The following is a 276,318-nucleotide window of genomic DNA, read 5'->3' on the forward strand; positions in this document are numbered from 1 at the left end:
CAGTCTTTCCTTGCTCCTCATTTGGAAAATATTGACATGGCAGCTTTCCAAGCTAGATAAGGTCTGTGGTCATAAATACTCCTTTGAAAGACTGTTTGCCAGGCCTATGCTGAAGGTGAATAAAAGCGGGTTTTTGGGACCAGGACTCTGCCTCCTGCTCTTTGGAGAATCCTGGCTCAGAACACTTCCCTTCCCTTTTTTTCCTAGCTTGCCTCATGCTCGCCTCCAACTTGACGTTGGGTTTCTACATCCGCTTCATCCCTCAACTTCTCCACAATTCGTCGACGCTGGTGGGGAATGGGACCCACGCGGGCATCGGCGACACCTCCATGTCGGGTCTCACGGCGATTCCTCTGGTGGCCACCATGTTCTTCATCATAGGTAAGCCGGGAAGGCTCCAGATCAACTCCAGAAGGCGATCAGCTGTAGAAGAGACTGCAGAAGGATGTTTTCCAAGAAATATGGTGGGACAATCAGCCTCTCAATTTCTCTCAATAGAATAGAATAAGTTGGAAGGGACCTTGGAGGTCTTCTAGTCCAACCCCTGCTTGGGCAGGAAATCCATAGAATGGAATGGAATGGAATGGAATGGAATGGAATAGAATAGAATAGCAGAGTTGGAAGGGACCTTGGAGGTCTTCTAGTCCAACCCCCTGCTTAGGCAGGAAATCCATAGAATGGAATAGAATAGAATAGAATAGAATAGAATAAGAATAGAATAGCAGAGTTGGAAGGGACCTTGGAGGTCTTCTAGTCCAACCCCCTGCTTAGGCAGGAAATCCATAGAATGGAATAGAATAGAATAGAATAGAATAAGAATAGAATAGCAGAGTTGGAAGGGACCTTGGAGGTCTTCTAGTCCAACCCCCTGCTTAGGCAGGAAATCCATAGAATAGAATAGAATAGAATAGAATAGAATAGAATAGAATAGAATAGAATAACAGAGTTGGAAGGGACCTTGGAGGTCTTCAAGTCCAACCCCCTGCTTAGGCAGGAAACCCTATACCCATGATGGCGAACCACAGGTGGCACGCAGAACCCTGTCTGCGGGCACCCCAGCTATTGCTCCAGCCCAGCCCCACCGCACATACATGGGCGCCTCCCGCCAACCACCTGGTCTTCGGGTCTCTGCCGCGCATGTGCAGGGGGCGGGACCTTTCCCGATCTCCACAGATGCCCCCCCAGCAGGCCTTCCTTTCTCCTCCATTTCTTCCACCTGCACCAACCTGGAAGCCAAAACGGGGTGCTGGGAGGGGGGCGCATGCACGGGGGATGCGGTGGTGGGGTGCATGGACACTCGCATTGCATTTTGGGGATCGGGGGACGCACACATGCTTTGGGCCCTTGGCACCAAAAAGGTTAACCATCTCTCCACCCCTTCAGACAAACAGTTCTCCAACCTCTTCTTAAAAACCTCCAGTGTTGGAGCATTCACAACTTCTGGAGGCAAGTTGTTCCACTGGTTAATTTTTGCTTACTTGGATCTGATTGATGGGATCCAAAACTTCAAATCGTCACTAAAGGAATCGTTTTAAGTCAAGGATTAACTTAATTTCTCCGCTGCTCCTGACTTCTTTTTTTGTTTGTTTCAATGGTTCTTCTTCTTCTAGGTTATGCCATGGGTTGGGGTCCCATCACATGGTTATTGATGGCAGAGGTCCTTCCCCTGAAGGCACGAGGCGTGGTCTCTGGTCTTTGTGTACTTGTGAGCTGGTTGACTGCCTTCGCCTTGACCAAAGTCTTTCTGTTAGTTATGGTAAGAACACAGTAAAATCTATAGGTTCTCCTTGCACATCTGTGCTAGTCGTTCCCGACTCTAGGGGGCAATGCTCATCCCCGTTTCAAAGCCGAAGAGCCAGCGCTGTCCGAGGATGCCTCCGTGGTCATGTGGACGGCATGACTCAACGCCGAAGGAGCACGGAACGCTGTTCCCTTCCCACCAAAGGGGGGGTCCCTATTTTTCTACTTGCATTTTTGAACATGTTTTCGAACGGTTGGCAGAAGCTGGGACAAGTCACGGGAGCTCACTCCGTTACGCGACGCTAGGGATTCGAACCGCCGAACGACCGACCTTTCTGATCGACGCTCAGCGTCTTAGCCACTGAGCCACTGCAAAATCTATAGGTTTAATCATCTTCTCCTTTCATCCAGGGGACAACGAAAGTCTTTCAAATTTAAGCGGACCTGGTTTATACTTGGAAAAGAGACCACTGCGAAATGCCCAGATAGTAGGCTAATCCGGGAAAACAAAACAGAGGAGAATATTTGTAGCTCCGAATTGAAATGTGGAATCCTTGGTGATCTCTGAGCTTGTTGTTTTCTTGTTACCCAGCTAGGTAACATTATCAGTGTTGGTGAGTGGGGGTTTGTTCTCTGCTTATATACAGTTTACATACAGATAAACAAGGATTCACACTAGACAAACAAGCAAGGGGAAAACAATGTTATTAAGGAGGGGGTTTCTATGGAGAAAATCACACCTGGCCAAATCTGTTGTATATAAAGAAGGAGCAAACCCCCACATTGATAGTGCTATCTAATTGGATCATGAAATGTCTGCAAGAAAACAACCCAGATCAGAGCGATTGTATATAAACAGGGAGCAAATCACGCTCCTCCTAGCACTGATGATGTTACCTAGTTGGGTCATGAAACGTCTGCAAGAAACTAAGCTCAGATCTATTGTTTAAAAACAGGGAGCAAATCACGTTCCTCCTAGCACTGATAATGTTACCTAGTTGGGTCATGAAACATCTCCAAGAAAACAAGCTCAGAGAGCACCAAGGACTCCACACAGTAACTAAGCCACAATGGAGTTTGTACCATTTTGTTTTCTTTCTTTATTTTGCCAATACTTTTTAAATCTGATCATCTCAACTCCTTTGTTCTATTTTGCAGGAAAAATACGGTCTGGATGTGCCCTTTTTCTTCTTCAGCGCCATATGCATCATCAATCTCTTCTTCACCTACCTCATCCCCGAAACCAAAGGGAAATCCTTGGAACGGATCGAGTCGTATTTCCGCACCGGTCGGAGATCGTTCCTGGAATCCTTCCGGCGCCCGAGGTGAGCCCAGCAACTTGAGTCTGGATGCTGAACGCAGCCCCTTCCGACGGAAATCAGCCTGTGGTTATATCAACGGCGGTCCTTGTCTCCTCTCTCTCTCTCTCTCTCTCTCTCTCTCTCCCGTGAAAACCGGGAAGGGCTCAAACCAATGTCCTGCGCATCGCTCGCTGAACCGTAATAATAATAATCTGAACAATTCCAAGCAGAACGAGAAATTCTGCAACTGAATCCCGTCGTTGTTGGGGACCAATGATGGCGGCGGCCAAGGCTGTCTTTGATGGTCCCTTCCCACCGCTGCAACACTGTGGGAAAACACGCTCCCCGGCTTAACCTGCCTTGTTGCTAAGAATGACAGATCACCGTGATTTAATGATAGCGCCGCGTAAAATATGAAGCGTGAGCAGGTTAGTTTTTGTTTTAAAAAAAAAAAACCCACAGATGTCCTATTCTTTAGACTCGGTCCCCAAGAGAAGAAAACGTGGGGAATTTTTAGGCTCTAGAGGGCAATTCGAAGGAATACATTCAAAGTGGGTTTGTAGGTGACTTTCCTGGCAGGTACGTTATATTACAGCTCTGACTTATTTGTACGCGTGTTTCTTTTCGATGCTTTCCACATCTGAGAAACGTGGGCGAAAGGGCAGAAGATAAAACGCGGGCAGTTCTCGACATACGACATAAGAATCAGGGCCCAGAATTTCCCATGCTAAGCGAGGCAAACCGGGAACTGAGTCGCGTCGGATTTTACGAACCCTGGTTTGGTTGTTGCTTTTAAGCAAATCACTACGAATTGTTACCGAACCCGTCTTCCTTTGCCCGCTTGGCTTGTCGGAAGATCGAAAAATCGTGACACTTCAGGATGCTGCAGTTGTTGTAAATAACACGCCGGTTGCTTGAATGTTGATCCCACGGCCGTGTTGGAATGATGCGACGGTTGTCAATGCGAGGACCAGTCATTGGTTGCTGTTGTAACTTCAGACGGTCGTTAAACGGACTGTCGTAAGCCGAGGAGCACCGGAACCGGCTTTGTTTTAAACTCGAGAGCAATAGAAGCAGCGTTAGAAGTGCCTTGGGTTAAAAATTCCAGAGAATTTCCACCCGCTCTCAAGTTTTTCAAGCTATTCTTCGCACATACCGAGATCCTTCCCAAAGAATTTAACAAAGAAGGCTAGAAACTTTGACGTGTTTTTTTTTTTAATGCTGTGGAAGGAATAGGAATGAAGTAAGCACTCATAAGTATAGAAAAGGTGATAAAAGATTATTTTTAAAACAATTAGTAAAGAACTTACTATTTTTTTCCCTGAAAAGGGTAGCAAAAACTGGACTTTAATTGCAGTTAAAAACACTCTTTGCATGCCCACAATTTCGATTTTAAAAAAAAAGCATTAAAACCACACGCCTCATTCCCAGAGGTAGAACGGCGTTTTTTTTTTTATTCACTGCATACACAAAAAGAAATTCCATGAGAGTCAATTTTATAAAACGGCAGTCAAAGAGATAATTGTCTAAGAAAAACACACTTTCTTCAAATCTAGTCCCTTCGTCCCCCCACCCCTTACAGTTAAGCTTTTTATCTTTCAAGACCACGGAAGGGGAAAAACCAACAACACAAAACCACTTGAGCTGCTGATAGAATTTATAAATAAGGGGTTAGAAGCTGCCTGTTTGATTGAGATAAAAGTAGTAACCAGAAGTCAAGATCTCGTCATTGTTAACTAAGCCATAGTTAGTTAAACTTTGGTTAGCGGAATAAGCACCATTTGGCTGAGGATCGAACGGTTGGGTGTACCGAGCTTAAATCAAAATCAAACATCACCCTGAAGGGTCAAACTAGTGTCTGAGCCATTATTATTTGTTTTGCAAATGTAGAATTCTGCTCTTCCTCCAAGATAGCTTGTATTTCGCCAACGGCTAATCCTTGACTTAAAAACCTTTTGTTTAGGGACGGTTCGAAGTTACCACCCTGGTCACGTGATCAAAAAATACAGATGCTCAGCAACTGCTTCCTATTTACGACGGTCTCCTTTTGCGACTTTCTGAGTAGCCAAGTCAAGGGGGATTTGCTTAACGTGCTACAAACTGAACGGCCCCAGGGATTCATTTAACGATTGTAGAAAACGGGGCACAACTCCCCTTAACAACTCTCTTGCCTCTTAGCGACTGAAATGTTGGGCTCTCCATCATAAGTCAAGGACTGCCTCCCTGGTCTACTGTCCCTTTTCATCCGCGTCCTTTTAAAAAAAAAAAAAGCAGTGGAAAAACCGTGGCAACGTTAGGAAGAGATCTTCTGCCCACTCTTCAAAATTTGAGATGCAAACCGGAACGGAGGCTTCTGTCTCTTCCGAAAGCAGCCAAAGAGAATTCACCCGGATGTGAAAGAAAAATAAAATAAAATTCTTCCTTGCACCTGATTTGATTTCACTTTTGACCTGAGATCTTAAGCAGGGCCGGGAGTTGTCAGACCCCGTTTCAAATCCTGGAAAAAAACGGCAGCGTATTAAAATTCACAGTGACGCAGAAATTCAGGGCGTAAAAATGGAATTCATTTCGGAAGCACTTCAAAAAGAACACAGGGGACTCGGAGCAAAAGTCTGCTTCAAAAAGTGGGGGAAGGGGGAAAAACGTCACACCAACTGCGCCTGCGTGTTGTCTGTCGTCCCATCGCCTGGCTTTTGTTGAATTTGTTGCATCCTGGCGTACGCGATGGCATCTCCCCTGTGGAACACAACAGAGGTGTCGAGAGATCGCTCCGCACAACGGAATCAGGTCCACACCTGGAGTAGACCTTCAAGAAGATTGCATCTTTTTATTTAATATTAGCCGATAAGCCGGCGTTTCCCGGGTATTTATTTATTTATAAGGGGGAAAATGTCCGGACCGAATGTAATTTCTACTGTTGGATTTTCCCCCTTATCAGAGGGAGCCCCCTTGTGGAGTACCATGAAGCCGTTACCATGGCAACTCCACTGCTGTACAGTAGAAGCCATTTTACGGCAGTACAGTAGAAGCCGTTTTAAGGCACAACCAAATTTAATTCCCCAGGAGGAGGAGGGGAAAAAATCTTACTTTTTACCCAGCGCAGACAGCCCGTAAAGCACGCCCGTAGCAAAGGCAATGGCGTTGCCGAACAAGGTAGTCAGAGTCAGGCTTAGAATAACCGGGAACACAGCCATCCTGGAAAGAAAGAGAGACAAACCAGAGATAAAAGCCAAATTCATCACGATTTAGCCAGGAAAGATTCAATGGAGACACAAAATGGAAAAATAAGACAGGGGTTGTGTTTTTTTTTGTTGGCGTCTTGGGAAACCTTTCCCTGCTACCCACCAGATATTCTGAAGCCCAAATCAGCCCAACAGCGTAGAGGTAGTCCTCAGTTTAAGACCGATTGCTCAGTCACCCATGTTACGCCCTTCCTTGCCGAAAAAGCAGAGTTATGACCCGATTGCCACCGTTCTTCAGCAAATCCCTGCCGTTAACTATGTCAATCGTGCAGTTGTCAAGCAAAATTCGAAACGTTGAATCTTTGCTAAAGCAAGGGTCGTAAGTCGAGGACTGCCGGCAGTTATCTTACTTGGCAAGGGCACTCAAGGAAACCATTCTTCCAGCGTTAATAGGGATCGGTTCAAGGTTTCTCGGGGTGAAAGAGGCAGTGTCATCGCAAGTCCTCTGGTCATAGAAACAGAATGATCAGACAGAAAGGGGACTTTGGAGGTCTTCTAGTCCAACCCCCCCCTGCTCAAGCAGGAGATCTTATACCATTCCAGGCATATACCGTCAATGGAAGACTAGAACAACAGCTACGGAAAAACAATATTGGGTTACGGTCAGTGAGTAAACGAGACAAGATTTTTCTTCCCACAAAGACAAGGGAAAGATGCTGGCAGGTGATTTTGGAATTTCCCTCCCCCCCTTTCCCCACTTTTCACGGGAAATATCCAATTTCTAAAGCTGGCCTCGATCCCTATATGGTCAGGTTCACATCATCATAGCCGTTTTGTCAGAAATGGTGTAGGGTCTCCTGCTTGGGCAGGGAGGTTGGACTAGATGACCTACAAGGTCCCTTCCAACTCTGTTCATCTGTTAAAAAGCCTGTCCAGTTCTCTTCTTAAAAACTTCCAGTGTTGGAGCATTCACAACTTCTGGAGGCAAGCGGTTCCACTGATTAATTGTCCTGACTGTTGGGAAATTTCTCCTTAATTCCAGCTTGCTTCTCTCCTTGATGAGTTCCCACCCGTTGCTTCTTTTTCCTGCCCTCAGGTGCTTTGGAGAATAGCTTGACTCCCTCTTCTTTGGGGCAGCCCCTGAGATATTGGAAGACTGCTATCAGTCTTTCTCTTCATTACGTTAGACATACCTACAGCAGCCAAGATGATGAGAGGATTGGAGGCTAAAACACACGATGAACGGTTGCAGGAACTGGGCATGGCTAGTCTAGTGAAGAGAAGGACCAGGGGAGACAGGATAGCAGACTTCCAATATTTGAGGGGCTGCCCCAGAGAGGAGGGGGTCAAGCTATTCTCCAAAACACCAGAAAGCCAGAGAAGGAACAATGGATGGAAACTGACCAAGGAGAGATTCAACCTGGAAATAAGGAGGAATTTTCTGACAGTGAGAACAATCAACAGAAGTTGCCTTCAGAAGTTGTGGGAGCTTCATCCCTGGAAGCTTTCAAGAAGAGACTGGACTGCTATTTGTCAGAAATGGTGTAGGGTCTCCTGCTTGGGCAGGGGGGGTTGGACTAGATGACTTACAAGGTCCCTTCCAACTCTGTTCATTTGTTTATAACCATTCATTGTACAGCTCAGCCTCCAGAGCCCTTAAAAAGCGAGGCTGTTTGCTAAGACCAAGGATAACACAAAGATAACACTCACCCACAATAGAAAAGTGCCTTCTGCCAGGGACGCAGCTTGTCTGCTCTGGCTGAGACAATATTTGCAAACTCAATGAACTGGCAACAGAAGGGAGCTTCGCATAGTATGAGAATGAAGGCATTCAACCTTGGGAAGAAAATAAATGGATTCAGTTAAGGCAATTCCCATCTATCCTCCTGCACAGAAAACCTTCTCTTTCTAGCCAGTTTATTTTTTAAAAAATGTTTCATTTTCCCCCCCCCCTTCATATAAAATACAAATGAAAATAAAAACTGCAGAAAAATTGGTTGAGGAAAAGGGAAAAAAACACAACCAAAAGGCCCTGATCTCCAGATTTTTTTTTAAAATCCGGTGCCGTAAAATTGCGGAGTTAAAATTCTAATCTCAACTTTTTACTTAACGTAAGAATAGTAAACGCTCTCCATTTCTGTCGCAACAAAGCATTGAGCCCTGAAAAATCAAATCCAAGTTTTCTTTTTTTTAAAAAAACAACAACCAGTAACAGAGTTGGAAGGGACCTTGGAGGTCATCCAGTCCAACCCCCAGAGGTGATATCAAACAAAGCTAGTTAATGTTTCTTTTCCCTAATTAAAGTAGCTAATTCTAACCATCTTGGCCAATTCCAGAATTTTTCAATCTATTCTTCATAGGAATTGATGTGGCTTTCCAATTTGGCAGGTTCTCGCTGCGGTCATTGGGGAGAAAATTCAGAATTTTCTCCCCAATTCATTATAGGTGTAACCTTCCTAGCCACTGCTTTGAGGCTATTGACAGAAACGTATCCGTCCAGCCACGGTTGCAAAGAAATGATCCCAGATTCGATCAGGGAAATTGACTTCATACTTACATCATCCAGACTCCTGCAGCTATATTCAGAGGGTAAATAGTCAGGCACATCCAGAGCCCGGAAAAAGCACAAGCTGGATGAAAAAGAAATGAGAAGAAAGGAAGAAGAAGTTGAAGACAAGAAAAATCACATAGTAGGTACAGCTAGTCCTCAGCTTATGACCACATTTGAGCCCAAGATTTCCGTTGCTGAGCAAGACAAGTGAGGTTTTTTCCAGTCTTACCAAGGGTACCTAGTTGGGTAATGAAATGTTTGCAAGCAAACCATCAAGCTGGGAGACCACCAAGGACCTCACATTTCTCCTCCTTCTCCCCCCCTCTTCCTCTTCCTCCTCCTTCTCTCCCTCCCTGCAAACCCCACTTCCTTCGAGCACTGATGATGTTCCCTAGATGGGTCACGAAATGTCTGCAAGAAATCAACCAAGCCCAAAGCTACTGTGTGTAGACAGAGAGGGAGCCACGCTAGCCACAGCTGATGTTACCTACAACTGAGAAATACAATCAAGATCAAGGGAGGTATTAATACCACTTTATAAAGCCTTAGTAAGGCCACACCTAGAGTACTGCATCCAGTTTTGGTCACCACACTATAAAAAAGATGTTGACACTCTAGAAAGAGTGCAGAGAAGAGCCACGAAGATAATTAGGGGACTGAAGGCTAAAACATACGAAGAATGATTGCAGGAACTGGGCATGGCTAGTCTAGTGAAGAGAAGGACCAGGGGAGACAGGATAGCAGCATTCCAATATTTGTGGGGCTGCCCCAGAGAGGAGGAGGTCAAGCTATTTTCCAAAGCCCCCAAAGGCCAGAGAAGGAACAATGGATGGAAACTTAACAAGGAGAGATTCAACCTAGAAACAAGGAGGAATTTTCTGACAGTGAGAACAATGAACTAAAGGGACAGAAGTTGCCTTTGGAAGTTGTGGGAGCTTCATCACTCATGACTTTCAAGAAGACTGGACTGCTATTTGTCAGAAATGCTGCAGGGTCTCCTGCTTGAGCGAGGGGGTTGGACTAGATGACCTACAAGTTCCCTTCCAGCTCTGTTAATCCGTTAAACCAAGCTTGGAGAGCACCGAGGATCTCGCAGTTGTCCTCTGCAAATCCCATTCCCTCCTAGCACTGAGGACGTTCCCTAGTTGGATAACGAAACGTCTGCCAGAAAACAACCAAGCTCAGAGCTGCTGCGTATAAACACACAGGAAACCCCCTTCCCTTTTAGAACTGATGGCGTTCCCTAGTATGGTAACGAAACGTCTGCAAGGAAAGCACCCAACTCAGAAAGCACCATGGCCCCCACAATGTTAGGGGAATACAATGGTTTTTCCTAGTGGGTGTTTCCTAGCCTGGGATTTCCTCTTGGTGCCCTCTCCATGTACTCACCCTATCTGACTGGCTTAACCCCCAGAGCTCCACTGGAGGCTGCCACTGGCTTAAAAACCGTCCCGTTTTTGTTGTCCCTGAAGGGCAGAATAACCAGGCAGGGCTGCTGCCCAGCTGATGGATTACATTACATTATCCTTGCAACACGATCTTCTCCGATGAATTGAGCATCGGTTCCATTGAGCGTAGCTCACCCAGGTAACTTGATTCCAATATTTTTTCAAGGCATCTGAGCCTTGCCCGGAAGCTGAGCCTTAACCGGTGGCTGAGATGGCAATACACGTGTCCCCCTTTTTCAAAATAAAATGAAAATGAAAGCCTGTATGGGGTCTCCAGAAACAGGTAAAAATGAAATTTGGACATAGAGAGATTGAGAGAATGATAAAATGAGATAGATAGATAGATGATAGATAGATAGATAGATAGATAGATAGATAGATAGATAGATAGATGATAGATAGATAGATAGATAGATAGATAGATAGATAGATGATAGATAGATAGATAAATAGATAGATAGATAGATAATAGGATAGATAGATAATAAGATAGATAGAGGTTAGGTAGATAGAGATAGATAGATGATAGATAGATGGATGGATGGATGGATGGATGGATGGATGGATGGATGATAGATAGATCTGTCTCTTTCTCTTTGTCTCTCTCTCACTATCTCTCTCTCTCTCTGTGTATCTTTCTCTCTGTGTGTCTCTCTGTCTGTCTCTTTCTCTCTGTTTTTCTGTGTGTGTGTGTGTCTGTGTGTCTCTCTCTCTGTCTCTCTGTCTCTGTGTGTGTCTGTCTCTCTGTGTGTGTTTGTGTGCGTGTCTCTCTGTCTGTCTCTCTCTGTCTGTCTCTCTGTCTGTGTGTGTGTCTCTCTCTGTGTGTCTCTTTCTCTCTCTCTCACACACACACACACAACTTTGAGTACAGCCCAGCCAGCAAGAAAAGCATTTCCATCAAGAGGGAATCAATATTTAGGAGGTGGCAACGGAAGGAATGCATGCGTTCGGTTGTAAAGAACAGGTCATTTTACACACACACAGACACACAAACAAAGTCCCAGCAGGACCAGGGTTTTGGGGGTTTTTTGGTCCCAGGAGAAAATACTCACAGAGGGCCCCTAAGATGCCAGACAGCCTGCAGAGCCATCTGTACCACCAGGTCATCCCATCATCCTGGGTGGCAGCTGGTGCCCCATCGTCGGCTTCGCGCTGCTCCTCCTGGGGATTCATCCTGCCTGCCCCTCCCTCCCCTTGAGAGACGGACTGGCCACGCTGCTAGTCCTCAGGGCATCCCCAGTGCCCAAGGAGGGCTGCTGCCCACCGGCAGCTGCAGGCGGACAATGGAGAGACAGCCAGCTGCCCTGCCCCCCTTCCAGCCGCTGAGGCTTCCCTACACATTGCTCCCTGTGGCAATGCATGCCGGGTCCCTCCCCCCTGCAGGAGGAGGGCAGGGAGAAAGCTGGGCTCATCCCCAGATGTGGAGAGTGAACTGGCCAGAGAGGGCGATGGTGCCCGCATCATTTTTCCCCCCTGGCTGAAATTGGACCAACAGATGCACAGACTCTGTGATAAAACCCGTTCATAATGGCTTGTTTTTTGACTTTCTACACTCACCCCATCTCTTTAGTTTGAAGTTAGTTGGCCAAGGTATCTGATAGCAGAGACCCACGATAGATAGATAGGTAGGTAGGTAGGTAGGTAGGTAGGGAGGTAGGGAGGTAGGTAGGGAGAGAGAGAGAGAGAGAGAGAGAGATGATAATAGATGGTAGACATACTGTAGATGATAGATAGATAGATAGATAGATAGATAGATGATAGATAGATAGATAGATAGATAGATGATAGATAGATAGATGATAGATAGATAGATAGATAGATAGATAGATAGATAGATAGATAGATAGATACATAGATAGATAGATAGATAGATACATAGATACATAGATACATAGATAGATAGAGATGGAGATGAGAGTCAGATATAATAAAGAGAATAGATACAGACAGACAGATGAGGTGAGAAAGAGAGAGAATACAGATGGGGTGAGAGAGAGAGAGAGAATGACATGAGTGAGTGAGAGAGAGGAATGGAGACATAGAGAGATAGGAGAGATAGAGAGTAGATACAGACAGATGAGAAGTGAGATAGAATGGCAAGATGAGAGGGAGGGATAGAGAGGCCACGATGAAGGTGAGAACGATGTGAGTCAAATTTAAGAGGAAGAAGGCGTGTTTGGTTTTTTTTTTCTTCAACTAACTGTGTTTTATTAAAAGGCAGAAGTTTTGGCGAGCTGCAAGCTCCCTTTTTTTCAGAGGCACCAAGCGGCTACTCCACAGGGATTGATTTGATGCTCAAGCGCCAGAGTCCTTGTTACAACAACCCTGCAGGTAGGCCCCTGCTCCAGCTTTGTGTAGGTTGACGGAAGCACCAAGAGAAGATGCAAAAACAGGCATCTACGGAAAGGCCCAACGAAAGATGGAACACGATGCTTCGTTCATCCATTTCGTGTTTGTGACAGAGAGCTCAGCAGTGGGCCCTTTCCTGCCTCCTGTCCAGCTTCAGCAGGGGGTTGGACTAGAAGACCTCCGAGGTCCCATCCGACTATACTGACATTGCCTCCTTCGCGGCGTTTTCCACATCGGCCCAGCTAACAAAGGACTACTTGGTGGCCCAGTACTCCGCTCGGAAGCTGACGTTGGCCAGGGCTTGGTTGAATTCGATCTCGGCTCGGCTGCCGATGGATTCCCAGTAGAAAAGACGGTTACCATGGAAGACGGTAGTCCTCAAGGATTCAACGTCTCGAATCTGGAATAGGGAAATGGTGCTTACACTCAGCCTGCCCCCATCGGTGGCTATTTTGCAAGTCCATCATCTATCCATCCATCCTCATTCTATCTCTCTCTCTTTCTCCATCCATCCATCCATCCATTCATCTATCCCCACCCTGTCTCTTTCTCCATCTATCCATCCTCACCCTATTTCTTTCTCCATCCATCCATTCATCCCCTCTCTCTCCATCCATTCATTATCCATCCATCTATCCTTCACCCTATCTCTCTCTTTCTCCATCCATCCATCCTCACCCTACTTCTTTCTCCATCCATCCATTTATCCCCTCTCTCCATCCATCCATTCATCCATCCATCTATCCTTCACCCTATCTCTTGCTTTCTCCATCCATCCATCCTCACCCTATTTCTTTCTCCATCCATCCATCCCTTCTCTCTCCATCCATCCATCCATCCATCTATCCATCATCCTATCTCTCTCTTTCTCCATCCATCCATCCATCCACACCCTATCTCTCTCTCCATCCATCCATCCATCCATCCATCCATCCATCCATCTATCCACTCTATCTCTCTTTCTTCATCCATCCATCCATCCATCCATCATCACCCTCTCTTTCTCCATCTATCCATCCATCCACCCCCCATCCTCTCTCTTTCTTTCTCTCTCTCCATCCATCCATCCATCCATCCATCATCTTTCTATCATCTATCTATGTGTAGGTTTTCAAGAAAAGATTGGGCAGCCCTTTGTCTGAGGCGATACAAAGTCTGCTGCCTTGAGCAGGGGGTTGGACTAGAAGACCTCTAAGGTCCCTTCCATTCCCTCTCCTTCTACGTTCCAATGTGAGGGGTCCGTGCCCCAATTCACACCTTACCGAAATGTAGCCGGAGTGGGTTTCGTTGGCCGTTGTTTGGAACTCCACATACATGGCATGGATGGCAATGCGCAGGTGGGGCGCCACATCAATAAATATCCTGCAAGCCATTTGTCGTTCCCCATCCAGCGATGGTCCTGGGTTCAGGATGAGCCCCTGGGGACCAAACAGCTGCCTGTCACAGGCTACAGAGTGGGGAAAAACATAGAACACAGAATAACAGAGTTTTGAAGGGACCTTGGAGGTCTTCTAGTCCAACCCCCCTCCTGGGACAATTAAATCAATGTCTGCTTTTGATTTCAGGACCAGCAGGGATCGCTTCCAGGTATCTGCTGCAGCGAAGGACATAGAATACAAAACAGAATACAGAATGACAGAGTTGGAAGGGACCTTGGAGGTCTTCTAGTCCAACCCCCTGCTCAAGCAGGAAATCCTATGAGTCGTAGTGGACAACCAGCTAGATATGAGCCAACAGTGTGTGGTGGCAGCCAAAAAAAGCCAACGCAATCCTAAATTGCATGAACAGACTGCCATCAGTTGGAATTAGTGTCAGGTGTCCTGCTTGGGCGGCGGGGGGTGGACTAGATGACCTACAAGGTCCCTCCCAACTCTATTCTCATTGATTGATTCAACCTGGAAATAAGGAGGAATTTTCTGACAGTGAGAACAATCAACAGAAGTTGCCTTCAGAAGTTGTGGGAGCTTCATCCCTGGAAGCTTTCAAGAAGAGACTGGACTCCATCTGTCGGAAATGGTGTGGGGTCTCCTGCTTGGGCAGGGGGGTTGGACTAGATGACCTCCAAGGTCCCTTCCAACTCTGTTATTCTATTCTATTCTATTCTAACCCGTATCCCATGGCTATCCAATCTCTTCCTAAAAGCCTCAAGCGTTGGCGCACTCACAACTTCTGGTGGCAAGCAGTCCCACGGGCTTACACACCTTGGTGGTATTTCTTCTCTGCCAACTTGCTGGTGTAGTGTAACACAACGCCGCTGCCCGACAACAGCCGCCGTTGCCTTACAATCAGAGTGTTGGTGTGGGAATTCACCATCAACAGCTTCAGTCTCTTACAAGCCATCCTCCACATTGTCCGGGTCGCAAAGAGTAATATTTCTCCTGGGGAGAAAGAGATGTCGGAGAAATTGGGGCCCCTTGAAAACCTTTTAAGCCCTGGATACATCTGACTGACAGATTGTCCTCGACGTACGACCACAATCGGGGCCCGAAATGCCTGTTCTTCAGCCAGGCATGTGTTAAGGAAGTTTTGCCCCATTGAACGACCTTTCTGGCCACCGTTGTTAAGCGAATCGGTGCAGTAGTTAGCCACACGGTTTGTTAAGTGAATCCGGCTTGTTGAAAGGTTGTGAAAGGGGATCAGGACACGTACACACACAACACAACACACACACAACACAACACAAACACAACACACCCCTAACCTAAATTTAGACTCTAAATTTGATGTGGGTGGGTGGACGGATGGATAGATAGACTCATAGACAGACAGATAGAGAAAGGGTGGGTGGATGGAGGGATGGATGGATGGATGGATGGATGGATGGACGGACAGACAGAAAGATAGCTTGGATGGATGGATGGATGGATGGATGGAGGGAGGGACGGAGAGAGAGACAGAAAGATAGATTGGGTGGATGGATGGACGGACAGATGGATGGAAGGAAGAAAGGAAGGACGGACGGACAGAAAGATACATTGGGTGGATGGATGGATGGACGGTCAGACAAAGATAGATTGGGTGGATGGATAGATGGATGGATAGATAGGTAGATAGGATGGATGGATAGCTGATAGATAGGTAGGTAGGTAGGTAGGTAGGTAGGTGGGTAGGTAGGTAGAGATAGATAGATAGATAGATAGATAGATAGATAGATAGATAGATAGATAGATAGATAGATAGATAGATAGATAGATAGATAGATAGGACGGACGGACAGGACAGGATAGATGGATGGCTAGATGGGATGGGATGGGATGGATAAATAAAATGCAGTTCAATAAACAGAAGAACTGGAATTCGAGGATGAATTCTATTATTTCTTCATCAAGAGAGGCGAATAAGAAAAAAGATGGATAACATGATGAGATACGAATGGGAGGCTTCCTGGGTTGAGGATCGGCACCAACCTGCCAGACGCTCACCTGCGCTGCAGTTCAAGGAACTCTGCAACACCTGGACTGTGATCATCTCTCCTAAAGGCCGGCCTATGGCAGCCGTGCAAATCCTGGCTTCCACACCCGTCATGTTGATTAAACCGCTGGGACCCAGCCACTGCCTTCCACAGATACCTGGATGAAAAACGCCAGAGGAGGAGAAGACATTAGACATGGGTGCAGCCAGGTGAGTCGCACCCCTTGGAAACTGGGTAGAAGAGAATATTTGTAGTTTGGGGACTAACTGTGGGGACCTTGTTAGTCTCTGAGCTTGGTTGTTTTCTTGTATTTTGTGACCCAACTAGGTAGCATCATCAGTGCTGGAAGGAATGGAGTAGAGGAGGAGGGGGGGGGAGGAATTCACTGTCAACTCAATAAAAGGGGTTTATCGGGACGAGGACTCGGCTTCGTGCTCCCGGGGGAGCCTAGGTCAGAATACTAGGCCGGATTTTGCTGGATTTTCCCACCAAACCCAATCCTATTTCCGCAGGGCACAGGTCCTGCCTCAGATTAAAGCACTCTTAATAACCAACGGTGCTACGTAACTGGATTCCTCTGAGAGATCTGCCTTGGTTTCCTTCTTCTCAGGGTCTTCTCCTTTGGACCACGGAAGGTCGAAGGTCTGGTCCTGACGTCCTTTGTGATGAAGAGTGGCCTCAGGGGTGGTCAGGGCCTCTGTCCCTGGAAGCGGGGTTGCTGTCGGGACATCTGCTCCAAGGTTTGTCTTCATCGTGGTCTGTTCGAGGCATGGGGTGGTGGAACACGTTCTCACCATCATGAGTTTAGGGGCATGCATGCACAAAAGAGGGTTGACTCTGGTCTTGGTTTGGGGGTTGACGCAGAAATCCTGCCGTCTCTGGATGCCGGTTCCACAGGAGACGGAGCACTGGAAGGATAGAACCAGAGATTATAGACAGTCCTCGATTTACAACCGGTAGCTTACCAGTCGTAAGTCGAGGACTGCCTCTACACTGTTTTCTGGGCCTTAGTACTGAACTGGTCTACTAATGTCCTTTTTTTTCTTTTCAATTTCTCAGCTGGGAAGTTTCCAAATGTGTCCCCAGCATAAATATTGGCTGTTTAGCTTTCAACATACCGTATTTTTTGGAGTATAAGACGCACCTAGCTTTTGGGGAGGAAAACAAGAGAAAAAAAATTCTGCCTCCCAGCGACTTGCCTCCTTGCTCCAAACAGCAAACAGCCTGTTTCAGTTTCAGCACAGCCTGATAAGCACAAGCAGCTGATTGTCGATTGGATCGGCCTCCCGACGATCAGCTGTTTCAGGCTGCAGGGATTGCCATTGCCTATTGCCGCCTCTGCCTGCCCCATTTTCGGCCTCCGCATCCTGTTTTCAGCCCCCACGCGCCCCGTTTTCCACCCATTCCGGGTGGCGGGGATCAGAACGAGCGGAAAATGGAGTGTGCGGAGGCAGCAATAGCAATCCCTGCAGCCTGAAACAGCTGATGGTTGGGAGGCCGAGCCAACTGATAATCAGCTGTTTGTGATAATCAGGCTGTGCTGTTTGCTGTTTGCTGCAAGGAGGCAAATTGCTGGGAGGCCGAGGCCAAAGGGTGGGCGTGGGCGGGGGCTACATTCAGTGTATAAGATGCATCCAAATTTTCACCCTCTTTTAGGAGGGGGGGGCAAGTGCATCTTATACTCTGAAAAATACGGTAACTACGTCGATTACATTAGACTAGACTTAAAAATTCATTTAAGTAGCCTATAATTCAGCAGGAACCATCCAAATGCTGGCTAAACAAGGCTGTCACATTAAGCCAGAGTATTGCTTCTAGGTTGGTCTGCATCCTGTGATCCTCAACCTATGACTGTTCGCTTAGCAACCGTTTGGAATCACGACGGACAGACCCCCCCTAAAGCTAACTTACACGGCAGATTTAAAATTCATATGACCCCCTAGTTTGCATTTACAAAGTGGTGGGAATTCAGTTTATGATGCTTTTGACAGAAAGCGGCATTTCTTTCCAGTTTCCACCCCAAAATACGCCCCATAAAAACGGGCTCGCTTTACGACGGCCACGTTGGCGTTACAACCACTGCAAAAAATATATATATTGTACAATCGGGCACAGGGTGAAACCCACGTCACGGTTGTAAAGCCGAGGACTTATCAGCTTTCCCAAGGACTCTGGAATGTCACTGCAGTGCAAATGGGGGTACCTGCGTCCATGGGGTGAACCCCCATTCGTAAGGGCAGACCCGGAGGATACAGGGTATGATGGAGAGGGGCTTTTCCGCTTCTGGGCAATGGCCCTCGGCCACCTCCACCTCTCGGCCTCCAGAAAGCCTCACGCAAGCCACGGATTGGGTGGCCACTCCAAGCCCACAGGAAGAGGAGCAGGGACCACGCTCGCTCACTTTCCAGCTGGGTTTTTATAGAGAGAGAAAAGCAACGTTGAAGGGAGAGGCAAGTCAGTTGCAACTGTCTCTCTGTCTGTTCTTCCTTCCTTAAAATAAACTAAAATAAAGTAAAATAAACTAAAGGAAAATTGCTTGCCAATCTCCCAATTTAGAAGGACAAAGCTAAACACCTGGGTGGACAGGATTCCAGGTGGCACGCTTCCTGTTCTTCAGGACGCAATGAGTCCTCGCAGGCTGCGTCTGGTAGGACCTCTTCCTCCTCCTCCCCAGTCCCTCGTGCACAGTACAATACCTTGCGCATAACACCTTCACCGCACGTCACACTACATGCACCTTGCTTGTAAAACCACCTGTGTGGGAAGGAGAGGGGCAGAATCCAGGTGAAAAAGGCAGCCTTTTCATTTCGAATAGAATAACAGAGTTTGAAGGGACCTCGGAGGTCTTCTAGTCCAACCCCCTGCTTAGGCAGGAAACCCTACACCACTTCAGACAAATGGTTCTCCAACATCTTCTTAAAGACTTCCAGCATTGGAGCATTCACAACTTCTGGAGGCAAGATGTTCCAATGGTTAATTGTTCTAACTGTCAGGAAGTTTCTCCTCAGTTCTAGGTTGCTTCTCTCCTTGGTTAGTTTCCACCCATTGCTTCTTGTTCTACCCTCAGGTGCCTTGGAGAATAGCTTGACTCCCTCTTCTTTGGGGCAGCCCCTGAGATATTGGAAGACTGCTGTCATGTCTCCCCTAGTCCTTCTTTTCATTAAAGTAGACATACCCAGTCCCTGCAATATGTTTTAGCCTCCAGTCCCCTAATCCTTTTTGTTGCTCTTCTCTGCACTCTTTCCAGAGTCTCCACATCTTTTCCTCATTGTGGCGACCAAAATGCCGTATTCCATGTGTGGCCTTATCTTATGCCACCATTTTTCCTGCCCCTGTTTAGGGACCGTCTTCTGGGACTCGAGGTCCAATCCAGGAACTTTATAAAGCGAGGTAATCCTCGGACTTATGACAACTGAGACTAGAGTGACGTTCTGTCACTAAACAAGGAGGCTGTTACCTGAAGCGCGCCTGATTTTTTTACAGAGGTTTTTTGGGGGGCTTTTTTTTGCCACAATAATTAAGCTGTTGTTAAGTGAATCCTGTAGTCACTAGGCGAATCCAGCTTCCCTGTCTTGTTGGGAGCTAGCTCAGGAAATCCTAAATGGCAATCACATCACACACACACTCCAAAAAAACCACCGCAACCATCACAATTACACACCAGTTGTCCAAATTATTATTATTTCACTTTTAACTGCGTTGTCATTCGCTTAACAAGAAAAGGGATCACATACGTTTGGCCATGGGGTTGATTACAACTGTCAGGACTTACGACCGCGATAGCCGGGTTCCATTATACGTCCGTAACTCGAGGACTACCCATATAGGTGGGGAACGTCTGCAGACACCCCCTCCCCCCTTTACCTTGGTGGACATGGGTCGGGGTTGCAAATTTCCAGGCGGCTTGCTGGTTTCTGGGTCTGGTTACAGCGTCCCTCCTCTGTTTCTTCTTTAGTGTCGAAAACCAGGCAGACGTAACTCAGCAACATCCGTCCTGTGGAAAGGAGCAGTCGGGGAGAATGTTATTAGCGGCATCGATTTTTTTTTTCCTGCTTTCCTTAGCTTGTCCTCAACAGGATTCTTTCTTCAAATGCTCCCATGTACCCAGCAAACAAACATGACTTTATCTTATCTGGGGAATTCCGGGAGTTGAAGTCCATCCCGTCTTAAAGTTGCCAAGATTCAGAACTATGGCCTTAGACTTTTCTTTCTTTCCTTTCTTTTTTCTCATTCCTTCCGTCCTTTCCCTTCCTTTTCTACTTGTTTCCTTCCTTCCTCCTTCCCTTTCCTTCCCTCCCTCCTTCCTTCCTTTCTTCCCTTTCCATTCCTCCTTCCTTCTGTCTTTCCTTTCCTTCCCTCCCTCCTTCCTTCCTTCCCTTTCCATTTCTCCTTCCTTCCCTCCTTTTACTTTTCTCCTTCCTTCCCTTTCATTTTCTCCTTCCTCCTTTCCTTTCCTTTCCTTTCTTTTTCTCATTCCTTCCTTCCTTTATTTCCTTTCCTTTTCTCCTTCCCTCCTTCCTCCTTCCCTTTCCTTCCCTCCTTTCTTCCTTCCCTTTCCTTTTCTCCTTCCTTCCTTCTTTCCTTCCTTCCCTTTCCCTTTCTCCTTCCTTCCCTTCCCTTTTCTCCTTCCTTCCCTCTTTCCTTTCCTTTCTTCCTTCCTCCTTCCCTCTTTCCTTTCCTTTCTTCCTTCCTCCTTCCCTTCCCTTTCCTCCTTCCTTCCTTCTCTTCCTTCCTTCTTTCCCTTCCCTTTCTCCTTCCTTCCTTCTTTCCTTTCCATGCTGATTAGAATGCACTATTGCAGCCTAACTCTGCCGACTTCCAGCAATTCGATCCTGACTGGATCCAAGTTGACTCAGCCTTCCCTCCCTCCTTACTACCAGCATTACTATCGGTTCGGTGCCCGAAAAATTTTGCCCTCGTCAGAGCCTTCCCCTGACTCCAGGACTGGCCCATGTTCCTCCCCAACCTCCTCACTGTCCGAATCTGCTGCCAGCTCTGACCATACTGAAACTGGATCTAAGGTCAAGGAATCCAGGGGAAAAAATATCCTCACCTCCTCCGCAGGAGACCGGACACTTTCCAGCCAAAGGGCTCCAGACATACACAGACTGATTTCCAATCCGGTCTTGGTCTTCTGGAGCACCAGATATGGATTCCTGTTTCAGGAGACATCAAAACCATCACAAGGATACGGGTGGAAAGGAAAGTGCTTTTCTGAGATCGAAATGCCAAAAAGGAAACCAGAGATGACAGACAGTCCTTGGTCTTACGACCGGTCGCTTGTAACTTGAGGAATATCTATATGCTGTTTTCTTCTCTCCAGTACACAGTTGGTCTACTAATAGGTAAAAGGTAAAGATTCCCCTTCCACATCTGTGCTAGTCATTCCCGACTCTAGGGGGCAGTGCTCATCTCCGTTTCAAAGCCGAAGAGCCAGCGCTGTCCGAAGACGTCTCCGCGGTCATGTGGCCAGCATGACTCAACACCGAAGGCGCACGGAACGCTGTTCCCTTCCCACCAAAGGGGGTCCCTATTTTTCTCCTTGCATTTTTTTAACGTGCTTTCGAACTGCTAGGTTGGCAGAAGCTGGGACAAGTCACGGGAGCTCATATGAAAAGTCACGGGAGCTCACGCGGCCTTAGGGATTCGAACCGCCGAACCGCCGACCTTTCTGATCGACAAGCTCAGCGTCTCAGCCCCTGAGCCACCTTGATCTACTAATACCTTTTTTCCAGCTAGTTTTTCGTTTTGGTTGCTCTGCCTAGACATTTCCAATGTATCCCCAATGCAAATATTAACCGGGTTTATCTGCTTAGCTTTCAGCATGCGAGACTAGGCTGAAAACTCATCCGATTAGTTTCGCTGAGTATGTAAAGTCAGCCCCTCTAGGAACCAACTGTTGTCTCCTCATGGCCGCTAAACAAGGCCATCGTGGCCACTAAATGGATGGCTGCAAGACTACAGTAAGGGCAGTGATACATACGTACATTGCCCCATCCCAACGGGCAGACGTCCACAGCGCAAGGCACGAAGGCCGGGGGTTTCTGGTCCGCTGGGCACAGCTTCTCATCCACGGTGGATTCCTGCCCATCAGTCACCTGGACACAGGTCACGTCCCACGTGGCCTCTCCCAAGCCACAAACGGCAGAACATCTGGCCAGCTGTGATTTCTTCCAACTGGATGGGGAAGAGAGAGGAGTCCAGGACTGGCTGTCCTTTCCCTATCTTAAGAGATCTTCAGGGGGGGGGGAAACCCCACTCTACACCTGGGACAATCCAGAAGTTGCCATCGGAAATTGTGGGAGCCTCATCCCGGGAGGCTTTCAAGAAGAGACTGGACTGCCATTGGTCAGAAATGGAGTAGGGTCTCCTACTTGGGTGGAGGGCTTGGACTAGATCAGGAGTCCCCAACCTTTTGGACCTCAGGGGCCACTAAATCCATAATTATAAATCCCGCGGCCACTAATATAATCTAATGACCGGCTGGATGGGCGTGGCAAAGTGGTCATGTGACTGGGTGGGCGTGATTTTCTTTTTTTTTTAAATCATCCTTAACTCCGCACGGATGCGAAGGTAATATTTTTATCCTGACATCGTGCAAGGGGACACAGGTAACCGCAGACGATGAGTTGAGACAGCCGTCAGAAAATTATCCAACTCCGAGCCACTGTATATAAACAGGGAGAAAGTCACACCCACTAGCACTGAGGACGTTACCTAGCTGGGTCATGAAATGTCCACAAGAAAACGCCCAAGCTAAATATTTTTATAGTCTAAAAGAATTTACCAAGTGTTTATGTTTTATATATCTATCACTATTTTCAACAGGATATCTTTACAGTATGCACTTAGAGTTATATATTATATTACCTATCAAATGTACATAAATTCATTATTATGAATTAAGCTCAGAGCTATTGTATATAAACAGGGAGAAAGCCACCCTTACTAGCACTGAGGATGTTACCTCGCTGGGTTGTGAAACGTCTCCAAGAACACAAGCAAGCTCAGAGAACACCACAGAAAATGGATAAATTCGGAAACTGGCTTAAGATGGTTGAGAGGACAACAGATTGAATGGATACTGGTCTGATTGAGCTCACTTGACCCTTCAAAACGAAAAAAGAAGTTTTCACTCACTGCGGTTGGCAAAATTCCACATTACACGTTTCTTGCCTAGAAGTGGGCTTTGGCATCTTGAAGCAATAGCGGTCCTCCACCTTCTCGCCTCTTGCCTGGTCCAAGCAGGAGTAACGGACTTGCCGTGTGCCTGCAGAGTGAAATTTCTCATCGACGAGCTCAGCGCCTTAGCCCCTGAGCCACCGCGTCCCTCGCTCCCCACGTACCCGGTGCTAAAGATAAAAGAGTCATAAAAGGACAATTGAGCAACTGACCTGTCCCACAGGTGACTGAGCAGGGGCCAAACTGAGACGTCCAGGTGTGGCTCTCTTTTTCCCTCGGTCTAAAGTAGCTGAAGGTGATATCGGGGCTGGTGGCACTTCCATATTCTTTCCCATATTTCCTGTAAACCTGGATGGAAAAGAAACGGGCATATAGGTAGTTGTTATGGCCCACCAGCGGCCAGTGGAGCTGGCAGCAGATTCAGACAGGGAGGAGGGTTGGGAGGAAGATGGGCCAGTCCTGGAGTCTGGGGAAGGCTCGGATGAGGGCTCTGTGTCGGAGGCAGAGGGGGGGCCAGAGCCCTATGCCAGTTATCAGCTGCCTTCGGAGTCAGACATCAGTGAGGCAGAAGAACAGCTGGAGCCTGTTCCCAGTGTGCGCATGCGCAGAGTGGCCAGACGAAGGGAACAGCTAAAGAACAAGGGTCAACTTGGGAGTAAAGCCACAGGGGGACGATGAATGGCCCCTCCCAGAGGAAATAAAAGAGGAGCGAAAGGGGAGTGGAGTTTGCAGGAGACAATTAGTTCGCTTCATTGGTTCATGATACTCCTTGCCAAGTTCTGCAGATATCAGCCTGGCAGCTCTCCAAGCCAGATAAGGTCTGTGACCGTAAATCCTCCCTGGAAAGACTGTGCTGGATGTGAATGAGCTTAATTCACAACAAATTAATAAAAGGGTTTTTTGTCGGGACCAGGAGTTTGCTTCGTGCTCTCGGGAAACCTCGGTCAGGACAGTAGTGCTCAAATTTGTTTAGTGACCATTTTAGGATCTTTTTCTGCACTTGCGACCCTTGGAGCTGCTCCGTAGCTGCTGCGATTTCACCACCTTACCTGTATCTCTGTCTCTTCCTGAACCTGTCCAGCCAGGCGAATCTCCTCTAAGCTGGGCAGATTATCTTCCGTAAGGAAGACCTTATATTCCAACCTGTTGTCTTCCACGATCGAAGGATAGGTGACGTTTAAAGAAATCCGTCCTTTTCCAGCAACTGCGTATTGTCCTTGGATTTTCACAGCTAGGATTCATGGGATAACAAGAGTTGGAAGGGACCTTGGAGGTCTTCTAGTTCAACCCCCTTGCTCTAGCAGGAAACTATAATGTTTAGACTGCCAATTCTCTTTTTAAAAGCCTCCAGCGATGGAGCACTGATTAATTGTTCTCGCTCTCAGGAAATGTCTCCTTCGTCCTAGGTTGCTTCTCTCCTTGATTAGTTTCCGCCCATTGTTTCTTGTCCTGCCTTTAAGTGTTTTGGAAAATAGGTTGACCCCCTCTTCTTTCTGGTAGCCCCTCAATTACTGGTAGACTGCTATCGTGTCTCCCCTGGTCCTTCTTTTCATTAGACTATAGGGTCGACTCAGCCTTCCGTCCTCCCGAGGTCGGTAAAATGAGGACCCAGAGTGTTGGGGGCAAGAGGCTGACTCTGTAAACCACTTAGAGAGGGCTGTAAAAGCAGTGTGAAGGGGTAGATAACTCTAAGTGCTACTGCTATTGTTATTGTTTTTCCTATCCCCCTTAATTCCTTCCTTCCTTCCTTCCTTCCTTCCTTCCTTCCTTCCTTCCTTCCTTCCTTCCTGTCAGGGTGGAAATTCAGCCTTGTTCCCCTCCTGGGGTAATTGTATTTAATGAGGGATGAACCGTGGTTTTTCCTTGAAGTATACTTCATAATTAAGAAAAATAAACCCGAGATGTATTCTAAGAAACACAGTTTATTGTATAGAAAATGAAAACAAAACTTACTAGCTAATAATTACATTTTGGCAGTGTTCCTGCCTACCTTCTTCTTGGCGGGCGAACAAAGAATAATGATGTGGAAAACAATGTGGACATGCGTAGTGAGCTTAGTGATAAGAGTCAGATCAGTCTACCGTATGTCTTAGAGTCTAAGCACAGCTGGCAAACAAAAAACGCAGTGACCCTTCCTTCCTTCCTTCCTTCCTTCCTTCCTTCCTTCCTTCCTTCCTTCCTTCCTTCCTTCCTTCCTTCCTTCTTTTCCTCCTTCCCTCCCTCCCTCAGCCTTCCGTCCTTCAGAGGTGGATAAAATGAGGACGGATGAAAGGGCTACATGCTGCTCCGGAGTCGTAGATTGCTGACCCCTGTTCTAGGCCATCGCCCTTATCCTGCCCCCTAATCCAATTTTGGGCTTCATTGACTCACCCAAGTGGGTGAAGAGGGGTTTCCGGTTGACCACGTGGACTGAGGTGGCGTTGGGAGACAACATCAGGAAGGTGGTGTACTCTGAAAGAGAGAGCAAGCCAGGGGAGTTAGAAGATGGTTGTGAAGACCTCCAACGAGCAATTTAGAGGTAGGGAAAGTGACTAGTAGAAGGACGCTCTACGTTTCCTGTCCAGCTCTTGAGTTCCTCAAATCATCCAGTTGGCCACAGAGGCTGAGTGAGCGGCCTTCATAATCCAACCCAACAGGTTGGTTTTCATGTAGAGGCAAGCCTCAAGTTACAACCCTTCGAAACTTACGATGGTACTGGGGGGGGAAAAAGCAACTTACGGCAGGTCCTCACATTTACAGCCATTGCAGCATTTCCGTGGCCACATGGACAGAATTTGCGGAGCTTAGCTTACCGGCAATGTATTTGTGAGAGTTTCAGAATTCCGTAAGTTCCTGGCCCACTTATAGTTCTACTCTTACCTCCTGGCGGATATTTTTATTTGGGATAGTTTTTAGGGTTAATGTTTCTTAAATTTTTAAAATTTTAATCTAACTTAAACTAAATCTGTACAGTGAACCATTGCTACCTCCTCCAGTCCTATATTTATTTTATTTATCTTATATTTATACTATGTATATGTATTGTTCGATTGTTTTAATATGATTGTACACCGCCCCGAGTCTCTTCTGAGAGAGGGGCGGTCTAGAAATTGAATAAAGTTAAGTTAATGCCGTTTGGGAATTTGCCAGGAAATTCAATGAGGGAAACCAGATTTGGCTTCATGACCATTCGAGTCACTTAACGACTGGCTGGTTTATGTAACAAGCATACCAAAACGGTTGTATAATCGGGTGCAACTTGGTTAACAACCACCTTGCTTAGCAGCCCAAGTTCCAGTCCCAGTTATGGTTAGAACAAGGATTATCTGTAGTTAGGACTGGACAAAAAAAGATAATAGACAGGGTAGAATGGGATTATACCTCTGGCTTTTCCCTCATTGAAAGAGCCCTTCACGTTTACGCACGATGTGCCATCTCCTCCGCATATTTGACATGCATCCATCTTCTTTCCGGAGTCCATCTGGCCATCACACCCAAACACCTGAAGAAAAGGCAGGAGAGGATGGGGAGGAATGAGCTGAAATTGTTTCCTGGAAACCATGGATCTGAAAGCCAGCCAGACCTATCGAATCTTTTGATAAGGAGACATGAACTGTGAGGGGACGTTTAAGGCAGGAAAGAAGCAAGAAGAGAATTTGGAAGTCCCATCGCTCTCACCCTGCAGCTGCCCATCACACACAAAGAGAGGGTATCTTTCTCCACCGGACTGTTTTTCTTGCATCTTGTCCCATCGATGAATCGTTCCCCACGGCTCACCATGAAGTTCTTCCCAGCTGCCTGGCACATATATTGGCACAGATCATCTCCTGGAGGTAGAAGGCAATGGGGAACTCAAATAATGCAGGAGCAGGAGGACGAGGAGAAAAGGTGGAGGAGGGGAAAGAGGGAGGAGAGGAAGGAGAAGAAATGGAGGAGGGGGAGGAGGGAGGGGGAAGAAGAGGAAGAAGAGGAAGAAGAAGAAGAAGAAGAAGAAGAAGAAGAAGAAGAAGAAGAAGAAGAAGAAGAAGAAGAAGAAGAAGAAGAAGACAAAGTAGTAGTAGTAGTAGTAGTAGTAGTAGTAGTAGTAGTAGTAGTAGTAGAAGAAGAAGAAGAAGAAGAAGAAGAAGAAGAAGAAGAAGAAGAAGAAGAAGAAGAAGAAGAAGAAGACAAAAAGGAGAAGAAGACAAAAAGGAGAAGAAGAAGAAGTTGCTGCTACACCAGACCCAAGGCTTCTCCAATGCAATGTTCTGACCGAATCTGGTGGCAACACTTAGCCATAACCTTCAACAGGCTCATGTCCATCATGGATTCATCCAATCCCCTTTCACAACCATCCAACCATCACTACTTCTTATGGTCACGAATCTCACTCTCTTTCCAGTCAAGTGGTCCTTGCCCTTTGAAAGAGGGACAAAACCTTCCCTCCTTTCTACCCTTCTCCATGGTAAATGTGATTTTGAACCCTAGTTTGCCACCCAAAACAATTACCTTTGGCATAGCTCGCTGCTGAAATCCACCTGTAGAAGGAAGGCAACTGCCGTTGAAGGTAGAGTGGCTTCACGTTGGTGGCTGAACACTGCTCATCCATGAAATCCATCTGGGTCCTGAGGCAGGGCTTCAGGAGAAGAGAAGTCAGAAGCTCAAGGCCACAGTCTCACCGTTTCCTCTCCCGAAGAGAGAGTTGAACTTTGCTTTCGAAGGGTTAGGCCTCCCTGAGAACTTCGGGCAAGGCCTGCAGGTTTTTTCTGGCCCTTCCAAGTGGAGGCATCTAATGGTGGAACACCACAACTGCAACATCTGCACTTGCCAAGATAGTGTGAATGATAGTGTGCAAACCAGGGGGGAGGAGGGATGATGAGCAAATGAAAAGATAGGTTGCATTTTTGCTGCATCGACCATCTTTTCTTCAGAAATACGAACTGTTGTCTCCTACAACCACCACTCTCCTTTCCTTCTATTTATTCCCCAGCCAGGGAGGGGCCGTTCAGCATCCACGTGTGCTTTGCTTCCTGAGTCAACTCCTTGTTCCTTGTTGTTCCCCTCTCCTAACAGCTCTGTGCATACGCACATCTGGAACAGGCCCCAGCTGTTCTTCCTCCTCGCTCATCTCAGCCTCCAAAGGCAGCTGCCTCTCCAGTGGCTGGGAAATTTCAGACGGCCCAGCCTCTATCTCTGCATCCGACACAGAGCATCCATCAGAGCCTTCCCCACACTCCAAGCACCTATACGCAGCCCCCAAACAGTTCCTTCTTCAAAACTGGAAAGCTGTCAAGACTTATCTGAAAGAGAACATTCAGATCTGAAGCCCACCTACCTGCAGATGACAAATCTCGGCCTCCAAGGCTTCTCCCTGGCACGGTTGCCCACCGAAAGCAGGTCTGAAGGAAAGAAAAGGAACTTCTGAAGCGAGGTGTTCCTGACGTCTGGAACAGCTGTTTCTCCTCAGGATTTCATCATCTTTTAATAATGCAGTGGTCATAAGTGCGAAGGTTGTAAGAGGAGGAGAAGGGAGGGGGGAGGGAGGAGGAGGAAGAGGAGGAGGGGAAAAGAAGAAGAAAGGAGAAGGTTGAGAAGAAGAGGAAGACAAAGAGGAAGACAAAGAGGGAGACAAAGAGGAGGAGGAGGAGGAGGAGGAGGAAGAAGAAGAAGAAGAAGAAGAAGAAGAAGAAGAAGAAGAAGAAGAAGAAGAAGAAGAAGAAGAAGAAGAAGACAAAGAGGGAGAGGGAGAGGGAGAGGAAGAGGAAGGAGAAGGAGAAGGAGAAGGAGAAGGAGAAGGAGAAGAAGAAGAAGAAGAAGAAGAAGAAGAAGAAGAAGAAGAAGAAGAAGAAGAAGAAGAAGAAGAAGAAGAAGAAGAAGAAGAAATAATAACAACCAGGAAACTAATTTTAGAGGAAGGAAGGAATAATTTTTAATTGAAATTGGTGCTAAGGACAGCATCTCACCAGTCTCACTGAGCTTCTTATCATTATCCTCTTTTAATAACCTCATAATCCTTTGAGGGGCGGAGTCTGGGCAACTGAATGGAGCTGAAATGTTTACTGGCCCGATGCCCTTCCTGTCACCATTGCGGAGTTATATTCAGCAGATACTATTCTCATCATGTCAAGAGAGAGAAACATTGGGAAGATTGAGATCTTATTTACCGGGGGTTGTTGCACTGTCGTTGTCTTGACCTGATCCCCCCTCCACAGCTCCTGGAACAGGAAGTGAAGGAGGACCAGCTGGACCACTGCCCGTGCACCATGCTAACCGGAGACAAATCTTCTAGGGAGCTGCAGCGTCCTTTGGAACACCACTGGGGGAAGAGAGATCAGGGTAGCAGCACAGTTTATGATGAAACAGCTTTACATTACAAATTGCTTTATGCCTTTGCAGGAACATCTGGCAGGAGATAAGTTGTTTTGACCTAGGCTTCCCCCAACCATGAAGCAACTCCTTGTCCCGACAAAAAGCCCTTTTTTATTAAGTTACTGTGAATTCCTCTCATTCACCTCCAGCAACGTCTTTCAAGGGAGGATTTACAGTCACAGACCTTCTCTGGCTTGGAGAGCTGCCAGGCCGATATCTGCAGAACTTGGCAAGGAGCCTCGGAGAGTCACGAACCAATTAAGCGAACTAATGGTCTCCTGCAAACTCCACTCCCCTTTCGCTCCTCTTTGATTTCCTCTGGGAGGGGCCATTCATCATCCACCTGTGGCCTTACTCCCAAGTCGACCCCTGTTCTTTAGCTGTTCCCTTCATGTCTAGTCACTCTATGCATGAGCACACTGGGAACAGACTCCAGCTGTTCTTCTGCCTCACTGATGTCTGAATCCGAAGGCAGTCGATAACTGGCATATGGCTCTGTCCCACTCTCTGCCTCCAAAACAGAGCCCTCATCAGAGCCTTCCCCAGACTCCAGGACTGGCCCATCTTCCTCCCCAACCTCCTCACTGTCCGAATCTGCTGCCAGCTCTGCTGGTGGGTCAGAACAATAGTCAGATTTCTCGGGTCCAAAGCTGGCTGTGAGTTTGAGAAGCGCGTGATGACCCTCTCACCACCAAGAAAAATCTGATTCTACCTTGTTGATCCCACATTCGGTTCCATCCAGAAGTGGGACATGGAGCCGAGAGCAGGTGGATTGATCAGCTGAATTGGTGTGGCAGGAGAGAACTTGGCACATGTCCTGGGAAAAACAGATGGGATGGTCAGGAAAAGGGAAAAAGATGTTCGTGACTCATAATAAATCTATTTCTGTTGCCTCCTTTATCCCACAAAACTGTAACAACGCTAAAACAGAGAGACAAGGATACAGTGTTTGTGTGTGTGTGTGTGTGTGTGTGTGTATGTATGTTGCATTTGTGCTGATAAATAAAGGGAGACTAGTATAGATCTATTTCAAGCTATTTAGCTCTCATCAGCTAGCCATACCCTTACTGGGAATCAAACCTGGGCTGTATTACAAATTAGGCAGATGTATTAGTCATTAAGCCACAGGCTCTCCTTTATCAGCTAAGCCACGTGTCTCCCTTTATTTATTTATCAGCACAAATGCAACACAAATGTAACAAAGGCAACATAAAAGATGGTTTTCTGCCTGGATGGACTCCTGGAGTGAGCCGAAAGACAGAAAAAGGGAAGCAGTGTGCTCCCTCCCGTATTTGGGCATACCAGGGGTTGTGACACAATACACACACACACACACACACTCCCCTGGATGCATGCAGGAAAGATTTAAGAGAAAAAAATGCCCAGGGACAAGATAAAGAATCAGGAAAGACGAAGAAGAAGTTGACTCTGCAGAGACAGATTGTATTCTTCAGTTTATCTTTTCTGGCGTTCTTTCTTTCCACCGTTTCTTTTTTCCTTCCTATTTTTTTTTTTTTTAACTTTCTCCCTCTAGCTTTCTCATCCTTGTCCGCAATTGGAGTTCTAAGAATGTGGCTGAAGATGAGGAAAGGAAGGAAGGCTGTTTGAATGAACCCTTGCCAGCCTTCTAAAGCCTCTTCTGCCTTCGGAGTGGTGAAAGCCCACCCAACCCAGAACCAACAATTTTACCTACCACATCATAACTGAAAGTGCAGGCCGAAGCCCCCGAACCGAAGGCGATTTTGCACTGTTCCTCTGCTCCAAAATACAGGCCAGGCTTCGCTTCCGGCAGGCTGCTCTTTAACGCAGGCAAATCATTCGTGCAGCTTGCTTGGCCTGTACTGGTAATAAACCAGAAGAAAACTAAGGTGGCTGGGTTAGTTGGGAAGAATAGAACCACCTAGGTAACATCATCAGTGCTAGAAGGGAGTGGGGTTTGCAGAGAGGAGAAGGAGGAGGAGGAGGAGGAGGAGGAGGAGGAGGAGGAGGAGGAGGAGGAGGAGGAGGAGGAGGAGGAGGAGGAGGAGGAGGAGGAGGAGGAGGAGGAGGAGGAGGAGGAGGAGGAGGAGGAGGAGGAGGAGGAGGAGGATTATGGAATCCTTGGTCTGTGAACTTGGTTGTTTTCTTGCAGACGTTTCCTGACCCAACTAGGTAACATCATCAGTGCTAGAAGGGAGTGGGGTTTGCAGAGAGGAGAAGGAAGATGAAGAGGAGGAGGAGGAGGAGGAAGAGGAGGAGGAGGAGGAGGATTATGGAATCCTTGGTCTGTGAACTTGGTTGTTTTCTTGCAGATGTTTCCTGACCTAACTAGGTAACACCATCAGTGCTAGAAGGGAGTGGGATATAAGGAGGAGGAGGAGGACTGTGGGATCTATGATGCTCTCTGAGCTTTGTTGTTTTCTTGCAGATGTTTCATGACCAACTAGGTAACATCATCAGTGCTAGGAGGGAGTGGGGTTTGCAGAGAGAAGGAGGAAGAGGAGGACGAAGAAGATTATGGAGTCCTTGGTGGTTGTCTTCTTGCAGATGTTTCATGACTCAACTAGGTAACATCCTCAGTGTTGGTGAGTGTGCCTTGCTCCCTTCTTACGTCTCGTAGCTCTGAGCGCGCATTCATAGCAAACGTTAACTGATGGAAAGATCAGGCATCTTCTCTTGAATCTCTGCATTAGATGAGGATCCAAGGAAGAGAGAAAAAGCACAACCTTGGTCCTTTTACCTGACAAATGCCTGGAGCTGCTCTCTGCTGCAGACCGACCACGTCAGATCCACGCTGTTGTGTCCCCCTTCGGAGCCCATAATGTGTCGGTCTCCCACACAGCGGTTCCCTTCCCCATCATGGTCGATCCCAAAGCTGTCATCAAAAAACAGAATGGGGGGGGGGGGGAAGAACTCAAGAGGAGGGGTAGAGATCAAGATTATACCCAAATCCGAACAGCTTGCCTCCAGAAGTTGTGAATGCCCCAACACTGGAAGTCTTTAAGAAGATGTTGGATTGCCATTTGTCTGAAACGGTATAGGGTTTCCTGCCTAAGCAGGGGGTTGGACTAGAAGACCTTCAAAGTCCCTTCCAACTCTGCTATTGAATTGTCCCCTGGGACAATTTCCCTACTGGGTGTTTAATAACCAGCTCCTATTTACAATCACAATTTATTGTGTGTTTTGCTGGAAACTGTTTTTTTTTATTCATTTATTTACTAGCTGATAACCTGCCGTTGCCCGAGTATTTATTTATAGGGGAGGGGGAATGTCTGGACCAAATGTCCTTTCTAATGTTGATTTTCCCCCTTACTAGGAGGAGCCCCCTTGGGGAGTACCGTGAACCCATTACCATGGCAACTCAGCTGCGCTGTATAGTAGACGCCGATTTACAGCAGTACAGTAGAAGCCATTTGAAGGCACAACAGGCTGTATCTTAACAGAACCTGAGAGATGTTAGGGGTGTCTTACCTCCATGGTATTTGTTTACAGAGAGTAAGTTATTTGTGTACCAAGTTTGGTTGAAATTACTCAAGGCGTTCCAGAGTTACGCTCGAACATACACACACACACACAGACATCTGTTTTTATATATATATAGAAGATTCCAGACTCGTTCTGGTCTTCCTTGCCCACTGACCTGTGGGCAATCTCATGCGCAATGGTGATGCCCAAACCGAAGCCAGTGTCTTCGGTGATGACGCAGCTCCAAGACTTTGAACAGGCTCCTCCCTTCGAGGTGACTCCACGCACCTGCTTGTTTCCATCCGGGAGTTCTAGGTCAAATCTAGGCAGAAAAGAAAGAAAGAAAGAAAGAAAGAAAGAAAGAAAGAAAGAAAGAAAGAAAGAAAGAAAGAAAGAAAGAAAAAAAAAATTGAGGGAAAGAAAAGAAACTAAGCTAGGCCCAGAGGAAATGTTGATGTGGATAGAACTTGATGATGGAGAAGTTATGTACTATTGTAATTATATTGATATATAGTTCTGTTATTAATAGTATTGTGATGAATAGTATAACAAATATTATAACAAATGGGGTTTGATTGTTTAAAACCCAGATCTCACACTGTTCGGTGGAAGTTCAAAGTAATATGAATAAAATAAATAAAACATGTGGGGGGGGAATGAAGGGTGATTACTTGGTTACGTAAAGAACGAGATCTGCGTGGTAAGAATCCCGGTCATTCTCTGGGTTGATCTCCAGGCTCCATCGACAAACACTCTGGATCGAGCTTGTGATGTTGCTGGAGATCTGGATGCCTTCCTGGGAAGAGAAGACGCGTTGACCCCACAATTAGACCCAGATTCAAAGGGACACAATTTAAGGCTGAGACGTGACAGACCGCAACGAACCCCTCAGGGATGGGACTCCCATAACTTTAGGTGCTCAACTTTAAACTTCAGACCCACAAATTTGGATTGTCCAGACAGGTAGGTCTATTACCGTGATGGCAAACCTAACACGCATGGGCCAGAGGCGGCACGCAGAGCCCTCTCTCTGGCCACGCGCACCGCCGCCAGCTGCTCTTCTGGTTTCCCACATGCCAGCCAGCTGGTCTTTGCGGGTGCCGGAGTGCTGGAAAACAGCCCAAAAAGCAGCCTGAAAACGGTCCAAAAAGTAGGACATTTTCAGGCTATATTCAGGCTGTTCTCCGGGCTGTTTCAGGCCAGAAACGGCCTGAAAAACGGCCAAAAAAACCAGGCATTGGCATGCTGGCCAGCTAATCTTCGGGTTTCCAACCTGTATATACGTTCCAGTTTGAGCACTCGGTGCTGAAAAGATTCGCCATCACTGATCTATTAAAAATGGAAAAGACCTAATCTTTTTCTCTCTGGACAGTCCAAATACTTTACGTGGCCTTGGCAGTTAATATTTCATCTCTATCTGAAGAATACATATGGTGGACTGTCTCCGGTCACTTTCCTAAGGTGGGTCACAAATTCACAATTTTACTTTCCTTTTTCTGGAGAATATGGAGGTGAGAAAAATATCAATTTATCTCTCTCTTTCTCTCTCTCTTTTTACCTCAGGTTCTGTGAGGATAATCATTTTGATCAGATGAATCCTGAATTGGATACCCAGTGAGGGATCTCGAAGAAGTTCTGCTCCCTACGTAAGAGAAATATAGATATATAGATATATATTCAGATGATTTGTAGTGAGAAATTCAGATTCTGAGATTAACACATTATTATTTGCAGAGAGAAAGAAAATGCAACTAGGGAGGGGAGGGGAAGGGAAGAGAGGGAGGAAGAAGGAAGGAAGGAAGGAAGGAAGGAAGGAAGGAAGGAAGGAAGGAAGGAAAAAGGAGAGGGAGGGAGGAGAAATGAAGGGAAAAGAGGGAGAGAGGAAGGAAGGAAGGGAGGGAAAGAGGAAAAAGGAGGGAGGAACAAAGGAAAAAGGAGACGGGGATGGAAGGAAGGAAGAAAGATAGGAAAGAGAAGAGGGAGGGAGGAATATAGGAAAGAGAAGAGGGAGGGACAAAGGAAAGAAGGAAAACGGAGGGAAGGAAGGAAAAAGAGAAGGGAGGAAGGAAAGAAAGAAAAAGGAGAGGGAGGGAGGGAGGGAGGAAGATAGGAAAGAAAAGAGGGAAGGAAGGAAGGAAGGAAGGAAATTTCCCGTGTGAAGCCCCAAAAGAACTCACAATGTTGAGGTTGGTGAGGATGTACCTCTCTGTGTCTTCTTTGTGGAACTGGTGAACATCTGGCCCTGCCACCACTAAGAGCTCCAGATGTTGCACCTTCTCCTCAACCCCTCTGCGAATCCGGGAGGAAACTTTTCCATCTGCAACGGCACAGAGAGATGACAGAACCATGAAGCCCACAAATCCAAAGTTTGAAAGAAGTGGGAGAAGTTTCCACCCACATGGACAGGTTTAAGAAAAAGGCTCTCTCTTCGCTTCTCGCTTCTCTCTAATTTCCAGGGGGGGGGGAAACAAATCACTTACTGGTCTTTGCTGATGTTGACTCATCCTGCAGACTGCTGAAGACGATGTGGGGCCTGCGGAGATGGGAGTCCCCCAGCTGGTATTGGTGTTGCTCTCTCACTGGTCTGATGTGAATCTTTTTGCCCGGAACACTGATAAAACCTTGCTAAGGGAAATAAGAGACCCTCAGTGTGCTAATAACCAGATAATGGCAAATAATATAAATCCTTCCATTCACCACCCTTCCGTTTAGAACTGAAGAATGAGAAGTCGAATGTTAATATATTTTGAACCCTGAACACACTGGGACTCTGGGAGGTTTTAATGGAACTCAGCACTTTTGCAGCCCAAAAGATCTTGAGATGTTACTTACCAGCTGTCCTTCACAATATGTCACCCGGCATTTTGCCCCCAGGGGTTTGAGTGGCTTCCCTCCAGCGTAGCAATTATGCCTTAAACGTCGTAGCACACTAGCGGAAGAGTTTAATCTTCGGGTGCTCACGAAAAACGATGGGGAGAGAGCTTGATCTTGAGAGAACTCTAAGGCAAAGTGATCTCCTGAAGAGTGGAAGGAACAATGCTGGACTATACAAGATGTCTGTCTGTCTGCGCAGGAGCAAGTCAGAGGAACGAACTCAAATTCTGGCACTGGAAAAACGAGAATAGAGACGCAGATATGTTGGTCCTGAACCAAATTTGAATTGACTTTATATCTGGAGTGTTGTGTTGTGTTGTGTTGTGTTCTATTCTATTCTAGTCTTTCATCCCATTCCATCGCATCGCAACCCATCGCATCGCAACCCATCCCATCCCTTCCCTTCCCTTTGTTTTGTTCTGTTCTGTTCTGTTCTGTTCTGTTCTACTCTACTCTACTCTACTCTACTTTACTCTACTCTACTTTACTCTATATTCTATTCTATTCTATATTCTATATTCTATATTCTATTTTATTGTACTGTACTCTACTATACTCTACTGTATTCTGCATTCTATTCTATTCTGTATTCTATTCTAACTTGTATTATTCTATTCTAGTCTATATTTTTTATTCTTTTCTATTCTTCCCTATTCAAATTTCTATTCTAATTTTTATTTTCTACTCCTTTCTATTCTGTTTTACTTTCTATTCTCTTTTCTATTCTATTCTGCATTCCATTCTATTCCTATTCCAATCTAAATATGGAATACAACTGGGCTAGACCCATATACTTGCCTCATTGCATCTCAAGCCTCATTAAAATCAGGGCAACAATCATTAAAATCGGTGCCAGACGTGGCATCTTCTTACCTTTGAGACTTGAATTAGTCCCGAAATAAAAGTAGATGTCGCGGGCTTCCAAACTATTCAGAAATGTCTACAAGGAGAAAGGGGGAAAGAAAATCAAAAACCTCACAGATCAAGATCAAAAACTCCCAGACCACAGATCAAAAGATCATGGATCAAAGGACCACACATCAAAGAAGTCAAGAGTTCCACACGTCAAACCAGCAAGCAAGAGAGAGCTGGAAAAGAGATAGAGTTGAAAGTTTGCCGAAGTTAGATCCAAGACTGCAGGTGGAAAAATTAATATGGGCTGCAAGGAAATTAAAGAAAACTCACTTGTGTCATTTACAGATTGCACGTTTCTCGGTAAGAGGTCAAACTTACCTTGTGTGTTTCAGATGGCCAGCAAACCTTCAGGGTGAAAAACAACATCCAAAGACTCTTAGCCATGATTCACGAGCTGAAGCAAGCCACCTTACCGAGCAGCCCGGAAAAACACGGCTTTCTTTTGGCTTCTGCAAACAGGCAGCGGTGGGGCAGAAGGGCCCCACATTTAAAGAAATGTGACAAGCAATCAGGGGACAGTGTTTTTTTGCTAAAGGCGCCAGTGGGCAGAGGGCGAGCTTACGCAATATTTGCAGATCAGCAGCAACAACCAAATAATTGAGATGGAAATGAGTTTAAAAGGAGGGGTGGGGAGGTTTAAAAACTGTAGAAACAGAAAGGATGGAAGAGGACAGGAAAAAACAAATCTGTGTGAGGTTCTTTCCCATGTTTATTTTTCCAGTAACAGCCTAATATCTCTAGAAAGCATGAAGAAGGCTGAGTTAATATCATTTAACGGATGAATATCATATTTACTAACTTTTTTTTTACTGTATAATTCTGGAAACTCCCCTACTGTTGGAGCAAAGCCATAAATATCCATTTCATAAAAAGTGGCGGATTCAAATCCAAGGGAAGTGTATGATATTGGCAAATGTGAAGCAACTGAAATTGGTCTAATATTTTGGGGGGAAATTGTCTTGGTGGGGAAGGTAGGCACTTCCATTTTAGCATCTCTCTAAATTTAGTGGCATAGAGACAAGACAAGGAAAGTGTCCAAATCATAAGTCAACTTTAAAATTATGTTTCCGTTGAGCTCAACTCCTGATCGCTCATGACTAGAGTCATGGTGAGTTTTTTGGGCAAGGTGATGTTAACGAAGGGTCATTGCCTGGTTCCAAAATATTGTTTAAATTCCTTCTCCAGCTAGCCAATACTCTGGAATTTTCTGGTGATCTCCTATCTAACTCCTAACTTTTAAAAAAGCAACCCCGATTAGCTAGAAACTCTCTTTTAGCTGGACCACCAACAGCAAGCCATTAGTAGTCTCAACATTGTGGGGTCCTTGATGCTCTCTGAGCTTGGTGGTTTTCTTGCAGACGTTTCGTTATCCAACTAGGTAACATCATCAGTTGCAGCGCAATGAATGTCTGCAAGAAAACCACCAAGCTCAGAGAGCACCGGACAGTTCAGCCCTGAGCTACCAATATTCTCTTCTACAAGTAATTCCATAATCCTCTGCTTAAAATGTGGCCAAGCCAACTTTCCACTTTCATGCCCAAAATACTCTGAATTGGCTGCTATCCTATCCATGTTCTATCCAAAGCATTCTATCCTATCCTATCCTATCCTATATTCTATTCTATATTCTCTTCTCTTTTCTTCTATATTCTATTCTATTCTATTCAAATTCTATTCTATTCTATTCAAATTCTATTCTATTCTATATATATTCTATATTCTATTCTATATTCTATATATCCAATATATTCTATATTGGGTAGCCATCTGTCTGAAACGGTATAGGGTTTCCTGCCTAGGCAGGGGGTTGGACTAGAAGACCTCCAAGATCCCTTCCAACTCTACTATTGTATTGTATTGTATTGTATTGTATTGTATTGCATTGCATTGCATTGCATTGCATTGCATTGCATTGCATTGCATTGCATTGAATGCTGCCTATCGGTAGGAACCGAAGTCACCGGCCTCGTATTTCCCGCCGGCGCCACCTGGGGAAAGGACCCACTTCCGGTTTCGGTTTGATCAGCTCGGCTGCAGCCACGTGGGGCTGCTGCATTAGGAGCGGCTTCGCTGCAGGGACAGTGGGGGAAGCCGGAGGATCTTTTCCTCCGCTCAGGAAGTAATTTATGGAGCTTGGGAGCCAGGTGAGCGGTTTATAAAGAAGAGACAAGCTGTCTCTAAGTCCCTCTTAGCCATGTCTGGGCAAGTTCTTGCAGTTGTATTTAATATAACCAGCTATCCTTAGCAAAGTAATAGTATTGTCCTGTTAATAACAGAGCTGGGAGGGACCTTGGAGGTCTTCTAGTCCAACCCCTTGCTCAAGCAGGAGATCCTATGCCATCCCAGACCAATGGCTGTCCAATCTCTTCTTAGAAACCATCTGTGTTGGAGTACCCACAAAATATTAATTGCTTTCACTTATAGGAAATTCCTCCTGAGTTCTAGCTTTCTCCCCTCTTTGATTAGAATAGAATAGAATAAGGAATAGAATAGGAACAGAAACAGAAAACAGAGTTGGGAGGGACCTTAGAGGTCTTCTAATCCAACCCCCTGCCTAGGCAGGAAACCCTACACCACTTCAGACAAATGATATCCAATATACTTTAACTTTGTGACACAGATTAAGTTTCCTGGGTTTGTGTGTGTGTGTGTGTGCGCGCGCGCGCAGTTCGAAAGCATTTAAAAATGCAAGTAGAAAAATATGGACCATCTTTGGTGGGAAGGGAACAGCGTTCCACACGCCTTCGGCGTTGAGTCATGCCGGTCACATGACCACGGAGACATCGGACAGCGCTGGCTCTTCAGCTTTGAAATGGAGATGAGTTCTACCCCCTTAGAGTCGGGAACGACTAGCATATATGTGCGAGGGGAACCTTTATCTTACCTTAGGTGCCGGAAGGGTAGAAGGACAATTTTTATCTGTTTTCTGGCCACTTAAGTAAAGTACCTTGGGTGTTTGTTTGTTTTTTTAAGTATTTCCGGTGGTTTTCTCTCTACTTTACAAATGATAAAACGCGAATCTCTTGTGTTTTCAGTCCTAGCGCTTGTGGTCAAAGCTGAATGACCGTCTCGCATCAGAAATGACCAAAACGAAGAAGAAGAAGGAATCCCCGTCCCCAACAGATAACTCTACAACTAAACCAGAAAACAGAAAGAAGAAGAAGAAGAAAAAGATATTTTGGAAAAAGATCAACCAAGTAGAGAAGAGAGCAACCAAAGAATCCACAGCTGTGGTAGACTTGCCTCCAAGAACTTCTGAGGAAGTTTCATCAAATTGGAAAGCCCTGCAAAAGGTACATTTGGACAGTGACTTTTCCGGGGGGGGGGGGGGCTTTTTTTTGGGCTGGGGTGGGTGGGTGCTTTAAGGAACCGGTATTTAATGGTAGAAAGGAATAGAACGTCAGATGCTGGGTGTGACAGTCATGTTAATTTCGTTGATTAATCATATAAAAGGAGGGAAAATATGAGATAAGCGTTGTCCACTAACTTAATAAACAAAAGTTGGACATCCTACAGTCCTTTGCTAACATTTCAGGCCAAGTTAAGTTAATAATTTCAGGCTAGAATTTTACCCAAATGCTCACAAATGCAAGAAGAGATTAAAAAGCTTGCTGCTTGGATTTCATAAAAAAAATAAAATAAACATGTTTAGGAGGTATTATGGTGACAAAATTAAAATCCTCTTAAACTGAAGTTGGTTGGAATCTCTAGCAGGGTATTCTAAATTTGAGACCGGGCTGAAAAAGTCATATTAAGCTGGTTTTAGTTCAGGAAACCAGGTGAATCCAACGAGTTTGTGGTTTATATCATCTTGGTGTCATCTGCACCTCTTTATAACTCTCTGGTTTGGCTCTGCAAGCCAATAAGACAGACACAGATTTCAACGAATAATTAGAACTGGAGAAAAAACAATTACGACCAACCTGCCTTCCATTGACGACCTGTATACTGCATCTGTATGAGTCAAAAAGAAAATATTTATAGACCCCTTGCATCCTGGACATAAATTGTTTCAACTCCTATCCTCAAAACGATGCTATCAGTTTTTTCCTGAACGCCATCACTCTGCTAAACAACTAATTCCCTCAACACTGTCAAACTATTCACTAAGGCTGCATTACTATTAATCTTCTCATCGTTCCTATCACCCATCTCCTCCCACTTATGACTGCAGGACTATAACTGTTGCTTGTCTCCTTACGATTTATATTGATATTGATTATTTCCTGATTGCTTATTTGTACCTTATGGCTGTCATTAAGTGTTGCCCCTTAGGATTCTTGAGGAATGTATCTTGTCTTTTTATGTACACTGAGAGCTTCTGCACCAAAGACAAATTCCTTGTGTGTCCGATCACACTTGGCCAATAAAGAATTCTATTCTATAACAAATGTGCAATTCTGGTTTAGTATGCTGTGCAAATCCAACCTGAAAATTCAATGCGTGCATTTTTGGTTTCTGTTTAGCTTCTGCAACAAAAGGCCATACATTTGAATTCCGCTGTTGCTGCTCCCAACACGGATTCCAAGAAAAAGCACTCTGTCAAGGATGGAAAAACGGTCCCACACATATCGGGACCAAATGGAATTGGGAAGAAGCTGGCATCAAAAGTTCCGGTTCGAAGTTTGAGTCCCACAGGTATCTCGAGATCGAAAAAGTCCATTCAGGTGAGGAATCCACCACAGGTTCAAGAAACTGGCAAAGAGCAGAGAAGCCTCCAGGTGGACCACAGAGAGAAGAAGCAAGGAGATATTAAACATAAAAGAAGGAAACAGGATGCGCCAGTTGAAACAACACCAATTGAGTAAGTCTTGTGGGCTTTTTGGTGTTCTGATCCAGCTCCCCAAACACATCAAGCAGACCCGGGTAAAAGTTTCTCTCTCACTGCAGGCTAACAAGTCCGGCCGCCTGGGAGATGAATAGTTGTCTTGCCACATCTATTCATCTTCGCCCCCTGGTGGGGCTTTGCTAGCAGCAGTGGCTCTTCCGTCCCAAGGACCGGCCCATAGATTTCCACTGCTCTCCTCTCCTCTGCCACATCTATTCATCTCCGTCCCCTGCCTTTTATCCCCAGAGCTAGAGTGGGGCTTTGCTAGCAGCAGTGGCTCTTTCGTCCCAAGGACCAGCCCATAGATTTCCAGTTCCCTCTTCTCCTCTTCCTTCTGCGCATCCATGGTTCAGGCACTGGACCCCAACTGTTCCTCCTCTTCCTCATCAGCCACCTCCAGACCTGGGGGCTGTTGACTCTCCATTTGAGGGCTGATGGACGGGCCAGGCTCCGCCTCTGTCTCTCTCTCTCTGCCAGCTCCATTCCCTCTTCGTCCTCGGAGCTCTCCGGTTGCCTTGGTGCTGACCCTAACTCCCACGCCTCCTCCTACTCTGATTTTTCTGATTTACAACACAGATTAGGCAGAGCAGCTCAGGCCTAACCCCAAGTATCTGCAGGTAGTCCTAGACATACGACCACAACTGAGCCCCAAAATTTCTGTTGCTAAGCAAGACAGTTGCTAAGTGAGTTTTGCCCCCCATTTTAAGGAACTTTGTTGCCACGGTTGTTAAGTGAGCCTTGAATGATATCACAGTGGGTAACTTAGTCCTTGTCTTCCCCTCTATCCTGGCTTCCTTTGGCTTTGTAGCATCTGGTTTGACGATGTGGATCCAGACGATATCGAGGCAGCCTTGGGACCAGAAGCCGCCAAAGTAGCCCGGGAGAATCTGGGCATCCGAAACAAGGCAACCCAGCAGGCGCCTGAACCTGAACTGGTGAAAGAACATGCTTTTGAAGGGTAATTACGGTTATATAGAATCAGAAGGTTGAACGCTGGGGGGTTGTTATGACCCATGCTTGTCCCAACAAAAAACCCTTTTGTTAATTTGTTGTGAATTCTGCTCATTCACATCTATCAAAGTCTTTCAAGGGAGGATTTACGGTCACAGACCTTATCTGGCTTGGAGAGCTGGCAGGCCGAGATCTGTAAAACTCGGCCAGGAGTCCCAGAGAGTCAAGAACCAATGAAGCGAACTAATTGTCTCCTGCAAACTCGTTTCCTTCCAGGCCTCCGTTCAACCGTAGAGTGTTTAAACTCTTTTTTTTTTCCTGGAAGGCTAACCAAAGCAGTGGCCGTAGACTGTGAGATGGTAGGCGTGGGGCCCACCGGTGAAGACAGCATCCTGGCCCGCGTGTCGGTTGTGAATTTATTCGGCAAATGCATTTATGACAAGTACGTCAAACCTTCGGAAAACGTGACAGACTACAGGACCTCAGTTAGCGGGATTCGGCCTGATCACTTAAAAGCAGGTAAGGAAGCTGGGAGATTGTGGCGAAGGCGCTGAGCTTGTCGATCAGAAAGGTCGTTAGTTCGGCGGTTCGAATCCCTAACGCCGCGTAACGGAGTGAGCTCCCATGACTTGTCCCAGCTTCTGCCAACCTAGCAGTTCGAAAGCACGTTAAAAAATGCAAGTAGAAAAATAGGAACCACCTTTGGTGGGAAGGGAACAGCGTTCCGTATGCCTTCGGTGTTTAGTCCTGCCGGCCACATGACCACGGAGATGTCTTCGGACAGCGCTGGCTCTTCGGCTTTGAAACAGAGATGAGCACCGCCCCCTAGAGTCAGGAACGACTAGCACAGATGTGCGAACCTTTACCTTTAAGGAAGCTGGCTGATGGTGGTTTGAACCTTTATGCCTCGGTTGCTGTACCCGGCTGAATCAAACTGCGGTTTATCATGCACCTAGTATTGTTGTCCTGTTGCCTTTCAGCCAGATTTTATTTAAACATGGTTTGTGGAATAAGGCCTCATCCCAAAAGGCTTGGACAACCCTTTACAGTATAAATGCACTAAATTTAAAAAAAGAAAATTAAAATTCTCTGCAACATTGTGTTGTTTCTTTTTGATTTTAGGGGAGGACTTCAAAACTGTCCAGAAAGAAGTAGCTGACATCCTAAAGGGTAGGATCTTAGTTGGACATGCACTTCACAACGACTTAAAGGTAACTACGGGCTGTAGTTATAAACTCTACATGCCTTTGTTTCAAACTCTGTTTCCACAGGGTAGCTTGTTTTTCTGATTTATCTTTTCTTTCTTGCTGGAAGAAATATGGGTGGGTGGGTGGAGATAGATAGATGGATGGATGGATGGATGAACGCACAGACGGAATGGATGGATGGATGGATAGATAGACGATAGATAGATAGATAGATAGATAGATAGATAGATAGATAGATAGATAGATAGACAGACAGACAGACAGACAGACAGACAGACAGACAGACGGGTGGACGGACAGAAGGAATGGATGGATAGATGGACGGAATGGATGGATAGATGATAGATAGATAGATAGATAGATAGATAGATAGATAGATAGATAGATAGATGGATGGATGAGAGGAGAGAGATTAGATAGATAGATAGATAGATGATAGATAGATAGATAGATAGATAGATAGATGATAGATAGATAGATAGATGAGAGAGAGATTATAGATAGATAGATGATAGATAGATAGATAGATGATAGATAGATAGATAGATAGATAGATAGATAGATAGATAGATAGATAGATAGATGATAGATAGATAGATGATAGATAGATACACGGGTGGACGGACAGATTGGAATGGATGAATGGAGGGAATGGATAGGTAGGTAGGTATGTAGACAGACAGATGGACGGATTGGATGGATGGACGGGATGGATGGATAGATAGATGGATGGACGGAATGAATGGATAGATGGTGGACAGATGGATGGAATGGATAGAAGGATGGATGGACAGAATGGGTAATTATGCCAATGGGGTCTTTTCCCCCCTTTATTTTCCAGATTCTACTTCTTGACCACCCCAAAAAGAAAATCCGGGACACACAAAGATACAAACCTTTCAAAAAGCAGGTCCAGGTGAGAAGAGATTCCTTTTTTGACTTCAAAGGAAACAGATTCTATACGGAGACAACTGACGCTTTACAAGCTGTTTCACTTATTTAGTTACTTGCTTCATAGCTGTGTTATTAATTTAATCACTGCAGAAATTCACTTAATGGCTGTGGCAAAAAAGGTGGAAGAATGGGGGAAAGATGCACTTAGCAAATGTCTCGCTTAATGACAGAAATGTGGTCGTAAGCCAGGGACTGCCAGAACAGCGTTCAAGTTCTCTCTGATCTTCCCTGTTTCCTCAGAGCCTGAGACCCTCCCTCAAACTGCTGTGCGAGAAACTTCTCAACGTAAAAGTGCAAACATCAGAACACAATTCGGTAAGTGATTAGAACCCAGGTCCCGGTGGATAGATCCAGGAGGCTAACAGAATGGTGTGGGAAAGAGACCAGGGGAATCTCGCTCAGTCGATAAGTGTTCTGACTGAGGCTTCCCAAGACCATGAAGCAAATTCCTGTCCCCAACAAAAACCCCTTTTATTAATTGACTGTGAATTCTGCTCATTCACCTCCAGCAAAGTCTTTCAAGGGAGAATTTACGGTCACAGACCTTATTTGGTTTGGAGAGTTGCCATGCCGAGATCTGCAAAACTTGGCAAGGAGCCTCGGAGAGTCACGAATGAATTAAGTGAACTAATGGTCTCCTGCAAACTCCACTCCCCTTTCGCTCCTCTTTTATTTCCTCCGGGAGGGGCCACTCATCGCACACCTGTGGCCTTCCTCCCAAGTCAACCCCTGTTCTTTAGCAGTTCCCTTCCTTTGGCAGCTCTGTGCATGCGCACACTGGGAACAGGCTCCAGCTGTTCTTCTGCCTCACTGATGTCTGACTCTGAAGGCAGCTGATAACTGTCAGACGGCCCTGGCCCCATCTCTGCCTCCGACACAGAGCCCTCATCAGAGCCTTCCCCAGACTCCAGGACTGGCCCATCTTCCTCCCCAACCTCCTCATTGTCCAAATCCCACAACAGATAGACCCAAGAAGGTAGCAGAATGATGGGGGGAAACGTTCTGCCCCATTGAGATCGGGGGACCAGGGGGGGTGAGGCCTGGCTGCTGCAGAAGTTTTTAAAAATGGATGCGAGGTTCGTTATCTCCAGAGCCTTAATACCTTCTTAGCCTGTCTTCTTCGGACCGATTCCGAAGCAGCACAAATTTTGCGTTTCACTCCCTGCTTTTCTCTCTCTCTCTCTCTCTCCCTCTCTCTCTCTCTCTCTCTCTCTCTCTCTCAGGTCCAAGATGCTCAAGCGGCCATGCGACTTTACACTTTGGTGAAAAAACAATGGGAGGCATCTCTGAAAGAAATCCCCAAAGCCAAGAAAAATTAAATCTGGACTCTTTGACGTCCGGCTGTGTGTTGCTGTTTGACCCGGTGGATCGAACGTTTTTCCTGATCCATTCTACCGCTGTTCTTTCTACATTGGATATCGGAGAGAAATGAATTGGGGGTGGGATGGGTTTTTTACTTCCATCAGAAGAAGGTGGTGTAGGGTTTCCTGCCTAAGGAGGGGGGGTTGGACTAGAAGACCTCCAAGGCTCCTTCCAACTCTGTTGTTCTATTCTAAGATGAAGCTTCCCGTGCGGTCGGTCATGGATTTGGGAAACTGCTGAATTGATCTTCTGACTTAAGTCTCTGGTTAGGGATCACCTGTTGGATGTTCAAGGAGGATCAAAACCAAAAAAAATCCTGTGCCCGTCGCTGGGCCAGACTCCTCGATCCCTAAATCCAGTCCAGGAACATTTGCAAAATGGCAATTTGGATTCCTGTTTTGGACCATGTTGCCGCCCCTCTTAGATTTCTCATCTGCCTCTTGAATTATATTTTACTTTTTTTTTTTTCAAAATAAGCGTTAAAGAGCTGACCAACTACGCACGGGCCTTTGGAGATGGGTGAGGCGTTTGAGCGACCTTAGAAAGAGAAATGAAATTCTGATTTTTAAAAGTGAAAGCCTCTTCCGCGTCTATGGAAATGTCCTCCTGCAGGGGTCTATATAGGTCATCCTCGAACTTAACGACCGTAATGGAGCCTGCCCGTCACAGTTGTAACTGATAACGGTCAAACCGTTTCAATTGTGTGAGTGATACAATTTTAGGACTTTTTTTGTGTGTGTCAGTCGTTAAGCGAACCAGTCGAAAGATTTTGGCAAAACCATCATAAAACAGCAGAGCTTGACAGCTGTAAATCCATTCTAGCTTTGGTCGTAAGACGGGGACTACCTCCACAGCTAGAGTAATCAGCAATAACAGTTCACATTTTATTTTTATTTTTTTACATTTTTCTTAGGCCACTTCGTCTGCAGACACCAGTAAGGATTCCTTTTAAATCACTTGAGTTTTTAACTGCCCAAACTATGCTTTGGGTAGCATTTAAGTGAAATAGCTGCCATCTTTTCTCCTTACCTGTCCTGCCTTATGCAGGTGCTTTTGAAATTGTGTTGAGGTTCCAAAATTAGCAGTACTATAGCAGAGGAAAGCAGAATATCTATCTATCTATCTATCTACCTACCTACCTACCTACCTACCTACCTATCTACAAATCTATCCATCCATCCATCATCTATCTATCTATCTATCTATCTATCTATCTATCTATCTATCTATCTATCTATCTACCTTCCTATCTATCTATCTATCTATCATCTATCTATCATCTATCTATCTATCTATCTATCATTTTCTGCCTAAATTTGTATCTACACGCCCTTCTCCAGCTACCTGGTAGTTCAAAAGACTTTAAAACAAATTCATCCTTTTCCCCCCCTTTTTGCTGTATTCCATGGATAGGGTTTGATCCGTGCAAAATCACCTGTTGAAAAAGACTCCATCGTTGCAACTCATTTTCCTATTTATTTGCACAACCTTTAATGTTTTCAGCAAAATACAACATCCGTTCACCTTTTGCAAATCAATTCCAAACTTCTGTAAAAGACGGCCAACTTTCCCCTCCTGTTCATCTTGAAATAATCGACGGGGCGAGGAGAGAAAAAAAATTTTTTTAAAAAAAAAATCATCTTATCAGGGATCGTGCATTATAAGCCCTGTGAAGTGTAAAAATTGAGAAGAAGTTACATTTTTTAAAAAAATACTGTTTTTAAAAGATTAAGACTCCTTTAGAAAATAGCATTCTTTTATTTAGATAAATAAAGCTAAATTTAAGAAATGTTCACCTTTCTTCTGCAGCTTTGAGAGTGCCTTCTCCGATAGGGCAACTATTTCCTGAGGATAAATGCATACAACATTTGGGGCATCAGACCAGTTTCTGGTGTCTTATTCTCAAAAACACACTTGTAAATTCACTTAACAACTGTTAAGGATAACTCTTAAAAATATGCCTCCTCCTTACCAAACTAGAAGTAAATCTGTCCTTCATTTCTCTCAGCATGTCCGTAATGCTCTGGGAGGCCGCCTCTACAATAATTTCGTCTGCGATTTAAAGAACATTTAAAAAGCCCGGAATCATTTTGCCGTTGGTTCACGGGGCTGGGACGATGGGATTTTCCCGCGCCAACGTTTTACCGTATTTAAACATCTCGTCGATCAGGACACAGATGTTTTCCACGACTTCGGGATCCTCCCTGTGGATCTGGTAGCAATCTTTTAGCAGGATGATGCCGTTACCCTTCTCGTCCGTCACTATGAATCGGAAACCGGATAACTCTAAAAAGGAAGGGGTTTTATTCAATCCCCAATGGAGTTTTCTCCTCTCACTTTCACACAGCGTGGCACATGCATAGTATTGCATTTTGGGGGTGCTCTTGGCCAACCTCCACCATTTTGGGGCCTGGGAAGACTCCTGCGCCAAAGCGGAAGCCAAAAATGGGCGGGAGGGAGTGCGCATCGCATGCGTAGGGGAATGAGGAAGCAAAGGGGTCACGTGTGCATGTGCAGCAGGGACTGGGGTGGGGTTGCAGTATTGTATGAGTTCTGCCCTGTTTAAACCCAACATAATCCTATCCGTCTTTCCTCACAGCCTTCTCTAAATCATCTGGCTCAGCTCCTTAACACTCTTGATGTCTTTTACTTGTTCCACTTCCATCTCAGCATTTAACAAATAGCTCTGTAGTTTCTTTATTAACTTTTTATCTTCCCCTGTTAATATCTGATCTAATTCTGTTAATTCTTTGCTTAAACCATACATTTTAAGCGGTGGCTCAGGGGCTAAGACGCTGAGCTTGTCAATCAGAAAGCCGGGCGGTTTGAATCCCTAGCGCCGCGTAACCCAGTGAGCTCCCGTGACTCGTCCCAGCTTCTGCCAACCTAGCAGTTCGAAAGGACGTAAAAATGCAAGTAGAAAAAGAGAAACCACTTTTGGTGGGAAGAGAACAGCGTTCCGTGCCCCTTCGGCGTTGAGTCATGCCAGCCATATGATCCCGGAGACGTCTTCGGACAGCCCTGGCTCTTCGGCCGGAAGAAACATTGTAAAACGGGGCAAGACTCGGTTGAGAACTAACTCCCTTTGCAACAAGGGATTAATGGTGGCCATAGATTTCTCGAGCAATGCCTTGGGAACCCCATGGCCTGGTAGATGAATACAGTGGGACTTCGGGTCCCGAACGGCTCAAGACAATGAACAATTCGGGTGCCGACTGGAAAAATCTTCTAAATCTTTCACTCAGGTCACAAACACATCCTCGGGTGCCAAATAAAGATAGCTGCAGCGATTTTCCCTGCTGCGCCAATTTTTTGTGTGCGCAGTTTGTCTTGCTTCTGGTCATAACCAGACCGGGTGCCGATCGAAGTCAGGAAAAGGATTACGGTCAGCAGCCGAGGTCCCGCTGTACAGTCCACTGAGCAATTGGGGGTTTGAGATATTGAGAATTGTTACCGGATGTCCTCAGGAGGCTGGCCAGCCCAAGACAAGCATTTTTCACCAACATGGAACTCTCAGGATGCTGCCTCATGGCTTCAAGCAAAAGCAGAGAATAAGGCTCGTATTTGACTTCGTCTATGCATCCTGCAAGGGAAGCCAGAGAAAACCTCTGATTAAATTATTATATTCTCTTTTTTAAAAAATGATTTTTATTGAATGTTTTTAGTAGCTTAATCTCGTTTAATGAAAGGAAGCACTAGGGGAGACCTGATAGCAGTGTTCCAATATGTCAGGGGTTGCCACAAAGAAGAGGGAGTCAAGCTATTCTCCAAAGCACCTGACGGCAGAACAAGAAGCAATGGGTGGAAACTAATCAAGGAGAGAAGCAACTTAGAACTGAGGAGGAATTTCCTGACAGTGAGAACAATTAATCAGTGGAACAGAAGTTGCCTCCAGAAGTTGTGAATGCTCCAACACTGGAAGTCTTTAAGAAGATGTTGGATAGCCATTTGTCTGAAACGGTATAGGGTTTCCTGCCTAGGCAGGGGGTTAGACTAGAAGACCTCCAAGGTCCCTTCCAACTCTGCTATTGTATTGCATTGTATTGTTTTAATCTTTAAAAACAGAAAGAAAAACACCACAAGAAAAAACAAAACATACATCACAATATAAAGTAATTATACAGCCTTCTGTATCGGTTCTCATTATGTATGTGAAAAGAACGCACACACTCCGAGAGGTTTTAGGGGTGTCTTATGCCACAGTATTTGTTTCCGGAGAGTAAGTCATTTCTGCAAATGATGCCCACTGCCAGAAGCTGTCTTCACTGGACTCGCTTAACAGACTCCTGTAGAAGTCGTCATAAAACTGGCTCCATCTTGACTTTCACGACCCACAGCAACTTACGGCAGAAATTCCGTTCCCGAATATATTGTGGTGACTCACCGTGAAGAGACAGGGCCCAGAAGGCGCTACAGGCCACCTCTGCGACGTCCACGTGGTGGAGATGCATGTGGAGGATGAGGGAGACCAGCTCCGTGGCGTATTTCAGTGGGCTCTGGCCCACGTCAGCCACTGAATTGACAAAACAAAGCAACAACATTAGGCCTGAAGTGCTTGCTTAGGACCACAGTTGAGGCCGAAATAACTTCAAAGTAACAAGAGTCAGAAGGGGCCTTTGAGGTCTTCTAGTCCAACACCTCCCCCACAGCTGAGGCAGAAAACCCTATCCCATTCCAGACAAACGGTCATCAAACTTCCACAACTCCTGAGAGCAAGTAGCTCTACTGATTAATTGTTCTAATTTCAGGAAATTCCTCCTTAGGAATTCTAGGTTGCTTCTCTCCTTCATTGGTTTCCATCCGTTGTTTCTTGTCCTGCCTTTTATGTGTGTTGGAAAATAGGTTAACCCCCCTCTTCTTTGGGGCAGCCCCTTCCTTATGCTAGAATAGAGTAACCTGGCCGCTTTCATCAACCCATCCATTGCCTGTCTTCCTCCTGAACTCCCTAAGGAGCTACAACACTCTTCCCTATCCAAAGTGGCCACAAACGTCTGGAAGAGCTGGGGACGAGTGTCCGAGCGGAGGCCCTCTTTTCCAGCTATGCAACCGGAGGCTTGTTTTCTACCCACAGTGCGCAGCCAGCGTCCAGATGAGGCCGCAACAAGCGAAGCAGATCTCTTTGTTGTGAGCGAAAGTACACATGATGGTCAAGATATCCGTGAAAATGTTGGCCCTCCGGAGGGCTTCCGCCGCTGCCTCTAGAAAGGGGAAGAAAAAGAGAGAAGGGAGGCGAACGACAACGGATTGTTAGGCCCACCTGAGCCGTGCTAGCATTCCCAGCCAGCGAGGTCACCAGGTCGGGTGAGCGCGCCTTACCGTTGGAGGACATCATCATAAACAAGGTGGAGATCATACAGAGCAGCTCTTCTTGGTCTGGATGGGTCCTCATCAAATTCATCAGGCAGCTGAGGTTGCTCTCCACAGCCAAGATCTCCACGCTCAAGTTCTCAGCAATAGCTGTCAGAAGCAGAACATCAGCGCAGGGACATCTGAGCTGCTTGCCACCATTGCAAACATCTAGCATGGTCCCAGCTCTCCCTTTCCAAGCCAAAGATCCCCGGAAGCTCACAAAAATCTCCTTTGTGCCTTCTAAAGTTCGCAAACCCGTGGTAGGAAGTGTGTTGCGTTTACAGAGGAGGTGACAATAAATCACTAATCCCGTAATGGCGGACCTATGACACATGTGCCAGGGGTGGCACACAGAGCCCTCTCGGTGGGCATGCGCACCAGCGTCAACTACTTTTCTGGCTTCTGGCATACATGCTCCCTGGCCAGCTGGTCTTCGCATGGGCCAAAGCGCCAGAAAACAGCCAAAACTGGTCAAAAAACAGGCCCCTTTATGGGGTGTTTTGGGGCTGTTCTCAGGCCGTTTTGGGGGTGTTGTCAGGTCATTTTTCAGGCTGCTTTAAGACTGTTTGGGGGGCATTGTGGGCCCTGAAAACGCCCCCCAAAACAGCCTGAAAACAGCCTGAAAAATAGCCAAAAACGGCCAAAAAGAGGCATTGCACATTTACGGTGCGCATGTGCGAGCGTGCATGCACATACGCACGCGTTCCGGTTTGGGCACTTGGTGCCGAAAAGGTTAGACACCCCTAACACCCTTGGAGTGTGTGTGTCCGTGTTCCAGCATAACTCTGGAACGCCTGGGCCGCTGAAATGAAAAGCACTGTATTATATCTATAGTGTCAAGTCCCAGTACTTTTGACAGTGATCGTGTGCATTTTGGATTCAAGTTTTGTTAAGGTACAGCCTGTTGTGCCTTATAATGGCTTCTGCTGTACAGCACAATGGAGCTGCCATGGTAACGGCTTCGCAGTACTCCACAAGGGGGCTCCCTCTTATACAGGAGTGGGATAAATACATACCCAGGCTATGCCGGGTTATCAGCTATAAATAACAATTTCGGTTAGCACAGAGAACCTAATGGTTGTTGGCTCTCTCACCTCGCCCGGCGATTCCGAGCAGCAACGAAAATCCAGCCAGCAGCGTCTCAACAGACTCGTTGTGTTTGTTCATGGCGTCGATCACCGGCTCCACCAGGTGAAGGAACACCTTGACACCAACTGTAGGGGGAAGGAACCGCAGCTGTTCACTTTCATTTTTCATGCCTAATTAATAACTGGGTTCCTGGGTTTTAGCACCAGTTGGGAATGTGGCTTTTTATTTCTCTTTGGAACTGTTTGGAAATGCTTGGAAAATCCTTAAGTCGGCCGTGCTAAGGAGGCTGCACGCCCATTTTGCACCACTCCAGTGACCCCGAGGACACAAATAAACCTCCAAGTGGCCTCAACGACTCCCTAAAAGGATGCGAGCGAGCAGTTGCCTGCAAGGAATATAAATCCTTCCATTCCCCTACTATCCGATGTACCTTTTCCCTCGTTCAACAGGTTTTGGAGTCGTTCGATAGCCTTTTCTTGGGCTTCTTCAGCTTCTGGGTAAGACATCATGAATTCTGCAGGGGATTAAAAGCAAAAATCAACTTTTTATACTCCCGTCTTGTACTCCGAAAAATACGGTATATCTTGTATATCGTATTCCTTAAGACTTCGCAAAACAAAACACAAAAATTACTAGCCGGCATTACCTAGAATTGTCTGGATCCTATCCGTCTGAATTATATCCAGGAAACCTGGGGGAAGTTTCTTTGTCACCTTTATTAGAGGAGACTTCGCTTCAATGAGGCATTCTCGGATATATGGGTTTTCCACCAGCTCCCTATAATTACAGGAAAAGAGGAGAGAAAACAGTTGTCCCTGAATCCAACTTGGCTGAAGAATGCAATCCTCGACTTGACAACCATTCGTGGTTTAATGACCACAAGTTACAACCAAATTTTTAACAAAGGCACATATGGACATTTTTCAAAGTTACGACGTTTGCAGCAAGGCTAGGGGTGAGGAATTGGATATGTTTAGTAGGAAAGAAGGACTAAGGACGACACGATAGCATCTTCCAATATTTGAGGGGATGCCCCAAAGAAGAAGGAGTCACGCTATTCTCCAAAGCACCAGAAGGTAAGACAAGAAGGATGGAAACTCATCAAGGAGAGAAGCAACCTAGAACTAAGGAGAAATTTCCTGACGGTGAGATAAAATTAATCCGTGCAATTGTTTCTCTGCAGAAGTTGTGAGTTCTCCATCACTGGAGGCTTTCAAGAAGAGACTGGTCAGCCACCTGTCCGAGATGGTATAGAGTCTCCTGCTTCAGCAGAGGGTTGGACTAGAAGACCTCCAAGGTCCCTTCCAACTCTGTTCTTCTACATTCTAGTGGGACAATCTCAGCTGGGACTCACTCTGCAGTTGACCTCACAGAAGGATCAATCTTCAGCATCAGAAAGAGGATGGAAGACAGCAAGGGGTGCAGTTGGTTCATATCACTCACAGCTTCCTCAAGAGCTCTGGCCTCCTTCTTAATGTTGTGCAGCAACAACATGGGCTCCTTCACCTACGAAAGACCCACAACAGCATGGGCGAAAAATGTTGGCTATGCAATACAACTTGAGAAGTGGCAGCAATTATGGGAAAGGAATTATAAATTAACAATGGCAACAGTACGCAAAGAGAATTTGTATAACATATTTTATAGGTGGCATATGTCGCCCGAAAGATTGGCAAAAAATGTTTAAAGATAAATCATCGAAGTGTTGGAAGTGTCACCAGATGCCAGGATCATGCGCAGAGGCGAAAAAAATATTGGGCAAAATCTCGTCTGTGGTTGGAAAGGATGACACAGCAGCATATTGATTTAAATCCAGAACTCTTTTGTTTAGGTATTTTACCAGAAAAAAATATAGTAAAGGAAATGCATCTTTAATTATTCATGTAATAACTGCAGCTAGAATTGTATTTGCACAAAATTGGAAAAAATTCCCTCAGAAGGAGATGTAATTAAAACTATTAGGCTGTGCAGAAATGAACAGATTAACGTTGGCAATCAAAGAGAAGGAAGAATCAGAGTATTCTAAGATATGGGGATGTTTTTATCACAGGAAAGAAAATGAATGTAGACAAAAAGAAACAGAAAACGGAATAATTTGGAAAAGAACGCAGAACGATAGGGGAAGAGTTGAATTAAAAGGAGTAAATGGAAGATAAAAATAGATTTAAAAAGATGTCACTGTTAAGTATGATGACACAAAGATTGTGCCCAGGTGACACACTGTAAGGTTACTGATTATGGAAAAATAAAAATAAAAACTTTTCATATGTGCTCCCGCGACTTGTCCCAGCTTCTGCCAACCTAGCTGTTTGAAAGCACGTAAAAAATGCAAGTAGAAAAATAGGAACCACCTTTGGTGGGAAGGGAACAGCGTTCCGTGCGCTTTCGGGCGTTGAGTCATGCCGGTCACATGACCACGGAGACGTCTTCGGACAGCGCTGGCTCTTCGGCTTTGAAACGGAGATCAGCACCGCCCCCTAGAGTCGGGAAGGACTAGCACAGATGTGCGAGGGGAACCTTGACCTTTATAGTGTTCTAACAGGAAGGATAAAACGTACCTTTGGGTAAGAGCAAGCTATCATGTCCAGCAACATGGAGCCCAACGACCAAATGTCGGATTTGTCACTGAAAGAAAAATCTGCTGCTTCTGGAGCCATCCAGCATTTAGAATCGGGCTCTGCAGAAAAGAAAACCCACCCAGAACCATGTTTAAAATCCTGCCAACGACAGCCAAAGCGCCCTTTTTACTTGTGAAATTGAGCAGCAACAAAAGTTGAAAATGTCTGTTGCTAAGCGAGGCGGTTATTAAGTGAGAGTCCATGGAGATTCCCAGCTCATGGTTGTCCCCAAAGATGCTTTTTCAAGAGGCAAGGAGACTTTTTCTCTGAAGACACGTTGCTTCTCTTCTTCAGCTCAGACGGGATGGTGGGGAATGGAATGGTTCTAGCCCCCTAATCCTTTTTCTTGCTCTTCTCTGCACTCTTTCTAGAGTCTCCACATCTTTTTTACATCGTGGCGACCAAAACTGAATGCCGTATTCCAAGTGTGGCTTTATCAAGGCCTTGTAAAGCGGTAGTAACACTTCACGTGATCTTGATTCTCTCCCTCTGTTGATGCAGCCTAGAACTGTGTTGGCTTTTTTGGCAGCTGCTGCCCACGGCTGGCTCCTATTTAAACGGTTGTCCACTAGGACTCCAAGATCCCTCTCACGGTCACTACTACTGAGCAAGGTACCACCTATATACCTGTGCATTTGGTTTTCCTTGCCTAAATGTAGAACCTGACTTTTTTCACCCTTGAATAATCACTGAACAAACTCTTGTAAGGGGAGAACTGCCTGTATTCCATCACTCCACCTTCCCTTGAAACAAACAGGGGTCATACATATATATCGTCTCTTTAGTTTATAATATTTTCCAAGTCCACACACACACACACACACACACACACACCGGCTAAATGCCTTTTTATTTTTGATAAGGATGGAAACCAGCGCGAGGAACTCACCTTCTTCAGCCCTTATTCTCCATTTCATCTCATCCGTCATGAGAGTTTCCGAGCCAAAGTCGCAAACCATGAAGGAGGCTTCATCAGCAGAAAGGACGTTAGATGGCTTGAGATTCCTGAAACGGAGCAGAAAGGGGGCCACTGTCAGTCAGGCTCTCGCCCCCCACCCCCCACCCCAAAAAAACCCCACACAAAAAATCCCGCGTGGAATTTCTTTTGCCTAAGCAGTTTCCTTTATTGCTCCTCGCTTACCGACCGAAATCCTGCCAAGTTAAGCAGGGGACCTGCCCCCTCGTGGTCATAAGTCTAGGAAAAGGGGACGGTCACAGGACCTAATTTTCCAACCTCTTTTTTGTTTGCAGGGGGGGGGCGGGTTAAGCAAATAAACGGTTAGCTGTAGTTTTGCTAAAAACCAAAACTGTTAAAACCGTCGTCAAATGGGGGAAGCTGAGTTGCTGAGCAACTGAAATTCAATTGTGTGACCACGGCTGGTCTTGGAACTTCTAATCCAGGTAGCCCCCAACGTCTGAAAATTAGATTAGATTAGAGTTGGGAGGGACCTTGTAGGTCATCTAGTCCAACCCCCAAGCAGGAGACCTTACACCATTTCTGACAGTCTCTTCTTGAAAGCTTCCAGGGATGAAGCTCCCACAGCTTCCGAAGACAACTTCTGTTCCATCGGTTAATGGTTCTCACTGTCCTAAAATTCCTCCTTATTTCCAGGTTGAATCTCTCCTTGTTCAGTTTCCATCCATTGTTCCTTCTCTGGCCTTCGGGTGCTTAGGAGAATAGCTTGACCCCCTTCCTCTCTGGGGCAGCCTCTCAAATATTGGAAGACTGCTCTCCTGTCTCCCCTGGTCCTTCTCTAGACTAACCACCCCCAAGTTGATGAAGGTTGTGTCCCTCCTGCTAAAAACCCCAAAATAATCAAATCCTTCTCACCGGTGGAAAATATTTAGCCGATGGATGTAAACTAACACATCCACCATCTGTCCTAGAAATATCCGAATGACCTGCGGAGAGAAATATATCAACGGTTTAGGAAGAATTGGGATTTCTTGACTCACAACTTAGCTCAAACAAATCAACCTTGTGATGACTTAATATGACAATATCTGGTTCACCCAACATTCCAAGAAGTAGATTGATTTCTACAAAATGGGGAGGAAGAACTGGAATTGCAAATGATTCGTGTTCAGCTGATTTAGGATGCTGTTTCAAAGACACCGTGGCTACGGGGGAAACATGGGCCCGGATTTGCAAAGATCTCGACGATTCAGCTAGCTTTGGTTTGACCTTGTTCGGAAATTCCTCGTGTTTTAGCCTCTTGGCCTTGATACGCGAGAAGAGATCCTCGTGATGGGAATGGTCCATCACCAAGCAAAGGAAGAGAGAAGAAATCTGAAAAGAGAATTAACGGTTGGAATAACTTTACCATTGTGTCGGGGGGTGTAACGCAAGGATTCCTTACACAAACACATACACAAAACCACCCCCAAAAATGCTTCACTTTCTCCCAACCCAACTACAAGCCCAACCTTGCAATGATTGATCGCAAAACCATAATCCGAATTAAAACCATAATAAAATCCTGGACCAAAAATTCTTTTAGGAGCTCCTGAATATTGTTCTTCTGTCTGGTGTAAGTTGCAATATAAACTCTTTAGCTGTTCCCTTCCTCTGGCAACTCTGCGCGTGCGCACACTGGGAACAGGCTCCAGCTGTTCTTCTGCCTCACTGATGTCTGACTCTGAAGGCAGCTGATAACTGTCAGACGGCCCTGGCCCCTTCTCTGCCTCCGACACAGAGCCCTCATCCAAGCCTTCCCCAGACTCCAGGACTGGCCCATCTTCCTTCCCAACCTCCTCACTGTCCGAATCTGCTGCCAGCTCTGTTGGCCACTGGCTGGCCATAACAAGAATGCTTGCAACTTCAGTGATCCCGTTTCTCACCTTATTGTCCCAAATGATAAAAAATTCTTTGTAAGCACAAATATTCTTATGCTTTAGTTTCAACAGCTCCATTACCTGTAAGGAAAAAAAATGGCCCATCAGTTGGGGGGAAAAAGGTGTGTAAAGCTCAGTCACACTCAACTCTGCTCTTTGACTAAATTCTTCCAATGTTGAATTTGCACGATAAATTAACCCGACTAAGCAGACTCACATAGTCATTTTAAAAGAAAGCTACCAAGTGTGATTAAACACTAACACTTCACGTATTGGGAGAATGGTGTTGCTAGGACTTTAACTGACTTTGTTAATAATTTTGTGCGAACCCAAATCCTAAGTTGGAAAACTCCAGTTTAAACCATAGATTCACCTCGCATATATGTGCGAGACGTTCCCTACTCTAGGGGGTGGTGCTCCTCTCCGTTTCAAAGCCGAAGAGCCAGCACTGTCCGAAGACATCTCCGTGGTCATATGGCTGGCATGACTCAATGCTGAAGGCGCACAGAACACTGTTACCTTCCCACCAAAGATGGTTCCTATTTTTCTACCCGCATTTTTACGTGCTTTCGAACTGCTAGTTGGCAGAAGCTGGGACAAGTCACGGGAGCTCACTCCGTTACGCGGCGCTAGTGATTTGAACCGCCGAACTGCCAACCTTTCTGATCGACAAATTCAGCATTTTAGCCACTGAGCCGCCGCATCACCTAAAGTTCCTCTTTCTTTATAAGGCAGGAATAAATCACCAGCATATCGTTTCATAATTACAACATAAGCCAAAGATCATTATTTTATGGAATATAGGTTAAATAAGGACAATTAAGACACATTACCTCTCGTAGAGCGTTGTTTGCCTGATTTTCATCAATGCATTCGACCTGCCCCAAAGAGGCAAAGAGTCAAAACAGACCATTCTTTTTGATAAAGTTGAAATACCCATATTTTTCAGAGTATAAGACTCTCCAAAGTATAAGACACACCTAGCTTTTGGGGAGGAAAACAAGAAAAAAAAATCTGCCTGTGTCTCCCAGCAATTTGCCTCCTTGCAGCAAACAGCAAACGGCCTATTTCAGCTTCAACAGAGCCTGATTAGCACAAGCAGCTGATTGTCGGTTGCATCGGCCTCCCGACCATCAGCTGTTTCAGGCTGCAGGGATTGCCATCGCCTATTGCCATTTCCGCGCACCCAATTTTTGGCCTCTGCATCCCGTTTTCAGCCTCTGCGCGCCCTGTTTGGATGGAAAGTGAACGAGGAGAGATTCCACCTGGAAATAAGGATAAATTTCCTGACAGTGAGAACAAGCAACCGATGAAACAGAAGTTGCCTTCGGAAGTTGTGGGAGCTTCCATCCCTGGAGGCTTTCAAGAAGAGACTGGACTCCCATCTGTCAGGAATGGTGTAGGGTCTCCTGCTTGAGCAGGGGGTTGGACTAGATGACCTACAAGGTCCCTTCCAACTCTGTTCATCTGTTTCTGTTTATACCCATTCCTGATTTTTTTCTAATTTAATGCTTAAAAGCAGCAGAAAGATTTGGTGAATATTAAACAGGATATAAAAGGCTGAACATCAAATCCTTTGAAAGTGACGGCAAGATGGAAGCCATCGATGAAATCCTGGCTACAGCTGGGCTGGTGAACCATAAGCCTAATTTTGTTCTATTTATGAGGTGATTTTATTCTAAAAGTGTTCCGTTGGTGCCTTCTGCATCTTTTTCGACCTGCGGGTTGATAATTCACGGGGATGTATTTGGGAATCGCATCCAGTTGCCATAGTGACGTGCCTTTCCTTGCTCTCCCCTCACCTTTTTCAACATGTGTTTCTTTCTTGTGGCATCTCTTCCTTTTGCCTTGGATTCTACTTCCAGCATCATTCCCAGAGCCCCCGGGGGCAGCTCCTTCACAATCTGCATTGCCAGCAAACAGATAATATTTTAATAATATTATACAAGTCCTCCATAATGGCCAAGCATCTGTCTGTCTGTCTACCTATCTCATCTAATTTATCCAGCTATCTAACCTTGGTGTCTCTTAGCTATGTCATTGAATCTGTCTCTCTTTATCTATCTGTCAGTCTGCCTGTCTGTCTGTGTCTGTCTTATATATGTCATCTAATCTTTATTTCTCTAGCTAATCTTCAATCTCATCTCATCTAATCTAATCTACCTATCTATCTATCTATCTATCTATCATCTGTCTGTCTTATATATGTCTTCTAATCTCTATTTCTCTAATCTTCTATCTAATCTAATCACCTACCTACCTATCAATCATGTCTGTGTGTCTTATCTGTCATCTAATCTCTAGTTCTCTATCTTGTATCTAGCTAATCTAATCTACCTACCTACATGTCTAATTTATCTTATCTTATCTATCTATCTATCTATCTATCTATCTATCTATCTATCTATCTATCTATCTATCTATCTATCATCTATCATCTATCAATCTATCATCTATCTATCTATCTATCATCTATCTATCTATCTATCTATCTATCTATCTATCTATCTATCTATCTATCTATCTATCTGTGTCTGTCTTATATGTCATCTAATCTCTATTTCTCTAATCTTCAATCTAATCTAATCACCTACCTACCTACATTCCTATCTATGTTAAACCCATCCATTTTAAATCCGGGGTCAATTTTTAAATTTTTGTCAGGGTACGGACCACCCACCCACCCTTTTCCAAAAATGAGTCTCTTCTCTTTCCTGGGGGAAAAAAGAGGGGGTCTCCAATGTCCTCCCCCCCCACCCCTTCCCGTCGCAAACTTCGCCACGCCCGACCTGGTACTTCTCCATGGCGGCTGAACAATAATGGGGCGAGGGCGTCGGTCGTAAACGGTTGTTGCAGCCCCCTCCCCGCGGAGATCGTTCTTTCCTGCCCCCCCCCACTCCCCTTTCCGTCCGCGCCCCATTCTGTATTCCTTTCCTCGATCCATCCATCCATCCTTCATCCATCCATCCATCAGGACGCTCCGAGAAAAATAGATTTCAACTCGCGCCTCGGGTCTGGCCATCTGCAAAAGTGCTTTTACTTGACTCTCCCCTCCACACACACGCACACCCCCCCCAAAAAAACCCCGCACGAAACAGACGAACTTTTGGGGGGGAGACGGGGAGGGTCTTTTCCGTTTGGGAAAGTCAAGGGGTCTTCTTAGCTGCTGCAGAATTCCTTGGGAGGAATTGCAAAGGAAAGCAAAGTAATCCGGGAACGTGGGGTGAAAAAATTATCCCAATCGGAGGCAGTTTGTTCTGTAAAAATATATATATATAACCCAACCCCCCCCCCTTTTCGGAAGTACAGAATATATTTAGAGGTTAATTTGCCCCTGTGATTCTCAGCAAGAGTTTGAAGGGAAAAGCTGCCTCCCCAAAGGGAGAGACAGAGACAGAGACAGAGACAGAGAGAGAGAGAGAGAGAGAGATTATATTCATTCCCCCTTCCCTTTCAATTTCTCTTGATTTTGCCATCTTTTGGACACCAGGTGAGGAGATGAAAAAGATGAAGGGAAATAAAATGCTGATCAGCAGCTCCATTCATTGTTTTTCCTCATTTCTTCTCTTTTTTTTGCTCCACTGTTATCCAGGGTTTAGAGTTTGGAAGCTCTGGTTATAACAATAATAAAGAGGAGGGGAGGGGAAGCATTGGATTTGTGGGGGAAGGAAGGAAGGGAAGGAACGAGGAAAGGAAGGGAAGGAAGGAAAGGAAAGAGGCAGAGGAAAGAAAAAAGTGAAGGAAGGAAGGAAGGAAGGAAGGAAGGAAGGAAGGAAGGAAGGAAAGGAACGAGGAAAGGAAGGAAGGGAAGGAATGAGGAAGGGAAGGGAAAAGAGAAGGAAGGAAGGAAGGGATTTAAAAACAAATTCTTGAAATAATATGTGGTAGGGAAATTGAATCCAAAACAATAGTTTAAATACATCAGAAACAGAAGACCAGCTAAAGAGTTAAAAGATGGGGAATTAAAAGGTTTTGAAAGAAGTGAATATTTGTAACTTACTTGGTTGTTTTCTTGTTACCCAACTAGGTAACATCATTGGTGCCAGCAAGAAAAAAAAAAACCCACAGTTCAAAGGGCACCAAGGACCCCACCAATTCAAATTGTGCGGAAGCTAAAAACCCAAGAGAAGCAGCTCAATTAATTCTTTGCCTCCGTCTTTATTGCAGAAAAATGTAGGCACAAAACCTCTGCTCAAATTAACTTTTTTCAGAAAGACTGCTTTAAGAATAGAACAGGGAAAAAAGACAATGGGCAGCTTTTATTACTCAATCAAACATTAACCCAGTACCAAGTCCAAGAGGAAAGCTTTGGAAAAGTAAACAGTACAAAATACCTGAAATGTGAAACTCCCAGGTATCATTTAGCCCAGCGGTCACTAACTGGTGGTCCATGGACCACTGGGGGTCTGCGAGAAAATTTTGATGGTCCACAGAAATGTTTTTTTGCATTTTTTATATTGCACTAAATCAGGGGTCCTCAAACTATGACCCCTTGTGACGGATATGTGCAATGAATGCTTGCGTTGCTGCAGAGAGTCTCCCCCTTCGGGGTCTTTTTGTGGGGGTCGGAGGGGGCAGAAATTCCAACTTGGGGTCTGCTGGTGGGGGGCTTTGTGCGAAGGCTGGAGGGAAGAGCCACTGGTGGTGAAGAGGCGGAGGGCCTCGTTCCTGTGGGGCTGCATCAGGGCCTGGAACTGGCTGACCATCTCAGCCTGCTGAGCTTCCAGGCGCTGGGACCTGGCCTTGCACTCCCGCAGGTCTTCCCTCTGCTTGGAAAGCCTATGCTCCTAGTCCTCAGTGAGGTGCTCATATTGATGATAGGTGGATCAAAATACCATATCCAGTCTAAACATCTGGCTGGATGATTTAAATAGGTGGTGTAAATGCCAAATCCAGCCTTAATATCTGGTTGATTTGATAGGCAGGTCAAAAATGCCATATCCCCCCTAAACATTTGGCCAGATGACTTAAATAGGTGGTTAAAAATGCCAAATGCAGCCTAAACATCTGGTTGGCTGACATGACAGGTGGCTCAAAAGGCAAAAAATGCCATTTCCCGCCTAAACATCTGGCTGCATGACTTAAATAGGTAGCTTAAAATGCCAAATCCAGCCTAAATATCTGGTTGGCTGACATGACAGGCGGATCAAAAAAGACAAAACATCTAAAACATCTGGCTGGATGACTTGATAGGCGGGTCAAAAATGCCCTATTCCGCCTAAACATCTGGCCAGATGACTTAAGTGGGGGGTTCAAAATGTCCATTGCAGCCTAAACCAAGGCGCCCTTTTCATTTTTGGGGAAGCCAAGTCCCAAAGCAACATCTGGAGTGGGGGGAAAAAAGCCGAACGCCTTTCCCCCCCACCCATTTGGACCTCTTTTTGCGCGCCGGGCGGAGCGCGCGTTTTTACGCATGTCTCCAACCTCCGGCGCTGCGGGCGGGGATCCCGACCCCGGGGCGGGATTAGAAGACGGGGTGGGGCCGGCCTTCTTTTCTCCCCCCTTGCCCGCCCTCGCGTGGGTCTGGCTCTCCGTCGGCCCGCCCTTCCCTTCCCTTCCCTTCCCTTCCCTGCCGGCTGCGCGGTTCCTTTAAGAATCGGCCTACGTGGCACAGCCCAGGCAAGGCAAGGCAAAGGCAAGGCGAGCGCAAAAGCGGTTCCGCCACTTCCTTGGGCAATCGCGGCGGAGGCGGCAGCAGCAGCATCTCTCCAACCAGCCGCGGGGGGCGGCGGCTGCCTACAAACCGTCTTTCCCAGCAGATTTGCCCCCCCCCCCCCAGGAAAGAAACAACCAGCATAAAGCCAGCCAGCCATGGGGCAAAACGACCTGATGGGCAGCGCCGAAGATTTTGCAGATCAGGTGAGTTTGGGGAGGTGGGTGGGCAGAGGGTCTCCAATTGGGGAGGGGGGGCTTTTCCCTTTGGTTTGCAAAGAGATGAAGGAGGGGGGGGTTCCTATGGGAGTTTCCACCCCCCCCTCCCCTCCAAAAAAGAAGCCTCTTCCCCTGCCATTCCCATTAATCCTTTCTGGCTCCTGGGTTTGGAAATAGATTTGTGTCCATTTGTAAATTATTGGCCAAATAAATAAATAAACCAAGCCAAACCCAAAACACACACAAAAAAGGGAAAGCTAAGAAAAGTCTAGGTCCCTTTGGGGAGGGAAGGGCAGGGTGGTGGGGCGCATGGCTCTCCCCCCCCCTCCTCCTCCCCCACCCCATCAGAGCAGACTCTGCTTTTGGGGGGAGGGGGCAGCCAAGCAGTTGCCCCATCTCACCCTGGATTTGGCTGAACAAAAGACTCCTTTTATTAGTATTATTTTTAAAAGGAAGGATGGGTTTTGTGTTTGGTTTTTTTTGCCATCTTGGAGAGAAGGGGCCCACCCCGGAGCGAAGATCAGCCTGCATTTAACCCTGATTGCTGAATAAGCTTGGATTTAGCCTGGCACACACACACTTAAGCAGTAAACCACTTCGGGGCCAGGGTAAGGGGTCGCCTTTATGGGCAAAAGGCACGCCGTTTTTGACAAAATGGTAGATCTGGCCTAACCGAGGTGTGTGTGTATGCGTTCGTGGTGTTGAATTTTTGTCTCCCTTCATCTTTCTCTAGTAGCACTGAGGAATGGGGTCTACTGGCTAGGATTTAACCTAGTTTGATGTAGGATCGGTAGGCTGGCTTGTTTTCCGTGCCCCGTTTTCTGGATGCTTTGGGGTGATATGCCTCTGCTTGCTCGGTGGGGAAAGATAATCCTCGAATTAACAATCACAATCGGGACCGGAATTGGTGTTCCTAGGCAAAGTGACTCAGGCCTGATTTTTACAAACTTTTGGTTTTTTTGCCACAGTCGTTAAGTGAACCATTTGGTTGTTAAGCAACTCTCCGTTGGTTTTGCTTCTCGGAAGCAAAAAAAAGCTTCACACTATCCTGGGGCGCTCCCTCCGTTGTAAATATACCCCAGTTGCCAAGCCCTTGAATTTTCACACAACTGTGGGGATGCTACGACGGTCCTAAGTGCGAGAACCGATCACAATTCACTTTTCCTGTGCCACTGTTACTTCAAACGGACGTGTAAAGGAACGGTTGAGAGCCGTGGACAACTTAAACTGCAGACTGGTGTGTTTTGAAAATGCCTGATTGAGAAAAAGTGATTTTTTTTCTTTAAAAAAATCTTTTTTGGAGGACACCCAAAAAATCTGGCCGGCCTATCTGAGTTATGTTGCTTTCATTACAACACTGGGTCAGCTTAAGATCCCCCCCCACTCCCGCAGAATTGTAGAATACAGGAAGTCCTCGGCTTACGACCACCATTGAGCCCCAAATTTCTGCCGTTAAGCGAGACGCTTTATAAGGCGGGTTTTGCTCTTTTTACAGCCTCCCTTTCCACAATTGTGCAACAAATTACTGCCGTTGGCTAATTAGGGACCTGGTGGCTAATCCAAGGCAACGGTTTAAAAGAACTTTCTGCTCGGTCTTCTCTGAATGAATGAATGAATGAATGAATGAATGAATGAAAACTGTGAGTTAGCCCTCCTTTAAATTCAGGGGCTGCCCCAAAGAAGAGGGAGTCAAGCTATATTCCAAAGCACAAGAAGCAATGGGTGGAAACTAATCAAGGAGCGAAGCAACCTAGAACTAAGGAGGAATTTCCTGACAGTGAGAACAATTAACCAGTGGAACAGCTTGCCTCCAGAAGTTGTGAATGCTCCAACACTAGATGTTTTTAAGAAGAGATTGGATAACCATTGGTTTATGGTATGGGGTTTCCTGCCTATAAGCAGGGGGTTGGACTAGAGGACCTCCAAGGTCCCTTCCAAAACTCTATTCTATTCTGTTGCTGTGTTATTTCCCCCCCCCCCCAAGCATCCTTTTGAACAGGGCAAAAAGTTAGGTCAGGTTGCCTTTTTTCTTTTCTTTTTTTTTCTGAAAAGAATTCAGCTGCTGTTAAAAAGTAAACAGGAACATTGGAAAAACATAGAAGTCTGGTCAACGATTGGCAGAAAGAACCTTGCCAACAAATCTTTCACCATGGAAAGGATCCACAATGTGATTTGGCAGGTCTCCCCCCCCCCTCCCTCCCTCCAAGGCTATAAATTAAAAACAAAATCTACCATTGGGCCTTTTGAGAACAGGATAGGAACTGGATCTGGGGAGCCCTGGCCGCCTTCTGTGTTTGGTAGTTTTGTTGCAGATGTTTCACTACCCATCTGGGTAACATCATCAGTGTTACGTGATGAAGGTTGGGGATAATGAAACGTCTGCCAGAAAACCACCAAGCTCAGAGACTACCAAGGGCCCTACAGTCATTGTTCTTCTCCCCTCCATTCCTTCCTCTGTAGCCAAATCCTACTCCCTTGTAGCGCTGATTGTGTTCCCAAGTTGGGTAATGAAATGTCTGTTAGAAAACAAGCATTTAGTTGGGTAATGAAATGCGCAAGGAAACCACCAAGCTCAGAGAGCACCAAGGACCCCACAGTCGTCGTCGTCCTCCTCCTCCTCCTCCTCCTCCTCCTCCTCCTCCTCCTCCTCCTCCTCCTCCTCCTCCTCCTCCTCCTCCTCCTCCTCCTCCTCCTCCTCCTCCTCCTCCTCCCCCTCCTCTTCACACACCCCACTCCCTTCTAGCACTGATGATGTTCCCTAGCTGGGTCATGAAACTTATTTAAGAAAACCACGAGTTCAGAGAGCACCCAGGACCCCATGGTTCAAACCCACCCACCCCAGCTACAAATATTCTCTTATCTTGATAAACTGGGTTTATTTTATTAGCAACGTAGACGGGGACCCAGCAAGTTATACAATTGTGACCAGGCTCACCCTCTCCCATTCCATGCGTTTGTTCATTGTGGACTAATTCACACAACATGCCGAGCCACTAAACATTCACATAGGAAAAAGATACCTTTCAGTAAATCGGGGATGTCTTCTCATAGCAAACCACAACTGCACTAAACCTGACATGCGAAGCCACCAAAACCACCAATCACGACAAACCACGATTCCCGCCTCTCGGTTCTCCTTCTCTTTACTTTGTCGTGAACATTTGCTGTTTGTTTCTCCTTGCCTGCTGCTTCTTTCCCTTTCCAGATCTCTGTTTACCTTGCTAGCTCCGCATCTACGATACGAAGCACCTGGAGCAACCTGGGGTCATGTTTGCCCTTAACGTGGACAGATTAATTTATCATTAATGGATTGATTTGCTGTAGCCATTTCATTGGCAGCACAAGAAGGGCCGGCTGCTTTAAAATTGCCTTTGGAAACAAATAATTCAATAACTCTATGCCACTTTTTTTAAACCAATTTTTAAATTCATTTCTTGTATGTATGTATGTATGTATGTATGTATGTATGTATGTATGTATGTATATTGGACGCAGTGCAATCCTCCTAGTGTTATCTCTGCCATACATACTAACATAAAAACAGATAATATACAAATAATATGGTCTTCTTACATTACATTGATATCTAACTGTATATATGATCTCTCTGTCTCCTCTCTCATCTACCTATCAATCTATCTGTATATCTATCTGTATATATAATCTCTCTCTCCTCTCTCTCATATGTCTATCTATATATAATCTCTCTCTCCTCTCATCTATCATTCTATCTATCAATCTATCTATCTGTCTGTATATATAATCTCCTCTCTCATCTATCTATCTATCTATCTATCTATCTATCTATCTATCTATCTATCTATCTATCTATCTATCTATCATCTCTCCTCTCATCTATCTATCTATCTATCTATCTATCTATCTATCTATCTATCTAATCTCTCTCCTCTCATCTATCTATCTATCTATCTATCTATCTATCTATCTATCTATCTATCTAATCTCTCTCCTCTCTCTCATCTATCTATCTATCTATCATCTATCTATCCTATTATCTATCTATCTATCTATCTATCTATCTATCTATGTGTATGTATGTATGTATGTATGTATGTATGTATGTGTATATATGTGTATGTATGTATGTATGTATGTATGTATGTATGTATGTATGTATGTTTGTCTGTATCTGCTCGCATCTGAGGAGGCTCTTTACGGTGGCTTCCTAGTGCAGAGAAGCCTTCACTAAGTTTTGATCAAGTTTCCGCTTTTCTGCTAAGCTTATCTGACAATTAGAGATGGTTCCGCTGATAGGAAAACCTTCTTCTTCTATCTTGCTGTGAATCAAAATACGTAGCTCTGTGTTCCAGCAGCCGCTTGATGGGCGGAATGTAAATTCAATCAAGAAATAAAATAAACATGTTCGGGGTGGCCCAGAGTTAATTCTGGGGTTTGAACATGTGCAGGTTCTTATCTGTGTAATTTTACCTGTTCAGTTTACCTGTATACTTTTATCTGTTTAATTATCTGGGTGTTTGGGGTGAGGGTGGGGGTTTCCCAAATTTTGGGGTGTTTCCCAAGGAAGAGAGTGCTTTTGATTAGAGACAGCGAGTCCTTTTGAAATAAGGGAGTATCCGAAAAGTTTACGATTTGGGCGGGATCTCAGTGGTGATTTTAATTAGAGGGATTGAGAGCTTTAACAGATGAACAGAGTCGGAAGAGACCTTGTAGGTCATCTAGTCCAACCCCACCGCCCGAGCAGGAGACCTTACACCACTTCTGGCAGACGGCACTACAGTAATCCTCTAGTTATAACCATCCGTTTACGGATTGAAGTTACAGCGGCGCTGAAAAAGGTGACTTATACTCAGTCCTCACACTTACAACCGTCACAGGATTCCTCACAGTCGCATGATCAAAAATCCAGATGCTTGGCAACCTTTAAAAATATATATATATTACGGTCGCCGCATCTCGGAGTCACGCAATCGCCGTCTGCAGCCTCCCCAAGCCAGCTGCCTACGAGCAAAGTCAATGGGGAAAGCCAGGTTCGCTTAACGACTGTGTGATCCACTTAAGGACTGCTGTGCTTCGCTTAACAGCGGTGGCAACGAGGACATCCCTCGGGCGCTACTCATAACGACCTTTTTGCTTAGCAGTGGAAATCTGAGCCGGTTGTGGTTATAAGTCGAAGTGGTGTAAGGTTTCCTGCTTAAGCAGGGGGTTGGACTAGAAGACCTCCAAGGTCCCTTCCAACTCTGCTATTCTATTCCATTCTATCTTGGCTTTATTGATTTGGACCAGAGACCGATTTCAACACGGATGGGCTCTCTTTATTGTCCAGATTCTCCAGTTGTCACTCCCAAATTGAATTTTTTATTCTCTTACATACAATTGAAGGTATGCCTTCATCTCCCAAGTTAATTTCAACAAAACGCACGAAAAACAGGGGGCAAATGATAGACACCAAGAAAACATACATGACGTCTTTTCCCCCCCCTTCTTCTCCTTATATGCAATCACCGTACTGTATAATTAGTCTGGGGTTTTTGTTTTTTTTGGGTAGGAATGGAGTGGCTGGTCATGTTTCCTCCTTGCTGGAAATCTCTTTTCAACTACTTTACTTCTGCTTTCTGTGGTTTCTGTAGGCATGATCCACCCTGTAAGGGGCTTTCTTTCTTGGGGAGGGTATGTGCGTGTTTATAACCGAGGTGGCCCAGTGGTTAGAGCGCAGTACTGCAGGATACTGCTAGCTGCAATTTGGCAGTTCGATCCCTTCCTGGTGTTTCTGGGGTCTTCCTTGGAAAGGAAGTGGAGCGGAATAGGAACATGGCTTCTTGCCCCTTCTTGACCTGCCTTGTTTTCCCCCTCTCTCGTGCGCCAGTTCCTACGGGTGACCAAGCAGTATCTTCCCCACGTGGCCCGCCTGTGCCTCATCAGCACCTTCCTGGAAGACGGGATTCGCATGTGGTTCCAGTGGAGCGAGCAGAGGGACTACATCGACAGCACATGGAACTGCGGCTATATCCTGGCGTCCATCTTCGTCTTCATTAACCTCTTCGGGCAGTTAAGTAAGTGACCCAACGGAGGGGACGACGGGATAGGTTTCTTGGGGCGGGGGGGGGGGGGGGGCTCAATCAGGACTTGGAACCAAGAAGCTGGAGTTCATGCGGGCGCCTTTATTGGTTGGCTTGCCATCCCGCCTCTATCTATCTATCTATCTATCTATCTATCTATCTATCTATCTATCTATCTATCTATCTATCTATCATCTATCTCTATCTATCTATCTATCTATCATCTATCTATCTATCTATCTATCTATCTATCTATCATCTATCTATCTATCTATCTATCTATCTATCTATATATATATATATATCATCTATCTATCTATCTATCTATCTATCTATCTATCTATCTATCTATCTATCTATCTATCTATCTATCATCTATCTATCTATACAAATAATTCAAGGCGGTGGACAGTATCTAATACACCTGCCTCTTTTCCCCACAAAATCAAATCAATCAAATGAAATCAAATTTTATTTGATTAGCCGCACCCTCTCCAGAAGGACTCGGGGCGGCGTACAATTAAAACACATAAAATATACAAATATAAACAGTACATATACATATGCATGGAGGAGGTAAACAGATGAATAAAATAGAATTAAAATTTCAATTTAAAATCCCCTCAATTAAAATACAAAATACACAATTAAAAAACCCGTCAGGAGCGATATGATAAAACTATGGTTGAGCCAGGCCAGCTACTTGGAAGAGGTGGGTCTTGAGCTTTGCGCGGAAGGAGCGGAGGTCAGAGGTGATCCTGATATCAGGGGGGAGGTCATTCCACAGGGCTGGGCCCGTCAAAAACAACCCTGCGAGGTGTGGGCTAAGAGCGAATGATTGGGCCCAAAGTTACCCAGCTGGCTTTCATGCTTAAGGTGGAACTAGAACTCCCAGTCTCCTGGTGATTGGCTCTAAGCCACCCAGCTGGTTTTCATGACAAAAGTAGGACTAGAACTCCCAATCTCCTGGTGATTGGCCCAAAGTCACCCAGTGGCTTTCATGACAAAAGTAGGACTAGAACTCCCAATTTCCTGGAGATTGGCCCAAAGCCACCCAGCTGGCTTTCATGACAAAAGTAGGACTAGAACTCCCAATTTCCTGGTGATTGGCCCAAATCCACCCAGCTGGCTTTCATGCTTAAGGTGGGACTAGAACTCCCCGTCTCCTGGTGATTGGCTCTTCCCTTACAACAATTACGCTTAGTGACCAAAGTTACAACGGCACTGAAAAAAAGTGACGTATGACTATTTTTCACACTTACGACCATTGGCAGCATCCCCATGGCCGGGTGATTCCCCATTTGCAACCTTCTGACAACCCAGTTCAACAGGGTGGGGTACCAGGATTCACTTAACAACCATGTGGCTATCTTAACAACCGCAATGATTCTGTAAACCACTGCGGCAAGGAAGGGGGTAAAACGGTCGGCCAAAACTCGCCTCACAAATGTCTCACTTAGCGGTGGAAATTTTGAGTCTTCGTCGTGGTCATAAGTCTACCTGCATTTTTTTTACATTTTCTTCCTAGGCGGTTGCATTCTTGTGCTGAGCAGGAATTTTGTTCAATATGCTTGCTTTGGATTATTTGGAATCATTGCATTACAGGTAAGAAATAGAATAGAATAGAAGAACAGAGTTGGAAGGGACCTTGGAGGTCTTCTAGTCCAACCCCCTGCTCAGGCAGGAAACCCTACGCCACTTCAGACAAAGGGTTCTCCAACATCTTCTTAACAACTTCCAGTGTTGGAGCATTCACAACTTCTGGAGGCAAGTTGTCCCACTGGTGAATTGTTTTAGCTTGTGAATTGCTCCATTCCAAAACCTACTGCAGAAAAAAAAATGTGAATTTTGTAAAAGGGATTGAAGTGGAACTGACCAGAAGGAAGAATATTTTGCAGCTTTTCCTCATCTCTATCTGTCTTCTTTTTTCCCCCTTCTAGACAATTGCATACAGCATTTTATGGGACGTGAAGTTTTTGATGAGGTATGTCTCATTTTGCATTAGCTCACAAGCTTATTCCGAAGGTAGAACTTCTTAGTTTAGTTAATTTCGTTTATTTGTCATTGCACATGGTACTACAACGAAAATAAATGCTGCCTTCGGGGTAGATAGCTTCGCTATCACGGATCTAGACTAAACTGGCTTTTTAAATTCACTGCTTTGCCTGTCAAATTTACAGTCCTTTTAAAATGGTGCCAAACCCGGAAGATAAATTCATAACAAAAGCGTATAAATATTTATTAGAAGTAACATTGGAAGGAGAGGTAGCTAAGGGTTGCATGATAGCGTGGGCCAAAAACTTTGGACACAATATAAATTTTTTCTCGTTTCTTTCCCTGCAGAAATCTTGCCCTAGGAGGGGGTTTACTACTGCTGTTGGCGGAGTCTCGGTCGGAAGGAAAAAGCATGTTCGCGGGAGTGCCGACAATGCGGGAAAGCTCCCCAAAGCAATACATGCAACTGGGAGGACGGGTGCTTCTAGTCCTTATGTTTATGACCCTCCTGCATTTAGACGTTAGTTTCTTTTCGGTAAGTGGCTAACGTCCTCGAGCCTGCGTATTTCCTCGGCTTCTGCCCTGCTGCTCTCTGTTCTGGCAACGCGCACCTGGAAGTTGGCAGGTGTTCTGACCCAGCTCCCCAAACGCGACCAACCCTCTGAAGTGACCTAAAAGATTGCTTTAATTAGGAGCATCGGCAGCCTCGGCAAAAAGTTTCTCTCTCAGGCAAACAAGATGAATAGTTGTCTAGCACATCTATTCATCTCCACCCCCTGACTTTTATCGCCAGAGCTAGTGTGGGGCTTCGCTAGCAGCAGTGGCTCTTCCGTCCCAAGGACCGGCCCATAGATTTCCACTGCTCTCCTCTCCTCTGCCACATCTATTCATTTCCGCCCCCTGCCTTTTATCCCCAGAGCTAGAGTGGGGCTTTACTAGCAGCAGTGGCCCTTCCATCCTAAGGACCGGCCCATAGATCTCCACTGCTCTCCTCTCCTCTGCCTTCTGCGCATCCGCACATCAGGCACCGGACCCAGTTTTTCCTCCTTTTCCTCATCAGGCCACTCCAGACCTGGGGGCTGTTGACTCTCCATCTGAGGGGCTGACAGACGGCCCAGGCTTCACCTCTGTATCTCTCTCTCTTTCTGCCAGCTGTCCATTCCCTCTTCCCCTTCGGAGCTCTCAGGTTGCCTTGATGCTGACCCTGTTTCCCACGCCTCCTCCTCTTCCTCTGATTCGGCTGCCGTAGGGGGCCGGTGGCCGACAGGTCACAACAGCAAGAGTGGGGAAACCCCGATGGAGAGGCCAGCTTAGCTGGATTTCCGCCTAGCTCTCATTCACGGTCTGTTCTCCCTGGTTGTCGCGCAGATCCTGCAGAACTTGGTGGGCACGGCGTTGATCATCCTGGTGGCCATCGGATTCAAAACCAAACTGGCAGCCTTAACTTTGGTCATCTGGCTCTTCGCAATCAACCTGTATTTTAACGCCTTCTGGACTGTGCCAACCTATAAGCCCATGCACGACTTCCTGAAATACGACTTCTTCCAAACCATGTCGGTGATCGGAGGCCTACTTCTCGTGGTGGCCTTGGGTCCCGGCGGCGTCTCCATGGACGAGAAGAAGAAGGAATGGTAGAGAAGAACGGAGGAGTTGGGGGAAGAAGAAAAAAGCAACACAGCATTTGAGCATCTGGGAACTGACTCAGTTTTGGGAATTAAAAACCAAGCCAAACTGGCACCCTTTTTTTTTTTTTAATAGAGGTGCCTCTTGTTTTCTCTCCCTTTTTAAAGGCGCAATCTCTTTTCATGTTTGTTTCTTTTTAAAATGTTGTTTTAGTTCACGACTGCGCTGATCGTCCCGATTCCTGGATGATTCTTCATTCAAGAAAGTTTTTTTTTGGGGGGGGGGGGTTGTTTTTTTCTCGCGCGCTGTTTTTCTCTCCTAATAATCTCCTGCAAAATTGGAATGAAAACAGCAGCTGGCTTGGCTGAGTCTCTTGCCAGGGTTAAAATTCCTTTTGGGCAACTGTGTTTTTGTTTAAAATTTAAAACTACTGTGATACGATAAACCTTGCTGTGTACTTTTCCAGTGTGATGGGTGTTCCATCTGACCTTTTTTTTGGGGGGGGGGAAGGTTTGGGGTTGACACTCAAGTTGTAATTAAAATGAAGTCACATCCCAGATGGAGAACAGGCCATCCAAGTTAAAAATCGTTAACTGTCACTCGCCCCAAAAAGAGTTAAAAGAAATGTTTATATGATTGCAACACTTGAAAAATATTCATTCTGTGACAAGGGAGAGCAAACTCAGGATATCTTCCAGCCACTTTTTAACTCGGGGTGGGTGGGGATATTTCCCCCAACAAGTGAATTGTGTATATGTAGTCCTTGATTTACGGCTACAATTCAAGCCCTCAAATTTGCTGCTCAGCGAGAGAGCAAAGCGAATTTTGCCTCATTTTACCACCTTTCTGGCCACAGTTGCTAAGTGAATCACTGCAGTTGCAGTTCACATGGTCGTTAACTGAACCCGGCTTCCCCCATTGCTTGTCAGGTTGCAAAAGGAGATCATAAATAGGATAAAATTGCCAAGGGTCAAAATGTCCATCACGTGACTGTGGGGAAAATACTGAAAAGTCGTAAAATAGGGGGGAAACTCACTTAATGAACATCTCACTTAGCAACGTGTTGGGCACAATTGTGGTCATAAATTGAGGATTACCTACAATTGGTCTCCCGCTTCAGCTGAGGGACCTTTCACTGCTCCAGACATTTTTTACTGCACAAAAGTTTCAAGAACCTCTAATCTGATTGTACTAGAAGGCAGAGCTGGGATGTTCAAACTGAAAATATTTGTGGCGCCTTCTTTTCCAAGTTCAAGGTCAAACACCCAACTTAAGCAGTTGCTGTTTATTCCGTTTTTTTTGTCAAAGTGGACTCTTGTTTTATCGCCATTTTTAAAACGAGAAATGTCCCTGCTGAGGCTCCCTCTTTTAAGGAATCTGTTCCTAGAAAAATAAGTATTATTTGGCCCACCGTCTGCAATTATTCACTGCTTAGCGATGAGCAGAATTAGAATAAAAATTTGGGATTCTGGCAACTATTTCCACGTGGCAATTCTGCCTTTGATTGTCAGGTGAAGAATTTTAGAAACGCAGCACAGTTGAACAACTTTATATAAATGAAGTACAACGATATGTATACAATCCCTCACTCCCCCCAAAAAGGACCATAGTTAAATAAAATGCAACGTTCTTGAGTTCTAAAGAGAGTCTTCTCGCCAAACTGGAACTGGACCCAGTTAATTGCTCTTCCGAAGCTTTTTAGATTTTCTGTTCCACCTTTTAAATTTCTTCTTGTGAGGGCCGACTTGTTTCTGGACCGACAAAAAAAAAGAAAAGAAAAAGGCAGACAGTAAGTGGAAACTTGTAGAGAAATTGTTGTTTAAAAAAAGACTAACTGGGATTTGACAATCGGAGTCTAATACTTTTATATATTCCTGAGGAAAAGTCCTCAGTAGAATTATGCATTATCCATGCTCAGCTGGATAGGAAATCACAGGACTGTCTGGCTGTTTTGGCCTGCCAGTGACAGCAGATTCGAAGAGTGAGGAGATTGGGGAGGAAGATGGGCCAGTGAGGCAGAAGAACAGCTGGAGCCTGTTCCCAGTGTGCGCATGCGCAGAGTTGCCAGACGAAGGGAACAGCTAAAGAACAGGGGTCGACTTGGGAGTAAGGCCACAGGTGGACGATGAATGGCCCCTCCCAGAGGAAATAAAAGAGGAGCTAAAGGGGAGTGGAGTTTGCAGGAGACAATTAGTTCGCTTCATTGGTTTGTGACTGCAAGACTCCTTGCCAAGTTTTGCAGAGATCGGCCTGGCAGCTCTCCAAGCCAGATAAGGTCTGTGACCATAAATCCTCCCTCGAAAGACTTTGCTGGATGCGAAGGAGCAGAATTCACAGCAAATTAATAAAAAGGGTTTTTTTTTTGTCGGGACAAGGAGTTTGCTTCAGGCTCTTGGGAAGCCTCGGTGAGAAGACTGGCAATCTGTGCCAGAATCATCTTATTACCAAAAATATGACCACCTATTTAACCTGGGAATATAAAAAGGTTTATTTAAATCCTGCAAACCCATAGCGAACAGTCTCAGTCTGCCTAAGAATAAATACGTGAAGAATTGGAAAACAGGGATGACTTTTAATGTAAAAGTGGCACTATTAGGGTGAAGGAATGGGACTATCCCCAAATCCCTAACGGGCCAGAAACGGATGCAATGTAAGCAGGGATTAAAAGGAGCCAAGCGGAGCATATGGGAGTCTCCTAAGTCTTAACCTCAGCTAGCAAAAAAAAAGTGGAAAGGTTTACCTTTCTCCTTTTCGTGGCCGTCTGTGAATCGACCTCCATTGGTTCAACTCGGCTGCCGTTTTCCACCCCTGGCCTCGCAGGTTCTTCGTCGCTGTCACTCATACATTTGTCGGGGGTCTCCTTGCCTGTGGCGCTTTTCCTTGGGAACAGCTCAGCTTTTGAAAATAAAGCATTCAGCGTTAAATGTTTAAACACGAAGCATTAAGGGGAGGGGAAAAAAAAACCTTTAAAATCAACACCTGGACCTTCCTTATAAATCCTGCCTCCAGAAACCAAACCCAGTGGAATATATCTAAGAGCAGAGTTATGGCTTTAGAAGACAGCTAGCTGCCATTCCTCATAACGCAGTTAGGTAAAATATTTTTATTTTATTTTAAGATGATGTTGGCTAACCATTTGTCTGAAGTGGTGTAGGGTTAGGGTTGGACTAGAAGACCTCCAAGGTCCCTTCCAACCCTACTATTCTACTCTATTTATTTATTGGATTTGAGTGTGCCGCCCCTCGACCCTGGATGGCTTAGAAACATTTAAACCATAAACATTACAAAGATAAAGACAGTAAAAACAATCACCGCAGTTACGGCTACAAATTTTATCAGTGAAAGGTTAAAGGGGGAGAGAGAGAGGAAGAAAGAAAGGAATACAATATGCAAGGATTGCTGCAGGAAGCGTTAAGATCTCCACCCAAGGAGGAAGGAATGCGCACAAAACAGACCAGGATTTCTTGGCCGGTTCATCGTTTAAAACGTTTGTCGCTTGAGTGAAAAAGGCTCTTCCCACAGCCGCTGATGAAAAGCAGTGATGAGTTTTCCCTTGAGCATTACAACAGATGTAACAGACAAGGAAAGAGAATGGTGTGGGCAGAGGAAAACAGGAAAAACCTAGGGCCGGCTACGTCTTCGCTTGCATCCAGATGTCCTTTTGGCATTCTAGCTCACTTTATTGTTGTTAGTTGCGAAGTTGTGTCCGACCCATTGCAACCCCATGGACAAACTCCAGGCCTTCCTGTCCTCTCCCATCCTCTGCTTCAGTGACTCCATCCAGCCACCTCCTTCTCTGCCGTCCACTTCTTCTTTTGCCCTCCATCGTTCCCAGCATGAGGCTCTTCTCCAGGGAGTCCTTCCTTCTCCTTAGGTGGCCAAAGTCTTTGAGTTTCCTCTTCAGGATCTGGCCTTCTAAAGAGCAGTCAGGGTGGATCTCCTCTGGGACTGACCGGTTGGATGGCCTTGAAGTCCAAGGGACTCAATGCAGGAGTCTTCTTCTCCAGCACCAGAGTTCAAAGGCCTCCGTTCTTTGGTGCTCAGCCTTCCTTACGGTCCAACCTTCACAGCCATCTATTGCAACTGGGAAAACCATCGCCTTGACTAGATGCCCTTTTGTTGGCAGGGTGATGTCTCTGCTTTTTAGGATGCTGTCTAGATTTGCCATCGCTTTCCTCCCCAGGAGCTAGCTCACTTACCTGGGTACAAATCACTCAGGCTGTCGTCGGTTTCATTGCCCCCTTCATCACTGGCTGGAGGTTCCCAGAATGCCCCCCTTGGCTTCCCCTTCCTTTCGCAAAGACCGTTCTCTGTTTCTTGCCGTGGCCGTCGACGTTTATGCAAGAGACAAGCCGGGACATATTCCAGCCCATCTTTCTGACATTCTTCATCTGTACAGAGAGAGAGAGAAAAGGATCCCATCAAGAAAGATTTCTGCTCTTCCTTTTCAAAACCTTCCGTGTTAAGTAGAACCTCTGTGTCTGGGGCAGTCTATCCTGTAATAATCCGGCAACCCTTTGCCTGCTTCTCTCCCCTTGGAGGAAAGCTTGCCCCTGGCCCCCTGTGCCTTTAGAAACAACATGAAGGATTGGAACACCTGATCTGCCCACTTTCCGGGGTAGGTTGAGGAAGAAGAGGGAACAAAGGAACCGTTTAAGAAACGACAGATGAAAAGAAAAACCACTCCAGGGCCAACTCACATCGTCGGAGCGCCTTCTGATAACGCCGGCCTTGGACATGACGGAGAACATGTTCCGGGATCTTATTGAGATGACGCAGGGTGAGTTTGCAGAATAGCTGATTCCTAGGGAAAAGGGGGGAAAAAAAGTGGGTGGAAAGAAAGAAAGAAATGGAAGAAGGAAGGAAGGAAAGAGAAAGAAAAAAAGAAGGAAAGAGAAAAAGAAAGGAAGGAAGAAAAGGAAGGAAAGAGAAAGAAAAAAAGAAGGAAAGAAAAAAGGAAGAAAAGGAAGGAAAGAGAAAAAGAAAAAAAGAAAGAAGGAACTTTTACCTATGAAACAGACTATAATATGGTGCATGGAAAGCAGAAGAGCAAATAAAAAATTGAAGAGGCTTAACGGCAAAAGGAATTGATATATTATTGAACGCTCAAAAAATGCTTGTTAAGATGTATTGGTATACTTTGGATTATATCAGACGTATGTTAAAAAATTGGCAAAAAAAAAGAAACCCCAATTTGAGCTAACCACGGTTGAGCCCAATGCACAAACTCAACCGTTAGCCCCGCTGGGCCACCGTCTGCCAAACATACATACGGATTTTTGGTGCTCGGCACGATGTGCGGCTCGTACTCGCTGTAGTCCAAGATCTCGGAGGTCTTGCTCATACGCAGGTATTTCTTCCCAGCCGTGAAAGCTTGGAGTTCAGGCAATCTGCAAGGGAGCTCATGACCAGTCAACATGCAACGGACCTGGAAGAGAAAAGCAGAGTAAATAAACACCGATGAGAATGTCGTTTGGGCAACTGCCCACTTTGGGGATTTCTGGACAAGGCGGACGCTGCCAAGTCAACATATCTTCAACATGCCAAAGTTAAAACCAACTCAAACGCAACCTTCTAGTCTGGGCAACTGCCTACCCTGGGATTTCTGAGTGGCCTCCCCTCTTGAGGGTCCATCCTCCTAGCCTTCTCCAGCATCAGAGCCCAGGCGAGGCAGACCAGGTGCTGCCAAAGCCAGCGCATCCTCCAGATTCCCAAGTTTCACATGGAACTTTTCCAGCTTGGTTCTATCCTGCGGGATTTCCGAGTGGTCTCCCATCCACCAGCCCAGCTTTCTTTTGTGCTTTATAGAGGCTGCAGGCCCAGGGGCTGCCAAGCCAACATGCCCTCCAGCCTGCCTCAGCCAAGCCCAATCCAAACTGAATTTCCCACTTTGGTCCAGCCCTGTGGGATTTCCGAGTGGTCTCCCATCCATTGGAGCTTCTGAGGCTGGGGAAAGCAGGGCAGGCGCTGCCAATTCAACCTCTCCACAAGAGCAGCCTCCCTAAGCCAGAAGCCCAATCCACACGCAACCTGGGTGGGTGGGTAAAAAAACAACAACCCTTTCCCTTGGGATTTCCTCGTGGTCTCCCATCCACCAGCCCATCCAAGCTCTGCAGACCCGGGAATGGGACGGAGCGCCGGTCACCTTTTTCCCCGGAGGGAGGACTCGCAAACTCGGGTGCCGCTGCAGGAAACGCTCCAGCTCGGGAGAAAGCAGCGACGATCCCGCCTCGCCTTCTCCTTCTTTTTCTCGCCCGCGCAGCGTTTCAGCCATCTTTCCGCGCCGCACCGGACGTCGCGCGACCCAGAAGTCGCGCGACCCGGAAGTGCTCTCTCCTCTGACCTCCCCTTCCCCCCCAGGGCAAGATGGCGGCGTGGCAACGGTTACTAAGCGACGGGGGATTGCGGGGCGCCCTCCGGAGGCTCCGGGTGAGGGAAGCGACGCCGCCTCGGCCCCCTCGCAGGCGGCTGTTCGGCAGGTCGAGCCTCGCTCGTCCGCTTGGGGTCCTTTGACCTTGTCCCTGCAAGGACCTGGCTCTTTGGAAGGCCCCGGCGGGGGGGTTATGGGCATTGGAGTACCAAACAGTTGGAGGGGGGGAGCCCCAACTTGCTTTAGCATGGCTAGTTTGAAAGGGGAATGATGGGCATTGGAATACCATGCCCTTGCAGTAGCATGGGTAGCTTGAAAGGGCCCGGGTGAGAGTTATGGGCATTGAAGTGCCGAACAATTGTGGGAGCCCAGCTTTCAATGGCATGGATAGTTTGAAAGGCCCTGTCGGGGGGTTATGGGTATTGGAGTGCCCAATAGTTGTGGGAGCCCCAGCTTGCAGTCACATGGGTAGTTTGAAAGGGCCCGGCTGAGAGTTATGGGCATTGGAGTGTCCAGCAGTTGTGGGAACCCCAGCTTGCATTACCATGGCTAATTTGAAAGGGGAATGATGGGCATTGGAGTGCCAAATATTTGGGGGTGTGTGGTTTCAATGGCATGGGGTCGTTTGAAAGCCCCTGTCTGAGATTTATGGGCATTGGCATGCCAAGCAGCTGGAAGGCCCTAGCTTGGCTCTCTTGACAGCCCTGCGAGGTAGGCCGGGCCCTCTTCTCAATAAGTTGAGGGGTTGGGTTGAAGTTCAGAGTCAACCAGTGGTGAAATAAATCGAATAAATTGGAATTTGTTGGCTTTGGGATTTCTTCCTTCAACTTCTACTCTTTTCCTTCAGTTTTCCTGCCTGGATGATGGAAGGAGGTCCTTCGCCCGCTGCTGTTGGAAAGATGCTTTACAGCAGCCCCCAAGTGAGTTAACAGTTACAGAGCTGAAAGGGACCTTGGAGGTCATCTAGTCCAACCCCCTGCTCACGCAGGAGACCTATATTTGGGATTCGAACCGCTGAACTGATGGCCTTTCTGATCGACAACCTCAGCGTCTTAGCCACTGAGCCACCTGGGTTTTTTTAAAAAAAAATTAAAAAAACAAACACTGTTGCTTATATTTTTATTCATTCACTCATGACATTTCTACTTCATTCATTCATTCGATTTCTCTAGCTTACTCAAGGGACACTGGGCAATTCTAAAAATTATTTTTTTAAAAAACCTTGCAATTCTTGCCATTCTAAAAATCATAAAAACATTGAAACAATATTCAGACAGTAAAAACATCCGTGCAACAAATAAAAACGAACAGCAGTCGGGTTGATTATTCTATGTTGCCCACCTGCTCTTGAGTAACTCTGGGCAGCTTACAATAAAATATTCGACAGTATGTTATTTTATTAATAAATTGCTCAGAGTCAGCTAGGTAAGATGAGTGAGGTAGAAATTTGAGAAATAAACCTGATGCCACCTCTGAGTTTTTGCAAATAGGTTTGCCACTAATAGTAATTTTTCTCTCTCTCTTTTTTCCCCCCCAGAGATTTGCTGGAGGCTTTATCCAGCCAGAAATTTCGCCTCAGCTGCTACTGCCAGATCCACAGAAGAAAAAATACTAAAATGGGGACTTCTGCTCATCCCAATAGGTTCATTTTTCCTTGGCTCTTGGCAGGTAAATAAGACGGATGAAGTGAAGGTTGGCTGCTTGGAACTTATAGGTAGCTTAGTACAGTGGTCACCAACTGTTGGTCCGTGGACCACTGGTGGTCAGCGAGAAAATTTTGGTGGTCCGTAGAAAAATTATCTGCATTTTTTATATTGCACGAAATCAGGGCAATACGGCCTCTGAACTGGGTACGTGCAATGAACACTTGTGTTGCTGCAGGGAGTCTCCCCCTTTGGGGTCATTATATGGGGGCCGGAGGGGGGCAGAAATTCTGACTTAGGGTCTACTTCAACCTCCTGGTGCGGGGCTTTGGGCAATGGCTGGAGGGAAGTGCTGCTAGTGGCAAAGAGCTGGATTGGATTCGATTGTGGTTGTAAGTTGAGAACTATCTGTAAATAAAAGACATGCATGACTGATCGTTAAGATCAGTGTGCTTAATTGTCTGGTTTTCAATTACTAGACAGCAAAATCTTTCTTTAAAGAAATGCCTGTCTATTAATAATTGCTCTTGTGGAGCAAAGACACTCTTAAGTGTGTGCGGCATTCCTTCTGAATGTTACGCTTATTATTCTAATTTATTCAGAAAAGAGAATTTTAAAAGCTTCCTACTATGCTGGGTAGATAGATAGCGCTGCTGTGAGAGAGGAATTCTGTAGACCGAGATGTGTTTCTTCTACTTGACAATGGAACAAAAGTCCGACATTTTGTGCTTTACGTCAGGTTCAGCGGCGGGAATGGAAGACGAGGCTGATTGCCGAACTAGACAGCAGGGTTACTGCTGAGCCAATTCCACTGCCAGCAGAGTAAGTGTCTTTTGGGAATGGGAAAGAGAATTTAGAATATTACCGAGAACATCAAATGGGCGCCTCCACTTTGATTTTGGTGGGAAGACCACTCACAATTTTTTAATTTATTTTCATCAGGAAGAAAACCGGTGCCACTGTTTGCTGCCCCTCCTTTTTCTTGCCCAGAATGCACTCTGCTTCCTTCAGTCCTCTAAAAAACAAATTCTCTTTTTGTCTGTTTCATGGGTTCTCCAAACTTGGCAATTTTTAAGAGACCTGTGGATTTCAGCTCCTGGAATTCCCTCAGCATAGGTGGCTGAGGAAATTCTGGGAACTTGAAGCCCACAAGTCTTAAAATGGACCCAGTTTGGAGAACCCTGATCTAACTTGAGCCTCTGGAAAAAAAATAGGGGAAGAGAGACACTCCTAACACTTCTTGGTGTGTGTGTTCTGTTAAGATACAGCCTGTTGTGCCTTAAAATGGCTTCTATTGTACCGCCGTAAAATGGCTTCTATTGTACCGCCGTAAAATGGCTTCTACTGTACAGCGCAATGTGGCTCCCTCTGGTAAGGGAGAAAATACAACATTAGAAATTACTTTTGGCCTGGACATTTCTGCCCTATAAATACCCGGGCAACACCGGATGATCAGCTAGTGTCGTATACAAATAACAATAAAATGGCTGCCAGGACAGAGGTTTCCCCACATGCTTCCAGAATTTGGCTTGCCTCATTTCACTGCAAACTATTTTTGCTGCTAGTTTTATGAGAACTCTAGCCCTGGCAGGCATAATTGTTCCAGTTGCTAGCTAATTGGCAGAAACTATGTTATACGGGGACACAAAAGTAGTAAGACATTACCATTTTCTGGGCATTTGAAAATAGATATGTATTGTATATTCAAGCAGCAGGTTTGTTCAAGTACTCTTTATAGCAGCAAGTTCAGGGTGTCGCCTCTTTCTTTACCGTTGCAGGCGGTTTGTTTTGTTTTCCCTTGCTCTCGTTCATAAACGACAACATTAATTGGCAAAACATTTGGTTTTCTCATCAGGGGGCTTTTGCTGTCTAAGCTATAACCCAGATTCCCCTTCCTGCCTTGCTCCTTTTCCACAGCCTCTATGAACTGAACGAATTGGAATACGTGCCAGTCAGGGTCAGGGGTCATTTTGACCACACCAAAGAGCTGTACGTGATCCCGCGAACCCCGGTAGATCCCGAGAAAGAAGCCAGGAATGCCGGCCGCATCATGTCTAACGTAGAGAGCGGAGCTCACGTCGTCACTCCCTTTTACTGCACTGACCTCGGGTGTGTATATTATCAACTCCAAGGTTTAATTAGCCTCCTGGAGTTGGATGAAAGATAGGCGGCTATATAAATGATTTAAGTAAATAAAATGCAGCCCTGCTGTCACCCCGAGTGACTTTTATTATTGTTGTTTTTTAAACCTGCAGGATAACGATTCTAGTCAACAGAGGATTTGTTCCCAGAAAGAAGATGAATCCAGAGACCAGATTGAAGGGACAGGTACGCTGTTTGCTTTCCGTGGGGTAGCCCTCTCTACTTAGACAGATTAAACAGAGTTGGAAGGGACCTTGTAGGTCATCTAGTCCAACCCCCTGCCAAGCAGGAGAGCCTGGCCTACACCCTTTCTGAGAGATGGCAGTCCCGACTCTTCTTGAAAGCCTCCAGGGATGAAGCTCCAAAGCCAAGCTATTCCATGGGTTGATTGTTCTCACTGTCAGAAAATTTCTCCTGATTTCCAGGTTGAATCTCTCCTTGTTCAGTTTCCATCCATTATTCCTCGTCTGGCCTTCAGGTGCTTTGGAGAATAGCTTGACCCCCTCCTCCTCTCTGGGGCAGCCCCTCAAATATTGGAAGATGCTCTCCTGTCTCCCCTGGTCCTTCTCTTCTCTAGACTAGCCATCCTCAGTTCATGCAACCGTTCTTCATATGTTTCTCCAGTCCCCTCATCATCCTGGTTGCTCTTCTCTGCACTCTTTCTACAGTCTCAACATCTTTTTTATAGTGTGGTGACCAAAACAGGATGCAGGATTCTAGGTGTGGTCTTAATAAGGTTTTATAGAGTAGGAATGGGAGCTCACACCATCACACGGCGCTGGGGTCTCGAACTGTCAACCTCCTGGTCAACAAAGCTAGCGCCTTAATGGCTAAGCCAACCACGTCCTTAGCCTGCATCAAAAGTGCTGTTCCTCACCACCTTGGTCTGTTCCAGTCAGTCCTGCCACCTCCCTTTCGTGCTGAGCATCTATCATCTTTTTTCCACGCACACACTGCCTGGCACAACCAGGCCCCACGATAGAAATAATTTATAATGCGTGTCGAAACGGGTTTTGTCCCTTTATATATTTGTTTCGGATTGAACTGGTCAAAAGTTTTCGAAGGACAGAAACTGCAGTTGGATTTTTTTCTTTTTCTTTTTTTAGATCCAAGGGGATATTGAACTCACTGGGCTGGTGAGGCTATCGGAACCACGGAGAGCTTTTGTGCCAGAGAACAACATCGAAAAAAACGCTTGGTTTTACCGTGATTTGGATGCCATGGCTAGGGTCACTGGAGCAGAGCCCATTTTTATCGACGCAGACTATAGTAAGCCCCTCCCGAACATTGTCACCCCTCCCTCATGTTCCTGGATGTTGCATAGGCAAAATTTAAAATTGACTAGCATCAGATGTCGGCTTGATAGTTTAAGGAATTATTGGCGTGGAACAGGCCTTAGCTTAGGTGAGCTTACTTGGGTGGGCCCCAAATATGGTGTTTTAGATTTAAATGTTTCACCAAAGGCAAAGATTTTTAACAGTGATGGGATTCGATATTTTTTTTTACTGCCGGTTCTGTGGGCATGGCTTGGTGGGCATGGCAGGGGAAGGATACTGTAAAATCCCCCTTCCCTCCCGATCAGCCGTGACTCCGGAGGCAGAGAATAGATAGGGGCGGTGCCAGCCAGAGGCGGTATTTACTAGTTCTCCGAACTACTCAAAATTTCCGCTACCGGTTCTCCAGAACTGATCAGAACCTGCTGAATATTACCTCTGATTTGTAAGCCCAAACTTACAAAGAATGTAGATCTTGATGAAATTCAACGCCAGAATGCCCACACGTGGCAGTGGCCTTATGGATTAATGACACAGAAACCATCAAATGTAATCAGTGTACTTACCTTGGTTAAGTGAGTACTAAATAGAGTGTTTCAAGATTTATTGAAGCTTAAAAACTGCTTCCAAGGCGTTAAGTAATGGGAAGCAATCGATAAAACACCCTAATATACACTCCCCTTGGGAAGATATGCCTGTAGTCTTATTAGCAGGGAGGTTGTCTCCATAGAAATAATTATGGGACTTTAAAAATTCCATGCACATCAAAGGACAGAACGTTTCTTGAAGCAATATTTAAGAGAGAGCTTGGAAGTGAAGTTTATTGAACTTATGGGTGAGCAACACATCGAAAATCTTACTGAATCGAGCTCCAATTCTCTCTATCTATACCCACAGGAAGCTCAGTTCCCGGGGGGCCAATCGGGGGCCAGACCAGAGTAACTTTACGAAATGAGCACATGCAGTATATACTTACTTGGTGAGTAGCAACACATTGGTTTTAGCTGGTGGGGAGGGGCGGGCAAGAGTGGGAAAGGTGAGGAAAAGTAAATCCGCAAGGGATCCACACATTTGTACTCTTAAATTGCTAAAAGCGCCCCTTCCCTAATAGTACGAGTTAAGCAGTTATTTATTGATGTTTATGCAAGTCATTCCATGGAGGACCTGCACATTGCACGAGTCAAAAAGAGGGTCGTGAAAATATTTAGTCTCCTCACATCCTGGACATAAATTGTTTCGACTCCTACCCTCAAAACGACGCTACACCAAGACAACTAGACACAAGGACATTTTTTTCCCCAAACGCCATCACTCTGCTAAACAACTAATTCCCTCAACACTGTCAAACTATTCACTAAGTCTGCATTACTATTACTATTAATCTTCTCATCGTTCCTATCACCCATCTCCTCCCACTTATGACTGCAGGACTGTAACTTTGCTGCTTGTATCCTTATTTATATTGTTTCCCGATTGCTTGATTGATACAAATCATATCCGATTTATAGTTTCCTGATTGCTTATTTGTACCCTATGACTATCATTAAGTGCTTATGAATCTTGACAAATGTATCTTTTATGCACAGAGCATATGCACCAAAGACAAATTCCTCGTGTGTCCAATCACACTTGTCCGATAAAGAATTCTATTCCATGAAATCAAACGTTTTCTCTTTCTGTGCAGGTACACCCTATGTGCCGCCACTTCCTTTTTGTGGTACAAGAGGTTCATTCAGAAGGTGCCTTTCTGAGTCCTGCAACTGCTGAAGAACGTGGTTTAGGGGTGCGGCTTTAAAAAGTGGCCACCTATCCCAAGTCGTAGAATGGAGCATTTGGAAGAGGATTGGGGACTTCTTTGGTGGACATCTCACCCAAGCCAGAAGTTGCTGGAAACCAGGCAGAGCTTCTCTGAAAAGTAAGCAGATCCTCACGTATTTGGGGAAATGTTACTGGTTATCAGAAGACAAATAATGGGGAGGATTTGAAGGAAAGTCTTTTCAAATGTGGGTGCGTCAATGAAGAAGAAATCAATTAAAATTAGAGGCTTAAAATCGGAGGTACACTATTTTTGTGATAATTTGAATCATGTTTCTTAAAATATGCAAATAAAATGGTGTCTTCGCAGAGTGTTCAACTCTTCCTGGTATTTAATGAGGGGGTTATGAAAAAACAGGACAAAGAACGATTGCAAAGAATGCCAATAATTTTGGGCCAGTAATTCTCTCAGCCCAATCCACCTCAGAGGGTTTTTGTTAGGAAAATAGGAAGGGGAAGGAATATTAAAGGTAAAGGTTCCCCTCGCACACATGTGCTAGTCGTTCCCGACTTTAGGGGGCAGTGCTCATCTCCGTTTCAAAGCCAAAGAGCCAGCGCTATCCAAAGATGTCTCCGTGGTCATGTGGCCGGCACGACTCAATGCCAAAAGCGCACGGAAGGCTGTTCCCTTCCCACCAAAAGTGGTTCCTATTTTTCTACTTGCATTTTTTACGTGCTTTCGAACTGCTAGGTTGGCAGAAGCTGGGATAAGTCACGGGAGCTCACTGTTTATGTGGCGCTAGGGATTCGAACCGCCGACCTTTCTGATCAACAAGCTCAGCGTCTTAGCCATTATTAGGGCAATAGCAGCATTAGGTCAAACCTAATATTTCCTCCCATTTATTTCTATAAAAATGGGAGAGAGCTGCATGTTTATCCACGACTTTAAAAAATAACCAACCCATTAAAGTAATATCAAAGCGCACGCAGAAGCCTTTTGTTTAGAATTTTATTTTTATGTACAGAAAAACTGACACATCTATCCAAGTTTGGTGGCCAGCTCTTTCGCTTTGGCTTTTTCAAGCTTAGCAATCCGAGCGACGGATTTGGGACCCAGGACGTTTCCTCCCCAGTGACGACGAATCTGGAAAGGGAAAAAAAAAATTTTTTTTTGTTTACAAACAGGAAGAAATGTTGATTCTGCCATACTGTCCACCACTTTGCAATTACAGTCTCATTCCAAATTGCTAGGTATTGCAGTAACTCAGAAGCTATAAATTAAGAGTACTGAATAACATGTATTTCAAGCCTCTTAAGAGACTACGTTTTAGCAGGCTACACAAGCAGAACCAAACCAAGCCAATCAGACAGGCTCAGTCTTACCTCATCGTATCTCTCATTGTAGTTGGTCTTAACAGCTTCCACCAGTTTAGCCAAGGCTCCTTTGTCCTCACTGCACAGAAAAAAGTTAAAGGAAAGGTTACCCTCGCACATCTGTGCCAGTCGTTCCCTACTCTAGGGGGCGGTGCTCGTCTCCGTTTCAAAGCCGAAGAGCCAGCGCTGTCCGGAGATGTCTCCGTGGTCATGCGGCCGGCATGACAACGCCAAGGCGCATAGAACGCTCTTCCCTCCCCACCAAAGGTGGTTCCTATTTTTCTACTTGCTTTTTTTACGTGCCTTCGAACTGCTACATTGGCAGAAGCTCTGGGACAAGGAACGGGAGCTCACTCTGTTACGCTACGCTAGCGATTCGAACCGCTGACCTTTCTGATCGACAAGCTAACTGTTGCTAGCTTAACTGCAGTGATTCACTTAAACAACTGCAGCAAATCGGGCAAAGCTCACTTAACAAGCACCTTACTTAGCAACGGGCTCAATTGTGGTGGTAACTGGAGGACTACCTGTATTCAGCTGCTCTCCTGATGGTGCTCAAACCCACAAGTCTACAATCTTCTAGCAGTTATTGAAATGACGGCTGCTCAGTTGGCACCCAAACCCCCCATCAGATCTGCCGTGTACAGAGTTTGGCAGGACCAGCCTCCATTCAGGGCTACTTACGGATTAACTTGGGTGAAGGCCACGCAAGTGCAGGTTTTCCGGTGGACGAGGCGACCCAGCCTGGCTTTGCCTTTGATGATGCAATAGGGCACCCCCATTTTCCGGCACAAGGCGGGCAGAAAAACCACCAGCTGCCCCAGGGAGAAAGAAAATAAACCTTTGTCATTAGGGGACCCTGCTTGCATCTTTGACACTGGAGAAAAGGGGGGTGGGGAGGGAGAGAGATTTGGGCAATGGCAATCGCTCAGGGTTAAAAAGCTCGTGTAGTTTTGCTCTCCACGGGGAAGTCAGTTGAAGAAATTCAAACATCACTGCAATTGCCAAGCCCAAGCAAGTCGCAAGAGGATGCTGAGAATTGTTTCGGGAACAGCTGCTTCCAGACTCACAAATTGTCTGACTTTCCCCCCCACAAATGAACCAAGAGTCACTATGAAAGAACCTGAGAAGAGCAATGGCAAAGGAACCACTCCCCCCCCCCTCCAATAGAATGAAGTCCCTAGATCTAAATTTCACATTAGGCAATTTGAGGAAACAGATCCCGGGTTCCGTATTCCTGCATTTTCCCCCCTGTCCACTTCAAATACAAGACTTAACGTGCACCCGAAACATGTCAAAGAGGAAAGGAAAAATGAAAATGGCTGTGAAATGCTACATATTCCGGCCTGGGAGCCCAAGGTTTATTTTGAAAGCTATTGCTTCTTTCACCCAAAGCCTGGGAGACGGCAGCGTTGAATTTGGGACTCAACCAGGCTACAGCGCAAAATTTGGAAATGCGAAAGGACAAAGCCTGCCCCATCTGCTTTACCTCAATGGGGTCTACATCGTGCGCGATCACCACCAGCTGAGCCTTTTTGTTCTCCACCAAGGTTGTGACTGTGTTGACACCTGAGAGAAGAAAAAAAGACCAGTAAGCTAAATTTACAGCATTAACCAAGCGGGATTGTACGCGATGCCACCAAGGAATGGGCCAACCTGCTAAAGGCTCAGCGTTAAATAGCCAATGTCTTTTGGTCTTCAATCTGCAGTTCAGGTGAAGAAATTCACACATCATTGCGATAGCCGGTTGTCAAGAGGAAAACCCCCGGGGAAGGCTGTCCTTTCTAGCTAACCAAGCTTGGGAAAGCCACCAGAGACGCTCAGGTTTACCTGCCCTCAGCACAGGTGGCCTTTTGGTTGGGACATCGCCCTTCCCCGCCGCTTTCTGCTCTGCCCGAGCCAACAGCCTCTGTTTCTTCTCTTGCTTGGTTTCAGGCCTGTATTTGTGAGCCAACTTTAGAAGCTGAGTCGCTGTGGAGAGAAGACATTAAATGAGGACCGGAGGATTTCTCTGCCCGTCCCCTAGCAGCTTCATAGAGTCCCTTTGTGCATCAGCGATCTTGGTGGTTGGGAGTCGTCAAGAAAGCTCAGATAGTTGATTCCATCATCTGCACATTAGACTTTACTTTATTTCAAACTTTTATACCGCCCCCTCTCCCAGAAGGGACTCGAGAACCTTTTCTCCTTCAGGCTGAACCCGAAAGAGGGATTCCTTCCCCCCCCCTTTTCACGTACCCCACATTATCTAGCCAGCAAAATCACACACCCCAAGTCAAATTTTTATTGGCACGTAGGTTACTAAGCTCTGAACTGGCAACTGAGCACCCCAAAATACTTGTGAGCAGTGAAATGCATGTCGTGCTTAGCAACTGCTAACACAAATCTCCCCAGAGCTACTTCTAAGTTTCTGAGCCCCCTCCTCCCATAATTGTAGTTTGGTGTGTGTCAACCCACCCCCAAATTTATGGCTATTTTTAGTGTTCCCACAGTCACATGACTGCATATATATATATTACCAGTAAGGGTATGGCTAGCTGATGAGACCTAAATAGGTTGAAATAGATCTATACTAGTCTCCCTTTATTTATTTATCAGCACAAATACAACATATATGTATATTGCTGGAAAGCAATGTTTACCTCTAGCTTCTGGCAAATAACACCCCCTAAAGTTATTTAACTAACCTGCTCACTTAATGACTGCCACAACGGAGGACATAAAATTGGGTGCAGTCACGTGAACTGGTTAACAACCCGCACCACTTAATGGATGGGATTCCAGGCTCGATTCTCATCGTAGGTCAAGGACTATCTCTATACAGGAAGACCCGTTTTTTCTTTGCAGCCTTCTGCTCAGCCTCCTTCCTCTGATAATTAAAACAGGAAAAAAAAAAATCACCATTTACCCGTCTGGCGGTCCAGGGCCTGGGTGAACTGGTTGACCGCCGGGGGCACCTTCAACCTTTTGTAAAGGATCGCCCGCTGGCGCTGGAGGCGGATGTAACGAGGCCATTTCACAAAGCGGGTCAAGTCTCGTTTGGGCTGGATATCCTGGCCTGAAAGACACAGCATCGACTCAAGAGAGGATCGTTTTGTAACGCTTGGGGGCTTTCCCCTCCAGAGCAAAAAAGGGGCATCAAGCATCAGAGATCTTGGTGGAAAAGCTTGTCAGCACTGCCACTCAGTTAGCAAATATTCTTTCCATCATTTGCTTGCACCCTTTTTCACAGCATTAAGTTCAAAAGTTGTTCAGTTGTAAGTTTGGGGGAGGCATGTCAAGTTAATAAACTAATTAAACTTCCCCCCAAAAAAAAACAGATCGTCCACACCCAAAAGACTAAATTCTCCCCCCTCCTTAATCTATACATTAACCCGACCTATACCGCTATACCGCTTTTCCATGAAATAGCAAACTTTATTTTATTAATAGCAAAAGCAACAAAGAATGAACAGCTCCATGAAGAATCGAGGGCAACAATAAAGTTTTCTAATATAGAGTAAAAGAATGTGGTTTCCCCCTAACCCTAAAGTACATAACCAATGCATCTTTCTCAGTGTCTTGCTCCAAAGGATTTTTGAGAGGGTCTTTCTTAAGTGATCATAAGCATTTCAAGACCTCCAAGGATATCCTTTTTAAGCCAGAATGGCTAATATTTTTCTTTCACCTTTCAACGTTTTAGAGATTCCTCAGGGAAGTTAAAAAAAAAAAAATCTCCAACACCGTTGCATAGATTCTGGAGACTCAAATATTTAATTACTCTTCAAAATGGCTTTAAGGAGCTCAGAAACGCAATCTCAAGAAAGGTTCGGAGCCAAAATCAACAGTGTCTGTTTTCTCCAAATGGAAATATCCCTGTGTTTCTCCAAAGTCCGAATAAATTGCAAGAAAACAAGCTCAGGAGCACCAAGGACTCCAAGCCAAATAAATTATGAAGATGTAATGCAATTTTCCTCCAATTCCCTGCATGATCAGCAAATATGGCCAGCATCCCATCCATGTCCTCTCTCTCCCAACTCACCGATGCCGAAGTTTTTGGGTCTCTTCTCGAAGAGCGGGTTCACTACCTTCTTGGCCTCCTGCTTCTTGACCACAGCAGGGGCCGGAGCCACCTTCTTCCCCTTGGCCTTCTTCCCCTTCGGCTGCAAAAGTGAAGCACAAGTCAGATCTGGATCGTTCCACCTACCACCAAATATATAAATGCATCATCTCCTATACATCTTTTGCCCAAGCGGATGACAGCTATGTCCAAACAACTGTTCCCAAGCTGGGGAATCAGACTCGGCGCTGGATTCGAACTCCCAGCCACACTACGTGTTGCCAATGCAATGCAAATCCTACCAATTTTACCTTCTCAATCTTGTAGAGCAGCATAAATATTAATCTCGCCCAATTAAGATTATTGCTTCCATCCCTCTAAATCGCCAAACTTGGTGATTTTTAAGACTTGCGTATTTCATTCCTCCCAGAATTCCACAACTAAACTAATCACGCCATGCTGGTTGGGGAATTCTGGGAGTTGAAGTCCACAAGTCTTAAATGTGAAGATCGCTGCTCTAAATCGAGACGGTACCGAGGCGATTGTAGCCTAATTCAGGGATCTCCAAGCTTGGCACCTTTTCAGACTAGCGGACTTCAACTCCCAGAACTCCTCAGCCCAGCAAGGCTGGCTTAGGAATTCTGGGAGGTGAAGTCCACAAGTCTTGCGTATTCCCAAGGTTAGGGACCCCTGGCCTAATACATTGTTCTGGCTCCCAATCGGTAAGACCGAATCGGCCGATAGGCCCGAAGCAGCAGCAGCTCAGCTGCTGCTTCCAGCCGACCGATCTTTGCAAAAACCAGCGAGGCCGAAAACTCCAGCCCAACCGAAGACCGGCTTCCCGTCATTTTCTCCTCCCAATAGAAGCGGCCTCTGGTTCGGCGGGGTTCCTGGCCCTCCGGTGCGCGGTAAAGACCCCCAAGTAGGGCCTCCGACGGGCGGATGGCGCCCGATTGAAAGTCCTCCCTTCCACCGGCAGACCCAACACGTCGCAGGGACTCACCATCTTGGCTGGAAGAAGAAAAAGAGAGAGCGGTGCCTTCTGGGCAATATATCGCAGCCACGCTGGTTCTCGCGAGAGGTTCGGCGCTCGATCACGCGGGAAGATGCGGAAGAGGAAGACGGGTCTCGGGCGATTTTTTTCATCATAGAGACGATAAGCGACTGCTGGGCTTCTGCGCGTTCCTAGAGAGTCCTCGAGGGGGTGTGTCCAACCCCTTGCGGCGCAACTGAATAAAACAGGAAGAGAGTCCCGCTCCCCAAACAACCAATCAGCTTTCAGGATTCAACCCATCGTGGAAAAAAACTCCCTTTTCGGATTAGAAATGCTTGATTAAGGAGTGGAAGTGAAAAGGGTGGATGTTGATAAGGTAAGAGCTTCCATTTTTAAGTAATTGCATTGCTGTCTCAAACCACTTTTGCAATACTTTGTCTCTGGTCTTTTAAATGTATGGAGCAAGGTTCTAGTCCTCATTAGCCTTATTCTCACAGTGCTCCCTCCGATAGATGATAGATAGATAGATAGATAGATAGATAGATAGATAGATAGATAGATAGATAGATAGATAGATAGATAGATAGATAGATAGATGATAGATAGATAGATAGATAGATAGATGATAGATAGATAGATAGATAGATAGATGATAGATAGATAGATAGATAGATAGATAGATAGATAGATAGAATTCTTTATTGACCAAGTGTGATTGGACACACAAGGAATTTGTCAAATTATACTAGGAAACAAATAAAACAATACACATTTTAAAGATACAAGGAATAGCTCGATCCAATAGATTAAAATGGAGGGAATTATTTGTGGTTCATTTGTTGCGTGAATGCAGATTTGCTTCCAGATCTGTCTCCACACTATGTTTAGTTAAATAGAGATATAGTTTTCTGACGTTTGATGCTCGGCTTCTCAATCTTGATTATTGGCTTCATATTTATACATAGGTATGTATATATCAGAAAAAAACCCATCACATTTTTTTTTGACTATGTGTGACTTCTTTTTAATATCGATGTGCTTGCAGGCCAATGTATGGCTCGGGAATAACATTGACACAAGGCACAAATTTTAACCCTGAAAACTGAAATGGAATATTTGTGGGCAATGTTTTTTTTAAAATGATTATAGATTTGGGTTTGTTTAATGCATTTTTTTCCCTGGCTTTGTTATTTGTGATGCCGTTTCTTGGTCCACTTCTCTCTTAAAGTCATGTCGCAGCAACGAGCCCTACCCCAAAGCAAAGAAACCCTCCTCCAGTCCTACAACAAGCGGCTGAAAGATGATGTAAAATCCATCATGGACAACTTTACAGAAATAATCAAGTCTGCAAAGGTAGGTATTGTTGTGGCCTGCCAGTGGCCAGCGGAACTGACAGCAGATTCGAACAGTGAGGAGGTTGGGGAGGAACCTGGACCAGTCCTGGAGTCTGGGGAAGGCTCTGATGAGGGCTCTGTGTCGGAGGCAGAGGGAGGGCCAGGGCCGTCTGACAGTTATCAGCTGCCTTCGGAGTCAGACATCAGTGAGGCAGAAGAACAGCTGGAGCCTGTTCCCAGTGTGCGCATGCGCAGAGTGGCCAGGCGAAGGGAAGAGCTAAAGAACAGGGGCCGACTTGGAAGTAAGGCCAGAGGTGGACGATGAATGGCCCCTCCCAGAGGAAATAAAAGAGGAGTGAAAGGGGAGTGGAGTTTGCAGGAGACAATTAGTTCGCTTCATTGGTTCGTGACTCTCCGAGACTCCTGGCCAAGTTTTGCAGATATCGGCCTATCAGCTCTTCAAGCCAGATAAAGTCTGTGACCGTAAATCCTCCCTTGAAAGACTTTGCTGGATGTGAATGAGCAGAATTCACAGCGAATTAATAAAAGTTTTTTTTGTCGGGACAACGAGGAGTTTTTTCGGGAAGCCTCTGTCAGAACAGGATTATTCTAGCAAGCGAAGTGCAATTCTATTCTCTGTGCAATTACGCAGTGCAAAGAAATAGAGGAATCGATTTTTATTAGAGCAGAGGGGGAAAATGCTTGGCAGCTTTTCAAATACCACGCGGTGGGTTGGACTCGTTGTACCTACTTCCTTTTCCAGATTGAAGAAGAAACGCAAGTGTCTCGCGCAACCCAAGGCGAACAGGATAACTATGAGATGCACGTCAGAGCGGCAAACATTGTGAGTGGATTAGAGCTGAGATATTCTGCAGAGGATTCTGCTCGGAGTTGAGTTGCAAACCTTTAAACCTTTCATTAATTTCACTCGATGCATATACATTTTAACAAATCAATTTAACGAAACCAATCATTGAAAAATGTTGGTGTGGGGATCCACCCCCTCAGTTTAGGTTTGAATCCGGTCCCACCAGAGGCCGGGAAGGAAATTCATCCATGGCCAAAATTGCTAATAACCTGGATAAAATTTGGCCATGTTTTCAAACACATCGTGAATTGATTCTGGGAGGTGTGATGCGTACCGAAAATGATGAGTACCAAATTTGTCCCGTAAGGAATAATGTAGTGAGTCACAAGGCAGCCGACACTGACAAAGTCTAGCTAACCTATGGCATGCACGCCCAAACTGCCACACAGAGCCATGTTGGCTGTCACCCGTGTGCATGCGACGATCGGCTGGTTTTTTGCACATGCAGCAGTGCCGGAAGCTGGAAGAGCTGGTGTTCCGGTTTCTCTTGTGCGCATATGCTCCGGCCAGGTTATCATGCATGCATTCACGTCAGTAACCAGAAGACAAGCTGGTCAGAGCGCTTGCGCTTGCCGGAAACTGGAAGTTCCTTTCCCGGCGTGCTCATGCCTGCTTGGCAGCTTCTCTTCTGAGGCGCATCCCCGAAGAGTGTGCGCGCACTCTCTTTTCAGCACTCCGTACCGAAAAGGTTTGCCATCTCTACTCTAGCTTGTGCATTGAAAGAAACAAAGGATGAATCAAGATCAGGTGAAGGGTTAATCCCACTTTGTAAGGCTTTGGTAAGGCCACACTTGGAATACGGCATCCAGTTTTGGTCGCCATGATGTAAAAAGGATGCTGAGACTCTAGAAAGAGTGCAGAGAAGAGCAACAAAGAGGATTTGGGGACTGGAGGCTAAAACATATGAGGAACGGTTGCAGGAACTGGTTATGTCTAGTTTAATGAAAAGAAGGAACAGGGGAGACATGATAGCAGTCTTCCAATATCTCAGGGGTTGCCACAAAGAAGAGGAAGTCAAGCTATTCTCCAAAGCACCTGAGGGCAGAACAAGAAGTAATGGGTGGAAACTAATCAAGGAGAGAAGCAACTTAGAACTGAGGAGGAATTTCCTGACAGTGAGAACAATTAATCAGTGGAACAGCTTGCCTCCAGAAGTTGTGAATGCTCCAACACTGGAAGTCTTTAAGAAGATGTTGGATAACCATTTGTCTGAAGTGGTGTAGGGTTTCCTACCTAGGCAGGAGGTTGGACTAGAAGACCTCCAAGGTCCCTTCCAACTCTTGTTATTCTATTCTATTCTAATTTCTATTCCATTCTATTCTATTCCTGAGATAAAATTTTCGTGTCAAATCCGGTGAGTTTCAAAGCATTTGACTGCCCAGGTACCATTGTATATGGATTTTCCCCATCAGGTCCGGGCTGGCGAGTCCCTCATGAAGCTGGTGTCCGATCTGAAGCAGTTCTTAATCCTTAATGACTTTCCTTCCGTCAACGAAGCCATCAACCAACGCAATCAGCAATTGCGGGCTCTGCAGGAGGAATGCGACAAGAAACTGATCGCTCTGCGGGACGAAATCTCCATCGACCTCTACGAACTGGAAGAGGAGTATTACTCTTCCAGGTACAAATAAAACCATGGAGAAATCTCGGGTTAACCAGACTGTCGTCTTCTTTTTGGAGACAGGGATTGCATTCTGAAACTTTTTAAAACTCTGTTTTTTAAACCCGTGCTTTTCATATTTCCGAGGGTGGTTCTGTCCATCCTCAAAACCACTCAAGCCACTCCTATTTCCCTGCTTGCAATTCCGTGCAACTTTTAAGAAGGGAAATGCCCCATGACAATCTTGCTAGTTTGGGATTTAAATGTGGTGGTGGGGTTGTTTTTTTTTGCCTCTCCCTCGGTCTGCCATCGCCGGGATCTTATTTTAATTTAAGAGTTTGATGATGTTCTTAGTTTTTTTTAAAAAATCGTATCTCTTTAATAATATATGCCAATCCCCTAATGATTGCTGCAGCTTTATGATAAATAAAACTCCGGTAGGATAAAAAAAATGTCAACTTTGGGCTGGTTTTTATTTTATTTATTATGCATTATATATATTTAACCCACAGCTTGCCCTTATTTCTCCTTCCGTTTCTTATGCTTAGCTTGTGTCTCTCTTTTTGGCAATTTACTGTATCTGCGATCTTTTGCGATTTCTGTTGGCTTTCGAGCAAGGCTCCTGGAGGAGAGAAGGAATAAAGTGGGGCAGGGGTTGGGAGATTTACCCCCCTACAAAATACAGGTAGTCCTCGGCCTACGACCAAATCAAGCCCAACCTTTCTGTTGTTCAGGGAGGTTTGTCCCATTAAACCACGTTCGTTGGCATAGCCGTGAAGCGAATCAAGAGTGAATTGTCGTTAATCCAGGACTGCCTGTAGGATGAATATATATATATATATATATTTGTAAAGAGCCCCAGTCTAAATCTGGTTCTGAAGAGGGAGCCTGCAAATTGTTGCTACTGCCTTCTAAAAGATATGGCTGTTTTCGTAACGCGTTTGCTTCTCTCTCTCTCTCTCTCTCTCTCTCTCGCTTTCTTCTTTCCCCCCTTTTCCCCTCCTGCCTCTCTTTCTCGCTTTCCTCGCCGCCTTCACGGGCATCTCGTTCCGCCAAGCTATGGCGTCTGCGATGCCAGCAATCTCTCTCTTTCCGAAGCCTACGGGAGACAGGAATCGGCGGGCTCGCCTCTGGAAAGCCTCATCACCTCCCTGGCTGCTGCCGCCAGCGCGATGGAGCAGAATCTTCCCGCCCCGCAGGCCTCGGTGCCTTCGCACTCGCACATCAACGGGCACGGGGCAGGCGCCCCCGAGCACTCCTAAAAGGGACCACTGCCCGCTCCGGGGCAGGTGGCATTTCAACAATAAACTTCAGCAACCGAAATGTCTGATTCAATTCGTAAGCCGAGGGGCTTATGCTTGGTGTTTCCATCCCTTGACTTATAACACTTCATGCAGTGACCGAAGTTACTGGGAAAAAAAGTAAAGTTTTTCATGTGGACGATCGTTGCAGCCTCCTTGTTTTTACGACGGTCGCAGAATCCCGGGGTCATGCAATTCTCCTTTTGCAACCTCCTGACGAGCAAAGTCAATAGGGAAGCCATTGGCTTAATAACCGGGATACTAACTTAACCGACTGCAGCGATTCACAACGGTGGCGCAAAGATTGTAAAATGGAGCGCAACTCACTTCGCTACTGTCTCCTTTAACAAATTTTGGGGTCCCATCCCATGGAATGGAGTAGGGTAGAATAGAAAAATGGAACGGGGTAGAGTAAAATAAGCAATAGAATAGAATAAGGAAGAGAAAAGAAAAATGGAATGGAGTAGAGTAGAATAAAGAATAGAATAGAATAAGGAAAAGAAAAGAAAAGAAAAATGGAACGGGGTAGAATAAAATAAGGAATAGAATAAAGAATAGAATAAGGAATAGAAAAGAAAAATGTAATGGAGTAGACTAAGGAATAGAATAGAAAAATGGAATGGAGTAGAGTACAATAAGGAATAGAATAGAATAAGGAATAGAAAAGAAAAATGGAGAATAGAATAAGGAATAGAATAGAATAGAAAAATGGAACGGAGTAGAGTAAAATAAGCAATAGAATAGAATAAAGAATAGAATAGAATAAAGAATAGAATAGAAAAATGGAATGGAGTAGAGTAGAATAATAGAATAGAATAACTTATTGGCCAAGTGTGATTGGACACACAAGGAATTTGTCTTTGGGGCAGGACTGGGCTGTTTTAATTCGAAACGTCCCAACATCACGACCAAAGAGGATGGGGAAATGGTTCAGGTCAGGACTCTGCTTAGCTCGATCCTCTGGATTGCAAAGAAAGCCGCGCAGAGCCGCTCAAGCGCGATCCCGGGGGAAGCGCGCGCGCGCACACGAGATGCAGACCAGCGCAGCTTTGCAGCACCCCCAAACCCACGCGCGCAAAAGCTCCCTCCCACCGCCTCTTCGCCCCTCCCCTCCTTTTCCTCTTGCTCCGCCCCTCCCCTGCCTTGGCCCCACCCCTTCCGCCATCCCATAACCTTCCCAGGCTGCAGGAGTCGAGCCCCGAGCTGGTTTGCATAAAGAGGATCGGGTGGCTCGATCGGCAAAGCCTGCCTCGCCAGCCACGTGGGGGCAAAAGCCGCCCTGACTTTGCGCGCGGGGCTTCCCTTCTGCGCCTCTTTTGCGCCCTCGATCCTCAGCCCGCTTCGGATACCCCTCCCTCTACGCCCCCACCAGGTGATGGATCTCTCTCCCCAGCCCCCGAATCCTCCTTGCTCCGGAAATTTGGGGGTTTGGCTTACTAACTAATCTATCAACCTTACCCTCCTTCCCTCCCTCTCCTTCCCTCCTTCCTTCCTTCCCTCTTCCTCCCTTCCTTTCCTCTCTCCATCCCTCCCTCCTTTCTTTCCTCCCCCCTACCTTCCCTCCTTCCTTTCCTCTCTCCTTCCTTCCTTCCTCTTTTCTTCCTTCCCTCCTCATTCCTTTCCTCTCTCCTTCCTTCTTCCTTTCTTCCCTCTTCCTTCCTTTCCTCCCTCCCTCCACCCCTCCTTATTTCTTTCCTCTTTCCCTCCTCCTTCCTTTCCTCCTACCTTCCCTCTCTCTGCCCTTCCTCCTTCCTTCCTCCTTTCCTGCTTCTTTCCTCCTTCCTTCCCTTTCTCCCTTCTCTTTCCTCCTTCCTACCTTCCCTCCTTCCTTCCCTCTCTCCTTCCTTCCTTCCTTCCTTCCTCCTTTTTTTCCTCCCCTCCCTTCCTCCTTCCTTCCTCCTTTCTTTCCTCCTTCCTTCCTCTTTCTTTTACTTACTTACTTTCCATCAAGTGATTCTGGGTAGCGTAGATGATAAAAACGACAAAATGAAACAGATACTAACATTAATCTAACTTGACATGAAGTCTTTAAAATATTTATTGATTGTATCTTCCCTCTGTATTTTAAAAAGCATGAAGGCCAGCTTCATGGCTTCACAATAAAACTTTTTTCCCTCATTGTTCACCGGTGTTGTTTCTTTGGACAGGATTTCATCTCGGTGGCCAAACAGATAAAGAGCTGAACGGTCACAGGAAACCCTCATCATTTCAGAGGCCTTTTTCTCCTGGAGAAAATCTGGTTTGATCTTGGTTGGGCATCACTCCAAAATGGCCAACTTAGCTGCCGCGGACTTTTACTTGCAGACTCTCGCGAAGAAGATTTGCGCCCAGGAACTCCGCGAACCGCTGAAAAGGAAGTTTGGTATGATTTCTGATACACCAATTTGCCTCCTTGCTTTATCCTGGAACGTGGAAGAGTCACCTTTTGAGTTTTCCCCACTAATTTAATTTTAGTTTTTAATTTTATTATTGATGGATTAAATTGATATGCCTCCCGTCTTGCTATTGAGTGACTCTGGGCGTTCAAAGGAAGATTCTGATAGAAGAGTTAAGTTGTTTTTTTTAGGGCAGAGCAGTAGGGGTTTATGGTAAAGGTACAGGTTCCCCTCGCACATATGTTCTAGTCATTCCTGACTCTAGGGGGCGGTGCTCATCTCAGTTACAAAGCCGAAGAGCCAGTGCTGTCCGAAGACGTCTCCGTGGTCATGCGGCCGGCATGACTCAATGCCGAAGGCGCACAGAACGCTGTTCCCTTCCCACCAAAGGTGGTTCCTGTTTTTCTACTTGCATTTCTTACCTGCTTTCGAACTGCTAGGTTGGCAGAAGCTGGGACAAGTCATGGGAGCTCACTCTGTTACGCGGCGCTAGGGATTCGAACTGCCGAACTGCCGACCTTTCTGATCGACAAGCTCAGCATCTGCATTTCTCTCAGAGGTTAAAACTCTTTTAAAGCTCAAATTGCAGCTTTCCATGCCAAGTCACTAGAGGTTGTTTTTTTTTCTTCCTGTCTGATCATTTCATTCATTAAAGTGAATAAATAATAAACCCATTGCTTTGTTTTCAAAGGAGGGCCTGGAAGCCAGCTGAGGGACGAGAGCACTCAGCCCGGGAAGAAGAAGAAGAAGAGGAAGAAAGAAAAAAATCAGAAAAAGAAAAATACAGTGGGGGCTTCTAGGCGCAAATCCAGCCAAGGGCCAGCCAAACCAGCAAGCTACGATGCTAAGAAGACGGGGTCAGTTACTGCAATCACACCTGGTGCCAGTGCAGAGGAAAGAAATGGGACAGAAACGTTGGTAACACCTGGTGTTACAGGTAAGAATGTGATAGGAAGGGGAAATGAGCCAGACTGATCTAATGGTGAAGATGCTGACCTAGAAACCAGGAGACTGGGAATTCTAGTCTTGCCTTAGGCACGAAAGCTGGCTAGGTAACTTAGGCCCAATCACCAGGAGTCTGAGAGTTCTAATCCCATCTTAGACATGAAAGCTGGCTAGATTTTTGGGCCAATCACCGGGAGACTGTGAGTTCTAGACCTGCCTGAGACATGAAAACCGGCTGCGCCAATCACTAGGAGATTGTGAGTTCTGGTCCTCTCTTAGCACAAAACCAAGCTGGATGACTTTGGCCCAGTTACCAGGAGACGATGAGTTCTAGTCCCACTTGAGGCACAAAACCTGACTGGGTGACTTTGGGCCGATCACCAGAAAACAGAGAATTCTAGTTCTGCCTTAGGTATGAAAGCCAGCTAGGTGACTTTGAGCCAGTCCCTCTCTTTCCCAGCCCAACCCACCTCACAGGATTGTCGTGAGGAAAATAAGAAAGGCTTGTCGTGTGTTGCAAGGGTGGGCTATAATTTTTACTTTTTTTTTTTTTTTTTTTTTTGTAAATCCACCCAGGGAATAAAAAGGCACCTGACACAAATTTCGCCATGGATTTCTTGCGGCAGAGGCTACACAACAAAATTGAAGAAATATCTGGGAAGGTAGGATGGAGACATGGATTTCGAAAGTTAGCTTTCCCAGGTCCAGAGGAAAATGAGCAGTATTCTGAATTTTGCCTACAGGCTTACCGTATTTTTCAGAGTATAAGACGCATCTTTGCCCCCCCACCAAAAAAGAGCTTGAAAATGTTGGTGCGTCTTATACACAGCCATTTTTGGCCTCCCAAAGCCCCCCCGCCCCCATCCCATTTTTGTGAAAAATGGACAAAAACCGGGTCGTTTTTTGCAAAAACGGCATTTTTGCCTTCCGCCATCTCCTAGAAGCACTGCAGCAGTGGTAGGTTCCGGATTCTGGATGCACCGTGCACGGAAGCGCCAAAGAGTTTAAGACAGGGCTGGGGGAGGGAGAAAATGCCCCCGTTTTGGTGAAAATGGGCAAAAAATGGGGGCATTTTTGTATCTTCCCCCAGCCTTGCTGAAGCTTGCAGAGTGCTCCTAGGGGCTGGGGAGGACAAAAACTTTTGTTTGCTTACTTACCTCTTGGAAATCACGCTGCGTCTTATACTCCAGTGCGTCTTACAGTCTGAAAAAGTTAATTAATAAAAGGTTTTTTTGCCGGGACCTGGAGTTTGCTTCATGCTCTTGAGAAGCCTCGGTCAGAATACACATGGCAGCTCCCAGAATTTCCAAATTTGGGTCTTTTTGTGTGAAAATTCTGGAGATTGTGCTAGGAGCTAAGTTGTCCACTAGGGATGAGGTTGTCCATTTTGAGCAGGTCAAAATGACATTTTGGATTGTTTCCTATTTCTGGCAGGCTAGTGCCCAAACTCTCTCACCCACCGTGCTGGAGAAGCGCCAGCGAAGGAAATACGAACGAGAGAGAAAGAAACGCCGGAGGAAGGAGATCAAAATGAAGGAGAAATTAGAGAAGGAAACCGCAGAAGAGGCGTTGTCCGCCGTGGTTTCAAAGCCACAGCAGGCGGAGAGCAAACCCGACATCTTGTTTAACAAAGTGGAGATCCATGCAGAAGAGGAGCTGAACAAACTGAAGAAGAAGGAGGTTAAAAGAAAATCCGTCAAAGGCAACATAACACCACTGACCGGCAAGAATTATAAGCAACTCTTAAATCGGCTGGAATCTCGGAAAACCCAGCTGGAAGAGTTGAAGGCCAAAGATGAGGAGAAGGCTAAGGAGTTGGAGGCAAAGATGCAGTGGACTAATGTCCTTTACAAGGCAGAAGGTGTGAAGATCCGCGATGACGAGGAGAAGCTGAAGGCCGCCCTGAAACGCAAAGAGAAACGCAAGGCCCAGCGCCAGAGGAAGTGGGAAAAGCGGACGGAACAGGTGGTAGACAGAATGCAGCAAAGGCAAGAGAAACGTCGCAAGAACATCAAGGAGAAGAAGCTGGCCAGGATCGAGAAGAAGAAGGCTAAAGCTCGGAAGAAAGGACGCATCCTTCCCGAAGATCTCAAGAAAGCTGGCCCTAAACGAAACTGAGTTTTAACCCCGTTTGGGTTTGAATGAACAATGTGGATGTTAAGAGAACCCACCCTTGAGCTGACTGGGCATGGAGATGATGCAACCAAGTTTGTTTGGGTCAACCCTGGGTTTGAGGAGGACCTCAAGGGTGGCAGATATTTATTTCTGAAGTCTCTCAACCAAAATTGAGTCATTGGATTGCCTCTTTCCAGCTGGTATCAAATTATCCTTTCCTGTTTTAGGGAGTGAGATTTGAAATCCTGTTACGTAGAATCATGGGGTGAAAGGGTGACATTGATCCTCTTAATCTGAGAAATGCATTGAAGCAAGGAAGGAATCATTAAACCTTCTATCCCGGTCTGCATTCTTAAACTTGCTTGGTGATTTAACCTGTTGCTTTGATTTGGTGTATTATTTGGTATTTGGAACTGTAAGCCAACCCAAAAGATTTGTACAGCGTGTTGAAAAGTAAACAAAAATTAACATTGAGTTTTATAAGTTCCTAGATTTTAATTGGCCTGGTTAAACATATTACAGGATGCAGATTTTGTCAGGAGCTGGCTTGGGGATGAATCTTTTCCTGGAAATATGGGGTATGCCTTCCTCGGGACAAAAACAAAAACAATAACAGAGTTGGAAGGGATCATGGAGATCTTCTAGTCCAAACCCGGAGACCTTACACTATTCTGTCAAAAAGGCTACCCTCTATCTTAAAATCCTCCAGTAGTGGAATACTCAGGACTTCTGAAAGCAAGCTGTTTCACTGGTTAAATTATTCTGACTGTCAGGAAATTTCACCTTAGTTCTAGGTTGAATCTCTCCTTGATTAGGCCCCCTTTCTTTGTGGCAACCCTTCAAATATTGGAACACTAATACCCCTAGTCCTTTTCACAATACTAGACATACCCAATTCCTGCTTCCATTCTCCATGTGTTTTAGCCTCCAGCTCCCTAATCATTGCATTATCCTTCTCTGCACTCTTTTCCAACATCTATTTATATTGTGGCAACCAAAACTGGATGCAATCTTCCAAGTATGTTCTTATCAAGGCATTATAAAGTGGTATTAACACTTGACGTGATCTTGATTCTAATACAGCCTAGAATTGTGTTGGCTTTTTCTGGCAGCTACAGTACACACTTGAGTTGAATAAAGCTCACTTTATCCCATTTTCAGTAGTGCTCACTGAAACACACGGAACTCTATCCAAGGTTTGATACGCCAAAGTAAAGCGTCTTTCAATTCAAAAGATGTTTATGTCATGGCTGGTCAGTGAGCACACATATGTCTTTTGCATTGGGCTCTGATTAGGCAGATTTTATATTTGTAACGAGACGCGGTGGCTCAGTGGCTAAGACACTGAACTTGTCGATCAGAAAGTTCGGTGGTTCGAATCCCTAGCGCCGCGTAACGGAGTGAGCTCCCGTGACTTGTCCCAGCTTCTGCCAACCTAGCAATTCGAAAGCACGTTAAAAAATGCAAGTAGAAAAATAGGGACCACCTTTGGTGGGAAGGGAACAGCGTTCCGTGCGCCTTTGGCGTTGAGTCATGCCAGTCACATGACCACGGAGACATCTTTGGACAGCACTGCCTCTTTGGCTTTGTAATGGAGATGAGCAACGCCCCCTAGAGTCAGGATCGACTAGCACACGTGTGCGAGGGGAAACTTTATATTTGTAGTAAAAAAAAAGGCAGGAGATCTGGCAAGCTTGGAATCATTCCCCCCCTCCACCTTAATCTAGAGAATAATCTCTTTTCAGCCCCATCATACGAGATCCAAAATGGGTGAAATGCATACTTTTTGGGGCATATTTTTAGTGATGCCCAACCCATTCTGTTCAAGGGAGGGGGAAGACGATGGTTACCCTGCAGGAAAATAGACGGCCAATAAAATTGGATTTATTTGTTTGTTTATTTATCCCTGCCCATTAATTGATCCTCCCCACCCCTCCCAACCCTGGGAAAGGACCTAAGCGAGCATCCCCGCGCTTTTTCCCGTCTCCCCTAGCAACCGCGGGGCGTCTCCAGGCAACGGCTTGCTCGAGGACCACGAAGCCGGCTCGGGATTCCCGCAGGTTCTCGCGAGACGAAAGGCGCCCGGGGTTACCATGGCAACCGGACTCGCGTGTTGGAGGTGGCCGTGTGGATGGCGGGCCGGGTTGGCTGAGGGAAAAGAGAGAGAAAGAGAGGAGGCGGGGGGGGGGATATACTTTAATGTCCCTCCTTCCTTAACCGCCTTTCTTTTCGTTCTTTCTGTAGCTAACCCGGGAGGCGCCCCGCCATGTGCAAATCCAGCAAGAGTTCCCACGTGCTCCCCATCACCTCCACGGTGGGGGTTGCCCGGGTCCTGCCCAGCGGGAAGGTCTACAGGCAGATCTTCGACGACGAGGTGCCAAGAGAGGCCGGGAAGGCAGGGAAGGGAAGGGTCGTCCCTCTCTCCCGCCAAAACCTCAGCTTGACGGCCCCTGGGTCAAATATGTCCTCTTTGTCGTTGGAAGGAAGGAAAGAGGCCTCTGGGGTGGTCTTTTTTTTTAATGTAACGTGTATTGTTTCCCCTCCTCAAAAAAAAGGAATTCAGACAATGGGAAGAAGGTTGCTTCCCCCCCCCCCACCTTTTTTTAGGCAGTTGAACTTCAAACTTTAGCTGGAATTCCTCCCTCCCTTCTTTTTCCTTCCTTCCTTCCTTCCCTCCTTTTCTTCTTTCCTCCCTCCCTTTGTTCCTCCCCTCCCTTCCTTCCTTCCTTTCACTGTTCCTTCTTTCCTCCCTCTCACCCTTCCTTCCTCCCTTTTCTTCCTCCCCTTCCTTCCTTCCTTCCTTCACCCTTCTTTCTTTCCTCCCTCCTCCTTCCTTCCCTCTCTCCTTCCTTCCTCCTTTCTTCCCTCCTTTCCTGCTTCCTTCTATTTGCCTGCCTGCCTTTCTACAACCCCTCTCTTCCTTTCTTTTATTCTGTACGTTTATTTCTTCCTTTCTTTTATTTCTTCCTACCCTCCCTTGCTTTTTCTCATCTTTTTCCTTCCTTTTTTACTCCCTCTTTCCCCCCTCCACCTTCTTTCTTTCTCTCTGTTCTCCTTCCTGCCTTTCTTCCTACCCCTTTCTTCTTTTCTCCTTGCCTCTCTCCACCTTCTTTCTTTCTATTTTCCTGCCTACGTTTTTTCCTAGCCCTTTCTTCCTTTCTTTTATTCTGTACATTTCTTTCTTCCTTTCTTTTATTCCTGCTTCCTACCCTCCCTTGCTTCTTTCTCATCCTTCCTTTCTTCCTAGCTCCACCTTCTTTCTCTCTATTCTCCGTCCTGCCTTTCTTCCTAACCCTTCCTTCCTTCCCTCCCTCCACCTCCTTTCTTTCTCTCTATTCTGCCTGCCTACCTGATTTTTTTCCTAGCCCTCTCTTCCTTTCTTTTATTCTGTATATTTGTTTCTTCCTTTTATTTCTTCTTCCCATCCTCCCTTGCTTCCTTCTCTTTTCTCATGTTTTCCCTTCCTCCTTCCCACCCTCCCTTCACCTTCTTTCTTTCTATTCTCCTACTTGCCTTTCTGACTTTCTTCCTACCCCTCCCTCCCTGCCTTCCCTCTCCCTCCCTTCTTCCTTCCTTCCTTTTAGAATTAAATTTCAAAAATAGACAAAATTATGACTAAAAATGAAAAATAGAGAGGGGGCAATAGGGAAAGTTTAAACAGAGATATGCACACACAAAAGTACATTTAAAAATTGCTTCTGACTCCCTTCAGTACAGTTCCAGTCATAGAATAAAACTATCTCTTGTATGCAATGATGCAAACCTAACATTAAAAATGTTCATACCTAAGAATCAACTAATAACACCAATATATCCTAGTCTCTTACTCTAAATAAAACATCTAACCCATAAATGCATAATTAGAATTCTACAAACGCATACAAAGAGTACTAGATACTTCTACAATCAAATATCTGTAACCATCTGCTTTTGAATTTAAGCAAATAAAGACATAAACGTATAAAACTCCAATGTCACCCAGTATTTCTGTAGACATAACAAATCTAATAGTCAATTCCCAGAATCATTTTTATCTTTTATCAAGCAAAATGTCCCAAGGTGCCCCCCATCTAGAAAGAACAATAGTCAATTTTTAAATCTTTAATCAAAGTGGCCTGTCATTTGACTATCAATGTATTTTCATTGTTTTCTTTTTTCTTGTTTGTTTTTATTAGCTTTGTTTTGTTTAAATTTCCTTTTTACGTCTTTGTTTTGGTTCATGGTTGTGAGCTGCCTAGAGTATCTCCATGGCAAGATGGCTAGTAAATAATAATTAATAATAATAATAATAATAATAATAATAATAATAATAATAATAATAATAATAATCTCAACCACTTCTATTTTTCTTCACTTTTCTGTTTTGCTTTGCCAAGATCAACCTGGTGCATGCTCTGGGGCGGGCTAGGAGCAAAATCTCCCAGCATAAAGTCATTCCAGGAAAGATCCCGTTGGTGAGAGATTTGGAAAGAAGGACCAGTTATGGATTCTTGTCCGAACGCCAACAGATGTGGATTGAGGCAATGCCCAATGATGAGCTCACTGAAAATCCAGTGCAATACAAGTAAGGAAGGTGCCAAGCCAGATACAGGGTTTTCTGGTGATTGGCCTGAAATCACCCAGGTGGTTTTAATGCCTGAGCTGGGACTAGAATTCACCGTCTCCTGGTGATTAGTCACCCAGGCAGCTTTCATGTAGATGTGGAGACTCTAGAAAGAGTGCAGAGAAGAATAACAAAGAGGATGAGAGGACTGGAGGCTAAAAACTACGAAGAACAGTTGCAGGAATTGGATATGTTTAATATAATGAAAAGAAGGACTAGAGGAGACATGATAGCAGTCTTCCAATGTTTGAGGGGCAGTGAGAACAATTAATCAGTGGAACAATTTCAAAGTTTTTTTCCCTTTTCTCTCGCAGGGAGGCTGTGACTCTGGCACATGCGAAGGCTAAAGAAAGCGAGAGCGTCATTGCTGCGCGGGAAGTCAGAGGCCTTGCCGATGTCATCGGTAAATTATTAACACTTTTAATTGTGGGCATTGACATTTGTCTTGAACTGAAATCTCTGTTTTTTTTATTTATTTATTTAGCTATACCACTGCAAAGCCCCATTTAGGATCCTGGAAGAAGGATCTTACGGGTTTTTTAAGATTTATTTTTTTACCCTGCCTTTATTATTTTTATAAATAACCCCAGACAATGAAAGTACCTAATACCTTTTCCTCCTCCTGTTTTCCCCATAACAACAATCCTGTGAGGTGGGTTGAGAGCAAGATACTGGCCCAAAGTTACCCACTTGGCTTCCATGCCTAAGGCAGGATTAGGACTCCCAGTCTCCTGGTAATTGGCCGAAAGTCAACCAGCCGGCTTTCATGCCTAAGGCAGGACTAGAATTCACTGTCGCCCGGTGATTGGCCGAAAGTCAACCAGCTGGCTTCTGTGCCTCAGGCAAGACTAGAATTCCCAGACTCCTAGTGGTTGTCCCAAAGGCTTTTGTACCTAAGGCTTGACTATAGCTCACCATCTCCTGGTTTTGTTCTGATCGAGGCTTCCTGAGAGCGTGAAGCAAACTCCTGGTCCCGACAAAAACCCTTTTTATTAACTGACTGTGAATTCTGCTCATTCACATCCAGCAAAGTCTTTCAAAGGAGGATTTACAGTCACAGACCTTATCTGGCGTGGAGAGTTGCCAGACCGATCTCTGCAAAACTTGGCCAGGAGTCTCGGAGAGTCACGAACCAATGAAGTGAACTGATTGTCTCCTGCAAACTGCCCTCCCCTTTAGCTCCTCTTTTACTTCCTCTGGGAGGGGCCGTTCATCGTCCACCTGTGGCTTTACTCCCAAGTCGACCCCTGTTCTTTAGCTCTTCCCTTCGTCTGGCAACTCTGCGCATGCACACACTGGGAACAGGCTCCAGCTGTTCTTCTGCCCTACTGATGTCTGACTCTGAAGGCAGCTGATAACTGTCAGACGGCTCTGGCCCCCTCTCTGCCTCCGACACAGAGCCCTCATCCGAGCCTTCCCCAGACTCCAGGACTGGCCCATCTTCCTCCCCAACCTCCTCACTGTCCGAATCTGCTGCCAGCCCCGCTGGCCGCTGGAGGGTCACAACAGGTTTCTAGCCCGTTCCCTTAACCACTAGCCCAAGCTGCCTCTCGAATCCGACACGTTTTCCTATTTTTGTGCCTGTTAAGAAGTTCAGGAAACAGCCTTTCCCCAAATCCAGCCTCTTAATATCCAATAATTAAACAAACCAAGGCTTAGCAGGACCCCGATCACTGTCTGAAATCCGATCCCTTTCAGTTTCAGAGAAAAGGACCAGCAATATCGTGGAGCGTATCTACGAGAACAAAAAGTTGTGTTACGAAGAATATGTGGCCCAGTTCAGGCAGGCACTAGCAGGCATCGGAAAGGTGAGGCGGCTGTTTTAAGCTCGTGCCGGGTTTTCCCTTCTTACGGGTAGTCCTTGATTTACGACCAGTTATTTAAAGGGCAAAAATAAATAAATAATGCCTATTCAGATGAGTGGGTTTGGCTGTATGACTGCGAGATTCAATCATTCCTCTGTAGAACAGAATCAGCAGCTCGAGGGACGAGCTGTAGTCATGTCAGAACCCAAACTGGTCCTGATTCATTCGTCAACCACCTTTGTTTGCAGGAAATTGAGGAATGTTACGTGAAGCCTGGGAAATTATTGTTGACCCAGTTACAGGAATCCGATCAGAGTTTTGAATCCTATTTCCGCGCCTCTGAAAGTGACGTCACTTTAATCTCCTACACCATAGAGGTAAGTGAGTGCTTCCTTTTCCAAAACTCTCGGTCACCAGGCCTTCATTTTCCCACTTTGGGAGCAAATAAACCAGCTGCGGAGTTTGATCCAGGCCCCCATTTTTCTAAATTTCTAAATTTTCTGCTGGAAATTACCCATTGCAGGATGTTTTTTTCCTTCTCAAACTGCATCTTTCTGGGAGAACCACGACATGCCGTTCTCAACTTACAACCGTTTGTTTACTGACCATTGGAAGCTACAACGGCACTTAACGGGGTCAAATTTACTTTCTCTTGCTTAGCAAACAGACATTTTGGGCTCAGTGGTCGTCGTAAGCTTGAGGACTATCTGTAGCTTGGTAAGAGATATTTTTCCATGGAAACCTGAAGTGAAAACTATTCCAGTGGAGTGTCCTAAGCCTGCCTTTAGTTTAGTTTAGTTTACTTTATTGTCATCGCACATGGTACAGAGAAATTAAATGCCGCCTTCAGGGTACATTATAAAAATAAAAACACAAACACACATCCTTTACTTTCTGTATAATTGAAATTGAAAACCTGATATTGCACTATACCATAGGATTCAATATGCTCTGGGATGGAAACTGTTTTTCAGCCTATTTGTCCTTGTTTTTATTGTCCTGTACCGTCTGCCAGATGGTAATAGTTCAAAAAAAAGGGTGCCCAGGATGAGATGGATCTTTAAGAATGTTTTGGACTTTCCTAAGGCAGCGGGAGCTATAAAGCTCTTCCAAAGAGGGGAGGGGGCAACCCATGATCCTCTGAGCAATGACGTTGACCCTCTGGAGCGCTGTCCTATCTGCCCCGGGCAACTGGCGACAGACGCAGTAAGTTAGGATACTCTCTCTGGTGCAGCGGTAGAAGGTCACTAGCAGTTTTCCCTTCAGTTGTTGTTTCCTGAGAAGTCTCAGGTCGTATAAACTCTGCTGGGCCCCTTTTGACCAGGGCTGCAATGTGAGTTGCCCCAGGTCAGGTCCTCTTTTTATGACAACACCCAGAAACTTAAAACTGGCCACTTGCTCCACTCGGTCTCCCTTGATAAGCAAGGGCTGGATGTCTGATATATTCCTTCTGTAGTCCACTATAAGCTCCTTGGTGTTAAGGACCAAGTTATTGTTCAGAATAAAAGGAGAAAGAGAAGAGGAACGTGTTGACTAGCTGTCTTAAAGTCTCATCCCTTCTTTCCAGGACTTTGAGAAAATGTGGGCCCTTCTCTTCCAAGAGAGCCAGCAAAGAAGGCAGTGGATTCGAGAACTGGATGAAGCTTTACGCCAGGCCGAGGTGGCCCGAGCAGAACGGGTGAGTCACGCTGGAAATTTATAAAGAGAAGACAGAGAGGGTGGGGGTCGGCCTATCCTGCAAAGCACCTGAAGGCAAAACAAGATGGAAACTTGTCAAGGAGATGAACAACCTAGAAATAAACTGGGTCCTCATTTTACGGACCTGGGAAAGATGAGTCCACCAGGTTCAAACTGCTGAACTGCTGGTAGCCAGCAGTCAGCAGAAGTTGCCTGCAGTTCTGCATCCTAACCGCTGCACCAAGGATCGGTTGAATGGTATAGGGTGCCCTGCTTGAGCAAGGGGTTGGACTAGAAGACCTCCGAGGTCCCTTCCAACCCTGCTCTCCTCTTAACCTTCTCCTCCATCGCTTGCCTTTCCAGATCACAGTCGTATTGAGCAAATACACCAAGATGCTGGAGGACATTGCTTACATCTTACCCTCGGATGTCCACAGATTCATACACAAGGAAGCCATGGTAAAATCCTTCTCTTTGAAACCTGTGGGTGGTCTACAGTGAGAATCCATTGAAACTTCAGGCAAATCCTTGGCTTACAACCATTCATTTACTGACGCTTTCAAGTTACGATGGCAGTATAAAAAGTGACATGCAACCAGTTTTCCAAGCTACGACCCTTGTAGTAATTCATGGAAACATGACCAAATTTGGATGCTTGGTACGTGGCATATCTATGATGGTTGCAGTGCCCGAGCCTCCTGTGATCTCCTTTCACAACCTAAAATATACATATATTCTTCTATAAGGCCTTGGTAAGGCCACAGTTGGAATACGGCATCCAGTTTTGGTTGCCATGATGTAAAAAAAAATGTGGAGGCTCTAGAAAGAATGCAGAGAAGAGCAACAAAGAGGATTAGGGAACTGGAGGCTAAAACATATGAAGAACGGTTGCAGGAACTGGGTAGGTCTAGTTTAATGAAAAGAAGGACTAGGGCAGACAGGATAGCAGTCTTCCAATATCTCAGGGGCTGCCACAAAGAAGAGGGAGTCAAACTATTCTCCAAAGCACCTGAGGCAGGACAAGAAGCAATGGGTGGAAACTAATCAAAGAGAGAAGCAACTTAGAACTGAGGAGAAATTTCCTGACAGTGAGAACAATTAATCAGTGGAACAGAAGTTGCCTCCAGAAGTTGTCAATCCCCTAACATTGGAAGTCTTTAAGAAGATGTTGGTTAGCCATTTGTCTGAAACAGTATAGGGTTTCCTGCGTAGGCAGGGGGTTGGACTAGAAGACCTCCAAGGTCCCTTCCAACTCTGCTATTGCATTGTATAACCTAACTGGCTGCCTCCCTATCTACTCCTAGATGATCAACCAAGCTCTCCTGGCCAATCGGAGAGCGATCTCTAAGTTGTTCCTTAACCTGATGGAGGCTGACCTGAAGAGGGATTCCTCTTATCGCTATCAGCTGGAAGAGAGGAAGGAGGTCTGGAAAGGCGTGCAGAAGAAGCATCTCATTTCCAGTTTCCGGTGAGGAATGTGGCAAGGGGAGCGGGCGGGGTGCTCTTATCCTAGAGGGCAACTATTGAGTTCATAGCAAGGACTGTAGGGCACCCCACCTGGTAGCGAGATTCCACCGCAGACATCCCACAAAACCAGGGGAAAGGGGTCCTTCAACTCCTAACTAACTGTAATTCGTAGCTCCCCAGATGCTGTCTCCGTGGAAGGAGGCCGCATGTCAGCTCCGGCCAGCTCAGAGGCCTGGAGCTGCCATTCAGGGGAGAAGACTGGGCCAGCTACTAAGACTCACCATCCCACCTACACAAACTGAAGAAATTCATGCTAACAATCCATGATTAATTGCCGGGTGGTTTTGATGATGGGTGTGCGGCTTACCTTAATTACCAATGTCGCTATGAAAGGTGGTGGGAAGCTACAAAGTGGCAGCTCTGACAACGTATTCATTGCCTTCGTGCTTTGTTGGTCAGTTCGTGCCGAAGGAAGAATACAAAATGCATTTACAAACCGTTTCTGTGTTTGGCTGGTTTCATTAACCCTTCGGAACCTGACGGCAACCTTGTTTTTTATTCCCCCCTCCACCCCCCAAGTTTTTATTTTATTTTTTTAATACAGCCTTACACATATTATAGAAGCAAAGTATTAACAGGGGTCTTCCTTTTTACGTCCTCTCGTTTACATCCTCCATTTTACATCGTAACTTGGATTTTCACTTTCGGCCAAGTTATTTCCTTCCGTTATTTTCCATTTTTTAATACTCATTTTTTCTTAGGATGTCAACAATCTCTTCAATCGCCCCTTCAAAAATTGCACCACAATTATCGTTTCATATTTCTCTATTGGTCTGTTTTACTATAAACAATATATATCCTCTAGTTACGTTTTGACACAGAGAGCATTTATTTCCATTTTTTCCTACAATTAACAATGTACTACACTTTATTTATTTATTAATTAGTTGCCTAAAGATACCGATCATACTACTATTCCCTTAACACATGGCCAAGGTCAAGAGGGATTAGGATCTCCTCCTCTGCTGTCCCCTTCCCCTTTTGCCTTCCATCTTTCCCATCAGGTTGGCTACATTTGAGTAAGCCACTACCTCCTCCGCCTCCCTCCACACCCCAATCCCTTCTAGTACTGATGATGTTACCTAGTTGGGTCAGGAAACATCTGCAAGAAAACCACCGAGCTCAGAAAGCACCAAGGACCCCACAGTCCTTCTCCTCCTCCTCCTGATTCTGCAGAACATAGTTTTAAAAACGTTGACCTACCAAATAAAACCACAGTCAGCCTCCTCCTCTGGGGTTTTCTGAAAGCCTTTCCTTTTTAAAAAGAAAATCCAATCTTCCTTTTTTCCTCACCCGACGTTTGCTTTTAATCTTACAGAGAGTTTATGGAAAGTGAAAGAATACGGAACCCAATTTCTGTGCAAATGGAACTGGAATCCATGCTAGAAGATCAGAGAATTCTGGCCCAAAGAAGGAACGAGCATTTATTCTCCCTGGGGTAGGTGAACATAAAAAATATACAATACAATACAATACAATACAATACAATAGCAGAGTTGGAAGGGACCTTGGAGGTCTTCTAGTCCAACCCCCTGCCTAGGCAGGAAACCCTACACTGTTTCAGACAAATGGTTATCCAACAACTTCTTAAAGACTTCCAGTGTTGGGGCATTCACAACTTCTGGAGGCAAGTTGTTCCAACTGATTAATTGTTCTCCCTTATCCTTTCACCCAAACCTTGCGTGTTTCCACCCAAATGAAACCCTCGTTCTCTTCAACGTGTTTTCCTTTCTTTTCCCCCCCTCTTTCTTTCCCATAGCTCTTTGTTGCCGTTGGAGCATACCAAGGCCGAAATCAACGCATGGTACGAGTCGCTGGTGGAGTTAAATAAACGGATAGGTAAGGAGCAGAGTCTTCCGGGGATTGGAGGGGGGGATAATGATGGGGACGGATGGGGCGGTTGAGATCCCACATTCGGGGGCCTTCCCTGGATTCCTTCCCTAAAACAACCAGCCCTGTGGGGTAGGCTGGGCAGAGAGAGAAAGACTGTTGACTTAAGTCAAAGTCATCCAGTTGAGTTGAGGCTTGAGTTCGCTTTCTCATAAGTCAATACCACTTAGCAGCACATTCCACTGCCTGGCAGTAGCTTGGATTTTACATTCTTTCCCTCGTGTTTCCTTTTTTCTTTCTCTCTTTCTATCTATCACTCATTCTTTCCTCCCTTCCGTCTTTCTTTCCTTCCCCCTCCTTTCCTTTCTCCTTCCTTCCTCTCTTGTTTCCTTCCTTCCCCTTCCCTCCATCCCTTCCTTTGTCCCTTCCCTCGTTCCTTCCTTTCTTTCCTCCTTCCTCCCTCTTCTCACCTCCCTTCCTCTTCTTTCTTTCTTTTTTCTTTCTTTTTCCTCTTTCTTTTTTATTTTCTCTCTTCTTTCCTTCCTCCTTTTCTTTTCTTCTTCCTTTCCTTCCTTTCCCCCTTCCCCCCTCTTCTCACCTCCCTCTTCTTTCTTTCTTTCTTTCTTTCTTTCTTTTTCTTTCTTTCTTTCTCTTTCTTCTTTTTTATCTTCCTTTCTTTCTCTTCTCTCCTTCTTTCTTCTTCTCTTTCTCTCTCTCTTTCCCCTTTTCTTCCTTTCTTTCTCCTTCCTTCCTTCCTTATGTCACGGCAGCCTCCATCAGTAACCAAGAAAGAAATCACTTCATGTTTTTAGAATTAAGAGTACTTTTACTGGTTATGAAAAGTCTTTCTTTCTCTCTCTCTCTCTCTCTCTCTCTCTCTCTCTCTCTTTCTTTCTTTCTTTCTTTCTCACCTCAAGATACTCACAACGTCCAGTCCATGATGAGAATTCGCCTCCAGTATGAGAAGGTTTGTCAGGAATGTTTGGAAAAGCTCCAGCAATGCAAGGTGAGTTTTTAAAATCGGTGCGGGGCATAACCTGTTTCCTAAGCTTTGTTGATCTTGACCCTTTTTTTAAAAAAAAATGAAAATGTGCAAAAATAATCGTATTTTATTCCAATTCCATTTTAAATCGTATTTTATCCCAATTCCATTTTATATTGCTCTTATCAAATTGTAGTAATAATTGGTTTCTGGAACTCTGCACTTTGATATGGCTAATCAGTAAAGACTCCACGTCAAAATGTAAATGAATATAAGAAAACAAGCATTTGATTTGAGTAAATATGATTTTATTTTTTTTACCTGGATACCGAGTGTAATCACGGAAATGATCAGGATGCTTTGGGTGCTTAGAAATTGCAGGTCAATAACTCAATGCTTTTTTTTCTCTCCCCCTTCCCCCCCCCCCTTTAGCAAAAACTGATAGACTTGAAGATTTGTACCCTCAAAGAGGCCGAGAAGATTGTAAACCCCAATTTCTATCAGTTAATCGGGATGCTGCAGGTTCAATTTGAAGCCAAGATAGAAAAGATGGACGTAAGTGCAGCCCTTTCTCTCCCATCGGAGGGACGGGGAAGTTCATTAAAAGAAGGGGGAAATGAGAGGGGCGAATGGGAAAATCTCATTAAAAGAAATGGAAAAGAGGCAGTTTGGTCTAGTGGCTAAGGTACAAGGCTAGAAACCTGGAGAGAGTTCTAGTCCAGCCTTGGGCTCAAAAGCCAGCTGGGTGACTGGCTCAATCACCAGGAGACTGGGAATTCTAGTCCTGCCTTAGGCATAAAAGCCGCTGGTTGATTTGGGGCCAGTCACCAGGGGATGTTGAGTTCAAATCCTGACTTACCCCTGAAAATCAGCTGGGGAACTATGGCGCAGTCAATAGGAGATTGGGAGTTCTAGTCCTGCCTTAGGCATGGAAGCCAGCTGGTTGATTTGGGACCAATCACACCAGGAGATGATGAGTTCTAGTCCTGACTTACCCCTGAAAATCAGCTGGAGAACTATGGGCCGATCACCAGGAGACTGGGAGTTCTAGTCCTGCTTTAGATAGGAAAGCCAGTCGGGTGACTTTGGGCCAGTTAATACCACTCTATCAAGCCTTAGTAAGACCACACCTAGAATTCTGCATCCAGTTTTGGTCACCACACGATAAAAAAGAGGTTGAGACTCTAGAAAAAGTGCAGAGAAGAGCAACCAGGATGATGAGGTGACTGGAGGCTAAAACATATGAAGAACAGTTGGAGGAATTGGGCATGGCTAGTCTAGTGAAGAGAAGGACCAGGGGAGACAGGATAGCAGCATTCCAATATTTGAGGAGCTGCCACAGAGAGGAGGGGGGCAAGCTATTTTCCTGAAGGCCAGAGAAGGAACAATGGATGGAAACTGTCCAAGGAGAGATTCAACCTAGAAATAAGGAGGAACTTTCTAACAGTGAGAACCATCAACCCATGGAACAGAAGTTGCCTTTGGAAGTTGTGGGAGCTTCATCCCTGAAGGCTTTCTGGAAGAGACTGTACTGGCATCTGTCAAAAATGGCGTAGGGTCTCCTCCTTGAGCAGGGAGGGTTGGACTAGATGACCTACAGGGCCCCTTCCAGCTCTGTTAATCTATTTAAACCACGGATCTTTTCTCGTTCTTCCCTGATTGTTCCAGGCTGAACTGGAACAGCTGGCTAAAAACAGCGAAATCAACTGCAGGCACCTCTATCAGTACTTCCAAGATGTCCTGGCCATCTTCGATGCCCACCACCTGAAACTCACCCAACAGGAAAATGATCTTCAGAGAGCTTTAAACGATTGCCGTAGCAAGCACGAAAATATGAACAAGGTCAGAACACTGGTCCCAGTTTGGCGTGGGGGTGGGGTGTTGTCTGGGAGGAGACTCTCCAATTTTTTGGGGCAGACTCTTCTGACCTACGCTTCCCGAGAGTACAAAGCACACGCTTAGTCCCCAAAGCCCTCTCTTTATTTCAATGGCTGTGAATTAAGTTCATTCGCAAGCCCGTAATGAGTCCCAAATAGTTTGTAAAGAGTCCTACGGTAGGCTGCCAAAGTCTTTCGGGATAAGGCTGATAAGCACCCACCTTTATCTATCTTGAAACGCTGCCTAAGACCTGATTGCCAAATTAGCTTTGCCCTCCATTTACTTTTCTAAAAGGTCCTTTCCGCCTAATTTGAAAGTTCTCTAGAAGAGGCAGACCACTGTCTCTCTCCCGTTTTTGGAGGATGCAAAAAGAACAAAAAATATATTTGGGGTGATCTGCTTTTTAACAAAGGAGGCTTTGTTTTTTTGTGGGGGGGAGGGTGGAGTGGAATTCCAAACTGTCAACTTTAGAATTATTGTGGGGTCCTTGGTGTTCTCTGAGCTTGGTTGTTTTTTCCCCCCAGATATTTCATGACCCAGCTAGGTAACATCATCAGTGTAAGAAGGAATGAGGTTTGCTCTCTGCTTATATACAGTGGCTTGCTCTGTCAATCTTGGTGGGAATATTCGTGGTGGTTCCTTGATTATACTTTTGTTTATAGTTTGATTGTTTGTTTGAGTTGGTAGTTCCTTTGAGCAAAACTCACTCCCTTCTAGTACTGATGATGTCACCTCGTTGGGTAATGGAACGACTGCAAGAAAACCACCAAGCTCAGAGAGCACTAAGGACCCCACAGTTCTCCTCCTCCTCTTCCTCCTCCTCCTCCTCCCTGCAAACCACACTCCCTTCTAGCACTGTTGTTGTAACCTTGTTGGGTTATGAAACATTTGCAAGAAAACCCCCCAAGCTCAGAGGGCGCCAGGCACCCTGAAGCTCAACCCTGAGCCCAAATCCATCTATGCAAAACGCCTCTTTGTCTCCTGCGTCCAACCAGCTAAGGGAAATGAATCTGGACATAGCAGTGGACAAGCTCCGGATGCAAAGCACCGACGAGAAACTCAAAGCCTACCTCGAGAAGGTTTATGCTGCCTTGGACATCATTGGCAATGGGTACGTGAATGTCGGGGAAAATATTTCACCCTGAACTAAATGAGGCTTAGACCGCGGCTTTTCCAAACAGGCATATTCTTCAAGAAAGCAAAAATGAAGTCCAATAACAAGTTCTATTTAAAAAACAAACTTTTAATACAAAAATAAGAAATAAGGAAATAAAACAAATCTATCTAATTGTTACATTTTGGCAGAAACAGTTTGTCTCCCAGCTTCCTGGCAGACGGACAAAGATCAAAAAGAAAGAAGTCTCTGGAATGTGTGATGAGTATGCGCAATACATCACTTGCTGATAAAGGCTTATGACCTGCGCAGTAATTCATCAGTAATTATTCAGTTCAGTTCGGCTAGCAAACATTTAACGCAGTGACAGTGAAGAACTGCCTAGGCCCGCGATGGCAAACCCTATGGCACGCCTGCCAGAAGTGGCACACGGAGCCATCTCTCGGGGCATGTCAGCCATCGCCCGTTGCTCTTCTGGGTCTCCACGCACGCACGTGCAGCGGCCAACTGCTCTTCCGGGTTCCAGCACACGGACACACGTTAGCCAGCTGTCTTCATGCGCTCATGTGTGCCAGAAACCAGAACAGCAGCCACCCGACATGTCCATGTCCACGGGGCAGCTGCTCTTCCCCCATGCGCGCGCATACACACACTCATTTCAGCACTCAGTGCCGAAAAAGTTCACCAACACTGGCCTATGTTGTTTTGAGGGGTTTCCCATTCTCTGCTTTTGCGGGGCAGGTGGGTGGAGGCCCCTCATTCTCCCGCTAATATTATCGCTGCAGTCTGGAGAAGGGAGGATGGAAAGGTTCAAATTCCTCTGTTTTTTTCTCTTGTCAAGCTACTCCATCTTCTATCAAGACCTCCTGTCTAAAGTCATCGCTTACCCACGCCGTGTTCGGCACGAGCTTCTTTCCTACAGCGCGACCATCAGTCGGTATTTTTATGTCCTGGGCAGCTACAAAGGGGTAGGCAAAAAAAAAAACAGATCGCTTCATACAATGGGCATGAAACATAGCCAGTACTCAGGGATACCCGTCCAACGAGGTGTGTGCGGATTGCTTCGTCCAGGGGTGAACCCAGCCGCTGATAGTATTCGGAGACTGAATCCCCAGTCCTTCTGAATCATGGCTTAGAGGACAAGGAAGAGCAGAATACAGAAGAACAAAAGTTGGGCTAAAAAAAAATAAAGACTTTTATTGGCTGTAATACAAGCATCTTAAGGCTCATGGCTAAGACGCTGAGCTTGTTGATCAGGAAGGTCGGCAGTTCGGCGGTCTGAATCCCTAGCGCCGCGTAACAGAGAGAGCTGTTACCTGTCCCAGCTTCTGCCAACCTAGCAGTTCGAAAGCACATTAAAAAATGCAAGTAGAAAAATAGGGACCACCTTTGGTGGGAAGGGAACAGCGTTCCGTGCACCTTTGGCGTTGAATCGTGCCGGCCACATGACCACGGAGACGTCTGCGGACAGCGCTGGCTCTCCAGCTTTGAAACTGAGATGAGCACCACCCCCTAGAGTCAGGAACGACTAGCACATATGTGCGAGGGGAACCTTTACCTTAGATCTGTGCTTCCAAAGCAGCTGATTGTGGGTTGGATTGGCCTCCCCACGATCAGCTGTTTCAGGCTGCAGGGATTGCCATAGCCTATTGCCGCCTCCGCGCAACCCATTCTTGTCCTCCGCATCCCGTTCCCGGCCTCTGTGCGCCCCATTTTCCGCCTGTTCCTGGCAGCGGGGATCAGAACAGGCAGAAAATGGGGTGCACGGAGGCTGAAAAAGGGGTGCACGTAGGCAGCAATAGGCAATCCCTACATCCTGAAACAGCTGATGATTGGGAGGCCGATCCAGACAACAATCAGCTGCTTGTGCTAATCAGGCTGTGCTGAAATTGAAAGTGAAACAGGCTGTTTGCTGCGAGGAGGCAAATTGCTGGGAGGCAGACTTTTTTTTTCTTGTTTTTCTCTCCAAAAGCTAAGTGCGTCTTATACTTTGGAGCATCTTATACTCTGAAAAATACAGTAACTCCCTTTCTCTATTTTTCTCCATATTTTTTTTTCAGAAGACCTTAAAGAAACCGGAAAGCTCAGCTGAAGGAAGAGGGGAAGAAGGAGGTAAGGGCTGTGATGACTTTTTTTCAAATACAGCTAGTCCCCAGTTTCTATCGCTGACCAAGTTGGCTGTTAAGTGAGCCCCATCCGATTTTTTGCAACTGTCTTTCCCCCGCGGTTGCTAAGCGAGCCTGGAGGTTGCTAAGCGAATCCAGTTTCCCGCATTGACTTTGCTTGTTGGAAGCCAGCAAATCAGCCTTTCCTGCTTCCTATTTATGACGGTTGCAGCAGCCCCTTTTCCCACCTCCTGACAAGGAAAGTCCAATGGGGAAGCCAGGTTCACTTAACAACCAGTGACCAATGACGGTTAGTAACACGGTAACCGACAGCTGCGGCAAGAAAGGTCGTAAAACGGGTGGCCAATCCTCAATGGTCTCATTGAGCAACAGAAATCGGGGGCTCAATTTGTGGGCGTAAGCCGAGGGCGCCCTGTAACGGCTTGGCCACTGCCGAGGGGTGCTGGGAGTCGTAGTTTAGCAACGGCTGGAGGGCCACAGCTTCCCCACCCTCGAAGGCTTTTTGAAAGTGCCGGACTGGGACTATATTGTTGCGTGTCTTGACCAGAGATAACGCAGGAGTCCCAGGAGGTAGAAGAAACAGAAGAGGCTGTGGAGATTCTCCTGCAGAAAGAGAGCGAGGAAGGGCTGCCTCCGGAGGAGGGGGACGCTGAAGGAGCTGAGCCTATCGACGAAGCAGACCAGGAGGAAGAGGAGGAAGGGGAAGAAATGGCTCGCCAGAGAGATGGGAACGGCGGCAGTGGAGTAGACGCAGAAAGCTCAGGGGAAGGGAGCCCCTTGGGACCCAAGACTCAAGGTGCCACCAAGCCAGATCTGGTGAGCTGAGAATCTCCATGAGGATCAGCTGACATCCTTGCTTCCTTGTGCCTGGATTACAAGGAGCTTTTCCCATCCCGTTTATTTGTTCATTTTCTTTCTATCTATTGGTTTTCTTTACAAACGTCTCCATCCAATGCACCTTCTGCCTTCTGTTTTCCCTATGACAACAGCCCTGTGTGGCTAAGGCGGGATTAGAGCTCCCTGTCTCCTGGTGATTGGCCCAAAGTCACCCAATTGACTTTCATGGCTAAAGTGGGACTAGAACTCCCAATCTCCTGGTGATTGGCCCAAGCTCACCCAACTGACTTTCATGCCTAAAACGGGACTAGAACTCCCAATCTCCTGGTGATTGGCCCAAGCTCACCCAACTGACTTTCATGCCTAAAACGGGACTAGAACTCACCATCTCCTGGTGTTTGGCCCATAGTTACCCAATTGACTTTCATGGCTAAGGTGGGACTAGAACTCCCAATCTCCTGGTGATTGGCCCAAGCTCACCCAACTGACTTTCATGGCTAAAGTGGGACTAGAACTCCCAATCTCCTGGTGATTGGCCCAAGCTCACCCAACTGACTTTCATGCCTAAAACGGGACTAGAACTCACCATCTCCTGGTGATTGGCCCAAGCTCACCCAATTGACTTTCATGGCTAAGGCGGGACTAGAACTCACCGTCTCCTGGTGATTCATGGCTAAGGTGGGGACTAGAACTCACCATCTCCTGGTGTTTGGCCCATAGTTACCCAATTGACTTTCATGGCTAAGGTGGGACTAGAACTCCCAATCTCCTGGTGATTGGCCCAAGCTCACCCAATTGACTTTCATGGCTAAAGTGGGATTAGAACTCCCAATCTCCTGGTGATTGGCCCAAGCTCACCCAACTGACTTTCATGGCTAAAGTGGGATTAGAACTCCCAATCTCCTGGTGATTGGCCCAAGCTCACCCAACTGACTTTCATGCCTAAAACAGGACTAGAACTCTCTGTCTCCTGGTGATTGGCCCAAGCTCACCCAACTGACTTTCATGGCTAAGGTGGGACTAGAACTCACCGTCTCCTGGTGATTCATGGCTAAGGTGGGGACTAGAACTCACCATCTCCTGGTGTTTGGCTTAGAGTCACCCAATTGACTTTCATGGCTAAGGCCGGAGTAGAACTCACCGCCTCCTGGTGACTGACCCAAAGTCACTCAGCTGGCTTTCATGCCTAAGACGGAACTAGAACTCCCTGTCTCCAGGTTTCTGAGTTTTCATCACGAGACCCAACAGGCTTTCTAAGGGTGTGTGTGTGAAAACATGAATGGTACCCCTAAAGCAAAGGAAGAGAACTGACTGGAACCTAGTCATTGGCCGTCCTCATATTTTGAACCACGTTTCAAAAATAGGCGCTCAGTCTCGTCCCTTCTATGTTATCCTTCTGCCAGACGGAGGATTCGGACAAGGGGTCCAAGCGAAAGGATGTGATTATGGAATTCTTCACCACGTCCAATGGAAACACCTACAAAGGGGTGGAGTACTTGAAGAAGTCCAAGCTCCGGAAACCAGAGAAATATTACCAGGGGAAACTGAAAAGCAGTTCTCTGCCTTACTACCTGGAGCAGGTGTACCTGTCAGAGGCTTTCTTCAGAGGTATCAGAAGACAGTAAGTACAAACCTCTTTCTCTTCCTTTCTCTCTCTGTCCCTCTTTTTTCTTTCTCTGTCTCTCTATGTTTCTGTTTCTCCCTCTCTCCCTCCTTTCTCTTTTTGTCTCTTTCTCTCCTTCTGTGTCTTTCTCTCTCTTCATCCTTTTCTTTCTTTCTTTCTCTCCCTCTCTCTCTGCTTCCTTCCTTCCCTCCCTCCCTCCCTTTCTCTCAAAAGAATAGTACATTTTTTTTCCAGTTAAGAAAAAGGATTTTAGGAGCACTTTAAGCTGAAATGCATCAAACTCTTAGTAATCCAACTTTTTAAACAGCTCCAATAAATCCTTTTGGGAATTTATTTTGGGCCTGATCGTTTTGGGGGCGACCCGCAGAAAACATAGCAGAACAATCACCCCAAATTGTGGGTTTAGAGAGACGAGGGGAGATCAGGATGAAATTTTAAAAAAGAAGATATTTGTATTTATTTCTTGAAAGCATTTCTACAGCCGCCTATCTTTCCACCGACTCTGGGCCACTCCCAATTTACAATGCAAACCTTAGCTGTTGTGGCTCGCCAGCAGCCAGCAGAGCTGGTGGCAGATTCAGACAGTAAGGAGGTTGGGGAGGAACCTGGGCCAGTGCTGGAGGCTGGAGAAGGCTCTGATGAGGGCTCTGTCCGACAGTTATCAGCTGCCTTCGGAGTCAGGCATCAGTGGGGCAGAAGAACAACTGGAGCCTATTCCCAGTATGTGCATGTGCAGACCTGCCAGGAGAAGGGAACAGTTAAGGAACAAGGGCTGACTCAGGAGTAAAGCCACAGGTGGATGTTAAAGGCCCCTCTTATAGGGAATAAAAGAGGAGCGACTGGGGAGTGGAGTTTGCAGGAGACAATTAGTTCCATTCATTAGAGTGAAGATCTGCTCCTGACTTCTTGTCAAGGAATTGCTGCTACAGCATGGAGTTTGGAAGATACCAGCCTGGCAGCTCTCCAAGCCTGATAAGGTCTGTGATTGGGAAATCTCTTGAAAGACTTTGCTGGAGAGGAATTCCCTTTAACCTAAATAAAAAAGGAGGTTTTATTTCGGGACCAGGAGTCAGCTTCATGCTCTTGGGAAGCCTAGGTCAGAACATTAGCTAGCCAGGTTAGCATTCAATCATGGCTACAGCAGACCTTCAACCCCCAGGATCTCCTGAATCCTTCCTTTTATTTCCGGGGTCTTCGAGATGGTCTTCCTCAAGCCGTCTCTTTCGTGCCCTCCTCTCTGCTCCCCTGGCAGCATCCGGCTCCAGTTCTTCGAGCATCTGGAGAAGTGGTTTGACGACACCTTATCCAGCACCTGGGTCGTCGGGGTGACCAAGAAGGAAGAGCTCAGCTCCGAGCTGCAGCTGCGCCTCCATCTTCACGAGCCCCGGAAGGAACGCATCGAGAAGGACATTTACAACGTCAGGATGGGTACCTCTTTTTCTTTTGCTCTCGTTTCTCTTTGATCCTACAGCAGGGATGGCAAACCTTTTCGGCACCAAGGGCCCAAACCAGAACATGTGTGCATGGGCGCGCTACCGGAAAGCTGAAGACCAGCTAGCCAGTGCGTGCATGCTTGTTTTGGGGGCCTTTTTCAGGCTGTTTTGGGGGCCTTTTCAAGGCTGTTTTTGGGACCGTTTTCAAGCTGTTTTGGGGGGCATTTTCAGGCTGTTTGTTGGACGTTTTTAAGGCTGTTTTGGGGGGCATTTTCCGGCTGCTTTTGGGGCCGTTTTCAGGTTGTTTTGGGGACCATTTTCAGGCTGTTTTGGGGGGCTTTTTCAGGCTGTTTGGGGGGCCTTTAGGCTGTTTTGGGGGCCGTTTTCAGACTGTTTTTGGAGCTGTTATCAGGCTGTTTTCCAGGCTGTTTTGGGGCCTTTTTCAGGCTGTTTTGGGGGCCTTTTTCAGGCTGTTTTGGGGGCTTTTTCAAGGCTGTTTTGGGGGCCATTTTCAGGCTGCTTTTGGAGCCGTTTTCAGGCTATTTTGGGGGCCATTTTCAGGCTGTTTTGGGGCCATTTTGGGGGGTGTTTTTGGGCTGTTGTCAGGCTGTTTTTTGGGCCGTTTTCAGGATGTTTTTGGACCGTTTACAGGCTCTTTTTCGGGCCATTTGGGGGGGCATTTTCAGGCTGTCTTTTGGGGCGTTTTCAGGCTTCCCTTTAAATGCGGGAATTTTCATTCTTTCTCTCAGTGGAGTTGCGGATTCACAACGACCGCTTGAAGCGTCACTGCGCTGGCTTGATCGAGGCTCTGAATAAGGAGCGGAGCGCCTTCCTCAAGATCCGAGAAGACCACAACGCGGTCAGCAAATCCTTCCGAACCCGAATCCAAGACATGGAGAAAGTCTTCCAGATGGAAAGCCGGGCAGAAAAGTAAGTCTGATTGTTGGGAAGAAGGAGACGCCAGCCACAATCTCACAATAGGATTGGGCAGAGCTTGGGGTATGGTGCCATCAGAATGTAGAAGGGAACATGATTTAATAATAATAATAATAATAATTTAAATTTATTAGCCGCTCCCTTTCCGAAAAGGACTCGGGGCGGCGTACAATGGAGTAAAAAACATATAACATTTACATAAATCCATGACATACATAAGTACAAAGACACACATGTTCGGAGGAGGTTAACAGATACAATACATAGACAATTAAAAACCATTAAAATACCCTAATTACAAAACCCCATGTACAATCCAAATTCAAAATGTTAAAAAACAGACAGTCAGGAGGAGTACGGGAAGATTACGGTTGAGCCAGGCCAGATAGTTGGATAGTTTAAACCCAGGGGAAATTCATGATCCCGATAGAAGAGAACGTTTGTAACTCCGTGTTGAATTTTGGGGTCCTTTGTGTTCCCTGAGCTTGGTGGTTTTCTTGCAGACGTTTCATAACCCAACTAAGTAACATCATCAGTGCTAGAAGGAAGGCAGGGAGGAGGACTGTGGGGTCCTTGGTGCTCCCTGAGCTTGCTTGTTTTCTTGCAGACTTTTCACAACCCAACTAGATAATCTCATCAGTACTAGAAGAGAGTGGGATGTGGAACATGGAGGAGGAGGAGGACTGTGGGGTCCTTGGTGCTCTCCTAAGCTAGGTGGCTTTTTGCAGGCATTTCATAACCCAACTATGTAACATCATCAGTGCTCCCTGAGCGGTGGTTTTCTTGCAGATGTTTCCTGACCCAAACTAGGTAGCCTCGTTAGTATTAAAAGGGAGTTGGGTTTTCAGGGAGGAGGAAGATAACTGTGGGATCCTTGGTGCTCTCTGAGCATGGTTGTTTTCTTGCACACATTCCATGACCCAACTAGGTAACGTGATCAGTGCTAGAAGAGAATGGGGTGTGGAGAGTGGAGGAAGAGGAGGAGGTCTGCGGGGTCCTTGGTGCTCTCTAAGCTAGGTGGCGTTTGGCAGGCATTTCATAACCCAACTACGTAACATCATCAGTGCACTCATGCTCATCCTTGGTCATTCCCCAGAACTGATGAGGTCACCAAGCGTTATCTTTACAATGCTCAATCCATCCTCGTAGGATAGCCTCAGTCTGGGCGGTGTGCGATGCCCACTTGCAGATCACTTACCTATCCCTTTCATCAATGAACGTCCAATTGGGTGCTTGGATATTGTTTGGGTAAACAGACCCTCAGTTTCCAGCTCTGCATTCCGATGGCTGACCTTGGGCTGGCTGGCGCGTCTCACCTGGCTTGGTTCCCGTCCCTCCCCTAATTCCTCCTTACTGTCCAATCCTCTCTTCCCTCCCTCCTCCCTTTCCTAATGCCCGGCTGTCAGCTGGCATCGCTCTACTAGCAGAATGGCAGGCCCCGCACTAACTCCGCCTCCGAAGGGTATTTCAAAGGGACGTCTTGCTGTCCACTCTCTCCCTTCCATAGGGTGATGGCCCTCAGCCGCAACCTCCACATGGAGTTGCTGAACCATGTGGAAGTACTCCAGGTCTCCATGCGGAGCTACAGACAGTATCTGGAGGAAGCGTTGGGCAAACTGCGAGATTCTAACACGGACTTCCTGAAAGCCTGCAGGTACCCAGAAGGCAGGGCAGCGTTTCCGTTTGTTCTCCCCGTCAGGAAATTTCTCCTTTGTTCTGGGTCGGTTCTGTTCTGGCCCAGCCTTAGCAGAAGCAAGAAACAGACTCCTGGTCACGAAAAAAACCCCTCTTGATTTACCTCTTGTGAATTAATTGCATTCACCCACCGAAACGTCCAGGCAAGAGTCCTTCGAGGAGTTAACTGCAGCCGCAGACCTTATCAGTCCCTTGTGAATAGTTGCAAGGCCGAAAGGCTGCAAATTAAGTTCTGCCAGGCAGTCTTTGTGGCACGAAACACAATGAGCAAAATCTTCAGAAATACGAACTGTTGTCTCCTACGACCACCACTCCCCTTTCCTTCTATTTATTCCCCATTCGGTGTCCAGGATTGCTTTGCTTCCCGAGTCGACTCCTTGTCCTCCATTGTTCCCCTCTCCTAACAGCTCTGCGCATACGCGCATCTGGAACAGGCCCCAGCTGTTCTTCCTCCTCACTCATCTCAGCCTCCAAAGGCAGCTGCTTCTCTGGCAGCTGGGAAATGTCAGACGGCCCTGGTTCTATCTCTGTGTCCAACGCTGAGCATCCATCGGAACCTCCAGCACCAGCCCATGTTCCTCCCCAAACTCCTCATCGTCCAACTCTGCCCCCAGCTCCACCGGCATTCCCTCCTGAATGACCTGCCAGCCAATTCGGACCCATCCTTCTTGTTTTCAGACTCTTCGCAGACGGTGGGAACTTTTCACCCGAGGAGCTCGAGATCTTCATGAAGCAGCTGCAGAAGGAGAACTCGCGCATCGAGTTTGTCGAAGGCTTGATCATGATTGATATGGAGAAAGCAGAGACCGGCTACCTGGAGCAGGTCAGACACGGAGGGACTCCTCCAAACAACCCAGAGTTGGGGTTCAGGGAAGAGCGTGGGAAGGGAGTGACACGATCGGCTCCATCGGGGGGGGGGGGGGTTAAATAGAATCATCCTTCTTGGTGATGTGGTCCCTTTCCCTCCCGTTCCCCAACCAGGCTACGGAAATTATCAGCAAGTTTGAGAACAGGTTTCGTTACCTGACTATGGATCGAGTCTTCTTGGAGAAAATCCAGCGGTTTCTAACCAATATTCAAGTGAAAATCAAGACAGAGGTACCAAGAGAAAGAAAGTCCACTCCCTTTCCTCCTTCCCTTCCTTTTCTCCTCTCTCCCTTTTCTCTATCTCACCTTTCTTCGTTCCTTTTCTCATTTCTCCTCCCTCCTTTCGCTCTGTTTCACTTTCCTCCCTCTTCCCCTTCCCTCCCTTTTCTCTATCTCTGACCTCCCTTCCCTTCTTTTCCTTCTTTTCTCATTTTTCCCCTGGGAACAGGCTCCAGCTGTTCTTCTGCCTCACTGATGTCTGACTCTGAAGGCAGCTGATAACTGTCATACGGCTCTGACCCCCTCTCTGCCTCCGACACAGAGCCCTCATCAGAGTCTTCCCCAGACTCCAGGACTGGCTCAGGTTCCTCCCCAACCTCCTCACTGCCCGAATCTGCCACCAGCTCCACTAGCCACTGGCGGGCCACAACAGGTTCCGGTTTCTTGCGCCTTTTGCCTTCTTCCATGAGGGTCCTCTAACTGAGGGCTGGTCTCTTCACTTTCCAGGTGGCGAAATCCAACTGGCAAACCCAAACCTTGAATAACTACTTGGAGAAGCTCGTCCAGAGGATCGATGCCTGCACCCACCCTAACGTGGACAAGGAAGTAGGTTCTAAGGGGGTTTGACTCCAAGACCAGCACGGGTAGTCCTCGACTTAACGACCGCAACCGAGCCCGAAATTTCCGTTGCTAAGTGAAACTCGTTAAGTGAGCTCTGTGCAGTTTTATTACCTTTCTTGCGACAAATTGTTCAGTGAATCCCTGCGGGTCTCCGAAGTGAGGCGTGGGAGGAGTCATATGTGGGTATTAACACGGCCCATTTGCCCGGAGACTGAGATAAATTTGAAGCCACTCCCTCTGCTTCCTCCTCATGACTCCCCAAATTAACCTCAGGGAGTGGCTTCAAATTTACTTCAGTCTCCAGGCAAATGGGCCGTGTTAATACCCACATATGACTCCTCCCACGCCTCACTTCTAGACATGCAGTTCAGGTAAGACCAAACAACATTCTCAAATTAGTCACACGGTCGTTAAGCAGATCTGGCTTCCCCATTGACCTTGCTCATCATAAAAGGGGATCACCTGACCCCGGGATACTACGACCCTCATAAATACGAGCCAGTTAGCCAAGCGGGCTGAATTTTTATCTCGCGACCATAGGGATGCCACAACGTGTGTTGTAAGTGCGAAAACTGGTCACAAGTCCCTTCCCCCCCCCCCAGTGCCGTTGTAACTTTGGACGGTCACGAAACAAACAGTTGTAAGCCAAGGACTACCTGCATTTTAAATCTCCTATGCTAAGCGGTTTCGAGGGTGCTTTACTTTAATGTTATTTTTTTTCTTCGCTTCCTTCCCTCAGAGCATGACTCCAGAAAGACTTTACGAGTTTACCAAGTTTGTCATGGAAGAACTGAAGAAGAGATGTAAATATCTCAACTGTCAGCTCCGGATCCAGGTAATAATATTTCTGATGAGATGTATTCTCCTGGTTACTCCAGTTTTCGCAATGTGTGGTGGCCTGCCCCTCCAGCAGCTGAATCAGAGTAGGAGGAGGCGTGGGAGTTAGGGTCAGCATCAAGGCAACCTGAGAGCTCCGAAGGGGAAGAGGGAATGGAGCTGTCAGAGAGAGAGACAGAGGCGGAGCCTAGGACATCCGTCAGCCCTCAAATGGAGAGTCAACAGCCCCCAGGTCTGGAGGTGGCGGATGAGGAAGAGGAGGAATAACTGAGTCCAGTGCCTGACGCGCGGATGCACAAGAAGGCAGAGGAGAGGAGAGCAGTGGAAATCTATGGGCCAATCCTTGGGACGAAAGAGCCACTGCTGCTAGCAAAGCCCTACCCTAACTCTGGAAATAAAAGACAGGGGGTGGAGATGAATAGATATGGCAGAGGAGAGGAGAGCAGTGGAAATCTATGGGCCGGTCCTTGGGACAAAAGAGCCACTGCTGCTAGCAAAGCCCTACCCTAACTCTGGACATAAAAGGCAGGGGGCGGCAATGAATAGATGTGGCAGATAACTATTCATCTCCCTTCCAGGTGGACTTGTTAAGTGCGAAGAGAGAGATAATTTTTGCCGGGGCTGCCGGATGTCCTAATAAAGGAATCTTTGTTGCTCCTACATTTTTATCTCTTAGGAACCAGATATTGCTTCCTTGCCCGTCGTCTTAGTTCAAGACTCCATGATAAGCTCCGCGCCGTCAGATCTGTCCCTCCCGGAGGACAAAGTCACCGTGATGGGCATGGAGTATACGCCTGTCCTCAACCCGAGCAGGATGGGGAAACCGGCCTTCGATGACGCCTCCTTCCACCTGATCCGAAACCTCACCGGGTGAGCATCCAAGGAACGCCTCGGGGCAGTGGTGAAATTCAATGTTTTATACTACGGGGTCTGTGGGCGTGGCCTGGTGGGCGTGGCAGGGGAAGGATACTACAAAATCTCCATTCCCTCCCCACTCTGGAGCCAGCCCGAGGTGGTATTTGCCAGTTCTCTGAACTGCTCAAAAAAGTTAGAATGGCACTGAGAAAAAGGGCTTACATACACATCCCCATCCTCATGTGATCAGAATGCGGACGCTTGGCTCATATTTGCGACGGCCATCGTGTCCCTGGGTTACGTGATCCCCGATTGCGACCTTCCAAGAAGCAAAGGCAATGGGAGGAAAGACAGATTCACTTAACAATAGTGTGACTTGCCATGGCAATAGCCCTTATATACTGCTTCACAGTGCTTTTACAGCCCTCTCTAAGCGGTTTACAGGGTCAACCTCTTGCCCCCACCCCCCATCCCCAAAAAACCAATCTGGGTCCTCATTTTACCCACCTCGAAAGGATGGAAAGCTGGCTCAATCTTGAACCGGTCAGGATTGAACTACTGTCAGTGGGCATAGTTAGCGTGCAATACTCCATTCTAACAGGGAGGGAGGGAGGGAGGGAGGAAGATAACAATAGCGCTTAGACTGATATTCCACTTCTCAGTGCTTTTACAGCCCTCTCTAAGTGGTTTACAGAGTCAGCCTTTCACCCCCAACAATCTGGGTCCTCATCTTACCGACCTCAGGAGGACGGAAGGCTGAATCAACCTTGAGCCTGGTGAGATTCAAATTGCCAAATTGCAGGCAGCCGGCAGTCAGCAGAAGTAGCCTGCAGTACTGCACTCTGACCACTGTGCCACTGTGGCTCGCAATGAACTAATGAACAACTGCAGCTATTCTCTTAAGAACTGTGACTTTTGGGTCGAAAGTCACTTGACAACTGTCTCACTTAGCAACAGAAATCTTGGGCTCATTGTTGGCCGCAGGTCGAGGACTATCTGCATATCCAAGTCAGTGGGCTCTAAAGCACAAGACAGCCAACACAACAACCTCTCCAGCCCATTGTCTTCAGTTTGTTGACCAGTAATATTGAAGGTTATCTTAACCTAAGTGGGACATTCTGCCTCTGCCTCATTCAACACTTCCAGGGGCTGATTTCGGGAACGCTGACGTTTTTCTCTCTTCCCTTCAATCCAGGTATGTGCGTGGAAAAAAGATGTTAGAGGCTCAGCACGAAAAGGATGCGGCCGGACTGCCTGGAACAGACCGAGGTGGTGAGGAACAGCACTTTTGATGCAGGCTAAGGACGGGGCAGCTTAGCCGTTAAAGTGCTAGCTTTGTTGACCAGAAGGTTGGCAGTTTGAAACCCCAGCACCAGGTGATGGTGTGAGCTCCCATTTCTGCTCTATAAAGCCTTAGTAACGCCACACCTAGAGTACTGTGTCCAGTTTTAGTCACCACACTATAAAAAAGAGATTGAGACTCTAGAAAGAGTGCAGAGAAGAGCAACCAGGATGATGAGGGGACTGGAGGCTCAAACACACGAGGAACAGTTGCAGGAACTGGGCACGGCTAGTCTAGAGAAGAGAAGGACCAGGGGAGACAGGATAGCAGCATTCCAATATCAAGCTATTGCCCAAAGCACCTGGAGGCCAGACAAGGAATAATGGATGGAAACTAACCAAGGAGAGATTCAACCTGGAAATGAGGAGGAATTTTCTGACAGTGAGAACAATCAACCAAAGGAACAGAAGTTGCCTTTGGAAGTTGTGGGAGATTCCTCACTGGAGGCTTTCAAGAAGAGACTGGACTTCCATCTGTCAGAAATGACGCAGGGTCTCCTGCTTGGGTTTGGGGGTTGGACTAGATGACCTACAAATTCTCTTCCAGCTCTGTTAAACTGTCTATAATCCTGCCTCAGCTCCTAGCGGTTCAAAAGCAGGCAAATGAGAGTAGATAAATAGGTACCACTTCGGTGGGAAGGTAATAGCATTCCCTGCACTTCGGCATATAGTCATGCCAGCCATATGACCACGGAAACTTCTTTGGACAACGCTGGCTCCCTCGGCCGTGAAACGGAGATGAGCACCTCCCCTGGAGTAGGACACTGTTGGCCACAGAAAAACCTTTTTAAAGTCAGGGAACCTCTGACTTGACAGACGTGGTGTCAGGATTCCAAATAGCATCTAAAATTAAATCAGAGTCCGATGGAAAGCATTCCTCAAAGTTCCAATTGATTAAGAGAGCCATGTTGGCACATCTGGGAAAACTCGAATCTGAAAGCTTCCCGGTTTTCCCCACCCAGTTGAAAGTTCACGATCTTGTCCCCACATCCACCAGCCCGTCACATGGTCCAATCTCCCACTGCCATGCTGGCAACTTCCACCCATCCAGTTCTGGTCAGGTGCAGAAGTGCAAAGACCAAGGATGACCTTGGCTTTCTAGAAAGGAACGTTGTTATGGCTACATAGCATCTAACTCCATACAATCCCCCCTCCCATTTTCCCACATTAGAAAATGCATAGTAGAATAATAGAAAGCGTGGCAGGCCAAAGATCCAAAAGAAAAAAGGGGTGCAGGCCTGATACATGGTGACAATTCAGTTTCCATCCGCCACGCCGGCGTGGCCCCCAAGAGGAAACCTTGAATGGAGAGGGCCCTTCCACGGTTGGAAAGAACGGGGGCAAGGCGAACGTCGCCTTAGATCCTCACCCAACGTGGCCAAGAATGGCGTTTCGGCGAAAGCGACTTCTCGGTTGGGTCATCAGGAAGTCCTCAGCCGCCGCTCCTCACCTCGGTGCTTCCTTTGCCGATCCCTTGCTTAGTTCCATCTTCTCCTCTCTTATGATTTCAGAATTTCCCAACCAAGCTCTACCGCCCTTGTTTACTGCGGGGGGTCATCGCGAGAGCCTTTCCTTGGGAGCAGCCTACCTGCTGGCCAAGAAATCGAGTTCCATCACCAAATTCTCAGGAAGGTAAGGATCCCTGCTTGAATGCCATAAAGTAGGCGTGTCTAATCTAGCAAAGAGAAGGACTGGGGGGGGGGGACGACAGTACTGGTGGGGCTGTCACGGAGTAAAGAGGGTGAAGTTATTCTCTAGTCTCTGGCATCAGAGGGCAGGACAAGAAGCAACGGATGGAAGCTTGTCAAAGAGCCTAGAATTAAGGATAGATTTCCTTAAAATGAGAACAATCCATCTGTGGGATGACTCCCCTCCAGAGGTTGTGAATGCTCCATCACTGGAGGCTTTCAAGAAGAGACTGGACCACCATTTGACTGGGATGGTATAGTATAAGGTCTGCCTTGAGCAGGAGGTTGGACTAGAAGACCTCTGGAGACCCTTCCAACCCTCTATTGCCTGTCCGTCCATCTGTACCTATCCATTTTCTATCCTATCTATCTATCCTATCTATCTATCTATCTATCTATCTATCTATCTATCTATCTATCTATCTATCTATCTATCTATCTACCATCTATCTCTTATCTATCCTAGCTAGCTAGCTAGCTAGCTAGCTAGCTAGTTATCTCTTATCTATCTATCTTATCTATCTACCTACCTACCTACCTCTCTCTCCCTACCTCTCTCTCTCTCTCTCTCTCTCTACGTACCTCTAACTCTCTCTCTCTCTCTCTCCCTCTCTCTCCCCCTCTCTCTAGCTATCTATCTATATCTATCTTATCTATCTTGTCTGTCTGTCTATCTATCTATCTATCTATCTATCTATCATCTATCTCTTATCTATCTATCCTATCTAGCTATCTATCTCTTATCTATCTATCTTATCTAGCTATCTATCTAGCTATCTTATATCTTGTCTTTCTTATCTATCGCTCTATCTATATCTTATCTATCGATCTATCTATCTTTTATCTATGTATGTTATCTATCTATCTATCTATCTATCTATCTATCTATCTATCTATCTATCTATCTATATCTATCTTATCTATCTTGTCTGTCTGTCTATCTATCGATCTATCGATCTATCTTATCTATCCATCCATCCATCCATCCATCCCGATATAACAACGGAGTCAGGTAGAGCATTCCAGGCGTTGGCCACTCGGTGGCTGAAGTCATATTTTCCGCAATCAAGTTTGGAGCGGTTGACCTTGAGTTTCCATCTATTGTCTATCTCCTCCATGCACATATGTATATGTCTCTGTTCTTTTTGTATATATGTTTGTCTTATGTGTATTTTTATTTGTTTTGATTGTACGCCGCCCCGAGTCCTTTGGGAGAGGGTTGCGGCTAATCAAATAAAAAGTATTATTATTATTATTATTATTATTATTATTATTATTATTATTATTATTATTATTATTATTATTATTATTATTGAGGTTGAAAGCTGAAGTAGTCAGTGACAGGTGGGACGTTGTTGCAGACAATTTTGTGTACTGTGCTTAGGTCAGACCGCAGTGTTATTTTAATTTCCAAAGTTCATTGCTCCCGGTGGCATTGATAAAATTAATGCGCTCCTGGGTTAAAGAGTTGCTGTGCTGACAGGTTGACAGAGCCGTTGTTAAATTGTCTTCTTTGCAATGCAGCGGGAACTCCATCCAAAAATACACCCGACTTACTAAAGCCGACAGGAAGTTGCTGATTTTCGGAGGCCAGCCAAGAGAGGCAGAGTGAGTCCAGATTATTACTTTCCAGGCTCCACAGACATGGAGTTTATCGGAGTTAATTGACTTTTTAAATGTTCCATGTTATTGGGGTGGCTCAGTGGCTAAGACGCTGAGCTTGTCGATCAGAAAAGTCGGCAGTTTGGCGGTTCGAATCCCTAGCGCCGCGTAATGGAGCGAGCTCCTGTGACTTGTCTCAGAGCTTCTGCCAACCTAGCAGTTGGAAAGCACGTAAAAAATGCAGGTAGGAAAATAGGAACCACCTTTAGTGGGAAGGGAACAGCGTTCCATGCGCTTTCGGCGTTGAGTCATGCCGGCCACATGACCACGGAGATGTCTTCGGACAGCGCTGGCTCTTCGGCTTTGAAACGGAGATGAGCACCGCCCCCTAGAGTCGGGAAGGACTAGCATGTATGTGAGAGGGGAAGCTTTACCTTCACCTTAGGCAATACTGTCTCAGCCTGTGATCTGCAGCTTCCTAACGCAGCAGATACCAAGCGACGTCAAAAATCAAAGCGCCCCTCCTAATCCCATAAAGCTACTTAGCCATGAATGCTTTTTTTTTAAAGAGAATAATTTTGCGTTTGACAAGCCTGTCATTTTTCTAAAAAAAATAAAATAAATTAAAATCTGCTCTTTTAAGTTTTTTTATTTTGGCACTTTTTTTAAAAAAAAGAAAAGCGATAAAAAGAGCGTGAAGTAATGCCTCCTTTTAAATGGGTTGTTCTAGATCGGATTACTTCACCGGCATCATCTTCAGTATCATGTGGGATAATTTTGACAACATCATGAACGTTGCTGAGGTAGGAGCTTAAATGAAATATACCGTATTTTTCGGAGTATAAGACGCACCTTTTCCCCTCAAAAAAGAGGCTGAAAATCTGGGTGCGTCTTATACACCGAATACAGCATTTTTTGCCTCCTGAAACCCTGCCCCTTTCACCAAAATGCCATGCAGAGCCTTTAGGAGGCTTTTAGAGGGCTCCTGGGGGCTGGGGAGCGCAGAAATGAGTGAAAAATGGGCCGTTATTTGCCCAATTTTGCCCCCCCCCCCAGCCCCCATGAGTATTCTATAAGCCTCCTAAAGGCTATTTATGCAATTTTTTTATGGACCTGTTTTCGTGAAAAATGGGCCGTTTTTGGCTCGTTTCCCCCTTCCCTCCTGGAACACTCTACAAGCCTCCTAAGGGCTATTCATGCCCTTTTATTGGAAGAAAAAAAAACGGGCCCGTTTTTGCGAAAAACGGGCCGTTTTGAGGAGGTTTGCAGAGCGTAAAAACTGTATTTTTAAAAAATACAGAAGATGATTCCTTTTGCAGTTCTTTGGTACTTCCTGAGCAACCGAAAAGCAGGCTTTGCCTAACACGATGCTTTTCTCCCTGCTTCCCACTTCTTTTCCTAAAAGGAGTTCTACAAAAAGGACAAGCATCAGATTACGAAGCCGGACTGTCTCCAAGAAACCTACGACCTGTGCATTGATGCGCTGGGTCAGAAGATGCTCACCTATCTTTTCCAATCCGACGAGTACCACATTGCTTGCATCTCTGGTAATATGGCTGCATTTTTGATAAAGGGGAATTTAGCTGCCCAGAGTCACACGATTGTGAGATGGATTGCATATAAATTTGGTGGAGGCAGAGAGAGAGGGAGGGAGGGAGAGAGAGAGAGGGAGGGAGAGATGATGGATGGACGGACGGACGGACGGAAAGAGAGAGCTGATAGATGGATGAATGGTTGGATAGAGAGAGAGAGGATGGATAGATAGATGATGGATGGATGGATGGATGGATGGATAGGTAGATATTTAGATAGACAGACAGACATATAAACAGAATAACAGTTGGAAGGGACCTTGGAGGGAGGATGGAGAGGGAGGGGGAGAGAGAGAGAGGAGATAGATAAATAGATAGGTAGACAGACAGACAGACAGACTACACTCTATGTCCAGCAGTCTTTCTGGACAGGTTTATTTTCCTTTTAAGCAAATTTCTTCTTGTCGTCTTCCCTCCGTCCGTAAACCTCTCTGTGTTAAATGTATATTATGGACGCTGATTAATTATTCGATATAATTCATAAATATATAACTACTTTCCCAGAGTTCCGGGCCCAGCTGAAGACTTTCGAGGAAGAGCTTCCTCAGGTCGTCCGTCTGGCCATCGGCAGAATTCTAAAGGATCACGAGCAGCTCCTTGCCGAATCCACCGAACAGATCCGGGCTCACCTGCAGGACCAGCTGAAGAAATGGAACGCTATAAAAGTACGTTGTTTTAAAGACCCTGAAATATTTGAACCTCCTTCTTTCCTCCTGATTTAAAAAAAAAAAAAAAAACCAAAATTGTCCTTTGGCTACCATCTTTTCCACTACTGGCCACAAGGAGCCAGTCTGGTCTAGTGGTGAAGGCCCAGGCTAGAAACCAGGAGACGGTGAATTCTAGTCCCACCTTAAGCAAGAGAGCTGGTTGAGTGATTCTGGGCCAATCGCCAGGAAACAGTGAATTCTAGTCCTGCCCTTAGCTATGAAAGCTGGCTGGGTGACACTGAGCTAATCACCCGGTAACAGTGAGTTCTAGTACGTACAAAAGCCAGCTGGGTGAGTTTGGGCCAATCACTAGGGGACAGTAAATTCTAGTATGTACGAAAACCGGCTGGGTGACTTTGAGCCAATCACTAGGAGATGGAGAGTTCTAGTCAATCACCAGGTGATGGTAAGTTCTAGTCATGAAACCCTGCTGCGTGACTTTGGGCCAGTCCGTCTCTTTCTCTCTCTCTCTCAGCCCAACCCACCTCACAGGGTTGTTGTTTTTTTGGGGGGGAAATGTGCTGGACATCCAAGCGAGCTTTGCCCTTTCGATTCAAGGACAAGAACATGGCCCAATTACACACCAGTTTGGGTCACCCGGACAATATCCCCGTGCTGGAAGCCCTGTGCCAGAAGGAAGAGAAAAGGCAGGCCGAGCAAGTGGAGAGCATCCTCATTTGCACCAAGAGGCTGGAGGTACCTCTTCTTTCCTTTCCTCTTCTCAGAGCCCCCCCCCCAATACCCCCCACCCCCCGCTCCCCAAGCCAATCACGGCCCCTTGAGTGAGCAAGGACTCTAATCTGGGATAGAGCCCTCCTAGGTACCTGTTCTCTTTGTGTGCCAGCTTCTTCACCCTCCTGATGGTGACCTGTCGTCCCCACCACAGGTGTGCATCACGGAGTGCGCCCAGAAGTTTGTCTCTACCTTGGCCACTTGCACCGAGACCATCCTGATGGAGCTGGACAACAGCCTCACCATCGACGACGTGCAAGTAGGAAGTAAGACATCACCAGTTGGCCACCCCCTCAGCTTCAGACACACGCCAAGTTCCCCCCTTGTTCCTTTAGCATTGTTGCTCCGCCTGCGGAAGGGGGGGGGGGAAGAGAATTTGTACAGATAGTCCTCACCTTAACGGCCACAATTGAGCCCCAATTTTCTGTTGAAAAGGGGAGACATTTGTTGGGCGGGTTTTGCCCCGTTTTACGCCCTTTTATTGTTAAGTGAATCACTGCACTCCTTAACTTAGTCACACGGTTGTTAAGTGAACCTGGCTTCCCCATCGCTTGTCAGTAGTTGCAAAAGAGGATTGTGTAACACACACACCTGGGACCCTGCAGCCGTCATAAATACAAACCCGTTCCCGAGCGCCTAAATTTTGATCCCCTGACCTCGGGGAAAGTGCGACAGTGTGAAAAACCGCCGTGTCGCTTTTTTTTTTTTTTCAGTGCCGTGGTAACGGCCACTGAATGAATCGTTGCGAGTCGAGGACTCCCTGCGATAACTTACAGTGCTTACGTGACTGGATCACAGCAAGGGGATAATCAAAATGATGCCTCTTTCTCACCCTGTCTATGTTTTTCGCCAGAAACGGAAAAAGTCCGAGAGAAAACCATCACTCTGATCCGTCGTAAAAAAGCCGGCCTCTCCTTAGAAGTCGAAGAACGGAAACTGGTGGCCGAACGGGGCAGCAGGTAACGTATCTCTGTGTTGTGGCCGGCCAGCAGAGCTGATGGCAGATTCGGAGAGTGAGGAGGTTGGGGAGGAAGATGGGCCAGTCCTGGAGTCTGGGGAAGGCTCGGATGAGGGCTCTTCGTCGGAGGCAGAGAGGGGGCCAGGGCCGTATGCCAGTTATCAGCTGCCTTCGGAGTCAGACATCAGTGTGGCAGAAGAACAGGTGGAGCCTGTTCCTAGTGTGCGTATGCGCAGAGCTGCCAGGAGAAGGGAACAGTTAAGGAACAAGGGCCGACTCAGGAGTAAAGCCACAGGTGGATGTTAAAGGCCCCTCTTATAGGGAATAAAAGAGGAGCGACTGGGGAGTGGAGTTTGCAGGAGGCAATTAGTTCCATTCATTCGGGTGAAGGTCTGTTCCTGACTTCTTGCCAAGTAATTGCAGCTACAGCCTGGCGTTTGAAAGATATCGGCCTGGCAGCTCTCCAAGCCTGATAAGGTCTGTGGTTGTCAATTCACCCTTGAAAGACTGTCGGCCGAGACTTTGCTGGGGAGGAATTCCCTTTAACGTAAATAAAAGGCGGTTTTATTGGGACGAGGAGTCGGCTTCGTGCTCTTGGGAAGCCTCGTTCAGAAGCCTCTGCCCCCTTTGCGGTGCCTGGATGGCAGCCCATTGCCCAGCTCCGCTTCGGATGGGCCCAGCCTGGGACCTAGATCTTAGCTGACAAAAGCGATGCTTCCTACAGGCAGTCCTCGACTTAATGACCCAAATTGAGCCCCACATTCCCATTGCTGAGCGAGACGGCCATTAAGTGAGTTTCGCCCCATTGTTACGACCTTTCTCGCCCCAGCCGTGAAGCGAATTATTGCAGTTCTTAAATTCGTGACATGGTCGTTAAGCCTGGCTTGGCTCGTCAGACGGTCGCAAAAAGGGGGACCGTGTGTCCCCGGGCAGGACGCTGCATCCGTCATAAGTACATGCCAGTTGCCAAGCCTCCTAATTCTTTTTTTAAAATATATTTTTACATTTAAAACAATGCAGTACCGCGAACTCGAAGTAACCAAACATTCACATTATATACAGCTAGTCTCAACCACTATTAGCCTACTTAATACATTGTCTAACCTTCTGTCCAATCACAGTATATACAATTTGTTCCAGTCTTGTCACCTTGTCTTATACCAATCATAAAATCTGTTCCAGATCCGAAATATTCTGATCCCCCTTTATTTTTACGTTCAAGAGTGAGCCTCTCTGCTTCCGCACAGGCCAACACTTTTCTGATTAAAAAACTTTTTAAAAGGGCAGTGATCTTATTTATTCCTTCGGGAACATCCTCCGATCCCCCTCTTTTTGGGGGAGAGGGGCTGTTTGTTTGGCTTTTGCAGAACCTGGCCAGGCATCCCACAAACCACCATCCCGAGTCTCCTGAATCAGGTTATCTTCCAAGAAACGGCCTCCGTGACCACAGCCAAAACCACGTTGGGCCACGTCGCTGCGGTGGAAGAGAGAGACACCGTTTACACGGTACATAGTCGGACTTCAGGGTTCTCCTGGAACAGCAGAGTTTTTGGTGGGAAGAGAGACTCTTTAGGTCCAAAGGTAGCAACTTTGGGATGAGCAAATGTATCTTCCATCCCTGTTGTGGCCCGCCAGCGGCCATTGGAGCTGGCGGCAGATTCGGACAGTGAGGAGATTGGGGAGGAACATGGACCAGTCCTGGAGTCTGGGGAAGGCTCGGATGAGGGCTCTGTGTCGGAGGCAGAGAGGGGGTCAGAGCCGTATGCCAGTTATCAGCTGCCTTCAGAGTCAGACATCAGTGAGGCAGAAGAACAGCTGGAGCCTGTTCCCAGTGTGCGCATGTGGAGAGTTGCCAGATGAAGGGAAGAGCTAAAGAACAGGGGTCGACTTGGGAGTAAGGCCACAGGTGGACAATGAATGGGACCTCCCAGAGGAGAGAAAAGAGGGGAGAAAGGGGAGTGGAGTTTGCAGGAGGCCATTAGTTCATTCCTGCCTTCTTGCCAAGTAAATACAAAACTTCATTTTTGTATTTTTTTTAAAATCACTTCTTGGTCACTTTAAACGCCAAACACAACCAGATACTTAAATGTTCTACTTCGGCTTACACAGAAATTCAAGGAAACGCTCAAGATGGAATTTTCCAGGATCAAGGAGGAAAACTCCGCTCACCTCATGAAAACCCAACACTGGGCCCATTGGTGGAAGAAGTCTGTGCAGAAAATCAAACAGCTCTACTTGTGAACCCGTTTGAATTTCCCGCGACCCACGTCTCCTTCCCTCTTCCCCCCCCCTTCCTCGTTTGTGCGATATAGACGTATTATTCAAAGCTGTAGGAAAAGTAAAATGTTAATCTGAAAAACAACAAGACGCTGCTATTTTTGCATATCTTGCACACCTTCCGAAAGAATGCATGATCGGCGTTTCTCAAACTTATCGATTTTAAGGCCTGTGGACTTTAACTCCCAGAATTCCCCTGCTGGCATCTAGTTAGTAATACTTAATTGTGACACTGTTGTGTCCCGCCAGCGGAGTTGGCAGCAGATTCGGAGAGTGAAAAGGTTGGGGAGGAAGATGGGCCAGTCCTGGAGTCTGGGGAAGGCTCTGATGAGGGCTCTGTGTCGGAGGCAGAGAGGGGACCAGGGCCGTCTGACAGTGATCAGCTGCCTTCAGAGTCAGAGATCAGTGAGGCAGAGGAACAACTGGAGCCTGTTCCCAGTGTGCGAATGCGCAGAGTTGCCAGACGAAGGGAACAGCTAAAGAACAGCGGTTGACTTGAGAGTAAGGCCACAGGTGTGCGATGAGTGGCCCCTCCCGGAGGAAATAAAAGAGGGGAGAAAGGGGAGTGGAGTTTGCAGGAGGGCATTAGTTCATTCCTGCATTCTTGCCAAGTATTGCAGCATCTGAAAGATATTGGCCCGGCCACTCTCCAAGCCTGATAACGGTCGGTAATTGTGAACTATTTTGAAAGATTGTGGGAGAGGAAAGACTTTGCTGGAGAGGAATTCACAGTCAATTAAATAAAAGGGGTTTATCGGGACGTCCCACGCATGTGCCCCACCGCCTGCGCATACGTGGCAGAGACCTGAAGACCCGCTGGCCAGTGGGAGGCACGTGCGTATGTACGGTGCCCGCAGAGAGGGCTCCGAGTGCCAACTTTGGCATGCCATCTCGGACCTACAAGGTCCATTCCAACTCTGTTAATCTGTTTTAGTGTCCTTTTTCTCGAGCTGTGTGCAAGTTGGCTCGTCAAACATTCTGCGTTTCCCCTCCTACCAGATCTCTACTAAATATGGAAGTGATTCTCTCCACCGAGAGAGGAAGAGAGAGAGAAAGCCAAATAAAGCTTCTCTCTGAGCTGCAGGGTGACGATTAAAGCTAATTGTCAGGGCTTCATCCCTTCGCCTGGGAGGTTTAAACCTTTCCCAGTTCACTCTGCCAAACTTAAAACCGATGGGACTTTCACGATCTGTTTTCATTAGACCGGCTTCACGGATTAATTTCAACATTTCTATACTTTATCCCAGCTGAAAAGAAACTCCTGGAGATTTGTACCAAATATTCAAATAGAAAACTGAACATTGTCAAAAGCAGATCCAGGGTAACTAAAATCAGTTTGAGGGACTCTTTTCCTTCGGTGTTAACCACTGGGCATAAGGACCGTTTGTTTGTTTTTTGTTGTTGTTTTTGCCACGGTCGTTATGCAAATCACTGCAATTAAGTAATCGCGCAACTCCCTCTTCTTCCTTTGACTTCGTTTCCTGGAGCTTGTTTGGAAAGGATCAGAAATAGTCACATAACCCCCAGGACGCTGCAGCCGTTGTAAGCGTGAGGACCAGTCGTAAGTCTCCCCCCCCCTTTTTTTTCATCTTCCAATGGTTGTTAACGAATAGTTGTGAGCTTTCTTTTCTCCTCTCTCTCGCATACATTTTTAAAAAAATAATTATTTGGAAAATGCCAAAAGAAAAGAACACAATTTTTACAAAGACAAAAAAAATCAGCCGTGAATTTTTTTTCTTAAACGTACGTTTTCTTTTTTTATTTTCTTTTTTAAAAAAGCAAAATAACAGCCGGATTATTGCATAGAGCAGGTGATACTAAGATCACATTCTGAACCCTGTGCAAACTTAATTTCTAATGTTGAATTTCCACCCTTACTAGAGGGAGCCCCCTTGTCAAGTGCTGCAAAGCCGTTAACCATGCCAACTCCACTGCGCTGTACAGTAGAAGTCACTTTACGGCAGTACAGTAGAAGCCATTTTTGGGCCCAACAGGCTGTATTGTAACAGAACACACACCCCTGAGGGGTGTTAGGGGTGTCTACCCCCACAGTATTCGTCTCCAGGGAGTATGTCATCTGTGTACCAAGTTTGGTTGAAATTGCTCCAGGCGTTCCAGAGTTACGCTGGAACACACAAACACATTCAGCCATTGTTATAGAGAGAGATTGGTTTAGCTAGCTTTGCCTGCCCACGTACAGCCACGCATGTGACAGGCAGGTTTCCACGCCCCAGAGCACACGGATAAAAGACTGCTATGCAAATGCACTAACACACACCTTTGGGCAGGGCAAACATTGTGCTCAGGACACCCTCTCTGGGGCTTCTATCCAGAGTCTTATGTTGACCTATTGCTGTGAAATTTAAGAGTCACAAAACAAAACATCTCCGACCCGGACCAGTGGCAGGCCGTCTTCAACGTACGATCACAGTTTCGAGCCCAAAATTTCACGTGGCTAAACGAAACAAGCGAGTCTCACCCCGTTTTACGACCTTTCTCACCCAAGTGAGGCGTCGTGCGCTGGATACGTTAGTGGCCTGGTCGTTAAGCGAACCCGGCTTTGACTTCGCGTGTCAGAAGGTCGCCAAAGGAGGATCACGTCGCTCCCCCCCCCCCCGGGGATGCTGCAACCGTCATAAAGTACATGCCAGTTGCCAAGCATCTGAGCACGGGATCGCAAGGATGCTGCAACCGTCACTAAGCAAACTGTTGTAAATCGAGGACTTCCTTGACGCTCCGTCCTGATTCGGTGAGCAGCTAAATAAAAACCCTCTAGATTATTTTTCTGCTCATCAGCCAAGATTTCTGACTCAACCCTTGGTCAAAAATAGCTACGATAACAACACACACCGCTCATCTGTTCCGTCTTCTCGGGTCTGTAGTCACTCAGATATAAAAATTGGTCTTTGCGTACGGTTTGGTCCTACTCCTACTCCTGAATCACTTCCAACTCTTTGTAAGCCACGGATAATATAGAACAGAATAGAATAGATAATCCTCGATTTACAATGATTCGCTTAGTGCCCGTTTTGAGAGAGCTTCCTTCCTCCCTCTTTCCTTCCCTCCCTTCCCTCCTGATTTCAATTACCTCCCTCTCTCCCTTCCTCCCCTTCTTTTCTTTCTCTTTCCTTCCTTCCTTTTTTTTTGTTTCCTTCTCCTTCTCTTCCTTCCTTCTTGTAATGGGGGAATTGTCCTGAAAAAGAACATTTGAGAGAGATTTGTGTCACAGGGAGAAAAAAAACCCCAAGGGAATTTGCATTTAAATTTGCTTTCTTGGGGATTTTCTAAATATACAGGGATTTCATAATTTCTAAAATTATGTTTTCACTTTGTCATTATGGGGTATGGAGGGAAGATTAATGAGGAAAAAAAACAAATCCACAACTCTGGAATCGGGCTGCAGCATAACAAAATTGACAAGCAAGGGTCCGAATACTTTCTGAATGCACTGTATATATTTATTAAAAGTATTTCTCTCAGCCAAGTGACCTCAACCAAAAGTCCACCAAACATTAATGGGAAGAATACAAAACCACAATATGTAAACCATTCTACTCTACTCCATTATTCTATTCTATTGGTATTCTATTTTCTCTATTTTCTATTCTTTTCTATTTTCAATTCAATTCTAATTTCTATTTTTATTTTCTATTCTATATTCTATTGCTATTGCTATTCTATTGTTTATTTTCTTCTATTTTCTTCTGATTTCTATTTTTTTCTATTCTACTCCTTTCCGTTCCATTCCATTCCTTATTCTATTTTATTTTATTCTATTCCATTCCATTCCTTATTCTACTCTACTCTACTCCATTCCACTCCACTCCTTATTCTATTCTACTCTACTCCATTCCAGTCCATTCCTTATTCTATTCTATTCTACTCTACTCCATTCCATTTCATTCCTTATTCTATTCCATTCCATTCCTTATTCTATTCTACTCTACTCTACTCCATTCCATTCCTTATTCTATTCTATTCCATTCCATTCATTCTATTTTATTCTATTCCATTCCATTCCTTATTCTATTCTACTCTACTCCATTCCATTCCTTATTCTATTCTATTCTATTCTATTCCATTCCTTATTCTATTTTATTCTATTCTATTCCATTCCTTATTCTATTCCATTCTATTCTGATTTCTGTTCTGTTCTGTTGTAGATTGATGTAGGCATCCTCTGTCTTAGAGCCTATTTTTTTTCCACTTGGCTTTTACTGTTTGACTGACTGCAGAGGAAAATCGCCTCTTTCCAACCCAGAGAAGGAAAATATGGGAGAAGCCTGTGAATTTTTCCACCCCTCCTTTGCTCCACCGACTCTTGAAGATGTCGGCCTGGATTAACGCTGCTGGCTCTTGTCTGCCAAGATGCTTGTATTCTATGGAAACCCCAGGGTGTTTTTTTTTTAAAGCAGAAAAGCGAATTAATCCAGTTTTCTCTTTAAGCCCATGTCTACTTGCCAAATGCAATCAACGTTCCCTACAGGTGAGGTCACGGGACACCAAGGAGACGAGCGAACAGAATTGGCATCTCTCTGCCTCTCCGTTACGCTCATCAGACAAATCCAACTAGGATTAGCATGGAAGGCGAATCCGGGTTTATTCGGCAGCTCAGACCAAAACCTTTGCTGTGGATGCAGCCAAATTCCCATCGTTTGATTTCTTTTTTTGTTTCCCCTGCAGAAAATAATATAGATATTTATATACAGCCCAAAACAAAGGCCCAATTTTGCAACCTGTAAATAAGCCTGTTGTAAATGTGGGATGCGGTGGCTCAGTGGCTTAAGGCGCTGAGCTTGTTGATCAGAAAGGTTGGCAGTTCGGTGGTTCGAATCCCTAGCGCCGCGTAATAGAGTGAGCTCCCGTGACTTGTCCCAGCTTCTGCCAACCTAGCAGTTCGAAAGCACGTAAAAAAATGCAAGAGAAAAATAGGGACCACCTTTAGTAGGAAGGTAACAGCGTCCCGTGCGCCTTCGGCTTTGAGTCATGCCGGCCACATGACCACGGAGACATCCTCGGACAGCGCTGGCTCTTCGGCTTTGAAACGGAGATCTGCACCGCCCCCTAGAGTCTGGAACGACTAGCACAGATGTGCTTTATCTTTACCTAAATGTGGGATATTTTGTTTTTTCTTCCGTTTAGAGATCAAAGCATCTCTCTTGCAGCTCTTATCACTGGAGCAGGTTCTTTTCTGTGATAATAACACAGCCCTAAATTGTGACCCTCCGGGATGAATTCCTGCACTGCCAACACTTTGTGTTGTTCACAATCTTTTAAACCCCCCCCACTGTACATACACATGCCCACATATCAAATAGAGTCTTCTCATTTCCATAGCAACTCCCACCGGCGCCCTTTTCCTATTGCACCTGCGATCAAAATGAAATTTAAATTTTACCACCATCCCCATCCCCACCCCAAAAAAATTGAAATAAAAATGGCACAGGGTGGGTGGGTGGGGGCAGAGGTTTGCAATGACTTCTCGCCCCCTTCTTCTTCTGCTCCAGCAACAAAGCATCGGTTTGAAGAGAGATGAAGTTGTCAGATTGGGGGGGGGGGGACGGCTTCGATCACGTTGGGAGGTTGTTTTTGTTTTTTTAAAAGGAGCTTTTAAAGGTTTTATCTTTCAGGAGAAAAGAGCCTTGACAGCCCAGATTTCTTTTGGAGGAGGGGAGAGAGAGGTCTCTTTCTTTCTTTCTCTTTTTCTTTCTCTTTCTCCCTCTTTCTTTCCCTCTCTCTCTCTCTCTCTCGTTCCTCTTTCTTTCTCTCTCTTTCCTTTCTCTCTCTTTCCTCTTTCTCTCTCTTTCCTTTCTCTCTCTCTCTTTCCTATTTTTTCTGTCTCTCTGTCTCTCTCTCTTTGCAAAGAGACAGCTTAAACCCCTTGGGCTGGCTAACTGGCTTTCTGCACACGCTCAGGAGCGTCGTTAGCTCCCCACCGCTTTTGTGCGTGGTTCTTCTTCTAGTGGGCGGTGTAGTTTCACACACACACACACACCCCTTGGGAAACGGGGCGGTGGGGGAGGCTGCCTTACCTGCTCGCCGGTGGCTGAGTCACATTAGCTCTCCGCCCCTTTCCGCGCCGTGCCTCCCCCCCCCCCCCCGATCCCCTCCCCCGGGCCCTGGATCCGCGCTCCTTCCCTCTCCCCGCGGGCGCTTCCCTTCGGCTCCTCCGCCTTCTGGCTCTCCCCAGCGCCATCCTAAACCCAAGCCGGCGCTTCGATCCGCTTCTTCTCCGCCTCGGGGGGGTGGGGGAGGGAGAGGAGGCGGGGCGGGGGTGGGTCTGGGGTCTCCACGGGTGCTTTGGCAAGCCTTCGCCCGCGGGGCGCGCCTCCTCGTCACCCCGAAGGAAATTGACCAGATCTGGGTGCCAATTGACCCGATCTGAGTGCCATTGATCAGATCTGGGTGCCATTGACCAACCCTACCGGCTGAAATTGACCCGACCTGGCTGTAAGTCCCCAGCTCGGCTTCCCAATTGACCAGCGGCAGCTGCGCCTGCCAAGCTCCCGGCGGCTTGCGAGGTGGATGGAGACGCTGATCGGGGATCGCCCCAGCTCCGCCCGGAGAAGGCGAGCAGGAAGCTCGGATTATTATGGGCTTGGACAGCTGCTGAACGACACCGGGGAGGCGGCGTTGGCGGCGGCGTTGCTGCTCCCTTGGCCAGCCCTGAGCTCCTCCACCTGCCGCCTCTTCTTCTTCTTCTTCTTCTTCTTCTTCTTCTTCATCCTCCTCCTCCTCTCGTAGCGGTTCCCCAAGCCCCGGGCCTTGATCGCACCCCCCCCCGCCTTTTTTCCTCGCCCGGCTCCTTAGAAACAGGATGCGTGGAAAACCATGATGCTGGAGAGCCAGGTAAGACGCGATGGAGAAGACCTGGCAGGGAAGGGAAGGGGCTGGTGGGGAGGGGTCTGCGTCCTCACCACCCTCGCCGTGTTGAGGGGTGTGCTGGGGGGCTCAGGAGGTTGGCCCCGGCGGCGTTCGGCTTCCCGACGGGAGGAATCGCCTTCTCCTTCCCACCTGGTCCCTAAGCTCGGCTTGGTACGTGTGAATGCAGCTGTCGGGGCTTGGGGGTCGCCGGGGAAGCCCGGATTTGCATTTGGGGAAAAGGGTGGGGGTGGGGAGCCCTGGAGGATAGACAGGTCCCCCTCGCCTGGAAAGAGGAACTGGGAAAGGGAAACTGGGAACAGCTGGGGAAGACCCAGTCTTAGCCACAGGGCTAAGACTGTTCCCAAGGATTCATTAGAACAGGCTTTAATTGTGGGGGTGGGGTGGTTAAAGCAAGGGACACACACACACACACACACCACAGTGGTCATTGCATTGGGGATGTTGGTGGGGTGGACTAGATGATCCTTAGAGGCCTTCGGACTCGGGTGACATTTTTATTCCATAGAAACGGAAAAGGAACTTAGATCCGTCTTTATTTTCAAGCCCAGGGATCATCAGCCCCACTGCTGGGCCCTTGGGGGTCCGTAGTGAGCCCCCTCCCACCTGCAAATTACAGGTAGTCCTCAACTTACAGCCGCAGTTGAGCTCAACGTTTATGTCGCTAAGCAAGAAATTTGTTCAGTGACTTTTACGACTTTTCTTGCCACGTTCGGTGAATCACTGCAGATGTTGAGTTAGAAACACGGTCATTAAGTGAATCACTGCAGATGTTAAGTTAGAAACATGTCGTTAAGTGATCGGGCTTCCCCATGGACTTTGCTTGTCAGAAGGTCGCCAAATCGCATGACCCCGGGGACGCTGTGACCATCATAAACACGAGTCAGTGGCCAAGCGTCTTGATCATGTGGACCACGGAGACCCTAAAGTGTGCAAAAAACGGCCCTAAGTCACTTTTTCCCCTAGTGCCGTAGTCATTTTGAACAGTCACTAAATGAACTGCCTGTACCAGTAGGTAGGAATGGAGGATGAGGGAATGTGTGGGGGGGGTTTGAAGCTTTTAGGGGGTCATCCCCAGATCTCAAATTGTGCCTAGTGGAATATTGGGGCTCCCAAATCAACCCCACAAAGCTGTGGGATGCGACGCACTTAAATTCCCAACCTTCTTGCTACCTTCGTGATTGGAGTAAGAATTACCTTGGAAACGTTAAAAGAGTGCGTTGGCTGGTTTGCTAAATCTTGAATTTGGCTTCCAGATGGATGAGAAACTTGAAAGATGATATCATAGATGATATTATTATTATTATTATATACTTTATGCATTAAAGATGAAACTCAGTCGACTGAACATTTAAAGATGTGTCACAAATACCAGTGACTGGTGCTAATGGTTGATACGGTTTGATGCCAGCATCCTAAGTATCAACCAAGGACCTTCTTAAAATATACGCTGTTCCGAGTAGCGCGGTTTTTTGCAGTTCCGCTGGTGTTATTGCAGGAAGCTGCAATTGGTTGATGTATTTTATAAAATTCTTGGACATGGTGCCAAGTGCCCCGATGACAATGGGTACCACTGTTACTTGTTTCATCCATAATCGCGTAGTTTCGATGGCCAGGTCGCGATATTTCGTGATTTTTTTTCCAGTTCTTTTTCTTCGACTCTGGCGTCTCCTGGTACAGCGCTATCAATCAACTGTACACTTCGGTTTTCGACAACCGTGATATGTGGCGTGTTGTGCTCCAAATGACGAATCCGTCTGTATTCGAAAGTCCCACCAAGATCTTCACCTTCTTATTTTCAGTAACTTTTTCCACTTTATGTTCCCACGACTTTTCAGATACAGGCAGCGTGTATTTTTTACATACTGACCAGTGGATTAATGCAGCAATTCAATCATGTCTCTATTGGTGTTTATTGTTGTTGTTATCATTATTATTATTTGGTTAATCTTTGGTGAGATTCACAGCCTTTGGGGCTGGTTGGTAGCTCAACAGCTCGAGTCCTAACCAAGGACCTAGGTAACATCGGAGGATATAAGTTGTTCCAAGTAGGATGGTTTTTTGTAGAATCAGAATGTTCAAATCTGATAAATTTAGAATTTTCAAATAGCGAGGTAGCCCTTTAGGCATTGCTCCAAGGGCTCCAATTACAATTGGGACCACACACGATTTCTTTTTCCAAAGTTGCTCAATTTAAATTTGCAAGTCCCGATATTTTGTGATTATTATTATTATTGTTGTTGTTGTTCTTGTTGTTGTCATTATCATTATCATCACCATCCTTCAGAGTTAAGGCACAAAGAGCCCCACCCATAGAGAGATCCTTTCTTGGGGTGGGGAGGAAAATGGGAATTCAGCTGCTTTTTTTGGGGCTTAGCCAAATAAGCACCTTGGCTGCTGACGTCAGCTGGAGCCAACCAGGCCTGTGTCAACCTGTGCTGTGTTGTTGTGCTGTGTCTGAACGGGGCCAAACGGCACCATCAGGGTTTAATTTCGGCTGTCAAAACAACCTGAAGTCGTGCCTGGGATCTACGTCTGGGAAGAGAGGATTAGTTGACGGCAACATCGGAGAAAACATTTCCGTGGACAGAATTCGGAGTAACAGAATTGGAAGGGGCCTTGGAGGTCTTCTAGTCCAACTCCCTTGCTCAAGCAGGAGACCCTATACAGGATTCAGGATTACTAACGGTTCTTTTGTTGAAACTCTAGAAAGAGGGCAGAGAAGAGCAACCAAGAGGATTAGGGGACTGGAGGGTAAAACATATGAAGAACGGTTGCATGAACTGGGTATGTCTAGTTTAATAGAAAGATGGACTAGGGGAGACATGATAGCAGTCTTCCAATATCTTCCCCAAAGAAGAGGGAGTCAAACTATTTTCCAAAGCACCTGAGGGTAGAACAAGAAGCAATGGGTGGAAACTAATCAAGGAGAGAAGCCACTTAGAACTAAGGAGAAAATTCCTGACAGTTAGAACAATTAATCAGTGGAACAACTTGCCTCCAGAAGTTGTGAATGCTTCCAATGGAAGTTTTCAAGAAGATGTTGGATAACCATTTGTCTGAAGTGGTGTAGGGTTTCCTGCCTAGGCAGGGGGTTGGACTAGAAGACCTCCAAGGTCCCTTCCAACTCTCTAGTCTAGTCTAGTCTAGTCTAGTCTAGTCTATTCTTTCTATATTCCATTCTATTCTATTCTTTCTATATTCTATTCTATTCTATTCTATTCTATTCTATTCTATTCTAAATTATTCCTGATTTGGCCAGAAGGTGGCGCCAGCTGCTTTGTTGTAAGATGCAAAATACCTACTAAAAAGAACAATTTGTTCTGACATTTTATAATGACTAAATACTTCAATGGGAGACAACAAGGGCCAGTGAATCACCATTTCGTATTTCTGGCTTCTTTGAAGTAGCTGAAACACTCTGCATTCCAGATCATGCCTTTCTGGTCCCAGCTCATCCTCGAAACTGGGGATATTTTGGGGGGGCAAGCTTGATTGACACATGGCAGAAAGCAATAACTTCCTGAGAAGGATTAATCAGTGGAACGACTTGCCACCGGAAGATGTGAATGATCCAACGCTGGAAGTTTACAAGAAGAGATTGGACAACCATTTGTCTGAAATGGTGTAGGGTTTCCTGCTTCAGCAGGGGGTTGGACTAGAAGACCTTCAAGGTCCCTTCCAGCTCTGTTATTCTGTTACTAGCTCGATACCAGTGCTTCGCAACGAAACTATTTGATCGGGCTATGCAGGAGAAATTTGGTTCATAATCCATTGGCTCAGTGGTGGTTGGTGATTGAAACACTTAAGGGAATATCGCTCCTGCCGCCTTGAGTCCGGAAGCAGTTCCATAGGTGGAAGGAGTAGACATTCAGTACCCTAAGGAGACCCAGACCGCTCCTGAGTGAAGGAATGGAACGTCTGCCCGTTTGAACTGAGGTAACAAAATGTGAGGCAACTGGCAGTTGGAACAGAGTTCTTTTCAGGTGGGGAGGGGGAGTAGAACTCCTTAGCATGAGAACATGTTAATTACTGTATAAGAAATCCTAATGATGCGTTAGTCATTTCAAAAAATCCTTTCTTAGCGAGCACCTAGAAGCCAAGAGGAACATACGTGCCAAATTTCAAGTTTGTAGGCTTTACGGTTCTGGAGATTTCGTGATGAGCGTATTTGGCTTTATATTGGCCAAGACAATCTCAATCTTACACAGGAAAAGACCCGAATACAACAAGACCAACATATATATATATATCCATTGCTTCTTGTTCCTGCCCTTCAGGTGCTTTGGAGAATTAAAATCAATCCACCCCATACAAGAGCCAAGCCTTCGCCATAGCCCCCTTGCAAAAGGGTGAAGTTTCCCTCCGACTTTAAAGGAAGGGCATTTTAAAAATAGCCCGCCACCTTCCTGTTTTTTTGCTTTTAACTTCCCAGTCTGCGCTCAAGGTTGGGGATTTCCTGGTGTTTCCCTGATTGACTTTCGGAATTCGGTTTGCCTTCAGAAGGATCCGTTTGTGGTCTCTTGACTGCTTCATTTTCTGAGATTCAGCCAACTGTGGTTGTCTGCTGCCATCTTCTGCCCACCTAACACATCTGTACATCCAATGGAAAAGGAAGAGGAGGAGGGGGAAAGGATAATAATACTGATTTTTTTTTTAAATAAAATAAAATAATAGCTTCGCAGCACAAACTGATAAAAACACAGCCTCTGATAAGCCAGGTGTGACTGTCACTATAAAAGAGCAAATGTAGAAAATGTGTTGCAAATATATGAAAGATTGAAAAGACAGAGGTAAATGACCTGTTAAGTTAGTACAGGGAGTCCTCGACCTACGACCACAACTGACACCAACATTTCTGTAGTTAAGTAAGATGTTTGTTGGGTGGGTTTTGCCCCATTTTACGACTTTTCTTGTCGAAGGAAGGAAGGAAGGAAGGAAGGAAGGAAGGAAGGAAGGAAGGAAGGAAGGAAGGAAAGGTAGGGAAAGGAAGGGAAGGATAAGGAAAGGAAAGGAAAGGAAAGGAAGGATAGGGAAAGGAAGGGGAGGGAAGGGAAGGGAAGGATAAGGAAAGGAAAGGAAAAGAAGGATAGGGAAAGGAAAGGAAAGGAAGGGGAGGGAAGGGAAGGGAAAGAAAGAAAGAAAGAAGAAAAAGAGATCAAAAAAGCAAGAGAAAGAAAGAATTAAAGAAAGAAAAGAAAAGAATCAGGTTTCTCCAAATGCGACGTTTATTTGAATAGAGCTCATATGCAGCTATCCCAAACCCCAAACACACATTGGTTATTTTTCTTTTAAATTGTCCTGTTTTTGCCCACCTACAAAGTGCCAGGATCCCGCTGATTTTACTCCTCAGCCGAGGATTTATTGCCTCGCTTCCTTTTCCAGTTCTGAGCTTGGTTTGGCCATCGGTCAAAGAAAATATTTTTCGGGAGGCAGGCTTGACGTCAAGAGCCGCGAGGTGACCGCCTGGCCAAATGCGAAAAACCGTGTTTTGATTTCTCCCAAGAGGGAGATGAACAAGGGGAGTTCACCTAGATATAAAATTACAAAGAGAGAGGAAAGCGAGTAGACTGGCAGCTCCTTGCGATGGGTTTACCAGGGACAGAGAGAGAGACAGAGAGAAACAGACAGAGAGACAGACAGAGACAGAGAGGGAGGGAGAAAGAGGGAGAGACCATGGCATGGAGAGAGAGAGTGGGAGAGAGGGAGAGAGACAGACAGAGATATAGAGACAGACAGAATGACAGACAGAGGGGGGGAGGGAGGTTGCATTTCATGGCATGTTAACCAGGTCAATTGAAGGCTCATTCATGCCAAGCTTGATTAATGTTTCCCTTGGTGAGATTCATGCACGAAGCTATTGTTAAATTCTAGGTCACTGTCTTCGGTAAACCTAGGGAAACAGCGTAAATCAGTAACAAGGTTAACAATCTGAATGTGTGAATGAGCCCTTCTAAGATTTTTTAGGCTACTGAAAGCCCGGGGAAACGGATGCTTTCTCGCCATCACCTTCCATTTTGATCTGTTTCGAATAATCCTACATCAATTTTGGTTCTCCCCCCCCCCCGCCCCCAATCTCTGATAGAGAACCCCACAGGCCAGGATTGGCGTTAGAGGTATAAACCGAATTTGAGAGGCTTCGTATTTTGCGACTGAGGTTGTTAAAAGGACGTGGGTACTCCAGGTTGGCACCGCGCGCTACTTCCGAACAATTTCCTCCACCACCACCACCACCCTTGCACGCACGAGGGGCGTCCCCGGCCCCATCGAACGCTTTGTAAGCATGGCAACGTTGAATGTGGCTGTCTCCATGACAACCAGTGTGTGGTACCCAGCATGAAAGATGGAGAAGGACGGGAAAACCCGTTGCTGAATTGTGTGTGGGGGTGGGGGGTGGGGGGCGGGTTTCCCTCCCCCATTTTTTTTTGTTTTTTACAACCTAATCTGACAGCGTCCCCTTTCGTTCGGTCATATTTGTTGGGACGATTTGTGAAAAATGCCTACAAATGATCGTTTTTGGAACCAGGCCTTCCTGTCTTCTTTGCAGTGGGGAGGGGGGGTAATAATTTCCCCCGTTTTGAACCCCCACAAATCTGTTGGCTCTCTCTTGCAAATCGCCCTTGCCTTGCCGTTTGAAAAAAGATAAACAGTCATAACGCAACTCGACAGGTGGATAAAAAGGTCAAACCCAACGCGTACATCTCTGACTGTGCTATGAACCGTAAGAATACATCAGTCAAGTGCAAAAGGCAGCTTCACAGGGAACAGCTGACATCCTGCACGGAATATCTGAAACGCCATCAAACTGTAACATCTGCCTAGTCCAGGTTCCTTGGGAAGGACCTCGATAGACGGTCAAAAAACACCAAATCCAGTCTAAACATCTGGCTGCAAGGAACCATAAACAATACATCATACAAATTAGACCCTTTGCGCTACAGATAAATGAATAAGAAGGAAGAGGAGGAGGTGAAGAAGGAGAAGGAGGTGAAGAAGGAGGAGGAGGAAGAAGAGGAGAAGAAGAAGACAGATATGAGAAAGAGGAAGGAGGAGGAGGAGGTGAAGAAGGAGAAGGAGGAGAAGGAAGGATGAGGAGGAGGAAGAGGAGGAGGAGAAGAAGACAGATATGAGAAAGAGGAAGGAGGAGGAGGAGGAGGTGAAGAAGGAGAAGGGAAAGAGGAGGAGGAGGAGGAGGAGGAGGAGGAGGAGGGATACAAAATGAAGAAGCTCAAATGCTCATGGACTTTAGAATTCCAACAGGCGCATGGATTTAACAGTTGTCTATAAGATAAGACAAAAAAAAGTATGAATAGTGGATGTGGCCTAGAGACAGCAGAATGGCAGAAAAAAGAACTGGAGAAAATAGAATAGAATGGAATGGAATGGAATAACAGAATTGGAAGGGACCTTGAAGGTCTTCTAGTCCAACTCTCTGCCTAGGCAGGAAACCCTACATCACTTCAGACAAAGGGTTATCTAATCTCTTCTTAAAGGCTTCCAGTGTTGGGGCATTCACAACTTCTGGAGGCAAGCAGTTCCACTGATTAATTGTTCTAACTGTCAGGAAGTTTCTCCTCAGTTCTAAGTTGCTTCTCTCCTTGATTAGTTTCCACCCATTGTTTCTTTTTCCTGCCCTCAGGTGCTTTGGAGAATAGTTTGACTCCCTCTTCTTTGTGGCAGCCCCTGAGATATTGGAAGACTGCTATTATGTCTCCCCTGGACCTTCTTTTCATTAAACTAGATACACCCAGTTTCTACAACCGTTCTTCAAATGTTTTAGTCTCCAGTCCCCTCATCCTCTTCGTTGCTCTTCTCTGCACTCTTTCCAGAGTCTCCACATCTTTTCTACATTGTGGCACAAATCACAAAGCACGAATTGTCCATGGAGATTCTTGGACATCCAGGTCATGGTTATTGTCCCAAAGGTGTTATTTTTTTTCCAAGGGGCAACTGTATTTTTCTGGTTTTCCTTTGAAGACATTTCGCTTCTCATCCGAGTTTCTTCTTCAGTTTCCCCGACATCCAATCAGACGAAGCTTCAGCAATCCCCGCAAAGGGCTGCCTAGAAACATTCCTGGTTCCCGGGCCTCTCCCCCCCCCTTACCAGAAACAATTTTAAAAAAACTGCTGAGAAATGGGAACCCAGAAATAGCTGCATGTATAATTGCTTTCCCCCCCCCCTCCCCAATGCGCTTATCTCTTTGAAAGGCTGTTTCAATAATCATTTTTTATTTCTCCTTTTCGGTGAGCCGAGCAGGCAACTTCGCAAACTCACCTGGGCACTTTGGACCCGCGTCCAAATGCCAACCCCTGATGGCACCCATGTTTGGATTTTGAACGCCTTCTCTCGTAAAACCTGCCCAGTGCAAGATTGGAGAGAGAAGGAAACAGAGGTGGGGCAAAAAAAAAAAAAAACCCAGATAATGCCCCATTCTTTTTAGTAATTGGAAGCACTGGTAGGATTTCTAGCAAGGGCTCCCCAGCCGAACTGCTTTCTCTCCCAGTCTTGAAAAAGAAGGGAGAGATCATTTTTTCCCCCTTAGGTTTAGGTTTAAGTTTATTAAATTTATAGACCGCCCCCTCTCCCCGCAGGGACTCGGGGCGGTGTACAGACCGTTCATATATAAAAACAACAAAACAAGACATAAAACACCAGACAGAACCACGCAAACATACAGTCTGTATATATAACCCAAACGAATTAAATAATTAAAACAATTCTAAAACCAATTTAAAATCCCAAGATTTAAAATTTAGAAAGCCATCCAGGAAGGTCAGTAATGAGTGTTACTTGTAATTACAATTAGGCCAGGCCGGCTAGTCGAAACAGGTGGGTCTTGAGTTTCTTACGGAAGAAGATAAGGGCACAAGAAACCATTTCTTGTGCTTTGGGCACAAGAAACCATTGGTTGCCCTCTGACACCACTGGTGACATCGCCAGATCTCGCCGCTTTAGCAGAGTAAGGAAGATACTCAGAGAGGATTCACGCCCTGGTCAGTGTCTCTTTGCACATCAGGCAGAAGGCATCAAAGTAGAGCCAGCCGAACAAACAGGTTTAAAGATAGTTTCTATCCTTGGGCTGTGAGACTTTTAAATACAACCACAATCACTCCAGGCACACGCTACTTTTCTTTCTTTTCCTTTCTTTTTTCGTTTTCTGTTAGAATTTTGCACCTGTGAGGTTCAAACCAATTCCGTTGCATTTAAGTACAATGACAATAAAGATTATACTTCTACTTTTCATCTTTTTTGGCAATGGATTGCGAGCGAGGGGTTCGACGGGTCCTTAATGTGGCTTCTTGGCCATCCCAGGTCATGCGTGCGCGTTGAATGCTTCCCTTTCCTTTGGAATGAACGGATGTTTAGGGTGGAAACTTCCTGCAAACTTTGTTCCCCGTCGGTGGGGAACACACTTCCTTGTCATGTCCCCCCCTGTTCTGTTGATGACTTTAACCTGGGTTAAAGGTGATCGGGGAAACAGCCCGTGGATTCAAAACAACGCCAGTTTGGTTGTTTTGGGGCCTGGAAATGGGGTTGGGTAGAGATGTAGTTAGCGGAGAGATGGTGCAGTTACAAGTCGTGGGCAAATGAAATTGCACCTCCCATTTTGCAAGTAGGTTGTGATTGGAGGCGTGTTGTGTTGGGGCAGAGTAGTAGCCAAATCGTGTTTACATCGTGCTCTGTAAGCTTGGTGGTTTTCTTGCAGACGTTTCATGAGCCAACTAGGTAATATCATCAGTGCTAGAAGGGAGTGGGGCTTTCCGTTTATGTATAGAAGCTCTGAGCTTGGCGGTTTTCTTGCAGACGTTTCATGGCCCAACTAGGTAATATCATCAGTGCTAGAAGGGAACAGAGTTTCAGAGAGAGGAGGAGTGTAGGTGCTCTCAGAACTTGTTTTCTTGCAGACGTTTCATTACCCAACTAGGTAACACTATCAGTTACCTGATGATGTTACTTAGTTAGGTCACGAAACGTTTATGATGCCTGTCTCCTTTTCTCTCTCCTTTCTCTCCCCCCCTTTCTCTCTCTCCCAATATTTCTCTTTCTCTCACTCTCCTTCTCTTTTCCTCTCCATTCTCTCTCTCCCTCTTTCTCTCTCCCTCCCCTTTCTCTCGCCCCCTCTTTCTCTCTCTCCATCTCTCTCTTTCTTTCCATCCCTTCCACCCTCTCTCCCCCTTTCTCTCTCTTCATCTCTCTCTTTCTCTCCCTCCCTCTCTCCCCCTTTCTCTCTCCCTCTCCTTTCTCCCCTGTTTTCTCTCTTTTTCTTTCCATCCCTTCCTCCCTCTCTCTCCCCCGCTTTCTCTCTCTCCATCTCCCTCTTTCTCTCCATCCCTTCCTCCCTCTCTCCCCCTTTCTCTCTCTCCCCCTTTCTCTCTTTCCCCCCCTTTCTCTCTCTCTGTTTTTTTCTTCCCCACTTTCTCTTCCTCCATCTCTCTCTCTCTCTCTGTTTGGCAGCAGGGGATGCCCAGCGTAGGCTTTTCCTGCAGAAATGCAGAGCTAGGGAATATGAATTCAGGTTTCCCACCCCTACCGTGCCCTTGACGGTGAGAGAGGGCGTTCCCCTTTCCAGCGAGGAGGGGGATGAGAGCTGGAGGGGGGGAAGAGAAAGAGAAGGAGAACGTGGCTGCGTCAACCTCCTTTCTCCCCCCCCCTCCTCCCTCCCCCTGGACCATTTTTGTGCTTTCTCTGCCATGGATGACTGCAGACTCCCAGCCTTGCAGTAGCCAGACCCAAAAGGAAGGGACCTGTTGTGCCTTGGGAAACAATGCAGAGCCTCAGCCGGAGTGCCCAGCCTTTGGCGGAGAAGGCTGGGGAGCTGCTGGGGGCAGCAGGAATCCGGGGGAAGCCCAGCCGAGGGAAAGCAGGTTGAGCCTCAAAGGAGGTGCCTTCCCCTGCCTGCTTCCCTCCCTGCCAGAGGCGGGGACGGGATCCCTGATGACCCACAGCCCGGGCACGCAGCCGACGGAAACGACTCACTGATGCCGCCTTTGGGATCGCCCCGGAGAGCTTCTCCTGCTGCGGTGGTGATGCTGGCGGACGCCGCCGTGCCTGTTGGCAACCTGTTTCCGGGGCTCTAAGGCGAGGGAAGGTGTGGGGGCAACCCTCCATCCACCAGGTTCCAGGTGGGAGAACAGGAACGTGGCAGGCAGGAGGATGGAGGGCAAACCTTTATTCAGCATGCAGAAGGCGTTGGTGCAACCGTTCCAGATGTGCATGTTAGACATCCCCTTGAGCGTGCAAGACGACGATGTGAGTAGCCGGTTGTATGTGCGTGTGGGGGGGGGAGGAGAGTTTGGGCAAGGTGGGGAAGGAAGCCTTGGGGAAGGGGTGGGGGGAAAGAAGGCTTTTCTCCCCACACATCCTTCCCACTCCTGCCTTGCCAGAGAAGTTTTCCGCAGCTGCCTTTGTATGCAGCTGCAGCTGGCCAACATTTCAACTCAGTTGGCTAAAGGGTTTTTTTGGGATTTTTTCCCTGGCAGGGGAAAAAAAAAACACTGCCCGTCGTGCCACCCGTTCACCCAAACTCACCTCGCCCAAAAGGCTCTGAAACCGCCAGGAAGCCCCGCGGGAGAGAGGAGAGGATGAGTCCTGGGTGCAAGAGATCCCTAGTCATAGGCGCGGCTTGAGGGAAACACCGAGGTTGGGCCTTGTGTTTATTTATTTTATCTATAAAATTTATAGCCGTCGCCCCCCCCTTACCCCCTGTCGTGCCTCGCAGGTAACTCTGCCAAAGGGAGCGGCATTCGAGGCTACTCCCAGTCTGGTTCGAGGGATTTCATCCTGCTGATTAATCGCCTTATTAACTCACTCTTATTAACACTCCCGTGACTTCTCCCAGCTTCTGCCCACCGAGCAGTTCGAAAGCAGGTCAAAAGCGCAAGTAGATAAATAGGAACCGCCTTTGGTGGGAAGGGAACAGCATTCCGTGCGCCTTCGGGCGTTGAGTCGAAGACCCCCGGAGACGTCCTCGGACAGCGCTGGCTCTTGGGCTTTGAAACGGAGATCAGCACTGCCCCCTAGAGTCGGGAACGGCTAGCACAGATGTGCAAGGGGAACCTTTAAGGGCAGAATATGGAGAGCGGTTCTTAATGGTTGTGTGATTGTAAGTTGAGGACTATTTGTCTGTTGTGAGTCTCACTGTCCACATTTGTTCTCAACCTGGGCGCTTAATGGATGTAATGATCTTGCCTCCAGAAGTTACGGGTGCTCCCATCACTGGAGGCTTTCAAGAAGAGACTGGATAGCAACCTGTCTGGAATGATATAAGAATAAGATCTCCTGCTTGAGCCTTGGGGTTGGACTAGAAGACCTCCAAGGTCCTTTCCAAGACTGTTATTCTGTGTTCTATAATTAACCAGTGAAACGACTTGCCGGCTCCATCACTAGATGTTTTCAAGAACAGACTGGACCGCTTCTTGTCTGGGATGGTTTAGGTCTTTAGGATCTCCTGCTTTTGCAGGGGGTTGGACTAGATGACCTCCAAGGTCCCTCCCAACCTTGTTATTCTACATTCTATGGACGGAGTTGCACAGCATTTGACTCTTTGGTGCTGAGTTCACCTGAGCAGCAATTTTAAAGGATGCTAGCCCAGAGCATGTACTATTAGTGTGGCTGTGGGAGTCAGAGAAAAGATACAAATTTGGGGGAAATAGGAATGGTCTCAAAATGCATCACTTCGCTCAACCCTCTCCCTCCAAATTTAGGGGATCCTTTTTGGGGGGCCCTCCGATCTTTGGTTGTTTTCCTTGCAGACGTTTCATTGCCCAACTAGATAACAACATCAGGATGAGGGAGTGGGGAGCTTGTTCCCTGTTTATTTTCAATAGCTCACCCTGAAACCAGCGCCCCCGGCACCCAATATCCAGATAAGCAGGGATTGACACCAGACAAACAATCAAGGGGAAAACAATGTGCTAATCAAGGAGAAAACTACACCTCCACCAGGGGAAGCTACTGTAGATAAACGGGGGGCAAACAGCACACTCACTGGCACTGATGATGGTACCTAGTTGGGTCATGAAACGTCTGCAAGAAAGCCACCCAGCTCAGAGAGCACCAAGGACCCCACAGATCAACCCTGGGCTACAACTATTCTCCTTTGTTAATCCTTTTAGACTTTGGTCCATCCGTAGGTGGAGTGGCTTGGATGAGCGCCGTATCATGCAGTTGTACTTACTCCACGGGGAAAATGGCTTCTGATTTTCACACACCCCCCCCCCCCCCCCCCCGTGTTTCTACGTGGCTGGTGAAATGCAGGGATGCATCTCTGGAAGTTTTGATTGTTTTGCCTGGGAGCGAAGGAGATATTGACCCAACCCGTGGCTGAAAAGTTCAGCGTAGACCCGCCCGGAGCTGAATTGGAATCAAATGCGTAAATGAAATCCATGCAACGACGGTCAAAAGTGATCAAAAGTGACCAGGCTTTGAGACAGAATGCACTTAATACCTTTCCCTTTGATATGTTTGAGCCTCCAGTCCCCTAATCATCCTGGTTGCTCTTCTATACATTTTTTTCTGGAGTCCCCACATCCTTTTTATAGTGTGGTGACCAAAACTGGATGCAATACTCCGGGTGTGGTCTTACTAAGGCTTTATAGAGTGGTATTAGCACCTCCCTTGATCTTGATTGCACCTCTCTGTTAATACAACTTCGGATTGCATTGGCTTTGAAAAGAGGGAATGGGAATTTTGGAGTATCCTTCCCCCAGGAGTGGGGAGGGAATATCCTTATGAGTTTATGAAGTGAGTGGCCACTTCTTAAACTCAAAAAAAATCCTCTTTCATCTTTGTGTGTCATTGCTGACCAAAAAAAACACACACCCCATGCATACTGTTTTGCCTTAGGTGTTAAAATCATTTCGCTGTTTCCAGAGCTTTTTGAATTTCTGGTTTAGCTCGCCTTCCTGGTACTTCATGTTCCGTACTGGAGCGGCAAATCATCTTTACGGGGTTCGTTTACGAGTTATTACATTATTGTTTAAAAACGGGTGCTTCGAGCGAGATCTGTCCAGACACAGGCTAGAAAAGCCATTAAAACCGAGGACAATAAAGCGGCATGAAAAAGGAACAGGAGAATTAACACGTCGTAAGATCCACATGAAAAAGGAATGAGAGAATCGTTAAAAACAAATAACGTTAATTATAAAAGAGGAAAGTTGTGGCCGAGCTGGAGACTGACTGGTGTTTCAAACAGATGAAGCAAAGCGTTTTGTTTTCATCTGACTTAAGGATGAATAATGAAGACTTTCCCAAGGCAATTGTGCTGATTTTGGAACTTAGAAACCCACAAGGAAGAAGTTGACAGATCTGCAGCGCTTAAGAATTTTAGGAAGTGATGCCCCGAGTGGTGAAAAACATGCTGAGGGACATGGAAACGCCTGTCCCCAAATGCTTATGAGGGGAAAGCTCGCTCGTACGTAGAAAATACAAATAGTCCTCAAATTACGACCGCGGTGGAGACCAGAATTTCCATGGCTAAGCTGGGCGATTGTGAAGCGAGTCGGGCCTAATTTTACGCCCATTTTTTGTTTGATTAAGTGAATCCCTGCGGCGGTTATGTGAATCGTGCGGTCGTTAAGCGAGTCCAGCTCCCCCCCCTGACTGTGCTTGTAAACGGGGGTCACGTGACCTCGAGACACTGCAACCGTCGTTAAGTGCTCAATGCTGGTTGCCCAGTGGCCCGGAGTTTGATCACGGGACTGCGGGCAATGCTATGACGGTCGTAAGTGCGAGGACTGCTTGTACGTCCCTTTCTCGGGGTTGTTACAGCTCCTTTAGGCCCATCCTGTGAAGCTGATCGCCTTTCTATGCATTTGGTACCTGTCAGAAGTTAGTTAGCAAAAAGCAGACAAAACGTGATCTCTGTATCTCAGGCTGTTCCTTGCAAGTTTAGATGATTTTTATTTCATTTATTCCATTCCACTGGATCTCCTCTCCTCTCCTTAAGCCAGAAACATGGCCAGCAGAGCTGGCAGCAGATTCAGACAGTCAGGAGGTTGGGGGAGGAACCTGAGCAAGTCCTGGAGTCTGGGGAAGGCTCTGATGAGGGCTCTGTGTCGGAGGCAGAGAGGGGGCCAGGGCCATCTGACAGTTATCAGCTGCCTTCAGAGTCAGGCATCAGTGAGGCAGAAGAACAGCTGGAGCCTGTTCCCAGTGTGTGCATGCGCAGACAAAGGGAACATATAAAGAACACAGGTCGACTTGGGAGTAAGGCCACAGGTGGGAGAGTGAATGGCCCCTCCCAGAGGAAATAAAAGAGGAGCGAAAGGGGAGTAGAGTTTGCAGGAGGCAATCAGTTCGCTTAATTGGTTCGTGACTCTCCAAGACTCCTTGCCAAGTTTTGCAGAGATCGGCCTGGCAGCTCTCCAAGCCTGATAAGGTTTGTGACTGTAAATCCTCCCTTGAAAGACTTTGCTGGATGTGAATGAGCTTAATTCACAACAAATTAATAAAAGGGTTTTTTGTCGGGACAAGGAGTTTGCTTCCTGCTCTCAGGAAGCCTCTTGCTCAGAATCCATGGCTGCTTCGCTTTTGCTTCCGTGAGTTGTGCGAACCGTGGTCTGTAAACCATGAAGCCGGCAACAGGAAGCCACCCCAAAGGTGGCTTGTTCCATAAAATCCGAGTCCAAACATCTCGGTTTGAACTCACTGACGTTTTTTTTTGCCACCCACCAAATTCAAACTATGCATCTGGGGTCTTGCCAGGGAATATTTGACTCTTTTATTAGCCACGATCGGCTGACCCAAACGAACCCAGTTCTGCAGACTTCGCATCCTGCAAGCGGAATAATATTCTACCCATAAATTAAGAGAACTCTAAGAATATGTCGCTGACCGCGTGTTTCCTGCAGAAGCACAGCTTTGATCTTCCAAGTTAACTTGTTTTCACATTTGTTGGTTTTTCCCTTAGTCCCCCCTGGATTGACTTCCTTCCAGGAAAAAGCCTGCTGTCCCCATTTCTCCTTTGGAGACCCCCAAAGTACAGGAAGCAAGCACAGGGGGGGGGGGGTCTTCTCAGCATTGAAGAGGTTAGCTAAGCAAACCCACCCTGCAGACAATGGGCTGATTTTCTCCTAGCTGGTTTCCAGCTCAATTCCTGGACACTTTGCTTAACTCTTTGCTTTCCAAAATGGCTGTGCTTTCATCACTCCCCCCACCTCACGTTTCTCACGTACATAAGACGTCGAACTGACAAGAGGTAGTGTTCCTCTTCCTATCTCAAATATAATAAATATTAAACGACAATCCACAACTAATATTTTTTAAAAAACCTGGCAAAATCTCGCTAGTGGGGGAAGAAAGAACTAAGACCTAGAACGAAGGAGAAATTTCCTGGCAGTGAGAACAATTAAGCAGTGGAACAACTTGCCTCCAGAAGTTGTGAATGCCACAACATTGGAAGTGTTTAAAAAGATGTTGGATAACCCTTTGTCTGAAGTGATGTAGGGTTTCCTGCCTAGGCAGGGGGTTGGACTAGAAGACCTCCAAGGTCCCTTCCAACTCTGTTATTCTATATTCAAATTGTGGTTGTTGTTAGTTGCGAAGTTATGTCTGACCCATCGTGACCACATGGACCACGTTCCTCCAGGCCTTCCTGTCCTCTACCATCCTCTGGAGTCCATTTAAGCTCACGCCGACTGATTCGGTGACTCCATCCAGCCACCTCCTTCTCTGTTGTCCCCTTCTTCTCTTGCCCTCCATCGTTCCCAGCATGAGGCTCTTCTCCAGGGAGTCCTTCCTTCTCATTAGGTGGCCAAAGTCTTTGAGTTTCCTCTTCAGGATCTGGCCTTCTGAAGAGCAGTCAGGGTTGATCTCCTCTAGGACTGACCGGTTGGATGGCCTTGCAGTCCAAGGGACTCAATGCAGGAGTCTTCTCCAGCACCAGAGTTCAAAGGCCTCCCTTCTTCGGTGCTCAGCCTTCCTTATGGCCCAACCTTCACAGCCATCCATTGCAACTGGGAAAACCATAGCCTTGACTATGCACACTTTTGTTGGCAGGGTGATGTCTCTGCTTTTAGTATGCGGTCTAGATTTGCCATCACTTTCCTCCCCAGGAGCAAGCCTCTATTAATTTCTTGGCTGCATAAGTGAATAGCATCATATTTCAACTTTTGGCGTTTACCCTGATAATATAAACTAGCCATTTTCTATAACAACAAATCTATTCGTCAATAAAACCCCAAATCAAAGCTTCACATTTTTTTTTCAACCTCAACCACGAAACCCAGAAGTGGTTTTCCAAGTAGAGACAAAAGTGATTGTATATATTTTGTGTTAATTCCTCTAACCCCCATACCTTATACCTTAAACGGTCTACCATGGACCTTACACATTTCTTAAGAGATCCATAAAGGAGGACGTGCATAAGCGCACCAGCCTGCCTTCCGTCCCTGTCCTACGGTCCCCATTGATACGTATTCTTTGTAGTGTTGACGGCTGGGGCTTGCTTATTTATATCCATTGATTTGTGCCCCCTTTTTATGTGTTCTCATACTTGGTTCCTTGTGCTTGTGAGATAATTATTATTAAATCCTCAGAGATTAGAAGACCTCCAAGGTCCCTTCCAACTCTGCTCTTGCATTATATCTCCTCCATACTTGTTGGCAAAGAAACCAATAAACATATATGATTTATTTATTTCATTCAAGCAGGGTCCGTTTTAGCCCATCATCCGTCTTGTGGTGGGATGGGAACGGGGTAGAGAAGAGTAGCCAATTCTCCTAAAAGCAAAGCAAAGCAAAACAAAGCAAAACAAAACAAAACAACAAAGCAACGCAACAAAATAACACATTTCGCCTTTCCCAAACCTCGCCTCTCCAGCCTGCAGAGGGCGCCGCGTGGTCTCCTTTCCTTCCCAGCTCAGTTGCGGCGCGGAAAGCTCCTCTTTCTCTCCCCCCCCCCCCGCGCTCCACCCCATGGTTTGAGTGATGACATCAGGGCTTGCGGGAGGGAGGGGGCGGGCCCTCTTCCCGGGGGAGGGGCTCCCGGTGGCAGGAGAAGCGGGCAAGGGAAGAACCCCCCCTCCCCTCCAACACCCCATCCATCCAGCCGCTCTCCAACAAGCGCCCGACCAGGCTGGCTGCGAGCAGGAGCCCGGCGGCCGCAGCAGCCCCATGGTTGTCTTGATGTGGTCGGAGCTGCTGCCGGAGGAGCGCTCGGCCAGGGCTCTCCAAGGCGGCGGCGGCGGCGGCGGCAGCTGCAGCAGCCCCGAGCGCCTCTTCGAGGGCTGCCGCCGGCTCCGCAGCCTCTGGGATGCGGTGCGCTTGGAAGTGGCCGCCGAGGAAGCCAGCCCGGTGGTCTTGCACAGCTTCACGCAGCTGGACCCGGATCTGCCCCCGCTGGAGGTAACCAAGCCCGGCCGGAGCGCAAGGCTGGGGGGCGAGGGGGGGTTGCGAGGGGAAAAAAACTCGAGGAGGGGGGTTGCAAGAGAAAAAGTCGTGGGGGGGGTTGCAAAGAAAACTCAAGTGGGGGTGGGTTGCAAGGGAAAAAACTCGCGTGGGTGGGTTGCGAGGAAAAAACGAGGGGGGTTGCAAGGAAAAAAACGGGTGGGTGGGCTGTAAGGGAAAAAACGGGGGGTTGCGAGGGAAAAACTCGAGGGGGGTGGGTTGTAAGGGAAAAACGAGGGGCGGGTGGTTGCAAGGGAACAAGCTTGGGGGTGGGTTGCGAGGAAAAAACGGGTGGGTGGGTAGGAAAAACTCGAGGGTGGGTGGGTTGCAAGGAAAAAACTCGAGGGTGGGTGGGTTGCAAGGGTTGGAAAAACTCGAGGGTGAGTGGGTGGCAAGGAAGAAAACTCGGGTTTGTGCAAGGGAAAACCTCTTGGGTGGGTGGGTTGCGAGGAAAAAAACTCAGCTGATTCAGCGGGTGGGTTCACACAACCCGTGCAAAAAACCCAAACAAACCAGGATCGATTCGCGAACTCAGCCTGGGAATGCGCTCTCCTCCCGCGTCCTGCCAACCTCCGTCCGGTGCCCCCTGTCCCTGCCCTGTTTATGGGGTGATGATGATGGATGCTGAGGTTAATTCTGGTGGTGTGAATCCATCCAGCTGTTGAATTCGGGTGGTGGGTTGGTGCAGTTTGCTGGCTGGCTTTTTGGGGTGCCTCCTCCGTCCCCCGATTTCTTGAGCTTGCTTGTTTTGGGGGGAATAAGGGAGCTCTCCAGCTGTGGGTCCCTTGTGGGTCGAACAAAGGAAATCTTAGTTTGACAAATGCGATTGTATTGCGCTGTCTCTGTAAACAGCCCCGCATCGGGCTTGGCTTTGGCTTCGTGGTTTTTTTGGGGGGGGCGTGCAAACTATGGTTTAAAGCATCCCCTGCATAACCTAAACAACTGTGACTCGTTCCGTAACATCACGGTTAAAGTTACGGTAAATCCTGGCCTTCGCTGGAGATCGAAAAGTGACAGGTGAAGCCGGCAATGATCAGGTCTAACGTCACAGGTTAACTAGGTTTAAATGTCCTCCCTTGGGTGTTTAATCCGAAGCACAAGCTGCCCCCCCTTAGTAAATCCTCGCCGTGGATTAAGTCACGCCATGCCACCCTGTTGGAGGTACACACTGAGTAAATAGGCTTAGCCAGGGCTGGTTTACACAGGGCAATCCTGCAAGTGAAGCCACAAAACACAACTTTTCTTTTAACCACACTCTTCCCTGGATACAAGGCCTTCCAAATTTGGGGAATTGACACATTTTCAAGGGTGTTTAAGGAGGGGGGGGGTGTCTAAAGCAAAAAAAAAAAGGACCCCTTTGATGGATTTTGCATTGACAGTTTTTGGGAGACAGGATGATATGCCCTGATGATGTTACCTAGTTTGGTAATGAAATGTCTGCAAGAAAACCACCCAAAGCTCTTAGGCAGCACCAAGGATTGTTCAGGATAGCATCTTTTGGGGCAGTTATTTGTACTTTGTACCAAACTAGGTAACATCATGACAGGTAGTCCTCGACTTGCAACAGTCCGTTTAATGACCTTTCAAAGTTATGACAACACTGGAAAAAAGGGACTGTTTTTCCACACTTAGTGACCGTTGCAGCATCAAAATTCAGGCGCTCGGCAACTGATTCGTATTTATGACGGTTGCGGTGTCCCCTTATCCATGGGGAGGCCAGCTTCGCTTAACAACTGTGTTCCTGAATTAACAACGGCAGTGGTTCACTTAACAACCGTGGCAAGAAAGGTCGTAAAACGCGGCCAAATTCACGTCACAAATCTCTCTCTCTCTCTCTTTCTTAGCCACCGAAATTCTGGGCTCAATTGTTTGAGGACTTAGTATTTCGTTAGACTACTACAGCCTTACAAACGAAAAACCAGATGTAAGCGTTCTTCATATTTATCCTTGTATTAGAAGAAGTCGGAGGTATTCTTCGCGTCTCTTTTTATTTTCTTTATATTTTCTCACGGCCTCCATCCCTCTTTTCTTTCTACTCTTCGTTGTTTCTCTTGATGGTTTTTCTCCTTTTGGTTACGCGTACGACTTTGTAAAATGTAATACAATGATTTCAGCGTGAAAACTTCGGAAGCCTTTCCCCAATCTTCTCTTCCTGAGCTCTTCTTAGCTATCTGCTCGTCTGCTTCTCGTTTGGGGGAAAAAAAAAAAGAGGTTTATTTTAGAACAAGGATGCTGAATTAGCTGCCCCTTTGTTCCCCCTGGTTGCTGGGCGCACAGCCTCCGAGTAAAACCACGGCGTAAGTTTACTACCTTCCTTATTTGCTTGAGTATCATGCGCGCTGATCCCTGGTTCAGCCTGCTTGATTATTATTATGATTATTGTTTTAAATTTATGCATGCACTGAACCGCGAGACGGCCTCCCACGCCAAAACATTTCTTTCTCAGATCTGGAATGAATGAAATTCATGCAAATGACTGCTGCATTCCTTAAGATCCCAGTCCTTTTGGTGCCTACGAACGGCCTTCGTGAAACAATGTTTTGAATTGGAAGTCAATGCTTCCCGTATCTTAGAATTTGGGGATATTCCCCCCCCCCCCCCGTCTGCAACATCCTGTTTTCCCAAATAAAACCCAGGGAAGTTAAAAGACTTCTCTAAGGATGAGACTGATTGTTGTGTTTATGAAGAGGCCACAGAGGTCTGTAGCTTGCTGGGCTCCCCTCTGTGGATATATTAACTAGTACTCTGGAATTTCAAGGCAGCTGTTTAGTTCTGTGCAATTCGAAAGAATAACTCTTGCCATCTGCACAAAGCTTGTGTGTTCTCTAGCTTGCAGGGGGGGGGGTGAAATTTATGAGTCATTTATTCGCTTGATGGCAGAGATGAATTTGAATCCGAGAATGTGGCGTGTTTTTCTATGCAGCTAAAATATTTTTGCTCGCTGGAGGAATTCTCAGTAGAATCTTAAAAAAAAAAAATCAAGATTCCTTCCTGTTGCTTTCAGCTCTTGGGGAGTCTATGGTCAATCAAACACGTAGTTTTATTGGGAAAATTGCTTTTTTTAAATAAAAAAAAGCGCCTTTCTGATTTTTCAGCCTTGGTTTTTTTTTCCCCTCCTCCTCCAAATATGAATATTGTGTTTAATTGAAGTGAGGGCTGGCAGTATATAGTAGGATTCAGATCTTTGCTCTTCTGTGTTAAAACAATAGGAGAAAGGTTATCTATTCATAAAAATCGTGAGTTTTCTAGCATTGGAACCGATTCTTTCTGGAAAGACTATACAGTCAAAGCAAAAAGGCCATGAAATGGAAAATAACCTAGGCAGGAAACCCAACTTTCTAAACCGTTTGTTGAAAACATTGTTTGCAGAGATGGCTGCAGACTGCAGATTACTTTTAACAGGAGGTGATTGTTGACCTTCCTAGTCGGGGGCAGTCTACCTTTTTAATTATTAAAAAGCTGACGATCAGCCCTAAAGCATTGCTGTTAGGAAATGGATGATAAACCAAACTGTCCTCTTGTCCGATCCAGCGTTGCTTGTCTTCGCTAAACGGGTCCATTTTTCTTCTGATGCGGTGGCTCAATGGCTAAGATGCTGAGCTTGTCAATCAAAAGGTCACCAGTTTGATGGTTCGAATCCCTAGCGCCGTGTAATGGAGGGAGCTCCCGTGACTTGTCCCAGCTTCTGCCAACCTAGCAGTTCGAAAGCACGTCGAAAATGTGAGTAGAAAAATAAGAACCACCTTTGGTGGGAAGGGAACAGCGTTTCCCTGAGTCTAGGCTGCCGTGCCAATCTCTGTTTCTCGCCTGAGGGGGACCCCAGCGTTGTCTGAAGACATTTTCCGTGGTCACGTGGCCAGCATGGAAGGCTGTTCCCTTCTCACCAAAGTGGTACCTATTTATCTACTCGCATGTGGTACCTATTTATCTACTCGCATTGGCATGCTTTCAAACTGCTAAGTGTGAAGCAAGGAGCAAGGAACGGGAGCTCCCCGGTCATGCGGCGCTCAAGTCTTGAACCTGGCAGGAGCTGGAGTAAGGAACGGGAGCTCCCCTGGTTCCACGGGTTCAGGTCTCAAACCTCGCTGGAGTAAGGAACGGGAGCTCCTCCAGTCCTGTGGCACTCGGGTCTCGAACCTGGCAAGAGCTGGAGCAAGGAACGGGAGCTGGAGCAAGGAACGGGAGCTCACTCAGTCCCATGGTGCTTGGGTCTCGAACCTGGCTGGAGCAAGGAGCAGGAACTTCCCCAGTCGTGCGGCGCTCGGGTCTCGAATGTGGGCTCTCAGCTCTCCAAGTGACAAGCTCAGTATCTTTAACCCCTGCGCCAAGTGCGAATCGCTCTTAATTTACTTGGCTTCAGATTCTCAGGCCATTAATTGCCGCCAGCCGACAAGGGACCACGCTGGGATACGGAGTCTCTGCAGGGCGAGCGCTCCGTCCAGGGACTTAATTCCGAAGCATTGAATGGAGGGCGACAGATTTCCTGTTGGGAATTATTTTCGGACTTTTTCCTCCGAGCTGTTCCTTCCTGCCTTGCCAAGATGCTCTCCAGATTTAGAAACTGCATCAAAAATTGCGATTTATACCGCTGCGCTGCACCCTGGTTAGGTTGCAGGTTGTGAAAAATGCCAACATTGATTAGCCGAGGGTGTAGAAAGTGCACGAAGTTTGATACAGGGGGTCCTCGACCTACCACCACAATGGAGTCCAGAATCCTCCTCCTTTGCTCCTTCTCATTCTTTTCCTTTTCTCCTTCTCCTCTTCCTTCTTTTCTCCTTCTCTTTCTCCTCCTCTTCTCTTCCTCCTCCTTCTTTTTCCTTCTCTTTCTCCTCCTCCTTTTTTCCTTCTCCTTCATCTCTTCCTTTTCTCCTCCTTTTCTCTTCTTCCTCCTCCTTTTCTCCTCCTTTTCCCTTCCTCCCTCTTTTCTCCTTCTCTTTCTCCTCCACCTTTTCTCCTCCTCCTCCTCCTCCTTCCTCATCTAGGAGTAATTCAACAAATGCAAAATCCCCGCAGAGTTTTCAATTCAGCAGGAAGGAAGGGAGAATTCTCAAATCCTTAAATTGGTCCAATGAGGAAGGCCATCTTTACTCAATGTGGGCTCCTTTCTCCCCTTCCCCATTGATCCGAGTAGCGTTGCCTTCATTTATTTCCTTAACGCTTCATTAAACCCTCTTCGGATTTCCTGTTCAGACGTCAAAGAACTTTGATTTACTTTTTACTTTCCCCCAGTTATCGCTTAAGTGTTTATCCACTCTCCTTTCCGAAACCTCTAACCCTCCCTCTTCTTGGGTTTTGCCTCTGATGTGGAGAGGATGGGGGGGGATCTGCTTCTTGTGGGTGGGCTGGGCCCCTTCCCCCCCTTCTAGGGGGTGTTGCATAAAGCCAAACCCACATCATCTGCTTCCCATTAAATGCTGATTCTTCAACCTCAGAGCTGGCAAGAAAAGGAGGGCCTTCGTTTCAGACATTTGGGAGCTGTGTGTGTGTGTGTTTGTGTTGTTTGTGTGTACTAATGGGGGCTGCTGGGTTGCAGAGAGGAGCAAAAGATATTTGCTTTGTCTCTGTATTTTTACAGCTGTTGCTAAAAGGGTTATTTCCTGCCCTTCCTTCCTTCCTTTCTCCTTCTCCTTCCTCCCTCCCTCCCTTCTCCCATTCTCATTCTCCTTCCTTCCTTTCACCCTCCCTTCCTCTTATTCTCCCTCCCTCCCCCCATTCTCAATCTCCTTCCTTCCTTCTCCTTCTCTTTCCCTCCCTCCCACCCCCCATTCTCAATCTCCTTCCTTCCATCCTCCCTTCTCCCATTCTCATTCTCCTGCCTTTGTCCCACCCTTCCTCTTATTCTCCTCCCTCCCCCCATTCTCAATCTCCTTCCTTCCTTCCTTCCTTCTTTCCTTCTCCTCCCTCCCTCCCCCCATTCTCAATCTCCTTCCTTCCTTCTTTCCTTCTCATCCCTCCCTCCCCCCATTCTCAATCTCCTTCCTTCCTTCCTTCCTTCCTTCCTTCCTTCTTCCATTCTCATTCTCCTCCCTTTCTCCCTCCCTTCCTCTCATTCTCCTCCCTCCCCCATTCTCAATCTCCTTCCTTCCTTTCTTCCTTCTTTCCTTCTCCCATTCTCATTCTCTTTCCTTTCTCCCTCCCTTCCTCTCATTCTCCTCCCTCCCTCCCCCCATTCTCAATCTCCTTCCTTCCTTCCTTCCTTCCTTCCTTCCTTCCTTCCTTCCTTCCTTCCTTCTCCCATTCTCATTCTCCTTCCTTTCTCCTTCCCTTCCTCTCATTCTCCTTCCTTCTTTCCTTCCTTCCTTCCTTCCTTTTTACCTTCCTTCCTTCTGATTCCACCCTCCCCCTTTCTCCTTGCTCTAATGTGGCCTGGGTTGCTTCTCATTACTGAAAAGGGATATTGCTGCATATTGTATGAACCTCCCTCATCATCGTTCTTACTTGGATTGGGTTCAAGGTCCATTTTAACCTACCATCCTGTTTCCGTTGGAGGCTGGTCAGGGACGATCGGGAACGCCCTCCAAGCTGCAAAAGCTTGGATTATTTGTTGCTGCGTACCCTTCCCGTGAAAATATTCTCCTCAAATAGGAACTTTCTTGTTCTTTACAACAGCTTTAATTTCGCTTCTGCTTTTCACCTTTCAAGAAAACCGAGAGATTCTTGTCTTGTGGCAGGGAGTTCCACCAGCAGCAAAGAGGATATATATATAAAACGCCTTTTTCTTTGCCTAGAACTGAAGAAATGGGATTTATTAACCTCTTTTATACTCTTAAACTTTTGTTAGGAATTGGGAGGGGAACAAATCAATAGATTACATTCCCAAAGGTTTACCTGTTCGGTCTTTTCCCCAGATATTCTCTCATAATTGCCATTTTTATACTGAATAAAGTCACTTTTACGACGGTTCGTCCAGAACTACCATCAAAATAAAGCTGTTATTTTTTTATGATTGCTTTTATGATCAAACTCGCCCTGGCGTTTTTCCTCTCCTTTCAAACGAGGCTTCTGTTTTTTCGCTTTATTCTCAGACTGCTTGAAAATGTCTTTTCAGTTTCTCCTGGTGTTTTTGAGCCCAGCATCGGGGTGGGTGGGAAGAGAGGGGGTTCTGAATAAGGCTTCCCGAAAGCATGAAGCAAACTCCTTGTCCCCACAAAACCCCCTTTTTTTAAAATTATTTTAAATTATTTTAATTATTTTAAATTATTTACTTAGCAGTACAGTTCTGTATATCTTTTTATCCTCCTCTTATTTATGTATTTATCCACTTAATATTTTAATTGTTTAAATTTTATAGTCATTTATGATGTATTTTGATATGGACTGTACACCGCCCCGAGTCCCTTTCGGGAGAGGGGGCAGTCTATAAGCGCTAAGAAATAATAATAATAATAATAATTTTATTAATTCACTGTGAATTCTGCTCCTTCACACCCAGCAAAGTCTTTCAAGGGAGGATTTACGGTCACAGACCTTCTCTGGCTTGGAGAGCTGCCAGGCCCATATCTGCAAAACTTGACCAGGAGCCTCGGAGAGTCACGTACCGATGAAGCGAACTAATTGCCTCCTGCAAACTCCACTCCCCTTTCGCTCCTCTTTTATTTCCTCTGGGAGGGGCCGTTCATCCTCCACCTGTGGCCTTACTCCCAAGTCGACCCCTGTTCTTTAGCTGTTCCCTTTGTCTGGCCACTCTGCCCATGCACACACTGGGAACAGGCTCCAGCTATTCTTCTGCCTCACTGATGTCTGACTCCGAAGGCAGCTGATAACTGGCATAAGGCTCTGACCCCCTCTCTGCCTCCGACACAGAGCCCTCATCAGAGCCTTCCCCAGACTCCAGGACTGGCCCAGGTTCCTCCCCAACCTCCTCCCTCTCCGAATCTGCCTCCTCCCCGGATAATAAGCCCAGAGTGCATGTGCTAAAATAAACCATCCCCCCCCCCAAAATAAGCCCTCCCTGAAAATATTGCGACACAGCAGCAGCCAGGAGGTGACCACGCTCGCTGCCTCCTGCATGTCAAAAATAATAAGACCTCCCTGAAAATAAGGCCAAGAGCTTATTTTGGGTGTCAAAAAATAAACACTGTAGTCCTACCTTGCTGGATTTATTGGGGTGACAAAGTGAGCTTCAAGAGGTCACATATGCTTGACCACAATTTTTAAGCTAAGGACAGATAAAAATACAAAATTAACAGCTCTTTCTTTTTCCTAACCCAAGGCTATTTCTTTGTTTTCCCCCAGGGGTTTGAATATTTTCCTAGCATTCAAAGAGGTTATTTTTTTGGTCTTCTCTTGTAACTTAAAACCTTTGTTCTCTTTTCTGCACTCTGGACTAATGAAAAGGACTTCAAAAGTTTCTATCTCCTGCAGATTTAAGTTTTTTTTTTTTTCCTTTCTCAGGGCTGAATTTATCCAGTTAGGCTTCATTTCTACTTCTTTTCCCCCTTTAATCATTTTCATTCATCTTCAGAGTCGTCTCCCCCCCCTCCCTTTCTTCCCAACAGTCCTTAAAATCTGATGCTTAGGAAGGATCGCACGACTTGTGCAGAGTTTGGCTTTGGAGAATAAAAAAACAGCACTGCAATTTTTCTGGCACGGATGAGGGAAGCGTCAAGAGAGAGAAACACAGCCATTTTAAAGACACTTTATGGATTAAATTGCAATTCCCCCCGAGTTTATGCAATGCTCAAAACTCCAGAGTTTTGGCAGGAAACTTATCTCGGTATCTAGTCACTAAAAAAAAAAAAAGGATATGATAACCAAATTCGACCTTGGCTATTTTGGGTAGCCAGGTACCGGTGCCTGGAGACTCAGCGGGCTGAGATGGTCAGCCAGTTCCAGGCCATGATGCCGTCCCACTGGAACGAGGCCCTCCGGCTCTTCGCCACCAGTGGCTCTTCCCTCCAGCCTTCGCCCAAAGCCCCCCACCAAGAGGCCGAAGCAGACCCCAAGTCGGAATTTCTGCCTCCTTCCGACCCCCACAAAAAGACCCCAAAGGGGGAGACTCTCTGCAGCAACACAAGCGTTCATTGCACGTATCCATCCCAAGGGCCGTAGTTTGAGGACCCCTGATTTAGTGCCATATAAAAAGTGCAAATCATTTTTCTCGTGGACCACCAAAATTTTCTCGCGTCCACGGATTACCAGTTGGCGACCGCTGTTCCATTCCTTCTTCAATGTTGCAAATCGACACAAACAGAGACTCCCACTGTCCCACATCCCTCTCCCTTCTCATCTTTGTGCAGCTTTGCTCTTCTTTCTTTCTCTTTTGTTCTCTTTTGTTACTCCACTGTTCCTTTCTAATGCTTTATTGATACACTGTTGGGACTGTTTTGTTTTTTGTTCAAAACAAGGAAGAAAAGAGTCATTTAGAAAAAAAGGCTGGGGTTTGTTTTTTTGTGTTGTCGTTGTTACATTGAATGACTGCTGCTAATCAGACAACGCTGAAGAATTTTTTATTTTTTCTGCAGAAGACCGGAATTTAGCATCTCTTCTTTATTTTCAGGCGTGTGACGGCCTTTTTTGGGGAGGGGAAAAAAAGGCTAGAACTTTCTAGAGTTTGGACGGGCGAAAAGACCTCCTACTCATTTTAACTTTGCTTATCTGTCAACATTAATTCTGCCTTGTTGGGGGTTTTGACCAGAACGTCACGTTAACAAAAAATTCTTGCTTTCCATGATGTGTCAAGATCATCAATATTTAAGAGAGGGTGTATTTCCCCTTTATTTTTCCGGTCATTTCCCCGATTTGAATAATTGAGTTTGCTGAAAAACCCTCTGTGGTGCAATTCTAAAAAGTCATTTGCTCGTTGTGGTCACGTTTCATTTTGCCTTATCCACTGTCTTCCTGATAACTGTGTTTCCCCTAAAATAAGACAGGGACTTATTTTCTTTTGACCCCTGAAGTAAGCACTTGGCCTTATTTTCGGGGAGCTCTTATTAGTTTTGAGGCGCGGGAGGCGGCGAGCGTGGTCACCTCAGGGCTGCTGCTGTATTGCAATAATTTTGGGGAGGGCTTATTTTTGGGACGAGGGCTTATTTGAGCGCATGCGCTCAAAAGCCCGATTGGGCTTATTATCCAGGAAGATCTTATTTTCGGGGAAACAGAGGTAGGTGTAAAACGATCAAATTAGAATTTCAACTTGAATTGTGGAATGTTGTCGTGAATATGTCTACCACATTTCTCATCATATGGGTAAACGCATTCTCCTTTTTTTTTTCCATATGGAAAGTTTGCCTATAAACTTTGCTTTACTTGGCTAAAATAAAATAAAAACTCACCTCATTCTTGACAATCCAAGCCGATTGCAAAGGATATATATATATCTCGAATTAATAGGTCTGTTACGAAACAATGTAAGAAGTTGGACCTGTTTAATAGGAAGACACACACACACACACACACACAAAACCCTAGATATTTAACCTGTGTGATTTGGCTTTTATTCAACTATTTTCATGTTCATTATATTGTTGTTGCAGAGTTACCCATTTTCTAGCTTGTTCTGCAATTTTATCGTTGTTGGACAGGCTGTTTAGAGAATGTCAGCCTTTTTTTTTTGTGGGGTTTAATTTTGAAGAGTGCATTTCTGGGTTAGTGCTTCCAGATTAGGTGGGCAAAGGTAATTTTGAAAGAATAGCAAAGAGATTGAATTTAGCTCTTGTCTTCCCTCTGTATAGGGAGTTCTTGACAGACAGTAGCACTGTTCAAACTTCAAAGTTATAACGGCACTGAAAAAATGTGACTCAGGGCCGTTTTTCACGCTTACGACCATTGCACGTGATCGGAATTCGGACGCTTGGCAACTGACTCGTATTTATGACGGTTGCAGTGTCCCGGGGTCACGTGATTCACTTAACCACTGTGGCAAGAAAGGTCGTAAAACGGGGCAAAACTCCCTTAACGAATGTCTCACTGCACAGCAGGAATTTCTGGCTCAGTTTTGGTCGTCATTTGAGGACTACCTGTACTATAATTACATATTTCCCACCTGTTTGGAGTCAGCTTCTCTCAGTCAGGGACATAATTTGAACTTCAGAAATCCCAGCTGATCTGACGCCAGATGCTCTCTTTATTGAATGCATTGCTTGTTTATTCCATACAAGCCAACATAACTCAGGTTTTGAACCCAGCCCACTATCTGAATTCCCACGGCGACCCCATTCACCAATCCTGTGATGCAAACTCAGCCTTCATGGCTCACAAACCAGCTTAGCCCAAGATGAGAACCTAGGCAGCCTCCACTGCAACTTCATCCATAAGCCAGGATGTAGCCAGCCGTGGTTTAGTTTCAGCAGCGAGTCCCGTTTCTCTCTCCCTTCCAGTTACAAACCGGGTTAGTGCAATTCTACCGTAGGCCGACTCTAGAAAGAGTGCGGAGAAGAGCCACAAAGGTGATTACGGGACTGGAGGCTAAAAGATACGGAGAACGCTTGCGGGAATTGGGTAGGTCTAGTCTAAGGAAGGGAAGGTTTTGAGGGTGACACGATAGCAGTGTTCCATTATTTGAGGGGCTGCCACAAAGAAAAGGGGATCAATCTCTTCTCCAAAGCGCCTGAAGGCCGGACAGGAAGTAACGGATGGAAACTAATCAAGGAGAGAAGCAAACCGGAACTAAGGAGGAATTAAGAAACTAAGGAGAAACTAAGGAGAAATAAGGAGAAACAATTAATCAGTGGAACAGTTTGCCACCAGAAGTTGTGGATGCCTCCATTAGACAGCCATTTGTCTAGGATGGTTTAGGGCAGGGGGTAGCAATCTGTGGCTCTGGAGCTGCATGTGGCTCTTTCATCCCTCTGCGGCGGCTCCCTGTCGCTCAAAATATGCGTCACAACCGCCAATGTGCGACACCCACCGGCGGGCGATTATTGAGTTTTCAACCTCCCAGTAGGCCAACTGTGGATAAATCCAAGAAAAGGAAAGCTTCCGAAGAAAAGAGAACATTTAATTCAACTACCTAGGCTGGTTTTTTAGCCGCTCAGGATATAGTCAGGCACAGGAAGAGTTTTGTAGCTCCCGGTGTTTTCTTTCCTCTGGGAAATGAATCCAAATGGCTCTTTTGAGCGTTGAAGGTTTGCCGACAGAGTCTCCTGCTTGTGCAGAGTGGGGTCGGACTAGAAGACCTTCAAGGTCCCTTACCACTCTGTTATTCTGCAATTGGTTTGGACAACAGCATTAAGCCCCCTTCATGCAACAAAAGTGGCTAACGCACTCGGATGCTGATTTCCCTGTTGTTGTTTTTTTCTGATCTGAAAGCCTTGGGAACTTGTCGGAAATGGACTTATTTAAATCCCACCCGAGTTGACCCGATTAGACACGCTCCTCTACTTCCCCCCCCCCCCAAAAAAATAAACCCCTCCTCTTCTGTTTCTCTGGCTCTTTTGTTCTGCAACAACAACAACAACAAAAACAGATCTGGAGATTGTTTTCTTTTTCCCTTGCGATTTTTTTTCCCCCCTCGACCAACCAGGGCAGGCGAAGCATCCAGCCAGGGAAGCTTTGCGCAAGTTGCGTGCAGGCCTTGGGTACACCAGACAAGGGATCCTTCAGTCCAGCATCACAAAAGGGGTGTTGTCTTGTTTTGTGTGTCAGCTCCGAAGAGGGAATAAAGAGAGGAACACGGATGCATTCAGCCACCGTTCTCCTGAGCCAATACACTTGGCGCCGGCTTCGAGGCCGTGCCGTCTTTTGCAGGGAATTGGTTTGGATTCCAACTTGCTTGCCTGGGGAGCTTTTTGGAGAGGAAAGAGAGAGAAAAAAAGAGGAAAAAAAAGATCTAATGGTACATCTTGGAAAGCAGCCTTCCGTTTTCCCGTTTCCTTGTTGGTCTGGCAGGGTTTCGTCCTTCCGTTCTCACTTTCCGTTCCCACTTTCCTGTTGTTTTATTTTGCTTTGCTTTTTTTTGTATGGTTCAGCCACGGCCTTTGGGAAGGGAGGGAGGGAAGGAAGGTTTTAATGTAGAAAGAAGGAAAAATACAAGGAAGGAAGGAAGGAAGGAAGGAAGGAAGGAAGGAAGGAAGGAAGGAAGGAAGGAAGGTACTGTAGGTAGGAAGGTTTTAATGTAGAAGAAGGAAAATACTAGGAAGGAAGGAAGGAAGGAAGGAAGGAAGGAAGGAAGGAAGGAAGGAAGGAAGGGACTGTAGGTAGGAAGGTTTTAATGTAGAAGGAGGAAAATACTAGGAAGGAAGGAAGGAAGGAAGGAAGGAAGGAAGGAAGGAAGGAAGGAAGGAAGGAAGGAAGGAACTGTAGGTAGGAAGGTTTTAATGTAGAAAGAAGGAAAATACTAGGAAGGAAGGAAGGAAGGAAGGAAGGAAGGAAGGAAGGAAGGAAGGAAGGAAGGTACTGTAGGTAGGAAGGTTTTAATGTAGAAAGAAGGAAAATACAAGGAAGGAAGGAAGGAAGGAAGGAAGGAAGGAAGGAAGGAAGGAAGGAAGGAAGGAAGGAAGGAAGGAAGGAAGGCTGCTATCCTGTCTCCCCTAGTCCTCCTTTTCATTAAACTAGACAAAACCCAGTTCCTGCAGCCGTTCTTCATATTTTAGCCTCCAGTCCCCTAATCCTCTTGGTTGCCTCTTCTCTGCACTCTTTCTAAAGTCTCCACATCTTTTTTACATCGTGGTGACCAAAACTGGATGCAGTACTCCACGTGTGGTCTCCTTGGGTTGGTCTAGAAGACCTCCAAGGTCCTTTCAGCCCCAGGAGTCTAGGATTCTTCCTTTTTGAGTAAGGCCTGTGCTGAAGAAACAATCAGCAGTTACTGGGTGTAACCAGCTATTAGTTCCCATAACTACAAGGATGGCGTTTCCGTCTTAAATTACAAGGCTACGTCTCCAGATAAACTTTTACTGCTCTCGCCTGGAGGTATTGTAAGAAGAGACATTGCTGGCAAGATCTTTTGGCAAATGCCGCGGAGCCATAACGACTGGCTCACCAAACTGTCACGACTTCCTTGCATGCTCTGAGGTTATGTGGACTTGTCTCAAATTTCTAGCTTTCGCGCACAGGCAGTGCTCAACTTACAGCAGCTCATGTAGAATCAGAGCATAACAAGAGTTGGAAGGGACCTTGGAGGTCTTCTAGTCCAACCCCCTGCCTAGGCAGGAAACCTTATACCTTTCCACACAAATGGCTATCCAACATCTTCTTAAAGACTTCCAGTGTTGTGGCATTCACAACGTCTGGAGGCAACTTCTGTTCCAGTGATTCATTGTTCTAACTAGCCCGTTTCCCCGAAAATAAGACCTCCCCGGATAATAAAATTCACTGAACAGATGTCTTACTTAGCAACATAAATTTGATAGGGCTCAATTACGGTTGTAAGCTGATAAGAGACGCTGTGGCTCAATGGCTAAGAACCTGAGCTTGTCAATCAGAAAGGTCGGCAGTTCGGCGGTTCGAATCCCTAGCGCCGCGTAACCGAGTGAGCTCCCGTGATTCGTCCCAGCTTCTGCCAACCTAGCAATTCAAAAGCATGTAAAAATGCAAGTAGAAAAATAGAGACCACCTTTGGTGGGAAGATAACAGTGTTCCATGCGCCTTCGGCGTTGAGTCATGCTGGCCACATGACCACGGAGACGTCTTCGGACAGCGCTGGCTCTTCGGCTTTGAAACGGAGATGAGCACCACCCCCTAGAGTCAGGAACGACTAGCACAGATGTGCGAAGGGAAGCTTTACCTTCAAGTCGATAACTGCTTGTAACCTCTGAGAATCTTACGTACTTTTACTCCCCCTGTGAGTAAAACTGCTTGAGAATAGCCCATTTTTAAAAATTATTTTCTCTTCAGAAAGCGAGTCCTTTTCTTTCCACCGGAACGTGGATTAAAAGCCCAGGCAAACATAATAATAATATCATCATTCCTTGGCACTCCTTCGCTGCAAATTCTTTTTTTGTTTTCCTCCCTTCCCCTCAGCAAGACCCTAGCGATTGTTTTCGAGGAAGCAAACGTCCCTCTCGCGACGAGAGCCAGATGTGCACAGATGTGAGCTGTGGGGTTTTAGGGCTCAGATTTGGAATCCCAGGGTCTTTGCAGCAAATGTTTCATGCCCATACCGCCGGCCTGCCAGGCAGCTGCCGGCCTCGCCACGCCGATGGTGGGAGAAATGCAAGGCCCGCGGTTGAGGGGCATTGCCAGGATGCCACAATTCCTGGGTGGAAATCTTGCGGGTTTTTTTTACCCCCTGCTTCGGTGGCTCCCTGGAGAGGAAGAATGAAAGAGAGGGTGGTGGTGGAAGAGACAGGAAACAAGGCAATTCTCTTGGGTCTCCCCCCACTCCATTTCTAAAACAGTTTATTTATACATTTTTCCTTAACATAAACAACTGTTTGATGAACAGCGTATTGTCTGAGTCAATTTGGTAAAAAGTAAAGGTTCCCCTCGCACATCTGTGCTAGTCGTTCCCGACTCTAGGGGGCGCTGCTCATCTCATCAAAGCCGAAGAGTCAGCGCTGTCTGTCTCCGTGGTCATGTGGCCGGCATGACTCAACGCCGAAGGTGCATGGAAAACGCTGTTCCTTTCCCACCAAAAGTGGTTCCTATTTTTCTACCTGCATTTTTTTTACGTCCTTTCGAACTGCTACGTTGGCAGAAGCCGCGACAAGGTTACGGGAGCTCACTCCGTTACACGGCGCTAGGGATTCGAACCGCCGAACTGCCAACCTTTCTGATCGACCGAGTCTTAGCTACTGAGCCACCTCCCAACAGAAATATTTCTAGCCTATAATCTATGTGTTGTTGCTTTAACGTGTTTTCAAAAGCATGTATGGATTTCCATCCAGAATATTTTTGCCTTTAGGCATGTCCACCACATATGACAATATGTGCCTGTTTCCCACCCATTTCTGATTAGCTTCCTTGTGGATCGACTCCACAATGGGGAAACTTACCAGAAACCACGGTGAACTGGGGTTACTGCCGTTCATTGAACCCCCCCACACTTTCCCCGTTTGCAATCCGGAGGATTGGACATGCCACAATAGCCTTCTGTGTTTCTGACTCATCCAGGGGTGGATGGGCCCTCCGAATGCCTGCCTTGTAGCCAGAGAGCTGGTTGGCACAGGTGCCAAGTTTGAAGCATGTGTGTGTGTGTGTGTAACACAATGAGAGAGCTCCGTTTGGGGGTGCCAAGGGCTGGCTTCCAAGTAATCAGCACAGACATTATTTAAAATATTAACCTACAGAACATATTATCATATATGGTGGCCGTGTGAGGTAGCCAAAAAGTATTGGAAAAAGATGAAAAATTGGCTAGAATCAATAACAGGAGTCCAAACTGATTGGAAACCAGAAGCGTTTTTACTAGGAATAATGACCACGAAATATAAAAAAGAAATCCAGTATTTAATCCTACACATAATTACAGCGGCGAGGATTGCCTTCGGTCAGAAATGGGAAAATAAATCAATACCAAGCGAAGATGAAATAATTAGAAAGGTTAAGGACTGTGCCGAAATGGACAAATTAACAAAAGAAATCCAGGGAAAAGAAGAAACAGAATATTATCAAATATGGGGAGAAATGGTATAGATGGATGGAGGAAAGAAACAAGGATCAATGAAGGAAGTCAATAACGCCCGAAATAGAAGTTAAAGTGAATTAACATACATACTTACATACATGCATACATGCATACATGCATACATGTATGCACTCAAGAGAGTTTAAACTTATTAGAGGTCAATGTATCAGATAGATGAGTAAAATAAGAGGGTTAAAAATGGTGACACTCAAATGAAATATATTAGAAGGGAAAATAACAGAAGGAGAATTGTACCAATTTGAAACTGCTATTAGAAGGAACAGGAAGTTCCAATGTACTGTGTAAATGTAGAGTATGTCTGTGTGTGTGTGTGTGTGTGTGTATTTTGTATGTTTGTAAATAAAAAAATGTAATAAATATATGTATATTCCTCGCAGCGGAGAGTCCCTTTTGGGGGATTGTGGAAAATTAAGTCGGCAGCGCCAGGCATGGGTGTGTGTGTGTGTGGAAATGTAGGGGGATTATGGGTATATATATATGCTGGTTTTGTTGTATTTGGGTCTTTTCCCGTGTAAGATTGAAATTTGGCTTCCCCTGCTCCTGAAAAGCCACAGGTGGGAGATAATTTTGTGTTTCTGGTACAACTTCCCATGGCAGCTTTTTGCAAGTCTATATCTCAAGGCTCTAGTCCTTAAGGGGTGCAGGAAATTAAGTTCCTGGACTGTGGTTTGCATGTGACGATTCCTCCTCTAACTCTGCATTTCAGGAAATTCTCAAGTTTTTAATCCTTGCTTACAAGGACTAGGTTCCACTAACTGTCGGTCATCAAGCTTCTAGCCCTCAGTTTTTACATTTACTAAGTTCCACTAGCAAAACATCACCAGGTTTCTAATCCTTAGTTATTGCACTTACTCAGTTCCCAAAACATCTTCATCAAGGTTCTAGCCCTTCGTTAATGCAATTACTAGCTTCCACGCGCCAAATGTCATCAAGGTTCCAGTCCATAGTTCACCCAATTGCTAGGTTCTTCAGGCAGCATGTCATCATTTTTTCAAGTCCTTTGTGCTCACAATTAGCAGGTTCTGCAAACTGTGTTTCATCAAGTCCTAAGTAGTCGCACAACTGAAACAAATCTGTCTGGGAGGAATGATACCCTTAATTTTGTTTGTCCACTCACACATTTCCTTCACTCACACAATCCATCAGAGTCTAACCTAGCCAAAGGGGGTTGCGTTTTTGCACACCACAATACAAAAAGATTTTTTTTAAAAAAAATATAATAAATATGTGACTATATAGGAGAGGAAATCCTGCTCCTTCGGATCTTCCAATATTCTACCTTTCACCCTTACGACCAAGTCCATCCACCTCTCTGCTGTGTGTCCTCTTTTTCTGTTTCCATCCAACCTTCCCAGCATTATGGGCCTCTGTAGGAGTCGTACAGACAGGTGGAGATGGATGGATGGACGGACGGACGGATGAGGGAGGGGGAGGGAGGGAGGGATGGAAGGATGAATGGACAGGTGGATGGATGGAAGGAAGGATGGATGGATGGATGGGGGAGGGAGCGATGGATGGAAGGATGAATGGATGGGTGGATGGATGGATGATGGATGGATGGGGGGAGGGAGAGATGGATGGAAGGATGAATGGATGGGTGGATGGATAGATGGATGGATGGACAGGTGGGTTGGTGAATGGATGATGGATGGAGAGATGGACGAGTTGGTGGATGGGTGGAGGGATGGAGGGATGGACAGATGGATATGTGGGTAGGTGAATGGATGGATAGTGGGATGATGTACCATCAACTCGGTGTAGACTCTTAGCAACAAGAACTATAGATTTTCTCCAGGAGGTTCTGTCCCCAGTCTGGTACTTCAGCCCTTCCATCTTTGCACCCATCTCCACTTTTATCAAACCCATTCCCCTTATTCGTGGTCAGCCCCCTTTTCCTTCCTTCCTTCCTTCCTTCCTTCCTTCCTTCCTTCCTTCCTTCCTTCCTTCCTTCCATCCATCCATCCATCCATCCATCCATTTATCCCAACCTTATAGACTTCTCAAGAGAGACAGGTCTTCATGTTGATTAATGAGTTGGGTGCCATCAAGTTGGAGATATGGATTGTCTGCATGATGATCTGTTCTTAACCTGGTCCTTCAATAATTCCAAGGGTGCCCCCATCGCCAATTTAACTGAGTCCATCCCCACCCCCCTTGCTGACGTCTACCCTCTTCTTCACTGACCTTCCCTCTCTCCAAGCATTATATACTTTTCAAGAGGGCAAAGTCTTCATGTTGATTAATTGGGTATGGGTCAACTCATCACGCTGGTGTCAAACTCTTGGCAACCACAAATAGATCTTCCCCAGATGATCCGTCTCTAGCCTGCTCCTTCAGCTCTTGGAAGGATGGACTCATTGCCCTTGAGTCCATCACCCTTCCTCATCGTCATCCTCTTCTTCTCTTTCCTTCCACTTTTCCTGGCATTAGTGACTTCTCCAGAAAGTGAGATCATCCCATAACGTGCTCCAAGTGAGATCATCATGGCTGCCTCAAGTGAGAATTCTGAGTTGTGAGTCCCAAAATCGACATATCTCTGTATTATGGACAGGGCTGGGATTTTAGCAGTGGAAATATTCTGGATTTTTTTCTTTTTTACCCTAGCAACCATCCCTTTGGCAACTAAGAGAATTAGAATTCCAATTCTTTTAGAATTCCATTTCTTTCCGGGAGGGGGGTGGATTTGCTCCGGAAGGGAAAGATAGCCACAGAAGTAGGATTTCTTATTAAGTCTGGATTTAAAATCTATTTTAGGGCCATGCTACCATCTGATGAGCCAAGCATGCGTGCTCTGGAATTTGTGAGTGAAATCAGGAATGGTTCCCCCTCCCTCCTTGTCTTTCCAAAATGAGACCCCCGCTCTCAGCTTTGGCTCTTTCTCTTTCTCTCTCTCTCTCTCTCTCTCTCTCTCTCTCTCTCTCTCTTTCTTTCTTTCCCCCCATCCTTCTCATCTAAGACTCCAGGAAATGTATTTTGAGCTTCCAACACACGATGGGGATAAGACTAAAGGTAAAGGTTCCCCTCGCACGTATGTGCTAGTCGTTCCCGGCTCTAGGGGGCGGTGCTCATCTCCGTTTCAAAGCCGAAGAGCCAGCACTGTCCAAAGACGTCTCTGTGGTCATGTGGCTGGCATGACTCAACGCCGAAGGCGCACGGAACGCTGTTCCCTTCCCACCAAAGGTGGTTCCTATTTTTCTACTAGCATTTTTTTGCTGGTCAAAATTTGGGAGCTTGTGTGTTTTTAGGAGATTTTAGCCACTTTGAGCAAAGGCAATGGGGGAAGGCTCACATTTATGACGGCCCCGTCATCCCCTTTCACCACTTTCTGACGAGCACAGTCAGAGTCAGATTCACTTAACAACCATGTGACCGACTTAACGACGGGAGCGATTCCCTTCAACCGAGGAAGGTGGCGAAGTGGGACAACGCCCCCGTTTCACTGCCTTGCTTAGCCACATAAATTGTGGCCGTAAATCAAGGACCGCCTGTCTTCGTGGTTGTTCTTTTTAAAGCTTTCCTCCAAAATGGACAAAGAGTGGATTTCTGTGAATTGGACGCAGAGGGGGAGCTGTTTTTCCATTCTGCTTTGTTGACTCATGGACTTTTTAGCTGATGTAGCAGAGCTGCAGATGTTCGCAAGAGGTTTTCTTTGTGAGGAAAAAAAAAACCCAAGATAGGTTGGAGAGGGATGAATTCAGTGCATGTTCTTTTGCCAAACTTATCACTTTCTTATGGCCGTCCAGGACAGCTAGCTATATTCCTTTTAAACACCAGGTTGCTAAAGTGAAAGGTTTGCATTGGTCATTGGCATGGGGGCAGCTGGAAAAATAAGAGTTGTTTTTATTTTTATTTTGTCCCAGGCAGGAAACTCTGCTTCTTCTTTCTGCCTTTTCCCAGAGGCGAATGCGAAGAATTGAAAGTATCTGAAAGGCCGCTGAGTAATAATAATACTAATAAGTGATAAAAATGAATTTGACATTTTTGTTAGACAGCACCTATGACAGGTCCTTGGGAAGGACTGAATAGAGAGATAAAAATGCTAAACCTAACCAAAACGTCTCCCTGACTGTGTCACCAATAATAATAATTTGAAATATGAGGTGGTGATTATTATTATTATTACTGGTTAATCATTGGTGAGATTCACAGCCTTTGGGGCTGGTTGGTAGCTCAACAGCTTGAGCCCTAACCAAGGACCTAGGAACTGTTAAGGTAACTACTACTACTACTACTACTACTACTACTACTACTACTACTACTACTTCTTCTTCTTCTTCTTCTTCTTCTTCTTCTTCTTCTTCTTCTTCTTCTTCTTCTTCCTATTATTATTATTATTATTATTATTATTATTATTATTATTATTATTATTATTATTATTATTATTATTATTATTATTATTATTATTGCATCAACAGAAGTGTATCACAGTGGCCAGTTGTTTCGCCGGATTTGGCATTGATTACTAGTCGGGCCCCACCCAGGGGCCTAGGACGTCGTAACGTATTTTCGTAATATACGTGCAGATCCAAGCAGTGCAGCTTTTTGCATTTGACTGATGGTGATTTTGTCAAGTTTTAACTGTTTTAACTGTTTTAAATGTAATTCCAGTGCTTTTGGAATAGCACCCAGTGTGCCAATTACCACTGCTGGTTTGTGCCATAATCATTGAATTTCGATTTTTAAGTCCTGGTATTTCGTGATTTTTTCATATTCCTTCTCGGCGACCCTGCTATCACCTGGTATTGCGATGTCTATGATTATAACCTTATTTTTCTCAACCAGTGTGATGTCTGGTGTGTTATGTGCCAGTATTTTGTCCATTTGTATATGAAATCATTATTATTATTATTATTATTATTATTATTATTATTATTATTATTATTATTATTATTATGGTTTCTGACTTCAAAGCCCTTGTTAGAATCCTCTTCTCTCTTTTGTGCAATTAGACACGGATATGACCTGGTGTCGGATGTTTGTGTTTTTTTTTTTTTTTAAACCAAGCTTCTAGCCCTCAAGGCTGAAGATCTTTGAAATTGCCAACCCGGCGGGAGAAAACGAACAGCTCCAGAAGCTTAAAAATCTGCCCCTTTGCACGGTTTCCGCTTTGCGATGCGTTTTGTGTTGCCCAGAGCGTTGTGAAGGAGACCTAAATATATCCGAGTAACACCAAACAAAGAATACAATTGTATAACAGGAACCGGAAGGTGGTTGAATAATAGGAAGTTGTGATTCATGTTAAGGTTTCTCTTTGGGCAAATCTACCTCTTCCCCCCCCCCCTTTCTCTCTCATTATCGCTTCTGAAATACTGAAGACGGGTTTCGTTTGCTTTTTTCTGTGTGCGTAACGAGGTTTGTGCGATCTTATTGCAAGCCCCGAGTTCGAAAACTGGAGGAGAACAAGTCTCCCAACTTACGCCGTTCCAAAGTTCGATTGGCCTTGGGGACAAAAAAAGCGACTTGCTATTGGTCCTCATGCTTACAACCGTTGTAATATCCCGTGTGTGTGTGTGTGTGTCACATGATCACCAGCTGGCGTTAAACGAAGCCTGATGGTGGGCGTACGTTGAAGACTACCGATAACAGTAAAATAACCTCACAATCTTTCTAACACTGGAAGTCTTTAAGAAGATGTTGGATAGCTATTTGTCTGAAACGGTATAGGGTTTCCTGCCTAGGCAGGGGGTTGGACTAGAAGACCTCCAAGGTCCCTTCCAACTCTACTATTGTATTGTATTGTAAGACACCCAACAGCATTTTCCAGCGGTGTTCCAGAATAGCAAGAGGTCTTAGGACCCTCAGATATTGTGATATTTGGGGGTCTTCAAAGACCTTTTTCCCATTGTGTACAAAATCGAAACGATTTTGCCGGTCACTGTTGAAAAACAACACAATATGAAAACCCCGTCGAAACAATCGTGAGAGACTTCACTTTTTCCTTGGCTGCTGCTGAAAATCCAAACATGAATTTGAGACACCCAGTTTGGACTAGCGGCGCTAAGGCGTCAGGCGAGAAACTGGGCGACCGTGAGTTCTACTTCCATCCTAGGCATAGAAGCTGGCTGGGTGATTTGGGGCCAATTGTCCGAAGACAGTGAGTTCTAGTCCCACCTGAATGGGTGACTTTGGGCTAATCACCAGGAGATGGTGAGTTCTAGTTCCAACTGAGGCATGAGAGCCAACTTGGTGACTTTGAATCAATCACCAGGAGACGGTGAGTTCTAGTTTTACCTCAGGCTTGAAAGCCAAGTTGGTGACTTTGGACTAATCACCGGGAGACGGTGAGTTCTAGTTTTACTTCAGGCATGAAAGTCAAGTTGGTGACTTTGAATCAATCACCAGGAGACGGTGAGTTCTAGTTTTACCTCAGGCGTGAAAGCCAAATTGGTGACTTTGGATTAATCACCAGGAGACGGTGAATTCTAGTTCCACCTGAGGCATGAAAGCCAAGTTGGTGATTTTGGATTAATCACCAGGAGATGGTGAATTCTAGTTCCACCTGAGGCATGAAAGCCAAGTTGGTGACTTTGGATTAAGTCTAGGTGGAACTAGAACTCACCAGGAGATGGTGAGTTCTAGTCCCACCTCACTGGATGATTTTGTGCCAATCGCTCTCTCAGCCTACCCCCACCTTACAGGGTTGTTGTGGGGAAAATTGCAGGAACGAGGAGAGGGTAAGTTATTTATTTAAAAAAAAAAGAATAAAGGCAGGGTAAAAAAAAAAACCAGTCACTAAATAAGTCCATCTGCACCGCAGCCCTGTCTCTTATAGGAGATTCTTCCTGCTTATTCCACGCTAAACAACAACCCTGCTAGGCAGGACACGCAAAACCATGCCCGAAGTCGTTTCAGCCAACCTGACGGCCAGTGAGAAAGCCTCTTTGGCTTTATGCGGCAAAGACGCAGCCCATTCGCCTCTTGCCATGCAGCGAAGATCCCTCAGCGATCTTTGGCTGCGGATCTCGGCATCCCAACGATGCTGCCAAAATTTAGATGAAAGCAGATAGATTTAGAAGCCGGCTGGTTTTAAGTAACTTCTGGGCAGAATCTGCGGGCACCTCAATCCATTAAGCGCCTGTCATCACCAGGAGATGGTGAATTTTGATTAGTCATCGAAAGCACATTATGGAAGACGCGATGACTCGCCCGGACGAAAGAGGCACTTAAGGAAAAGTATATATATATATATATATCGATGACTTTTGTGCTGTCTGCAGATCCTATCTCAAAAGCGCCAGGGAAAGATTGACAGTTAGTCGGAGACTTATCCCAGTTTTAGAATTTAGAATAACGAGAGTGGGAAGGGACCTTGGAGGTCTTCTAGTCCAACCCCCTGCCTAGGCAGGAAACCTTATTCCTTTAGTGACCCTCCAAGGTTACAAACAGCACAGAAAGAACTGTTTTGCACACTGTCACTGCTATTTATTATTTGCTTAATTCCTTTAGCTTCTCAAACATGTACAGGATAGCAAGGAGAAAATAAACATGAACATAACACAGGAAATGAGTACAAATAAACGGGGACAGTAGGACAGGGACGGAAGGCACGCTGGTGGGCTTATGCACGCCCCCTTTACGGACCTCTTTAGGAAAGGGGCGAGGTCCACGGTGGACAGTTTGAGGTTGAAGCTGTGGGGGGGGGGTTTGAGGATGTAACAACGGAGTCAGGTAGAGCATTCCAGGCGTTGACCACTCTGTGGCTGAAGTTGTATTTTCTGCAATCGAGTTTCGAGCGGTTGACCTTCAGTTTGTATCTATTGTTTGCCTGTGTATTATTGTGGTTGAAGCTGAAGTAGTGGTTGACAGGTAGGACGTTGTAGCAGACAATTTTGTGTAGTACGCTTAGGTCAGATCTTAATTCTGGGTTGTCCAAGCCCAGAATTTCGAGCCTGGTGGCGTAAGAGATCCTATTGTGGGCAGAGGAGCGGAGGACTCTTCTCGTGAAATACCTCTGGACTCACTCGATCCTATTAATGTCCGATATACAGTGTGGATTCCAGGCAGGCGAGCTGTATTCGAGGATTGGTCTGGCAAAGGTTTTGCATGCCCTAGTTTGCAGGACCTCTGCTTTTATTAGTTTCCTAGTCTGCAGGGCTGTTGCAGCCCTCTCTCCCAGTCGGGCGATCCAAATTGGGACGCTTGACTCCCATTTATGACGGTCACAAACGTGACCTTCTAACAAGCAAGGGGGAAGCCCGGATTCACTTAACGAGAGCAGGCCGAAGCTTCCTTGCATGTGGAAAGCTAGCAGTGCAGGGGAAGCGAGCCGCCGCTTGGCGTGCTGAAGTGCGCATTATTCCCAATTCCGCTGCAAAGACGTCCTCGACTTAAGGATTCCCCCTTGGGACCAGGATTTCTGTTGCTAAGCAAGGTGGTTTGTCAAGTCAGCCACGCCTGATTTTACAAAACCTTTTCACCACCTTTTGCCGGCTAAAGTAGAGAGATGCTCGTTGCCAAGCACCCAAATTTTGATCTGGTGACACTTGGGATGCTGCATGGAGGGTTGGGGGTTGGCGTATCATTCTGAGGACCAGTTGTAAGTCCCATTTTGTTCAGGGCCGTGTAACTAATCAACGTGTGGTTGTAAGTGGAGAACTGTCTGTATTATTGCTGGAAACAATGGGATGGACTTGTTCTGACCGAGGCTTCCCAAGAGCATGAAGCAAATTCCTTGTCCTGAGAAAAGCCCCTTTTACTAATTTGTTGAGAATTCTACCCATTCGCATCCAGCAAAATCTTTCAAGGGAGGATTTACGGTCACAGACCTTATCTAGCTTGGAGAGGTGCCAGGCCGATCTCTGCAGAACTTGGCCAGGAGCCTCTGAGAGTCACGAACCAATAAAGTGAACTAATGGTCTCCTGCAAACTCCACTCCCCTTTCGCTCCTCTTTTATTCCTTCTGGGAGGGGCCATTCATCGTCCACCTGTGGCCTTACTCCCAAGTCGACCCCTGTTCTTTAGCTGCGCCTTTCGTCTGGCCACTCTGCACATGTGCACACTGGGAACAGGCTCCAGCTGTTCTTCTGCCTCACTGATGTCTGACTCTGAAGGCAGCTGATAACTGTCAGACGGCCCTGGCCCCCTCTCTGCCTCCGACACAGAGCCCTCATCAGAGCCTTCCCCAGACCCCAGGACTGGCCCATCTTTCTCCCCAACCTCCTCATTGTCCGAATCTTCTGCCAGTTCTGCTGGACACCAGCGGGCCACAATATGTTCTTCAATCTAGAGAAAATCAATCTAGGGGAAAAAAAAAAGGGGGGGGAATGGATTTCAAAGCCCAGATTCAGTTAAGACTGCTGAGATTCCACCAGATTCTATCTTGGCAAAGATCCCATTGCAGTGGTGCATCTCTGGTATCCCCCCCCCCCTCCTACTCCATCCCAGTTGCCAGCAACAGTTTCTGTCCTCCCATTTCGGGGAAACACAGTGAATTTCTATCAACTCATCAGAAAGGGGAAAAGGAGCCGCTGAGCAAGCGCCAGCGTGACCCAGCGTCCGTCCCTCGAAAACACGAGGTCCCCATCACATGCCCTGAATCTGTGGCAGCTTCTCCAAACTCCCATGTTCACCCCGAGCTGCTCGCTCCGAGAACTGTCTCCCCAGATACCCTTTCGCCGTGAAACTGAATCAGCTTTCTGAATTAGAAAAAGGGGAAGGAAATTGAGGGCGCGCACTCAGCAAGCTGGGGCATTCCTCGCCGCAGCCTCGTGAGCCCCTGACTCAATCTGCTACGTCAGGTTGCCATTCTCGGTTTCATCCCTTTCTCGATAAGGCTCGTCAAATCGCGGAGACGTGAATCGCCATCCTTTCCCCCTTCTCCTCCATTGGGTGCAAACGTCCCCAGGTCTTTTTCCAGGAATCAGCACTTCTTCCCTTTTGCCTTTCAGCTCCACCCTAGGAGCCTTCCAGGCAGAAAACCATTTGTGCGTTGCATTTTTTGGTGATAAACAAATGAAGGAAGACTAGTATAGATCTATTTCGAGCTATTTAGCTCTCATCAGCTAGCCATACCCTTGCTGGGATTCGAACCTGGCCTTTTTTTTTTACATACTAGGCAGTTATATTAACCTCTAAGCCACAAGCACCCGGCTTTTAATCACCAGGAAGGAATTTCAGCCGCTTTCAGCCTGGAATTAGTATGTCAACCCAGTCCTTTAGTTCGGCTGAAACGGTACTTTCAGGCAGGGATTTCCAGAGTTCTGTAGAAGCAACGGGGACAGTGGGAGGGAGAGAAATCTGAGATCTTGGCTTTGGATTGCCATGCAAAGAATGCGGGTGGTTTTCTTGTGGGCTCTGAAAAGCCCCGGCGGATGGAGCTGAGGGACGTGGAAATGTATTCAATGGTGAAGCAAAATAGGGTGTTTTCCCTGCTCCAAATTCCATACTGAAAGAAAAAGGGAAGGAAAAGAAAGGACAGCTGAAAGGGGAAGAGAAGGGAAGGGAGGAAATGAAGGGAAGGGAATAAGTGAATGAAGAAGGGAAGGACAGATGAAAGGGGGAGGGAAGGAAAGGAAGTAAATGAATGAAGAAGGAAAGGAAGTGAATGAAGAAGGAAAGGAAGGAAATGAATGAAGAAGGAAAGGAAGTAAATGAATGAAGGGAGGGAAGGGAAGGACAGATGAAAGGAAGGGGAGGAAATGACAGATGAAAGGGGAAGGGAAGGAAGTTAATGAATGAAGAAGGAAAGGAAATAAATTAATGAAGAAGGAATGAAGAAGGAAAGGACGGGGAAGGGAAGGAAAGGACAGGTAAAAGGGGAAGGGAAGGAAGTAAATGAATGAAGAAGGAAAGGAAAGGAAGTGAATGAAGAAGGGAAGGAAAGGACAGATGAAAGGGAACGAGAAGGGAAGGAAGAGGAGAAAGGGAAAAAGGAAAGGAAGGAAGGAAGTTTTCAAATTTGCAGCATGATCCAAATCGGGACGCTTGGCAACTGATTCATGTTTATGACGGTTGCCGTGACCCAGGCTTACATGATCCCCTTTTCCGACCTTCCGAAGGCCAAGTGTACGGGGAAAGACACTTAACAACCAGGTGACTGGCTTATCGTCAACTGCACCTATTCTCTGGAAAACCGTGGCCAGAAAGGTGGTTAAAACGGGGAGCCAAGCTCCTCTTCACCCCGTGTCTCGCTTCAGCCACAGAAATGTTGGCCTCCATGGTGGTCGTAGGCCGAGGACTAATCTGTCGTTTTGATTATTCCCCCCCCCCCCTCCTCTCAGAGCTCAACACAAGAGATCGGAGAAGAGTTTGAAGATAGCGTGATTTACAGTATTTCTCTCCGGAAAGTTCAGCTCCATCACGCAGCCAACAAAGGCCAACGATGGCTGGGGGTAAGTCCCTTATTTATCCTCGGGGGGTTTGAGAACTCCAGCGTACCTTGCAGGGCTGTGGTAAGGAGCACGAGTGGGTGGAGCTTTCCCCCCTGGGACACAAAGTAAAATTATATCCTGGTGTTTGATTAGTCCATGTACTGTCTTTGGGGGCATCTTATACCACTTTATAATGCCTTGGTAAGGCCACACTTGGAATACTGCATCCAGTTTTGGTCGCCATGATGTAGAGAAGATGTGGAGACTTTAGAAAGAGTGCAGAGAAGAGCAACTAAGAGGATTAGGGGACTGGAGACTAAAATATATGAAGAACGGTTGCAGGAACTAGGTATGTCTAGCTTAAGAGAAAGAAGGACTAGGGGAGACATGATAGCAGTCTTCCAGTATCTCAGGGGTTGCCACAAAGAAGAGGGAGTCAAGCTATTCTCCAAGGCACCTGAGGGTAGAACAAGAAGCAATGGGTGGAAACTAATCAAGGAGAGAAGCAACTTAGAACTGAGGAGAAATTTCCTGACAGGGAGAACAATTAATCAGTGGAACAGAAGTTGCCTCCAGAAGTTGTGAATGCTCCAACACTGGACATTTTTAAGGAGATGTTGGATAACCATTTGTCTGAAATGTTATAGTGTTTCCTGACTAGGCAGGGGGTTGGACTAGAAGACCTCCAAGGTCCCTTCCAATTCTGCTATTGTATTATATTGTATTATACACATCCTCCTTTATGTCTTATGGGGAAGGAGGCAATCATCTCCAAGCCTTATTCCCAAGTTGTCCCTTCTGTCTTAACTAAACCTTCTACCAGCTCTGCGCATGCGCACACTGGGAACAGGCTCCCCCTGTTCCTCTGCCTCACTGATGCCTGACTCCAAAGGCAGCTGATAACCGGCATACGGCCCTGGCCCCCTCTCTGCCTCCGACACAGAACCCTCGTCCGAGCCTTCCCCAGACTCCAGGACTGGCCCATCTTCCTCCCCAACCCGCATCACTGTCCGAATCGGCTGCCAACTCCGCTGGCTGGCCACAAGACCCTCCTCATGATTTGTTCCTTTGCAGTTTGAGAACGAGTCGGCCTTAAACCTCTACGAGACGTGCAAAGTGCGAACGATCAAAGCCGGCACCCTGGAGAAGCTGGTGGAATACCTGGTCTCGGCCTTCAAAGGCAACGATTCCACCTACGTGACCATCTTCCTCTGCACCTACCGGGCTTTCGCCACCACCAAGCAGGTCCTGGATCTTCTACTCAACCGGTAATCCTTTCTCCCTGCTGAGGGGCAGGCAGGCTCTGCTTGCAAGACCTGAGCAACAGCGAAATGGGTGTCCCCCCCCCTCTCCCTGCCATGTGGCCTGCCCAAAAGGGTTGGCGTTCTCTGGGGCTTTCTCGACCCGGAGAGGCCGTTTGCCTTCAGCCGCTGATGGGGTGGGCTGGACTCCTGGAAGGATTTGAGTTTGGGGAACGGGTAGAAAGAATGCACGGCTGTCGTTCCATCCATCATCCTCAGGCCTTCTTTGCTTCCTTTTCTCATCTGTTTCCTTCCTTCTCTCATCTTCCTTCCTTCTTGGAAGGAAGGAAAATGACTGCCAAGAGAGAGGATGGATGGATGGATGGATGGATTCCAAAGGTGAATGAGAAAGAGAAAGGGAAGGAAGGAAGGAACCCTTGAAGCTTTCCTTCCATCCTTTCTTTTTCTTTCTTTCTTTCTTTCTTTCTTTCTTTCTTTCTTTCTTTCTTTCTCTCTCTCTCTCTTCCTTCCTTCAGTCCCTCTTTCTTCTTTTCTTCCTTCTTACCATCCTTCCTTGCTTCCTTCCTCCCTCCCTCCTCCTTCCCTCCCTTCCTTTCTACTTTCCCTCTTTCTTATTCTTTCTCTTCCTTCTTACCAACCTTCCTTCCTTCTTCCTCTCTCCCTCCCTTTCTGCTTTCCCTCTTTCTTATTTTCTTCCTTCCTTACCATTCTTCCTTCTTCCCTCCTCCCCCTCCCTCCCTCCCTTTCTGCTTTATCTCTTTCTTATTTTCTTCCTTCCTTACCATTCTTCCTTCTTCCCTCCTACCCCTCCCTCCCTTTCTGCTTTCCCTTTCTTATTTTCTTCCTTCCTTCTTCCCATCATTCCTTCCTTCCTCCCCCTCTCCTTCCCTCCCTCCATTCTTTCTTTCTTTCTCTCTCTCTCTCTCTCTTGCCTTCCTTCCCCACCCTCTCTCCTTCCTTCCCTTCTTCTCCTCCTCTCCCACCACCTTTACCAATCTGCCCATTCATCCTTTCATGAAACATACGTACACTTCGGAAATACGTTGGATTTGTTCAGTAGAATGAACCGTTTCCTCCTTTTGCAAGGGAGCTGATTCCCTTCCTCTAAAACTGTTTATCCTCAAACTTGTCTGACAGGTTACTGCATTAGCTCCAGCCCCCCTCCCCCTCCCCAAATGTTTGCTTGCTTGTGGTGTCTGATCTTAACCCCTTCTCGATCTGGCTCAGTCCCCACCTCTCAACCCAGGTTTATCACCCAGGTGTGTGTGTGTGAGAGAGAGAGAGAGAGAGAGAGTGTAGAGGGATGCGGTGGCTCAGGGGCTAAGACGCTGAGCTTGTCGATCAGAAAGGTTCGACAGTTCGAATCCCCAGCGCCGTGTAACAGAGGGAGCTCCCGTGACTTCTCCCAGCTTCTGCCAACCTAGCAGTTCGAAAGCAGGTCAAAAATGCAAGTAGAAAAATAGGAAACGCCTTTGGCGGGAAAGAAACAGCGTTCCGTGCGCCTTCAGTGTTGAGTCATGCCGGCCACATGACCACGGAGACGTTTTCAGACAGCGCTGGCTCTTCGGCTTTGAAACAGAGATGAGCACTGCCCCCCTAGAGTCAGGAACGACCAGCACAGATGTGCGAGGGGAACCTTTACCTTATATATGTATGTGTGTGTAAGTGTATGTGTATGTATGTGTGTTTGTATACACACACACACAAAGATGTTGAATTTGTGCTGATAAATAAATGAAGGGAGACTAGTATAGATCTATTTCAAGCTATGTAGCTCTCATCAGCTAGCCGTACCCTTACTGGGATTTGAACCTGGGCTGTTTTTACATGTTAGGCAGTTGTATTAACCTCTAAACCACAAGCTCTCCTCCCTTATCAGCTGAGCCAAGGAAATGATTGTTATGTCAACACTTGACATAACACTATATATATATATGGATGGAGAGAGGGAGAGAGAGAGAGGCAGGAAGCTTCATGTACCTAACAAATAGCTGTTAAAAATAAATAAATAAGTTTTGCATAAACATCCTTTCGCCTTTTTCTCTTTAGGTATGGGAAGTTTAACCACCAGGCCAATGGAGATCACCCCAGGCACGCCGTGGATGAGAAGTTGGAGTTGAAAAAGTAAGTTGAACCCTGAGCAACAAAATATCCTCTGTTTCATAAATAAACATCTCCAAAGCCTTAGTCTCCTTCTCCCTCTTAATCCCCCAGCACCATTTCATCCATCCTGGGAGCCTGGCTCGATCAATACTCTGAAGACTTCCGTAAGCCACCGGATTACACCTGCCTTAAGCAGCTGATCATTTACGTCCGGCTTAATATCCCCGGCTCGGATTTGGAGAGGCGAGCGCGAATCCTCTTCACTCAGTTCCAGCAACACGAGCGGGCCGAGGCCGAAACGGAAGGTGAGTGGCGCATAACAACTTTCCAAAAAACTGAGTTACTGTATTTTTCGGAATAATTTTCGGAGTATAAGACGCACTTTCTCCCCCCCCCCAAAAGAAGGTGAAAATTTGGGTGCGTTTTATACACTGAAGGTAGCCAAAAACAAACGCGAGGCAGAGGAGACGATGGTCTGTGGCAATCCCTGCAGACTGGAACAGCTGATTGGAGGTTTCCGAGGCTGATCCATCCGCCAATCAGCTGTTCCTGCTGAATCCGGCTGCAATAATGTGTTGAAGCTATTTGCTGCAAGGACGTGTCAGAGTTTGCAGCGGCAATCACATTCAGAAAGCACACACAGGTAACTGATTCAGCAGGATTCAATAGCTTCTCTTTATATATAAGACATTCAGTTAATATACAATACCAAAAGGAGGTTTTCCAAGATGGTAGTTCAGCAGAGAGGTTTCACTTTCAGTTTTAGTTTCAGAGATCAACTCAACCTGCAGCTTTAGTACAGAATAAGCCACGCCCAGGCTCCTTGCTGTCGGCTTCCTTGTTGCTCACACAGCAAATACTGCTTGTTTCCAAACAGCCCTCGACTCTCTCACACTCTGACAGGATGCTAGCCAGATGAGTACCATGGATGCTGGTAGGCAGAGGCAGAATTTTTTTTCTTCTTATCTTCCTCCCCCAAAACTAAGGTGCGTCTTATACTCTGAAAAATGCGGTAGTTCTCCTACGGCTTGTACAAACCCAACCTCTCTGCTTTGCCGTCTCCTGCGCCTGAACCTAGAACCCGGGTAAGACTGTGGTGTCAAACGGCTGTTGCTTGTTGCCCTTTCCTTGCTGTAGATCATCCCAGCTGCCCTCTGAGGTTGGAGGAGGAAAATGGCCTGAGCGAAGGCAAGTCGGAGTTCCTGTCCTTTTCTCCCGAGATGGCAGCTGAGCAGTTCACCCTCATGGATGCTGTAAGTCCAGCTAGGCCTGCTGTCCTTGGGGATAGCAATAGCACCGAGCCCTTAGACTTATATACCGCTTCGCAATCCTTTTACAACCCTCCCTAAGCGGTTTACAGAGTCAGCCTCTTGCCACCCAACAAACTGGGTCCTCATTTTACCAACCTTGGAAGGAGGGAAGGTTGATTCAACCTTGAGCCGGTCAGGATTGAACTGCTGGCAATGAGCAGAGCTATGGGAAGGAAGGAAGGAAAAGAAAAGGGAAAGGGGAAGGAAGGAAGGAAGGAAGGAAGGAAGGAAGGAAGGAAGGAAGGAAGGAAGGACTGTAGCACATAGTCTTATATCCCGCTTCACAGTGCTTTTACAGCCCTCTCTAAGCAGTTTACAGAGTCAGCCTCTTGCCCCCAACAATCTGGGTACTCATTTTACCCACCTCGGAAGGAGGGAAGGCTGAGTGGACTTTGAGCCGGTCAGGTTTGAACTCCTGGCAGTCGGCAGAGCTAGCCTGCAATACTGCAGTCTAACCACTGCATCACCAAAGAAGGAAGGAAGGAAGGGAGAAAAGAGAAGGAAGGAAGGGAGGGAGGGAGAAAAGGGAAGGAAGGAAGGAAGGGAGAAAGGGGAAGAGAAGAAGGGAAGGAGAAAGGGGAAGGAAAGAAGGAGGGAAGGGGAAGGAAGGAATAGCAATAGCACTTAGACATATACCACTTCACAGTGCTTTCCAGCCCTCTCTAAGTGGTTTACACAGTCAGCTTATTGCCCTCAACTATCTGGGTCCTCATTTTACCGGCCTCCGAAGGATGGGAGGCTGAGTCAACCTTGAGCCTGGTGAGATTCAAACTGCCAAACGGCTGGCAACCTGTGATCAGCAGAAGTAGACTGCAGTACTGCACTCTAACCGCTGAGCCCCCGCGGCTCATCCTCGCTTTCCATCGCTTCCGGGTCTCTTTCCTCCGAACTGATCCCCTAACCTTTTTTCCCCCGATGCAGGAACTCTTTAAGAAAGTGGTGCCTTATCACTGCCTCGGTTGCATCTGGTCCCAGCGGGACAAGAAGGGGAAAGAACATTTGGCCCCCAGCATCCGAGCCACCGTCTCCCAGTTCAACAGTGTCACCAATTGCGTCATTGCCACCTGCCTCGGGGACAGGATGCTGAAGCCCCAGCAGAGAGCCAAAGTGGTAGAGCGATGGGTCGAAGTTGCCCGGGTATGTAAAGGATCCGACCGTCTTCTCTCTCGCTCTCTCTCTCCATTAAAACAAAACGTAAAATAAAACCAGAGATGTGCAGTGGTCAGAACTGAAAGTCCAGATAGAGAGAGAGAGAGAGAGACGATGGATGGATAGAAGTGATAGGAAGGTGGATGGAAGAAATGGATGGATGAATGGATGGGGCAGACAGAGACAGGGAGGGACGGAGGAAGGAAGGAGGGAGGGAAGGACGGAAAAGAAGGAAGGACAAAGATTATAGAGAAGGCAGATATAGACAGATGATAGCAGGAAGAAAAAGATGATAGGGAAGGAAAAGGAAGATAGGAAGGAAAGAAGGAAGGAGAAAGATTATAGAGAAGGCAGATATAGACAGATGATAGCAGGAAGGAAGAAAAAGGTGATAGGGAAGAAAAGGAAGGAAAAAGGATGATAGGGAAGAGAAGGAAGGAGGGGTGGAAGGAAAGGAAAGAAGGAGCAAGTTTATAGAGAAAGTAGATATAGACAGATGATAGCAGGAAGGAAGAAAAAGATGATAGGGAAGGAAAAAAGGAAGGAAGGAAGGAGAAAGATTATAGAGAAGACATATATAGACAAATGATAGTAGGAAGGAAGAAAAAGATGATAGAAAGAAAAGGAAGGAAGGGTGGAAGGAAAGGAAAGGAGGAGAAAGATTACAGAGAAGGCAGATATAGACATGATAGCAGGAAGGAAGAAAAAGATAGGGAAGGAAGGAAGGAGAAAGATTATAGAGAAGGCAGATATAGACAGATTATAGATGTAAGGAAGAAGAATAATAGGGAAGGAAAAAGAAAGATTGTAGATAGAGAAGATGGATTAGAGATATAGGGCAAGATTATAGAGAAGATAGATATCAACAGATGATAGAGAGACGAGGAATGAAGGAAAGAAAGATAGCTAAATTAGCTAGATCAAGAATATAGATAGGGAAAACAGACGCAGGTAGGGGATAGATAGCATATAGCTAGATTAGCGATATAGACAAGAGGTTTACTAGCGATGTAGACTTTGAAAAGATTTGGACTTTCCTGTACGGGTAACGGAGCAATCCGAGCAGCTGATTTGACACCCATCTTTTCCCCCCCACCCCTTCTGCAGGAATGCCGCATCCTGAAGAACTTCTCCTCCCTCCGAGCCATCCTGTCTGCTCTCCAGTGCAATGCAGTTCACAGGCTGAAAAAGACCTGGGACGAGGTCTCCCGGTGAGTCAGAGTAGGGGAAAATACCTGTGGGTGACCGCCTGTTATCCCCTACTGGATTAATGCCAGACTTTTATTTATTTATTTATTTATTCATTGGGTTTGTCAAACATGTACGAGATAACAGGCGTTAAGTATAAACATGGGCACGAACACGGGAAATGGGTACGTGTAAATAGGGACGGTAGGACAGGGGCGGTAGCCACGCTGGTGCGCTTATGCACGGCTCTTTTACGGACCTCTTTAGGAATGGGGTGAGGCCCACAGTGGACACTTTGAGGTTGAAGCTGTGGGGGGTTTGAGGACGTAACAACGGAGTCAGGTAGAGCATTCCAGGCGTTGACCACTCTGTGGCTGAAGTCGTATTTTCTGCAATCGAGGTCGGAGCGGTTTACTTTGAGTTTGTACCTATTATGTACTCTGCATTGTTGCGGTTGAAGCTAAAGTAGTCATTGACAGGTAGGACGTTGTAGCAGACAATTGTGTCTACTACGCTCAGGTCAGAACTTAGTCGGCGTAGTTGCAGATTGCCCAAGGCCAAAATTTCGAGCCTGGTGGCGTAAGGGATTCCATTGTGAGCAGAGGAGTGGAGGACTCTTCTCGTGAAATATCTCTGGACTCGCTCAATTGTATTAATATCCTATAATACAGTGTGGATTCCAGGCAGACAAGCTGTATTCAAGGATTGGCCTGGCAAAGGTTTTGTATGCCCTAGTTTTTGCAGTACAGTGTTCAAAAAACATGTTCCAAAGGGTTGAGTTATCAAGAAAAACCCACTGAGTCGTCCTTAACCGTCTCCGTTTAGAACGAACTTATAAAAATTGTCTTGAAAAGTATACAAATGTCCTTTCTATCCTCTCGCAAGCTGGTTTGGATCCAAGTGGAGTGTCCAATGGGATGGAAACTTTAATTTTAACGGAGATTTTAGTGGGAGGGAAGGGGACTGCCTTCTGATCGGTGTTAAGTATCTTTAAAAGACTGAATCTCTCCTTTAGCTGACTTTGACCTACAGGGAAATGTTTTGAAAACAAAGCTAGAATGGGAACTCTGCAAAGTCCTTTGTCAAATCAAATCTTTTTCCTGAGACAATGTTTCCAAAGGTTTTTGGTGGGCTGAGTATTGAAACATTTAATTTGCAGAGGGAAATCAGCATTAAAAGAAAAAAAGTTTACTCCCCTTTTGCAATTAAATGTTTCAATATTCAGCCCACCAAAACATTTTGCTTTCTATTCGTGTTTTGCAATTTGTGGTTCTGTGTATTTTAAACTGCAACTGTATCTCTACTTGCAGGAGGGAAAAATGAGATTTATTTTTGCATAGTTGCAGGCATTTTTTTTACAAGAATCTGATGTTTCATTACTATTCCTTAATTTTTATTTTTGGGTAAAGTTTTTTTATTTTTAAACACACACCAATGTCATCAATATCATTGCATGGACAGTGTGGCGTCTGAGTATCATTCATTTTGGGGCAAAACCAATATTAATACAAATAAAAATTACTACATTAATCAAATGAACATAGTCTAGTGTTACTATATATATATATTGATATCAGCACGTATTCCTTAATTTTTCAATTAATCAATATTACTACATCCTTCTAATAGTCATAACACTGTTCTTGGGCATATTATTATTAGAACGTAATAATAGAATATAGAATAGAGTGGAATGGAATAGAATAGAAATTAGGAATGGAAAGAATGGAATGGAATAGAATAGAATTTAGGAATGGAAAGAATAGAATAGAAAAGAAAATAAATTAGGAATGGAAAGAATGGAATGGAATAGAATTTAGGAATGGAAAGAATAGAATAGAATAGAAAAGAAATTAGGAATGGAAAGGATGGAATGGAATAGAATGGAATGGAATAGAATTTAGGAATGTAAAGAATAGAAAAGAAAAGAAATTAGGAATGGAAAGAATGGAATGGAATAGAATAGAATTTAGGAATGGAAAGAATAGAATAGAATAGAAAAGAAAAGAAATTAGGAATGGAAATAGAATGAAATGGAATAGAATAGAATAGAATTTAGGAATGGAAAGAATAGAATAGAAAAGAAATTAGGAATTAACTTTAACTTTATTTAGATTTATAAACCGCTCCCTCTCCCTGAAGGGGCTTGGAGGAATGGAAATAATAGAATGGAATAGAATAGAATAAAAATTAGGAATGGAAAAAATGGAATGGAATGAAATAGAATAGAATTTAGGAATGGAATGAATAGAATAGAAAAGAAATTAGGAATGGAAAGAATGGAATGGAATGGAATAGAATAGAATAAAAGGTTCCTTGGAGTCCAACCCGCTGCTCAGGCAGGAGACCCTATAGTACCATTTCAGACAAGTGGCGATCTAGTCTCTTCTTTTGACCTTCTTTTTTTTACTGTTGCTGTTCCTTCATTTTCAGGGAGAGCTGTCGCATGTTCCACGAATTATCCGAAATCTTTTCGGACGACAACAACCACTCGTTGAGCCGGGAGCTGCTTATTAAGGTAAGGGCCCCCTCGGCTGGAGTGGCTGTTTTGCCCGGAGGGCAGGAAAGAGGGCAGCCGGCTTGTCGAGAGGATGGGAGGTCAAGAAGGGTCCGTAATCAACAGCCGAAGCTCTTCCTCTGTTTCTCTCAATGTCATTGTTCATCGGCTCTCTTTTGGGGAGTGGGGAAATTGGTCCCCCTTTGTGGCAATGCCGCCTCTTGGGAATGCTTCTCTTAAAACTTTTCTGGTACCCAACCTGATTGGGTTTGAAAGAGCCCTTAAAATCTGGCTCTGAGTTAGATGGGACGATTCCTGATGGTTTGATTATTTTTAGAATAAATGGGCTTCCTTCTTCCACTTTCTTTTTTTCTTTCTTTCTTTCTTTCTTTCTTTCTTTCTTTCTTTCTTTCTTTCTTTCTTTTTCTTTCTTTCTTTCTTTCTCTCTTTCTGTCTGTCTGTCTGTCTCTTTCTTTTTCTTTCTCTTTCTTTCTCTTGCTCTCTCAAGGGCGGGAAGGAAATTTCAAGTATGAATGCAAAGGAAATAAGGAATTTTGAGAGTGAATGAGGGAGGGAGGAATAAAGAAATGAGAAAAGGAGCGAAGGGGGGAAGGAAAGAATCCTTTCTCCCTTCCCCCCCCATCCCTTTTTCTTACACACTCTTGAAAATTTCCTTCCTTCCTTCCTCCCTCCCTGAATTAATTTTCCTTCCTTCCTTCTTCCCTCCCTCCCTGAATTAATTTCCCTCCCTCCCTGAATTAATTTTCCTTCCTTCCTTCCTTCTTCCCTCCCTCTCTGAATTAATTTCCCTTCCTCCCTGAATTAATTTCCCTCCCTCCCTGAATTAATTTTCCTTCCTTCCTTCCTTCTTCCCTCCCTCTCTGAATTAATTTCCCTTCCTCCCTGAATTAATTTTCCTTCCTTCTTTCCTTCCTTCCTTCCTTCCTTCCTTCCTTCCTTCCTTCCTTCCTTCCTTCTTCCCTCCCTCCCTGAACTAATTTCCCTTCCTTCCTGAATTAATTTTCCTTCCTTCTTCCCTCCCTCCCTTCGTCCCTGAATTAATTTCCCTCCCTCCCTCCCTGAATTAATTTCCCTCCCTTCCATTCCCTCCTCTGGATGCCTGGGGCTTCATTTGTCCTTTTCCCACAATGCCTTCCTCCTTCCCTGCTGGGCAAAGTTCCTAGAGAGTCAGGGTCAGCCTTATCAATCCGATAAATTAAATCACCGTCAACATTGAAGCACTGCCTTTAGAAAGCCGGAGCAAACAACGTCTCTTCATGGCCCCTCTCCCCGCTGGGAAAAAACGGCAATGCGTAAATGCAGTCCCTGCCATTCTCCGAGATGGGCCGAAATGTCCCATGTTTTTCCAGCCAGAACTCAAAGCTTTCTCTCTTGCAGCCCAAATGCCTTCTGAATATAAACACTGCTGGTGACTCATCAGCCTGAGCCCGCCTGGGAGTTGGCAGGAAACTTTGACAAATAACATTGGCGTGCGTAGGTTCATCAGGAGTGCTGAAAGCCACAATGGCTGGATGCCTTCCTATTTAAGAGCCCAGGCCTCCAGGGATGGGCCACCGAGAGCTGTTAACGTGGGGCGTGGAAGTTTACTAGTGGCTCAAGTGTGCTTTTGGCTCTTGAAAGCAGAAGGCAGGAGCTGCTGCTTACAGCCGATATCTCCGTGGTCTGCTTCATTTCAGGGGAAACTCCCAAAGTTGGCAGCCAAGGAATCCCCTCGTAGGTGGGGCAGGAGATAAAGTCCAGAAAAACTTTTCTACCAAGGGCTTCCCTGCCTGTAATCTTTCTCTAAAGCACAGAAAACTCACGGGGAGGGGATTAGCTGCCATGCCTGCCTCATATCTCCCTGGCAGGCTGGGGAGAGGCAGAAAATTTATCCTCTACAGGCGGTCCTCGACTTACAAATGTTCATTTAGTGACCATCTGAACAACGGGGGGGAAAAGGGGAGGGGACTTATGATCCTTTTTGATACTTACAAACATTGACAGGTCACGCGATTGGAATTCAGGTCCTTGGCCACTGATTCACATTTACGACGGTTGCTGTACGGGGAAGGCGGGCTGGGTCCATAACCGTGCTGCTGACTTAAAAACGGCCGTGATTCGCTTAAGAACCGTGTCAGGAGAGGTTGTAAAATGGGGCAAAATCCAATGAGCGGGTGTCTCGCTTAGCAAACGGAAGTTTGGAGCTCAGTTGTGATTGTAAGTCGAGGACTACCTGTATAAATAAAGCAGCTGTGTGCCACTCGGGCTGCCCAAAATATGAGGAGGGGAGATGCCTTCCTGTTGTGGCCCACCAGCTGGCAACAGATTTGGACAGTGAGGAGGTTGGGGAGGAACCTGGGCCAGTCCTGGAGTCTGGGGAAGGCTCTGATGAGGTCTCTGTGTCGGAGGCAGAGAAGGGGCCAGAGCCGTATGACAGTTATCAGCTGCCTTCGGAGTCAGACATCAGTGAGGCAGAAGAACAGCTGGAGCCTGTTCCCAGTGTGCGCATGCGCAGAGTTGCCAGATGAAGGGAAGAGCTAAAGAACAGGGGTCGACTTGGGAGTAAGGCCACAGGTGGATGATGAACGGCCCCTCCCAGAGGAAATAAAAGAGGGGAGAAAGGGGAATGGAGTTTGCAGGAGACCATTTCTTATTCAGAGCTGACTCAATTCACCTTGACTACTTCTTTCCTGAACTTTCAGGAAGGGACTTCCAAGTTTGCCACGCTGGAGATCAACCCCAAAAGAGCTCAGAAGCGCCTGCAGCAGCAACGAGAAATGGTGAGGATCTATCTATCTATCTATCTATCTATCTATCTATCTATCCATCCATCCATCCATCCATCCATCCATCCATCCATCCATCCATTCATCTCCATATCTATCTATCTATCTATCTATCTATCTATCTATCTATCTATCTATCTATCTATCTATCTATCTATCTATCCATCTATCCATCTATCCATCTATCCATCTATCCATCCATCCATCTCCATATTTATCTATCTATCTATCTATCCATCTATCCATCCATCCATCCATCTCCATATCTATCTATCTATCTATCTATCTATCTATCTATCTATCTATCTATCTATCTATCTATCTATCTATCTTTCTATCTATCTATCTATTATCTATCTATCTTTCTTTCTTTCTATCTATCTAGCTAGCTCCATATCTATCCTATCCATCCACCCATCTCCCTATCTATCTATCCATCCATCCATCCATCCATCTCCATATCTATCTATCTATCTATCTATCTAGTCTGTCTATCTATCTATCTATCTATCTATCTATCTATCTATCTATCTATCTATCTATCTATCTATCTATCTATCTATCTATCTATCTCCTTTTATGCTCTTCCTCCTGCCTCTCTGACTGTTCCTAATTTTAGTCTTTCGTTCCCCCAGGGTGTAATGCAGGGCACTATTCCTTACCTGGGCACTTTCTTGACTGACCTGGTGATGCTGGATACGGCCATGAAGGATTATTTAGACGTAGGTTCTTCTTTTATCCTAATTCTCCTTCTTCCCTTTTTTTAAAAAAAATATATTGTAAGGAACAATTTTAATTCTGGTGCTTCGTTTATCTCCATCCTCGGACAGATTTATGTTTCTTTCTCTTTTTTCCCTTTTTTAAATTTGATGCTTCGGGTGGGTGGGGGGAAAGTCATTGTGTGTTGTTGTTTTTTTTGTAAAACAAGCACAAAAAACGTGATTGCTTGGTTGGTCGATTAGAGAGACTTGCCCCACCCAGATTGAAGCAAAAAGAGGGCACAGCGCCCCCTGGTGGAACCTCCCCCCCCCCTGGTGCTCACAGTAGTGGCCAAAATTGTGGAAACCTTTTAGGGAAAAGTCTATTTTCTAAAACTAGCTAATAACACCACTGTTTTTTGGAGTAGTACCATAAGATTATATACCAAAGGAAAGATAATTTAATTGAGAATGTAATGCAATAACTTTTAAGAAGGATTTGCTATTAAAATAGTGGTGATAAAGAAGAAAAGTGAAACAAGATATACAAAAAATGATCACCATAGAAAAAAATCAGGTGTATAAAAATGATGTTTAGAAATTATGAATCATGCTGACTTGGGATGTTAATGATCTGCTTTTTTTTTCTTTTTTTTTTTTTTAAGGGAGGCCTGATCAACTTTGAGAAAAGGCGGAAGGTGAGATATCTGTGATTGCGGCTGTTACCATGCACCGGGCTTAAGGGCTACGACAGTTCATCCTTGGCTTACGACCACAATCTGAGCTCAAAATTTCTGCGGCTAAGCGAGACCCTTGAGCGATGTTTGTCACATTTTACGATTTCTCTTGCCCCGGTTGCTAAGCCAATCCCTGTTAGTAACATGGTTGTTAAGTGAACCTGTCTGCCCCATCGATTTTGCTTGCCAGAAGGTCGTAAAAGGGGGAAATCGCACAACCCCGGGATGTTTCAACCGTGATAAATTTGAGACAGTTGCCAAGTGTCCAAATTTTGATCAGGTGACCCTTGGATAATGCCTCAATGGTCATAAGTGTCAAATACGGTCATCAGTCCCTTTCAGCGGCCACTAAATGAATCGTCGTAAGCCAAGGACGAGCAAGAAAGAGGAAGGAAGTGGTTCAAACTTAGAAATTTGGAGTGACCGCTTCCCACAGAGACACTGGCTGGCATTTGCACAAGAAATGTTTTGATAAAGTTTTATTAAATCCACACTTCCTTTATTGCTGCTACTGCTTTTACTGTCATGTTTCTGGGGGTGGAATTTCCCCTCTTTTTCCTCTTTTACAAACAAAGTTTTTTATAATTTTTTTTGTTACATATTTTAACTTCTTTTATGAACAACGGGTTGTCCTGGTTTCCCCCTTCCCCCTTTCCATCTCCTATTATGCATATTACATTTTACATCGTATTTCCATTTTACATTTCAGCCCTCTTATTTTTATTCTCCATATTCTCCCGCTTAGTTTAATTTATTTTTTCTTTATATAGAAACCATATCCTTTTGCCCTCTCAAAGTGAATCATCCTTTCCTGGATGGTTTAACCCACTTTTTTTTCTTCTTTAAACACGAACACGTGTGAGTGAACATTTGGGTTTTTTTCCTGCAGGAGTTCGAAGTCATCGCCCAGATCAAGTTGCTTCAGTCGGCTTGCAATAATTACAGTTTCAAGAAGGACGAACGCTTTGGGACATGGTTTCACGGGGTGGAACGGCTGAGTGAAGCCGAGAGGTAAGAGGGCGCTGTCTTTGTCGGGGCGGAAAATGAAGTTTTTTGTGGATTTATTTATTCCTCCCCCCGCCCCATTTTTTGTTCATGGGGAGGAAAGTTGAGGGAGGCAGACTGGCCCAAAATCACCCAGTTGGTTTTAATGCTAGAACTCCCAGTATCCTGTGATTGGCCCAAAGTCACTCAGTTGCCTTTCATGACTAAGGTAGAGCTAGAACTCACAGTCTCCTGGTGATCGGCCCAAAGTCACCCAGTTTGCTTTCGTGACTAAGGTGGAACTAGAACTCACAGTCTCATAATGATTGGCCCTAAGTCACCCAGTTGGTTTTCATGACTAAGGCAGAGCTAGGACTCACAGTCTCTTGGTGATTGGCCCAAAGTCACCCAGTTGGCTTTCATGACTGAGGCAGGACTAGAACTCACAGTCTCCTGCTTTCTAGCCTGATGCCACTAGACCAAATCTCCTACAAGTGGGTCTCCATGCTTACAGCCCTCTCTTCCCTTTGCTTTCAGCTATGGCCTTTCGTGTGAAATTGAACCCTTGTCGGAATCGGCCAGCAACACGCTGAAAGCCAAGAAGAACACGGGCATCATTAAGCGGTGGAGCGAGTAAGTAGGAAGTATGGGGGCCATAGGGTCTTCCTTCCTTCCTGCCTGCCTGCCTGCCTGCCTGCCTGCCTGCCTGCCTGCCTTCCTTCCTTCCTTCCTTCCTTCCCAGGGATAACATTCAACTATAATTCAAGTCAGGCTCAGATCTGACTGCAATATGGTATTGCCAATGTGGTGCTCCTAATAAATGACTAGTTTTCTTTTGAAACTTGGCTCGAGACTCATGAATCACTTATGTTATCTTTCAGAAACCTGACACCTTCCTTCCTTCCTTCCTTCCTTCCTTCCTTCCTTCCTTCCTTCCTTCCTTCCTTCCTTCCTTCCTTCCCCCAGATCATCACCCAATCCATTACAGGGCCACGCTTCCCATCCAATCCCCCCAGGCCGTTTCCTGACTCTCTTCTCCCCACAGCCGACAGGCCCCCAGTACCGATTCCTGTGCCAGCGGCAGCTCTCACTCCAAGTCCTTCGACCAGCTGAAGTGCGGGCCGTATCTCTGCAGCAGCGATGGGGCAGATTCGGTCAGCATCACCTCGGCGGGTTCCAGCAGCTCTGACGTGGAAGAGATCAACATCAGCTACATTCCTGATTCGCCCGAGGTTCAAGAGAAGAAGGTACAGGACCACGGCTCGCTGGGATCCACTCGTGCCCAGGGGGTCAGGCGGCAGGTGCGCCACATTTCAGTAGGGGGGGTAGGAGGGCTTTGATGTGGGGATGGTTCAGGGGCAAGCAGGGAACTGAGATGTTGAGCTGTTCTTCTTGGTGCTTTGGAGAGATACGATGGGCAAGAAATGCATGGGGTAGAAGAAGATAATAGAAGATGTTTAGAGATGGTTTGGAGAGTCCACCTCCAAAACTATCACTTGCGGCCTGTCGGTCGCCAGCCTCTCCAGCAGCCGAATCAGAGGAGGAGGAGAAGACGTGGGAGTCAGGGTTAGCATCAAGGCAACCTGAGAGGGGAAAGAGAGCTGTCAGAGAGAGAGACAGAAGCAGAGCCTGGGCCATCCATCAGCCCTCAGATGGAGAGTCAACAGCCCCCAGGTCTGGGGGTGGCTGATGAGGAAGAGGAGGAACAGCTGGGTCCAGTGCCTGATGCGCGGATGTGCAACAGGCAGAGGAGAGGAGAGCAGTGGAAATCTATGGGCCGGTCCTTGGGATGGAAGAGCTGCTGCTGCTAGCAAAGTCCCACCCTAGCTCTGGGGATAAAAGGCAGGGGGCAGAGATGAATAGATGTGGCAGAGGAGAGGAGAACAATGGAAATCTATGGGCCGGTCCTTGGGATGGAAAAGCCACTGCTGCTATCAAAGCCTCCCCTAGCTCTGGGGATAAAAGGCAGGGAACAGAAATGAATAGATGTGACAGACAACTATTCATCTTCCTGACGGATGGACTTGTTAGCCTGCGGTGAGAGAGCCAACTTTTTGACGGCGTTCCTAATAAAGGAACCTTTGAGTTGGTCAGGTTTGGGGAGCTGGGTCAGAACACTTATCTTCTCAACCTCTCCCTCATCCTTCTGGACCACGGTGGGTCTTGTTGTAGGCATCCCGGAGACACCTGCCAGCAAGGACAAAGGAAGGATAGGTAGACCTCATGGATTCGATAATCAACCTTGTCTTTCCTTTCTCTGCTCGGTAAAGTTTTGGGAATCTACCTCATTGTCCTCTTTGGATACGTCGGGTGTCGGCTCGAGTTCTAGCAGCGCTTCGTCGTCGTCCGTCTCCTCCACGCCGGTGACAGTCTCCCGTACGCACAAGCGCTCCGTCTCGGGCATTTCCAGCTATTCCTCCCTCTCGTTGCCTCTTTACAACCAGCAAATTGACGATTGTTGTATCATCCGAGTCAGCTTGGCGGTGGATAACGGGAACATGTACAAAAGTATTTTGGTAGGTACCCCCGCCTTTGCTGGAGGCGATAATAATCTAGTCCGAATTGAAATGTCTTATCCGTGGATGAGACTGGAGCCGATGAGCATCGGGGTAGAAGCACAGCTAGTGAAAATAATGTCTTTACGCGGTGTCTCCTTGCACACCCGCAAAGACACTGTTCTCGAGGAAATGTTTGTATGATGACTGTGAGGACCTTGGTGCTCTCTGAGCTGGGTACTTTTCTTGCAGACATTTCATGACCCAACTAGGGAACACCATCAATGTTGGGTTAAATGTCAGGGCCCCAAGTAACACCCACAACGAAAGAAGACTCCGAGGCTTGAGTTTCCTCCAAGTTCCATTTTATTAGAGGTGTCCTATTGGCACATCTGGGAAAAGCTTCCAGGTTTTTCCCGCCCGAAGTGAAAGTGCAAGTCCCTGCCCAGCACCCACATGTCCATCCCATGGCCCAATCAGGCACCGTCCCAACTGTGGAGATGCCTCCCCAGTCACATCATTGCAGCTGCAGGTCAGCGTGTCCTTGGCTCTCTGAGAAAGGGATGCTAATTTGACTATCTCCCGTACTCCATGTAAGTCCCCCCCCCCTTCCCATTTTCCCACAATAGAAAATGTGGCAGGTTTGAAGGCCCAATGTAAAAGATGGCTTCCAGGCCTGACATCAGTGCTAGAAGGAAGTGGGGTCTGTAGAGAGGAGGAGGAGGACTGTGGGGTCCTTGGTGCTCTCTGAGCTTGGTGGTTTTCTTGCAGACGTTTCATGACCCAACTAGGTAACATCATCAGAGCTAGAAGAGAGTGGGATTTAGAGAGAGGAGGAGGGGAAGACATGATGGAGGAGGAGGAGGAGGACGATGACGATGACGACTATGGGCTCCTTGGTGCTCTCTGAGCTTGGTTGTTTTCTTGCAGACATTTCATTATCCAACTGGGTAACATCATCAGTGTTAGAAGGGAGTGGGAGGAGGAGGAGGGGAAGGTGGACTGGAACTGTGCGGTCCTTGGTGTTCTCTGAGCTTGGTGGTGATTTCTTTGCAGACGTTTCATGACCCAACTAGGGAACATCATCAGTGCTAGAAGGGAGTGGGGTTTGGGAGGAGGAAGAGGAGGTGGAGAACTGGTGCTCTCTGAGCTCGGTGGTTTCCTTGCAGACATTTCATGACCCAACTAGGTAACATCATCAAGGCAACCGCTAGAGAACTTGGCAACCGCCTTGGCCATGAAATGACGGGAGCTTGGCTTCACTTCACTGTGTGCCTAAAGGTGTGTGTCTCTTTTAAATACCACCCTTCCAGGTGACAAGCCAGGATAAAACCCCGGTGGTGATTCGGAAAGCGATGGCCAAACACAATCTGGACGGCGACCGGCCAGAAGATTATGAACTCATCCAGATCATCTCGGAGGACAGAGGTAACCGAAGTTGGCCACGTGCATTTTTGGGACTCCCCGATTTTATTTATGGCTGCCCCGAAATAATTCTAAGAAGGAATCATTAGCAATAAGCCATCAATAGCAATCAATTGCTATTTATTGTTTTCCCCGAAAATAAGACCCCCTCGGATAATAAGCCCAGTCGGGCTTTTGAACGCATGCGCTAAAATAACCACTCCCCCAAAAATAAGCCCTCCCTGAAAATATTGCAACACAGCAGCAGCCATGAGGTGACCATGTGCATGGCGGAGCATCCGAAATCCATGCGCAGGCCTGGGCTTTTGGCTGTTTTGGGGGCCATTTTCCAGCCTTTTTCGGGCCGTTTGCGGGTCAAAAACTTCCAACTGCCACCTCTGGCAATGTGTGCCCTGCACTTGCCATTATGGGACTCGGGCATGAGTGACCACGAGTAAAGATCATTTCATTTCTCTCTCTCTCTCTCTCTCTCTCTCTCTCTCTCTCTCTCCTCCCTTAGAGCTCAAAATCCCCGACAACGCCAATGTCTTCTATGCCATGAACTCGGCCGCCAATTACGACTTCATGCTCAAGAAGCGGGGTTTCTGCAAAGTTATCAAGATCAAGCATGGCTCCAGCTCCACCCTCCCCAGGGTCAAACAAAAAGGCTTGAAAATCGCCAAGGGCATCTTCTAACCGGGGAGGGAGGAGGCGTGTGGGGGTTCTCCGTGTCCCCCCTCCCTCCCACTGACTCTCCAGGTTGCATTCCTGCTCCCTCCCTGGGCCCTTCTGTCTTAATCCACGCCGGAGTATGTGTGTGTGTGTGCGAGAGAGAGAGAGACGATGACGCCTTTCGTTGGCGTAGCCTCGGATTTTGGCCCCGGAACGTAGGAACGTTGGTGAGATCTTCAAGAAGTTGGTGGCATCTTCTTCTGCAGACTTCTAAGCTTGTGGGATGTGTTGGCAGAAGTTGGTTCTTACCTTTAAAAAGATGCGTATTGCTGGGGTTTTTTTGACCTGCTCCCACTCCGGCCCTGGGAAGGATTTTTAGCCTTTTTCTATTTTTACAAAACCAGAAAAAACAACGACAAAAAATAGAAATCCACCTCTCAAGGTCTAAGGACTTCGCAGCCCGTGGCTTGCCTGAACTTCCCCGTCCACCGTTTCTGCCTTATCTTCTGTTGACCGACCAAGGCGGGTGGCTTCCGAGCGGCAAACTTCTCAAAAGGTTTTCTTCCTTCTCCTTCCACCGTGGACATGCCCCAAGAGCGAGGATGTGGAATCGTTGGGCGGGGGGGGGGAGCGTTTCGTATCTTGCGAAGACTCGCCACGCGTAAGAGGGATCGAGATGCACTTTCGTGGCCCGGGAAAGTGGAATTTCCCACGGGAATTCGAGGCGAGAGAAGGGCAGGTGGCTTCATCGGCTGAAGGTGGCCTTTGGGATGCCAGACCAAGCCTCCAGATAATTAACTTCTCCAGTTTTTTTTTTTAATTATTATTATTATCTGGCTTTTTTATTTTTTTTAAGAAGAACATGCACCAAAGATCTAACAGCACTGGTTATTTTTTTTTCCTGTTATTATTTTTTTTTCAGTCGTCAAACACACTAGGAGTAAAACAAAAACAAAAAAACACTTAACTTTTGTACAGACGCATGTAAATAAAGTTTGTGGACTGGACGAAGAATTGTGGGAGGGGGGGAAACGAGAGGTCTAAAGTGTGAGGCCACCCCTCAGCCTCCCCCTCCCCAATTTAGGCTCCGGACCCGAATGGACAAGTGTTGATTTCAGCCTGACTACGAAGGACTGACGTGCTCAAGAGATATTTTTTCTTTTTGTACAAAAAAAAAAAAAGGGGGCCTCCACGAGACTCAACTCCACTTTTCCCGAGATTTACTAATTCCTTCGATATTTATTGTTTGTAAATAGCCCGGTTGGATTTATACATTTTACTAACCCCCCCACCCCTCCCTCGTCTTAAAAGGTCCGTGAAGTTCCTTTTTTTATTTTCTGTTTTTAAAAAGGCTTTTGTGGGGAGGTGTGGGGGATGTTTAGGTGTGAAAAGGAGGGTGCAAAAAAAAAAAAACCCACCACGGTTTTAACACCTGGGGTTGTCTCCGAGAGATTCTTGGTTTGAGTTGCAAAGAGCTTGGAGGAATTCAGGCAAGCGGGGAGGAGATAGAAAAATACCTCTGTTTTTTTAAAAAAAACAACAACAACAACTCAAATGCATCAAGGCGTGATTAATTCATCCTTTTAAAAACTGCAAAAACAACCACAAAACCCATCGGGCTAAGCCGCTGCCCTGCAAAATGGCTTCTTCCTCAGGCCAGAATTCAGCGCTAGGAGGCAGCGAGGAGGGAAATCTATTTTAACAGAGAGGAAGATGCACGGCTCGCCGCTCGTTCCTGGCGCCTCGAAGCCACGCGGGGAAAACTGAATTTTGCCGTGAAAACAAACCAGCGAGGCTTTTATTGCTTCGAGATCTCTTGACGTTCCTTGCTTCTTGGCAAGCCTCTGGCCCAATTCAAATCTGGAGGCGATGCCCATGCCAAGGGGCCGGCCACCAAAATCTCGCATTTCCAAGCCACGTGCCAAGCATCTGGCTGGACGGCGTCTTCCTCGCGCTGCCAGGATCCCCAAAAGAAGGGATACCCCACCGCTTTGTCTAGCCTGTTTAACAGGAAGATACTTAAAAGAGTTCGGTCCAAGACTCCCTCGAGAAAGAATACAACCCCTAACACCGGTGGGTTCCCCACCACCACTCCACCCACCTTCTGCCTATGAAGGAAAGGATTGTCTTCCTGAAGGCAGAGGGGAAATTCCTCCTTTCCTCCCCTCCCCATATTTTTCCTCCTTCCCAACTTTTCTAGGACCTGATGCTACTAGGAATCCACGCGCCCCGAGAAAACCATTTTTCTAGTCTCGCTTGTTTACGTTTCCCTTTCTCGGGGCGGGTGTGTGTGTCTTTTTTGACCTCCAGCTGCTTGGTTGGGAGGAAGGAAGGGGGCTTAAGGCGTCCTGGAGGTAACCTTCTCTCTGTTGATCAGCCAAGTGAGTGCTTTCTCCAACCACCCACCCCAAATTAGCAAGGGTTGGCCTGCTTTGGGGACCAGACGCCGTGCTGAGATGCTTTTAAGGGGGTATCAGGCTTTATAATTCTTGCCTAAAATACTTTGAGCCTTCCACCAGTCTGGGATTTCAACCGTAGGTTTCCCACAAGAATGGCGTCGGGCCAGAGGTGGGTTGCTCCCGGTTTTACTTCCGCTTCGCGTATGCGCAACTGACGCACACCGTATCCGCGGACACAATTCAATGTAAATTATTCTTCACACATGCGCAGAATAATTTGCAGTAGACTTCGCACGCGCGTACACTACTAACCAACATGCCGGAGAGTGGCAACTGGGGGAATCGTTCGGGGGGGCGTGGCCAGCCTGGGTCGCTGCTGGTTCTGCGACCAAAGCCAAAATACACTACCAATTTGGCCGAAAGGGGAGTGGAGTTTGCAGGAGACAATGACTTCGCTTCATTGGTTCGTGACTCTCCGAGGCTCCTTGCCCAGTTCTGCAGATATTGTCCTGGCAGCTCTCCAAGCCAGAGAAGGTCTGTGACCGTAAATCCTCCCTTGAAAGACTTTGCTGGATGTGAAGGAGCAGAATTCACAGTGAATTAATAAAAGGGGTTTGTTGTCGGGACAAGGAGTTTACTTCATACTCTTGGGAAGCCTCAGTCAGAACAGAGATGCTGGACTTTGGGACTTTCGCAGGCAGAACAAACGGGGAAGATTTCAAGAGCGTGAGATCTGTTTATTGGGTTCTCGTTTCATGTACAAACATCAAGAGACGTAGTTTGGGGTTGCTTGGTTTTTTTTTATTCCTGCTTTGCTGCGATTCGGACATTGGGGAGGTTGCGATAAGCCACGTTCCAGAAGTTGACGTAAGCATCCCGCAGGCCTTGTTTCACCGACTCGTAGTTGATGTTGTGGTTGATATCGAGGTAGAAGGCGTTTTCGTTGTCATAAGGCACCCAGGCGATGGGGACTTGGGACTCTCCTTGGTTGGGGTCACTGGAAGGGAGAGGAAGAAGAAATATTTGATTAGATCCTGTACGCGTCACAGAAAAGAAAATAGCGCCTCCTTCAGACAAAGGTGGGTTCAGGGTCTTCCCAGCAATGTTTTCTAGTTGAGGAGACAACAATGTTGGCTTTTGAAGTTTTTTTTTTTAGGGTACCTGGTGTCAAAAGGAGCCTGGAAAAAACTTCCAAGGGGGACATGAGGGACTTTCTAGAGTCCGTCCGTCCATTGCTAATTTCCCTATTCTTTTTCTATCTAACGATTTATCTATCTATCTATCCATCCATCCATCCATCCACCCATCATTATATCTTATCTATCTCTGTCTATCATTGTCTGTCTGTCTGTCTGTCTGTCTGTCTATCTATCTATCTATCTATCTATCTATCTATCTATCTATCTATCTATCTATTTATCTATCTATCTCCATATTCTTTATATCTTGTTCTTTTCTAACATCTCTCTCCCTCCTCTTTATAGTTTTATCTTTTCTGTCTGTCTCTCTGTCTTTATCTATCTACCTACCTACCTACCTACCTACCTATCTACATCTCTATATTTTGATCTTTTTTCTCTTATCTTTCTAACCATATCTTCTCTATATTTTTATCTTTATTTATTTTCTATCTTATCTCTGTTTCTTTCTATCTGTCTGTCTATCTCCACATTCTCTGCATCTTGATCTTCCTTTTCTAACCCCTCTCTCTCTTTATTTTTTTATCTTTTCTGTCACTCTGTCTATTTATCATTCACCATATCTATCTATCTATCTATCTATCTATCTATCTATCTATCTATCTATCTATCTATCTATCATCTATCTATCAATCATCTATCATCTATCTATCATCTATCTATTTTAACTGTCTATATGATGTAAATTGTTTACCTCCTCCGAGTCCGAGTCCGTGTTTGTGTATCTGTATGTATGTTCTGTATGTACGCCTATGTGTTTTATATATTTTCTATGTTTTATATGCCCCATTGTACGCCGCCCCGAGTCCTACTTGGAAAGGGAGCGGCTAATAAATTCAAACTTATTATTATTATTATTATTATCTATCATCTATCAATCAATCATCTATCTATCTATCTATCTATCTATCTATCTATCTATCTATCTATCATCTATCATCTATCTATCAATCATCTATCATCTATCTATCATCTATCAATCAATCATCTATCAATCAATCATCTATCTATCATCTATCTATCTATCTATCTATCTATCTATCTATCATCTATCTATCTATCTATCAATCATCTATCTATCATCTATCATCTATCTATCATCTATCTATCTATCTATCTATCTATCATCTATCTTAACATCTATTATATTTAACAACTACAATAAAGCATTAAAAGCATTTAAAAATTATGTAACGCTTAAAAGAGGAACGTTAAAAATGATTTAAAAGGCGGGGGAGCGAAGGCTTTCAGGGCACTAACCAGCCCCATGGTTGCGTGCTCCACCCTGCACCCCAATTTCTCACCCAGTTCTGGCGAAGTTGGTCCAATAAGCAATCATGGCTTTGGAGAGCGTCCTATGCCGGGACCTGTAACCCAAGGGCGTGGCAAACGGTTTGCCGAAGACGTACTGAATGTCATCGGCATGATCCGCCCCTACCCAGCCGGGGTAGACGGGCATCCGCGAGGGCTCGGAGAAGAGATAGCTGTAGGTCTTGGCAGTTCTGGAAATAAACCAAGAGGAAAGATGGGAGGGTAAGATAGTAAGAACGATCACAGCTCGACTTAACGACCACGAGGGAGCCCTTCGTCTGGCAACTCTGCGCATGCGCACACTGGGAACAGGCTCCAGCTGTTCTTCTGCCCCACTGATGTCTGACTCCAAAGGCAGCTGATAACTCTCAGATGACCCTGGCCCCCCTCTCTGCTTCTGACACAGAGCCCTCATTCGCGCCTTCCCCAGACTCCAGGACCGGCCCACGTTCCTCCGCAACCTCCTCACTGTCTGCCAGCTCCGCAGGCCGCTGGTGCAGCCACAACAGGGGTTGGACTAGAAGACCTCCAAGGTCCCTTCTGGACCGACGATTCTATGAGAGCCCCAGCCGTCAGCCAGACACGCCCCACCCCAGCGAGGGACCCCTCCAAATCCTTCGTCAACTCACGTGGCGTTTTTTTGATGCAGCTGAAGTGCTTGCTGGGTGGGAACCAGGAAGATATAGTCGGTCTCCAGATCCACCACTGTCCTCTTCATGACCTCTTGGTCTTCCGTGTTACTCCACATCTGTGTGTAAACGGCATAGGCCGCATCAGCTCCTGCGGCGCCCTTCTCTACCGTCAATCCCTGAATTAATCGGTAGACGTTTTCCCTAAAAAAAAGAAAATGAAATGGTTTCAGCATCACGTTTCTATCCCATTTTAAGAACAATTGTTCTCACTGTCAGGAAATTCCACCTTAGTCCTAGGTTGCTTCTCTCCTTGGTTAGCGTCCATCCGTTGCTTCTTGTCCTGCCGTCAGTTGTTTTGGAGATTACGTCCCTCTCTCCCATCCCAGGCCAATGGTTGTTCCAGTCTATTTTTGAAAACCTCCAGTGTTTCTATCTACTTGTGTTTTTAATTCTTGGATAGCAATAGGAATAGCCCTTAGGCTTCTATACCGCTTCGTAGTACTTTTCCAGCCCTCTTTAAGCGGTTTACAGAGTCAGCCTCTTGCTCCCAACAATCTGGGTTAGGGTTAGGGTTTGACCCACCTCGGAAAGATGGAAGGCTGATAAGTCAACCTTGAGCCCGGTGAGATTCGAACTGCCAAATTCAGCTAGCAGTCAGCTGAAGTAGCCTGCAGTACTGCACTCTAACCACTGGGCCACTTCGGCACATTCTAATCACTGCATACCATGGATGGGATGGAAGGAAGGAAAGTAAGTAAGTAAAGAAGGAAGGAAGGAAGAGAAAGAAAGAAAAGAAGAAAAGGAAGGGAAGGAAGGAAGAGAAAGAAAAGGAAGGAAGGAAGGAAGGAAGGAAGGAAGGAAGGAAGGAAGGAAGGAAGGAAGGAATGAATTTTGGTCTTATGGCTGTCTGATCTTTTCTTTAAAACCTCCAGTGACTTAAAAAAAAAACCAACTTCTGGTGGCAAGTTGTTCCACTGATTAATGGTTCTCAACTGTCAGGAAATTTCTCCTTAGTTCTAGGCTGGATCTCTCTTGAATGATCTTCTACCCATTATTTCTCGTCCTGCCCTCTGATGCTTTGTAGGATCGGTCTATCCCCTCTTCTATGCGACTTCAAGGTCCCTTCCAGTTCTGTTCTGATGAATGCTCCAATGGAACAGAAGTTGCCTCCAGAGGTTGTGGGTGGGATCTCCATCACTGGAGGTTTTCAAGAAGGGACTGGACTTCCATCTGTCCAAAATGGTGTACAGTCTCCTGCCTGAGCAAGGAGTCAGACTAGAAGACCTCCAAGGTCCCTTCCCTTATTCTGATCAATAGCCCAGGCAAGATATTATCCCATTTTTTCAGGATTATAATTTGCAGAAACCTTGCCCTTCCCAGCATAAATATATACCTTCCCCTTTTGATAGCAAATCTAAGCACAACGTAGCCTTAGTTGAAGGACCGGAAGACAAAAGGCAGCAGGCCATCCCAGCTGAACATCTCCAGATGTTCCACCAGCCTTCCTCCCCTCCCCAGTGCCCAGCATCTATTCGCCTGCCCTCCTTACGGGGTGATCTTCGCCAGGGGGCGGTTGATGGCCGGCATGTCGATGCCGGCAAAGAAATGTCCGTCCATATCGTTGACTCCGAGCAGGTAGTCCACCTCCGCCGCGTTGGCAAAGAGGTTCTTCGGGTGATCGGGGATGAAGTCTCCATCCACCACCGGGGAGAAAGCCAGATAATGGACCAAGGGGTCTGCAGGGGAAGAAGAAGACAGCCAACAAATTCCCATCCGTTGGGAGAGAAAGCAGGAGGGAGGGCATCTCGGGAGGACAAGTGCCCAGCGAGATGGGACAAGATGTCGTCATCACTATCGAAAGCATCGCCGGAGGGAAGGCCTGGCAGGCCACCTTGCCCTCTGAAGATGCCGGGCAAAGTTGCAGGGAAAACCCAGGAAAAGGAGCCGAGGTGATGCAGTGGTCAGAGTGCAGTACTGCAGGGACTTCTGCTGACTGCCAGCTGCCTGCAATTTGGCAGTTCAAATCTCACTAGGCTCAAGGTTAACTCAGCCTTCTGTCCTCCCGAGGTGGGTAAAATGAGGACCCAGATGGTTGGGGACAAGAGGCTGACTCTGTAAACCGCTTAGAAAGGGCTGTAAAGCGGTATATAAGTCTAAGTGCTACTGCTAGTCCTCTATATCTCTATCTATCCATCTCTCTATCGTCCGTCCATCCATCCATATCTATCTATCATCTATCTATCTATCTATCTATCTATCTATCTATCTATCTATCTATCTATCTATCTATCTATCTATCTATCTATCTATCTATCATCTGCCACAGTGGCCCAGTGGTTAGAGGGCAGCACTGCAAGCTACTTCTGCTGCCTGCCGGCTGCCTGCAATTTGGCAGTTCAAATCTCACCAGGGTCAAGGTTGACTCAGCCTTCCATCCTTCCGAGGTGGGTCAAATGAGGACCCAGATTGTTGGGGGCAAAAGGCTGGCTCTGTAAACTGCTTAGAGAGGGCTGTAAAGTGGTATATAAGTCTTAGTGCTAGTGCTTTATCTATCTATCTATCCATCCATCCATCTATCCATCCATCCATCCATCTATCTATCAACTGCCATGGTGGCTCAGTGGTTAGAGTGCAGCACTGCAGGCTAATTCTGCTGACTGCCAAACTGGAATTTGGCGGTTCGAATCTCACCAGGCTCAAGGTTGACTCAGCCTCTCATCCTTCCGAGATGGGTAAAATGAGGCCCAGATTGTTGGGGGGTGAAAGGCTGACTCTGTAAACTGCTTAGAAAGGGCTGTAAAGCACTATGAAGCAGTATATAAGTGCTAAGTGCTATTGCTAAATCTGTGGCTATAGACTGGGGCTCTTCAACTTGGCCAATGTTAAGACTTGTGGACTTCAACTCCCAGCATTCCCCAGCCAGCCGTGCCTCACTGAGCACCGAGTATCCCTCATTTCATTCTCCCCCCCCCCCCCTCGCCCGGACATTCTTTCCCACTCCGTCTTACAGCGCAAGTTGGCGACTTCCAGATGATAAGCGAGGGTCAGCGTCTTCGGATCGGTAATTCGGAGGCAGTTGGCCATCACGGTGGTATTGTCCGTCGGACAGCCCACTTTCTGCGCCGTCTGCAAGGCGGAAGCTGTATTTATTTGGCTGCCGGAGGGACTGATCCTCGACTTACAACGGTTCATTTAGCGATCGAGGTTACAATGGCACCAGGGGAAAAAGAAGGGACTCGGGACCATGTTTGACACAACTGTCGCGGCGTCCCCATTCGAAGCCGATCGAAAAATTCAGACAACCAACTCACATTTATGTCTGTTCGCAGTGTCCCGGTGTGTGTGTGTGTGTGTGTGTGTGTGTGTGTGATTGGCATGATTCCCCTTTTGCGACCTTCCGATGAGGAAAATCAATGGGGAATCTTTAAGGGCAGCTCAATGTGCAAGATGTATCGCAGCATTCCAGGTGACCTTGAGTAAGGCCTCCTGGTCCAGGAACAAATGCAAGATGCACCAGGACAAAGTCTCTTCCAAGACACAGCTCCAATCTGCTATTCTACCAGGACCATGTTTCTTTTTATATATATATATAAAAAAACTTTTTTTTTATTTTTGAATAAACACAAACAAAACACAACCCCCCTCCCCACAGAACCATCTTCCATTACAAATTGTAGAAAGTGTGTTAATTGGTTGCAAAAAACTTTCGTGCATCCCTTCCAGAGTCCTCACCTACAATTCATATCAAGTTATATATTTTAAATTAAATATATATGTGTGTGTGTGTGTGTGTGTTGTATTTGTGCTGATAAATAAATAGGATGGTCTCCTGGAGTGAGCCGAAAGACAGAAAAGGGAAGCAGTGTGTTCCCTCCCATATTTGGGCATACCAGGGGTTGTGACACAATACACACACACACACACACACACACACACACACACATATTACTATCATCATACCTCAACCTTCATTTGGCTATAATTGCTTTTTACATCCTTTTATATAAAATATTCCAAAATTTAAAGAAAAACCACATAATGGCATTCGGTTAACTCTTTCCATTATCATCCGGTAACATGACATCTTTATGACATGTTCTAAATTTTTAAAAAAATTGATCATATTTAATAACAAAGTTTCTAGGCCTCCCTTCTTAATCACTGCTTACAATTTATACCCAATTTCCTTTTATCAAACCAGGACAAAGGGTCTTCCAAGGCACAGCTCCAATCTGCTATTCCATCAGGACCACTGAGTCTCTAGGAGGACCTCGAATGTGCGCCAGCTCCGTCAAGGGACTGTCCAACCCTACCCAAAACTAACTAGGGAAGATCTCCCAATCTAGGTGGCCCCACAATCCATAACCATCTGCATGCCTCCATTTGGGGTGGGGGAGATTTCAAGGGGCAGGAGCAACTCTTGACTAAGGAACATCTCAGCTTTCATCTGTATTGGGCCAACGGTGGTCTCTAGGACCAGTTTTTGAAGATCACACAGAGGACTGCTGTCCCACTCCCGCCTTCTAGCTTCTAGCTTCTCCAATCCACTTTTGCGAGGGGAACATGGACAGAACCTTAGGAAAATCCCACCAGCATCTCAGGTAGTTTCAAAGCGAGACATAGAAGGAGGGAATCCCCAAGAATATAACGTGTAGGTTCTACTTTACCTTGATAGCCCAGAATAGGGGGTCTTTTTGGATGGCCCAAGGGCATAGAGCGACTCCACTCTGGCTGATGGCCCGTTTAATCAAACCTTTGCTGTAGGGTGACAGGGTCTACATGCAGGAAACAGAGAAAGCTTTGATTTCAATTTTAGCAGAGCTGGAATTCCAAAGAACACGAATTCCAAAGAAATCTGGCGGGGAATGCTGGAGAAATAAACCTAACTAGGAGAATATTTGTAGCTCAGGGTTGAGATGAGGGCGTCCTTGGTGCTGTCCGAGCTTGCGCTAGCACTGATGATGTTACCTAGTTGGGTCATGAAACGTCTGCAAGAAAACCACCAAGTTCAGAGCTTCAAGTGTTTCCTATTTTTCTACTGGCATTTTTTATGTGCTTTTAAACTGCTCGGTTGGCAGAAGCTGGGACAAGTCACGGGAGCTCACTCCGTTACGCGGGGCTAGGGATTCGAACCGCCGACCTTTCCGATCAACAAGCTGCGCGTCTTAGCCACCTGAGCCACCACGTCCCATAAAGCAAGATTCGGATTATGCAAATGATGGTTTGCTTTGGGGGGATTTAGCAGGCCAAGTGAAACCCAGTGACAATGAAACAAGCATCTTTTTGATGTCTTCAAAGTTGGCCCTATTTATCTTGGGTCTTCATCCCACATTTTCAAAAGAGTCCTTAGAAATGCCCGCCACTAGGCAGCCGAGAGTCTTCCAACATCCTCACCTGTATGGAGACGCTGACAGCGCCAGCAGATTCCCCGAAGAGTGTGATGTTGTCTGGGTCTCCCCCGAAATGTTTGATGTTTCTCTTGACCCAAGCGATAGCCATGTGTTGATCTTTGAGGCCATAATTGCCTAGAAGGAGGAGGAGGAGGAGGAGAAGGAGAAGGAAAAGAAGAAGAAGAAGGAAGAGAAGGAGAAGAAGATGAAGAAGGAAGAGAAGGAAAAGAAGGAGAAGGAAGAAGGAGAAGAAGATGATGATGATGATGAAGAAGAAGAAGAAGAAGAAGAAGAAGAAGAAGAAGAAGAAGAAGAAGAAGAAGAAGAAAGAGAAGGAAGAGGAGGAGGAGGAGGGGAAGGGGAGGGAGAAGAAATAATGAAGCATTAAGCAACCGCTATTCTCTCTCTCTTATGAAATTATTCATGCATTATTATTAATCCAGGAAAAGAGAGAGCTGGTTTGGTGTAGTGGTGAAGGCACTAGGGTAGAAACCAGGCGATTGGAAGTTCTAGTCCTACCTTAGATATGGAAACTGATTGGGTGACTTTGGTCTAAACATCAGAACATGGGGAGCTCTAGTCCTACCTTAGGCATGGAAACTGGGTGACTTTGGGCCTATCCCTCTCTCAATTAAGGAGCAGGCATGGGCCAGCTCTTCTCAAAAATCTACCCCCCACCAAAACTGCAGGATATTTTCTACGTAACTTGCCAGGAGTCACGATGGATTGACGGAGAAATAAATGGAAACCTTGCTACTGAAAGCAAGTAATTGAGAGTAATTGAAAACTAAAATAATAACGCACAATCGTGGTAAGATCTTAGTCTTTCAGCGGATGGAGAAGAGCAAGATTCTCCAAGAGTTGAACTTACCTGGAAGAGCTGCATCTCCAGTACTTAGGAAACCCAACGGCCCGAGCCGATAGTTGAAAGTCACTACGATCACCTTCCCGCGGCTGGCGATTTCCTCCCCGTCGTACAAATAATTGCTCAGGAAGTTGGCCCCCTGACCGCTTCCCCAGACGAAGCCCCCTCCGTAAATCCAGATCATCACTGGCAAGTTGGTGGAGACTGAAGCACAAGGAGAGATGGCAAAGCAAAGAGACGTGTGAAGCCGACAAAGTTTGGACTCCGCCCGATTGTCCAGATCAATCAATCAGAATAGAGCTGGAAGGGACCTCGGAGGTCTTCTAGTCCAACCCCCTCTGCTCAAGCAGGAGACCTTAGATCAGATCAACCTGTTGAACTTCAGCAGACCAGGAAATGCAGTGGGCTACTTGTCTTTGAAGACAAGCCCTCTCTTCAAATGTTGACCGGACGTCATGTCAAGTAATCTTTCTCTCATTAGATATCCGATGGATGTGAATTTAGGATTTGGCACATAAGCCAATGAACATGTTTGTCTATGGAGATTCTCAATCATCCAGCTTGTCCCAAAGGTGCTTTTCCAAAAGACAATTGGACTTTATTGGGGGTTTTTTTCCTCTTGAAACATTTCACTTCTCATCCAAGAAGCCTCTTCAGTTCTGAAGAAGCTTCTTGGATGAGAAGCAAAACGATTTGAAGGAGAAAAAAAAACACCAAGGAAGTCTATTTGCCTTTTGGAAAAGCACGTTAAAAAAAAAAATGAGCATGTTGATAGATTACACCGATCTAGTTTGCATTCCCTGAAACAAAATTCCAGTGAAGGTTTCTCACAACCTTCTTTTTTTCACCCCAGTTTGTAGCTGGTTTTAGGTTTTCCAAACTTGAAAGTCCGTGGAGATCCAGGCATAGCCTAGTTTTCAAAAACAAGACCTTGCTAACTCATTTCCTGGAAAGGCAGCGGCCAAAGAAGGAGTAAAAATTACAAAACTTATGGGCAAATTCTAAATTCTAGCATAACCTGTCAGAGTAGAAAAATCAAATCCCGAAAGCACACACAGATAACGGATTCAGCTGGATTCATGGACTTCTTTGTACACATAAGAACAGATGAATAAATGTACAATACCATTAGTAGATTCTTCCAATGTGATAGAAATTATAAACAACACAAGCAGGAGAGAACAGTTAAGTTTCATTTCAGAGTTCAGAGCAGACGGAGTTGTTTCAGTTTCGATTCTGAGACCCGTTTAAGCTCTCATTGGCTGACTTAGTTGCTAGGCCTATTCATTGGCTGACTTTGTTACCATGTCTCTCCCATCCATGAATATTCCAACATAACCTTACCCTGTTTCTTCCCTTGAGGGACCCAGATGTTTAGATACAGGCAATCTTCAGAGCCACGCACATCTGTCTGGGTGAGGGTGGACTGCATGCAACGTTTCTTGTATTCGTTAGCCTGAAGTGTGCCTGGGCGACAAAAAACACCACAGAATTGGTTGTGTATCCCTTAAGGCCAAGTATGCTTTGTGGGCGATCTCAAAACTCCAATCTATAACTACCTCCCACATCAACACAGTTCTTAGAGTCGTAAAACTGGACACATGAGGTCTCTACTCGTATGTTTAACTCTTGGATACCAATGCCGACAGAATCCCAGAATGGGAAGGGACTTTGGAGATCTTCTAGTCCAACCTCCTGCTCAAGCAGGAGACCCTATGCCATTCTTGGACAAATGGTTGTGTAATCCCTTCTTAAAAACCTCCAGTAGGCAAGTTGTTCTCATCGCCAGGAAAGTTCTGCTTAGTTCTAGGTTGCTTCTTTCCTTGATTAGTTTCCATCTGTTGCTTCTTGTCCTGCCCTCGGGTGCTTTGGAGGACAGCTTGACTCCCTCTTCTTTGGGGTAGCCCTTCAAATATTGGAAGACTGCTCTCACGTCACCCCTGGTCCTTCTTTTTCATTAAACATCCCCAATTCCTGCAACCGTACTTCATATGCTTTAGTAGATGTTTAGCACACCCTTAATCATCTTTCTTTTATCTTCTCTGCCCTCTTTCTCTAGTCTTTTTAATAATATGGTATATATATATATTTATAATATGGTGATCAATATTGGCCTTACTAAGGCTTCATAAAGCAGTACTAACACTTCGCCTGATCTTGATTCTGTCCTTCTTGTTAATGCAGCTTGGGATTGCATTGGCTTTTTTGGCTGCCACCGCACACTCTTGGCTCATCTTTAAGTGATTGTCTACTAGGACTCTAGGTAGTAGAGTAGACTCTACAAGGTCTACTAAGATCCCTCTCGGAATTGCTACTATGGAGTCCTACTTAGACCCTATTGTTCACACTCAATGACCTTGTCCCTAATCCTGATTCTAGAGGACAGAAGGAAACGCAGAATGATTTCTCAAATGCACGGTTTTGTAATAGATCCACACACACACGCGTCATCCACAACTTTCTAGTCCTTAAGGAATGCAGAAGGATGCCTTGGAAAGGCCCTGGAAAAAACCCCAATGAGTTGCGAAATGTGTGTTTCTTTTTCCACCTTGTTCCCCAAATTTAACAACCCTGGAAGCTCACTTTCTGTTGTTGTTAGTTGTGAAGACTTGTCCGACCCATCGCGACCCCATGGACAATGTTTCTCCAGGCCTTCCTGTTCTTCTGCCATCACTCCCCCCCCCCACAATTAAACCAAACCTGGATAAAGGATGCTAAATCGCCCAGCCCGATGTAGGCTTGTGCAACATGCTGTCAGGCCTACAGCCATCTTTTCTTTTGGATCTTTGGCCTGTCGCACTTTCTATTATTCCACCGTGCATTTTCTATTGTGGGAAAATGAGAGGGGAGCTGGGTGATATGTAGCCATAATAACATTCTTTCTAGAAAGCCAAGGTCATCCTTTGTCTCTACACCTGAGCGGATGTGGATGGGTGGAAGCTGCCAGCATGGCAGTGGAAGATTGGACCACATGATGGACGTGGGTGTGGGAAGCAAGTTTTTGAACTGGGTGGGGAAAACCGGGAAGCTTTCAGATTCTGATTTAATTCTGGATTCTATTTGGAACCCTGACACATGCTGACATTCATCCAAATGGAAGAGACACCTAAACCGTTTAGGTCAAGAAAGAAATGTCAGTCTTTTTATTCAAGACGTCCAAGTGACTTCCTATAGTGCAATTGTTATCGGTTAAAAGCAGAAGTTAATTCAATTTAAGGCACCTTTTCCATCCTACCTGGCCAGCCAGGGTGAGGCTGGGGGTCTTCCAAAGTCTTGGTGGGGGCAGCAAAAGGGATTCCTTTGAAGGTATCCATATAATCTCCAAAAAGGCCCAGTTTTTTGTTGACGCCTTCCACAAACCCACCTTCGGTGTATACTATGCCCAGCTACGCACATGTCACAAAAGGGAAGAAGTATGTGTTAGCTCTTGTATCAAGAAAGACAGAACAGACTAACGGAGTTGGAAGGGACTCTGTAGGTCATCTAGTCCAACCCTCCGCTCAAGCAGGAGACCCCACACCATTCTTCAGTCTTTTCTGAAAAGCTTCCAGTGATGGATGAAGCTGCCAAAACCTCTGAAGGCAACTTCTGTTCCATGGGTTGATTGTTCTCTCTGTCAGAAAATTCCTCCTTATTTCCACGTTGAATCTCTCCTTGATCCATTTCCATCCATTGTTCCTTGTCTGGCCTTCAGGGGCTTTGGGAAATAGCTTGTCCCCCTCTTCTCTGTGGCAGCTCTTCAAATATTGGAAGACTGCTATTATGTCTCTGCTAGTTCTTTATTTTCTCTAGCCTGGCCATACCCAAATCCCGAAACTCTTTTTCATATAGCCTCCAGTTCTCTAATTGCCTTTGTTGCTCTTCTCTGCACTTTTTCTAGAGTCTCAATATATTTTTTATACTGTGGTGATCAAAACTGGGTGCAGTCTAGGTGCACCCAGTTTATAGAGCAGTATTAGAATATGGAATGAATAGAATAGGAGAATAGAATAGAATAGAATAGAGAATAGAATAGAATAGAAAATAGAATAGAATAGAACAGAAAATAGAATAGAGAATAGAATAGAAAATAGAAGAGAATAGAATAGAGAATAGAATAGAGAATAGAATAGAATGTAATGGAAAATAGAACAGAATAGAGAATAGGATAGAATAGGAAATAGGATGGAATAGAATAGAAAATAGAATATAGAATAGAATAGAAAGAATAGAAAATAGAATAGAGAATAGAAAATAGAATTGAGAATAGAATAGAAAATAGAATAGAATAGAATGGAAAATAGTGTAGAATATAGAATAGAAAATAGAATGGGATAGAATAGAAAATAGAATAGAGAATAGAATGGAATGGAAAATAGAATAGAGAATAGAATAGAAAATAGGATGGAATAGAATAGAAAATAGAATAGAAAATAGAATAGAAAATAGAATAGAGAATAGAATAGAACAGAAAATAGAAAATAGAATAGAAAATAGGATGGAATAGAATAGAAAATAGAACAGAAAATAGAATAGAATAGAATGGAAAATAGAATAGAATAGAAAATAGAACAGAATTGAAAATAGAATAGAATAGAATATAGAATAGAATAACAGAGTTGGAAGGGACCTTGGAGGTCTTCAACCCCCTGCTTAGGCAGGAAACCCATCCTGCACGACCACTTCAGCCCAATGATCACCCAACCCTCTTCTTAAACACTCCCAGTGTTGGTGAACTGTTGGCGAAATGAACCGTTGTCACTCAAGGACTACCTCTACGCCCCTCCGTTAGCTGAAAGTTACCTTGGCAGCGCCTGCTGCCTCCAGGCAGAAGAGGACAGCCAAGCCCAGAACAGCCCAGGGATTCATGGTGACCTCCAAATGGGCTTCTACATTCCAGACGGGTGGCTTTTATAGCTTAGGTTCAGCCCGATTATCTGTGGCCACTCAAGGGCACCCGTGTCGCGGCCACAGCTGGAAATCTGATGGACCGGTTGCCTTGCCTCCTCGCCAAGTTTTGCAGGGAAATATCCAAGAAAAATCCAACAAGTGGAAAAAACAAACCTTATCTTTTCCCCTTTGAGGTGTGTCCATCTACTGCCAGCTGGGGCTCTCTCACGCTTCAGCCCCTCGGCCCTGATAGATAACAAATAAAACTCTCACCCGTCAGATACTGCGTTCGTATTGCCATATATGGTGGACGTGTGCAGAAGCTAAAAAATACTGGACTAAAATCCACACATGGTTGGAAAAAAAATGATACCAAAACATATAGACTTTAAACCAGAGATATTTTTATTGGGGATTTCACCGGAAACATATAGTAGAGAATTGAAATATCTGATTGTAAATTCTTCCCCCCCCCACAAGAACCAGTCCAGTCTACCAGCCCCATCACATTAGACATAGTCAAGAATTTCGGTCTCCATTTCATTTTCGCTCCCATCCGAAGGCTTGAAAACCTCCTCTTCCTCCTCCTCCTCCTCCTCTTCTCCAGATTCAAAGGTCAGCTGCTCTTTGCCCACTGTAGAGCTGGAAGGGTTTCTGAAGAGAGCTGAAACAGCGGAGAAAAGGGAATTACAAATGAGAAGCAAAAGCAACTCAGACGATTCTGGTTGGAATCATTAAGAATGAATTAATATGGGATCTGGCACTTTTGAACATCTCGTGACCAGCAAAAACAAGGTTATAGGGGAAAAAACGCTAAGAAACACAAAAGCTTTATTATTAAAAGAAGAATGAAAAGAAGAGAAAAGCTGCAGGGATGTCATTATTTCAGGTAGACCTTGAGATATGACCATAATGGAGCCTGCCCGTTACAATCGTAACTCGTGACGGATATAATACAGGTCACCCACATGACCAACATACCTGGACTTGCCAGCCCCGTTTCCCATCACTGTTGTACTCCGCTGGCGGTCCGTGGAGCTGGCAGCAGAGTCAGACAGTGAGGAGGTTGGGGACGAACATGGGTCAGTCCTGGAGACTGGGGAAGGCTCGGATGAGGGCTCTGTGTCGGAGGCAGAGAGGGGGCCAGGGCTGTCTGACAGTTATCAGCTGCCTCCGGAGTCTGACATCAGTGAGGCAGAGGAAGAGAGGGAGCCTGTTCCCAGTGCGCACATGGGCAGAGCTGCCAGAAGGCGAGAAAAGTTAAGACAAAAGAGGCGACTCGGGAGTAAGGCTTGGAGATGATTGGCCCCTCCCATAAGACATAAAGGAAGAGCAAAGGCACGTGAGCCTTTGCAGGAAGCAACTTTGTTCATGCTGGTCGGTTTCAATTCTGAAGCTCCGTTTTGACTCTGTGCTCCGTGTGGCCTTGCAAAGCTAATTGCCAATTAGGTCTTTGGCAGCGTTTCAAGGGAGATAAAGGTGGGTGCTTATCAGCCTTACCCCGAAAGACTTTGGCAGACTTATGTCAGACTTTACAAACTATTTGTGACTCATTGCAGGCTGTGAACGAACATAATTCACAGCCGTTGAAATAAAACGAGGGTTTTGGGGACTAAGCGTGTGCTTTTTACAGTCTCAGGAAGCTTAGGTGAGAACACTCACCTGGTCTTTGGGATCGGATTATCTGCCTTATCATCAGTGACATGGTGTCCCTCAACTCATCGTTGGTCTTCGGAAGACACCAGCCGTCCCGCTCCGTACAAGCCGCCTCCATGTTGTCGTTTCGATGGATGATCTTCTGCAAGCTGAACAGAAGCCAATTTCAGAGAGGTTCTTCTCAGCGCAGCAAATCAAACAACCAAATTGTGAAGCCAGGGATAGATAGACACTAGCCTCCTGGATGGACCAAGCCATGGCTGTCATTAGCACCCTTTCTTGGAAAGCTGTAATTAACAAAGATGACGTAACTGTTGCTAGGATACTTGCAACTTGAGATGCTTGGTTGGGTACCCTCAAACATCTGGGCAAAGCATCAATTGACTTTTTAGAGTCAGGATACACCTGTGACTTGAGGTGCTTGGTTGGGTGCCCTCAAACGTCTGGACAAAGCGTGAATTGACTTTCTAGAGTCAGGATACACCTGTGACTTGTGGTGCTTGGTTGGGTGCCCTCAAACGTCTGGACAAAGCGTGAATTGACTTTCTAGAGTCAGGATACACTTGTGGTTTGAGATGCTTGGTTAGGTGCCCTCAAACATCTGGACAAAGCGTGAATTGACTTTCTAGAGTTGCAAAGCAAAGGACGTCCAAACTCATACATAGATTGGGTTTCAATCATTGAAGAGCCTCAAAAATGAAACAAGATTTTGACTAAAATGCCAGATGATTTCCACAGCTTAACATTAACAGGTCAGGGTAAATACTGTACCTTTCCACTTTCAAATCGCACAGCTGGTAGAACATCTGTCGATAAGGGGGCAGAGACCCTTCCTCAAAGATATAAATGGAATCCTAGGAGGAGGCAAAGGATCAGAGGCAGGGTTGGACCAAGTCCTATCTGTGGGAGATCTCAGGGTTGATCTCCTCTAGGACTGACCGGTTGGATTGTTTATTTGGAAATAAAATAAAAACTTTCAAAACAATTGTGGTCGTAAGCCAAGGACCATCCGTAGATCCCCCTTCACCTTATCTTGGAATCTTTGGTAAATCTAGATCTCCCAAAGAGAAACCAGGTGCCTGAAAGCTTGGAATGGAGGGGAAGGACTTACCTTAAGTTTGTATTTGCTCATAACTGGGGACTTTGCACCAGATGTTCCAGATGTGCTGAGCCCCTGTTTTAAGTCTTGGAGGCCGACGCCGTGGTTTCCTGAAAGGGATATAAGGGCGTGATCTCAATTTCTTTAGGATAACAAAAACGTTGTGGGAGGTGGATAGGAAACCCTTTAAAAGAGGCTGCTGAATGATGACATTTAGTGATTCAATCAGACTTAATCCTCAGAGTTTTCAGCAAAAGCATGCAGGCTAAGGAATTTGGGGAGTTGAAGCCCAAATATTGGGAAACACTGTTCTAACCGAGGCTTCCCAAGCGCCTGAAACAAACTCCTTGTCCCGACAAAAAACCCTTTTATTAATTGATTGTGAATTCTGCTCATTCACATCCAGCAAAGTCTTTCCAGGGAGGATTTACGGTCACAGACCTTATCTGGCTTGGAGAGCTGCCAGGCTGATATCTGCAGAACTTGGCCAGGAGTCTCGGAGAGTCACGAACCAATGAAGTGAACTAATTGCCTCCTGCAAACTCCACTCCCCTTTCGCTCCTCTTATATTTCCTCTGGGAGGGGCCATTTACCGTCCACCTGTGGCCTTACTCCCAAGTCGACCCGTTCTTTATTTTTTTAATAGATTTTTATTGTTTTTTTTCCATCTTCCATCTTTCAATCACCACATTAACATTACTGTGTCATCATACCTATATATATCGATCTTATATTGCTTCTATTTTTATATACATTCATTTACAGTTCTACACATTTCTCTATTGCTTCTTGGCTAAATTAACTTTATTTGTGTCATGCAACCATTTATACCAATTATCCCAAATTTCATAGTATTCAGACTCTTCTTTGTCCTTTAATCTTAACGTTAATTTATCCATTTCTGCGCAATCTAGAATTTTCTGAATCACTCATTTATCTGGGCCTTCCCCAGCCTCCAGGAGTGGCCCATGTTCCTCCCAGCCTCCTCATTGTCCGAATCTGCTGCCAGCTCTGCTGGTGGGCCACAAGAAGAAGTCCATCTCCCAGAATTCCCAGTGGCCCTTTTAACTAGGGAATTCTGGGAATTGACATCCACACATGTGGAAGGGATTCAGACCAGAGAAAAACTGTCTTATGAGGATCAGTAGAAGCTCTGTATGGGTTCAAGCAAGTCTTTCTCCGTGCTAGTGAGACAGAGGGGTGCAAATCCTCTTGACAGTCTGTGTAAAATGCTCACATTTGGGCAGGAGGGAAATGCCATGATACACAAGGAGACATTTCCTGATACAGTGAGAACAATAAACCAGTGGAACGGATGTTGCCTCCAGAAGTTGTGGATGCTCTGACATTTTTAAGAAGAGACTGGACAGTCCCTTGTCTGAAATTGCTTGAGCAGGGGGTTGGACTAGAAGACCTCCAAGGTCCCTTCTTTGTTATTCTGTCTCCTGTAAACAAAGTATGTGCCCAACAGACAAGAAAACCCGACATTCTAATTTATGATAGCAGACTGATTTTGTGTGACTTGTCTCCAATATTTCCAGCAGAAACGAAAAGCAATTTCATTCCTGTTTCTTAAAGGCAGCAAGAGTCCCCCAATCGTACGACGTACCTGGTTTCTTTAACGTAATAGGCAGACTGTAATTGTAGGTACTGCGCTTGGCCTTCACCGGCATGTCGTTTGGGTTGTACCCTAAAGAGAGGGAAACACAATCCATAAAGAAACAATGAATTGTGTACAAGTCGTGGAGAGGACAGCAAAAAGTGTAGAACGGTTCTCGGGGAAGCCCGGAACGAGTTGATGTGCCACAAAAAAAAGCCCTCCCCCAGAAACAGAGAGGCTGACATTATAAGACTGAAACCTGCAGCAACCGTCCTGGCTGCTGTTTTTAGATTTTTACCGTATTTCATGCCGCAGCGAATCCTAAAATCCAGAACCTGGTAGATCTTTGCTTCGGGTTGCTTCCTAGGATCGTAACCAAAACGAACCCACAGGCTTCTCCAGGGTCCCGTGAGCTAAAAGGATCGTGAGAAAAAATAAATAAAAGGATAACTAACGGGCTGCTAAAAAGTTAGCATCCCTCAGGAGGGGGCGGGGGGGAATGGCTGAGGTTATAGTACAGGCCTTCTCTCCTACATTTCAGTCAACTGTGTGATTTGCTGGATGTGAAGGAGCAGAATTCACAGCAAATTAATATTAAAATTAATTTTTTGTCAGGACCAGGAGTTTGCTTCATGGTCTTGGGAAGCCTCGATCAGAACAGCCAGCATTTTAACCGCTAGATCAAACTGGCTCTCAAGTAGGGATATAAAAACACAATGCACGTTTATTTACATTATGTTCTTTGGGGGTTTTATTGTAAGAAGCTATCATAATGTCAATAAAACAGGGACTCACCATGTAATAAGCCAAATAAGGTAGCAACAGTTTCAGTTTGTCAGGGTGAACGCTGATGTTGGCTTTCACTGCGTTGCGAGACCACACGGGACGACGCTGAAAAAGCTGAAAAGAATTCATGCAGACATAAAACAGCAAAAAGGTGAAATCCCGCTGGAGATACACACACACACACACACACACACACACACACACACTATGTGCAATCAATTTCAAAGAAACAGCTTCAGCCATCTGCTGGATGTTTTCGAATATCACCAAAAGAAGCTCTGTTAGCATTGGGTTGATTTAAAAATAAATAAATTCCATTCCATTGAAATAATGATTATTTCTTATTAAATCTGTTTGCTGACCGTCTCGCTCATTTGACCTAAATTGCCAACTTAGCTCTAATTTTATGAATCACCAGCAGAATAGAGAATGTTTGGTGCTTTAATTATCCTTTAAAATATGCTTATCCAATTGCTCTGCCGGTTCATGATAGCAATGAAGATTGATTTACCTAGAGTTTTTAAAATTGGGTGCTAAGTCAACACTGCAGAATGAATGAAGGAAGGAAGGAAGGAAGGAAGGAGGAAAGGAAGGAAGGAAGGAAGGAAGGAAGGAAGGAAGGAAGGAAGGAAGGAAGGAAGGAATGTAATCATGGATATAAGGTTTCCCCTTGCACATACGTGCTAGTCATTCCTGACTCTAGGGGGCGGTGCTCTTCTCTGTTTCAAAGCCAAAGAGCCAGGGCTATCCGAAGATGTCTCCGTGGTCATGTGGCCGGCCTTCAGCTTTGAAACAAAGATGAGCACCGCCTCCTAGAGTCGGGAACTACTAGCACACATGTACGAGGGGAACCTTTACATCCATCCATCTATCTATCTATCTATCTATCTATCTATCTATCTATCTATCTATCTATCTATCTATCATCTATGTATCTATGTATCTATCTATCTATCTATCTATCATCTATCTATCTATCTATCTATCTATCTATCTATATTTAAGGGAGGTTTCAAGCTTAGGCAAACCTACATTATTCAGCTCTGCTTCTGCTTGGTGATCCACAAAATTGCTACAGACTTTTTTCCACGTCTGCACGGCCGCCTCCAACGGCTTCGAGGGGACCTCTTCATCCTCAAAGTTGACAAAGATAGCGTTGTGGGGGCGCCGCGCCCTGCTGAGGCCGATCAGATTCTCGCTAGACAGCGGAGGGTTGCGGTAGCCTTCCCTGGAGAACAAAACAACACCAACCAAGGAAACTCAACTCCAGCTAAACTTAAACCTTTGATTTGTCATGTACAGGCAGTCCTCGGCTTACAACAGTTTGTGTAGTGACCATTCTAAGTTACAACGCCACTGAAAAAAGGAACTTATGAACGGTTGTCACAAAGAGTGGTGCGGTGGCCTAGAGGTGGAGCTCTCGCCTCGCAATCAGGAGGCTGTGAGTTCGATCCTAGCAAGAGGCAGATATTTCTCTCACGACGAGAATATATCTGCTGAACAAAACTCCGCATCAGCAACAGGGAAGGGCATCCGGCCAATAAACACTTAGCTCCATTCCAATTGCCCAAGATTCCACCCCCGCAAGAGATTACAGGGTCTTTAAAAGGTGATGACAATTAATGTTCGTCACACTGATGACCTTTGCAACATCCCCTTAGTCATGTGATCAAAATGAGTTCCAAAGGGAATCCAAGCTGAATAATAATAATGATGATTCATTTTGTCTAATAACCTAGAGAGAAAAGTTTTTGCGTCTCTTTAGGCTGGACTGAGTTAAAAAACTGAACTCTTCCAGTCAGAGGAGGCGTGGCCATCAATTTATATAACTCAGTCTCTAGGCTAATGGACAAAGTTAACCCATGCTTGGATTCCCCTCGCAGCGCACAGGAGAAGCAGCAATTCATTTTAATAGCCGCGACAAGAATGTCCTAAAATGGGGCAAAACTCACTCAACGAATGTTTCACTTAGCAACAGAAATGTTGGTAAATTGTGGACTAACTGCATTTCGAGCCCGTACGTTTTGCCATAAGTTTTTAATTTCAATCCTTTTGTTTTAAAAAAGACACCACAGAATGATTTTCCTAAAGACTGTACAGTATCTGCTGGTTCTTTTCCATCACATTAAGTTTCTCTACAGTTGATTCAAAGAACTGAAGGCATGAATTTTTTAATTCTACTGCTCTGAAAAAAGTCAGAGAAGTCACCATTTTTGGTCATTTTTCTTCTTTCCTTCCTTCTTTGACCTTGCTAATTTTTGTTTCTTTTTATACTTCGATTATAAACGCCACTGAAATTTTTTTAAAAGGAAGAACTGTAACCCTCACACCAAGAGCTGAAGAATTCAATCACCTAATTCAGCCTCTAAGATGAAGCCAAACCGTTTTGTATGGAAAAACTACAACATCGATATGATCGTAAAAGGCTTTGCAGCATGGGAAACCAACCAGATGTTACACTGAAGAATGGAAAAGGAGACTCTGAGGACAGGGTCATTTGTGTTCAATACCGACATTTTGGCATTGGATTGATAAAAGTGCCGTTACTGATATGTATCAGTTGCATTTGATCCTTTCTCATTGCATTCTTCTGCCGTTCTATGTGCAACGGCAAATGGAATTCAGCTCTGGCATGATTATATACTATCTCATAACCTGGCGTTGCTCGGGTATTTATTTATCCTAATCCATACATTTCTCCTCAAAAACAATCCCGGACCAAACGTAATGTTTAATGTTGGATTTCCCCTCCGCTTACCAGAGGGTGACCCCTTGTGGAGTACTGTGAAGCCGTTACCATGGCAACTCCACTGCACTGCAGAAGCCATTTTACGGCAGTACGGTAGAAGCCATTTTAAGGCACAACAAGCTGTACCTTAACAGAACGCACACCCTGAGGATGTCTTACCCCCACAGTATTTGTCTCCAGACACTAAGTCGCATGTGTACCAAGTTTGGTTGAAATTGCTCGAGGTGTTCCAAAGTTACACTGGAACACACACACACACACAAACACACACACAGCCATTTGTTGCAAAACTCTTCCAAATATTATGCACAAGTTTGGATTCATGCAGCTGCATAGAAGTCATTTAAAGAGCTGTGTGATTACGACAAAGGAAAGCAAGCCAGAGAAACAGATGTACAGCTGCCTGTTGCAACTATCAAAATTAGTGCCGGTTACTTAACTGGAACCAAGAGATTTCTGAAGGTATGAAAGCAACTTAAGAGCACGTGAGCCCCTGGATCAACTGAAGGTGTAAAACCGGTAGTATGGTGGAATGCAATTAAGAGGTAGATTTTCCGGAGGGAGAGATTACATTCCAGAGGAGTAAGAGGCAGATCAGCCTGGATATCACGTGTGAGAGAAAGAGGGCGAAGACAGTACCTCTTTAATACAGGTAGCCCCCAATTTATGACTGCAATTGAGCTCCAAATCTCTGTTTGCTAAGCGAGACAGCTGTTAATGTGAATTTGGCCTCATTTTACAATCTTTCTTGCCACAGTTGTTAAGGGGATCACAATTTTATTATTTGCCAGAATGATAACACGCTCTACGGACTCCTTATTTACAGCTATTATAATCCACTTCACGAAACGTTAGACCCTGACTACAAGGAGAGACATCAGCCCACATCTCCAGAGATAGGCTATTCCAGTATCTACTCCGCTATATCGCAAGAAAGGCACTCACCTGTGATGTATATCTGGCCGATAGTAATAATCGATAGGCGTGTCCAGGCGTGAGAAAATGGGGGGAGGAATATAAAGTGGCAGCTCATTCATAAAAAAATCTTCTTTTTCTGGCTTGAGCATCAAAACTTTGTTATACATTGATGTTTGTTTACCGTCTGGCTCTGAATGCATCACCAAGTATTGGAAATCAGACATACCTAGAGTGAAATTAAAGTGCGCGCAGTAAGTTCATTCAGCAGCAACTGACTTTTCCCCCTTACTCTACAAAACAGATAACAAAATAGATAAATATAAACAGTAACCTACTTTGGCATTCTTAGAATCAGGTATATAACTAATAATTACCATATTTTTCAGAGTATAAGACACACTGAAGTATAAGGCGCACCTTAGTTTTTCGGGAGGAAAATAGGGGGGGGGGAATTCTGCCTAAGAGGTATTTATCTGGCTAGTGTCCTTAGTTTGGTCAGCTTCAGCACATAAGTTTGCTGGTTTTGAGTATGCGCACGTACATTTATCCTCTGGTTGGGGATAAAAAACAGCTTCTAAAGCACAGCTAATCGTCAGAGAGAGAAGCAATGAGAAAAGCAGGCAAAGCACAGAGATCACTTCACTTGCTAGCACTTCATTACGGCTGAAAAACAGCTTTGAAAAAGCTACATCCAGAGTATAAGAGGCACCTACATTTTCAGCCTCTTTTAGAGGGGAAAAAAGTGCACCTTATATTTCGAAACACATGGTACCTACGAATAAATTGCCCATCACATATTAGGACTGTGCATAGAAACATGCTAAGGGAATAGGCAACTATTATCAAATTAGCTAGCCAGAGTGGACAAGAACAAAAATAAGAGATTTTGTACATAAGTAAATCACTCATGATGCATTATTTTTCCCCACTGCCTTAGTTTAAGGGTGGAGTAAGCTAGAATAAACTGAAAAGAATAACATTAAAAATTTGTAGAGGAACAAAATTATTCATCTGGACACAACTGTGTAATTTTCCTCTTTGAATCTACACTGCTGTGTGATACTATTCTTTGATTCATAAACTATCATGGCTACGGGTTACAAGAGAGATCAAGCAAAGTAAAGAAAGAAAATACATAAAAAATATACACTGTGCAACAAGCAGATGTAAGGGCTTATTTATACACAGGTATAAGTGGTGTTTGTTTATAACACCAACCGTTTCAGAATAAATTACCTTGAAATTTGTAAACGGTGGAAATGACGCCAAATATCTCCACTTCAAACTTTGTTTCTTCTTCCAGATTTCCTTCCTCTGTCCGTTTCTTCCTCGTCTTCTTTTTCACTCTGAGCAGCATTGAAGAGCTATGGAAGCGATTGGCACACGCTGGGTGGCAGTAGGGGTCTTTGGGACGGAAATACAGTTCCAGCCTTTTGCTGGGATCGGCATAAATCTAAGAAGGATGCAACAGCCAATAGGTCAAGCGCCACTCCCAATGACTTACAGGTAAGGAGACCAAATTATTTTATCTCAAATTAGAACTTTACTCCCAAACTACCAATTTTAGTCCTTGAAATCCTAATGCCACCCAAACAAGAAGGACATTTTAGAAATCTTAAATGAGCTTTTTGCGGCTAATTTTTTTTTTTAAAAAAAGAATTGATGAATAAGACGGCCAAAGGAGATGGGGAAAAATGTGGTGGTATAATTACTATACTTGATAGAAAGAAAGGTGGAAGGCCTGTTTACTTTTTTCATTTATTATTTCTTGTGTGTATACACATACATACATACATAAAGGTAAAGGTTCCCCTCGCACATATGTGCTAGTTGTTCCCGACTCATCTCCGTTTCAAAGCCGAAGAGCCAGCGTTGTCTGATGATGTCTCTGTGGTCATGTGGCCGGCATGACTCAACGCCAAAGGCACATGGAACGCTGTTCCCTTCCCACCAAAGGTGGTCCCTATTTTTCTACGTGCTTTCGAACTGCTAGGTTGGCAGAAGCTGGGACAAGTCACGGGAACTCACTCCGTTATGCGGCGCTCGGGATTCGAATGCCGAACCTTCTGATCGACAAGCTCAGCATCTTAGCCGCTGAGCTATCGCGTCCTACACATACATACATGCAATACATAACTATTGTATAGTATGCAATGCATAAAATATGTAAACATAGGCAATATATGTATGTATGTATGTGTGTGCCACAACTGGATTTTTTAAAAGAAAAGACTGGCATAATTGTAATTTCTCTAGAGCATGTACAAAGTGTCTCTTTCTTTCCCCCACCCTCCCTTTGCTCCTGCAGGTAGAGAGACTTATGATAAAAGGAACAGGCGAGGCTGGGGACAGGGGGGGGGGATCCTTACCCGGGAGACCCCCTCTTCTCCCCCCAGAGTCATCAGGGTCTTGGCCACGTCCTGCACCACGCCGGGGAACTCCACGCATACCAGCCGCTTCTCTCGCTGCAGCTCCGAAAGCACGGGCCCGCCGCCGCCGCCGCCGCCGCCGCCGCCGCCCGCCGCCCTCCGGCTCTGCTCTTGCTCGCCACCCTCCATTGAGGAGGCTGCCATGGCTGGTACGGTGCCGACGCAAAGGAGAACAGCTCGGTCCGTTTTTTGAAAGCGTCCCCCCCGGGTCCCGCAGCCACGCGGCTGAAGCAAATAAGGTTCCGGAGGAGGAGAGTTCCTACCTTGCTCGAAGCAGGGGGCGGTTTCTTCCCTCTTTCTTCCTTCTCCCACTCTCGTAATCCCGTATTGCTTACTGTCTTTCATGGCTGTCGCTTTTTCTTTTCTTTTCTTTTCTTTTCTTTCTTTTTCTTTCTTTCTTTCTTTCTTTCTTTCTTTCTTTCTTTCTTTCTTTCCTCCCTCCCTCCTTTCTTTCTCTCTCTCCCTCCCTCCCTCCCTCCCTTAGTTCCCTGTCATTCTTTCCTTCTTTCCTTCCTTCCTTCCTCCCCCACTCCCTTCCTATACATTCAAACTAGACTTTAATGTTTGTCATATACTGTATATATGTCTGTGTGGTGGGGTATATGCATAATGGTTATCTTTTGAGAGCTGAATGCAACAAAATTTCATTTTAACGTATGCTGGTTAGTGCACATTTAAAGTGACAATAAAGCTCCTATTCTATTCTGATTTCATTCCATTCCTAATTTCTTTTCTTTTCTATTCTATTCTGATTCCATCCATTCCTAATTTCTGTTCTATTCTATTCCTAATTTCTATCCTATTGTATATTCCTATTCTATTCCTAAATTCTCTACTCTTCTATCCCATCCCATCCCATCCCATTCACCATCCTTCTACTCTACTCTATTCTATTCTATTCTGATTTCATTCCAGTCCATTCCCAATTTCTGTTCTGTTCTATTCTATTCCTAATTTCTATCCTATCCTGTCCTGTCCTGACCTGACCTGTCCTATCCTATTCTATCCTATTTTATATTTCCATTCTATTCCTAAATTGTCTACTCTTCTATCCCATCCCATCCCTCATCCTTCTATTCTATTCTATTCTATTCTATTCTATTCTATTCTATTCTATTCTTCTATTCTGATTTCATTCCATTCCATTCCTAATTTCTGTTCTGTTCTATTCTATTCCTAATTTCTATCCTATCTATCCTATCCTATTTCTGTTCTATTCTATTCCTAATTTCCTAATTTCTATCCTATCCTATCCTATTCTATATTCCTATTCCCTTCCCTATCCTATTCTATCTTATCCTATTCTATATTCCTATTCTATTTCTAAATTCTCTTCTCTTCTATCCCATCCTATCCCATCCCATCCCCTATCCCTCTATTCCATTCCATTCTATTCCATCCCATTCCTATTAAGTGACCCAGTCTCCTGTTGCCATACATTCTTTTGCTGCCTCTTGGTTATCTGCCATTGTGATTCGCTTTTTTTGCAAGCCCGTTTTTTCTGCCCCGGGAAGATTTTGCTGAATCACCCCACAGGCAGAGAAAGCGAAGGACAATGGCAGCAGGTGGTGAGAAGTGATAAAACAGTGGTTGTGACTGAGGGCCTTTCCGAGGGATTTCATTTTGTGCAGGCTGAGGAGGAGAAAAGAGGCGGCGAGATGGGAGAGGATTTCAGATCAAGCTTTTTAGACACCCTCAAAGGAAAGAAAATGGCATTGGTTTTTTTTTTCCTTCCCCGATTCTCTACAAAAAAAATGCAATCTAGATTATTGTTTTGACTGGTTTTAGTTTGGTTTTTGAGTTGTTCTCCATTTGAGGTTGCATTGTTTCTACAAGCCTCTCAGAGATGTACTACAGGGTAATCCTTGACATATGACCACAACTGAGGCCAACATTTCTGTTGCTAGGGTCCTTAGAGGTCCTCTAGTCCAACCCCCTGCTTAAATAGGAGACCCCCCATACCATTTCAGACAAATGACTGTCCTGTCTCTTCTTAAAATCTCCAATGTTGGAGCAGCCACAACTTCTGGAGGGAAGCTGTTCCATTGATCGTTTGTTCTCACTGTCAGGAAATTCCTCCTTAGTTCTAGGTTGCTTCTCTCCTTGATTAGTTTCCATCTGTTGCTTCTTGTAACTGCCTTCTGGTGCTTTGGAGAACAGGTTGACCTCCTCTCTCCTGTGTGCAGCCCCTCAAGACCCCTTGGGCATCTTCTAGTTCCTTGGAGGTCTTCCAGACCCCTGAGAGCAGTGGGTCTCAAGTTCAACCTTCCTAATGCCTGACCCTTTAATACAGTTCCTCATGTTGTGGTGACCCCCAACCATAAAATTATTTTATGTTTTCCGTATTTTTTTGAAAATATGTTTTCCAATGGTCTTAGGCGACCCCTGTGAAAGGGTCGTTCGACCCCCCAAAGGGGTCCCGACCCACAGGTTGAGAACCACTGCCTTAGAGGTTCTTCTAATCCAACTATTTGGACTAAAAGTCAATAACACCTTGAATACTGTTTGATGTGTTATAGCACACTTCAATTTCTTGAACACAAAGGATTTTTCAGTGGCCTTGACAGTGGGTGATTGACAGGTTGAACCCACAGGATGCTTGGGGCTACAATTATCTAAGGGACAGCTTTATTCAGCGATGGGTTCCCGGCGGTTTTCTTGCTATTTTTTAAAAACTTCCTGCTCCTGGAAGATAGTTTGTTTTGGGCAGAAAGGAAGGAAACATGCTGGGTTGGTGTTTTTTTTTTTTTTTTAAAGCCGTAGCCAAAAATGAAATGAAAGCCGCAAATTTGGGACAGTAGATAAGTGAGCTCGCTTGGAAATGATGTGGAAAAAAACAAAAGCTTTCCTGTAAACTGTTCGTACATGATGTCTTGGGCCCCCACATATGACACACACACAGACGTATCATTGAAGCAAATTCAGTGTGCTTGGCAAAACCCATCATCCACTGATCTTTCACCCAACCCCTCCCTCCTCTCCATTTCAATCCCGCAAGCAGCAAATAATCATTCAGTCACTGGAATACAGCCAGCAAGGCAGTTGTCATTACATAACTTATCTTGTTTAATTGCGGTATCTTATATTAGATTGTTAGCCTCTTGGAGTATTCCAGAGGGAAAAAAGATATAGTGTAAATAAAAGAAATAAGAATTTTTTCCCTTTCCTTTCCTTTCCTTTCTCTTACTTTCCTTTCTTTCCTTCTCTAGCTTTCCTTTCCTCTCCTTCCTTCCTTCTTTCATTCGCTTCTTCCTTCCCTTCCCCTTTCCCCTTTCTTCTCTTCTCCCCTCCCCTCCCCTCTTTTCCTTTCTCTTCCCCTCTCCTCTTTCCTCCTCCTCCTCCTCTTCTCCTCTTCCTTTCCCTTCTCCTCTCTCCTTTCTTTCCTTTTCTCTCCTTCCCTTCCCCTCTCCTCTTTTCTCCTTCTCCTTCTCTTCTCCTCCTCCTTTCCCCTCTTCTCCTCTCCTCTCCTCTTCCCTCCCCTTCACTTGTATTAGATTTTTCTATTATGATCAACATTCTTTATTAAAAAGAGGGGGGGAGGGAGGGGGAGGTTGAGGAGGAAGAAAAGAGTTTTGGTGGAGAGATTTGGCATTTGACTTCCACGCTCTCCGCTGCTGTCAATCTGCCTGCGTGGATGTTTGGGGGCTCCTCTTGTTCGGACGGGGGTTGATAAGACCAAGCCTCGCCTATCTTGGCCTGGGAGCCGGTCCCTCTCCTCCCAAACAGGCCTTATGACCGTTGGCAGCTGGCAGGGCCCGATAAACTTATCACTCCAAGCAGAGGTCATCAAACCCAACCGCTGGCTCTATCGCTTCAGATTTCCAAGCTGCACTTTCCCACATCAATCCTCTTTGCTTTGCAAGCTTTTTCCAACAGGGATATATATATATATTTTAAAAAAAGACAAAAATGGATGTTATATTGTAAACTTAGAATGAGGGTTTAATGTAAATATATACTAATATCCATGCTAAAAGAAAGTCATTTGACTTTTCTTTTTCTTTCTTTTTCTTCTTTCTTTCCTTTTCTTTCTTTCCTTCTCTTTCCTTCCTTCCTCTTTTCTTTATTTATTTCTTTCTCCCTCTTCTCCCTCTCCCCTTTTCTCTTCTTCCTTCCTTCGTTCCTTTTCTTTCTTTCTCTTTGCTCCTTTCTTCCTTTTTCCTCTTCTTTCCTTCTCTTTCCTCCCTCCTGTCTTTGTTTCCTTTTTTCTTTTTCTTTCTCCCTCTTCTCCCTCCCTTTTTCTCTTCTCCCTTCCTTCCTTCTTTCTTTTCTTTCTTTCTTTCTTTCTTTCTTTCTTTCTTTCTTTCTTTCCTTTTCTTTCTCCCTCTTTCCCTTCCTTCCCTCTTTTTCTTTCTTTTTCTTTCTTTCCCTCTTTCACTTTGAGAAGCATTGAAGAGGTAGGGAAGTGATTGGCACACACTGGGCGGCAGTAGGGGTCTTGAGAGAGAGAGAGAGACAGACAATGTCAGAGAAAGCGAGAAAGGAAGGGAAAAGAGTGAGAGTGGAGAGAGAGAGACGGAAAGAATGGGAGAGAAAGGGAGAAAGGATGGGAAGAGAGTGAGAGTGGAGAGAGAGAGAGAGAGAGACAGATAGACAATATGAGAGAAAGGGAGAAAGGAGGGGAAGAGAGTGAGAGTGGAGAGAGAGAGAGACAGACAGACAGAATGGGAGAGAAAGGGAGAAAGGAGGGGAAGAGAGTGAGAGTGGAGAGAGAGAGAGAGAGAGAGAGAGAGACAATATGAGAGAAAAGGAGAAACGAGGGGGAGAGGGGGAGAGAAAAAGAGAGACCGAGCCCCCAGATATTTCGGGCTTCCCTGTGCTTCTCCACCCTCAAAATCTTCCACCGGATTGAAGGTTCATACGTGGGAATCCACGCTCTTCCCCTTTCTCAGGAGGAAGCATGCAAATTCAAATCCCACCTCCAACAACACTTCTTTGTCATTCGCCTCCCCCCCTCCCCGCACAACATTTGACTGACAGTGAACCAAGACCCGAAGCTGATGCCAAAAATCTCGTCTAAGCGGGAGCCGCCGAGAAACCAGTTCTCCGAACTCTGCTTCTCTTGCCCAACGCCTCCTCTGACAGCGATCTTTGGATGGCCTGCTTTGGTTAGCAAATCAGGATCATGCAAAGTGATGGCCGCAGGGCCCTTCCAGGAAAAACAGTGTGTGTGTGTGTGTGTGTGTGAGCCTTTGTGTATTTACTGTTACTCCTTTCCGCTGCCTTCCCCTAACAAGCGGTAGATGGATTACCGACAGCCAACAGTTCATTTAACGTTTGCAGTTACAACGTCACAGAGAAAAGGGACTTAAGATGGTTTTCCATACTTTGGGCCTTTGCAGTGCCTTCGTGGTCTCGTGATCAAAATCCAGACCTTTGGCAACTGGCATGTACTTATGTCTGTTTATTCCCCCCTCCAAAGCAGGCAGGTTCCCAACCTTGGAGGGGAAAAAGAAGGCAAATGACAGGGTGACATTGGTGACATCATAGGAGGCCGCCGTGACATCGCTGTAGACTTTCATTTCCAAAATTGACAGGGATCAGAGGTGGGATTGAAAAATTTTAGCAACCAAAATCAGCCGCATGGAGACTCCTGGGAGGGGTGGGCGGGGTCAGCCATTCCTTGCCACTACCGGTTCAGCGAACCAGTTTAAAATTAACATCCAGTTCACCTGAACCAGTCCAAAACGGACGAATCCCCCCCCCACACACACACCGGCGGGCCTCCAAGTGGTCTATTTTACCACCTTTATTTGCCCTGGTTGAATTTCTGCTGCTAAGCGAGGCGTTTGTTCAGCGAGTCGCGCCCGGTTTTGCGACGCTTTTTGACCACGGCTGTTAAAAACGCATCGTCGCCGTTCCTCGGCGAATAATGTGGCCGTTAATTGAATCCGTTTCGTTAACCTGTGTTGTGGGAACAAAACCACGTCCTAGTTTTTGCTGTGTCATCTAGCCCGACATATGAAGCCTCGAGCCGATTTGATTCTTGCCACAGCTCTACAGTGTGAACATAGTGGCTCAGACGCTGAGCTTGTCGATCAGAAAGGTTGGCAGTTCGAATCCCTAGTGCCATCTAACAGAGTGAGCTCCCGTGACTTGTCCCAGCTTCTGCCAACCTAGCAGTTCGAAAGTACATAAAAAATGCAAGTAGAAAAATAGGAACCACCTTTGATGGGAAGGGAACAGCATTCCATGCGCCTTCGGCATTTAGTCATGCCGGCCACATGACCACGGAGATGTCTTCGGACAGCGCTGGCTCTTCGGCTTTGAAACGGAGATAAGCACCACCTCCTAGAGTCAGGAACGACTAGCACAGATGTGCAAGGGGAAGCTTTGCCTTTATCTTGTGAAACACGTCTATTATGCAGGGTTAACCTGGATTAGGGTTTGATGTGTTGTCTGAATTATGTCCTGAGGTGTCAAACTCTTTTACCAATGCCAAAGAAGGTTTCATGACTCGAATTGTTTCTTAACAGCATTTATTGACTTTAATTTTTTTTTTTCAGGAAACAGAGATTCAAAAAGAGGCAAAATCTTGATACCTTTGCACAATGGATCATGTAAATTACGGATAGCGAATGGAAATATCCATGAATAAGAGATCCTTTGTCTTCCACCACGGAAACCTGGTGTCTGATTTGTTTTTTATGGGTGGTTTTGTAGATTTGCGTTGCGTATACTCAATCTGGTGACAGCTCATAAACACTTTCCCTTAACTTGGCCTTCTAATCTGAACAATTGAATTGCAAAGGCCAAAAAAACACGATAAATCCAGGTTCTTTCACCCTTTCTTTCTTTCTCTTTCTTTCTTTCTCTCTCTCTCTCTCTCTGTCTCTCTCTCTCTCTCTCTCTCTCTCTCCTTTTTACGTATAATCTGCTTGTGCAAAAGAGAAGGGAAAAAAAGGTAATCTTTCTCAAGGGCGTTACCATTATTATTATTTTTCTACCATTCTTAACCCAACATGGCTTTTTATGGGCTAGAGCCTTTCACAGTCGTAGATCCCATCCAACATCTACCCTCCCAGTGGGTGGTGCCAAGACCCAAAGTAGGCGGGATCGGAAGCAAAGTGGGTGGAGCTAGAGCACAAGGGGGTGGGATTTGCAATCTGGGCCAAGGACTGTCTGTAGCTCTTGGGCTGCAGGTTCCTGACCATCCGTCACAGCTCATTCCACGATAGGAATCCGATTTCACTTGAGAGTGTGCTGGCTTTCTCGGTGACGACGCAAATCCACCTTACGTTGGAAGCCTCTCCCACAGAGGTCACAGGTGAATGGCTTGAAGCCGGTGTGCTTACGGCTGTGGGTGATGAGGTTGGAGCTTTGGCTGAAGGCTTTGCCACACACCTGGCATTTGTGCGGCTTTTCCCCTGGGCGAGAAGAGAGGGAAAAGGAACATTTCGGAACGAAGCAAGGAAATATTGTCCTATTAATTGGGTTTGTTGTCCCATTAATTGGGTTTGTTTTTTGGATATGTATCTAATTTCTTTTTAACTTTCGTGAGATGCGTTTTTTAATGTTGTACGCCGCCCTGAGTCCTTTGGGAGAAGGACGGCATATAAATCCAATCAAACAAACAAACAAACAAACAATATTGGACTAAAATAGGAGTATGGCTAGAGAAAATATTACAACGAGAAGTAGAATTTAGACCAGAGATATTTTTACTAGGTATTATCCCAGAGAAACTCAAGAAAGAGGATACTTATTAGATGGTGCAGGTAACTACATCAGCCAAAATTGTATTTGCCCAAAATTGGAAATGAAATAAGTTACCAACAGAGGAAGAGATAATTAAAAAAAAAGATACTAGATTGTGCAGAGATGAATAGGTTGACACTGAAAATAAAGGATAAAGAGGAATCGGAGTACTTCAAGACATGGGGAAGATTTTATGATTGGCTAGAGAAAGGAAGCTAGAAAAGAAAGTAAGAAGATACAGAACCCAGAAAGGGGGGAAAACAGAAAAGAAAATATTAAATATACAAGTATATATTCAAGAGCGAGATATAAAGGGGGGAATATATAGTTAGGATAGATTAGCGAAGGTAAGGGAATAAGAAATGATACCAAATTATTTTTGGGTTTGAGAACCTTGCAGGTTCTCATCCCGATGGTGGTCGTAAAGCCGAAGACTGGCCGAAGGCGCTCCTTAACGCCGAGGGGCGTTGGAGCCTCCCGCCTCCCTCGAAGGCTTTGCACGGCCCATCCCTGGAAACCTCCCCCCCTCCCCAGCTTCTCCCCGCTCACCTGTGTGAATGTAGGTGTGTTTCTTCATGTCCGACTTCTGGTGAAAACGTTTCCCGCAGTATTGGCAGGGGTACGGACGGGTGTCGGAGTGAATCAGGAGGTGGGTGGACAAGGTGGAGGAACGTTTGAAGGTCTTTCCGCACATTTTGCACTCGAAGCTTTTCTCCTGGAGGGGGGGTGTCAGGACAGCATGGGGGGGTTGGGTTTGGGTTGAGGAAGATATTATAGCAAGAGACCCCCTTCCCCCCACCCACCATCAGAGGGAAGAATCCAACAGTGGCAGAGGTGGTATTCAAACTCCCTCCCTCCTAGCACTGATGATGTTACCTAGTTGGGTCGTGAAATGTCTGCAAGAAAACAACCAAGCTCAGAGAGCACCAAGGACCCTACAATCCTCTTCCTCCTCTTCCTCTTCCTCCATTTCCTTCCCACTTCTCTTTCTCTCCTTCACTTCTCCCTACAATCCCCCTTCCCTTCTAGCTCTGATGACGTTACCTAGTTGGGTTATGAAATGTCTGCAAGAAAACCACCAAGCTCAGAGACTACCAAGGACCCCACAGTCCTCCCTCTCCTCCTCCACTCCACAAATTCCACTCCCTTCTAGCCCTGATGACGTTACCTAGCTGGGTCATGAAACGTCTTGCAAGAAAACCACCAGCTCAGAGAGCACCGAGGCTCCTTCATTTTACCCCCCAAGCTACAAATATGCTCCTTTATCGGTAAGCCTTATAAACCCAATTAGAGATAGATATTTTAATGGCTGTATTTATTCCAGAAGTCAGGCGAGCAGGATCTGGGCACAAGCCAGAGTTTCGTCCGCGAGATATTTTTCCTCCGCTCTCCCGCTTCCAAGACTGACCTGGGAGTGGATGTTGGCATGCTGCTCCAAAGAGACCGCGTGGCCGAATGTTTTCCCACAAACGCTGCACGCAAAAGGCCGGGTGCCGCTGTGGGATCTTCGAACGTGGACCTCCAGCCCGTGCGGGGTAGAGAATATCTAGAAAGCGAAAGACGCACAGGGGGTAAGTCTCATATTCGTGTGATCACCTTTTTACGGCTTTCTGAGAAGCAAACATTGATTTTTTTTGCTTCTCAGAAGCAAAGGATTAATATTTTCAATTTGGCAATTCTACTACCTCTTAATGGAATTTTTCTTGGTTAAGTTTAAACGAGGAGGTTTTTACGATTTGTTTACAGATATGAGAGTAAGACACGGGAAGATGAGCTTTAGAGAAAGTGGTAAGATATTGTGTAAATTACAGGAATTATCTTCTCTACTCACCCGTCTTATTGGTATCCTTATTATTATTATTATTATTTGTTGCTTTGCATGTACACTGAGAGCTTTTGCACAGGAGACAAACTCCTTGTTTACACTGAGAGCTTTTGCACCGGAGACAAGCTCCTTGTTTGCACTGAGAACTTTTGCATTGGAGACAAACTTCTTGTTTGCACGGATCACGGACCTCCCCAAGGCTTAACTCAAGATTTAAATCCTAATGTTTCTTCAAGTCCCCGTGGAGCCCCCCCCCCCCCCCCCCGGGACAACCTCAAGCTGAGAACCGCTTTTTTCTTCTGTCCCGACCTCCGAGCCACTCACTTTGTTGCATATGACACAGTGGTAGGTCTCCAATTCGGGCGAGAATGGCATGCTGTAATCGAGAGGCAGGTCGGACGTAGGGAGGATCGGGGTGCCGTACAGATGAATGGAGTGCTCCAGCATGGTGGAAGTCATTGATCTGTAGCCAAATGGAGGGCGGAAGGCACTCCAGGCGAAACTGGGGTTGTAGAAAGCGGAAGCGTTCTCCTCTTGAGGTTTTAAAGCTGGGATGGGCACCTCTGAGACAACAGAAAAGGAGCATTAGAGAACAGGGGTTTCTAAGCATCAATACAATAAAATACAATACAATACAATAGTAGAGTTGGAAGGGACCTTGGAGGTCTTCTAGTCCAACCCCCTGCCTAGGCAGGAAACCCTATACCATTTCAGGCAAATGGCTATCCAACATCTTCTTAAAGACTTCCAGTGTTGGGGCATTCACAACTTCTGGAGGCAACTTCTACAAGGAATAATGTTGGTGTGCGTTGCATTGAAGGCTGTCAACCGCGAACATTCCTTTATTGGGGTGCCAGGGGCTGCGTGAAAAACCCAGCAAGGAATTGCTCACCTGGATTTGGGGGCTCTGGTGCGGCCAGCGTTATTCTCTGAACAGGAAAATGTTCTTCCTCGTCCTTCTGGAGATGCAATTCTTCTTTTGGAGAACAGCACGGTGGACTCTCTGCCTGGAAGGCCTTGCCGCCTTCCGGGATGCCGTCATCAGAAATAGCTGTAATATCAAAAACGGTCGATGCATGAAGCCTTCAGATCAAGACAGATAATCACCAGGGAGTGATGGGGGCAGGAGAAACATCCCTGGTGATTGAAACTAGACAGCAAAACCCTGCTAGACTATACAATACAATACAATACAATAGTAGAGTTGGAAGGGACCTTGGAGGTCTTCTAGTCCAACCCCCTGCCTAGGCAGAAAACCCTATACTGTTTCAGACAGATGGCTATCCAACATCTTCATAAAGACTTCCAGTGTTGGGGCATTCACAACCTCTGGAGGCAACTTCTGTTCCACTGATTAATTGTTCTACGGAAATTTCTCCTCAGTTCTAAGTTGCTTCTCTCCTTGATTAGTTTCCACCCATTGCTTCTTGTCCTGCCCTCAGGTGCTTTGGAGAATAGTTTGACTCCCTCTTCTTTGTGGCAACCCCTGAGATATTGGAAGACTGCTATCATGTCTCCCCTGGTCCTTCTTTCTCTTAAGCTAAACATACCCAGTTCCTGCAACCGTTCTTCCTATGTTTTAGCCTCCAGTCCCCTAATCATCTTAGACTAGACTAAGATATCAAGTCTACATGAAGGCCAAAGCTACTTGCATTGGGATTGGCTCCCATTACAGCATCTCCCAAGTCTGATTGTGCTGGACATCCTCCCCCTCCTTATACCCCTGTGAATTAGGGAGGTGTCTGTTTCAGCCATTTTCAAGTCTGATTCGGGTGTTCTGGACTTTTAAAAAAAGGTTTTTCAACCCTTTTTTTGCCAGACGTTCTTATCCGACTTGAAAATCTGGTTGCAAATATTCTGTTTCCAATCCAACTGGGTGCCCGGGGCAGAGGAGAAGAAGAGGAGGAGGAGGAGGAAAGAGGAGGAAAGGATGAAGGACAAGAGAGGAGAGGAAAAGAAGATAGAAGAAGGGAAGGGAAGAGGGGAAAGGGTGAAGAGGGGAGGAAAGGAAAATAGAAAAAGGGAAGGGATGGGAAGAGAGAAGAGAAGAGGGAAAAGAGGAAAGGAAAGGAATCTAGAAGAAGGAAAGCAAAGAAAGGAAGACAGAAGAAGGGAAAGGAATGGAATGGAAGAGAGACGAGAAAAGGGGAAAGGGGAAAGAGGAGAGGAGAGGGGAGGAAAGGAAGATAAAAGAAGGGAAGAGAAGAGGGGAAAGAGGAGGGGAGGAAAGGAAGGTAAAAGAAGGGAAAGGAAGGGAAGTGGGGAAAGAAGAGAGGGGAGGAGAGGAAAGGAAAGGAAGATAGAAGAAAGGAAGGGAAGAGAAGAGGGGAAAGGGGAGAGGGGAGGAAAGGAAGCTAGAAGAAGATAGAAGAAAGAAGGAAAGGAAAGGAAAAGAAAGCAGAAGTAGAAGTAGAAATAGAAGAAGAAGACAATTTTATTAAATTGTACTAAAATATCCCTAAGGAACAATTGTAGAGATACCGTAAGTGCATTTCTCACAAAAGCCGAGTTCCGTGGTTTAGTTTTGGCTTAAGAAAAGTGACGAACTCAACCAAATATTTGGGGACTGTCCTTCCTTTGCATTTGTGTAATGTAATTATATATATGTGTTTTTAATTATTGTACGCCGCCCCGAGTCCCTTGTGGAGAGGGAGCGGCTAACAAATCAAATAAATTGAAATTGAAATTGAAATTGTTGAAGGACCAGCCAAAAGAGAGAAATGCGGACAAAACCCAGTAGAGTTGGGAAAGAAAAGGCTTCTTCTATGTACGTCCAGCACCCTTTCCAGATTCCTAGGCGGTGAAATCTTGCAACCTACCGTCGGAGAAGGACGCTGAGGTTCCTGTATCCAACCTTGGCACCAGGATGCTGTCATCCATTGTACGATGATGGTAGGAGTGGACCTTCCTATTTTTCACTAAGAATGAGCGTGGCATCTTCCGTTCACCTCCGGATCAGAGATCCCCCCAAAAAGGGGGTCTGTAAAAGAGAGAGCAGGAATGGAGGAGAATTATCAACTTGTCTTCTCTTTTCTTATCTCTCTCCCTCTCTCTCTCCTTTTCTCTCTCCCTCTCCTTCTCTCTCTCTCTCCTCTCTCTCTTTCTCTCTCCCTCTGTCTCCTCTCTCTCCCTCTCCTTCTCTCTCTCTCTCTCTCTCCCCTCTCTCTCCTTCTCCCTCTCTCTCTTTCTCTCTCCCTCTGTCTCCTTCTCTCTTTTTCTCTCTCTCTCCCTCTCTCTCTTTCTCTCTCTCTCCTCTCTCTCCCTCCCTCTCCTCTTCTCTCTCCTTCTCCCTCTCCTTCTCCCTCTCTCTCTCCAACCCGCCTCTACATCTTTGCACGTCCTTCTGAAGGGGCCATTAATATCGTCACAGGTAGTCTTCGACTTATAACCATTTGTTTAGCGACACTGAATATAGTGACTTATGACCATTTTTCCTCACTTAACAACCGCTGTGGCATCCCCACAGTCAGGTGATCAAAAATTCAGATGCTTGGGGAACTGACTCATATTTATGACAGTTACAGCATTAGTCGCAGGGGATCACCTGACCCCCTTTTGCGATCTTAGAATAGAATGACAGAGTTGGAAGGGACCTTGGAGGTCTTCTAGTCCAACCCCCTGCCTAGGCAGGAAACCCTACACCACTTCAAACAAAGGGTTATCTAATCCCTTCTTAAAAACTTCCAGTGTTGGAGCATTCACAACTTCTGGAGGCAAGTTGTTCCATTGATTAATTGTTCACACTGTCAGGAAATTTCTCCTCAGTTCTAAGTTGCTTCTCTCCTTGATTAATTTCCACCCATTGCTTCTTGTCCTGCCTTCAGGTGCTTTGGAGAATAGCTTGACTCCCTCTTCTTTGTGGCAACCCCTTAGATATCGGAAGACTGCTATCATGTCTCCCCTGGTCCTTCTTTTCATTAAACTAGACATACCCAGTTCCTGCAACCGTTCTTCATATATTTTAGTCTCCAGTCCCCTAATCATCTTTGTTGCTCTTCTCTGCACTCTTTCTAGAGTCTCCACATCTTTTTTACATCGTGGCGACCAAAACTGGATGCCATGTTCCAAGTGCGGCCTTACCAAGGCCTTATAAAGTGGTATTAACACTTCACGTGATTTTGATTCTATCCCTCTGTTGATGCAGCCTAGAACTGTGTTGGCTTTTTGGGCAGCTGCTGCCCACGGCTGGCTCCTATTTAAACGGTTGTCCACTAGGACTCCAAGATCCGTCTCACAGTTACTACTGTTGAGCCAAGTACCACCTATACTGTACCTGGGCATTTTGTTTTCCTTGCCTAAATGTAGAACCTTATCTTTTTCGCCATTGAATTTCATTTTGTTAGATAAGCAAGGGGAAACCAGACTCATTTCACAATCGTGTCCCTAACTTAACAACTGCAGGGACTCGCTTAACAACGGTGGCCAGAAAGGTCGTAAAACGGGACAAAACTCCCTTAATAACTGTCTTGCTTAGCAGTGGAAAGGTTGGCCGAGTTGTGGCCGTTGATTGATTGAGGACTATTTATATTTCCTCTGAACGTTTGGCACAATCTATGCAAAACTATAATAAACTGGAAAGTAATAAACCATTTGCTTATTTGCATGAATGTTTGTGTTTTCTGTTATAGTGACTCCATGCAAAAATGACACAAATACAATTCTAGGGCCTGTTGTCAAAGAAAACACAGCCTCAATCTTGGCTTTTGGGGATATATATATATATGTTTTTCTTCCCAGATTTGGTTAAAGGACGATGGCTACGAGGTTTCGTACAGAGAAACCTAGCTTGTATGCCTTATTAAACCATGCTGGGTAAGGAAGCCACCATTGGTTAAGCTTGAAAACTCCGTGGCTAGTTACAGCTCACAAGGCCACACAGGGTGAACGGCTGAACGAAGCTCTTCTTTGAACAAACCCTGGTGAAGGAAAACATGATTTAAAGATGCAACCCCAGCCAGATCTGAAAGTGAGAAGCAGCGTGGGAAGAATATGCTGTCACCAAATTTTGATAAGTAGAAAATTATCATTGACAAGTGGTCACCCTCTGTCTGATAAGCAGTGAAATTAATTGAATGGATTCCCACCCTTCTTTGGAAGAACAATTCCTGGTAAATAGATGGGGAAGAAATGGAGGGAATGGTGGATTTTATTTTCCTGGGATCCCAAGATCACCGCAGACGGAGACTGCAGCCAAGAAATTAAAAGACGCTTGCTCCTGGGGAGGAAAGCGATGGCAAATCTAGGCGGCATCCTAAAAAGCAGAGATATCACCCTGCCAACAAAAGTGTGTACAGTCAAGGCTGTGGTTTTCCCAGTTGCAATGGATGGCTGTGAAGGTTGGACCATAAGGAAGGCTGAGAGCCAAAGAATGGAGGCCTTTGAACTCTGGTGCTGGAGAAGACTCCTGCATTGAGTCCCTTGGACTGCAAGGACATCCAACCGGTCAGTCCTAGAGAAGATCCACCCTGACTGCTCTTGAGAAGGCCAGATCCTGGAGAGGAAACTCAAAGACTTTGGCCACCTAAGGAGAAGGAAGAAGGACTCCCTGGAGAAGAGCCTCATGCTGGGAACGATGGAGGGCAAAAGAAGAAGAAGGGGACGACAGAGAAGGAGGTGGCTGGATGGAGTCACCAAAGCAGTTGGCATGAGCTTAAATGGACTCCAGAGGATGGTAGAGGACAGGAAGGCCTGGAGGAACGTTGTCCACGGGGTCGCGATGGGTAGGACATGACTTCGCAACTAACAACAACCACCAATTCCAGCCTCCAATACTCAAAAATACTTAAGTAACTCTTCCAACCCAAGTCCCGTTCCGGAGTGTTGGATGTAAGCTCCAACCTCACATCCTCAAGACACAGAAATGTTTTATCTCTCCTTCTCCATATGCTTATCTCTGCTTTTCCTCTCCTTCCCCCACCCCAACAAACTTTAAAATTCACAGTCAGTTCTTGCATGCTTTTTTTTTTCTTTTGGAGCAAAGCTGCATATTGGCCAATCTTGAAATATATACCAGCTAGTTTTGCCAACTAGTAAACTGAGAAAGCTAGCTAGGAAAACATAAGAGGGGTCCTTGCTGCTCTCTGAGATTGGTGGTGCAGACCTTTCATTACCAAACTAGGTAACCTCATCAGTGCATTTGGCAATGAACCGTTTGCAAGAAAACCACCAAGCTCAGAGAGCACCAAGGACCCCAGAATCCTCCTCCACCTCCATTCCACATACCTCACTCCCTTCTAGCACTGATGATGTTACCTAGTTTGGTAATGAAACCTCAGCTGCTGAAACAGTATTCTTATTAAGATTAAGATTGGGAGTAAGAACCATTCGGTCTAAACGCAATTTTAAATTGAAAGACATAAAAGTTCTTGGTTGGTTATTCTTCTTGTTTTGTGCGTACATGCAATGATGCTATCCAAGTTTAAACCATGTTTAATTTAATTAAACAGTTAAACAAAGGGGACAGCAGCCCAAACATGGTAGCCTTAAAAATCAAACAACCTCATTCTTGGTTTAAGGAAGCAGTCTACTACTATAAGATAGGATGGCAAGAAATTTTCTGGACCTAAAGCTGAAATTTAGGAAAACTGAAGATGTTGCATTGCAAAGCTGCAGAAATGGAAGACAGGTTTGTAAAGATATTAAAACTTGCATTTCTGCAAAACTGCCTTCAGGCAACACCAAGATATTACCAAATTATTGCATAAAAGCCTACATTGGTATAGTTTAGTACAACGCGTGAGTGTAGTTTGGTGCAAATAAGCCAATTTCATTTTTACTCAATGGTGTGTAAAGAAGTTTATTTCCATAATGCTGAATGTTGATTGCTCTTAACTCCTGTTTATTTATTTAGCATGTGGTCTTAACTCCTTAAGTCTTATACCAAATGTTATTAAAATCTCTTAAAGCGGATAATTGTTAAAAACTCTCCCTCTTTCTTCATTCATTCATTTGTTATATTTTATTAGCCTGACTTGGTGTGTGCAATTGTTTTGACTTTCACTGCTGCATTTTCGGTTTCTTGTGGTAACAATGCCCTAAGATTTAAAAAAATTTTTTTTGCACTACCCAGTTTATTCCTAAATGAATGCTTCAAGAATTTTTCATCCACCTCGGTGGTGTGACATGCAAAGAGTACAGAAATCCATAATAAAGAGATGCAAAAAAACTAAACTTAACCCCACCCAAAGTGGCAACATTTATCAGATTTCAACTGCCTTGCACAAACACACATTAAAAGCAGCTTTCACGAACCTTTCTGTTATATATATATTTAGGAGAAATACGGGTAGATATATGCATTTTCTTATTAAATTCGCTTCTTTGGGTTCGTGCCTGTTAATGAACCAAACATGGCCAGGGTTCCATATTTTAGGCTAAATCATTAAAGCAAACAAAGAATCAAGAATAAAATTAATTAAACTTAAACCTAGGTTCTAGGATTAGTGCAACGGTTGGACATAGCAAAATTAATTGCAAATGTAACTGCAAGCCTCTTGGCAATAGTACATGCTTTTAAAAACAAACACACCATAAATGTAAATAAACTATAGATGTAAATCACAATAAATAAACTCCTAAAAGATTTCTCTCTCCCTCTCTGGGAAAAATTTGAACCAGAAATAATAATAATAATCTAAGGTGAAGCTATCAGATTTTGAGCTGCAGAAATCTGGGTATGCTATGGAAAACTTGACTCTTTAGCAATCTCTTAATAATTGCAATTTTTCTCAGTTCCTGGCCTAGGATACCAGATTTAAGGCTTTTTTTAAAAAAAAAATCCAAAATTATTTTTAAAAGCCAGGTTTCTTTGCTACATACGCTTCCGTCTTTCCAGCGATCAGCCAATGTTAGCCAAGCTATCAACGGTAGAATATTCCTTCCTTCATTTGTTTGTTGAAAGCATTTTCCCATCTTCTGTTCTTTCCTCCCAAAGGTTCCCAAAGCAATTTACAAATTAATGAAAATTAATTTACTTCCCATCTCCACCCAAACCAGGCACATGAATTTACGGAAGGACCCAAAGATATCCTACTTAGGACACAGTTACCTTCCTAATTCTCAAGAGGGATGACTTTTAACTTAACGCAATCTTCTCGCAAGGGAACTTTTTAAAAGTTTAATTGGAGGGAGAGAAAGAAAAAAAAGAGAGGGAGAGATTGGGAGAAAGAGAAAGAAAGAGAGAGAGAGAATGTGTGTGTGAGCATGTGAAAGAAAGTGAGGAGAGAGAAAGTGTGTGTGAGAGAGAGAGATGGACAGACAATGTGAGAGAAAGTGAGAAAGGAGAGAGAGAGAGAAAAGAGAGGGAGGGAGAGAGATATATTAAATAAGGACAAATAAAAACCCCATTGCCTAATTGCACAAGTTGTCCCTGTAGCCTTAGCTGCTAATTGATCATCATTTGCAAGAAGAGGAAAATGCAGGAAAATTCAATATATTTTTTTAAAAACTGCTTTGGCGAAGGGAAATCACCTGCTTGGAGGACGGTTGTAGAAGTTTAGCCTTGAAAGTTGTCTCCCAGGGAGGAGTGTGATGGTTCAGGGCTCCCTTAAGCTGGCTTGTGTGTCTCTAGGCTTTTCACCCTCCTGTTATCTACCATGGGCTGATCCCTCTGTCTGTCTACTTCACCCTTGGTTGTTCTTCCTCTCCCTCTCCCCACCGGGCCCTGCATTCCCCTCCCTGATTTTTCAATCAGATTATTCGTGTCAAAATCTGGCCCCAGCCAATAAGAGAGCCAAACCCGGGAGAGCATTTGCTTATCAAAACAAGCCAGACTTCGAACATTTTTGCATTGCTCAATTGCAGAAATCCAGAAGGCTTCGTCGTTGCGCCTTCCACAGATTATTTGAGTGCTCGGCTGTTTTGGTGGCGTGTTCCTTTGAGATTACCGATTTTGTTTTTCTAGAAAGAAAAAAAAAAAAAAAGAGGAAAATATCCATACACACAAACTGCAAATGTTGGAAAAAGCCAACGTTGCAGGTCGCTTGCAAAGCGATCCTTCCTTGTTGATCTAGATGCATCAAGGAATAAAACTACTGCATTTATTTATATGTAGAACATCATAGAATAAAAGAGCTGGAAGGGACCTTGGAGGTCTTCTAGTCCAACCCCCTGCTCAAGGAGGAGATCCTATACCATTACAGGTAGTTCTGAAATACCTGTATTGTTTCAAGAATACCTACCTGAAATATCCTATAACATTTCAGAGGGTTCGTTTATATTTTTTGTGTGTGTCTCTAAACTCCCCGTTTCTCTTAAGGCGGAGCTCTTGTTAAAGCCCCATATAGGTAAACCTCGACTTATGACCACAGTTGACCCCCAAATTGTCTGTTGTTAAGTGAGACATTGTTTAAACGGGTTTTGTCTCCTTTTATGAGCTTTCTTGCCACAGTTGTTAAGCGAATCGCTGCACTTGTTAAATTAGCCACACAGTCGTTAAGTGAAATCTGGCTTCCTTGCAGTGGTGGGTTCCGGATTCCGTTCCAACCAGTACAGAAGCGCTGAAGACTTAAAAGACCGGTAAGGAGCTTGGGGATGGCGGGTGAGTGACTTACGACAAGTCCTTGCCTTTACGACCCATAAGCTAACTGACAAGCAGCAAAAATGTGACAGGAGCACAGGCCTACGGTGCAGCCATTGTGATTTCAAACATGGGTCATAAGCAGGTTTGGGGAGGGCCATTGTAACTTCAACCGGTTATTAATCGATTGTAAGTGAACCGAAATATTATCGGTGACGGAATAAATTTTATGAATGGGTAAGAGACAAGAGGTAGAAATGAGAGGGAAAATAACTTTACGACTGTCAATGATTGTTAGCATGGAAAATAAAGATGTATAAAACTATGACTATAGTATGGGGAAAATTGTAAATAGGCTAATGTAAGTAGAAATTTAGTTAACGCTCTTATTATTTTATTTTATTTTTGGTCATACTACTATAATGACTGTGATTATATCATTGTTACCGTTATTAGCTTGTGTGTTAAGATTTACTGTTCACTTTTCTTTGGCTTTGCTTGATTTGCAGTTGTCATGGAAAAAAATGTAATATTTTTCAATTAAAATAAATAAAATAAAAAATTGATTGCAAGGCAAGGAATATATGCATTTTATTTAGACAGGGCACGACAGGTTGTGTGAACCCGGTTAATGCAGGATTGGAGTTTAGCACTGAACGATCGTATGAGGATTGCAAACCCCGTAAATCAGTGCTTGTCGATCCTGGCAGCTTTGGAGATTGGGGTGCATGCTGTCTAGGGGAATTCTGGGAATTCAAAACAGCCCAGCACTGCTTCAAATGACCTCTAGGGTGCAGCAAAGACAGAAAATATATATATATATATATATATATGATGTACTGCTGCCCTCTTGTGGCCATCCGAGATTTGCAATCTTAGATCTGTTTATTTAAAGGGGAGGAGGAGGAGAATTCTGATTTGCAATAGGACTGGGTGTTTGTTAATATTATTTATTGGGTTGTGGACTTTTGGTCTTCACTGAATTATATTGTGTTGTGTGTGCGCGTGCACTGAGGGAGCTCAGCCAATCTCATTGTACATATTTTGTGCACTGACAATAAATCATTATTATTATTTGCTGAATTTGAACTCAGAATCAGGGATAATGTTTTTAGGTGTGTGTTTGTGTGTGTGGAAAGGGGGACATGGAGGGGTCCTTTATTCAAAGGAAGAGAAAGGAGAACGATTGCACGGGTCCTTTTTCCTTGCATTCCTTCCCATGGGCTAGGCTAGGGGCCGTGGCTGATGGGGCGTGTAGTTCCCCCAAAGAACGAAAACCATTCCAGCAAGGCTCGGGCCCGGTTGCCACCAGCAACCAGGTGGGCGTGGCTCGGGATCCTTTGGCCCCGCCCCGCCCCTTGTTTACCACCCCGCCAGCCTCTCCGCCGCATCACGTGACCCTCCTCCTCCTCCCCTCCCCTCCTCCCCCTCTCTGCCGGGACTTCTTCTCGGCCTCCTCCTCAGCATCACGAGAGACTCTTCTCTCTCTGCCTGATCCTTCCGCGCCTTCACCCCGGAGGGAGCCGCTTCCTGGGGCGCCGGGAGAAGCGGACGCGGGAGGGTGAGGAGACACCCCACCTCCCCGGGCGTGTGTGAAGGGAGAGTCGCGGCGGGTTGGGGGTGGAGGGGCGGTCATTTGACTCGGGATTATTTTTTTTCCCTCGGCGAGGCGGGGCGGGCGCGCAGGGATCCGCGAGCGGCGCCCGGAGGGTGGCAGGGCCAAGATGGCGGCGCCCTGTGGGTGAGAGGAGGCTTCAGCGGTAAACAGCCTGAGGGGCGGAGGAGAAGGGAGAGGAAGGGGTGAGACCCCCGTGGTCGGGCAAAGGGCCCCCGCGCGGCGGAGAAAACGAGGAAAAAGGCCCGGGGAAGGGGAGGCAAGGCGGCTGTGGGGCGGGGCGGCTGCGGTGGGGGGGTGTCGAGGGAGCTGCTCCTTATGGGGCTGAGGGACCCCCGCCCTGGGCAGGGAGGCTTCTTTGAGGCGAGGGGTGGCTGGGGGGCATGCTGCTCGGCCGGGTCTTCTCCGCAGGGTGGTGGTGGTGGAAGGGGCTCCCTTGCAGGAAAGGGTCTTTTATTTTTTGAGGGGGGGTCCTTTTTAATTAATATGTTTTATGGCTTCATTGGGCTGCTCCATTTCCCCCCCCCCTCAATTCGGACCCCCTCATTAACTCTGCATATAATTCTATGAAGGTAACAAAAAGTGATCCTAGATAATACAGCTAATTACGTCTACCATGTAAATGTATATATATGTAATGATACACGTCTCTATACAATCTCATTGCACGTATGTTGTGCGCTGACAATAAAGAATTATTATTATTATTATCATTGTTATTGATATAAGGCATGCATTTACATTATATTCATTAGGGCATATATTTAGGATCACTGGTTTACAATACAATACAATAGCAGAGATGGAAGGGACCTTGGAGGTCTTCTAGTCCAACCCCCTGCCTAGGCAGGAAACCCTATGCGGTTTCAGACAAATGGCTATCCAACATCTTCTTAAAGACTTCCAGTGTTGGGGCTTCCAGTGTTGGGGCTAGATGATAGAAGATAGATAGATAGATAGATAGATAGATAGATAGATAGATGATAGATAGATAGATAGATAGATAGATAGATAGATAGATAGATAGATAGATAGATGATAGATGATAGATAGATAGATAGATAGATAGATGATAGATAGATAGATAGATGATAGATAGATAGATAGATAGATAGATAGATAAATAGATAGATAGATAGATGATAGATAGATAGATGATGATAGATAGATAGATATATTGATACGATATATTGTATATTTATATACCAGTACAGTATGATATATATTATCTCTAGGGTCACTCGTTACATTAAAATAATTTTATGCAGAAAGGCTGGGTGGGTGATATGTATATGCATCTACATATGTATATACAATATAAATGCATGCATACATATCGTATATATATTTGACATGCATACACACACACACACACACACACAAACACATACACATATATACATACATACATATATACCATATATGTGTATGTATGTATATATTTGTGTGTATGTATATAATCTGTATGTATGCTTGCATGCATATATCAAATATATATATGGTATGTGCATGCATTTATATCGTATACATTTTAATACATGCACAGAATCTTTTAACCTTAATAGAATTATATTTAGAGTTAATCAAAAGGGTTGGTGGGCGCCAAATATTATATAAGATACAAGGTATAAGGTATATACATGCATTTATAATATATACGTTAGGATATATATAGGTTCACTCATTAGCGACTATGAATTCATTACACAGAGTTATATACAGAAGGGCTGGGTGGGATATACATACACACACACACATATTTATATTATATACTGTATGAATATATAGGATCACTAGTTACAGAATTAATTATGTACAGAGTTAATGAAAGGGGCTGAATGATGTATGTAATCCAACGGGCAGGGTGGGTGAGGTTAGGAGGGAAGGATTGGACCAGTGTTGAAATTCATTTTTTTTTACTACCAGTTCGGTGGGCGTGGCATGGCTTGGTGGGCGTGGCAGGGGAAGGATACTGCAAAATCCCCATTCCCTCCCCACTCTGGAGCCAGCCAGAGGTGGCATTTGCTTGTTCTCCAAACTACTCAAAATTTCCGCTGCCAGTTCTCCAGAACTTGTCAGAACCTGCTGAATTTCACCTCTGGATTGGACCCCTTTTCATAAACCAGCAATCATGCGGGGTGGTGTGTTGAAATCCCAAGTCGGGAGAGGGGTTTCTCTTGAAGCCTGCTTTTTTAGGCATCTGAATGGGTGCAGGGGGGGGCGGGTACCAAATTATCTTTTAGAAGAGCGAAAGAGACAAAATCCTGAATAGATGACTTGGGATGAGCTAGGTGAAAATGGGGACTGGGCAAGGCTCAGGTTTGGGGAGGAGGGGCAAAGGAGGAGGAGGCTGGGAGGAATGCAGGATATGGGGAAGAAAAGGACAGCTCCCCCCCCCCCCCGCCCCCCAGTGAATGGCAGAACAATTCCCCTTTGAAGGGTACTAAAGGGTATTTCTAGGACATCTTTGCTTTTAACTCGAAAGGGGGGTGGGGGGGAGGAGAGTTATGCAAACAAGTTTGGGCAGGAAGGAGAGGAAAACAGGTGTTTACTGTGTATTATTGCATATAATATATATATATTTTTAAATGCAATACATTCAAAATGTATTGCGGGTTTGCCTTTGCGAAGCTTTGTGGGTTTGTCTTTGTGAAGCTCTGAGCTTCAGGCTTGTCTGGGTCCCCATGCTGGTGTACTCCAGCTTTTGCAGAATAAGTGGGCAAAATGGTTTTGTTTTGCAGAATGTAGTAGGTGAGCTAAAGAGATAGCCACAGCTAAATACAAATGGCCCTACTACTTCCTTGCTTCAATCATCTTTGTTGCAGTAACTAGCAGTGGGGGATGTGTGTGAAGACTTAAAAGAGGAACTCTTTAACCCTAAAACATGACAGGGCCAGCTTATCATTCATAAATTAATTCCACCTTTTGATTATATGCTATTTTTCCTCCTGGAAACTGGCTCTTCAAATGTTTTCTTGATCTAAACCCGGAGAGGCATTAGTAGTATTTAAGTCAATGAAAGTCTAATAATATGGTTTTTCCAACTTTCTTCTTACCCGCTATGGATGGATATCTTATCAGGATTACTTTAATTTGGTGACCTAGTTTGTCTTTTCCAAATCTTGACTTCTCCCGGCTTCCCCTGTGTTGTTTGTCTAGTACTTATTTAAAAGGAAGGTTTTGCCTAGATAGAATTTCAGTTGATTAATATAAAACCCTTTCTTTCTTTCTTTCTTTCTTTCTTTCTTTCTTTCTTTCTTTCTTTCTTTCTTTCTTCCTTCCTTCCTTCCTTCCTTCCTTCCTTCCTTCCTTCCTTCTTTCCTTCTTTCCTTCCTTCCTTCTTTCCTTCTTTCCTTCTTTTTCTTTCTTTCTTTCCTGTCTCCCTTCCTTCCTTCCTTCCTTCTTTAAAAAAAACACACTCTTTTGGAAAATAATCATGTTGGTGGATCCAGGAATCATGGAGGCTTTCTTTTTTTTAAAAAGACCATTTTCATTTGAATTCTTTCTTTAGCGCCTACTACTGCTTCTAGGTGAAATGGTCTGGTTATCTACAGTTTGAATGCATGTCTGATTTAGGTGTGAGAGGAGAACCCATCTAAACTGTAGGGTTTTTTTTCTCCTCTTCTTTTTCTTTTTTTCCAGTTCTGTGATCATGAAAAAACCAGATTGTATAGAGGTGGAAAGGAAGAAGCTACTTCGCAGCCAAGCAGGTACGTTTCTAACCTCTGTACTTTATGCATCAACTGAGGTTTTTCTGTTCAGATTTGTACATAGATGAAAAACAGGCAGGGTGTGTACTATACAGGTAGTCCTTGAGTTACAACAGTTCGTTTAGTGACAGGTCAAAATTGCACGGCACTAAAAAAACCGAACGTTTTTCACACAACGGTTGTAGCATCCCCATGGTCGCCTGATCAGAATTTGAACGCTTGGCAACTGACTCACACTTTGGATGGTTGCAGTGTCCCAGGGTTTGTGTGATTTCCCCTTTGGTGAACACCTGACAAGCAAAGTCAGCGGGGAAGCCAGACTCACTTAACAACCGCAGTGATTCATTTAAAAACGTAGGGCAAGAAAAATCGTGTAAGATGGGGGCAAAAACGTGACACAACAGAAATTTTGGCCTCAATTCTGACTTGTATCGGATGGGAACTCAGGATTCAGTGGGTGACTGGGGAGAGCCAAAGGCACATTTTCCGAAATCTATTGTGAAGTTTCCAAAGGATGACCTAATTAATTTACGAGCCTCGAGACAAAGGCTCAAAAGAAATCCATTTATTTATGAGGATCAACATTTTGGCGTGTCCTTCTGTGGAGCCGAAACTGATTTCTGCTGAATTGCGTTTGAACTTTATCCCTGTATCCTCTCCCCTCTGTCTGTGTCATAAATCACATTCACCAACAAGGTGCTATGGCAGGCTATGAACATACAAGTTGACACCTATCTTTTTCTCTTCACCTAGTTTGACAAGAGCCCCCATGTAGAACTGGAAGCAACTGTGCCTTGCGTGTACTCCTTGTCATGCACGTCAGCGCCTAGCGTGAAGCAGGATGTCTCAGCAAACCAATATTGGGGAACTTCTCCCCATGTTGGATTCCCCAGACTTGGCTGTCCTGGAAGACATCATGGCTGTGTTTAGAGACAACCTTGCGTCAGGTGGGTTTCGATGCCGGAGCTCTCTTGCCTTTTGTTCTGGGTCGCCTAAAGCACAAGCAGAAAATGTGAGTTCTAGTCCTGCCTTAGGCGTGAAAGTTGGCGGGATGATTTTGGCCAATCACCAGGAGACGGTGAGTTCTAGTCCCGCCTTAGATATGAAAGCTGGTTCAGTAACTTTGGGCCAATCACCAGGAGACGGTGAGTTCTAGTCCCGCCTTAGGCATGAAAGCTGGTTCAGTAACTTTGGGCCAATCACCAGAAGACGGTGAGTTCTAGTCCCGCCTTAGGCATGAAAGTTGGCTGGGTGACTTTGGGCCAGTCTCTCTTTTTTCAGCCCAACCAACCTCACAGGGTTATTGTTGGGAAAATAAGCAGAGGGCGTTGTGTTGGATACGTTCTCTGCCTTATTTTTTTTTTAACAAATAAAAGTATTGCAAGACGTCTGCTCGGCTGCTGGAAAGAACTAAGTCATTTTGTGCAAGTTGATTGGTGTTTTGTTTTGTCGTCGTTCTGTCCGGGTGGCGGATCGACACAGATCGTGGGCCCATGCTGGTGAATTCTTTGGTGGACTACTACTTGGAAACCAGCTCCCAACAAGCTTTGCACATCCTGATCGCTGTTCAAGAGCCACACGACAAGGTAAAAAGGAGAAGAATGATTTGCCTCCAGGCGATGGGGAGTGCTAGCTTCCGTCATAGTTGTCAAGGAATAGGGGGTTGGACTAGATGACCTATAAGGTTCCTTCCAACTCTGTCTGATGATCATATCTTCTAGCGCCCGCTGTTTCTGTCTGTGGCCAACGCTTTTCATTCCTTCCCTTTAAAAAAAAAAAAAAACTTTTTCCCCAGCACCTTCTCGATAAAATCAACGAATACATGAGCAAGCCTGCTACCCGCCTCGCCACTCTTTCGCTACTTGGCCACGTGATTAGATGTCAGCCCTCCTGGAAACATAAGCTCCCTCATGCCCCCGTGCTCCTTTCCCTCCTCAAGTGTCTCAAGGTAAGGGCTCAATGCTGTTAATAAATCTCATGTGTCATGTTTGGCTGAAGGGGATAGAGGAAAGTGCTAACATTCGGTTGTTTTTCCAGTGCCAAAGAAATCCCACGTGTGTGCATTTTTGTAACCAGGGCAGGGGTCGGCAACCTTAAACACTCAAAAGAGCCACAAAGGTCCTAACCGGAAGCCCCCCATTAAATTCTGGAGCCGAATGGAAGTCTGGTTCCCCCCACCATAGAGTCTCCTCCTAGTGTGCCGTCCTTTTTCCTCTGCCGATTGGAAGTCCAGTCCCCCCCACCATAGAGTCTCCTCCTAGTGTGCCATCCTTTTTCCTGTACCTGTCCTAACTGAAAATCCTACCAATTGTGGAGCCGACCAGCGACAGGGAGCCGCAGCAGAGGGATGGAAGAGCCACATGTGGCTCCTGAGCCCCTAAACTAGGGGCTAGATTTATTGATTTATCCAGTTGACTCTTTGTGGACACATAGCTAGCTTCTCTAGACAGCCCTGCTGGTGCGGTGGCTAGAATGCAGCATTGCAGGCTAATTCTTCTCCCCCTCCGTCAGGAGGTCAATCCTGACTGGCTCATGGTTGATTCAGCCTTCGATTCTTCCAAGGTGGATAAAATGAGGTTGGGGGCAAAAGGCTGACTCTATAAACTGCTTAGAGAGGGCTGTAAAATACTGTGAAGCAGCATATACATCTAGGTGCTATTTGGATGGATGGATAGATGGATGATTTGAGAGGGGACAAAAGGGAAAGGATAGATGGATAAAATAGAGATAGACAGATAGTCATGGTGGCACCGTGGTTCCAATGAATACTGTGTGCTAATTCTGCCGACTGCCAGGAGTTCGATCCTAACCGGCTCAAAGTTGACTTAGCCTCCCATCCTTCCGAGGTCAGTAAAATGAGGAGCCAGATTGTTTTTTGGGGGGTGAAAGACTGACTCCGTAAACCTCTTGGAGGGGGCTGTAAAGCAGTGTGAAGCGGTAGATAAGTCTTAAGGGCTATTGCTCCTTTTTGAGGATCTGTCCTCCCATCTTCAGTTCTTCCAGCAATGCTCTTGCAGTTGAATTCCTCCACTCGGTTACTGGATGTCCTCCTTTTCCCCCTCCACTTTTCCCAAGGTTACAGACTACATCTATTCGAAATGTGCGCCGTTACCGTTTTTAAAGTTGCTTATTCCAAACTCATGATGTATCAGCTGCCTATTTAATCCCGGACATATATATATATATATCTTTTTCCCCGCTTTTATGGCAGACTGACACCGACGTCGTGGTCCTCTCCACCGGGGTACTAGTGTTAATCACGTTGCTACCCATGATCCCTCAGTCTGGGAAGCAGTACCTGCACGACTTCTTTGGCATCTTCGGCCGCCTTTCATCTTGGTACTTGAAGAACCCAGGTGAGATGTTCAGATGTTTCTCTTGGTCCCTCTAGTTTTAGATAGAATGCTGGCCCATCACCCATCCATCTCCCACTGAATATTATTAATATTCCTTCCCCCTACTTCCTTTCTTCCCCCTGTCGTCTTTCTCTTCTCTACTTCCCCTTCCTCTCTCCCCTTTGCACTCCTTCTTTCTCTCCTCCTCTTCCCCCCCCTCCCGCCCTCCTATCCCTCTCTTCTTCCCTTACCTCTCTCCTCTACTTCTCCCTCTTCATCTCATTTACTTGGTGTATTTCAGCCTCTGAGCGAGCTCCGTTTTATGTTGGTGGTATTTATAATTCCATTTCAATATGCACCTTTAATTTTAACATATATCCTCCTCTTTTTAAAAAAAGAAAGTTTCATTTTGAGCAAGGGGAGGTCTTAACGTTGTTTTTAGAATTAGGCGTTGGGGAAGAGAATTGGATGGGTAGAGTTGTGCAAGAGGTGATGGGCTGATACATTTTTATGCTGGCTTCCTCCCCAGGCCACGTGGCTGAGATCTACCTGGTCCACCTCCACGCTAGCGTGTATGCTCTCTTCCACCGCCTCTATGGAATGTACCCGTGCAATTTTGTCTCCTTTCTGCGCTCCCACTACAGTATGAAGGAAAACCTGGAGACCTTTGAAGAGGTCATCAAGGTAACCAAATATAACGAGAAAAATACATTAACGAAAATGGGAAAATACCGTAAACACATTAAATTCAGGTTAGTAGATGGTAATTTAAGATTAGGTACTCTAACTGTATTATTAATCCTAACAGTGTGTTAAAATGTATTGTGAATTTGAAATACTTCTCCTGTCAGGGTCCCAAATAGCACCCAAAAGTAAATCAGAGTCCGAGGCAAAGTATTGCTCAAAGTTCCGATTTATTACGAGAGCCATGTTGGCACATCTGGGAAAACCTGAATCTGAAAGCTTCCCGGTTTTCCCCCCACCCAGTTGAAAGTTCAAGATCTTGACAAGTCCATCCCATGGTCCCATCTCCCACTGCCGTGCTGGCAGTTCCAGCCATCCAATTCTGGTCAGGTGCAGAGACAAAGGATGACCTTTGTCTTTCTAGAAAGAATGTTGTTATGGCTACATATCATCTAACTCCGTACAATCCCATTTTCCCACCATAGAAAAGGCACAGCAGAATAATAAAAAAAAATGGCAGGCCAAAGATCCAAAAGACAAGGTGGCTGCAGGCCTGACATCTCCTTGCCTTTGTCCCTATTATGAGGCCTCTTTGCTGTCCTTTCAGCCAATGATGGGCCACGTCCGTATCCATCCGGAGCTGGTGACCGGTTCCAAGGATCACGAGCTGGACCCTCGGAGGTACGTACGCTCCTCTCTCTCTCTCTCATGACGGAAAGTTTGGGAGAACCAACGTCCTTATCGTTGGGATTACGGGAACGTTTCCCCTTCAAAATCTGGAAAGTGGCAAGCCTTAAGAGCAGGTGAGAACCGAAAGTTGCTTGTGCCTCCAATAGGTGGAAGAGGCTAGAAACGCACGACGTGGTGGTCGAATGTGCCAAAATCTCCCTGGATCCAGCAGAAGCTTCCTATGAAGACGGCTGCTGCCCAGCCGCCCTACAAGCCTGCACGCACGTATCCCTTCGCCCCACCGACTCTGATGCCAGTCCTTACCTGATTCCTCACAGCAGTCTGGGTAAGATGCTTTAATCCTCCCAAAGGTACAAACGGCTACAATTTTGCCGTAGTTTCCCGAAAATAAGACCTCCCTGGACGATAAGCCCAATTAGGATTTTGAGCGCATGGGCTAAAATAAGCCCTCCTCTGAAAATATCGCAACACAGCAGCGGCCCTGAGGTGACCATGCTCGTTGCCTCCTGCACCTCAAAAATAATAAGAGCTCCCTGAAAATAAGGCCAAGCGCTTATTTTGGGGGGGGGGTGTCAAAAGAAAATAAGACCCTGTCTTATTTTCGGGGAAATGGGTGGTGGTAGTAGTAGGATGGTGAGTCCAAGTGGTTTCTTACAGATGTTTCATTTACACAACTAGGTAACATCAATTCTAGAAGGGAGTGGGGTTTGTGGAATGGAGAAGGAGAAGGGAGGAGAAGACGGGGAGGAGGAGGAAGAGAGGAGGAGGAGGAGGACCACTGTGGGGTCCTTGGTGCTCTCTGAGCTGGGTGGTTTTCTTTCAGACAGTTCATGACCCAACTAGGTAACATCATCAGTGCTAGAAGGGAGTGGGGTGCAGAGAGGGGAAGGGAAGAAAAGAGGAGGACTTGGGGTCCTTAATGCTCTTGGTTGTTTCCTGGCTGATGTTTCATTAACCCAACTAGATAACATCATCAGTGCTAGCGAGTGTGAGGTTTGCTTTCTGTTAGGTGAGTGTGTGTGTGTGATTTTCTTCTTTGTAGTTCCTTGCTTGGGGTGTTGTTTTCGGCTTGATGTCTTGTCTGGTGCAAATCCCCGCTTATCTGTACCTAAGAAGGGAACAAACCCCACGCTCGCTAACATTGACAATGTTCCCTAGCTGCTTTTTCTCCTCTTCCTCCTCCTCCTCCTCCTTTCCACAAACCCCCGACTCCCTTTTAACACTGATGATGTTCCCTAGCTGGGTCACGAAACGTCTGCAAGGAAACCACCAAGCTCAGAGATCACCAAGGGCTGCTTCTTTCAACCTTGAGCTTCCACAATTCTCTTCTGTTGAATGTTTCTTGCATTAGGCCAACTACTCCCTCGATGATGCTGGAAAAAAAGTGATTTGCAACCAGTCACATGACCCTAATTTGCAACCCTCCCTGGGGGCTTCTGGCCAGCAAAGTGGACGGGGGGAAACTGGATAAACCTAACATATCCTTTGCTTTTCTGTCTTTTTCACTGCAGGAGCTGTGACGTCTACCCCTTACTCTTCCTCTCGGCTAGTCCTCGCCCAGATACCAGGGCAGCTACCTCACATCCTGAACCCCCAGTCCTCAAGCATGTCCACCGAGCCTCAGCAGGTAACAGGGTGGGGTTTATAGTCTCGGAGGACAACGTTGAAATCTTTCCGTTGGGGTGGGTCCCTCGCGGGTTATTTGCGGGACCCAGTTTGCAAAGTGGGCTCTTCGGACTACTTTAACCTCTTGCCTTCCTTGCGTGGCAGTTTCAAGAATTTATCCCTCTGTTTCGGCAGCCTAGAACTGTGTTGGCTTTTTTGGTGTGTAGCAGCTGCCAAATAAAGCCAACGTAGTTCTAGGCTGCATCGACAGAGAGAGAGAATCAAGATCACGTGAAGGGTTAATACCACTTTATAAGGCCACACTTGGAATACGGCATCCAGTTTTGGTCACCACGATGTAAAAAGGATGCTGAGACTCCAGAAAGAGTGCAGAGAAGAGCAACAAAGATGATTAGGGGACTGGAGGATAAAACATATGAAGAACGGTTGCAGGAACTGGGCATGTCTAGTTTAATGAAAAGAAGGACTAGGGGAGACATGATAGCAGTCTTCCAATATCTCAGGGGTTGCCCCAAAGAAGAGGGAGTCAAGCTATTCTCCAAAGCACCTGAGGGTAGGACAAGAAGCAATGGGTGGAAACTAATCAAGGAGAGAAGCAACTTATAAGTAAGGATAAATTTCCTGACAGTTAGAACAATTAATCAGTGGAACAGAAGTTGCCTCCAGAAGTTGTGAATGCCACAACATTGGAAGTGTTTAAGAAGAGGTTGGATAACCATTTGTCTGAAGTGATGTAGGGTTTCCTGCCTAGGCAGGGGGTTGGACTAGAAGACCTCCAAGGTCCCTTCCAACTCTTCTATTCTCTTCTATTCTAAGAAGAGACTGGCCAGCCCATTGTTTGAAGGGGTCTAGAGTTGGACTAGAAGACCTCCAAGGTCCCTTTCCAACTCCGTTATTCTGTTAAATTACCAGTGTGGATGCCCATGGTTGAATTTCCATGTTATCCCAGTGTTTGTAAACGAATTAATAGAATGAATAGAATCATTGCTGAAGGGATAACATCATCCTGGCCACCATAATAACATAGGCGGCCCTCCAGCGTTGGGATTTCCACGGGATTACAGAAGTTGTAGGTGGATTAGTAACGTGGATGGATTTCCACAGATGGATTGTTCTCTCTCTCTCTCCCCATGGTGGACCTTGGGCAAGGGAGCATGTGGGAGGTGGGGGGAAGAAGCTCAGATTGCTACTCAAAGCCATTTCACCCCCCCCCCCATCCTCTGGCGTAACGCTCAATTTATTTTTCAGGCGCCTTTCTGGAGCCCCTCTGCTGTTTGTGGCATGAGCACCCCTCCAACCTCTCCCGGCCTTTCCCTGGAGTCTTTGCAGACTTCTTCCCAGCCTCACACCAAGTTCTTCAGCATAGCCGGTATGACGTATTGCTTTCCCCCAATTTCTTCCCCTTCCCCCAGGCGTGAAATTTTGGGGTTTGCGAGGGCCTCTGCTCAGCCACCTTTCTGGAATATGCAATAGCACTTAAGACTTATATACCGCTTCACGGTGCTTTTGCAGCCCTCTCTAAGCGGTTTACAGAGTCAGCCTCTTGCCCCCCCAAACAATCTGGGTCCTCATTTGACCCAACTCGGAAGGACGGAAGGCTGAGTCCACCTTGAGCCACTGAGATCTGATCTGCCGAACTGCAGCTAGCAGTCAGCTGAAGTAGCCTGCGGTGCTATATTCTAATCACTGCCCTATCGTGGGAGGGAGGGAAGGAAGGAAGGAGAGAGGAGAAAAGGGAGGGAGAGAAGGAAGGAAGCAATAGCACTTAGACTTATATACCACTTCGGGGTGCTTTTACAGCCCTCTCTAAGCGGTTTACAGAGTCAGCCTCTTGCCCCCCCAACAATCTGGGTCCTCATTTGACCCATCTCGGAAGGACGGAAGGCTGAGTCCACTTTGAGCCTGGTAAGATTCGAACTGCTGAACTGCAGCTAACAGACAGCTGAAGTAGCCTGCAGTACTGCGTTCTAACACTGAGCCACCTCGATACCGGGATATTTATTCGGGGAGGGGGGGGGGAATGAGGCAGGGAAGGGGGCTTAAGAAGCTGAAGCTGAGTACAGGCAGTGGCCAACTTACAACGGTTCATTAAATGACCATTTGAAGTTACCACCGCAGTGAGAAAAGTGACTTACAATCGTTTTTCATACTTAACAATCATTGTAGCATTCCTCAGGGTCATGAGATCAGGCACTTGACAACCGGCTAACATTTATGACTACGGTTGCAGCGTGACGCCCCAGGGCTCCACCCCCTTTCGTGACCTTCCGACAAGCAAAGTCACTTAACAACCCTGTTACTAACGTAAAAGGGATTCACTTAACCACTGTGGTCAGCCAGGTCATCAAATGGGGCAAAGCTCGCTGAACAGATGTCTCAGCAACAGAAATATTGGGCTCAATGGTCGTAAGCCGAGGACCGTTTTAAGGAACGGGCGGGGACGGGGGGGGGACGGATGCCGTTCAAAACGTCACAACGTGGGGGTGTGATGGGTGCATTCACAAAAGGCCCCTGTTGACACCTGCGGGTTCAACCAGCGAGTGTAGAGGCTTCCACACATTCTCTTATTCCCCGGAGATAATTTTGGTGTCAAGATTTCCTTTGCAAAATAAAATGCTTTTCTCAGAATGTGGCGCCTCGCTTTGCTGACCATCGGCTCCGTAGGCAATTTTCGTTTTTAAGAAAAATAGTAGCAAATCAGAGACCCGTGAAGCCAAAGGCAGGCGTGTTGCGTCTTCCTTTGTTAAAAGTTTGCTAAACTTTGTTGGAAATTCGCCGTTGAGCAGCTGGGAAAAGGAAGGTCCCAGCGGTGGCAGCCAATCGGTCTTCTGTTCTGAATTTCAGACGATTTGGTTCCGGGTTCAGTTCCTGCGACGACCGCTGCTGCACCATCAAAGAAGGTAAAAGCTACCGTTTCTAGCAGGGGCTCGCTCTGTCTTTGACCCGCGGGTAGAAGAATGTGTGGAGTGAGCTAACTAGACAATTCTTGGTGATACGATTTTGCTTCCCGCTTTGTACTTAGGATCCAGGTTGATTTGCGCCATTCCGTGCAATGTATTTGACTCCCCCCCCCTCCCCGAATCTATCTATCTATCTATATAAAAGTGAAATACCACTCATGCACCATCACAAAATCTCCAGAACCGTAAAGCCCACAAACTTGAAATTTGGCACATATCTTCCTCTTGGCTTGAAGGTGCTTGCTAAGAAAGGATTTTTTGAAATGACCATCAGATCATTAGTATTTCTTATGGTATTATTAACACGCTCTGATGCTAAGGAGTTAGACGTTCTACTCCCCCTCCCCACCTGAAAAGAACTCTTCCAACTGCCGCGTGGGCGTGGCCAGCGCGTGACAATTGAATTTGAATTAAATCCTCTTTTTTCCCC

At 45.9% G+C, this 276,318-nt stretch overlaps 17 protein-coding genes and 1 long non-coding RNA gene across 32 annotated transcripts in view; 10 read left to right on the forward strand and 8 right to left on the reverse strand.

The window, feature by feature from the left end:
- Positions 1-4,129, forward strand: part of SLC2A6 (solute carrier family 2 member 6) — a 15,032-nt gene extending 10,903 nt beyond the window's left edge. Inside the window, exons 9-11 of the mRNA XM_081967279.1 lie at positions 208-381; positions 1,611-1,756; positions 2,899-4,129. Coding sequence (XP_081823405.1) covers positions 208-381; positions 1,611-1,756; positions 2,899-3,069 — 491 coding nt within the window. The 3' untranslated portion in view covers positions 3,070-4,129. The remainder of the gene's footprint in view (positions 1-207; positions 382-1,610; positions 1,757-2,898) is intronic.
- CACFD1 (calcium channel flower domain containing 1) lies at positions 3,502-11,549 on the reverse strand. Its single transcript, XM_081967332.1, has 5 exons — positions 11,275-11,549; positions 8,781-8,853; positions 7,934-8,059; positions 6,129-6,236; positions 3,502-5,777 (listed from the first exon to the last, which is right to left on the reverse strand). The coding sequence occupies exons 1-5, from the start codon at positions 11,393-11,395 to the stop codon at positions 5,687-5,689; spliced, it is 519 nt and encodes a 172-aa protein (XP_081823458.1). The 5' UTR covers positions 11,396-11,549; the 3' UTR covers positions 3,502-5,686.
- An 854-nt stretch (positions 11,550-12,403) lies between these two features.
- ADAMTS13 (ADAM metallopeptidase with thrombospondin type 1 motif 13) lies at positions 12,404-37,245 on the reverse strand. The gene is made up of 30 exons (XM_081967203.1): positions 37,044-37,245; positions 36,684-36,750; positions 35,769-36,043; positions 35,417-35,561; positions 35,114-35,253; positions 34,495-34,578; positions 33,608-33,732; positions 33,112-33,258; positions 32,212-32,346; positions 31,186-31,333; positions 30,205-30,309; positions 29,288-29,439; positions 28,459-28,522; positions 27,633-27,759; positions 26,823-26,971; positions 26,526-26,646; positions 25,536-25,616; positions 24,215-24,396; positions 23,378-23,513; positions 23,124-23,253; positions 21,971-22,160; positions 21,037-21,139; positions 19,848-19,977; positions 18,558-18,737; positions 18,187-18,391; positions 16,552-16,891; positions 15,994-16,140; positions 14,773-14,949; positions 13,834-14,018; positions 12,404-12,971 (listed from the first exon to the last, which is right to left on the reverse strand). Exons 1-30 carry the CDS (start codon positions 37,107-37,109, stop codon positions 12,825-12,827), a joined length of 4,383 nt encoding a protein of 1,460 aa, XP_081823329.1. The 5' UTR covers positions 37,110-37,245; the 3' UTR covers positions 12,404-12,824.
- LOC309399486 lies at positions 16,132-32,003 on the forward strand. The gene is made up of 3 exons (XR_014176531.1): positions 16,132-16,192; positions 16,594-16,743; positions 31,919-32,003. It is a non-coding gene; the product is annotated as an uncharacterized lncRNA (long non-coding RNA).
- Positions 37,246-38,721: 1,476 nt separating the features above from the next.
- Positions 38,722-46,109, forward strand: REXO4 (REX4 homolog, 3'-5' exonuclease). The gene is made up of 9 exons (XM_081967299.1): positions 38,722-38,869; positions 39,761-40,018; positions 41,192-41,529; positions 42,362-42,511; positions 42,830-43,023; positions 43,627-43,715; positions 44,554-44,628; positions 44,907-44,981; positions 45,890-46,109. The coding sequence occupies exons 2-9, from the start codon at positions 39,806-39,808 to the stop codon at positions 45,983-45,985; spliced, it is 1,230 nt and encodes a 409-aa protein (XP_081823425.1). The 5' UTR covers positions 38,722-38,869; positions 39,761-39,805; the 3' UTR covers positions 45,986-46,109.
- Positions 46,110-47,560: 1,451 nt separating this feature from the next.
- On the reverse strand, positions 47,561-59,778 carry STKLD1 (serine/threonine kinase like domain containing 1). The gene is made up of 19 exons (XM_081967250.1): positions 59,722-59,778; positions 58,753-58,797; positions 57,926-58,000; positions 57,270-57,374; positions 56,916-56,986; positions 55,974-56,089; positions 55,025-55,143; positions 53,821-53,972; positions 53,113-53,243; positions 52,897-52,980; positions 52,472-52,591; positions 51,345-51,485; positions 51,098-51,226; positions 50,413-50,541; positions 49,483-49,611; positions 48,174-48,314; positions 48,001-48,080; positions 47,825-47,873; positions 47,561-47,695 (listed from the first exon to the last, which is right to left on the reverse strand). Exons 1-19 carry the CDS (start codon positions 59,731-59,733, stop codon positions 47,673-47,675), a joined length of 1,851 nt encoding a protein of 616 aa, XP_081823376.1. The 5' UTR covers positions 59,734-59,778; the 3' UTR covers positions 47,561-47,672.
- Positions 59,779-63,476: 3,698 nt separating this feature from the next.
- Positions 63,477-73,917, forward strand: SURF4 (surfeit 4). Its single transcript, XM_081967316.1, has 6 exons — positions 63,477-63,778; positions 69,636-69,822; positions 71,357-71,433; positions 71,769-71,812; positions 72,172-72,358; positions 73,192-73,917. Exons 1-6 carry the CDS (start codon positions 63,731-63,733, stop codon positions 73,456-73,458), a joined length of 810 nt encoding a protein of 269 aa, XP_081823442.1. The 5' UTR covers positions 63,477-63,730; the 3' UTR covers positions 73,459-73,917.
- Positions 73,734-79,740, reverse strand: SURF2 (surfeit 2). The gene is made up of 6 exons (XM_081967317.1): positions 79,592-79,740; positions 78,720-78,874; positions 78,147-78,250; positions 77,646-77,837; positions 76,187-76,341; positions 73,734-75,197 (listed from the first exon to the last, which is right to left on the reverse strand). Exons 1-6 carry the CDS (start codon positions 79,718-79,720, stop codon positions 75,123-75,125), a joined length of 810 nt encoding a protein of 269 aa, XP_081823443.1. The 5' UTR covers positions 79,721-79,740; the 3' UTR covers positions 73,734-75,122.
- A 14-nt stretch (positions 79,741-79,754) lies between these two features.
- On the forward strand, positions 79,755-87,002 carry SURF1 (SURF1 cytochrome c oxidase assembly factor). The gene is made up of 9 exons (XM_081967312.1): positions 79,755-79,875; positions 80,664-80,736; positions 81,354-81,484; positions 82,199-82,281; positions 83,377-83,568; positions 83,715-83,787; positions 84,708-84,870; positions 85,773-85,854; positions 86,560-87,002. The coding sequence occupies exons 1-9, from the start codon at positions 79,813-79,815 to the stop codon at positions 86,624-86,626; spliced, it is 927 nt and encodes a 308-aa protein (XP_081823438.1). The 5' UTR covers positions 79,755-79,812; the 3' UTR covers positions 86,627-87,002.
- Positions 87,003-87,625: 623 nt separating this feature from the next.
- On the reverse strand, positions 87,626-93,157 carry RPL7A (ribosomal protein L7a). The gene is made up of 8 exons (XM_081967318.1): positions 93,044-93,157; positions 92,023-92,143; positions 90,910-91,059; positions 89,835-89,975; positions 89,494-89,573; positions 88,689-88,819; positions 88,014-88,083; positions 87,626-87,774 (listed from the first exon to the last, which is right to left on the reverse strand). The coding sequence occupies exons 1-8, from the start codon at positions 93,044-93,046 to the stop codon at positions 87,670-87,672; spliced, it is 801 nt and encodes a 266-aa protein (XP_081823444.1). The 5' UTR covers positions 93,047-93,157; the 3' UTR covers positions 87,626-87,669.
- Positions 93,158-93,286: 129 nt separating this feature from the next.
- On the forward strand, positions 93,287-98,277 carry MED22 (mediator complex subunit 22). 4 transcript variants are annotated; one of them, XM_081967323.1, is made up of 5 exons: positions 93,287-93,410; positions 94,263-94,387; positions 95,132-95,212; positions 96,649-96,857; positions 97,894-98,277. In XM_081967323.1, the coding sequence occupies exons 2-5, from the start codon at positions 94,265-94,267 to the stop codon at positions 98,096-98,098; spliced, it is 618 nt and encodes a 205-aa protein (XP_081823449.1). In that variant the 5' UTR covers positions 93,287-93,410; positions 94,263-94,264; the 3' UTR covers positions 98,099-98,277. The 4 variants fall into 4 exon arrangements, with proteins under 4 accessions (XP_081823449.1, XP_081823448.1, XP_081823450.1 ...); XM_081967322.1 differs by having other exon boundaries at positions 97,935-98,277; XM_081967324.1 differs by lacking the exon at positions 97,894-98,277 and adding an exon at positions 97,385-97,493.
- A 1,033-nt stretch (positions 98,278-99,310) lies between these two features.
- On the forward strand, positions 99,311-104,646 carry SURF6 (surfeit 6). The gene is made up of 5 exons (XM_081967301.1): positions 99,311-99,509; positions 100,285-100,499; positions 101,204-101,449; positions 102,034-102,119; positions 102,892-104,646. The coding sequence occupies exons 2-5, from the start codon at positions 100,406-100,408 to the stop codon at positions 103,573-103,575; spliced, it is 1,110 nt and encodes a 369-aa protein (XP_081823427.1). The 5' UTR covers positions 99,311-99,509; positions 100,285-100,405; the 3' UTR covers positions 103,576-104,646.
- Positions 104,647-105,649: 1,003 nt separating this feature from the next.
- CCDC180 (coiled-coil domain containing 180) lies at positions 105,650-141,987 on the forward strand. 2 transcript variants are annotated; one of them, XM_081967200.1, is made up of 38 exons: positions 105,650-105,691; positions 105,817-105,946; positions 107,949-108,136; positions 108,490-108,578; positions 109,874-109,983; positions 110,229-110,357; positions 111,548-111,658; positions 112,021-112,116; positions 112,962-113,125; positions 114,503-114,622; positions 114,944-115,023; positions 115,932-116,020; positions 116,429-116,551; positions 117,665-117,838; positions 118,870-118,985; positions 119,830-119,956; positions 121,049-121,100; positions 121,662-121,930; positions 123,355-123,572; positions 124,828-125,003; positions 125,758-125,938; positions 127,452-127,598; positions 128,318-128,462; positions 128,621-128,737; positions 129,233-129,331; positions 130,086-130,181; positions 130,860-131,053; positions 132,234-132,310; positions 133,891-134,011; positions 135,592-135,675; positions 136,400-136,472; positions 137,075-137,216; positions 137,766-137,926; positions 138,527-138,664; positions 138,855-138,966; positions 139,554-139,659; positions 141,026-141,164; positions 141,768-141,987. In XM_081967200.1, the coding sequence occupies exons 2-38, from the start codon at positions 105,839-105,841 to the stop codon at positions 141,897-141,899; spliced, it is 4,803 nt and encodes a 1,600-aa protein (XP_081823326.1). In that variant the 5' UTR covers positions 105,650-105,691; positions 105,817-105,838; the 3' UTR covers positions 141,900-141,987. The 2 variants fall into 2 exon arrangements, with proteins under 2 accessions (XP_081823326.1, XP_081823327.1); XM_081967201.1 differs by having other exon boundaries at positions 105,661-105,715.
- A 6,686-nt stretch (positions 141,988-148,673) lies between these two features.
- RALGDS (ral guanine nucleotide dissociation stimulator) lies at positions 148,674-215,521 on the forward strand. 4 transcript variants are annotated; one of them, XM_081967239.1, is made up of 18 exons: positions 148,674-148,784; positions 194,952-195,062; positions 196,116-196,309; positions 198,353-198,427; positions 198,518-198,711; positions 199,544-199,659; positions 200,638-200,853; positions 201,973-202,076; positions 204,487-204,571; positions 207,253-207,330; positions 207,972-208,058; positions 208,700-208,732; positions 209,661-209,782; positions 210,293-210,388; positions 210,801-211,056; positions 212,026-212,271; positions 213,564-213,678; positions 214,175-215,521. In XM_081967239.1, the coding sequence occupies exons 1-18, from the start codon at positions 148,767-148,769 to the stop codon at positions 214,348-214,350; spliced, it is 2,322 nt and encodes a 773-aa protein (XP_081823365.1). In that variant the 5' UTR covers positions 148,674-148,766; the 3' UTR covers positions 214,351-215,521. The 4 variants fall into 4 exon arrangements, with proteins under 4 accessions (XP_081823365.1, XP_081823364.1, XP_081823362.1 ...); XM_081967238.1 differs by lacking the exon at positions 148,674-148,784 and adding an exon at positions 159,807-160,068; XM_081967236.1 differs by lacking the exon at positions 148,674-148,784 and adding an exon at positions 166,780-167,162.
- A 1,920-nt stretch (positions 215,522-217,441) lies between these two features.
- Positions 217,442-231,064, reverse strand: CEL (carboxyl ester lipase). Its single transcript, XM_081967271.1, has 11 exons — positions 230,905-231,064; positions 229,358-229,508; positions 227,467-227,589; positions 226,129-226,326; positions 225,262-225,392; positions 224,535-224,642; positions 222,876-222,993; positions 221,417-221,603; positions 219,865-220,068; positions 219,229-219,426; positions 217,442-217,722 (listed from the first exon to the last, which is right to left on the reverse strand). The coding sequence occupies exons 1-11, from the start codon at positions 230,968-230,970 to the stop codon at positions 217,527-217,529; spliced, it is 1,680 nt and encodes a 559-aa protein (XP_081823397.1). The 5' UTR covers positions 230,971-231,064; the 3' UTR covers positions 217,442-217,526.
- Positions 231,065-231,360: 296 nt separating this feature from the next.
- GTF3C5 (general transcription factor IIIC subunit 5) lies at positions 231,361-242,408 on the reverse strand. Its single transcript, XM_081967278.1, has 11 exons — positions 242,169-242,408; positions 241,036-241,252; positions 239,827-240,025; positions 237,165-237,360; positions 236,142-236,246; positions 235,645-235,759; positions 235,356-235,436; positions 233,759-233,856; positions 233,419-233,501; positions 232,654-232,796; positions 231,361-231,655 (listed from the first exon to the last, which is right to left on the reverse strand). Exons 1-11 carry the CDS (start codon positions 242,370-242,372, stop codon positions 231,501-231,503), a joined length of 1,596 nt encoding a protein of 531 aa, XP_081823404.1. The 5' UTR covers positions 242,373-242,408; the 3' UTR covers positions 231,361-231,500.
- Positions 242,409-248,698: 6,290 nt separating this feature from the next.
- GFI1B (growth factor independent 1B transcriptional repressor) lies at positions 248,699-260,397 on the reverse strand. 3 transcript variants are annotated; one of them, XM_081967699.1, is made up of 7 exons: positions 260,221-260,397; positions 254,571-254,731; positions 252,644-252,802; positions 252,076-252,314; positions 251,335-251,472; positions 250,476-250,641; positions 248,699-249,595 (listed from the first exon to the last, which is right to left on the reverse strand). In XM_081967699.1, exons 2-7 carry the CDS (start codon positions 254,686-254,688, stop codon positions 249,417-249,419), a joined length of 999 nt encoding a protein of 332 aa, XP_081823825.1. In that variant the 5' UTR covers positions 254,689-254,731; positions 260,221-260,397; the 3' UTR covers positions 248,699-249,416. The 3 variants fall into 3 exon arrangements, with proteins under 3 accessions (XP_081823825.1, XP_081823826.1, XP_081823827.1); XM_081967700.1 differs by lacking the exon at positions 260,221-260,397 and adding an exon at positions 259,799-259,926; XM_081967701.1 differs by lacking the exon at positions 260,221-260,397 and adding an exon at positions 259,570-259,780.
- Positions 260,398-262,694: 2,297 nt separating this feature from the next.
- The window catches only part of TSC1 (TSC complex subunit 1), a 29,908-nt gene continuing 16,284 nt past the window's right edge, over positions 262,695-276,318 (forward strand). The window contains exons 1-12 of one of the 6 annotated variants that reach the window (XM_081967218.1): positions 262,695-262,829; positions 266,526-266,593; positions 267,347-267,540; positions 268,076-268,179; positions 268,389-268,541; positions 269,805-269,949; positions 270,458-270,612; positions 271,220-271,293; positions 271,449-271,627; positions 272,814-272,929; positions 274,177-274,297; positions 275,773-275,828. In XM_081967218.1, coding sequence (XP_081823344.1) covers positions 267,435-267,540; positions 268,076-268,179; positions 268,389-268,541; positions 269,805-269,949; positions 270,458-270,612; positions 271,220-271,293; positions 271,449-271,627; positions 272,814-272,929; positions 274,177-274,297; positions 275,773-275,828 — 1,209 coding nt within the window. In that variant the 5' untranslated portion in view covers positions 262,695-262,829; positions 266,526-266,593; positions 267,347-267,434. Of the gene's footprint in view, positions 262,830-262,939; positions 263,069-263,386; positions 263,456-264,999; positions 265,022-266,525; positions 266,594-267,346; positions 267,541-268,075; positions 268,180-268,388; positions 268,542-269,804; positions 269,950-270,457; positions 270,613-271,219; positions 271,294-271,448; positions 271,628-272,813; positions 272,930-274,176; positions 274,298-275,772; positions 275,829-276,318 lie in introns of those variants that run through there. The other 5 variants (XM_081967217.1, XM_081967219.1, XM_081967221.1 and 2 more) reach the window with 5 other exon arrangements.

Source organism: Natrix helvetica, assembly GCF_964273705.1.
Source record: "Natrix helvetica genome assembly, chromosome: 15".
NCBI lineage: Eukaryota > Metazoa > Chordata > Lepidosauria > Squamata > Natricidae > Natrix > Natrix helvetica.

What these genes read in the sequence shown, in the direction of transcription:
- SURF4 (XM_081967316.1), top strand. Translation starts at nt 63,731, where the DNA reads ATGGGGCAAAACGACCTGATGGGCAGCGCCGAAGATTTTGCAGATCAG. An exon ending in CCGAAGATTTTGCAGATCAG is followed by an intron (nt 63,779 to 69,635) that starts GTGAGTTTGGGG and finishes CTCGTGCGCCAG; the next exon opens with TTCCTACGGGTGACCAAGCA. An exon ending in TAGACGTTAGTTTCTTTTCG is followed by an intron (nt 72,359 to 73,191) that starts GTAAGTGGCTAA and finishes GTTGTCGCGCAG; the next exon opens with ATCCTGCAGAACTTGGTGGG.
- RPL7A (XM_081967318.1), bottom strand. An exon ending in GGCCCTGGACCGCCAGACGG is followed by an intron (nt 89,976 to 90,909) that starts GTAAATGGTGAT and finishes TTCTCTCCACAG; the next exon opens with CGACTCAGCTTCTAAAGTTG. An exon ending in GCCTTCACCCAAGTTAATCC is followed by an intron (nt 88,084 to 88,688) that starts GTAAGTAGCCCT and finishes TTTTCTGTGCAG; the next exon opens with TGAGGACAAAGGAGCCTTGG.
- CEL (XM_081967271.1), bottom strand. Translation starts at nt 230,970, where the DNA reads ATGAATCCCTGGGCTGTTCTGGGCTTGGCTGTCCTCTTCTGCCTGGAG. An exon ending in AGGCAGCAGGCGCTGCCAAG is followed by an intron (nt 229,509 to 230,904) that starts GTAACTTTCAGC and finishes ACATGTGCGTAG; the next exon opens with CTGGGCATAGTATACACCGA. An exon ending in GGAAGTCGCCAACTTGCGCT is followed by an intron (nt 221,604 to 222,875) that starts GTAAGACGGAGT and finishes CTTCCCCTGCAG; the next exon opens with ACCCCTTGGTCCATTATCTG.
- SURF6 (XM_081967301.1), top strand. Translation starts at nt 100,406, where the DNA reads ATGGCCAACTTAGCTGCCGCGGACTTTTACTTGCAGACTCTCGCGAAG. An exon ending in ACCGCTGAAAAGGAAGTTTG is followed by an intron (nt 100,500 to 101,203) that starts GTATGATTTCTG and finishes TTGTTTTCAAAG; the next exon opens with GAGGGCCTGGAAGCCAGCTG. An exon ending in TTGAAGAAATATCTGGGAAG is followed by an intron (nt 102,120 to 102,891) that starts GTAGGATGGAGA and finishes TATTTCTGGCAG; the next exon opens with GCTAGTGCCCAAACTCTCTC.
- SURF2 (XM_081967317.1), bottom strand. Translation starts at nt 79,720, where the DNA reads ATGGCTGAAACGCTGCGCGGGCGAGAAAAAGAAGGAGAAGGCGAGGCG. An exon ending in TCCTCCCTCCGGGGAAAAAG is followed by an intron (nt 78,875 to 79,591) that starts GTGACCGGCGCT and finishes TTTCTCTTCCAG; the next exon opens with GTCCGTTGCATGTTGACTGG. An exon ending in CCTGAGTGATTTGTACCCAG is followed by an intron (nt 76,342 to 77,645) that starts GTAAGTGAGCTA and finishes TATTTTCAAAAG; the next exon opens with CTGAGCTGTTCCCAAGGAAA.
- GFI1B (XM_081967699.1), bottom strand. Translation starts at nt 254,688, where the DNA reads ATGCCACGCTCATTCTTAGTGAAAAATAGGAAGGTCCACTCCTACCAT. An exon ending in CTCAGCGTCCTTCTCCGACG is followed by an intron (nt 252,803 to 254,570) that starts GTAGGTTGCAAG and finishes TTGATATTACAG; the next exon opens with CTATTTCTGATGACGGCATC. An exon ending in ACACACCTACATTCACACAG is followed by an intron (nt 249,596 to 250,475) that starts GTGAGCGGGGAG and finishes CTTCTCGCCCAG; the next exon opens with GGGAAAAGCCGCACAAATGC.
- CCDC180 (XM_081967200.1), top strand. Translation starts at nt 105,839, where the DNA reads ATGTGCAAATCCAGCAAGAGTTCCCACGTGCTCCCCATCACCTCCACG. An exon ending in AAAAGCTCCAGCAATGCAAG is followed by an intron (nt 116,021 to 116,428) that starts GTGAGTTTTTAA and finishes CCCCCCCTTTAG; the next exon opens with CAAAAACTGATAGACTTGAA. An exon ending in GACTTCCTGAAAGCCTGCAG is followed by an intron (nt 127,599 to 128,317) that starts GTACCCAGAAGG and finishes TCTTGTTTTCAG; the next exon opens with ACTCTTCGCAGACGGTGGGA.
- RALGDS (XM_081967236.1), top strand. Translation starts at nt 166,932, where the DNA reads ATGGTTGTCTTGATGTGGTCGGAGCTGCTGCCGGAGGAGCGCTCGGCC. An exon ending in AGTTCACCCTCATGGATGCT is followed by an intron (nt 199,660 to 200,637) that starts GTAAGTCCAGCT and finishes CCCCCGATGCAG; the next exon opens with GAACTCTTTAAGAAAGTGGT. An exon ending in ACATGTACAAAAGTATTTTG is followed by an intron (nt 212,272 to 213,563) that starts GTAGGTACCCCC and finishes CCACCCTTCCAG; the next exon opens with GTGACAAGCCAGGATAAAAC.
- SURF1 (XM_081967312.1), top strand. Translation starts at nt 79,813, where the DNA reads ATGGCGGCGTGGCAACGGTTACTAAGCGACGGGGGATTGCGGGGCGCC. An exon ending in TTTTCCTTGGCTCTTGGCAG is followed by an intron (nt 81,485 to 82,198) that starts GTAAATAAGACG and finishes GCTTTACGTCAG; the next exon opens with GTTCAGCGGCGGGAATGGAA. An exon ending in AGACCAGATTGAAGGGACAG is followed by an intron (nt 83,788 to 84,707) that starts GTACGCTGTTTG and finishes TTCTTTTTTTAG; the next exon opens with ATCCAAGGGGATATTGAACT.
- ADAMTS13 (XM_081967203.1), bottom strand. Translation starts at nt 37,109, where the DNA reads ATGGCTAAGAGTCTTTGGATGTTGTTTTTCACCCTGAAGGTTTGCTGG. An exon ending in GTGTGATGGGCAGCTGCAGG is followed by an intron (nt 26,647 to 26,822) that starts GTGAGAGCGATG and finishes CCTTTTCTTCAG; the next exon opens with GTGTTTGGGTGTGATGGCCA. An exon ending in CTGGAATCCTGTCCACCCAG is followed by an intron (nt 18,392 to 18,557) that starts GTGTTTAGCTTT and finishes ATAAAAACCCAG; the next exon opens with CTGGAAAGTGAGCGAGCGTG.
- REXO4 (XM_081967299.1), top strand. Translation starts at nt 39,806, where the DNA reads ATGACCAAAACGAAGAAGAAGAAGGAATCCCCGTCCCCAACAGATAAC. An exon ending in ATTGGAAAGCCCTGCAAAAG is followed by an intron (nt 40,019 to 41,191) that starts GTACATTTGGAC and finishes GTTTCTGTTTAG; the next exon opens with CTTCTGCAACAAAAGGCCAT. An exon ending in GTTGAAACAACACCAATTGA is followed by an intron (nt 41,530 to 42,361) that starts GTAAGTCTTGTG and finishes TTGGCTTTGTAG; the next exon opens with CATCTGGTTTGACGATGTGG.
- STKLD1 (XM_081967250.1), bottom strand. An exon ending in GAGAATAAGGGCTGAAGAAG is followed by an intron (nt 55,144 to 55,973) that starts GTGAGTTCCTCG and finishes TCTTTTCTGCAG; the next exon opens with AGCCCGATTCTAAATGCTGG. An exon ending in ACAGATTTACTTCTAGTTTG is followed by an intron (nt 47,874 to 48,000) that starts GTAAGGAGGAGG and finishes ATTTATCCTCAG; the next exon opens with GAAATAGTTGCCCTATCGGA.
- MED22 (XM_081967322.1), top strand. Translation starts at nt 94,265, where the DNA reads ATGTCGCAGCAACGAGCCCTACCCCAAAGCAAAGAAACCCTCCTCCAG. An exon ending in ACGTCAGAGCGGCAAACATT is followed by an intron (nt 95,213 to 96,648) that starts GTGAGTGGATTA and finishes TTTCCCCATCAG; the next exon opens with GTCCGGGCTGGCGAGTCCCT. An exon ending in GAGGAGTATTACTCTTCCAG is followed by an intron (nt 96,858 to 97,934) that starts GTACAAATAAAA and finishes CTCTTTCCGAAG; the next exon opens with CCTACGGGAGACAGGAATCG.
- CACFD1 (XM_081967332.1), bottom strand. Translation starts at nt 11,395, where the DNA reads ATGAATCCCCAGGAGGAGCAGCGCGAAGCCGACGATGGGGCACCAGCT. An exon ending in TGGCATCTTAGGGGCCCTCT is followed by an intron (nt 8,854 to 11,274) that starts GTGAGTATTTTC and finishes TTTTTCATCCAG; the next exon opens with CTTGTGCTTTTTCCGGGCTC. An exon ending in GCTGCAGGAGTCTGGATGAT is followed by an intron (nt 8,060 to 8,780) that starts GTAAGTATGAAG and finishes TTTCTTCCCAAG; the next exon opens with GTTGAATGCCTTCATTCTCA.
- GTF3C5 (XM_081967278.1), bottom strand. Translation starts at nt 242,372, where the DNA reads ATGGCAGCCTCCTCAATGGAGGGTGGCGAGCAAGAGCAGAGCCGGAGG. An exon ending in CACCGTTTACAAATTTCAAG is followed by an intron (nt 240,026 to 241,035) that starts GTAATTTATTCT and finishes ATTTCACTCTAG; the next exon opens with GTATGTCTGATTTCCAATAC. An exon ending in TATTACGTTAAAGAAACCAG is followed by an intron (nt 233,857 to 235,355) that starts GTACGTCGTACG and finishes TATCCCTTTCAG; the next exon opens with GAAACCACGGCGTCGGCCTC.